This window comes from Poecilia reticulata, chromosome 10 (genome assembly GCF_904066995.2).
Source record: "Poecilia reticulata chromosome 10, P_reticulata-male-v2, whole genome shotgun sequence".
Classification (NCBI taxonomy): domain Eukaryota; kingdom Metazoa; phylum Chordata; class Actinopteri; order Cyprinodontiformes; family Poeciliidae; genus Poecilia; species Poecilia reticulata.
The window spans coordinates 26,940,051-27,181,977 of NC_088839.1; the positions used below are offsets into that span (position 1 = coordinate 26,940,051).

The 241,927-nt window shown below is 38.2% G+C and overlaps 15 protein-coding genes and 3 long non-coding RNA genes across 27 annotated transcripts; 9 read left to right on the forward strand and 9 right to left on the reverse strand.

Annotated features, from left to right (window-relative positions):
- The first annotated feature begins 1,538 nt into the window (after nt 1-1,538).
- LOC103471646 (uncharacterized) lies at nt 1,539-15,257 on the forward strand. Of its 2 annotated transcripts, none has more exons than XR_014089361.1 (5): nt 1,539-1,713; nt 3,858-3,961; nt 4,227-4,339; nt 13,376-13,708; nt 15,060-15,257. It is a non-coding gene; the product is annotated as an uncharacterized LOC103471646 (long non-coding RNA). The 2 variants fall into 2 exon arrangements; XR_014089362.1 differs by lacking the exon at nt 15,060-15,257 and having other exon boundaries at nt 13,376-13,459; nt 13,585-13,632.
- npas4a (neuronal PAS domain protein 4a) lies at nt 4,744-12,937 on the reverse strand. Its single transcript, XM_008420796.3, has 8 exons — nt 11,711-12,937; nt 11,225-11,388; nt 11,028-11,130; nt 9,700-10,000; nt 9,494-9,603; nt 9,234-9,369; nt 7,331-9,030; nt 4,744-7,230 (listed from the first exon to the last, which is right to left on the reverse strand). The coding sequence occupies exons 1-8, from the start codon at nt 11,883-11,885 to the stop codon at nt 7,202-7,204; spliced, it is 2,718 nt and encodes a 905-aa protein (XP_008419018.1). The 5' UTR covers nt 11,886-12,937; the 3' UTR covers nt 4,744-7,201.
- A 17,154-nt stretch (nt 15,258-32,411) lies between the features above and the next one.
- On the reverse strand, nt 32,412-53,916 carry efemp2a (EGF-like fibulin extracellular matrix protein 2a). Its single transcript, XM_008420808.3, has 11 exons — nt 53,667-53,916; nt 43,992-44,243; nt 40,225-40,273; nt 39,962-40,150; nt 38,172-38,294; nt 37,979-38,095; nt 37,080-37,199; nt 35,525-35,644; nt 35,313-35,439; nt 33,538-33,733; nt 32,412-32,983 (listed from the first exon to the last, which is right to left on the reverse strand). Exons 2-11 carry the CDS (start codon nt 44,091-44,093, stop codon nt 32,822-32,824), a joined length of 1,305 nt encoding a protein of 434 aa, XP_008419030.1. The 5' UTR covers nt 44,094-44,243; nt 53,667-53,916; the 3' UTR covers nt 32,412-32,821.
- ccdc85b (coiled-coil domain containing 85B) lies at nt 52,217-78,306 on the forward strand. 2 transcript variants are annotated; one of them, XM_008420802.3, is made up of 3 exons: nt 52,217-52,322; nt 72,009-72,113; nt 72,229-78,306. In XM_008420802.3, the coding sequence occupies exon 3, from the start codon at nt 72,690-72,692 to the stop codon at nt 73,290-73,292; it is 603 nt and encodes a 200-aa protein (XP_008419024.1). In that variant the 5' UTR covers nt 52,217-52,322; nt 72,009-72,113; nt 72,229-72,689; the 3' UTR covers nt 73,293-78,306. The 2 variants fall into 2 exon arrangements, with proteins under 2 accessions (XP_008419024.1, XP_008419025.1); XM_008420803.3 differs by lacking the exon at nt 52,217-52,322 and adding an exon at nt 68,963-69,058.
- yif1a (Yip1 interacting factor homolog A (S. cerevisiae)) lies at nt 52,231-101,805 on the forward strand. Of its 2 annotated transcripts, XM_008420799.3 has the most exons (10): nt 52,231-52,322; nt 90,714-90,829; nt 91,185-91,233; nt 93,183-93,427; nt 95,297-95,401; nt 96,291-96,369; nt 96,452-96,509; nt 96,592-96,747; nt 100,052-100,145; nt 101,233-101,805. In XM_008420799.3, exons 3-10 carry the CDS (start codon nt 91,203-91,205, stop codon nt 101,389-101,391), a joined length of 927 nt encoding a protein of 308 aa, XP_008419021.1. In that variant the 5' UTR covers nt 52,231-52,322; nt 90,714-90,829; nt 91,185-91,202; the 3' UTR covers nt 101,392-101,805. The 2 variants fall into 2 exon arrangements, with proteins under 2 accessions (XP_008419021.1, XP_008419019.1); XM_008420797.3 differs by lacking the exons at nt 52,231-52,322; nt 90,714-90,829 and adding an exon at nt 90,937-91,063.
- Nucleotides 62,928-91,018, reverse strand: fibpa (fibroblast growth factor (acidic) intracellular binding protein a). Of its 2 annotated transcripts, XM_008420804.3 has the most exons (13): nt 90,929-91,018; nt 87,651-87,728; nt 86,648-86,742; nt 68,183-68,267; nt 66,599-66,797; nt 66,377-66,503; nt 66,065-66,165; nt 65,502-65,635; nt 64,975-65,083; nt 64,793-64,856; nt 64,622-64,708; nt 64,461-64,558; nt 62,928-63,184 (listed from the first exon to the last, which is right to left on the reverse strand). In XM_008420804.3, exons 1-13 carry the CDS (start codon nt 90,996-90,998, stop codon nt 63,115-63,117), a joined length of 1,317 nt encoding a protein of 438 aa, XP_008419026.1. In that variant the 5' UTR covers nt 90,999-91,018; the 3' UTR covers nt 62,928-63,114. The 2 variants fall into 2 exon arrangements, with proteins under 2 accessions (XP_008419026.1, XP_008419027.1); XM_008420805.2 differs by lacking the exons at nt 86,648-86,742; nt 87,651-87,728; nt 90,929-91,018 and adding an exon at nt 68,365-68,724.
- Nucleotides 76,903-85,692, reverse strand: fosl1a (FOS like 1, AP-1 transcription factor subunit a). Its single transcript, XM_008420800.3, has 4 exons — nt 84,666-85,692; nt 83,767-84,024; nt 81,467-81,574; nt 76,903-81,365 (listed from the first exon to the last, which is right to left on the reverse strand). Exons 1-4 carry the CDS (start codon nt 84,780-84,782, stop codon nt 80,838-80,840), a joined length of 1,011 nt encoding a protein of 336 aa, XP_008419022.1. The 5' UTR covers nt 84,783-85,692; the 3' UTR covers nt 76,903-80,837.
- A 798-nt stretch (nt 101,806-102,603) lies between the features above and the next one.
- LOC103471654 (forkhead box protein N2-like) lies at nt 102,604-109,161 on the forward strand. Of its 2 annotated transcripts, none has more exons than XM_008420810.2 (5): nt 102,604-102,800; nt 104,442-105,056; nt 106,213-106,334; nt 107,355-107,410; nt 107,791-109,161. In XM_008420810.2, exons 2-5 carry the CDS (start codon nt 104,454-104,456, stop codon nt 108,129-108,131), a joined length of 1,122 nt encoding a protein of 373 aa, XP_008419032.1. In that variant the 5' UTR covers nt 102,604-102,800; nt 104,442-104,453; the 3' UTR covers nt 108,132-109,161. The 2 variants fall into 2 exon arrangements, with proteins under 2 accessions (XP_008419032.1, XP_008419031.1); XM_008420809.2 differs by having other exon boundaries at nt 102,605-102,842.
- A 750-nt stretch (nt 109,162-109,911) lies between these two features.
- atl3 (atlastin 3) lies at nt 109,912-123,122 on the forward strand. The gene is made up of 14 exons (XM_008420811.3): nt 109,912-110,280; nt 112,784-112,988; nt 114,331-114,465; nt 115,063-115,167; nt 115,243-115,293; nt 116,514-116,570; nt 116,664-116,756; nt 116,832-116,970; nt 117,966-118,093; nt 118,170-118,226; nt 119,409-119,480; nt 119,556-119,747; nt 120,390-120,629; nt 121,398-123,122. Exons 2-14 carry the CDS (start codon nt 112,785-112,787, stop codon nt 121,458-121,460), a joined length of 1,536 nt encoding a protein of 511 aa, XP_008419033.1. The 5' UTR covers nt 109,912-110,280; nt 112,784; the 3' UTR covers nt 121,461-123,122.
- A 2,710-nt stretch (nt 123,123-125,832) lies between these two features.
- cfl1 (cofilin 1) lies at nt 125,833-133,302 on the forward strand. Its single transcript, XM_008420812.2, has 4 exons — nt 125,833-125,981; nt 130,356-130,666; nt 130,741-130,817; nt 132,389-133,302. The coding sequence occupies exons 1-4, from the start codon at nt 125,979-125,981 to the stop codon at nt 132,499-132,501; spliced, it is 504 nt and encodes a 167-aa protein (XP_008419034.1). The 5' UTR covers nt 125,833-125,978; the 3' UTR covers nt 132,502-133,302.
- A 793-nt stretch (nt 133,303-134,095) lies between these two features.
- Nucleotides 134,096-140,345, reverse strand: prss23 (serine protease 23). Of its 3 annotated transcripts, none has more exons than XR_014089363.1 (3): nt 140,065-140,345; nt 135,906-137,144; nt 134,096-134,328 (listed from the first exon to the last, which is right to left on the reverse strand). XR_014089363.1 is itself a non-coding variant. In XM_008420814.3 (2 exons), the coding sequence occupies exon 2, from the start codon at nt 137,131-137,133 to the stop codon at nt 135,988-135,990; it is 1,146 nt and encodes a 381-aa protein (XP_008419036.1). In that variant the 5' UTR covers nt 137,134-137,144; nt 140,065-140,345; the 3' UTR covers nt 134,526-135,987. The 3 variants fall into 3 exon arrangements, 1 of the variants encoding a protein (XP_008419036.1); XR_534705.3 differs by having other exon boundaries at nt 134,097-134,328; nt 135,911-137,144; XM_008420814.3 differs by lacking the exon at nt 134,096-134,328 and having other exon boundaries at nt 134,526-137,144.
- A 36,006-nt stretch (nt 140,346-176,351) lies between these two features.
- On the reverse strand, nt 176,352-184,682 carry ubl3b (ubiquitin-like 3b). The gene is made up of 6 exons (XM_008420816.3): nt 184,522-184,682; nt 183,895-183,999; nt 180,590-180,698; nt 179,220-179,306; nt 177,809-177,886; nt 176,352-177,621 (listed from the first exon to the last, which is right to left on the reverse strand). Exons 2-6 carry the CDS (start codon nt 183,919-183,921, stop codon nt 177,569-177,571), a joined length of 354 nt encoding a protein of 117 aa, XP_008419038.1. The 5' UTR covers nt 183,922-183,999; nt 184,522-184,682; the 3' UTR covers nt 176,352-177,568.
- A 2,862-nt stretch (nt 184,683-187,544) lies between these two features.
- On the forward strand, nt 187,545-198,030 carry foxo4 (forkhead box O4). The gene is made up of 3 exons (XM_008420817.3): nt 187,545-189,389; nt 192,452-193,886; nt 194,659-198,030. The coding sequence occupies exons 1-2, from the start codon at nt 188,934-188,936 to the stop codon at nt 193,865-193,867; spliced, it is 1,872 nt and encodes a 623-aa protein (XP_008419039.1). The 5' UTR covers nt 187,545-188,933; the 3' UTR covers nt 193,868-193,886; nt 194,659-198,030.
- A 4,922-nt stretch (nt 198,031-202,952) lies between these two features.
- sesn4 (sestrin 4) lies at nt 202,953-217,127 on the reverse strand. 2 transcript variants are annotated; one of them, XM_008420818.3, is made up of 9 exons: nt 216,886-217,127; nt 207,369-207,566; nt 207,099-207,281; nt 206,030-206,275; nt 204,825-204,939; nt 204,579-204,703; nt 204,229-204,395; nt 203,995-204,139; nt 202,953-203,397 (listed from the first exon to the last, which is right to left on the reverse strand). In XM_008420818.3, the coding sequence occupies exons 1-9, from the start codon at nt 216,949-216,951 to the stop codon at nt 203,308-203,310; spliced, it is 1,335 nt and encodes a 444-aa protein (XP_008419040.1). In that variant the 5' UTR covers nt 216,952-217,127; the 3' UTR covers nt 202,953-203,307. The 2 variants fall into 2 exon arrangements, with proteins under 2 accessions (XP_008419040.1, XP_081467919.1); XM_081611793.1 differs by lacking the exon at nt 216,886-217,127 and adding an exon at nt 208,754-208,930.
- A 6,073-nt stretch (nt 217,128-223,200) lies between these two features.
- Nucleotides 223,201-224,976, forward strand: LOC145553133 (uncharacterized). 2 transcript variants are annotated; one of them, XR_014089365.1, is made up of 3 exons: nt 223,201-223,789; nt 224,283-224,397; nt 224,492-224,976. It is a non-coding gene; the product is annotated as an uncharacterized LOC145553133 (long non-coding RNA). The 2 variants fall into 2 exon arrangements; XR_014089366.1 differs by having other exon boundaries at nt 224,495-224,976.
- Nucleotides 224,977-228,091: 3,115 nt separating this feature from the next.
- Nucleotides 228,092-230,546, reverse strand: zgc:92907 (ALG13 UDP-N-acetylglucosaminyltransferase subunit). Its single transcript, XM_008420820.3, has 4 exons — nt 230,273-230,546; nt 230,019-230,181; nt 229,042-229,180; nt 228,092-228,963 (listed from the first exon to the last, which is right to left on the reverse strand). Exons 1-4 carry the CDS (start codon nt 230,351-230,353, stop codon nt 228,852-228,854), a joined length of 495 nt encoding a protein of 164 aa, XP_008419042.1. The 5' UTR covers nt 230,354-230,546; the 3' UTR covers nt 228,092-228,851.
- A 2,451-nt stretch (nt 230,547-232,997) lies between these two features.
- LOC145553134 (uncharacterized) lies at nt 232,998-233,874 on the forward strand. The gene is made up of 2 exons (XR_014089367.1): nt 232,998-233,220; nt 233,491-233,874. It is a non-coding gene; the product is annotated as an uncharacterized LOC145553134 (long non-coding RNA).
- Nucleotides 233,875-235,275: 1,401 nt separating this feature from the next.
- On the reverse strand, nt 235,276-240,175 carry rap2c (RAP2C, member of RAS oncogene family). The gene is made up of 3 exons (XM_008420821.3): nt 239,212-240,175; nt 237,189-237,474; nt 235,276-236,427 (listed from the first exon to the last, which is right to left on the reverse strand). The coding sequence occupies exons 1-2, from the start codon at nt 239,482-239,484 to the stop codon at nt 237,196-237,198; spliced, it is 552 nt and encodes a 183-aa protein (XP_008419043.1). The 5' UTR covers nt 239,485-240,175; the 3' UTR covers nt 235,276-236,427; nt 237,189-237,195.
- Nucleotides 240,176-241,927: the final 1,752 nt, after the last annotated feature.

The window sequence follows — 241,927 nt, forward strand, 5'->3', positions numbered from 1 at the left end:
AAAACATAAAGACTTTCTATTGAAAAACGTTTAAATTTTAAATATATTTAAGCTACATGGCTTACAATCCAAAGAAAGTAGATAAATCTTGGGCTCTGAAAGCAGTGTTGACGATGTTAATATTTAAAGACATATTTTGTTAACTCTTTATGAAGAAGGAAAAATCTAAAAAAGATTGCCCCAACAATCTTTGCTTCAAGCTTCCTATAATATTTTTAATTATTATCTTGTCTGTAAATTTGATTATAAAAGACAAAAAGATCATTTAAACAATGAGTTCTTCAATGTTTTATTTTGTGGGTCTTAAAGGTACTGCATGGGTGTTTTGGAGATTTTTGTTTTTATCTTTAAAAATACATTGACACATTAACCCAACATATAACAAATTAATAAAATTAGTCATAAAACAATTGTATTTCAGACAGAAATCTGTTAATTATTTTTAAAAGTTTAGCATTTTATTCCAAATAACAGTTTGTTCATTGCAATGGCATTTTTAGGCTGTCACTTTTGTACTGAAACTTATATCTTAGGATAAAAACCTGAAATAAAGTATTTAGATAAGTAGATAGAAATGGCATATTAACAACAACTTTAACTGAACAAAGCAAAGTTCTTCATAGATGGCATCACAGACAGAAACTGGTATGAAATAATATGAGAAATAAGGCAAGATTTGGAAATAAAATAACAAAAATAATACTAGAGTAACAAACCATGATTTACTCGATTCCAGTTTCATTGCAATTACGATTTCCCAATACTGAGGTCAATAAAGTACAACAACTTTGAGGGTTTTCGTTGAACCATCGGAGTGAATGGTTCAACCATATACATCATATACATCATATGTTCACGTCTATGGGTTCAACGGAGTGAAAACCGTCGTTTTGCCCTCCAGCGTTGTGCGCATGCGCGAAATATCCCGGATGTAAACAATAGCATGTACTCGGTGCTGTTGAAGGCTGCTGGTAGCACGAACGACCGTTAAAAAGTATGGACAAATATCACATTTAAAGCTGCAGCATGTAACTTTTCTAAAAAATATATATATATAGATAATTTTATATTTGTTGAAACTGTCACTATGATGTGACTGTATGAGATAGATAATATGTGAAAAAAATCGATCTTCTCTGGCCTCCTCCAGTGCGAACCACCAATTAGAGCCACACTGCAAAAAGTCCCCTTTCAAAATAAGAAAAAAAAGTACAAAAATAGGGTATAATTTTCTTAAAATAAGAAAAATTATCTGCCAACAGAACAAGAAAATTTATCTTGTCAAGATTTTCTATATCTTAAAATTAGTGTATTTTTACTTAAAACAAGCCAATTTTACTTATACAAGTAAGATATATTATCTTATTTTAAGAAAAATTATCTCAAGTAAAGAAAATGTTACTTGACACTGAATTTCTTGAAATAGCGTAAAATTTTCTTATTTTAAGAAAAATGTTTTATGTATTAAGAAAATAAATCTCATATATTCTATTTGTATTAGTAAAATTGGCTTGTTTTAAGTACTCCTCCTGCAGGAGGCGGGCCTTGTCGCTGTCAATCACAATCTCTTGTGGCGCTGCTCCTCCTCCCACCCAAACACCCGGTTCTCACCTCTTTGCTCTTGGCTACGCTGCAATTAACATAACCAGTTGTGAAAGCTAAAGCTAGTTAGCATAGCCACCGATGACGCGGATGAACGGTTTTCCTGTAACTGTAAGTTGTTTCTCTGCTATTAGCACATTTAAGTATTTTTAGTAATTTTAGACGATATTTTCAACATTGAGCAACTAAATCTGTGCATTTATTTTATCATATTCTAAAACATTTTAGTTTATAGCCAATATTTTAACTTGTAAACATAACGGTTGTAAGAGTGTGGTCTTTCAGCTTACACTATTTTCATATTTTTTGCATACTTCCCCAGCTTGTACGGTGAAACTACCTTATAGTATAGTGGGAGGAAAACATCCCCACTTTAAATGTTATTGTTTTGGAGTGATTGAATTAGTAGGTAAATAATTACATAGAATAGTGTCCTGTTATAACAAATTAGATACACAAAAACAAGTTCAGTCACTTGTTTATATTATTATTATTATTATTAGTAGTAGTAGTAGTAGTAGTAATTGTTGACATTAGACCCAGAGTAATCAACTTTTAAAATTGTTTTCTTTAGTCAGTCAGTCTGACTAAAGGGGGCTGGTGGGTTTCTTATCACCATCAGAAGAAGACAATATTCCTAACAAGAAAACCATAAACTGTATTATGTTTGACAATCATAAGTCAAATGAATCTTACACATTCATCAACATCAGTACTAATTTGATTACTAACCATGAGCCAAGTCTTGATAACTTTGTACTGATTTTGTAGCTGCAGTTCATCCCTGGTCAAATTTATATATTAAGACTAAAGGGTTGATCTATGTTTGCTTACTATGTTTGTTTTTAAAGTGTCAATTACACACACAAAAAAACACTTTAAAAAGATGAACTACTGTGCCTTACAAAAGTTTTTAATAGTAAATATTTCTCTCTGAATACTATAAATGCAGAGTGTTGCTGTTTTTGTCTAATATTATAATGTAGAAACTTTGTACAGTTATCAGAAGTAGAAACATTAAACTCAAGATGTGGAAATAGGAGCCATGATTCTGAAAGACGCAGAAGTTGGGCCAGTTTCTTTAAAGTAACTGGATTATTTGAATTAAACCAGATTTAAAGATGAATAATTATTATATAAATACATCTGGTTATTATCATTTAGTGATTTGGAGGTGACAGACGTCAAGATCTTCACCCTCGGAAATGTTGGAGTCGTCGTTGTTTCCTGAACAATGTGGCTCAATAAACATGGCTGCAGTCCTTCATCGGATTCATCTTCCTCTTCTTCATCACTCCATCTGGCTTCTTCCTCTAAAACTGCAGAGAAATTGCTCACAACTCCCTCCACTTCTGTGTACTCAGCTTTTGTCGTTTATAGTTTGATTTACCCTGATTACGTCACAAGATGGCGCTGGCGTTTCACCCAATTACTGAAACAGCCACAATCTGCATTTAAAGCAAGAGAAATATATATATCATTAAAAGCTTTTCTGTTCACAAAATGTAAGGAGAGCGGTTGGTCTTTTCAAATCATGTAAGTGTTTTTATTGCTTCAGTGACACTTTAAGTAATTCAGTTGCTTTATTCTTGTCTAAAAGCAGAGATGGATAGAGTACACAGAAACTGGGCACTACTTCAACATATTTATTATACTCAAGTAAAATGAAAAAGTAGTGATCCAAGAAATTACTCCAGATTAAAAAAGTATTTGGCAAAAAGTCTACCGATCAAATTATCAATCATTTAATATTTAAACACTGCACAATCAGATGGACCAAATTATAAAGTTAAGTGGAAATTTGGGTATTTTAAGGACAAAAATTACATGATTCACATAAGTAACAGAAAATAGAATCAGTTTCAATAAAAGAAACTTAATAAACTTTAACAAAAACTGCAGGTGTGTGGTGAATTATTGGTTAAAAAAATTATTGTTTTTCATTCAGTGGGTAGAGAATCCAGAAATTTTATTCAAATAAGAATAGAGATATATCATAATAAAATCGCTCATCTAAAAGTAAAAAGTACAGCTTAGTAAAAATACTTCTAAAAGTAAATGTTTTCAGTAAATGTAACTAATTACTTCCCAACTGGTTGAAACTGTAAACCTTCATGTCTGTTTTAATTATTTAACCTTCCTCGTTGCTTCCTAGTCGGGGTAGGTTTGTATTTGCTGAAGCTACAGTGAGGTTTGAACCCTTCCTGTCCCTTTGGCCTCCTCCTAACCCTTTTTTATATTCTTGTACAACACAGTGATTCAGTGGACTCCTTGAAGGTGCAGTGCTTGAGTTTTCCAGAAGATAGCAGCAGTCAGCTGTGTGCAGTGATCTCACCTCCATCAAGCGCCACTGCGGCAGGTAGCGCTGGAACAAAATGTTCACTTGCAGAAAAAAAATGCAACGCCTAAGGCTTTGCTTCATTAGATATCTTAAGTTTTGGGTTAATATTTGCCTCAAATTCAATTTGTGGAGCAAATCTTAGGAGGGGAAAAATGCATATTTGGTTTATTTTATGTTATGTCTCTTCATCTTTTGTGGCATTGGGGGATCAGGTTGTTCTGTTTCCATTTTTACTCCTTTTTTTTCCTACTGTACCTCTAATTTTAGCCTCTTTCTTTACCAGCCCTCCCCTCTCTGATGCTTCTGAATAGAGGCTGAGAATAGACGCAAGGCTGTTTCCAGTCAGAGCAGGAATGCCTATATATGGAGCTCCACGCCACGCTGAGCGAGCCGCAGGTACATCAGCAAATATGGGCGACTCTGATTTGTAAAGAGGGGTGTTGGTAGGAGGAAGGAGGGGGGAAATAGTCTTCCTACTATTACGTGTGTGTGTGTGTGTGTGTGTGTGTGTGTGTGTGTGTGTGTGTGTGTGTGTGTGTGTGTGTGTGTGTGTGTGTGTGTGTGTGTGTGTGTGGCCCCCCTGAAAAGAAGCCTCAATGCCAAGCGTGTGCGTCAGTCTGAGTCAGATAGTGTCTCATTCTGTCTCGTCATACGTGTGCGTCAGAGCTGTTGCTGAGCGAAACTCGCTCCGGGGGAAGAAACGCAGGAGAGTGAAGGGGAGGGAGGAAAAGATGATGGTGATGATGATGGTGATGATGGTGATGAGGGAGGAACAGAGAGCTCGACTCTGACGACACAAATGCATCAGCAGCATTAAGTGCACTTTAATATAAATGCATTTGTATGACAACCAAATACACTTATAAGCATCACAATAGAACACTGGTTCACAATGTCCATTCTGCAGTAAATAATAGGAATAATAATAATAAGATGTTCAGAATATATTCCATCTTATGCGATAAAAATCTCTCTCTTCTGTATGTACAGACCAGTAGCTGTTTCATACAAATGTACAAATGTGTACAACCTTTCAGAAAAGAACATATGCCTACATCCTGAGACGTAACACATATGAAATAGCTTTTTTTTCTTCAAATATCACACATACAGAAGTATAATTTTTACACATGTATATTAACTTAGCCTTGAATAGCTAGAACGTAGGAATCAATCCTTTACTTGACCGTAGACAACTCTACGTGAGCATGTCGACACCATGGGAATTGTACCATTCTCAACCCGTGTCGTTTGGTAACTGAATAGAAATAGCACCCGTCCCCCCCAGTTTTCATTTTTTTAAAACAAAACCTTTTTGTATTCTAAACCCCTCTCAAAAAAGAAGAATCGCTCGTTCAACTTAGTCAATTCGTATGGAGTGCCGTTTGTTAAGCCACACTGTGAAACATTAACAGCGACGATTTCGTTTATTTACCCGGCAACAAAGAAAAAAAATGAGAATGTTCAATTTTCAAAGTCATATTTTGAACATATTATTCCTAAATTTATAAATCTCAGAGTTCCAAACTAAATATTTAATTCACAAGTCTAAAAACTAAATATTTAGTTAGGAAGCTAAACATTTAGTTTCCAACTAAGTTCTTTAGTCTGAGCTAGATGTTTAGTTTTCAAAATGAAATATTTAGCTCCAAATTTAGCTATGAGGTAAATATTAAACTCACAACCTAAATATTTAGTTTAAAAAGCTAAATATTTTGTTCAAAAATAATATTTAATTTGGAGCTAAACACTTAGTTGGAAACTACATATTTAGCTTCCTAACTAAATATTTAGTTCTGTAAGCTAAATTAAACCTTTTAGTTTGGAACTCTGACATTTATGGAATAATATTGTGAAAAAATTACTTTGAAAAAGAACATCCACGTTTTTTTCTCTACGTCCGGCTAAACAAACCAAATGCTCGCTGTTAGTTTTTCACTGCGTAGTGTTACAGACGGTATCCCATAAATTTGTGCCTCGCTGCACCGCGCTCCAGTGGAGCCACGATGCCGACCGTCCACTCGTCCGGAGTGGACGAAGAGTTCAGAGTTCAGAGTTCAGGGGCCGTTTCAGGCACACAGGAGCCGCTATAAGCTGCCAGCATTGCAAATATTGATGCTGCAAGAATATCCAGCCGACTGCCCCACGGCCAAAAGCAGGGAAGAAGAAGAAGAGGAGGAGGAGGACCCGATGAGTCCACATTCAGAGTCTTAATGTACAGTACAGAGTAGCAGAGGGTTTGTGGCATGATCAGAGTCCAGTTCTTCATGTTTTCTTTTTGTTTGCAAATCACATAGATACACAAGATTTCAGATGGAGCGATAACCATGAGATAGATGTTAAAGGTTTAAAAGTCGCAAACTCAAAGCTCAAAGTATCTCAGTTTAAGTTCCATTTCTACGTTTTTGGAAGGCTTTTAAACCAGAACTCATCTGGTTCTGGGAACTAAATCAGAAGATTTAAGACAAGATATCTTCTTTTTTTTCCCTCTCTCTCTCCCTCTACTGATTGTTTTCGCACTTAGGTTGTAAACAATTGTAAACATTTGACTTTCTGTAACGTTTGAGGTTTGGGTTTGCGTTGCTGCATGTCAGGCAAAAAAGTGCTATGATTCATCCCACTACTGAAATAGCAAGAAATGCATCATTTGTTTTTGTTCACAACAGATATTTCACTACGAGTGAATACACATACGTATCTGGAGTTTGATCGTCTCTGAAGCTCTGGAGAGTAGAGGTGCACCGATAAATTGATCTGCCGATAAGTCCGACCCGCTTTTCTTAAATTTGGGATCTGATCAACTAAAAATCAGCCACTGTCCACCCAGCAGGACATGTCGACAGACTTCATGTAGCAACATTTCAGGCAGTAAAAATCGTTACCGGTCAAAATGGGGATCGGCAGGTCAGGCTTTTTTAAGGATCGGTAACCTGAAAACTGCAATCGGTGCACCTCTAACTGAGAGGTCACCAAATGGAGCCAGAACCCAGGCAGTTCTGGGTCCATCCGGTCGTCATGTGAATCTGGCACCAGTTTTTTTTTTTTTCTTTTTTTTTTTGCAATATTACACAGAAGAAATGACTGAACAAAAATATGTAGCCAATCTTTGTTCTTAGCAGACATGTAGGAGATGAAGTCCTTAAGTTGTATATACATTATGTATATTTATACACTTAATTGTTTTTTACTTTTCAGTAAAAGGGTCTCCACAAAATATGACAATATGCCATACTTAATGAAGTAAGTCACAGACTTATTTTAGAACGGAGGAACACTTCCACTCCCATCTGAAAGACAAAAACAGACAGTAGAACAAGAAAATTAGTGACTGGAGTTTTTCACATATAAAAAAAAAGAAAGGTGAAATAAACTGCAGAAAACGCTCACCTTTGTGGAAGCACTGTGGCGATGGATGACATTGGAGTTGATACAACTCAGGTTGTTGCCCTAAGCCAGGGGCGATCGAGGCACCTGCCCCAAACATGGGTTCCAGGACGGCCAGTTCCTCCAGGAGGGACTGAGTGCAAGACACGGTGGGCGTGGGCGAGGCGACGGGCATGGCGGCGGCGGGGCTCTGGGAGGCGGTGAGGATGAGGGGAGGGGAAGCCGGGATGGAGGAGCAAGACGACACGGGAGACGACGCCAAATCCACCTCCACCTCCATCTCCATCTCCATCGCTTCCTCCGCCAGCCCCTCCCCGCCCGTCATCGCCATGCTCGCCCCGCGTCCGGCCACGGAGTTACATTGCGCCGATTGGACGCTACAGATGTGGCCCGCTCCCTCAAACTGGGAGGGTTGGTGCCAACACACTGGTGTGTGCGGAGAGGTGGGGCTAGAGGGGGCAGAGAGGTTGGGAGCGAAGTCGTCTTGCAGGAGCGTCTCTAGGATGTTCTCTTCAAACAGAGAGTCATCGTCGTCGAGGAAGATGGGGATGTCCAGACCTCTCCACGTTTTTACGGGATAAAACTCCCTTAGCATGTGGACTGGATCCGCCGCTTCAATAGCTGGGGACAAGAAGGGCGACGGAGGCGAGGAGGAGGGGGACAGTTTGGACAAAAGAGGATCCAGGTAGAAACCCTCAGCCAGGGAACTGATGTGTTGAGCCAGGAGGGAAATCTCCGCCCGTTCCTTCTCCCGCTCCAAGGAGAAGAAGGTGAGGCAGGGCTGTTTGCCTGGCGACGCCTCAGGGGTCAGCAGGCCTTCAGGGGGGCACTGGAGAGGCCCGAGCGGCACGTCGACGTACAGCGGCCCGCGGACCTCCGGCAGAGTCATCACCGTGCAATCTCCATCTCCTGGACTGTCAGGCGTAGGGGGCAGCTTCTCGTACAGGGCGCCGCTGCACGTCTCAATGGGGAACAGCAGGTCGGTGGAGAGGGCGGGCAAAGACAGGGGCAGCTTGGTGGAGAGGGTGGTGGGTGGAGCGGGGCTGGGGGTCGTAGTGGGTGGGGCTGTGGAGGAGGCGGAGGGCGCCAGCGAGGTGGAGGAGGTGGCAGTCGTAGCAGAGGGAGGAGGAGTTGTGGTGCCAGTGGGGTCAAAGCTGAAGAGAGGCTCATTGAACTGGAAGCTGGTTCCTCCGACCTGCGGCGTGTACGGCGGGGTGCACACAAACTCTTTGGTCTGCTGCGCCTGAGAGGTGGGTAGCGGCAGCGGCAGCGGCGGATCGAGCTGGAAGGACGGAGGTAGGAGAATGTTCTGGGTTAAAAAGTCCAAATCTGCTACTGTCTCCACTGTGACGGGAGTCGGCGAAGACGCAGCGGAGATGGTTTCTGTCGGCGGCGGCTGGAAGAAGCTCTCCTCCTCCAGAGAGGAGATGCTGGAGCGAGGGTCTCCCTCCAGCTGCATGGGCTCGGCGATGGAGCTGCCCGGCTCGTCCGAGGAGCCGACGCTGCAGCCGGCTGTGCTGAAGTCGAAGGACTGGGCAGACAGGCCGCTGCTACCGGGCGTGAACACCTGGTCTGGGCTGGACAGGGTCTCTGGAGACTGCAGGCTCAGGCCCTCTGGCTGAGACGGGCCAGCGCTCAGAACCAGGGTCAGCTGGGTCTGCTCGGAGCTGAGCTGCTGGCGCACCGACCAGGCTTCAGACTCACTGAAAAGAGAGGAAACAGAAACCCAGAGTCAATTTCAGAGTTCATTCATGTTTCCTTTAGATTTACTGTGTTTTCCTTTTTTTAATTTTTTATTTTTTCCAACTGGATTCCCAAAAGAAATGGATTCAAATATAGGAATTTCTTATTATTTTGCTACATTGGGATAAAAAGAAATCAACATGAGTATTTAAAGTGTTCTCACCTGATGATGTAGTTGTTGCTGCTGATGGGAATGTCTCCGTGCTGCAGCTGAAGCACCATGTAGAGCCAAACCCAGGATAGATCGTGAGCCTGAACACGAACCACCATCTCAGATCTGCCCTCTCCACCTTCCCTCACTGTCAACAACAGTTGAGAACACGTTATGGTCGGTGTGTAATCACATTAATCATCGTTGTGTGAATGTGCCAGTGGGCACAGTGTGGGCATGGACGGCTTAATTTGAGCAAACGGAGCGCTTACACAGGCTGCGGTGCTGAGCAGAGGCGTGTGACAGATCCTGTGGGTGGAGGAGGCCGTACCAGGAGCGGGAGCGTAAAGCTGTCACATCGTAGCCCAGATACACAGTCATGCTGCAGGGCAGAGTGGGAGGAGATGGGATTTTTCACGTCTTTATCCAAAAAGCAGAATAAACTCATGATTTTTAGAGGTACGAAGGGCAAACTCACCTGTCCTGTGCCGCCTGGAGCCTCATGTCTCGGCCGTGCTGGGAGTGGAAACAGGCCAGAAACAGGTTGGTGTCGGCCAGCGGGGGGCCAGAGGTCACGTCCCTGTCTGGCCCCGACCCGGAGCGAGTGGGCTGGGGCTCCAGCGGGGTACAGAAACACACCCACACCGGGTTGGAGGTCCAGTAGGAGCTGGCGGCGGAGGGTGGAGCAAGGCAGCGAGCGCGGATCAGAACCAGCTTATTTCCAGCACTCTGCCTCCGCACCGACTTGGAGGTGTTGAAACGGCAGCGAAACAGGTGGTCTGCGGGGAGGAGAGGGTAGGAGAGTCATTAGAATAAGCATTTTAAATGTAGCAGTTAATTATGGAGGACCACAGGGGTGTGCGCTCGGGTCACTGCTTTTTATAAGATATACAGGAAGTAGCATCTTAATTTAACCACCTTTCTCAGCGACTAAGTGGGTGGAGACGTCAAATTGTAATCGGAAGGTTGTAAGTTCAATTCCAGCAATGACTTTTAGCCAAGTCGACTAACAACATGTTCACTGCTGTAGAAATGTTTGTGAGTGTGGCTCTAATGTAAAGTGCTTTAAGTGGTCAAAATGGCTGGAAAAGAACTTTGTAACTCCAGTCCATTTACCATTTCTTAAAATTAAAAAGTGATTTTGGAAAAAATTAAAATCATCTATGAAGAACCGATTATGTGGCTAAATGCATTTAAATGATTTTTTTATGCTTGCTTGCTAATTCAGCTGTAAAATTTGAAGTACCTTGTGCTTTTCTTTGAAATCTGGACTCTTACTTTGGTAGTCCTACCTTTAGAGGAAGTAAAAACGGTAAAATAGGGAAATGCCAAACATTAAATCTGCTGGTCTTGAATCTAATTTTAAGCTCCTGGCTGACATCAGCACAAAATAAGTTAGTTACGTTTAAAATGTTAGCGAATGTAAAGTAAAAGTAAAGTAAAAATTTACGATTGTTTTATTGTGAGGAGTGCACCTCTGGTTGCCATGCCAACAGCTAGTTGCCATATCTGTTGAGCTTTAAAATGAGAGACAGTTTTTACATAAAGAAGCTGGTTTTTAAATGTGATTGAATATGTTTAATATGATCTAACATGAACCTTTTGTATAAAACAATCACTGCCTCTTTGCTTCCGAAAGATGTTTGAGGCAAAAAAATAATAATAATAATAATAATAAATACTTTTAGGAAGGTGACAATGTCACTTTTTGGGTTTTTGCTAGAGTTTATTAGGTGATTTTCAGTTTTCATTGTGTAATAAATGAATAGTAGCTGTTAAATCTAGGGAAAGAACACGATGTCTTACCCATCTCAAGTGATGAAGAAGCAGACAGATTGGTCCTCATGATGAAGTGATCTGCAGTGTCGATTATATCATAAACGCTGTCACCTTGTGCCACAAGATCCACCTGAAACAACAACAAAAACAGACACCTGGTGTTAATAAACCCACCTGAAACAACCTCCCTGTGTTGGGGAATGCAGCAGAGGCGTGTGTCTCACCATGGAGTGTCCGAGGTGCTCGGAGACGCTGTCAGACAGGTAGAGCAGCTTCCCTTCTCCGGTAAGCAGCATCAGGAAGCCCGGCATCGCCTGCATCAGCTCCGAAAGCTCGTGAAAAGACAGAAACGCAGCGCTCTCCTCGTCACTGCCAGCAGATCCCGCTTCTGGGAAGAAAGGAACCAAACAGCTGTTAACGGAGGCTTGGACGTGTGCCGCAGTAGAAGCATGTAGTTCAGCACCGCGGACATCCTGCTGGAGCGTTTCAGCACCGCGGACATCCTGCTGGAGCGTTTCAGCACCGCGGACAGCGACAGCCTCAGTTTCACACTTTTATCAGCGACATAAACTGTCTCTAACAACATCTAGATGGGCTGTAGCTGCACATTTTACCCTAAAATAAGATTTTCATCTCACTTTCGCTCAAACACTTGTTGATCTCCGCACTCTGCGGGAGATTGATCAACAGGTTGCCGTCTCAGTTCCTACCTTGGGTGAAGAAGACGGACTTCCTGGTGTACATGCAGGCCAGGGACATGATGTGCAGATACGAGAGCCGCGCTTTATCTGCATCAGAGATGGGCAACAGGTCCTTCAGGTTTCGGATCTCCGCGTTGATCTGGTCCCGTCGCGCCTTGGACGCCCCTTTGGTTGAGCGGTACATCGTGGTCTGTGGCTGCTGCTGCGGCGAGCCGTCAGCGTCCCTCCGGGTGAAAAGTTGTAAAGCGGAGCGCTGTTAGAAGATCTGCTGAAGTTTCTCGTCGGAGACAGGTTTGTAGAAGTGAGGGGAAGAAAAAGAAGATGTGCTATTGGACTTTCATCTCAGCTGTTTCTTTTTCTCCAGAGCAAGGTTTTTGGGTAAAAACCTTCTCCCTTCGTCCCTCCTTTCGGAGTGCAGGTGAATCGGCGGCTGCAGGTCGCCGTCTCTTCTGGCTCAGATGTCCGGAACCCGTAAATCTGGTTGAGGGACTCTGCTCGCCGGTCTCTTATATAGCCTGGGACTCCACCGGAGCAGGGGGGCTCCCGACGCGCCAACACCGACGTAAAACGGAGGGAGGAGGAGGGAGAAAGGGGGGGATAGATATGCCTGATATGAATGCGAGCCGCGCTGAGAGTCTCCCCCTCCCTCCCTCCTGCCCTCTCCTCTCTGTGACTCTTCCTCGACGTCAGCTCTTCCCTTTACTCGGTAGTGACGTCGGCTTGAAATCGGGAGCTCCGGCGACGCAAAAAGCCCGATTTGGACAAAACCGAGTAGAGGGCGGAGCCATCGTAAAAACGTAACGGGAGTCACCGGGCTCCGGTGAATTGTGAAAGGAGGAGGAAGAAGAGGAGGAGAGGATCTGTGCTGAATACGAACGAGGTCTGTGTGTTTATATGTCTGGCACCTGCCTGTTTGCCCCGGACCCGCCAGTAAACACCGCAGGTTCTTGTTAGACCGCATTTACTGAGACTAAAGGAGATTATCTGCCACCAGAAGAAGCTTTATAAATATACATCACATCTGAAAATCTTCCTATATCTGATGATAATCCCTTTACCTTATGTGCAGATCAAGTTAAACCCCTTTTTAATACATTCTAAGCAACAAAACATCCATTATTACAGCTAAATGTTGATTTCAAAGCTATTCGTGATAAAAACACTGCATGTTAAAATAATACACAATTAAACGACCAGAGCAATTAAAGATCATATTTTTTTCAATGACGTTCATTTCTGACTCAGGATTCTCATTATTGTTATCTTTATTTTTTTCTGTTCAAAGTTACAGACAAGATTTAGAAAGTCTGAATGGAAAGTCTGCCCGTTTTTTAATGAATGGCGCTCATGAATTATTCCGCGTTTCTAAAAATAGATCTCACCAGTGACCGACATGAAGGAGCGCGCCGCGCGCCCCCGCGTCCCGTCCCGGCTCCCATCCCTCCGATTCATAAAGAGCTGCAGAGGAAACGAGCCGCAGGATTTTTACCGCTCTGCTTTGACGGATTGAAGGTTCAGCCTGGTTTAGTTCCACGATTCAAACGAAATTCAAAATCTGATCTGTTATATTTAGTCTAATTACTCAGATTTTCTGATAAATTAGGAATAATTGGGTGAATAGTGTTGATGAATTTGTTCTTTTGTTATCTGAGATGATGAATAATCCTGTTTCAGAACTGCTGTGTTGTTAATCCGATGACTCAGCCACCTCTGTTTCCTCTTCCGCCTTCACCGATCCAGACTGGTAATCACCCAAAGGTGCAAAAGCAAAATAATCAAACACGAGTTACAGATTTGCACCTTCAGGTTTAGTGTTAAAATCTTTTTTTTATATATCTCCGTCTAAAAATGGCACCTGTCTGTCGGTTTTCTCCGCTCTGCAGTGGTTAAAACAGAGATGAAGAAGAAGAAGAAAAAGGAGGATAAGAAGAAAAAGGAGGAGGAGAAGACAAAGAGTTTGTCTTGATGGATCAGGAAAACATTCAGTCCCATCTACTACTGAACCGAGTGAGTCAGAGAGGAATCAGTTCACTGACACAGTTTACAGAATCAGTTCATTGAGACAGTTCACTGAAACAGCTTAGGGGAGACAAAATTACCATCATTTGTCCATCCATCCATCCATCCATCCATCCATCCATCCATCCATCCATCCATCCATCCATCCATCCATCCATCCATCCATCCATCCATCCATCCATCATAAACCAGCCATCCATCCATTCATCCATCCATCCCAAAACATCCATCCATCCTAAACCAACCATCCATTCATCTGTCCGTCCGTCCATCCATCCATCCATCCATCCATCCATCCATCCATCCATCCATCCATCCATCCATCCATCCATCCATCCATCCATCCATCCATCCATCCATTATAAACCAACCAACCATCCATCTATCCATTTGTCTGTCCATCCGTCCATCCATCCATCCATCCATCCATCCATCCATCCATCCATCCATCCATCCATCCATCCATCCATCCATCCATCCATCATAAACCAACCATCCATCCATCCATTCATCTGTCCGTCCGTCCATCCATCCATCCATCCATCCATCCATCCATCCATCCACCCACCCACCCATCCATCCATCCATCCATCCACCCACCCATCCATCCATCCATCCATCCATCCATCCATCCATCCATCCATCCATCCTAAACCCTCCCTCCCTACCTCCATCCATCAGCCATCCTGTCATATATTTTAATATATATAATTTTATTGAATTATGTTGATATTTTCGTTTTAATTCGTCTTTATTAAATAAACCATTTTAGTTTTTGCGTTTCGTACAGGTGTTTAGTTTCTCTTTAGTTTCTCTGGCTGTAATTGAAACCGTCTCCCTGCTGGAATTTGTTAATTGTATTGAACTCAAACCACTTTTCACTTTCCTGACACTTTCTTCAATAAAAGCACTTCCTTCCCGTTTAATTACTCCCGTAAAGAAAAAACAACAATCAACCTCTCCTAAGTCCAGACTCTAAATCACTTCAGCTCAGTTTAATTGCTATTTGCTTACTTGTGCGGCGAAAACTAGAAAACCTCTTCAGTTTCTTATAATTTTTGAAGAAAATTTTAGCAGATTATGACATGATTTGCATAATGGTGACTTCTAAAATATAATTTATTTTATTGTCTTGTTACAGTTTAAAGTTCCTCCTTTCTAAGTAACTCAGAGGTTTGTTTCTGTTGTTTACTTTGATGCTGTTATTTGTGGTCTATGTGTTGAGCAGCCGGGTTGTGGAACATTTCTGTCAGGATTTATGTGGGCTGAAGAGGCTCGTGTTGTTATTATGCAGGAGCTCCCAGAACAGAAACACTCCAGGTTGTTTGTTTTTCTGCAGGCTCTTCAGATGTCCCTGTAGCGTCCCCGTTTTCTGCGTTTCCATTCTCACGGTTGTCATAAGAGCCCAGAAACATGAGAAAATGCTTGTGGTGGCAGAAGAAGAGCGACAGGTTGTAGGGACAAGTGTGCTGTCTCCCTGACAGCAAATGGACCCAAATGGATCCAATTAGACGGCAGTCTTTGTGCCAGAACGTCCTGTTTGTCTCCGTTTTCATTCAGAGGCTCATTTGGATTTATAATCCACTTTGGTATTAACTCAAGAACTCACTGCTTCACTTTCAGGCCTTCTGCTCCATTTTTTAACTTCAGTTTTTCATAAATTTACCGTATTTTCGGCACTATAAGGCGCACCGAAAAACCATAAATTTCCTCAAAAGCCAACAGTGCGCCTTATAATCCGGTGCACCTTATATATGGACCGATATTGAGCCACAACAGGTCTAGCAACTACGGTAAGCAGCCGCCGACTTCATTTTTGCCCGTAGAAGAAGAAGCGCGCGGTGCATGCTGGGATAGTTGTCAGAACGCTGGTTTGTTAATAAAGTTTGACTGACTGACCTATCTACCTACCGACCTGATTGGTCGTCTGCAGGTCATTTAGCACCACGTTCTCCACGAACATACTGTGCGCGAATGGAGAAGGGTGACCATCGTCCGGCCACGCCCCGGCCCAGTCGCGGAAGGCTCTCCTCGCCGACTGGAGTCGGACTGTTTTGTTGACATTCTTTATGTCAACAAAGTGGCTTTAGATATTCATCCGGGGTGCTTCGACTAGGATTAGCAAGGGACCAGCCTCTATACATTTAAAGCCGGGGGGGGGGGGGACAGAGACTGCAGCGGCAGCGTGTCGGTTGGTCGTTGGTCTGTGTTACCCAGAAAGCAGTTGGGCACAATATCACAACACCAACACCGTGAGTGAAACAATTACTGAGGCAGACTACTATATAAAGTACTTGGGACCTTATCTCTATTATTACACATCCACATTTGTAGAGTACGGAACAAATCGTACTCTACAAATGTGTAGACAGCTGTAGCGTCTATTCTATGCGCCTTATATATGAAAAAGTTTTAAAATAGGTCATTCATTGAAGGTGCGCCTTATAGTGCGGAAAATACAGTATTTCTTCTCTACGGGAGTAAATTTGTGACAAAGTTTTTGTTCTTGCATTGAAGAAAATGTTTTGTATTCATGACTTTATTCAGTGCAGTTTAACATCTGACTGGTCCTAATAAAAATAAATTGTCCTAGAAGTTATGGCAATACATGATAAGATTATCATTTTGAGACCATTTTCAAGTAATATAATAATATTGGAATAATAACACAAAAACACATTCTCAAAGAATAATACACTTTAAATTCTTGCAAACATTTGACACCAGAACTGTAAGACATTTTAACCAAAATAAATAAACAAAATAACAAATAAAATGAATTATAAACTCTCTGTAAACAAAATTATCTTTCAAAATAAGAGGCTAGTTGAGACCAAACTTCTGTCCTCCAGTTTTTGGTGGACAGAGAGAAAAACAATAAAATTATTGAGATCGTTTTAATTTATCATATGATTAATTGATTTAAACTTTTTGAGTTGTGCCACAATGTATTGATAAAACCCACTAAACTGTTAAAATATTAATAAATATCTCTTCATTCTTAAACATTAAATAGGAGTGGACATCTTTTCACTTCGATTTAATTTGGCTGTTTAGAGATAAAACTGTTTTTATTTGACTGATAAATAATATTTTATGTTTCCCTGTGTATCTAGTGGGCCACTTAAAAGCTTTGGCGGGCCTGATTTGGCCCTCAGACCTTTAGTTTGACACCTGCTTTAGATTTTTTTAAAAACAGTAGTGTGTACTTGTGAGGTGAAAGGAAACTTACTACCCCAAAAACGTTTAAAAGAAATAGAATAACTTAAGCAACACACAATGAATGGCTAATAAAATAAAACAAACAAATCCAGAATCATTTTTAAAGAATCCTACAGCAGACGCTTCCCAGACTTTATTTATAAATTATGCAATCTCTGAAAATATGCAGGTTCTCTGGGGCGACATGTGAAATATAAGAATGAACCCAGTGAGTCGCTGGTTGCCATGGCGACCCCCCTCTTTATTTATGGAGCAAACGTGAAGGGGAGCTCAGAGTACGACTCCGTAGCAGAAACTGAGCCGAACTCAATCAGCCACTGAGCAAAAACTACAGCAGCTTTCAGATCGATGTTAGAAATCTGGTTTTGAGGAAAATTGACCCAAATATCCAAAAATATGTTCTGATTAGCAGGTGCACACCAGAAAATACAAACAAGTGCTTTCTGTGGTCTCTTAGCTTCAACTGGGTTTAATTATTTAACTTTTATGACTAATATTGCTAGGAGAGTAACATTACTAAAAATGGAAAACCAACTTCCACTCTCGACCAGATTAACTGGTATTTTTATTTATTTATTGACTTATTTTTATTAATATTTACACTCACTTGTTTTATTTTAAGAAATGGTGGTTACCTTTATGTATAGTCTGGGGAGAAAAAGAAAAAAATCTGGTTTTTAATACAATAGAGCTAAATAATAAACTGTCATTACTTACAGTGTTTTTGTGAAATATAGACACTAAATAAGCTGCAAGTGGTGGGGAAATTACAAACATGTGAATTTGTAAATTAGTTTTTCCCCAGCCTATGCAAGGATATTTATATAAATTTCAATGCTGAAAGGGAAAAACACCTATGTATTTTTAATGTGTATTGATTTATAAATTGTCCATATTTTAATTTATAGTTTTTATTATGTGGGTTTACAAGCTTGTTTATTGTGATTTATAAGTTGGATGTACTTTAATGAACATAAATGCCCAATCAGGGAGTGGAATTGTGAGTTAGCTGTAGCTGCTGCATTAGTATCTGCGTTTACATTAAACATTCACAAAACTTTTTCTACATCTCACGAATGATAAAAAAACAAAATTTTGCAACTGTGTTGTTCCAGTAAGAAACAATTAAAATCACACATAAATAGTTTGTTCACAGAAACATGCTGTGCCGTCGTCCTCCTCCTGCCACTTCCTGTTTTCTTCTTCGTGGTTTCTGCCAGTGGCAGCATCCAGCTGATGTCACATTATGTGACTCCTGTGATGCGAAAAAAGTGTTGTTTATTGCAGTATTGCGCAACAGCTCATTTTCGATACAGCGGCAAAACTTTTTAGCAAAAAATGTGTGTTTTTATTTCAAATTTTAAATTTTCCCATTAAGTTAGTTTCAGTTTTATTGTTAGTAGAAATGCTACTTACAGACTTCTTCTATTTGTGCCAAATAAACTAATAAATTAAATTAACCTTTCACAATGTTTTGGCAGCAATATCAAAAATCAGGTTGAGATAATTGTCATTTTTTTCTTAAAGTTTTTGCTCCTTTGGAGACCATTGTGTCTTAGAACATGTGTTCCAACATTTAGGGTAAAAATAAATCAACCCAGTCACTCGCCCAGCAGAAGAAAGCCCACTCATTTGCTCAGATTTCTCACCCCTGACAGACCGCTTCTCCACACTCACACCGAGCAGATGCACAAAGGGCAGCAACTATTCCGGCTCTTTCTGTTCACACACTCCCTCTGAAGCCGTCCGCAACAACAAGTGCGACTTTCGCAGCTTCGGCCGCTGACAGCGAACTGCAGATGAGGGACGAGCGGCCTGTTCCTTCGCTAACTTAGTCATCTTATTGCAGGGAACAGAGCGCTCATCATCATCTGGTGTGAAAGTTGATAAGAAAAGAAATTGCACTGACAATGAGACATGAATTGTGTTTGTCTCACATGTGAATAAGCGGCTTATTTTTGGACCAATTCAGGGTTATTTGTTGAAAAGGAGGAGAAAGTGGTTAGTTTTATAGGAGAAATTTTCTCAAGGTAAGCATAACTGAATGATTTGGGTTTATTTTTACACTCGGAGTCAAGGTCTGCACTCAGCTTCTTGTGAGGAAGGAGCTAATCTGTCGCGTAGCAACACCTCCCACTCCTGCATTGAAGCAAGAGCAAGAGAGGATGTGAAATAACAGAGGAGAGTTTATGGGGGGAAATTGGGGAAATTTATCAGTGCAAAGCCCGGGGAGTGGACCAAGAGTCTTAAAACATTAAAATGCTTTATAAAAAACTACATGGAGGCTATTTATCACACTGTCAGCTCGGTTTTTACCCCAGTTTTTTTTAGGAATTTGCAAAGAAAGCTACATTTTAAAAATCTATCATGTTGAATAACTGCTTCTCCTTGAAGCAAAACCTATTAAATAAAGATATCCTATAGAAAATTGGGCTTTTGACCCAGGGCAACATCATTCTGGGGACACAAAAAAACTCATTAAGAACAAGTTCATTCATATTTTATCACTCTTGAACTCTTAATTTGTTTATTATTCAACAAATGGCTGTTTAAGGATCCAGTTCAAAATCCACATTTAAGTTGCACAGAGACTGAAAAGAGGCATGATTTATAAATTTTATAAAGGAGAAGCAGTTCTACACTGCAAAAGCACAAAATTTTACCAAGAATTTTTGGCTAGATTCTAGTGCAAATATAGTGCACATTAAATGAGATAGAACAAACTTACATTTATCTTTTTGGCAAAATATAAGAACTTGATTGGCAACAGTTGAGTTACCAATCAACTCAACTGCTTGTAAAAACAGGTTTAGCATATTAGCGTAAGGTATGAAAAAACTTTAAAGTAGTACTTTTAAAATTTTTATTTTAAAACTACTTTCACTGTCAGATTATTTCACTGGTAACAAGGGAACATTGTCTTGTTATAAGTGAATAAATCTGCCAATATTTCAAGTTTACTTAGGAATTTGCTCTCAAAACTAAACAAAAATTACTTGGTAAGGTTGTGTTTTTGCAGTGTAAACAGAGAAAATCTGACAGATAAAATTTTACACCTAAGATTTAGTTGTGGCAAAGAATAAAATGAAAAAGATCAAAGATAAAAGGTGCTTGTCAAATGAAAAATGATAAAAAGAGTATTTTAATTTTATAAATTTAAAGAGTCCGTATTATATGTTTTACAGGCACATAGAGCCATTTTATAGTACAATCAAGTATTAACAGTCAGTTGTTATAAAAAATATTGCACATATCACACAACTTCAGAAAGATTTGATGCCTTGAAATTGGGCCTCTGTCTCTTTAAGAAGCTGTCGCTCTTTCCGACACGTCATCACAGCAATTCTTTATAACTTTTCTGATACAAATAATGTTTTCATACTTCTCTGGACCTAGAAGGGTTTTTCTACACTGCTAAGAAACTCGACGCGGTGAGAGACTCCAGCAATGTTATTGTTATTATTTACTAATAAATCTGTCTTCTCCGTGTTTCAATGTCGCTGGAGTCTCACCAGATCTCTGCTCTTCTCTGTGATCACATTCAAGCTGATGAAGTTCTGCCAGAGAGATTTGGATCACAGCAGCTTAAACCAACAGTAATTAAAACAAGAAGCACCATTTTTTTGTTTTTCTGTTTTAGTAAAAGGAGATAAAAATAAGAATGTTGCTCCCTGTTGCTTAATGATAAAACAAGATCAAGAAATAAGAACCAATATGCACTTTGATGGTTTGGATCTCATTAAATTATTTGCACTTATATCAGCTGTGCTCTGTTAGTAAAACTGCACTCTAACATGTGCAACAAATTTAATTAGAAAAATGAGGTTTCACTAAACTCTTATCTAAAGAACAGGATGAAATGCCAAATTTTTAGTAAATATTTTCAAACTCAGGTCAAAAATACTTTATTAATCCTCAAATTCTGTTTTTAAAAATTTCCATAGTTTATTATTTAATGAATGGTGCCGTTTACAACGGGTCTTTTTTCTATCTGTTGATTTAGATTCAGATTTATTTTTCTTACATGAATTTATATTGTTTTCCATACTGAAAGCCACATTATCTGTAAATACGCTGCAAAAACACAAAATCTTACCAAATATTTTGGTCTGGTTTCTACTGCAAATATCTTAACTATAAACTTGAAATAAGATAAAATTAACTTACAAGTAACTTTTCAGCAAGAAATAGGATCTTATGTTAAGTAAATAATTCTTCAATATTGATCAAAAAGAACTAGTTCCACTGACGGACTGTGGAACTTTATATTTTCCCCTTGTTATGAGTGGAACAAGTACTTCTACATCAGTATTTACTTAAAGCAAGCTGCTATTTATTGATGAAAATTTGCTTGTAAGTTAGTTTTGTCTTATTTCAAGTTTACTAAAATATTCGCACTACAAAATAGATCCAAAATACTTGGTAAGATTTTGTGTTTTTGCAGTAATCTGTTTTATGTTGAAGGCGATAGCTTTGTGTTAACATACAAGGACTCTTTACACACACCCACACACACACGCACACACACACACACACACACACACACACACACACACACACACACACACACACACACACACACACACACACACACACACACACAAAACAAAACAAGAAATGTGCTTCATGACTCCTCCATCTCACTGCTCGGGGTGTTAGTTTTTAGTTTGGATCTAAAAATGATGCAGTCTTGGAAAAAAAATATAAAAAACAAACTGAAATGTGAACAAAACATTGAGATTAACAGTTTTCTCTCTGTGTGTTTTTTTTTTTATTCTTAGCGTTTTGTCTTGTTTTCAAAGTGTGAATCTGATGCATCACACCAAGTAAAATTAGTCATGGCTGCTGCGTGAATCATCAGCTCGTCCAGTTTCCGTATGGCTTTATTTTTCTTCTTTCATTTCATTTTCACTAGACTCATCCAAAAAGGGTTTTTGCTTAATAAGGAACGATTGTTAAATCAAGAAAGTTATGGATAACTCTGAACACGAGTGTCTTCTGTCGGGGACAGACCTCTACAAGAGATCCTCAAGCTTTTTAAGATCCTTGGATAAAGTGTTACAACAATATTACAAGTATTTTTGAATTTATTTGAATTAAATTTTTAGGTTTGAGGTGGAAATATATTCTATTTTAGATCTAGTAAAAATGTGTAATGGTTCCAAAGTGCCTTGCTAATGTTTCCTCCCAAAATTTAGTCATTTTACAACCATAAACTTTAAGGAATTTATTGACATTTAAAAACTTTATGAGGCTTGTAAAGGCAATAAGTTTCACTTTTTATTTCAGGGTATCAGAGTAGCTCCACCTGCAGATTATTTCAATATTTTATAGGTGAAATAATCTGCCAGGGGAACTAGTATTTTTTAATCTATCAATATTAAAGAATTATTGTTGAAAAGTTACTTGTAATTTAGTTTAGTCTAATTTCAAGAGTACAAAATATATGTACTTGAACCTAGACAAAATTTGTTGGTAATAAGGTAATAATTTGTTTCTGCTACGGATTTTTCTGCATGAAAAAATTATACAGTCATTGTGTTTGTGCAATGAAAGTAAAGAGAAAATAACAATGCTACATAACACAGTTGACTTTTCAGCTTTTTTTTAAACTGCAAAAATTATGCTTTTCTTTGTTTTCCATTAAACATAAAACAGCCAATTACAAAAAGAAAATGCCTCTTATGTCAGTTTTGGATTTATTTTTCCACAGTCACATTTTTGTCTGTATTAATGGGTGTGTACCAGCAGCAGACTTGCTAATGCTCACATTTTGGGGGTATTTTAGAAGCATATTTCACCTTCGCTGTTGAATTGGATGGATAAACAGACTGAGCCTCACAGACGCCCATCCTCACTGCTGCTCCTCGACTCCCGCCTTTTTATCCGTCCATCCGCCCTCCCCCTCCGTGAAGGCGAGCAGCCTTGTGCCTTTTCTCTTCTCGTTTCAATATTGGGTTTATTTTTAGCATTCGCTGAACAGAAGTTTTTCAACCTGCGCTCTTTGAGTTGTGTTGAAGTTCTCTGTCTCCCCAAGGTCCCTGGATTATACTTAGAGTCTCAGGAGAACATGGGGACAAAGGCTCGGTAAATAGCCTTGGTGGGTTTTATTAAGGCTGCTTTTGTGACAGGCTGAAAGAGCGTCCAAACTCAAACATAAGATGGAGATGTCTAAGATCTGCTGAAGTTTTCAAGGTAAAGCGCTCACGTTCACACAGCAGGTCTAAATGCTCGATTTTTAGCTGAAATCCGATTTATTTCTTTGTTTTGCTAGTCGTACTAAACGAAAGGAGACTTCGGTGTTAACGGTTAACGCCGAAGTTGAATCCACATGCGCAGTAAAAGAATGTTGACGTCACATGGCAACGAATTGTTTACGGAAGTAACAACGGATGCAGCCGTTCATACTTGTCAAGTCTCCCGTTTTGGCCGGGAAACTACCGTATTTACCCCTTTGTTCCGGCGTGCTCTCGTATTGGTTATTTCCCGTTTTACGGTAGTCATCAACGGCATGTCTACGACAGTCGTTATCCTTCTTCTTCCCCGCTCTTACCTCTGACGGTAGTTTTCTTCGCACCTCCAACTCCCCCCCCACTCCAACAGATAACGATTTTCCGTATTCTCAAGTCCCAAACTTGACAGGTATGACCGTTTATTTATAGATTTTAAAAAGTTTTTTTCAGTAACAAGGACGGTATTGTCACAATAGCATAGCAACGCTAACAAAGCTAATAAATAGAAAGTACAACTACTAGCAGTAGATTTTTGTGGAGCGTTGACCACAATTTCTGTTTGGAGTCGGAACCAGTAGAGGTCTTTCATGATTTCACAACCATAAATTTAAGTCATTATTTACATCCCGATTTAACGTACCTGGCTTTTTCTGACAATGTCTCACATCAGTGACGTAAAGTCGGATGAAATGCAACATGAACGTTCATTGCAGATGCTTTGAAAACAGTCAGATATGTTTCTGAATGAGTATGGAAGTGGCACAGATCGGGTTTATTTTTTTAAGATGGTGAAATAAATCGGAAATGTACTAAGGCGTATTACGACCATTGATAGAAAAAAAGTAGTAGTAAATTTTACAAACGTCTGCTATCCTACATCCAAAAGTAAAAAAACTAAAATAAAAGTCTTTCTAAACTCAGAAATTTTACCAAAGTCAAAAATGTTCGGCTTTGAGCTCAGATAATTTACAATTTTTTATAGAAAATTTCTGACTTAAGTCTCTAATGTTTATTTCTCACAAATTTTCAACTTCTTTTTTTTCTACAAAGACCCCAACACACCATCATACATAACTCAGCTTGGAAATTATCCATATAAACTTTTTAATTACCCAATAACTCCTGCATATGTTGAAACATTGATTGATTTCCATCCATCCATCCATTTTCTTGCACCCTTGTCCCTCAGTGGGGTCAGGAGGGTTGCTGGCGCCCCATTGATTGATTTATTTTATTTAAATGGGACGGTGCATATTAGTGAGCGCACAATGTTGTTGTAAATATACCATATTTAGCAAAAATGCAAATTTCCATCCAGAGTTGCATAAAATGATACAATATATAAACATCCATACAATTTCATACATAAAAAATAAAAACTTCTCCAACCCTATTTTAAGAGGCTTATATCAAAAATACACATTTTTCTTTAGATGTTTACAAAACTCACAAAAATAACAACTGAAACAGAAAAATCCTCAAACATGGTTAAATGATCATGACGGCTAACCAACCATTAATGTATATGCGTCTGGTAAACTATCTCGACATTTAAACTGGTTCTGAGCCTCGTACTGTAACATACCAGCACAGACAGTGGCTCTTTTCTCTATGACACTCGGTTGGTGCTGATGCGGGGTTGCCATGGTGACGTGATGTAGATGTGTTACATCATCAGAGACCTCCTAGCAGCAGATCTTTCGCTTCCTTTTTCTCCCCTCCATCGATAAGCTCTCAGCCTCCTTTTTCAGTCCAAAAGGTCAAGTGCAGATAAACTCAGGGGGGAAAGACAGAAAGACAGAGGGACACGTTCTTTCAAGTGTTCGTTTCTCTAATCTGAGTCGACACCTGCAGCAGATTGATTGATGCGTTTTGCATAAGCGAAGCGGTGAGTGGGCTGACGTGAGGAGTGGTTTTAAAAGCCTCGTCCAAACTTACACGTCTATTGACCCTGTAATTTTAAAACCAATCACATCACACAACTCCTTTAGTTCCCCTCTCATTTTCCCTGCTCTTCCTCTTCCACTCACATTTCAAGCTGATTCACGGCCGGATGGAGCTTGTTACTCATTATCAACTGGGGCTCATTCAATTCTTCCCAAAAAGACTCGTTTTCCGTCCATCCGTCTGTCTGCCGCATTGGAAAAGACGGAAAAACAGCATCAGGATGCAGATGAGCTCGACAAAGCAATCTTTTAAGGCAAAAAATTGTTTTTACTGTCATAATTAACCTTGTAAGTGTTATTAAAAAGCACATTTGGCTATAAATACCATAAACGGTGCAGTCCCCTTGCTGTCTGATTGTTGTGGAGGCTTGCTGAGCTTTCATTGGCAGGGCAGATTGTATCTATTTTTGGAGGTGTTTATGAGCAGATGTAAACATTCCTGTGGGCAATGGTGCAAAGTAACAGAATGCATTTGCTCAGTTTTAGTGCCAGACAGCAATAGATTAGTGGAAAGATGCGGAATGCCACTATTAGCCAAATAAAAGTGTTTCCTGTTCTAATTATATCTTAGTTTTAAGTGTTGCTTAAATTACTCCCTCACGGATTTGTTTTTTTTTTTTTTTGCCTCAACATAAGTTTCCAAAATTAGATTTAGCACAGGATGTCCTCTTATTGTAATGAGGATACTGTATTTGTTTTTATTTTATTGTTTTTATGTTTGTTTGTTTGTTTATTTTAGTCATGTTATATTTATATTTAACATGTGGTTTTGTCAAGATTCCTGTTCGGTAAGAAAGCTAACTCTCCTCACTATAACCAAATCTACCTAGAGGTATAAATAAAGTTGATTGATTGATTGATTAAATATTTCGTGTTATGTAATTATCCTTGGTGAATACAAAAAGCAGTTCTCTTAAATTTATTGATGAGGAAAGTGCAATCCTTTGTGCAAAAAGTAACTGCATTTGTTAAACAATAGCTGGTTAAACAGCCTATCCAAGATTTCCACCTGACATGTAGAATCAAACTTCAAGTATAAAATAATTGCTGACCAACAAAAATGAAAAATTTATCTCACATTTACCTAAAAATATAAATATTTAGGGGGGATTGTTGTGTGGAAAAGTGAGACAAGAGTTGATGATTTGGGAAGATTTGTTTCCTGCTACATCTGGTTTAGAATAACAACATTTCACATGAATTACATCATACCATCGTCACACCTGGTGGTTTTGCTGTTTCAGGAATTAGACGACTTGTTAGCGCTGGATCAATTAAATTTAATTAAACTTATTTTTATAGTGCCATTTCACAAAAAGTGTTGTCTCAATGTACTTTAAACACAGCAGATGCATTGAGTCATTAGCTGCATTTCGTAAACTGGAATTACGAAAAAATGTGGTTTCAATGGAAACACTCTTTTTTTTACCTCACAAAAGCCATGTGATCAACAATCGGATGTTACTACTGGCAGAAACGACTAAGAAGACGACAGGAAGTGATGTCGCGTCGTTCTTTTTAATGACTTATCTCGGGAAAAATCCATATCCACGTGTGATTTTAATTGTGTTATTTAATGGAAGCACTGAATTGTTTAATCGACATTAGCAGAATATTGACAAAGTTTTGTACACATTTGGAAACACAGCGTGTAACTTGCAGCAGCATTCACTCCTTCTGGACGAACATGTAGCAACAGTAAAAAAATCGGTTGCATTGAGTCACTGACTTTACAGCAATCCTTCATACTAACAAGCATGTAGCGACAGTGGAGAGGAAAAACTCCCCTTTAACAGGAAGAAACCTCGAACTGAACCAGTCAAAGTCTGGACTGAAATGTCGTAAAATTGTTTGGAGAAACCACAAACATGCTCAAAATCTGAAACTAAACCTTGCGTCTTTTCACACAGACACAATCTACTCCCTTTTCTTGAGCTAAAGCTAAAAAAAAAACACAATCAAAGAGACATAAAATAGTATCTGTGATTGGCTTAAAGACATAATCATAAAGCTGTAATCAATCATTTCTGTGCTGTATTTATTTCCTTATCTCATCTACTAAAATCATGACTTCTGCAAACACTTCTTTTGTCTTCTACTTACCCTCTTCTTATTTTTACTCAAAAACATTCAGAGCTTAAATAACTACTTTAATTTCTTTGTGTTAGAAACAACATATAAATTTAAAACTTCACCAACTAACTTTTTGATTAAAAAATCTGAGCAGTAAAGTATATAAGTCAAACTCCATTAATGTAGTTTTCTAAATGTTTTGGATCACCTTTAAATGCACTCTGTTCTTTCCTTGAGCCCATCTCTTAAAAACGCCTCAGTAGCCTTTCGAAAACATCTGTTGTACCATCACTTTGTGTTTTTCACATTCACAAATTCCTCTCTTCTCCAGCCTTCTGCTCCCTGCCATTCTCATACTTTTCACTTTTTTTTCTTTCTCTGTTATTTTTCTCAGGGCTGAATGTCTTTTCAGCATCAGCCTCTTTTGGCGCGCTACACCCACACACCCATAGCAACACGCCGTCGTCTCTTGGTAACAACATTTACGCAACGAGTGAAGAAACTGAAAATAAAATGGGCCTGGGTTTGGCTTAGACTCTTTTATGGAGCAATATAAATAACTCCCCGCTTAACATGACAGTTTATGTTTCATCTGAAAAATTATATATTTTTTCTCTTTCATTTGATTTTCACCCTTTAATCTTTCAAAGTTCTCAGAATCCTGTATATTGTTCATAATCATTTCACTGTTAATTGCTTAAAGGGGCCTCAGAATTCCCAGAACGTTCATGGCCAGTTCACATTAAAAAAGCACTGCTAAAACATAAAAGTATATTCTTATCAAGTATTTTTGGTCTAGTTTCTGGTGGAACATTTTAATTAAGACAAAACTAACTTACAGGTATATTGGGAGCTTGTTTTAAGTCAATAATTCCTCAATATTGATGAAAATGCGGTTGCTTATATTAGCAGATTATTTCGTTTATAACATGGGAAAATGTCTTGTAAGTGAAATAATCTGCCAGTCGATCTGGTATTTTTTCATCAATGTTAAGGAATTATTTACTTAAACCAATCTCCTGTTGCTGAAAACATACTGTAAGTCAGTTTTGATTTAAAGTATGCTAAGATATTTCCACTAGAAACCTTTTTCCTCTCCCCTTATTTGTATTGTTTTGCTGTTTTTTATGAATGATATCACCACATTTGTCACCCTCTTATATCTGTGTATGTAAATATCAAGAGGAGAGATTAATTTCCTGCTCCAGGTCCTGACTCATTCACTAATTCATCCCTCCTCATTTCATGTATCGCCGCTCTCAGGGCCGGCAGACACCGCTGACCTCTCTTTCCATCAGTGAACTAATCGAGGTACTGTGGGTTGTGGGTGGAGGTAAATGACACTCCACCCCACTCCTCCATTCAGAAATATAAAACCTGAAAGCCTTGGAAAGCTTTTTGCAGTGCAATCCTGACAAAATGCATTGAATAGTAACTAACAGAGCATGACTGTAAAACGTGGAAAACTGTTTTTTCCGCCTTCATTTTTTCTAGTTTCGCATCAGCGATTAGTTCTTACTCCAGACAAGGTGCCAAAACTCAGAGTCCCGGGGGTTTTACTCCCCGCTCTGCTGTCCCAAACTCTCCTCCCACTCGTCTGTGTGGGCGCTGCCACTCACAGCCTCTCTGTGCGAACGCCCACGCCCCGCTCTCAAATAAACATAAAAACAAGAATGCAGACAGGGGATGCGGGCGCAGACTGACTAATGCGTACATTTAAATGCTTTACTTGATTGCTGTTCTTGCACACACTCACACATACGCAAGTATGAGCTGAGACAAGCAGAGGCCTTTGACTACGCCATTCAGAAGAGATCACGGGTGTTTAATGTATTCTGTGGACAGTTTTCCCCTTTTTTGGTTGTTTGTTATTCAGCAGCAGCAAGTGACTTTGAGCCACATTGTTGGCTCAAAGTCAAACTTCAGAGCTGAAGTTTGACTTCATTTTCCTCTGGGATTAAAGCTGCAGGATGTAACTTTATAAAGAAAATGTTCTTTACATATTGGTTAAACTATCAACATATTGTGACAGTTTGAGGAAAAATTCAATCTCCTACACCTTGTCCCTGAGCTAATATTGCTGACTGAAGAAACGCAGCCAAAAAAAACAACCAATCAGAGCTAGGGGGCGGATCTTAACGCTGTCAGTCATCCTCCTGTATGCTCTGCTAAATGTGCTAATGATGGAGAAACAACTCACCGTTACAGGAACACCGCTTATCTGCTGTCATCGGTGGCTATGCTAACTAGCATTAGCATTCTGGAGATCTGCTGACAGGGAGAAGTTGTAGCAGTGAGAATAAGGGATGAGCAGTGACACAAGAGACTGTGATTGGCAGCGCAATAGACTCTCCTCATGGCTCCGATTGGTTGTTTCTTGGGAGAAGGCAGACAAACTTAATTTTTAAAGATTATCTGTGTCAGTGACAGATTTAACAAATATTTAAAAATATATATTTAGATGGTAAAGTACTTCTGAATTAAATTAAAATACATTGAAGTGTTGTCCTCAGGGTCACATGGTTTCTGTTGGGCTCCTCTGTATCTAAAGTGAGGATGATCAAAGTGAGGTCCGGGGGCCATTTATAGACCTTGGACTGATTTTTGTGAGTCCCCCTGCCAAACACAATTAAAAATTAAATGAAACAAGTTAGGAGAAAACTACAACATTGAAGCTGAAATCTAAGTGTTATCTTCCCAGTGTTCTGGTAAATCAAACCTCATCTCATACACCTTAGTGCAAACAAATCTGATTTAAATTTCTGTGCTACAGCCTGGCGAGATACAGTGTTTTCAAATAAATTCTGTTTTTATTGCTGAGAACAAATTGAGCTTCAAATTGAGAAAGAAATGATAATGCCTTTCATCTAACAGGGAAAACTTCCCAAACAAAAAAGTGATTATGTGTTTAATTAAAATAGTTCCTTCTTAGTTTATTGGTGAATAGGTAAAGAAAAATGAGTCTTTGTGAGTTGTGTGGGTTTAAATCTCAGATGCAATTGCTCAATATACGCTTTTAATCTGTATATTTCCACTTTATTTCTTTGTTTTGCCTTGTTATGGATTTTTCATTACATTTGAGTGTTTTTAACATCCTATTCTCTTTATGGCCTCTCTTTCTGTTGGATATTTTGTGTTTTCCATTTGATTTTTAATCTTTGACCTGTAATGAAGACCTCAGTTGTTAAACCTGGAAGCAGGCGATGACCGGACGGTGCTCCCCTCTCATCCGAACACAAACCTCCTCCTGCCCTACTGCACTCTGACTCCATCCTGCCTGTCGCCTCTGCTCTTCGTCACAGGAGAGAAAAATCCTCACAGCTTCTCCGTCTCTTTCTTAAGTCACCTCAGTGTTTCCTCCTACAGGTGTGTGTGTTTTCTGTGGGAAACGGAGGGGAAATGTGGGCTCAGTCGTCAACTGGGTTATGAAACCAGCACTGCTTCCCCGGGCTGCTGCTATTTCTGGATCCTGCAGAGGATATATGCGGGATCTGCTGCCCCCTGCTGGCTGAAATGACTCTGGTCCAATTACATAAAACAGAGGCTGTGTGAGTCATCATCCCCCCGCTGAGGACAGATGGAGGTGTGTGTGGTGTTTGTGTGGGGGACTGGGCGGAGGAAAACAGCGGTGGACTCTTAAATAAGGGCTTCCCCCTCTCTCTCTCTCTCTCTCTCTCTCTCTCTCTCTCTCTCTCTCTCTCTCTCTTTCTCTCTCTCTCTCTCTCTTTCTCGCTTTAACTTTCAGTTTTTTTCCATTTTTTCTGGGCCAGGAGCTTCAGTAGCTGCTGTGAAACAATGAGTGAGCAAAATGCAGCTATTTTTAGCTTTCAGTCTGCCTCATACAACCAAGAAGCACATTTTAGACCATTAATGACACAAATAGATGCGATTAGTGGCAAATATCAGGCTGCAGATGAAGAATATAAATCTGCACACATGAGGATGATGAGCCGTAACAATGAGGCGGCACTCTAGTTTTTACTCCACCTTAATATTATTTAAATAAGCAAAATAAACCAACCTAATTTAACATATATAACAATTAATGTCTGGTTGGACCATAAGCACGTTACCTGCAGTTGAAACCAGAAACACATTTTTTTCTCACTGTCTGAAGTTAAATTAGACTAAATTTATCTTGTTTTAGGTCAGTTAGAATTACCAAAATTATTTCTGTTTGCTAAATACCGCAATATTTATTAAAGCCTTCAAACGGAATGATTACTGTCTCTTTAACAACGAGGAAAATCCCAGATGATGTCATGGGTTTGGAAGCTTCTGATTGGCTGACTGACACAATTGAGTTAATTGCGCTGGTTTCTTGTTTGACACGATGAGAAAGTCAAACGAAATCAGCCAAAATATCACAAAGAAACAATTTACTGATGTTTGAGGTCTCTATGTTCATCAGATCAAACAATTTTGAATCGATGAACGCAGCGGTTCAAAATATGAATTATGATATGCTATCATATTTCTGATGTTTTTGGTCCGAAATCTGCAGACTGATCCCATGGTTTCAAAACTACAAAAAGAAAAAAAAACTCTGAAATTTTGAGATTAAACTCAGAAATGCTCTAGAAAAAATCTTGGAAAATGTTCTGCTTTTTTGAATATTTTTTCCTAGAAAATTTCTGAGATGAATCTCAAAATTTCAGAGTTTTTTTCTTAACAATTTTTGACTTTTAAAACTCGGAAATGTCCAAGTTTTTTCTAGAAGATTTTGAATGTTTTTGGTGAAATCTTTTAATCTTTTTTAAGAGCAACGCCCTTTTTTCCTGAGTTCTTTGGAGCAACTTTTATTTCTGAAATTTATATCCCAATTTCTGTGCTTTTGGTGGAAATTTACTCTTCTTTTTTATATATCTACAGGAGCCCTGATACAGTGTTGTAGACGTTGGACGGGATTCCAGTTGATTTTTTTTTTTAAGTCGGAATTTCCCAGCTTTGAGTACAACTTGAACTCAGCATCAGACATAAAGCTTTTTTCAATTAGCTGCGCTGGATCTGCTACAAACTAACACAGTTTTCCATTACTTTATGTTTGCCTGCTCAAGAAATCTCATAAAATACTAAAAATGGTTGTTGGCCATTTTTAGCCAATGTTTAGCGAGAGACTGCTATTGATTAAATGATCATATAACTGAACTATATTTAGTTCAACCAATAAATAACAAGAGTGTTTTTAATGAAAGCATTCTCATTATGACACACAGATATAAGGAGTATTGTTTTATTTGAGTTCAAATCTTTAAAAATATAAAGTACAACATGACAAACCCCGAAACAACAGAGAAGTAGCACAAACACAGATAATGAACAGTGGAGGAGGTGTGGTGCTGAGGTCTGGTGGGCAGTTACTGAAAACATTAACATGTTGATAAGCATGAAAACTGATAACTGATGAGAAATCCAGTCCTTTGGACCCGGTCAGATGGTTTACCGGACAGAATAGAAGGTAAAATCAGTAAAACGGTGTGTTTGCTGAATTCTGACAGGAAAGTGGCGTTTTTCTGTGGACCACTGAAGGCAGAAAAGGTGAACATCACAGTGACTGGCTGAACTGCATCGACCACTTCTGTTCTGCAGCTCCGTTTGGGTCTGCGTCCGTCCGCCCGGCTCCGGCTTCAGAAGGTGTACGGCCCAACAAAGATGGAAAGTCTGAGGACGGAGCTGCTGCGCTGGCCGACCAGAGGGTGACCCGACAGCATCTCCAGGTCCAACGTGTACTCTCTGGGGCCCGACACGGCCCGAGCCAGAACCAGCATGGCGCTGTAGTTATTGGTTTGCTGAGGCGACACAAAAACCAACCAAAAGAGTTTTACAGTCACTGGAGGCTTCTATAAAACGGCCTGCAAACATATTCAGCATAAAATCTGATTAATCTTTAAGAAAAACCTTTAATCTGTGGACATTTATTACACAGAGACAAAATGTTAAAAATAATTACATTTAAACTGACATTTAATAGCTCTTTAGTTTGTACTACACATTAAAATAACTAATTTATGATTACATTTATATAATTTATTTCTGCTACGTGTTGTTTTAGTTTTAAGTGTCTGAGCTCCAGATTACACAAACATGGCTTCGCTTTCTTTAGCGCAACAAGAAAAGTGAAACCACTTTTCTTTACACCACCAAATCTAATACCAAATATTCTAATATTTGGTGGTAAAATTGCACAACAGCATTTTAGGGTCATTGGAGGTAGTAAAAAGAGGAATTACTTTTGGAATCTGAAGCTCATTTTTAAGCAGTTTGGTGCAGATTTCACTCCGCGTTTACTGAGGTGTTTTGTTCTGCGGTCTAACAAAGCTGGTTCTTTTGACAGAGTCCTCACCCTGATGTAAAATTCCCTGTTGTCATCACCGGACCGGATGCGGAAGGTGTTGAAGGAGCCGGTCAGGAAGTTGGTGGTCTGGATCAGGAATATGTCTGAGGGGGCGGAGCGCTCCGAGGTGATGGTCATGTACCGGTGGACCACGCTGTAAGGCAAGTCTCTGCAGGCAGGCTTGCTGTGCGGGCACACGCAGAGGCTGGAGAAAAACACCTTTTATTATTGTTATTGCAGTTCATCCATCAGCCAGCAGAGGGAGTAAAGTTCTCCCAAAAGATGAGGAAACTATTTTAAAATGACCGGCGCCAACAACATTTTAAAAACTGCTATTATTGAGCAGTTTTTATTTTAACTGCTCAATAATAAACTAAAAAATTACAATTTTATTGAAATCAACAAAATAGTCAGATTTGTATAAAAATTAATCAGTAAATTGTTGTAGATGCAAAACATAAAAGTGCTGAAAGACTGCATTTGTATGATGGAATATTAGGTCGATACTAAGAAAATAAAAACAATAAAATTATGAGAATGAAATCACAATATTACAAGAATGAAGTCAAAATATGAATAAAGTCATAATATTTCAACTTTATTTTTGTATTATTTACTACTTTTTATTCTCATATTTATCCAACTTTTTATTCTCATACTATTTTGGCTTTATTCTAGAAATAAAACAAATCTCATAATACTATTACCTTATTCTCATAATATTATGACTTTATTCCCAGAATTTTATTTATGTTTTTTTTTTCCTGGCATGGCCATAATACTCTGTTGTACATTAGAATAAAACAAGGCCACAGTTTTTAATTTTTTAGGATTGATTGTTTTCTTATTTGGGCTGTCAGAAATTTGCTTTTGAGTAAAAGCAGGTCAATAATTAAATTAAGAATGCAAAAACTTTAATAATTGGGAACCTAATTCTATTCTTAGGGCCTTTATTGTCATGTTACTACTTTTATTATGATAATTACAATATTTTTATTGTCACATTATTCCGACTTTACTGTCATAATACTATGAATTTATTATCTTAATATTAAGACTTTTTATTCTTGCATTATTTAGACTTACTTCCAGTAATATTAAGACTTTAATCTTGTATTACAATATTCTTGTAATTTTATGTCTTTTTTCTTAATTTGTGCCAGTAGCATAAAGCAGGGCCACAGTTTCTAATTTAGTAAGGTTGATCTTATTGAGAATGAGTAAAAGCAGGTCAATAATTGTAGTTCTAGTTACTTGAAAATTAAGATGAATGCAAAAAGATATAAATAATAAAATTATGAGAATAAAGTCACAATATAGCGACTTTATTGTCATAATTTTACTTTACCTATTTTTTAAATATAGTTATCTGCTATATAAAAGTTGCACCTAAGATAAAAACATTTTTACATTTCCATCAACAAACTACGATTTGCTCAGGTGTAGAACTGAGATTGTTGGGGTCTGCCAGAAATCATGCAAAGTCCCACAAATGGCCCCCGAGCCACCCTTTGGACAGCCCTATTACACCCTCCTGTGTGGCATGTTGACAGGAGGTGATTTCCACCAGCTTGTTCTCAGCTGTAAAAGTCCTCTTATTGCTTTGGAGAATGTTCAAAAGAAAAGCTTGTAAAGCTGGACTCAAACGTGGAAAAAGTAATTGGTGCAATTTAGCAGTCTGCACCGCGCTCGGCACAGGCTCCTGATTATGTTCAGAGCCGATGGCCAGCACATACTTCTCTAATTAGGACAAGGTGTGTGAGTGTGTGTTTGCCGTCACTCACTTGTCCGAGTTGTGGGCGTATGGCTCTTGGCAGCGGTTGGCATCCACACACTGGTAGCGGCCGTGGATGTTGACGCAGGTCTGCGTGTCGCTGCACTGATGCTCGCCTGTTTCGCATTCGTTTATATCTGCAGCATAAAAAGCAGCTTGTGAGTTTTGACTGTGCAGAGAGGGGTGGTTTTTACATATTTTTTATTTATTTCAGAAACTCACCTTGGCACATCCTGGTGCCCACCAGCTGGTATCCCTCAGGGCACACACACGAGAACTTCCCGGGTTCGTTGACGCAGCGGAACTGGCAGTGGTAGCTGGAGGACCTGCACTCATCGACGTCTGACAAGGCGGGTCGGGGGATTAATGCCGCAGTACGCAACTTATAAAACATTATTTTACATATTTGTTGAAACTGTCACTACATATTCAGAGTAGAATACAACCAGAGGTGGGTAGAGCTCACTACAATAGTACTCAAGCAAGAGTAACACTACTTAAACATATTTTTACTGAAGTAAAACTTAAAAGTAGCCATCCAAGAAAATACTCAAGTAAGAGTAAAAAAGTATTTGGTAAAAAAGTGCTGAGTAACTGATCAAATTATCAATCATTTAATATATAAAAATTACATCATCAGACAGACCAAAATGTAAAGTTAAGAGGAAATTTTGGTATTTTATTTCTTCATAGTAGCTCATGAAGATTTCAGAGGAGCTTGAATTTTATGCACATATTATCCATTTCATAATCAGAGTTAGGTAGTAACTAGTTGTATTTACTTGAGTAACGTTTTGCAAAAAATTTACTTTTACGAGTATTTTTGCTTCGTTGTCCTTTTTACTTGTGTAATCTCATTAAATATTTGTACTCTTAACTTGAGTAAAATTTCTGGTTTCCCTACCTGACTTTGGCTGCTTTTGTTATTTGTTAATTATGTTATTTTCATTTTGGTCCATAAAATAGCCAAAAATTTCCACATAACTTTACATTTTGGTCCATCTTGGTAGGTCATTATTAAGTATTAAATGATTGATATTTTGATCAGTACTTTAGTAGACTTTTTACCACTTTTTTTTACTCGTACTTCAGTAATTTCCTCAAGGCTACTATTTACTTTTACTTGAGTAAAATGAAGTAATGTTACTCTTACTAGAGTGCAGTTTTTGGGTACTCTACACTCTTAAAACAAATGTGTTATTATTTAACACATTTTTCTTGTACCAATTCAACACATCTCGTGTCGTTTTCTACACTTCACGTGTTCTACAATTGGACACACAGAACACGTGTTAAACCATCGACCAATCACGTCGCTTCTTGGACTTCCAGAATTCTGGAACTTTCCACAAGAAAAAAAGTAAACTGAAGGAACCGCCATTAGAGGACGTCCGTGAAACGGGAAGTAAGAAGGTAAAAATAATGATTTATTCGATAAACTGTTAATAAAGTATAAGCATAACTTCTTAATGAGGATACTTATTTGTTCTTTTTAGCAACTAAGTCAGTCTGTCATGATTCGTACTGCTTTGACTTCGGTCAGTGACTGTTAGCTTAGCATACAACGGTAGTTTTTAGCTATACATGTATAAAAAGACTTGCTTGTCATGTGTAAACTCCTAGTTTAATCATGATTTCCGTACACTGCAGAGGGACCTAATACACCTGGCTGCTCTTTTAGACCCGCGATTGATAAAGAGGCTTTAGGCTGAGTTGCACCTTGCAGCTTTAATGCCTTTCCACAGATAAATCAGGGATAATGGAGGATAATTCTTACCGTTGCAGGTAAACCCGTCAGACCCGAGTTCGTAGCCCTGATCGCAGCGACACATAAAGGTGCCGTAGGTGTTGAAACACCGCTGAGAGCAGGGGGCGCCCATCTCACACTCATTTACATCTGAAAACACAAAACGAGCAGCACATTTTACTGCACCGAAGCGTCCAAAAACCAGGATTTCTAACTGAGCTGCTGCCTGGGAAAATGCACTTTGCTGCCAAAGAAGCAAAACTCAAGAGAGTAGGTTTTTAGAATAACACTGATTGTTGAAATAGAGAGGATTTGCAACAGGGGGAGACATATTTTATCAATTATTCTTCTTGAAAGCTAGTGATCTCAGTGGCTTTTAGTTATTCTTTAGACGTTTTTCATCTGTCATCAGTTACTGTGACAGTGGTAATACAGCTTTTATGTTTGTTTGTTTTTTGAAACATTTGACAAAAGAGATGTTTAATGTCGATTGTTGATTGAAGGAATACCAATGCGGTTCTGTTTGTTTCACAGTAAAAACAATTAACAGCAATAATTTGGATTATTTAGCCTGTTATTAGTGGAAAAAAGTCTAATTTTCACCTTGTTCATTCATTTATAAATGTCACCATTTAAAATCAACAAGATGAACACTGGGCTCTTGTTTTTTATGGCGATTGGCAAAACACTGACCATTCTCTATGTGTGTCGTTATTGCGCCCTCTACTGTGCATGTGGGACACTTTCAGGTCGTTTGGAGTTCACACTGGAGATCACATACAAGTTGCTGGAAGTGTGGACAACCACTTGATTTTTTTGCAAATCTGATTTGATTTTTTTTTTTTAAATCTGAATTAAGTCCCCTCAGGCTGCAGTGTGAAAGTGGCCTTAAATGTGATTGAGTAGGGATTAATAACATTAACTCTCACCAACGCAGGAACGGTTGTTCCCTCCCACCTGGAAGCCTGGCTCGCACTGACAGGAGAAGGATCCGGGGACGTTGACGCAGCGGTGCTGGCAGTACCTGAACCTGCACTCGTCTATGTCTGGAGGTGAGAAACACGGGTCAGAGGGTAACAGGTTTATTCAGCGCAGCAGGAAGTGATGTGGAGATGGACTCACCAATGCACTCCGTGCCGACCTTGCTGTAGCCGCGGGGGCACTGGCAATTGAAGGCGCCTAGCGTGTTGATGCACTGCTGACTGGGCTGGCAGTCGTGCTCGTCTCGCTCACACTCATCGATATCTGTGTGGGAGAAACAGAACGGAGATGGACCTTAAAGGCAGAGTTAGGCAGCAAATGGTTACATTTACCTATGGAACTTCATTGAAAAAAAATACTTTTAGGGGTATTTTTATTAAGCTGTATGTTTTACTTTTACTTTTGTAATTTTATTATGAAGTATCTGTACTCTTGAGTAATTTCTGGATTCTCTACCACTGAATGAAAAGCAAACACATTTTAACCAAAAATTCACCACACACACATGCACTTTCAGAAGTTTTACTTTGAAAGAAACTGACTTTATTTTTCTTTTGCCTTAAAATGCCTTAAAATTAAAAAAATTCCACTCAACTTTATATTTTGGTCCATCTGATTATGTAATTTTTAAATATTAAATGGCTCATGATTTCATTGCTTTCTCTACTTGAGCAGACATTTTACCAAATATTTTTTTACTCTTGTATAATTTCTTGGACAGATACTTTTACTTTAAGTTGAAGTACTCCTAAGTACAATCTTTGAATACCCCCCCCCCCACCTTTGTCAGCGTGTAATCCAAATGTTTTACCAGTTATGGCTAAAGTACCCAAAAATTGTACACAAGTAAAAATGGTACTACTTAAAGTAAAAGTAAAAAGTAGACACTAAAAAACATTAAAGGGGCAGTATTACATATTTTCCAGCCACACAGTACCATTTATAGCACAATCAAGTAACTATATTACCTTCAGGTGACTTAAAAGAAATTTGACTTTAATGCCTCAAAATTGGGCCTCTGTCTCTTTAAAAACTCCTGTTCTTTCTGAAATTTTGCCTTCAGGAAGTCATGACTTTGTAGCTCCTCTATTAACCCTTTAACAATGTTTTTACCAGAGAAGTAGCTCCTACAATGAGCTCGGTAAATGCTCAGTTTCTATAGGTTTTAGCTAATTGCTGCTGGCTAGTCTGAAGGAGCTGAGTGGGGGAGCCTTAAGAAGCTTAGAAGCTTGGAAACTCCATCTCTGAGGAGGAGCTTCGTTGTCGAAGGCGGGGTTAGGACGGCTCAGGTGTTTTTCACAGCCAATTTGTTGCCAGGTTAAAGGATTTCTCAAACATGCATGAAAGAATCAAAGCGGCACTTTAGGAAATGGCATCATAACATTATATGAAACCCAAAAAAGTCGACTTCACATACCGCCCCTTTAACTTAATGCCAAAAACGTCTGGATGGTATTTATTAAGTCCCTGAGCTTTTTAGAAGCAGATGAGACACAAATGGAGGCACAAAAATGTGCAAAATGTGCAATTTTTTTGCAGAATATTTTCCAATTTAAAACTCATTGTGAGCCTAATGCGGCAGCTACGCTCCCGCCAGCCGAAGCCGAGTCTGCAGCTTTTGGCCTTGCTTGCTCCCAACAGCTGAGAATACCACGTTGAGTCATGCTTGCTGTCTCATGCAAGTCATGTTAAACACCTCCGGCGCTAGCAGGTTTCTAGCTGCAAGTCAGTTTCTAAAAACGCAGCAGCTGTCCTCGTGTGAAATCTCCCAAATTCCTGTCCTGCGGGTTCCCACTCACTCACACCCACAGAGATCGCACCAGTTTGCTGCCTCCAGTCCTCACGCCTGCCGCTGCCACCTGTCCCTCAACAATCTGCGGCCACCAACACACACTCGCTTAGCGATCGCTCATCCTGCGGCCGCCACCCACCCACGCAGCTGTCTCCATGCGGCTCGTAGCCCAGAGGGCAAGGGTTAAAGGCCGGGGTGGGGGTGATGGCGGGCTCCGGAGCGGGGATGACCGACGCAGAGCGGGGGAGGCACAGGTAGCCGCCATAGTGGTTGAAGCACTTCATCTCTCCTTTGCAGGCATCTGGAATGGTCTCGCACTCATTTATGTCTGCCAGGAAGACACTCAGTCAGAAATCTGATTAAAAATGGATCCGGAGTGCTCTGAGAGGTGCAGAGTTTTACCTTTGCAGTGCTCAGTCAGGGGGTCCCAGTGATACCCATCTGTACATTCCTACAAAGAGCAGCAGAGAGAGAAGACTGTGAGAAAACAAAGTGGAAAAAATACGTGAGCAGACTCCCTGAGCCAAGGAGTTGCATAATATATTCATTATACACAATAAATCTCCAGTAGTGGAACAAGAGAAACGAAGCAGGGGGTATTCATGTTAAAGCTCTGAGCCGAGGAGACGTAAATCCATTTTAGCATTTTTAAAATCCTTCCCAAAGCCAAACTGTGCTTCAGAAACGAAGTGTTTAAAGGCTCAGTTTGGAAAAACGGTCATTATCACTGAGAGGGAAAAGCACACCACTGTGACCTGCAGTGGAAAGAAAAGCGGAGGAGTGAGGAGACGTGATATTAAATCCAAATTTATTCCCAGCAATGACCGCTTTAAAGTCCCGAGAAGCGACATGTCACTGGAACATTACACACAGAGCAGGAAAGGTGACTTAAGGCTAACATTTCCACCCAAAACCCAAGGGGATCACCTGACAGGTGCGCTGCTGCGGCATGCTGGGGTTTTTTTTTTAGGCCCTTCCGGGGAAAAACGTTCTGTCTCGACAAGCAGCTAAACGAGAAAAACGTCATAGATTTCCAGAAGGCATGAATGTAAAACTGAAACTGTTCCTACTTATTTTAGGCACGATGAAGTTGGAGAGAGAGTCGCACGTGAAAAACCAGAAATGTTAAAGCAACTTAACATTTATACCCATCATTTTGTCTTATTCAGATTTTTTGGTAGAGTTCAGTTGCAAATCAAAATTTGTATATTAAACCCCCTTAGTGAAATTCCCCCATATCCTTAAGAGGTGAAACTGTTTCAATCACAGTTTACATAAATCCCTTCTGTGAAGGTGGTGGCAGCATCATGTTGCGAGGCAAACCTGGATTGAAACTTGTTAGAGCGGGATGTCCAAACTATTTGTCACCTGGGTCAAAATTGTCAAGTTAAAAGGACTTTCAAAATAATAAAAAAATTAATTTATTTAGTTAATCAATGATAAAATCAGCTTCAATCCTTTAATTAAACAAAGTGGATGTAAATTATTGTAGATCCATTGACTAGTCAATAATAGAACATTGTTTTGTCAATTCTGAGCAATATAAACAAGAGTTAAGTCACTTTTATTGAAAGGTACATAATCAAGTTTAATTTATTTCCTAAATTTGCTAATAATTGAACTCAGTTCAGTCGTCTCTGTTTTAGTAGAGCTCACAGTTTGCCACATTACAGCCAAGCTTCAGGTTTCATAGTATGAAAGTGTTATATAAATTCAAAGAGGAAGTAAATAATTTCAAAATTTGACAATAAAATCTGAAAAGTGTGGCACATGTTTGTATATTATTCCTCCATTTACTCTGACACCTTTAAAGCTTTAATGGTTCCTTGAACATTTTAGGATAGTTATATGTGTGATACAAAACATGTTCATAACTTTTTTCTGCACAAAATCATTCTTGAATAATGCGATTTTTGTCTGGTCAGTTCAGCCTATTTTTATCTCCTTTCAAAACGAGCTGTTTTAGGCCTCTTGTCACTTTAAATCCAATTAAGCTGATGCTGGCCACGCCCCACAACTTATCGTTTACACTTGCACGTGAAAATAGCTGCCAACAGATGCGCAATTATACAACTGTTTTTCCAGCAGCCATTGTACAGCACATACAGCTGTAAAACCAGCTGACCAAACCTGCTGGAGCTCTGCTTGTGTTGCTAGGTGACGGGCGGAACGCCGCTAATATTGCAAGGTAACCATCTGGGCAGTTCCTACTGATTTGTGTTGTTTCATTCAGGAGGACTTTAAAACGAGTTATATTAAAGGCACCATAAAACATGAACTTATAGCCAAAAACTGTTTTTTTGAAGCAATTGAGACGCGAATGGAAGCACAAAAAATATGCAAAATGCGAGTTTTGCATGATTGATCCCTTTTAAGTAAAATCTAGAGCAACCAATTACACTGGCTGTGTGTGTTTTAATATCAGCTACACAGAGGTTTGTTTGAGAACAAACATCATCATGAAGACCAAGAAACACACCAAACAGGTTTGAGATAAACCTCTGGAGAAGTTTGGTGGTTCATAAAACTGACAAGACAGGAAAGGAGCGCATTAGTCATTAAGACAGCCAAGAGGCCCATGGTGACTCTAAACGAGCTGCAGAGATCCAAAGCTGAGGTCAAGTTGACAGGACAAATATTAGTCATCAAATTTGGCCGTTATGGAGGATTGGCAGGAAGAAAGTACAGTAAGGTTTTCCACAAGTCATGTAGAGGATGCAGAAAACATATGGCGCTCTGATCAAACAGTGAACAAAACGCCATGTGTGAAGCAAAACTAAGACTAAAGGTCATCCTGAATATACACTTCCTGCAGTGAAACATGGTAATGGTGGCAGTATTATTTATAGTCTTAAACCTGCGGCTCTTTGGACCTACCAAAGCTCTAATAACTGGATAAAAATGATAAAAGAACCACATTCTGATATGTTTTAAATATACATATAATAAAAAGGTTTTTCATGGAATATATTAGAGTTCCACAACAGAATGACGCTAAAAGCACCTGCAACTTTTTTAGAATAATTTTTTTTTAGTCATTAGAAACTATACATCTTTCCCCTTGATTTTCAACAACTATTAAAGTACCATAGAAGAAAATAAATCCATCTTCTTTTTGCAAAAGACTTTTATTATTATTTTAGGATAACAAACATGGAGTGTATCCAAAAATTGTTCTCAGAGGAGAGATGGTTCAACATATTTAAGTAAAAGTAAAAAGCAACCATCCAAGAAATTACTTGACTGAAGTGCTGAGTACTATTCAAAGCATCAATCATTTAATATTTTGAAACTATGCAATAAGATGGATTAAAACAGAAATTCATGTGGAAATTTTGATATAAATAACAAAATAACAGAATCAGGGAAAAATATTTTTCCAGATGAACTTCTTTCAATATAACACTTATGAAACTTTAACAAAAACTGCAGGTGTGTGTCTGGTGTCTTGGTTAAAACATGTTTTTCCGTTCTTCAAGTTACTCAGAATTGGTAGAGTACCCAAAAATTTTACTCAAGTACCAGTAGAGATACTTGATTATAAAGTTACTAAAGTAAAAGTACAAAATAGTAAAAATACTCAGAAGCGTAAATTTATTTTTTCCCTTTATTTTTTTACTCAAATAAATGTATCTAGTTACTACCCAGTTCCACTAACAATACAAAACAAAATGGCGGTTCTTTAGAAATAACAAATTTCCTGTTGCAGATTATAAATCGTGTTTTTTCAAATCATCATGTAACTTTTGCAGCTGTAATGAAACTTTTCTCAGCTTGAACGAGGTCAAAAATGGTTGTTTGGATTTTAACAATGGCAGACCTCTGGCCTAGCCAAAGTCCAGTCATTAACCTAACTGGGAATCAGTGGAAAGAATTCCAAAGAAACTGCTGGAGCCATTTTGCAATGAAGAAAATGTCAATTCACTGATACAACAATGCATGCCACTCTTCTCAGATTTTTTGCAAGGCACTAGAGAAACCGTTAAAACTAATTCTTCCTCTAATAGTGACTCAAAAAATATTTTACAATCTTATAAGAGCATTTTAATTCTCAATTCTGCCTCGAATATTTTTTAAATAGTTAAAAATGTAAACACAACATTTTATTTTCTTGATGCTATATAAACAAATAAAAAGAAAAGAGACGATAGAGATTCATCCATTCTTACCGTGTTGGTGTAAGTTTTTACATGCGACTGTGAAATCGCACTGCGGAGGAGCGCAGACACATATATGCACACACACAAGACTGACACACAAACACCCTGCATACTAATACACTAACTAATGGGCAAGCTAACAGAAAACATGCACACACACACATACACTCACACACACACGCACACACACACACATACACACACACGATGACGACTGCGAGGCAGTTGGACTCTGAAGTTCAGACTCAGAGTGGATGAGATCTGCAATGCAGAGAGACAGAGAAGACATAAAAGACATTTAAAACTTTGGACATCACAGAATCAGAGTTTATTCGCATCGCACATTTCAGCAGCAAGGCACTTCAAAATGCTTTACGTTAAAAGACACAAAATTAAAATATCTTACAGGAACAAACGTTACATTTTGTCAAGAGCCATCATCAAAATCATCAATAAACATCCAAAAGTTGGTAAATTTTTTATTTATTATGGTTCAAAATAAAATCTAAACAGGTGGATTTAGCCTAGATGTAAAAGAAGTCAGTGTTTCAGCAGTTTTACAGTTTTCAGGAAGTTTCTTATAGATTTGTGGTGCATAGAAGCTGAATGTTGCTTCTGCATGTTTGATTCTGGTTCTGGGGATGCAGACCAGAACCAGAAGACCTGAGAGGTTTGGAAGGTTGCTATGACAACAGCAGATCTTTAAGATATTTTGGTGCTAAGCCATTCGGTGACTTATAAACTAACAAAAGTATTTTGAAGTCTAACCTCTGATTTATTTTTTTAGGTAGACCTGTGAAGATAAAACCCTGGATGAGTCAGAAAATCAGAAAAAAGTCAACATTTTGTAAAAAGTGAGAGGAAAAAAACTAAATACTGACAAAAATGTCAGAATTTTGACTTTAGTTCCAGAAAAGGTCAGAATAAGTGAGAAAAACAAAAATTCTGAGGAAAAAGCCAAAGTTTGACAAAATCTAAATGACTTTATTATTAAGAAAATGTCTTAGTTCTGAGAAAAATGTGAAAATTTGGACTTAAATCATCATAAAGAATTCTGACTTTAATTTAACAAAAAGTCAAAATTCAGAGAAACAAATTTCACTTTAATCTCAGATTAATTCAAAGTCAAAATTCTGATTTGTTTTTTGTCCTGAATTTGAAATAAACAAATTTGGAAAAAGTCGCTGAGTAATTTATAAACGGAGTATTTTAAAGTCTTATCTCAGATCGATATTGTTAGACAGAACTGTGAAGATAAAAACATGGATGATTTTCTCTAGATCTGGCTGAGACATTAGTGCTTTAATCCTGGAAATGTTCTTCAGGTGATAAAAGACTGACTTTGTAACTGTCTTTATGTCGCTCTGAAGAGTCCATCACTACCCCCAGACCAGATTTTGGGCCTGTTTTGTTGTTTCAAGGAGTACTAAGTGAAGCTGTGTGCTGACTCTGGATTGTTCCAAAGATAATTACTTCAGAATGGTTCAGTTGAGTCTGTAAGAGCAAAACACGATGGAGCCGATTCATAATTAGCTTCTCAGAAGACAGTCAGTCAGTTCTCCCTTCATCGGTGCAAAAATAAATGGAAATACTCACACTGCCAGGTCAAAACATAAACACCGTGACGTACTCTGAAGCTTCGGCTAAAAATAACCAAGTCAATACTTTCGCTTACAGAAAGCTCTCTGTGTCTGCAAACTGGCAAAGACCGGACTGACTCTTAAAACCTGACCCCCCCCTCTCATGTTTCTGCAATAACGTTTTGTGTCCGCCTTCTGCTGAAACAGAAAATGAGCTGCTGCATAATAACTCTGAGACATTTATCAGACAACCTAACTTGCTGGCCCTGCATACCCCCACAAGTTTGCTAAGAGTTCAGAAATGTAGATGATTAGACTGGAAAAAACGATAAAACACACTTGAAGCAGATGTAACTTATTCGAAAACAAAGAACAACTGAGTCACTTTCAGTCTTTTTGAGGCTTTTAAAACTACATCAAGAAAAGTGCTTCAAAACCTTGGATTCTGTCACATTATCACCATAAATGTCAATATATTTCTCTGAGGAAACAAAAGTCATGCATTTGTATTTATACCTTGTGGGAAATGTTTAAAACCACAGGAAAACAAAACAAAAAAAAAAATCAGATCGTACATCTCTGATTTCCTATTCTTTGTTATTTCAGTTTCAAGACTGAAACTGAGATTAAACCGGTGTCAAAATTTTGACTTTTTTCTCAGAATTCTGTTTTCTCTCACCTTTTTCTTACTGATTTTTTTCCCCCTGAATTTTCATTTTTCCTTGACATTAAAATCACAATTCTCACTTTTTTCTGATTAGAGTCAACATTCTGACCTTTTTTTCTCAGAATTTTCAATTTTCCTTGAGATTAAAGTCAAAATTTTGACTTTTTTCTCAGAATTCAGAATTTTTCTTGAGGATAGTCAGAATTCAGATCCCTCCCACACCCACACACTTTTCCTCACTTATTATGATTTTTATTCTCAGAATTCAGATTTTTTTTTAATCTTTATAACAAAGTCATGATTTAGGCTTTTTTTCTAAATGTATATATATTTTATACAGATATGTTGAAAATCTGAAAAGTGTGTTGCATTTGTTTTCACGCCTCTTTATTCAGAAACCCTGAAATAAAATCCAGTCCAGCCGGTTGCTTTCAGTTTTAGTAAACTGAAATTTTACCTCCGTATAAAAACAGATGTTCTGTTAAGGTAGTGACAGAATCTTGCAAGTTATACTTGATGGGAAGATAGCTGAAGCTAAACATATAGAGGCAAAATGAAACTAAAACATAGAGCTGGAGCTACAAGGTAAAGTTTGAATCAAAGCATATTGAAATATTTACTCATAAAATGGCCTAGTCCAAACCCAGACCTAAATCCAATTGAGAAACCTCAATTACTGATGACTGGACACTTTCCATATAGTTTGAATAAATCTCAAGATTAAGTTAGAATTCTGAGACAAAGTCAAAATATGTTAGGAAAAGTAAAAATTCTGAGGAAAAAAAGTAAAATTTTGAACTTAATCTAAGCAAAGAAAAATCTAAATAATTTTATTATAAAGAAAATATCCGAATTCTGAGGAAAAAAAGTCCAAATAATGGAGAAAAAAGTGAGTAGAAGCCAGATTTCTCAGAAAAAAGTAAACACTTTTTCTTTAAACTCAGAAAAACTCAGAATTAAGAGAGTAAGAAAAATTTAAGAAAAGTGAAACATTCTGCGGAAAAAAGTCAAACTTTTGACTTTAATCAGAAAAAAGGAATTCTGATTCCAATCTCAAGAAAATTAAATTTTGTCAGTCCTGAATTTGAAATGAGAAAAATTGTAAATCTGATGTTAAACTCAGATTGCTTTGTTTTCCAGTCGTTCTAATCCTCTTCTATACATGATAAATGCAAATGCCCTCCATATTTTCCCTTCCACTCCACAGTAATGCATTAGTTTGTTTTGGTCTATTGCATATTGCACCATGTAGTTTGTGGTTGTAACTCAACAAAATGGAAGAACATCTGAGTGCTGTGAATACTTTTCTGAAAATAACGGTTCAGAGAACCACAAATGTAGCTTAAACTTAAATGTAAGACTCATCTGTAAAAGATTATTCTGTGTTTCTTCCATTACTACTCTGCTGGGTTCAGTGTCTTATAAATTGCAGGTGAGTTTGTATTGTATCATGTTAGTTTAATATCCTGATGGCCCGAGTTTCACAACCTTCCCTCAGTTAAATGTTCCTGAACAGAAGCTTTGAGTTTAAGCAGAATCTAAAAATAAACAAATCAACCCTTCCAACTGCTTGGCAGACGAAGGAGGTATATTAAAAAAAAAAAACCCTCTAGTGCTGTTTACAAAGAGAGTGAGCTCCAACTAAAGTGCATGACAGGAAAGTTATAATCACTGCCTTTCTCCGTGCGTGGAGTCACGCTCGGGATGTGGATTCCAGTGGCCACGTTAGCAAGAAGCAGCTTATTGTTGGATTGAAGGTTCAGACAAACAGAATGACGCCAACCGCCTCAAATACTCTCCCGATGACGGCAGAGGCCACTCCAAAGCAGAATCACGATAACACCATTAAAGAGCAGACGGTAAATCAGCGCACAAACCACACAATAAGACCTTTTTATTTTTAGTTTCTACGACGTAGAACCACCAAGAATGTAAAAGCCAAACCAGTTGAAAACAAACTGACCATCATGAGGTCCACTCACTCCGGGCACTGGTTCTGAGCTGGGATGCCCCACAGCCTCTGCTGCGGGTTCCCAGAGTATCAGGTTCCGGGAAACCCCCCATGGTCCAAAAACACAAAAGGACAGCTGGAGCCAAAACCTCCAGCCGCCGACCCGCTAACGCGTCACCTCCCGGCAGGATGTGGAGGAGGAGGAGGTTAGAGGATGTGGCTGTGACCCGGGAGTTCAACGTCTGGCGGTGAGAAACGGGGGTTTACGAGCTGAGACAATCACCCGATTATTGATTAGCTGCAGATCATTTAAAATACCGTACCAGAACACCGGCTCAGAGGCTACTTTCACTTTAGCCTGAAGTGACTCGTATCAGATTTTTTTCTTGACAGTCTGAACAACACAGATCAGATTTTTTTTTCAAATGCGACCCAGGCCACTTGGATATCCAACAGGTATCTGATCTTTTCAGGCCGCGTTCATCTGACCTGAACATCGTCGATACGCAACAAATGTCACTATTTTGGATTTTGCTATGCAACAAACGTCAATATTTTGCGTTCTGCTACACTCAAGCGGGGAGAAAAATGGCAACCATGGCGGACGATAATGAGGATTAAGTTGTTCAAGTGCTGGCCTTTAAAATCGTAAGATATGCTCCACCAGTAGCATCCACCTTTACTTCCGCAAACACTGGACTCTTCTTCTTTTTAATGGCGGTTGGCAAAAGCACTGAGCACGCTCTCTATGTGTGATGTTATCGCGCCCTCTGCTGCACATGTGGGACACTTTCAGGTCGTTTTCAGTTCATACTGGAGATCATATACAAGTCCATGTATTTGGAAGTATGAACGACCACGCCGAAACATTCAGATTTCACCAAAACAAATTGGAATTGAACATTTAGGCTGACAGTGTGAACATAGCCGAGAAAGTTAGGCGGCTGCTTAGGGACCCCACACCACCAGGGGGCCCCCAAGAGCACTAAGATAGCAAGATAATTTATGAATATTAGCAGTGAGAATATTTCAATGTCTAGTGATTCAATGTTGATTTTTAGGGCTATGATTCAATACAGAAACGAGTTTTAATTCATGGGCATTTTTCTTCTATTCATACGGTCTAGCATATTCCATTTAAATGATGTGACAACAGTTAAAAATTTGGTAACACTATTTGAAGGGGGATGAATAAGACTGACATGACACTGTCATAAACATGACATAACACCTGTCATGAACATGAATAAGCCTTCATGAATATTTATGACTGTCATAAAGTGTCATTTGGTAAATCATGACACTTTTAATACAAAGTTGACATTATTTAAAATGTCTTTGTTTTGACAACTTGACATTAACCAAGAAATCATTACTGATATAAATTTGTTATAAAAGTATTACTGATTGCACTTTAAAAATTGGATAACTTTATGTTATTAAAGGTAAAGTTTAATCAGTTTTGTTTTTTGGGAATTTGGAGGCTTTTTCTACCCATTTTTTGTAACTAAGCAATCAAATATATAGCAGAAATTCTCTATACGGAGGATAGAAGAAGAGTCAACCACGAAAAATTATCCAGAAGATAAATAGTATGTCTTTACAAAAAGGGGGGAAATGATCCACCAAAGGTCAAGTTTCAACTGATTGGTCTAATCTTATTTTTAATAAATTGAATTAATCCCTTCAGACATGATTTTTGTCTACAGAACATTTATTTTAATTTTACTCCACTTCAGCATTGAAATATAGGGGGGGGGTGTATTTAAAATAATTTCAAGAAAGTCTGAGAGTTAACACATAAAAAAACGGATAATTATGAAACCACAAAAAAAAAATCTATAAAATACTTCAATATACTATTTAATTTGCATGGTAACACTAGTTAATTAAGCATTAGCTAATATTTCCCAACTCAAGTCCATTGGGAAGGACATTCAACTTTGAAAAAATCCCACAATTTAATAATGAAAATATTTTTCAATGCAGCTTCAAAATATTAAGAATTATAAGAGTAATTTTACTGGTTACCATGAACTTAAATTACTCCTTGTTTCAGAGCAATGTTTGTCTTGTCTGATACCTGAAGCCCAGTCATATCTCAAGTCAAGATTTATAACTTCATTGTCATCATTGGTCAAAAAGAAACTATTCAGTAACAAGAATCATTGAAATGACAAAATCACTATTTTTTTCATGTTCATTCCAGTGGATGTGGGGTTTTGGAGATAACTGGTTCTTTGCTGTTTGCTATGTTTTTATTTTGAGTTTGGGAGATTATTACGTAAACAAAATAAATTATCTGTCACCTGCAGCTGTCAGACAAATATATTTTTTATATACGACTAAAACAACATTTTACCTGTGATAAAATGTCAGATTTTGGCAATGTAAAAAACTTCCCGCCTTCAATGTAACCTAAAATGTGCACAAAGTAAAAAAAAAAAAAAATCAATCTGAAATATTTTAAAATAGAAAAAGATCTAGATCTGAGGATGTTGCTCTGAATGAACCGCCACATTCAAACTTGTCTTAAATAGGAGATGGAAAACGCCCGCCATCATTTAAAGTCCCCAAAAATAACGCTCAGTGGGTCAAGTTACATTTCCTAGTAAAAGTTGAGATCTACTGAGAGCTTCCAAAGTAGTAGAGGGATCAGGCATTTCATAACTCATGAGACACAGTTCTGATGAAGAAAATATGGCGCAATTTCCAAGACCTGAACATGATTTCAAAAGGCCAAGGCCTAGATAGTTTCCCAAAAGACATCTGGAGATTCCTGAAAACATGTGGCAAATAAAACTGAAGTGCACCATACACACAATGAAGCATGGTGTTGGCAGCATCATGCGTGGGAGTTGTTTTTTCATCTGTAGCCGAGGCTTCAGATAAGCTAGAGGGAATAAATGTTGGAATTAAGATTTGCTATACTGAAAAAAGTTGTTAGAAAAATAAAAGATACTTCTGCAAACACCTAAAAGATTTCAATTCGACAAGATAAGTCACATTTAAGTTGAAAATATCAACCTCTGAATGAACACAAAATCTTACCAAGTATCTTTTAAATTATATTCAACTGGTACTGTGTTGTTGCCTAGCAACCCCAGCCAAGCCCAGGCCTGTTACCTAGCAACCCAAGCGGAACTCCTGCGCTTTGCTTAAGCAAAACAAAAGCACAAAATCTTAGTACTTTTGGTCCAGTTTTTAATGCAAGTATCTTGGCACACTTGAAGTAAGACAAAGCTAACTAATAAGTAATGTTTTAGCAAGACAACAGCTTCATGTTAGTCATTAATGTTGATATATTGACAAAAAAAAGCATTACTTTCACTGGCAGATTCATTCATTTACAAAACATTGTCCTATTAGTAAAATAATCTGCCAGTGAAAATAGTACTTTTAAATCAAATCTTAAAGAATTATTTACATAAAACAAGCTCCTATAGCTTGCTGAAAAGTTACTTGTCCTATTTCAAGTGCACTAAGATATATGCTCTAGAAACTAAGCAATAGATCCTTAGTAAGATCTTATATTTTTACAGTCCAAACATTTCTTTGAAAGTGGCTGGTCTCTCAACGTGTAAATAAGGATAAAAGCAGCCAAGGTCTGCAGAAAAACTTTCAGAAGTTTCAGAAGAGCTGCCTTGAAGGAAAACTGCAAACTTCGCTTTTAAATAACAGAGTACATAGAAGCAAAAATCCAATTCAATCCAATCCTCTGTGCTAACAAGATGACACAGTGACATGTGCTGATCACTGCTGATTTTTGATGTTTGCAGGAATAATCCGCCTCTATAATCCCACCTAATTCATAGAAACGTGCTTTGTCAGAGTTTAGAGCTGTGTTGGCACCTGTTTATCTCCCAGAAGTTAATTTTCTCCTCAAACATCTCCAGTGTTCATGATGCGATTATGGCAGACTTGGAGGATTTTGCAATAAACAGCAGTGTAAAACATGCCCCATGATGTGACTCACTGCCTGTCTAACCCACTTGCTAGGATCTGAGCCAAGAAGTAAACTACACAGCCACGTTATCTTGGCTCCAGTGAGCAGCCAAGTGCAGCAGGAGGAGCGGAGCAGACAGCAGGGCAGTCGGGCAGCTGTGACGTTTTATGGCCTGGACCAGACAGCTGGGATAGAGGTACATCTCACCTCTGTTGTTTCTTCCTGAAAAGCACTCAAACTTCATAAGTCCTGAAATATTTTCAATATACTTAGTAACAGCATAGTGACTTATACTTGAAGAAAAATCTAAGACTAAGTACATTAATACTAAGACTTCAACCTATTATACCTCATTGTTCCTTACATCTTTTTCACAAAATCATTCTAAGATGATGAGATTTTAGTCACCATTAACACCCTAACTCAACTCTAAAAATGGCTGCAAACAGATGCACGATTATACAACCGTACATCTTCGAAAAGCAGAAGTAGAGTCTCCAGGACAACCAACAAGATTGCAGCAATTGGTTTCTGGATAGTAAGTCAACAACAAAACACTTGTCTTTTTCAGCAGCCATTGTACAGCGAATTCAGAGGTAAAACCAGCTGACCAAATGTGCTGGAGCTCTGTTTGGGTTGATAAGCTTTTGAAATGTCTTATTTTTCAGACACCAGAAAACATTAACTAATTGCCAGGGTGGGGTTTTTAAGCATGTGCTGTTTTTAGGAGGAGTTGAGAGCCAAATGGAAGTATAAAAAATGGACAAAATGTGAATTTTCATATTGGGGCCCCTTTAATGCATATGCTTGTACTTTGGTGTAGGCTACTTATTGCTTATTTCTGCCACAAAGTACTTAAGGTACCCTTATATGAAAGTTCTCTGTACATTGATTTGTGAACTTAAACACAAAATGGTTTTAATGTACTTAAAGTACACTAAAATATGTATTATAAGTATACAGCTCTATATTACAATGGGCGTAAAGAGAAGAGTATACTTCATTAAACTGAAACAGAGGCCAGAGCTTTTAAATTTGGCCACATCAGTAACATGAAGAGCCAGTAGTGGCAAAATATACTCATATTAAACTGATAAAATATGAATAAATTGCTGTCTCTGCATTCAATTAGAACTTCTTAAAAGTTAAATAGCATTGAACTTTTTTCACATGAATGTAATTTGACAGAATACAGACAAAAAAGTTTTTTATTTGACTAATAAAATATTTAGGCACACAACTATTTTCTTACTGGCTCTATTTGCGTCTCTTTAGAGTGGAGGACCACATTAAACATTTTGGCGTGCCAAATTTGGCCCCCGGACCTTGAGTTTGATATGTTTACTAAAAATAGTTGAGTGTACTTCTTGTACACTTCAATGTATATTTTAGTAAAGTATACTTGAAGTATACCTGTAAACCAACACAAGTATGTTGGCTCAACTCGAAATGAACTTCAAGTGTGCTACGTCTTGCTAAAGGATGACGACCATCAACCTTTTCAGTGAGGAAGGAATCAGTGAAATGGAGGAAAACTCACGGGTGAATCTTCCCCAGTGGGTCTCGTTTCGCCTCCCGCTGACCGGTGTGTCCGTCCGCTGGCTGCGATCGTCCCGGATGAGCTGGCATTCACTGGTGATCCCTTCCACCGCTGCCTGTGTGACCCTGAGAGAGTGAGCGGGGAGCCCGACAGCTGGAGCAGATGAACACATGCCGAGGGAGGGAGAGGAGGAGGGAGAGACGGGGTAGGACGGCCCATTCTTACCCCCCCGCTGGCCCCCTGCGCTGCCACCCTCCACCCCTCCCTGACCCCCCAGGCGGGGTTGCCAGATCTGACTGACAGTTTCCAGCCCAAACACAACGTAAAACCCGCCCAACTCCCCCCAAAAAAGAAAGAAAAATCCCTCCCAAATCTCAACGTGAAGAGTTGGGGAGTTACTTTTACTTTAGTAACTTTTAGAAAAGAATATACTTTCAGGAGTATTTTTACTGCTCTGTACTTTTTACTTTGACTTGAGTAATTTCTGCTCTGACTCAGAGGTTAGCAGTGTACCCAAAAATATTTTGATAAAACAAAGAAATCTGATTTCCATAGAAAAGGCAGCTGTAAATTATTGTAGATCTGAAACATAAAATCCAGCATCATTACCATGTTTAAATAAAAAATACAAACAATGTATTAAATTGGGATGGCTTTTGTATTATCTTTGGATTTTGTGTTTTTATTTTCAGTAACAAGAGCAGTATGTGGGTCATTTATTCTTTAAAAACCTTTATTTTACTTAGTGGAGTTTAGTAAAACGGTCTGTCAAAGTCTGCTCTCGAGTAAATCACTGATTTACTGTGAAATTAATTAAATGCTTCGCGTTGTACTTTACATATTTTAGGAGGCTTTTTTTTCTTTTGAAAAGCAGTGAAAATTTCCCTGTAAGATTTGTTTAAATGCATCAACCTCCAACCTTGAGCTGGAATAAGTTTGTAACATTTTTATATTGTTGCCGAGGGCCATGCAAAATCACTTTGAGGGCCACAAATGGCTCCCGGGCCGCACTTTGGACATCCAAAACCTAATTAGGGTAAAAATTCACAGTGTTTTGGGTTTTGCAAACGACTCGACTTTTTGAACACGAGACTTGTGTTGTGCTTTTTTTGTCCTATTAATTTATGAAGTTGTTGCTCTTTATTAACCAATGGCTGTTAACCGTTGATGATGTCACATTCCACAGATTCTTGACATTTCAAAATAAATCAGTAAAATAAAACGCTGTTTTATTAAACGTTTTGTGATTTTCTATTTAGAAACAACTATTTTGAAAACATTTTCAGTAAAAATCAACTAAACGTAAATTGAATTGATTTATTTCAACGGGATGGCGCATATTAACATACAATATTGTGCATTATTAAAGATGTAAAGTTGGTGAAAATTGTTTTATATATTCTTCAAATTAATTTTATTTAGTCAAAAAGTTATTTCTCCTGACATTTATTGATGTACAAGTTTAAGCTGTGCTGCTCTTGACGGTTGGTGGTTACCATAGCAACCAGTATCTGACAGCTCGTCCATCTTTCTTTTCCTGTTGCCGTTAGGGCAGAAGCTGGACGCTGACCACCAGCTTTATTTTTTCTTGTTTGAATAAATACAGAGAAACTGAGTGTGTTGTGAAGTCAACCCACTGGAAAGAAGGGTTACAAGTAGCTAAGTGCTAATTTCCATCCGTAGTCCCATGAAATTTTAACAACAGCAAAGCTATTCTTATTTATTTTTTCCAGCTCAACGTGTTAAAAAGAAGCCCAATTGGGCGGAAACCTGCCCCAATCTGGCAACACTGCCCCCAGGGTGAAATTCCTGGTCTGCGGCCCAAATACCGAAATTCCAAATCTGTCCAAATCACACAGATTCACACACACACACGCGCCCCCTCCTCTCCGCTTTCCTAGTCCCACAACACACCTGGTTTCATTTAAACCAAACCCCCGCAAAAGCCCCAGGCTCCCCCACCCTTCTCCCACTTACCCCCCATCTATCTGTGCTCACCAGCTTTTCCTTTTTTCCAACTTTAAGCCCTCGCTGTCGTCCAATCTGACATGAGGGGATATTTATAGCAGTGGGAGAAAGAAGTTAATGGAATGTGGACCAGGAAAAAAATCAAGCCACTTTCCAAAGAACTACCGGGGAAAACTTGTTCGTTTCTTCCTGAAAGAAAATGCAGGAAACTATAATCACGCTCCTTTCTTGTTTGCACATGACTGAAGGATTTTTTTGCGTTGCAAAATGAGTTTTAATATATGATGCAAACTAATCGGGATGTTGCCTAACCAAAGGTAGTTCTTATGAGTCAACTTGGGGTCAAACAATGAAACAGCAGAAGGAAAAGAGCTTTTAAATGGAGAAATTAGTGGGTTATTTTAAAAAGTAATTGATTAAATTTAACTCCAGTTCCATATGAAACTAGTTGTATCCTTTAAACTTTCAAATATTTCCACGACAACCCATACAAATTAGTTTATTCAAGTAACAGAAGTCTACTTGAAAAACTTCTCAGATATAATTAGCTGTATGAGTGTTTGTGTGGTGTTATATTTTCTGTTTTATTTATATTTTATTGTATATTAATTTTTTTACTTGAATTACCTTATGCTATAATCTGGTACAATGCATCAGATGGTGACATTTATGTTTGAGCTGTACATTACATTCTTTTTTTAAACAAAGTTTTATTATTATTATTATTGTATGATGTCTGAAGTTGAATCGGACCAAATCTCTCCCGGTTTAGTTCAGAATTACCCAAATTATTTCTGTTTTCAAAATGATAAAGAATCTGCTTCCAATTAACTCAGATGTGCCTGTTAACCAATCAGAAGCTTCCACAGCCATGACATCATCATCTGGGCGTTCCCTCATTGCTTAAAGAGACCGTAATCATTCTGTGTGTAAACGTCTTGACTATGAAGGCATGAATAAACAAATACCTGACATATTCTGTCATTATTGTGGTGTCTAGCAAATAGAAATAATTTGGTAATTCTAACTGACTTAAAGCAAGAAGTTTGGTCTGATTTAACTTAAAACAGTGAGGAAAAAAAACATTTCTGTCTTTTTTTGGCATACTTAGATGTTGAGTTTCAACTGTATTCCTATTGCAGTTGAAAATCTGATGTTTTAATAAAATGAAAGTGGACAAATTTTAAATGTTGACATCTTTCCACCTAAATTAAACTAGAAAAATTGCTGTTCCTAGCGAAACAGCTGTGAGAATGCAAATGTGCAGAATGATTGCTGCAGAATATGCAAGAAAGAGCATAAGAAAGCTACAGTCATACATGGCAGAAATCTTATGCTAAATAGTAAAATTTAGCAATAGATATAGCATAGCTCAGAAGAAGAAGATGCGACACCAGGAGATTTTAATACAAACCCAGACAAAGAATCTGGTGTTTTTTCTGGTGTTTTCTTGTTTTATCTTTACTCATTAACGGATGTGATTTGTTGTTGGCACATTAGCTTCAATTTATACCAAATAAAATTTTAGCCACATAAGAGATGTTTTGTTCTCGAGTAACAGCTGAATATGTGATCACGTTTCTAAGTAGTAATCAAATTGCAGACTGTTAAATTAAACATTTGTAAATTTTAATGTGTATTTTCTGCCAATTTGGAAATATGGCAATGTTCACAGAGCAAGCTGTGTCTTGCAAAAACGTAAGAAAAAAAAAATTGTTCTCAAAAGTAAAGTTTTGAAATAGTTTTCGTCTCACTCTACTGAATGTGTGTGATTACATCGAATTTTGCTCTGTCTTCAACAAGTCATAAAACAAATTTGAACAGTCAAATATCTCCAGCAATGACTTTGGAAAGCAAAAATAACCTTACTGTACATTTAAAATAATTTTTTTGTTGTACTTGTACATTTTAGCCGCACAAATGCCTAAGCAGTCACCAGTCCCACCATTTTGGATGCCGACGTTACGACATGGGGCGTTCCGTCCCAATTCTCACATTTTTGAACACTTGTAACCTTCAACTGAGTCCACACTTCATAGGGCGTAGGGTTCAGCCTGAGTACTGGGGCCGGGTCATGAAAACATGCAGCATTTACAGCCAAAATATTTGCCGGAAATGGTGCATATTGTAGATTTATTTTCGGAGTAATGATATCAATAAATACCTGTCAAAATATCGCCACTGATGCATGACGTCCACTTAGTGGACAGGTGATCATTTGTAATTTCTCCTAATTCAAAGTCATAGGTCATGTTAGTCTTTCGGGGTTGCTTCATGTCACAATATTTTTTGTTTACCTGCAAGAGTTTTTACAGTAGAAGGAGGGACTGGAGATTCCTGAGCATTCTTTTTCATCTGTCTGCCATGTTGGATTTAACTATATTTTCTTGCACTTGCAGTGGATGGCCAGTAGTTAGCAGTGTATTGAATGATGCACCAGTGTTCACTTTAGTGGTCTGTGTGCATTTACAAAATGAAAACCCACATATATTCACACGAAAATGTCTTTTAGTTTGCTGTCTGCTCTCTGGTATGCATGAAATAGGTTATATATATATAAAATGTGTGGTCTGAGGCACCAGCAGGGAGGTGTTTCTCTGGAGTCTCAGATGTGCAGAAGTTTGTGAAGTCAAGATCCTGCCTGTGAGACAAAATGTGGAAGTTCAGGACATATCTGAAATATTTTTAAAACAAAATGTTTAAATGATTTCATTCATGTGGGACATTGTAATGAATCCTGCTGTAAGGCTGCAGACAGCAAAACAAGTAAAAGGCTTTGCATACATCCTATGTTTAAGTCGCATTCATGCAGTAGGCCAAGGACTAGCACAACATGGTCAAGATTATTTTAATATAAAATTCAATGCATAAAACTGTAACTATCTGATCCACTGAACTTACAGGACCCTAATAGCAACTGATTTAATGTCAGTAATATCAGCTCATGCAAAACTTTGACGAGGAAGGTCCTGTTTAAATGTAGACTTCTGGCCTGAATGAGAACTTCAGCTGACTGACCTGAAACAGTCATATAAAATAAGTCTGCTGTCTTACCACTACAGGCTGTAGCAGTCTGCCACTAGCTCATGGCTTTATCCAAGAACAAAGTCTACTGGAGTACTGGGATCTTACTGAGTTTTAGCAATGCATTCACCAAAAAGCTGTTCACTGGAAATCTGGCAGCAGGTGCTTCAGTGAAGGTGAATCAGTCTCAGGTTTTGTCAAGTTGAGCTTGTTAAATATTTTCATGATTCTTAAAGACAATAATTTTGAGATACTGGTAACTCTGCCATGTTTTATCCTTCTAATCGGTCAAATTTAAAGGAATCCTACAAATCCTCGGCTCACTTTGCTTTGTACTTTGTCATGAAAACGTTTGAACTGAAACTGACTGACTGAGCAGCCAGATATTAAACCAGTTTTTATATCTGGAGAACCGTGGATCAGATGTCAGGGGCGGCCCAGCCAACCTGGCAGAGTTCAGTGTCCGTCCTGTGATTGGACGGATCGGTGTCTGTCCTGTGATTGGTGGCTTCCTGTCCAGCAGGAAGTTGTGAACAGAGTTTAAAAGCTGCTGTAGGCCTGCAGACATTCACATGGAAGCTGGACCAGATATGGTTCTGCTGAAGGTTCAGCTGCTGCTGGGGCTGGGTGAGTCGGACACACTGGACACACTGAGACACTGACATGTCCACTGGCTCTGAATGCTATGAGTTATGTTGATCTGAGTTTTATTTACTGTATTTATTTAGTTCATTATAAAGCTGTCATTTTGGTCCCTCATTGTGGATTTATTCAGCTAAAAACAGAAACTTTCTTCTCCAGGTGTTGCAGTGAGCTCAGCATCTCTGCAGAAGAGGATCGTTGGAGGTCAGAACTGTAGACACGATGAGCGACTCTATCATGTGATGATCTTTAGATATACTCAAACGAGACAATTTCTGTGGAGGATCTCTGATCAGTGATCAGTGGGTTCTGACTGCAGCTCACTGCTGGGACTCAGATCAGGATGGTGAGTGAGAAAAAGTTTGACTGAAAACTCACCAATAACTGATTGTTTCTTTAATAATTGTCTTTTTTTTTTGCCTAGGATTAATGAGGAACTTGTAGGAGTTCATCCTGGAGGTGCTCCAAAGCGGATGTATGGAATCACTCAACGTGAAGTTTATATTGACAGTAACGGTCGTCAACATGGCATCATGCTCCTGAAGCTGCCAGTAAAGATCACAACTATTCAACCAATCAGACTACCCGACTGTCCAGATACTCTATTGTACGTTTTATCTTCTCAAATTTCAGAACTTGGTTCTTGATCTGTCAGATGAGGAAAATGTTTGAGCTCTGGTCTCCCAGAGTTGGTCGTTTCTCTTAATGTGACTCATTTTTAGTTTTTCTTGTGTTTCAGCGGCACCAAGGTTCAGTTTGCAGGTCACGGACCAACACAAGTTGGCTTTTTTAACAAAAGAAGTGAGATGAATGTTCACATTTCTCGTTGCTTTTGTTACCTCAAAATGATTCAGATGATTCGAATCAGTTTTTAGACTCTCTGCTGAAGCTTCACTTAGCAAGCCAGTTGGCGTTTCGATCCTCAAAAACTCTGAGATAAACTTCTTAAAGCTGAAATAGGAAGCTCTGAGAAAACTGTGAGCTTAGCCTAAAAATATGAACAAGCATGCAAAGTGAGCATGGTGTACATGAGCTTGATTGACAGCACTAAGACCCTCCTCTTGGCTCTGATTGGTTGTTTTTGACCTGGCGTGGCACATTTCTGCAGACAGCTAGAACAACAAGGAGGAAGTGGAAGAGATCAAGCTTATCATAGATAATCTGTCTCATATTAACCAGGAGGACATAGTGACAGTTTTGATACAAATGTGAAAAATACATTTTATACAATAACCACAGATAACAAGGTGATATCCTGAGCAAAATGTGTCAACACTTAAACAGACTTTGTGTTAATGCTGCTTTTCCTCTGCAGTCCCACAAAGTCCAGGTGATCTTCAGTGTGCAGAGTTAAAGATTGCTAAACATGAGAAGCTGGAAAAGGCACGGGTAAAAGTCGGGGACTTTATGTACAGTTACCAGAAGTGGTACAGTGTGGGAAGCTCTAAGAAGGACCCATCTCACGTACGTCAGTCTTTAAACAATTTTTTGCACAAAATTTAGACATTTTCTATTTTATCAGATAAATCACAGCAGCAAAACAACTAAAAGCTTTGTGTTTGTGACAGGGTGACTCTGGTGGAGGACTTGTGTTCAAGAACAGGCTGTATGGCATTGCTGTCTTTGTTGGAGATTCACTGTATGCACTCACAAAACCAACTGGTTTCCTGGATGTCTGTGCTTACAAGCAGTGGATAGATGACACAATTAATTAACCAAAATGCCTGGGTTGCTAAGTGTGTCTATTGTGGCTAAATGTTCCCAGCATCATAAAATGACTAAGTTCAAGTTTAATCTTTAAATTTAAATTTTCAGTTAATTAATTTTCTGATTTACAGCTGAATTATTTGGGGATTTAAATTAATCTGTGATAATATCTTATTTCTCAATAAGTAAAGCTTCTGTTTGTAATAATCAGCAATAATATCCAGTCACTAGGAAATAAATGGCTGTTCTCTAATCAGATTGTCTCTCTTGTGCTTATTTCTGGTTGTTAGTGAAGAAAATGGCAGATTTTAAAATATGTTGAACTTTAAAGGCTGTTAAACAAACTTAAAATCCAGAAAAACTACTTTTAAAAAAGTTGTAAAATAAATATAGCAAACTTTTTTGCAAAATATAGCAAAAATATTTGCTATATTTTACTTTCGCTAAATGTAGCAAAAGATATATAATTCGGCAGAAGCAGAAGTTTGTATAATACATGAATTTTTTTTAAAAGTACAATAGTAAAATTTAGCAAAAGATATAGCATAATTCAGAAGAAGAAGCAGAACATTTTGATTAAAGTTTGCAGGAGACCTTTGTAGACGGTAAAAGCAGGTCGACGGGCAGAATGCTGACGCAGATAGAAACAGAAACACATTGAAGAAATCGAAGGTGTGACATGTCTGTACTCCAGAAGAGTCTGACAGAAAACTTTCTGGAACTGTTGCAATGATTGTCATAATTTCTTAAAGTAGACATCCGTGGCTATGTTTTAATGCATAAATTATGTCTGTAGAGTTAAATATGTATGAACAAGCATGAGAAGTTAAAAAAACATCAGTTGGAGAATTCCTCCATAGGATTACATTATAAACCTGAAAACGATCAAAAATCTGCATAAAACTGAAACCGCAATCATGGAAAAACTGCAAGATAATCAAAAGCCGAAACATTTGAATATAGTTTACAGTCTTGACTTGTTTAAAAGTTGAATGGAGTTTTTATGTTGAAGGAGACAGAAGTGTGAAAAAGCAGAAGTTCTGTGGAATTTTGTAGAATTTCAATGTATTTCAATGGGGCTGAAATTTGCACAAAAGCGCAAATAATTCAAAAAGTACAATAGTAAAATTTAGAGAAAAATAGAAATCTCCAGAAGCGAAATGTTTTGATATATGAATTAGAAAAATCAGTTAAAAGTTTGCAGAAGTAGTTAAAGACCGAAAAACATAAACAGAATCTTAATCGGTGAGAATGCAACAATTTTACTGATTGCTGATTAAATGAAATGTAGCTGATAAAGATGCAAAGATCGATTCCTCCTAAAACAAATAACATTACTGACAACTGTGAGCGTCCTTCATGGGACTCTTAAGTAACAGTGTCTTCAGTCAGAGGCTTTTTCAGAACCACTGTGATACAGACTGCTACAGTAAATCCTGCCCACAGCCATAATCAACATTGAATTTCCTTTTGGGATTAATAATGCATTTTTGTAACTAGGTTTTCTCATTTATTCCACGTTTTTGATGTGAACCTCCAGTATTTCTGGGTTTTCAGAGCCTCAGCCCTTTTGTGTGCTTTGTTTATGTTTGGTGGCAGAAAAAGCAGCTGTCATTACGGCCACCCCCTCTCCAAACTGGACCTCCTGGTTGCTCCCCCATGGCCACACACAGACATCCCACACACATGATGTTCAGATCCTGTTTAAAAACACTCAAATAGTTCAAACTCAATGCAGCATTTAAAAAAAAATAAAGGACTTGATTCACTTTCCCCCTTCTGCTCTCTTATCTCCACCCAGCACCCAGCGGATAATAAATCCTGTGTCTGTGCTGGGTTAATGGGAACATCTCAGCCATTTAACGCCGCACATAAAACACAAACACGTGTTAAATGGGGAAAAATAAAACAGAACGACACTCCAGTGGTAAAACCTTTATTTTATTTATAAACCAAATTTACAGAAACACAAGAATGAATGCGGCAATAATGCAACACAGAACGTAAGAAATGGATCTCTGCCAAAACGAAGAGAGAGAGAGAATAACGGCTTCAGCGAGGGGGCCGATGAACCGGGAAACAAAAAGCAGAGAGGAGGGGAAACGCCTCAGTCGTGATACATTTTGAAGATGCAGCTTTTGATCACGCCCATGTATCTGTCCCACACAGCCTGGTGTCTGAGGGCAGAGAACAAGCAGTCAGTGGGTGAATGATGCAAGGCCAGAGCTGGCAAGCAGGAATTGTGAAATCTGTGCAAAGAGAGTAAATGAGGCAACCAGGGTCCCCTGAGTTTAACCAGGGGGTCTTTGCTGCTATTTATGAATATCTCTTTGTTAGGCCTGAAGCGGAGCGGGGCTGTGTAAACCTTTAATTACATTCCTGAGAGTTTACATGAGAAACAAGGCGACTACAGTTACAGAAACCACATGGAAGACATGCCAGAACAGAGATGACAGCTTCAATGATAATGACCTGAGCAGAGGATTCTGCTGACGAACGTCGCCTTTTCTGGGGGTTTTCGCCGTTTTTTTTGTTTTTTTTTAAGAGAAGTTGTACAAGGAGTTCACAGTAGCTGCGATTTCTTTACAAACGTGGCGTTTCCATTAGATAACTACTAATTGTCTATGTTATGGAGTCTTCTTATTACATTTTCTCCTAGTGAAATCTTATTGTGCTTTGTAATAAAAAGAAAAATAGTTTTAACCTCATAGTCTGGTAAATTTGGTAAATTGCAACATTTGTTGCATTTTCAGCTGGTGCAGTTCACTTTCACGCTGCACCATGAACCACAGGAGGAAACGACACAAAAACTTCAAAAGAAGACACGAGCGTCAGATTTTAGTGGTTGTAGGATTTCTTATTTGTCTTTGGTAAAAGACTACGAGCCATTTCTCACTGTAGCATTAAACTCAAGTTTGTTTTGGTTGTATTTACCCACAATGCCCTGCGCTGTTGTCCACTTCCTGCTTTTGGAGCAGTCTCTGGTCTGCTTGGTGTTCACATTCGAACTGCAGAAGAGTTCACTTTAACCGAACCGAGACAGAGGTTTTTAGACAGACCACAGAATTCACATCAGTTTCATTACACATTCACATTTACCCAAACAAACTGGACTTTCCAGACAAATGAATTAGTTTGATTAAAACAGGATGAGTCAAACTCTGGTCTCAGTTCGGTTAAAGTGAACCCTGGTGCATATGTGACCACCAAGCGGTGTTTTTTTGTCGTTTCCTTCAGTAGTTCTTGGTGCAGCACCCCCACAGACAAGCAGGGGAACAGGCTCTTCTAATCATTTGGATTGATTGACTCAATGCGAAAGTGAACCACAGCAGCTGAAAATTTAACAAACGTAATTTGGTTCCAGTCTCCTGGATTAACAGGTGTGAAAACACCCTTAGATTGTTCTTCGGTTTCCCGACTTCCACTCCGACGGATAAAGGCGCGTTAACTCACTTGAATGAGTCCAGAATGTGTGCCGAGTTGGTGTAGTGGGTGAGGTAGAGTTTTACGTCCGCAGATGTCCATCGGTCTGAGCGGCACGGCTCAATGAACTGGAAAAGACAAGCAGGAGCTCACAGCCTTGCAGACAGACAGATCTGAGATCAGATACTAACCTTCTCTACAAGATCAATGAAGAAATCTCTGACATCTTTGGTGTTTGTTAACTTTGTGGCAATGTTGACGAGGCCTCTGGAGAGATTCTGTGGCAAAAAGAGGAATAACGCTTTCACCGGGACAGTTAACAACAGATTACGTTTTGCATTAAACCAGGAAGTGTTTCTCACTTTAAAATTAGCTTCCATCTCTGCGAAAGCTTTCGTTTTTCCTCTGAGAGCCGTGCAGACCAAACTGAGAGCAGAGCAGAGAAAGAAACAGGAAATTAGATAAAAGTGAGCTGATGAAGCTTTGTGAGAAAGCCAGGCCGTTTCTCGGCCATCTGCACAAAATTGGAGCGTGTTTTCGTTACCTTTTGTGTTGATCCAGCAGATCTTTGTCGGTGATTAAAACCTTTAGCTCTTTCAGCTCCTGTAAAAACTCCTTGTCCAGGTCGACGTCCATGTCTTCCACCATGTTGTCTACAAAGAGCATTCGAGTTGAGACTTCCACGAATCATTTTAGAACAAATTAATTTCTCAGAATTGTCTCTGTGTCAAACACACTCATTATCAAACTGTTTTGTTCGTAATTGAAACCATTCAGACTCAGAATTAACTCAGACTGGGATGAGTGAAACTTGAAGGACCTCTGGTGGTCACTGAAAGAGCCACAGTGAACCACTTCTTTTCTTAAGTACAGCTTAAAACTTTGCTTTAAAGTGTTTTTATCACCTTGGATAAGAAAGTTTATTATTTCAGAGCTGTATAAACATTAACTCTCGAATAATTATGATGTGGCATTTGATTAATGAGCTATGCAGCAGCTAAACGTGATGCAAGTGGTGTTTATGTTTTATGTCGGTAAAAAGCGCCAAAGCCAACGAGTAAAATCCCTCACCGACAGCCCCAACCGTCCAGTTGTTGATAAGCTGCCCGGCGCAGAAAGCAAAGTCCTGGAAGGTGAGAAACTGCAGCTTTTTCTTCCCCGTCTCAAAACGGTTGTTGGCAAAGAAAACAATGGCAGCGTAATCCCTGCAAAAAAAAAAGACAGAAAAAGCAGCAGGTTTGATGTGTTAGAATATTAATGCTGAGAACATTTTTATAAATTTCATTACAAGACTAAAGTCTTAATACAAGAATAAAAAGTTGTAATAAAATGAGAATAAAGTGATGATAATATGAGAATAAAGTGATAATATTGTGAGAAAAAAGTCAGAATAATATGAGAATAGTTATATTATGAAAATTAATCAAGTTCATTTGTATGGCACATTTCAGCAACAAGACATAAAACACAAAAATAAAAAGTCTTAATATTACCACTTTGTTCTAGAAATATTATGACCTCGTTCTCATGCAATTTTACACTCGTAACAATTTTATTCCAAAATATTATGACGTTATGATAAATATATAAAATGCATCCAAAGCATTTTAAACCCAGCTGTGTTCACTCAATACCTTGCGAGTTTGTCAGAGAGAAGGAAATGCTGACGTATGTTCTCCACCAGGGGGCCCTTCAGCTCTTCCACCACTTTGAAAACACGCTTGAAGTTGTCAAACTGAAATACAGCAGATGACGCAGGAGGCTCGCTAAATTACAACATCGTGACTCGAACAACAAGCCAATCCCAACCAATAAATTCTGCTCTGTCGAAAATGTTGAAATGACTTCACACAAAAGCAAAAAAGAAGAGCTCGGAGGGATTTCTTTTTCCCATTTAAAGAGCTTTACAGCCTGAGAGTAAATGAATCAACATCGTCTTCTTTTACCTGACGTCTGCAGCTTTTCAGAGTCACACCTGTCTTGGCGCCGATGTCGTCCAAGTCTTTCTTTGTTCCTTTGGAGAGTTTCTTTCCTAAGACCTCACGCACAAACGCATCATCAAAGGCGTAATACCTAAACAAGAACACACAAATACTTTAGATGCATTTTCATCTAAAAAATTTACATGACAAAAAAAAGAACTAAAAGTGTTGAGATGGCAGCGTCACCTCTCTATGAGCATGGTTTGCCGGTGAGGGGGGATCTGGAAGAGCAGCTGGTTTGCGAGTTTAGCTGGACTCTGCAGCAGACGCTCACACATCTGGAAGGTCCTGTACTGGTCCATGGTGTCGCTCAGGAGAACATCCTGGTTTGCTTCACACTCGTCCAGCACGCCTCCCGCCATGCGCACCTTCACAGCATCATTCACTGGCGGATAAAATCCAAGCCCCATTAACATGCATATCTTATTCCTGTTTACATGTTGTGGGATCGGTTGAGGAATTAATTGTCTCCAGACTGACTACCTGAGGAACAAACAGTACTTTTTTACGACACAAACTGGTCAAAGATGCTGTAAAATCATATTAAAAAATGTTAAAAAGCTTTTTTTTTCAGCTGCTTATGCAATAATCCACTCTAGGCTTAGTTAGATAATTTATCATGAAATCACAAAGTTGTGTAGATAATCAGCAGCTACTGCAACTTTACAGTGGATCCATGTTGCTCCTAATACTTACGGTGTGGAGGAAAACAACATTCCTTGCATGTTTTTCCCACGTGTGTCACGTACTTTAACTTTTAGATCTCTAGTTCCTGGGAATTGCTAAAGCTACTGAAGCACTTTCAGTAGTTTACTTCTGCCCAAATGTTGCACTGAAATAATTTCATGGCCACTTTTCTGTAATCTTGATGACACAGGAAACAAAATATCATTAGATGGATTGTAACATTATTTTTAAGGATGCTTTGCTTTGCAGTGAAGCTGTGAGTGAAGAAGCAACAATACATCTGTTTCATTCTCTATATTTTTTTGCTCTGTCATCCCAACTTTAATAGCTTACTTTAATACTTTAATTTAGAAAGAATAACTTCCCTTACAGATAAATCAAGTATTTTAAATTGAACTAAAATTCTAGTTCAGGGGTTTTTCGTGCAACATTTACAATCCAAAGAGACGTTTTTGCTGTCAGTCCAGTTGAATAAAACATGTTTAGAGTCACAAATATTATCTGACCATTTGAAAAATCACATCTAATAACGTTTCATAAATATCTACAACAGGAAATCTGCTGTGACTTTTAAAATTCAACCAATTTATTCCTATTTTTAAGCACATCTCTGTTTCTGCTGGAGGTTTCATCCAGCTGAACGAAGGCGGTTCCTCTCCACTGTCCCATCATGCTTGCTCAAGATGTGCAACTGCAGCAAAGTCAACACCTTCATACAATGGGGAGTTTCTTAAATGTATAACTTGTAATCAATTGGCATTGTATGACCAAATGAAGCTACCTGTACTGTAATATAATCTGGATTGAATTGGACCGTACACCACTGAACCTAAAGGAGCCTGAATCTGAACTAATTTGGTTGTACATTTCTACACAGCTGGATACAAACTAGATTTCTTTACATTGAGTTGACATTAATTAACCTAATTAAATAAATTCCTTTGTAATCTTTCCTCGTTGGGATGAAAATAAATTCTGCTCCTCTGATATTATTCACTCACTTATTCAAACATGTACTTTTGTACTGCTCCATTTACCAGCCTATTAAAGTCAACACATCCGGTCAAGGATTCATGATCATACCTGTGTATCCATCCAGCCAGAGCTGGTAAACCTCCTCATCCATGATGGTGGTGTTACCGACGAACACATCGAGCTCTACGGCCATCTGCGAGGAGTAAAAAGAAAAGCTATTCAACATCAACACGTAGCGATCTGCACTTAGCTGCTTCAAAAGACCTAATGTCGTATTATTTTTTTTATACCTTGATTTTAGGGGTATGAAAAAACCTGATTTAACAGTCTGTCTTTAATAAAAGCGGATCTTCAAGGTGAAACGTTCATCCTGTCAGATGGATTTAAGCAGTTTTACTCATTAGCTAAATTAGTTCACGGTTAGCTTCTCTGTTAGCAGCCCCGTAAAACGAGCAGCAGTTAGCCACATCAAACTGATCAGAAGGCAAAACTGTAAATTATTACTGAATAAAACTTGTAATATGGCTACAGATGCAGCTCAAACTTTTGCAACTAAACTAGGAATAACGATCAAACGGCTTCATCCTTATAGGTACGCAGTGTCAACAACAGCAGACATACAGCAGCACACGCTTCCGGATTGGTGACGTCACGCCGTACATAAATCGTTAGGATTTTAAAATATTAAATAAAAGCAATACAAGATGTATATACATGATCTTATCATGTATATGCTCTTTAGAAACATTTTTATTTATTTTTATTTTACATTAATCGTATTATGGTTGGTAAAACAGCTACTGTGTGATTCAAACGGTAGCTGTGGTTGCCATGGTGAAGGTCGCGCTGATCTAACTATGATGCGGCGCTGACTGTAATGGAGAGTTTTTTTTTCCACTTAAACAGACATTAGAGCAAACTAAAGTCAGAAACACTGTGCTATTTCTGTCGTGGGAAGTTTTCCAGGGACCTTAATACAGTCAGGTAGAAAAAAATTAGAACTCTGTTAAATATAAATTCTTTATTACAAGAAATGTTCACCAGTGTATAATTTCTATCTAATTTACATCAAAACAACAAATGTTTTTACATTAACCTCTATTAATAAAATTATATTTTCTATCTTAGGAAAAGATTAGGATTTATTTAAAGCTGGTGTATAATCCCCATTAACTGGAATACATTTATCTCCATTTGTATCTAAAATTGCGCTGAGGAAAGTTTATCCCACTCTTCACTTTCAACTTTGAGATATTTGAGGCAAGACTTACATCCCACAAATCCTCAAAGCATCTCAACATTCTGAGTTTTGACTTGGAGTTTCCATTTCTTAATGGGTACTCCATTAAGAAATGGACCTCAAATCAGCATGATTTGAAGACCAATCATGCTGAATGGTCCTCAAATTTTAAGATTTTCCTCAATTTGCTTAATTTGCCTTTGGGATTAACAAAGATCCATTTGCATGTTTTTCAGGTATGAAATGACCAAAATCACTAAATTACAAAGGAGTAAGATGACAGACATCACAACAAAATAAAAGTAAACAAAAAACAGTCAAGTATTGGAATGAAAATTAGCTTAAAAGCAGCCAAAGTCCAAAGAAGAACAATAAAAGATCTTCAGAAAGTCTGAAGAATACTTAAGACCATTTTAAAATAACACTGGCTTTCAAACAATTTTTTAAATGAAGTGCCAAAAGCAAAACAGGAAAGTCAGTCAGCCATGTCTCTCTTTATAGCATGTCCAACTATTCCAAAAGTTTAACTCCCCAAACTGGATTAAATAATACAAGTGGACCTTTTATTTTATCTATTTTCATAGATTTCATGAATAGCACAAACAATGTTCTTTTTAATTAATTTCTATTGTGAATAGAAGTGAATGTTTAATGCGTTTGACAATGAAATGGCAAGGATAATTAGTGTTGGAGCTGCTGAAATTCGAAGGCAGTAAAAATATGCTAGAAAACATTGAGATTGAAAGCTTATTGTTCTCTCAAAAGACAGGCTGCTCTAATTTAAATGAGTTCACCAAAACCTGTTTATTCGTCACTCTCCAAAAAGAAGGAAAAACTGAGCTGGAGAGAAAGCTGCAAGAGTTCATTAATAGGAAACATGAGTCTTGGAAATTTCCTGCACAGTGTGAAATTTCTTGACTCAGCATAAACTGTTCATTTTGCTGAGAAAGTCTTCAGTGGTCAGACTGAAACTTACAATTAAAAAGTGACGACTGAAACTACATGAAACATCTTGCAGCGAGACATAGCCTTTTGTTGACTTTTGTCCTGTAATTTGCACTTTCTGTTACTGGGGAAAGTGTCAGATCCAGAATGGACCCCCTTCAACAGGATCCACTTCGCTTGCACACAATCTGCTCTCTTTCCCTGCTCAGATTAATCCATATAAATCCCTGTAAATCCTTCTCCTCACCCTCCCGTTTCTGTGTTTCTGCATGTGTCCTTCAGAATGACAACATGTGGGAGAAAATAAAATAAAAACCAACACCTTCTTCCACCCACGCCCCCCGGTCAGCTCGATTTTTTTGTCAGATCTCTCAACACTCTCATTTCTAAACTCCCATGACACCCTGATTCCATCCCCAGATTCCTCTCAGCGCGGTTAACACCCTACATTGTTATGGCCTCCGTGAAACAATGGAGGTGGGACAGAGGGCGGAAGGATGTGGCCGAATACCTCAGCATAAACCGATGGGAAAAACACACACACAAACGCCTGCAGTCAAACTTTCCAACTGTGTTCTTTGAAAAGAAACAAATCGTGTCTCCTGATACAGACAGAATGTGCTGTGCTTTTGTGAACTCCAAAAGCCTTTAGGACACAATAGAGATGGCTTGAGTATAGAGGATGAGATCACGCTTGTAAACGGATAAATCCAGAGGAAGTACGGTCACATACAGAACTTTTCCTATTTGTTTCCATTGTAAACTGAACTTTTCCATGTCTGTGTGGTCTAACATAGTAAAAGGGTTATAAAAAAACGCTTTAAATTTAAAAGTCCAAATGTTTCTGAAATTGTAAAATAAATCTGTTTACAATGTTGCTTAAAGAGACTCAAACTATTTAAATCTGATAAATAAGGTGTTCAAAAATGTCAGATTGATGCATATCTATGATGTGTCAAGCAACCACTAGAAAGATTAACACTTCAGATAACTGGAGTCTGTCAAGTTAACAACTATCAACATTAATCTTCCTGTAAAGAAAGATAATTCAAAATAAAACCAAACCAAGTCACTTGAATCAGAAATATTTTTAAATATTTTACTTAATAAAAAAAATCAGGCTTTCATCTTAGAATTTAGATTTTTTTTCAACAGTCTAAATTCTTAGGGAAAAGTCAGAGTTGTGAGATTAAAGTCAAAATTACATTTGACTCTCAGAATCTCTGATTTTTATTGTCCAAAAACGTCAGTTTTCATAGATTAAAGTTAGAATTCTGAATTTTTAATCTCAGAATTCAGTTTTTTTTAATTGGATTTTAAAAACAAATTATTTAAAAAAATCTAAATTCAAAGGAAAGAGCCAGACTTATGATATTCAAAAATCTGACATTTTAAATATTCTGAATTATATCAGATCACAATTCTTTTTTTTTTCAAACATGTAAACATTTTGAGAGAAAATGTCAGTTTTGTGAAATTAAAGCTAAGATTAAGTCTCACTTTTGTGTAGAACTCTGAGCTTCTTAAAAGTAAAATTTACAAGAATAAAGTAATTTTATATGACCTTAAACCTCTTAAACAAAGCTTTAAAAACGAATAGGTCTAAATGCAGGTGGAGCTCCGCAACATTTACCATATTTACATCTTTTAAGTTGTTAATTTGCATAATCTTCAGATAGTCCAGTTGTTCTATCTGAATCATTCGATAGCGCTTTTACTTTGAAGGTCTCCTATGTGTATTTCCGGTAGCGCTGCAGCTTCACGCGCAGCTCAGCAGGCTCGTTAAACTGGTGGAGGCAGACATTGTTGTGATAGCAGGTCAGCTCCGGAGGATGAAGCGCCTGTAATGAACAGGTAACGGGTCGAGTCAGACCGTTTTATCTCATTTGCTTTTTCTCTGTTTTACCTTTTTTTTTGTTTGCTTGTTGTTGTTTTTTTATATATGTATATAATGTGCCGCCCCCGGTAGAAGACACCGCCGCTCCGTCCACGGAAATCTGCCTCCATTCAACCGAAGCATAGCAGAGCCTGACGACGCGATGCCGCCGACCTGAAAACCCACAACATCTGCGAGGTTTTGCATCCGTGGGTAGCGGGGTATAATCTCGGCGGACCCAATCGGAGATAAGCACCTCCACAGGGCGGATGTTTTCTCGAGAAAACGGGCTGTTGAGCTCCGAGAGGCCTTTGGAAAACACAGCCTGCTGCTGAGATGATGATGATGATGATGATGGACTGACATTAATCGGAGCTTGAGGTGCATCCTCACACCCGACCTCATTAAGGCCTTGAAGAAAGCAGTCTAAATAAAGAAATCACATGACACAAGAAGCGGATGATGTGAAAACTCTCAGCTGAGCATCAAATACAGCAACATTTGTGGGGGGGTTGAATAATTTCTCAGGGACTCCATAGGTTTTCTCGCTCACAATGGGCAGTGAAGGTGAGATCATAACCAGAGAGCTGTCAAAGGTCTCTGATGAGGATTTGCTGGCCTGCTCCAAAGAGGAGCTGGTGAGCCGGTTGCGTAAGGAGGAGTCGGAAAAGATCTCCGCTCTGATCCAGCGCGGCAGGCTCATCAAGGAGGTCAACAAGCAGCTGCAGGGCCACCTCCTGGAAATCAGGGAACTAAAAGTCATCAACCAGCGCCTGCAGGAGGAGAACACCGAGCTGCGGGACCTCTGCTGCTTCCTGGACGACGACAGGCTCAAGGTGAAGAAGCTGGCAAGGGAGTGGCAGCTGTTTGGCCACCACGCCGCCAAGGTGATGCGGGAGGACCTGGGCGGCTACCTGAAGAAGCTCGCCGACCTGGAGCGCATGCAGGACGGACTGGTGAAGGAGAACCTGGACCTGAAGGAGCTGTGCCTGGTGCTGGAGGAGGAGTGTGTGAGCAGGAGCGACTCCAGCCCCGGCGGCTCCACGGAGCTCAACCTACCCTGCATGGTGGCCCGGGACTTGGGAGACGGAAGCTCCAGCACGGGCAGCGTGGGAAGTCCAGACCAGCTCCACCTGGTGTGCTCACCTGACGACTGACGGCCGCCGGAGGGGCTTTGGACTCCACGGACTAAATTGGAGGCATTAAAGGATAGATACTCCAGGATCAAAAAAAGAAAAATGTTAAAAGGTTATTAGATGCTAATATCTTTGCATATTAAATATTTAATATGCAAATGTGCGCAAAACTTTCCGAAAAAAAACCACACAATTTCTGCGGTGTTTCAGTTTAATATAAACGCAATTAAAATTAGTTGCTTTCATCTTCTTGGTTTCCGCCAGTAGTAACATCCGGTTGTAAATCATGTGAGAAGTGTGATGCTAAAAAAAAACCAAATAATTCTAGCCAAAACATTTTTATAAAAAGAAAAAAAAAGCGTTTTTTCAAAATTGTGTGTTTCCATTAAGGGAATTTATGTCAAATTACTAAATTGTATGGACAATGGAAAGGAAGCTACTTGCTTAATTTTGAAAAACTGCAATGGAAACACTTTTTTCACATCACTTCCCCTTATCGGCAAGCCAATTTGCATATTAGCTAGATATTTGATTTGGACCTAAATATTTAACTTGTAGCAATATAAATAGTTGTCGTACTTTCTAGGTATTTAGATCTGAGCTAAATATTTAGTTTATAAAATAAATATTTAGTCTGAAAATAAAAAAAAGAGTCACATGATCAACAACTGGATGTTCCCACTGGAACCACAAAGAAGACAACAGGAAGTAGCTGGAAGTTGGTGGCATGTTTTTTAATTACTTATCTGGTGATGAAACCTATTCATGTGATTTAAATTTCCTTTTATATGGAAACACCGCAGTTGCAAAATTTAAATTTTTTTTTTACATTAGCAGAATATTGACAGTTTTGCTCACATTTGAGATGAAAACTCAGCTACTCATTCTAAAGTCTATATTTCCAACCTTCAAATCTCTAAATATTTTCTGCATTTCTCTAACATTTTGCACATTTTAGTCCAACACATTTTAACGATTTTTAGAAATTGTTAAAATACTGAAGTTGACTTCTCATTCACACTGTGGTAAAGGGCTATTTCAAAGCTTTTATTGGCAACTTAGATCAGCCATTTTTTAACACCTCTCAGACTTGTGAAATCCTACATTATCCTATGTTAAACACAGATCCTTTAATTTACAGTTTATTCATTTATTTTATTTGTAAAACAGAATAGGACAGTTTTAAAATTTGTATCTGTCAAATCACTAACGACAAACTAACCAAATCAGACTTCCTCAACTAAAATTTCAAAAAAGATCATATTTGTTTATGTAAACTCTACATACAAGCTTTTAAAACATTTTTTTAATTTGCGTTGGTTGTTATTACAAAGAAGACAATGGTTATTTCCTTAAGAACCACTGGTTCTTAAGGAGGTGGTGCAACAGCAATGATCTTCTTGTATGAAACGTTTATTGAGAATGGAACATGTAAATGTAGAATAAAAAAATAAATAATTATGCTAAGATCATGAATTGAGGTTAAACTATAGAGATATAAAATATTTTAGTCTTCAACATAAAATTCTACTGTACACAAAGAAGTAAAAGAATATGATCAAAACAGAAAATAGCATAAGTTTTTCACATGTACATGAAAGGAATCACTTAATAGAGAGGTGCCGATTAGGTTTTTGTCCTGCCGATTTCGATCACCCGTGAGGGCCGATCACCGATACCGATCACATAATTATTATTTTTTTATCATAAACACTACTGGTTACATTATGTGGAAAAAGGAACCATAAATTCACCTTAATTTAGACAAAAACTTGTTTTTAATAACTTTTTCCAAGAAAAAAAACAAAACAGGCATTCTGCATATTGTACTGCTATCGGTAATACTATCTTTAACAGACTGAAAACATATGAAGGCTCTGAAGAGGCTAAATAATGCAAAGAGCCAAAATAAAACCTCTCAACATTGCCAAAAAAATTCAAGTATAAAACTTAACATTCAAAGGCAAATACAGGTTCCATTACAATAAACAATCCTGAGTTACTGAATGAAAACTTCCTGTTAGCATGGCGGCTAGCTGATTACTGCTAGTTATGAGTGGCTGTTTCTGACTGAGCGGAGTAATTATGCAGAGCAGGGAGGAGATCGATTATTTTTTAGAGATTATCTGTCTCATGTTAGGACAGCAAAAGTTTAATACGTATGTAAAATGTATTTTTTTAGGTTAGATGCTGCAGCTTTAAGCAGAGGTTCGGTGTGAGAGTCACTACCAGGTGGAGCAGAAGCGGCGCTACGTCTGTGAAATATTACTACCTGTAACGCGTATCAGCGGTTCAACAGCGAGAGCAGAACCAGCGTCTTACATCGCATCTCGAAGACTTAAATAATTTTGCGGGTTATTTGTTTAGCTTTCTGACTGTCATGCTAATCCGGGTGAGTGTTTGTAGCTGTGCGCTGCTTTACCTGCTATCTGATCCTCTATATGTCTTTTTACTGCAGTGAGCCTCGATGTAGCCAAACTCCGTCAAGTATGGCATTGTTTTAATGTCGTATTAGCTTCGTTATGTTGATGCATTTTGACGTGCTTCAATTTTCCGCCGCAACATGCAAACGTCCCCATTCACTCAGTGCGTTATAGTTCAACATCGCTTAGGATGTGTTGCTGCGCGTTTGCGCAGTGTGAAGGAAAGAGGAGACCAGCTGCACAGGCAGGCTGCGAAATGAGATGCAGGTGATCGGTATCGGCAACAAGAGACCGTGATCGTTCTTTTTCCAGACAGAAAATCTAATTATTATTTTATTTCTTATCCTATCAGTGTCAAATATGTAAAAAAAAAATGTACAGACCTATTCAATAAATTTGAATATTATTGAAAAGCCCATTGATTTTTAGGAACTTTATCGCTAAACATATAGACTAATTACACACATATGGGTGTTTGAAAGCCTTTATTTCTGTTAATTATTATAATTTTCAGCTTACTGTTAATGAAAACATAACATTTAAGATTATAATATAACAACAAACCAATTAATGTTTTTTAAATAATGGAAATGTGGTTTTTATGAAATGCTTGAACGATATTTTCAAAAGGTGCTTTTGATCTGAAAACGAGACTCATATATTCAAATGTATTTAATATGACTCTAATATTTCGATTCAAATTCAAAAACACTTTATTGATCCCAAAGGGAAATTAAATGTAACTCATATTAATTACATTTCTAGTACTTTCACTTTTAGTCAGGGCTAGAAAAGCATTTTATTTTAGTTGTTAAAGTACATAAAAGTACATTAACATACTATTAGATTGCTTAAAGAAAGTTTTTATCTTGAGATGGAAAAAACAAGGTTAGAACCTGTTGCTAACAGGAAGTACAAAATACACATTAAAAGGGGAATAATTTAATCATAGCATCTAGATTTCTTATTGGGAGGCTCAATGATGATAACATAGTTAACGTAAAATATTTCAAATCAGAGTAACGATCTGATTTAAAAAAAAGGCAAAAGTATATAACCAATTAAGTGAGAACTTTTTTCTTGTTTTTCACTCTTAGTTTGTCTAATTGAGAATATTTTGTTATTTTCTTAGTACAAGAAAGTCTGTCATGATAACAAATTTAGCTGAACGATCAATTTTCCCAGTAATTATTGCAATAAACAATAAAATTGTTGTTTTGAGACCATTTTCAATTAATAAATTGAGTATAAAATGCATGTAAATTGTATTTTGTAAAGAGCACTTAACACTGGAATTGGAAGAGATTTTAAATATTCAACAACCAATACAACAATAAATAAAACAAAAATTAAAACCCACACAAAACCATAAATAAAATAGACTATGATGTCTCTGCAAACCAAACTGCCTTTCAAAAAATATTAATCATCAGAATTACTCATTTTATCACGTGATTAATTGGTTGTTGCATCAGGTGTAGAGACAGGAAGATAATTGCTGACGCACCGCCTCCAGCCTTCGTCTGGTTGGTAAATAATAATTCGATTCTATATAAAAATGTCAGATGCAAATGAAATGATGTTATAAAGGTTTGTAAAGTAGCGTTTCCATCAACTACTGTGACATTTTAGAGATACTGGTGTTGTGGGTAAAAGTCCAGTTTGGTTTATTTTTTACAGACAAGATATTAAATGTTTATAACCTTTTAACTGAACTTTAAAAATCCTGAGGTTTCCCTTTAAGGCACTCTGAATGCTGCAACGTTTCTGTGCCACAATAGGATTTGAGAAACTTTATCACCTGACCAATTTCAGGACCTGATGACAAAGTATCTAAGTTTTACAGTGTTTTTTCTATTGAATCTTCTGAGATTTCTCCTTTTTCAGTAATCTGTTGAAAAAAAAAATGGGACCAATAACTGGGTCACGAATATAAATTTATCTCATGCACTGGACTAGCCTACACTGGTAGAAGCCTTCTTTTCTAATGCACTGGAGAGCCTCGTCTTAGATCATTAAATCACAGATCTAATGATGAATTTTAATCCAGTTTTGAGCCATATTTAGTCCACTGGTGATTTGATATCGGCCTTTGCTACATAGATGCCCAGATGTGTAATATTTTATGCACTCTCTCTTCCTCAGGGCAGGATTGGAGTGCCATATGTGCATGATGGTTGTTACTGTTTTTACTCCAGGTTGTAGTGCAGTTGGGAAAATTCGCCAATTTCTGGCATAGTTTAAGTTTTGGTTCATGGTAGAGGTTAAGGTAAAGTTCTCTCAGTGCAGAACTAATAGTTACTTTATCCTGTTTTAAAAACCCAGCTGGAATCTCTTTGTATGAAACTGGAAGGTCTACAAACTTTAATGATTTTTATTCCAATTCTTCTTTTCTTTCTTTGCATTTAACCTGCACCCTTCGGGTGACTATCTTTGACTCTTCTTTATCTCGGTTTATCTATGTTAATTATAGAATTACTAACTGTTTTTGGGTTTAAACCGTAGATAGATGCACATGGATTAGAGAAGATTTATTTTGTCGTCAGTTGTTTATTGGTGGGCTATGCTCGTAGTGCACTGAAGAGCTTTAAATACAGTCGATATTGACTCCCTCTGCTGTTCTGACCTTTTCTTCTGAGTTTGAACTCATGTTTACATGTTCACGACACAGAATAGGTGATTGATTTCTGCTCCTCACTTGATTGATGCGCCCTGTTTGTCACGCAGGAACAGTTCATGAATGTTCATCGGTTTTATTTTTGGATCTCGGTTTGGCTCAAGAGGGCTGTTGATGCTTGTGCCCTCTTAGTGATCCACACACGTCATTCTACAGCGGCACAAACACTGATTTTTATATTTATTTTCTCCTTCCACTCTGGAGCTTTCGGTCTGACTCTGCCTCCCTAATCTCATTTTGCAGCTCCGATCAAAGATGTTGATGAATAAGCAAGACTCTGGCTTCAGTTTTTGAGAAATGAGAGTTCGGGGTCAGGAAACGGCCATCAGCAAAAGTCTAAATGCATTTACCTAATCAATGCCAGAATTGATCGTTCTCATTAGCTAAATTGTCTGCCACTATTCTGGAAAGTATTTCCACAATCAGTGCATTTTGACTTATTAAGACCCGAACTATGTGAAGTTAAAATACAGCAAAAAAAGCAAATGTAATTAAAAAAAAATCAGCTGCCAGACTGATAAATACTGTTTAAATTCTATGCAAGTAGTTGCAGTTGACTTGCATCGAATGATCATACTTGATTTTTAGAACTAAACTGACACATTGCTGCTCATTTTACTAAATTTTAATTTTTTTATACACACTGGAGCTGGAAAGTATCACAAAGTAACTCTTGTGCTAAAACTAGCTGCATAATTCCACATTTTGAAAATAAATTCACTTAAAATTTCATCAAAACTCATTTTGTGATCAAAAGATTTGGCTCTAGAATGATGTTTTTGTAGCTGTATAGAAATCGTTTTATTTCGCAAAACTGCAACGGAAACACTTTTTTCTCATCATCCCAAGTGGAAGTTAAATGTCGTAACTCATCATATCTTTAAAGAGTCGTCTGCAGATGGTGATGCTTTGGATAGGAAGGATCTCCGATAGCAGTCAGTGCTGCAACTAATCTGATGACAGAAGACTTTAGCTGCGTTGAATTTTGTGTAGTAATAAAAAAAAAAATCACAGTAAATACCACAAACTATTTTGATGAAACTTTGCATCCATATCACTCTGTCATTAATATCTGCATTATAATCAAACTAAACAAAATCACACAATTTTTCATGCAGACTTTTCTTCTTTATTCTCTGTGACTTCGTACAAGTCTGAATATAAAAATAACAATAAGGCACTGCCCACCAAAACAGGAAAATCTAAACATTACCAAAAATATATTACACTCTAAAAACTCTAATAAATAGATGATTATATAATCTATTCTATATCAACTCCTACGGTCCAGCCTTAGTTGTCAATAAACTGTATAAATATCTGTAGTCTAAAAGGATCCACACGCACAGTAAGGCTGGTAGTTATGAGCACACCATTGGTCATTAACAACTTCCACAAAGTAAAAAAAAGATAAAAATATAGTTATTATTCTTGCATTAACTCAGTTCTCATGTTATTCTTTTAGAGAGCCTGAGTTTTTTCTGTTAGAGTATATTTTCTTTTATACATAGTGCATGCAGTTTTTCCCCAATAAAAAAAAACATTCATTTCATCTTATAGCTTAAAAAAGTAGAGAATATATCAACTTTATGTAAAAAAAAACTAAGAGTGTAACATTCAAATTCTGATAATGCCACAGATTTTCATGCCATCCAAGGTCCAGTTCACATGTAGCCGGATATCTGGGAAAACCAAAACATTTTTAGACATTTTGGCCTTTCAGCCAACCAGAGTGGAGATTTGAGGAAATAATGCAGCAATATATCCACAAACCTGGTTTGACATGATTCCCAATCAACATTGGCCTGTATTTTATCATGTATATTTATATAAAATAAATATACACTGTTTCAAAGTAGTTAAAATTATATCCACACAAATGAACCTCTTGGCGCTATGTTTAAATCCTAACAGGAAGTCGTGGTTGTTTTGAAGCAACCTGATTAGCTGACATGGACTTTAGCTTTGAGCTACACTGCACCCTATGGGTTTGGCATGTTTAAAACAAGCTTAAGAGTGTATTTGTACGACGAATGTTAGAGCCAGGATAAGAAAAAAAAAGTTTAAATTACGAGAATAAAGTCATAAAATTAAAAGGATAAAATCTTATTATAGAGAGTAAAGTTGTAGTAACAGACTTAGTCTTGGTGTGGCCCTGATACTCCTTCGTACTGTTGTATATTTGTTTGGGTTCATGTGATTGAAATTTTTCTGGAACTGATCGAGAGATCCAGTTCCGTGTGCGATATTTGTGTTTTACAATCGGTGTAGGGGAGATATTCGTTTTTATAAAAACCCGGCTACGTGTGCCCGAGGCCTTATCAGCTGAGATCAGAGATTAAATAACGAAGCAGCTGATAGTCTTGAAATGCCTAAAACAGTCATCGTCCTTGTTTCCATCAGCGTTTCTCAGAGATCCCGCGTTTGGGCTGGAACCGGAACCAGCTGTAGTGTTTCGCCGGGTGATCACAGGGTGAGAATGGTCGGCGAGTGCAGGGAGTGATCCGACTGGTCGCCGCTGCTGCTGCGCCGATGGGCGACTCCGCAGGGCTGCTGGGCCGGAGGGTGCAAGGCCTGGTGGGACGCGCCGGGCGCTGCTGCTTCTGACATGGAAGATGGATATGTGAAAACCATGCCGGCGGAGAAAGACAGGAGGGACGGCGTCGATATGAGGACCGGTGTGTGGAGCGACTCGGACTCAGAGGCGACGACCGATGCGGTGGACACCACTGGTTTGGCCGGGATTATTATCTTCGGTTTGGGCTTCTCTGGCTTTTTCGTGGAGGGTCCTGGAATGATGGATTCCTCTGGTTCCAGTTTGATGGCTCCCAAAGAGGAAAGCGAAGGCGTGGAATCAGAATCGGAATCAGAGTCGTCTATCTTGCAGATGGGACGGTGGGCTTCCAGGACCAACTCGAGCTTCTCCTTCTCCTTCTGCAGTTCAGCTATTTCTTTCTGCAGACGTGACTTCTCGTCTTCCAGCTGATCGGTTTCCTGCTCCGGAAGGGAGGACAATCAAGTTCAATCATGCCTGACTCGGGTATTTGCACTTTTTAGGAATTAAGTGTTATGACACTTGAAAAATCTTTACTCACATTTTGCAATGAGTCAGTCAGCTCACGGCGGCGATTGCGACATTTTGCTGCTGCCATTTTATTCCTTTCCCTTCTCACCCTGCGTCTTTCCATTTCTTCAAGTGACAACTGTGATTAAAAAGAGAAATGCAAACTATTACATATCAGAAAATAGGTTGCAGAGCTGTTGAAAAGTATTTATGCCCTTACAAGTTTCTTCTGTGTTTGCTTTTTGTGTCACATGTTTCAGATCTAAACCTGGTTAAAATCATTTAAACTTTTAAAAGATGCCAACCTGGTTTTATGGGTTACCCTCCAAGTGTTTTTTTTAACAATAACTGAACAATCATAGGACAATATGGCTGAATAATATAAGTTTCATATAAGTTGATATCAATTATTATTGATTAGTTTTTTGTTTGAAATATCTGAAATACTGCCATTTCTTGTTTTATCCATAAATTACTCTAAAGTTGTACTTATTTTCTATTTTCACTCCTCTCCGTTCTTTATATTTTAAGCAGTTTTGAGGGACAGTTACAAAACCTTCAACTGCTGCAAGTTACTCAGCAGGTTGTTGCTAGGCAACCAAAGAGTGAGTGAGTTGCTAGGTAACCAAAGAGTGAGAGAGCTGTTGATTCCACCAACCTTCCTTGGCCATTCAGAAGCAGATTTGTTACATTTAAAGTCACAAAGTGATTCTGGACAGAATTTTTCCTAAAACTCAAGATGAGATGAGCTTTGTCTTTTTATGCTGTGGAACTTTACTAAAATGCCCTTTTTGACTTTCTTTTTTTCATCTAGTTATGATTTTTGTGTTTTTTTTTCCCTAGATATTTTATCCTACCATCTGTTTTCTCTTATAGGTTCCATTTAGGTGACGATATTTACTCAACAATAAAGTAGTCAGATTTGTTTGTAATTATTCTAGATCCAAAATTTAAAAAGGGCAGGTTTGCCTTATTAAAATAAATTTAGCAAATTTTCTATGCATCAATTAAAACAAAAATGAGCTCAATCTAGTCAACTTTAATCAATAAAATCAGGATTTTTTTTCAAGCAGCAAGCACTTCTGTGAGAAATGCTTGCTGTATTTAGCCAAATTTTTCAAATTAATCAAAATCAGATTTTGGTGCATTAAAGTTGCTGGATATATGTGGAGAAGGCAAAAAGCCTACTTATTTAAAGACAAATAATTAGTGTTGTTTCCAACATTTTCTATAGTAAGAAGATTTTAATCTTTAAAATGTGACAAAGAGCAAAGACAGAAGAGCTGAATGATGAGTTGCATTTTCTTGCTTCTGGATCATATAAGTGGAGAATTACCACCACCATGTGTGGACTCTGAGTCATAACAATCATGGCGGCTGAATAACTCAGTATCATCTTCTTGTTTTGTGCTTGTAACATGACAAGTCTGGCTTTATCCGACACCCTACTGAATAATTACAGTTGCGCCCTATATTTCCTGCCCTTTTGGGTCCATGACTCATGCTCAGACCCCTGGGGTGAGTCAAGGGTGAGTCACAGAAAATGACTTGCCCCTGTGAGTCACATGACTGTGTACTTCCTGTACCATAAAATCGCAGCTTTGTGACGTGGATGTGTGCCAATCAGCAAGTGCCCGCTGAAAATGAGAAATTGCTAAATGAATGAAGCTACAAGGGTTAAAGTTGCAACAAGAGGGATCCACGTTTTAGATTCCCTCGGACATCTGGAAGCTTTTTGTTTCACGTGTAAACAATAACCATAAAGTAAACAGAGGATGTTTACATTAGGGAATAAAAACTATTCAAGGACTTAGAGATGTTCTCAACAGTTTCTCAGAAAAATCTATTTCTAAATAACTGAAATTCAGAAAACAGTGACTCTGTGTGACACAATGCTACAGGATGTTACATGAAGGTTACACAGAAATGACTGAGTCACTGGTCACACCTCTGACCTCCTTAACTCCCAGATATCTTATTTTTACTTCTAATTCAATATATAGCTGCTTTTTCCATTACAAATATGAACAAAACTTTGACTAAAAACACAATTTTGCAATTGCAGTGTTTCCATTAACTAAGAAACGTTATTAGAAATCAGACATGAATAAGTGAAGTCATTAAAGACATTACGAGCTACAATCCTCCTACCACTTCCTGTTTTCTTCCTCTTCTTCGTGGTTTGTGCCAGTAGCATCAGCTAGTTTCCATTGCAGTTTTGTGTAATAAATAAGTTTCGACATCGTCAAAAAACAAAAGTTTTTTTTTAAATTGGCGTGTTAAAAGCCAATTTATTGTCTAAATGTCAGTTTCTGACCGTCTCAAACCTACCTGCTCATCATTCCTGCGCCTTGTGGACGGTGGGGTATTAGCAGCTGCCCTTATGACCCCGGGTCTGATGAGATGGGACTGGGAAGGCGGCGGACCCATCGGCCCGGCCCCCACAATGGATGGGTAAGGTGGTACCGGTGAGCGCGAAGGTCCTGGAGGATGCATGAGTGAGGGCTGGACCAGCCACTGGAGGTCCTGGTTTGTCGTGATGGCATTCAGGCTTGGGACAAAGTGGCTGCTGCCTGCCATTGTAAATTTCTGGAATAATGATAATGAATAAACATTGTGATGTAGCAGAAAACTAAAACCAAAGTTTGTCACTTTGTCGTTATACATAAAAATTTATATAGTCATTAGAGGTGGGAAGTATAACTACTTCAGCATATTTTTACGTAAGTAAAAGTTAAAAGGAGCCGTCCAAGAAAGCCGCTCAAGTAAGAGTAAAAAAGTATTTGGTAAAAAGTTTACTTTAGTATTAATTAACCATTTAATATTTAAAAATGACAATCATACAGACAAAAATAAAAAGCTAAGGGGACATTTTGGTATTTTAAAGATGAAAATGTCAATAATTTATAGAAGTAACAAAAATAAAATCAGGTGAAAGAATTTTTTTTTCAAATCAGTTTCTTTCAATAAAAAACTTATGAAACTTTAACATAAAATGCAGGTGTGTCAGAGTCTAGAAATTTTACTCAAGTAAATGTAATTGAGTAGTTACTACTCAAATCTGACAGTCACACACTAAAATTACAAAATATCTCGCTGTTATATATTGTTTTTTATGTAACACATTAAAGAAATTTTACATTAAAAGTACTTAAACCACTAATTCCCCCTGTGTGTGAAAACCTGTTCAACCTCTGACCTGTAGCCCAGTTTGGTGAGCGCACACCTACCTGCTCCTGCTGCGTGGTGGACGTGCTGGTGCTTCCCAGTGATGCGGAGTTTGACCCGGACAAGTTGCCTCCGTACGCCGGGTTGCCTCTCCCTTGACTCCCAAAGTTTCGATACATCCTCTCCGGTTTTCTGTGAAACGGCAACCGAACCTAACCTCGGTTGTGTGTGTATATATAACCTTTAGATCGTAGCTTTCGGGATGAGTCTTGTGGGTTAATTCAAACACTGGGGGCAAGCCCACTGTATTGCCGTAAGTCGGTAGAGTCCAAACGAGTTCAATCCGAAGGGGAGCAAGGAAAAGAAAAAGTGTTTGACTTTTGATTAAATCGAGTTAAAACGTCCGAAAGTTGTCCAAGCCGCACCTCCCGCTTCCTAGTCATCCATGTAGAATCGGAAGTCTGGGAGTAATTGTCAGGTTGTAAACCCTTAAAGCCGGAGAATTGGTTTGCCACGCCCCTCCGCACTTTACGGGAAATAGTGTTGTCTGGAATCTCTCACGAACTCAAGGCACGTGGGGCTGACGTCACTGCCCATATATGGTGAGTTTCCTCCCCGCAACTACAAACAGGGATTCCTCAGGCGGTGTCGCCTCATGGCCAAAACTAGTTGTTTTGTTTCTCATGTTATCAAACGTACAAGTGGAAATGTTATTATATTTTCCAGCTTCAGATAAGAGGCCGCCTCCTGCTGTAACCGGCTCACACAGGAAACAGCCAGTTTCCAAAGGCGAAACCAACTGTTAGTGAGTGAAAGTGAGACTATATGTTTATTTTACAACTTTATATGTAGCCAGAATGTTGTAATTTAAAATACATATGTATATAAAATGATCGTTTTGAGTATTTCTTGAGACGTTTACATTCTTACACAACATGAGTAATTTCTAATTTCCTCCTAAAACCTTAGACGTGAGCTCCTATATTTTAACAACCTTAGGGCACATTTTCACCATTTTCTTTCTCTTCAGAAATCCACTCCATCTTATTAGCTTATGTGTACATAAAACTGAAAAATATATATTTTAAAAAATACATATATATTTATGTTATTATGCTGAAAACTATAGAACATTATTAAGGTATTGATCATGTTTAGACACAAGTATAAACATGTAACTATAATGTATTAGTATAAATATATCCTATAAATACATATAAACAAAAAATAAACAGTTAAGCTCATAAATTATTCTTATTTGTTAGTTTTGTGTGGGAGATTACACAAGAATGATCTGTTTTTTTTATTTTTTATAATTTTTATTAAATTTGTTTATTTTACTATTTTTATTGGAAGTGCATATTTCATTTAATTTAAATGGCTATCTTGCTTTTCTTGGTTATTTGTAATATATATTGTTTTATTTTAATATAATTTTTTAATATTTATTTATTCTATTTATTTAAATAAATATTAAGTTTCTTAATCTTTGTCTTTAACAAAGACAAATATTCTTGGTCCACAGTAGAGGTAGAAAATTAGGAATAAAAGGTTAAATTGATTGTTATCATTATTAAATATTAACTTGTAAATTATTATAAAGCATTTAAAGTTAGTATGAATTTATGTGGATTCATGTAAGGCGCAGTGCAATTTAAAACATGTAAATACTCATCATATGAACAACTTCCACTTTTATAAACATATATGTGATAAAAGGTTCCCATAACGCCATAAATAAACCCATTTTTACTGAATTTACGTTGATCTGTGACAGACTGAACAGTCAGGCAGAGAGCTGAGCACGTGCCTGTAAAACTTGAGTGTTTTTGGCAGCCACTTTCACTATAAACCACATCAATAAGCACACATTCTTGTGGAAATGAGTCACCCAAATGGCGCAAACCAGCTCAGTTACTTCACCACTGGTTTTACCACATTTCCCTTTTTTTAATGCATGCAAGCATGTTATAGCAGCTAGTAAAGATTAAAATTTTGCAAACGGCAGATTTGGTAAGCTTAGTCTGTCACAACAGCTGCTGACCTTGCAGTCCCTCTGGGACAGAGTTCCCGGCATCGGCTGATCTGTCCTGCGGCTGACTGCTGCACTCGTGTCTCGTGTTACTATTAGCTCCGGTCCTGCGAAGTTCGAACACCGGTTGTTAATATTTTATGCTGGAGTCACATTTTTTTTATACTTTACATTGGAAACAACAAGTGAGACCTGTAGCTTTTTGTCTCTGGGTTAAAAGTTTCAGGTTTAAACATTGTTAAATCAGAACATGCATGATGATTTGTTTGTAATATGCGGAAAAGTGTCATAAAAAATAAAATAGGGTAAAGGTGAGCGTGAGGTGAGTCAGCTGTGAGGAATTCACTGATGAGACATGTGAAGTGGTGACATGCCACAACATGTCTTCTCCCTATTACACCTTCAGTTTCCCTCTGGTTTTATCCTCTACTCTTACTGTTACACCCAGCTCTGACTTCCTTAAATAAATTTTTAGGTTTTTTAGGGGGTGAAACTCTGACTAACTGCCTTATTCTTTGTTTCTGTTTTGAGTTTCCTCCAAAAATTTAACATGATCCGAGGTGGAGAATGAAGGAAGCTTGGATTCCTTTGCAGTTTACTCATCTAGAAATCTCTGCATGTTGTCACATAATTCGTCCCACACCCACCCACGCCTTCATCCCACTCACACAAAGACGCTGCCATGCCACAGATTAATTTATTAAGCAGGATAGGTGTCTAAAGTCACGCCATGCCACCTTTATGCTTACACATTACAAAGAAAAAAAGATTATCTGTAATCATAAGGTGAAGTCCGAACATGAATACTGACTGTGCCTTAAATCTACATTATTCACAATGTCATATTACACTATCTAAAATATGACACACTTTTAGTTTATGGAAATATTCATACCAATGACGAGAATAAATTGAATATAATTTACAATAAACTGCCCCAAGTAGCAAATTAAGACTTCAGAGAAGCCGTAAGTTGAAACCTAAACCTAACGTAACAAAAATGAAACTATCTTACTCTTAAGAAAAAACCTCCACATCTTTCCAGAATTAGCCGCTGCGCCAAAGTTGAAGCTTGACAAAAATGTCCAGCTGCCTGGATGGACAAGAGGAAAAACATCTGGATAAGATATTTATTTGAGATTATATAAAGATTGAGCAATTTGACCACAATTATGAGACGTCCTGCATATTTTCAGGAATTTAAAGTTGAAGCAAAGTGATGGCAGTGTCATGCTGTGGTGGTGTGCTAAACATAGCTGCTGGTGCAAAGAAGAAAGTGACTGAATTAAAAAACCGATTAATTTTAACTTTTTCAACTTCTACTCAAGTATTCACTGCAAAAACACAAAATGTTACCAAATATCTTAGTACAGTTTAAGCAATAATAATAACTTATTTAAACTTAGTTTACAAGCAACATTTCTGTAAGAAAGAGGAGCTTGTATTAAGTCAATAACTCCTTAATTTTGGTGAAAAAGTTTTTGTTTCACTGGCAGATTTTTTCACTTTTAACTGGGAAAATGTTTGATTAAGTGACCTAATCTGCAATTTGAACTTAGTTTTTTTAAATTCTTTTATTGTCTTAAAACAAGCTGCTGTATCTTGCTGAAAAGTTACTTGAGTTAATTTTGCCATATTTCATCTGTGCTAAGATATTTGCAATAGAAAATAGACCAGAAATACTTGGTAAAATTTGATCTCTTTTGCTGTGTAGCTGAAATTTGGGGAGTAAAACTGGTTTTAAAATGGAGAAAAAAGTAGAACTTTGAAATTTTTGAATGGCCGTGTAAAAACTCCCATTTGTCTTTAAAAATTTTGTACTGGATGCCAAAAAAATTCCCTAAAATAATTAAATTTTGCCAAGGCTAAACATCCAGTGAATTAATCCAGAACTTTGTTGATGAAAATAAAAAGTGTGATGTCAAAGTGCAACGTGCTAAAACACGTTTTGTAAAATATTTATGAGTATAAACACTACCCTTCAAAAGTAATAGAATATTTTACATTTTTGCATTTTATGATATTACAACCACAAACTTTAATGAATTTAACTTTAGCTTCACATAATAGCTCAGTAAAAAGAACTGTGTAATAATATTTAAATGTTTTAATGAAGTTCCAGTTTGATTCTAGTTAACAAATAATGCAACACTTAATTTTATTATCCAAACTGACTAAAAGGTTTTCTATCAAATGAAACCCAGACGATTGCAGCGAGTCTGAGGTATCAAAAAATTTAGTAAATTACAATTTGAGGCTGGATTTTTAGAATAATAAAAATATGGGAAAATAACTTGTTCAAATAAATCACTTAAGCTGTTTTTAATTTGTCTTTCTATCAATTAGTTTGATGGAAAAGTCCTGTCCTATGTACGGGAAATGTTCTAATTACATGCAAATGAAAAGTGGGTGATCCATTCTCAATTTCCCTATTTCATCTTTACTCCTCTCACTTTGAAGCTCCTCTCTTTACCTTTTATTGCATTGCTTCTAGTGAAATAGTCTGATTCTTTCTCCCATTAGTTGTTTTCCCTCAGGCTTTAAAAGCTGCAGTTCTCAAACCGTTGCTGGAAGAGAACAGTCTGGACAAATCGCTGTTGGAAAATTACAGGCCAATCTCCAACAAACTGATTGGAAAAACTTTGTTTAAACGTTTGACTGGTGTCAATTGGTACATTAAATAGAAGGGGTCCCAGGATTAAACCTTGGGGTACTCCTGCCTGTTCTGATGAGTAGTTATCTGTTCACACAAAGGGAATAGGCAGAAGTCACATATGGAGTACCCCAAGGTTCAAACCTGGGACCCCTTCTATTTAATATCTACATGCTCCCGCTAGTTCAGGTTATAACAAATAATACGATTAGTTGATATAACTATGAAGATGACACACAGTTCCACATTACAATGTCACCAGGAGACTATGAACCCATTTAAGCGTTGTGATACGTAGAACAAATCGATATATGGACGTGCCACAACTTGTTCCAGCTGAACAGAAACAAAACTGAAGTTATTATTTTTGGACCTAAAGAGGAACAACCAAACCAAGAGTCAGCACAGAGCTTCAATTATTACAGTCAGAAACTACAAAACAGGAATGACATCTGGGTGTAGTGATGGACTCAGACCTGAACTTTCAGCATCACATAAAGACGGTTACAAAATCGGCCCTCTATCACTTGAAGAACATTTCTAAACTTTCATAAACTCATTTGTGTTTATCTATAGTCACATTGATTACTTCAACAGTGTAATGGAGAAGCAACATTCAGTTTTTATGCTTTTTTTATCTGGAACAAACTTCCAGAAAACAACAAAATAGCTGAAACACAAAGCTAAAAATCTCTTTTTTAAGAGTTGCCTTTGTTTAGTAATAAGGTTAACACTGATTATATATTTGAGGTACACTGCTCAAAAAAATAAAGGGAAGCCTTAAACAACACAATATAACTCCAAGTAAATCAAACTTCTGTGAAATCAAACTGTCCACTTAGGAAGCAACACTGATTGATAACGGGACCGTCGTCGGGTCAATCAGTGTTGCTTCCTAAGTGGACAGTTTGATTTCACAGAAGTTTGATTTACTTGGAGTTATATTGTGTTGTTTAAGTGTTCCTTTTATTTTTTTTGAGCAGTATATATTCCCTTGATTATTTTTAATGATGGCATTTGACAAAATGTAATATTTATTGCTTGTTTTATAATCGGTGACTATTATGTTTTTATGAATTATTATGTTTTATGCTGAACTACAAATAAATTTGACTTCTATAAAACTGTAAAACTGCTGGATTACTGCGTCCCTTTAAATCAAGACTGAAATCCTTTTTGAAAATAACAACTGGAATATTGAATAATTTTAGTCTGAACTAGAACATTTAATTATTTATCTTTATTTTGACCCTGTAATGTCATGAAAGCGGCATGTCTTGTTCTTTAAATGTGCCAGATACAAATAAACTTGACTCTCCAAATCTTGTATTACAAAATGTGCGAAAGGTCCTCAGGATGCTACTTTATGTCCATTAACACTGAACACAGAGTTACATTAGTCTGTGTACTGTTTGTATTTTTCAGTGAGGAGTAGGATAGTTTCTGCCACGCAGGCAGACAGATGTCGACCAATCGCAGTGAATGGGAGGGATTAGCTCCGTTAGCCACGTAGCTTGTAGCCTCTACCGTTAGCTTTGCAGGTAAGTGCTCCTCCCTGCCGTGCTGTGTTTTTTAATACTAAACAATTCATTTAAACATAATCTACGTTTTTATAAACGCTGCCGAGGAGGCTTACTCACCCGTCTTCTCGGACGCGAAATAAAAAAAAGCGAATGAATGTGACGTTAATATTAGCTTGTCTGTTAGCATCAACTTTCAGCAAGAACAAGTTCGGAGCAACACAGAAAATTAACAATATATGCATAAAAAATAAGGTTGTATCTATTTAAAAGTTGGAATAAAACTCTTAACAGTTAGATAATCTAAAATTCACATGGAGTTAGTGAGAAAGGTAGCCTAGCTACTAGCTAACGTGTTACTGTTTTTAATTTGAAGCTAACGTCTCCTGGAGTCATGGATCTGCCTCATCAAGGCTACAGAGCAAGTAAGTGGAAATCTGAATCACCGACTGCTGTTTTACTTCTTTGCAAGGTTTTACAGAAAAATCCAGTCATAGTATCTGCTTCCTTTTTTAATGTGTGTTCATTTGAATAATGACGTATGGCTGAAGGTCAGTTTTACGTCATTTTTACCGCAAGTGATGCTGTAAAGGTAAATGTATAGATATACGTTTGCAGTTTGCACGTCATTAGGGTGAAGTTTCCTTCACTCATGGAAATGGTATGAGACAGATCCTATGTGAAAATCTAAGCAAGTGATTTTAACATCTGTTGATTTAAACAGATTGATTGGATTTCTGTTAAAAACCACACAGAAATGAATAAATAACCAATATAGTTGGATATATGACTGAAATAGAGCTATTTGAAAACTTCCACAACTTCCTTCTATTAAAATTAAACTACTATAGCCAGTATTTGATAACCAATCTAAACAGATTTTGTTTCTTTTTATAAATTTAGCAAAATTTCACATCTTAAAGTGTCTTGCAAGACTTCTTCTTGCCATTATGAATCATCTTCTACCCTCACGCCAGCTAACTTCATCCCTTCTTTCACCACATCCATAAATCTCTGAGTTAGTCACATAAAGATCCATTTCCTATCAATGAGATGCAACACAGTCAGATCATAAATCACTAACAAAAATGATACTGTTATTTTACTATATTTTTTGTAATTTTATAATTATGGGTTACAGATAATGTCGGACAATACAGACTTAAAGTTTTATCTTTTGCTATGGGATGATGATAAAAGTGACAATAAAAAGTATTTATTTCTTCTTTTTCATGACTGTGACTTTGGGTCACAGCAATTATAGTGCCACAAACACAATTACTGCTCTTGTAAAACATTCCCTTTTATTGGTAATGTGCTTCTTTAAGACACCAGTCACATTAAAAAAAAGTGTGATTTGTATCACACTTTTTTGTAAAGACAAATTTATTGGTCTTTATTGATGTTTTGGGAGGTTATAATTAATTATGAGTTATTCTAACAGTGATAAATTAAAATTAAGTAATTTATTTGAACGGGTGTGCAAAAGGCTGACATAACACCTATTATGAACATGAAGGAGTCTTCATCAATGTTTACGACTGTCGTCATGAAGTGTTATTTAGTAAATAAAGACACTTTTAATGCAAAGTTGACACTTGTAATGGACTTTTAATGCAAGTTTTAATGGAATGGAAATTTGCATTAAAAGTGTCATTATTTACTGAATAATGCAAAGTTGACATTTAATGGACGTTTAATGCAACTTTTGGTGCAACTTTGCATTAAAAGTGTCATTATTTACCAAATGACACTTCATAGCAACAGTCTTATGCACATCCCTTCAAATAAATTGTTACCAAAAATTTCTATCATGACAACAAATTTATCACGATAACTGATACACTTCAAAAACTCGGTCTTAAGTATTTTTTTTCCCCTAGCTTCTAGTACAAATATATTAGTACACTTGAAGTAAACAAAACTAACTTTCAAGTAACTTTTCATCAAGAAATATGAGCTTATTTTTGGTCAATTATTCCTTAGTATTGATGAAAAAGTACCAGTTCTATTGGCAGATTATTTCACTTAACAAGACATTTTCCCATATTATAAGTGAAATAATCTGCTAATGAAACAAGTATTTTTTTTGTTAGTATTAGGAAATTATGTACTCAAAACAAGCTCCTTTATCTTGCTGAAAAGTTACTTACAAGTTAGTTTTGTCTTATTTCAAGTGTAATAAGATATTTTCACTAAAAGCTACACCAAAAAATACATTTTTGCAGTGTACAGATAATAAAAACAATAAATTCTGTAAAATAAATAAGCATATGCTGGAGAAGTTATTCCAAAGCTTCTATTGGACCTCGGCAGTGCCGTGGGCTGATCGATTGAAGGGAAACTGAACAGCGTCGTGTCCGTTTGTCCACAGCGAAACCGAGAGCGCGTGCAGCGCCCTCTGCAGGAGACTCGGTGTTGTTTGACGACACCAGCTCAGCGGCGCCTGGAATGAACAGCCAGGGCTTCTACACTCCCGCCTACAACATGGCGGGACCCTCGAACGACATGCAGGGAGGACCGGGGGTCAACAACCTGTTCGCCGACCCGATGGCCAGCGCCGCCATGATGTACGGCTCGTCTTTAGCCAATCAGGGGAAAGACATGGTGAACAAGGAGGTGAGGGATGTCAGCACGACTGATTGAGCCGTTTATAGCTTCAGAGATTTTACTGTTTTTTAAAACTTCTAAATGCTTCATTAATCTGTTTATTGTTTACATTGGCAATATGGGGCAATTAACGTTTTAGTTTCTACTAAAAGCATGTTTCCCTATTTTTCTTTACAAAATATATAATGAATCCACATCATTTTTGAGAAATTAGACGACTTTCATAAATTAGGAAGACGATACTTTTCTGCAAAAACTGTCAGAATAATGTATCCATTAAACTACAGATTATATCCATTTCTTTAGAGGTGACTGAATTATTAGTTTTTAAATTAAGTGTCTTGGAGATTATGAAGTGTCTCTAAATTTACAGGTAATAAGTTTTTTCATGCTCAGTTTCCATTGGGACTGAAACAGTTAATCAGATTGTGAAATAAAGTCAGCTAATTTAGTAATAGATTACTTGTTAACCGGAGTCAAAGAAAGGTAATTTCCTGAACGAACAGAATATTCAGAGCAGCTGTTTGCCAAAAATTGCACAAAAATATATACATCTTTTAAGATAAAAGAAAAATAGTCTAATTATTTTCTGCCTAAGCTCTTCAAGTGGCTTAGACTTAACTTCACCTGGTTCTTATTCAGTAAAAATATCTACTATTAATAGAGAGGTGCCGATCAGGTTTTTTCCTGCCGATTCCGATCACCCACGAGGGCCGATCACCGATACCGATCACATAATTATTATTTTTTTAAATCATAAACATTACCGGTTACATTATGAGGAAAAAGGAACCATGAATTCACTTTAATTTAGACAAAAACCAGTTTTTAATAACTTTTTCCAAGAAGAAAACTAAACAAAACAGGCATTCTGCAAATTGTACTGCTATCAGTAATGCTATCTTTAACAGACTGAAAACATATGGAGGCTCTGAAGAGGCTAAATAATGCAAAGAGCCAAAATAAAACCTCTCAACATTGCCAAAAAAATTCAGGTATAAAACTTAACATTCAAAGGCAAATACAGGTTCCATTACAATAAACAATCCAGAGTTACTGAATGAAAACTTCCTGTTAGCATGGCGGCTAGCTGATTACTGCTAGTTCTGATTGGCTGTTTCTGACTGAGCGGAGTAATTATGCAGAGCAGGGAGGAGATCAATTATTTTTTCAGAGATTATCTGTCTCATGTTAGGACGGCGAAAGTTTTAATACGTGTGTAAAATGTATTTTTTTAGGTTAGATGCTGCAGCTTTAAGCAGAGGTTCGGTGTGAGAGTCACTACCAGGTGGAGCAGAAGCGGCGCTCCGTCTGTGAAATATTACTACCTGTAGCGCGTAGCAGCGGTTCAACAGCGAGAGCAGAACCAGCAGAACTAGCTAAAGATTCTTCCTTTGCTACAAATCATAAAGCTATTTTATTGTATTTTGGGCAATGAAATGTTTATTTTTCTATTTAAAAAATGAACCATTTTGTTATCTGATTAATTGATGGATAAATCAATAACTAAAGTATTGGTTAGAGTATTGTTTCTCTAATCTCCATAGAGCTGTGAATCATCATAATTACGTTCCTGAAATAAATTTACTCTTCAGTAATATTGTAATATTTATTGGACGTATATCATATATTTCAGTACAACCAAAAGTAGTTTTATTTCTGTTTCTCGGTTATTCAAAGGAAAGCTGATTTTTTAAAAATGTTTGTTAATATTTACCTAGACAACGGTTGAATCGTCTGATGACTTTAAACCTGCGCCGTTCCGCTTGGTTAGAAGTTTAAAAGCAAAGGAGTTTACTTCCTGTTTCATAAATAAATGGCTCATTTCTGTCCATTCATCCGGTTTGTGTTTGTTAATGTTTACGTTCTGCATTTCAGATTAACAGGTTCATGTCTGTGAACAAGCTGAAGTATTTCTTCGCAGTGGACACCAGATACGTCCTGAAGAAACTCATGATCCTCATGTTCCCCTACACACATCAGGTAACCTGACCGCCCGCCACGTCACGCCCTGCGATGAAACAAAACGCTCAGTACGTCGTTATCCAGGGTTGTTTTATTTTTCAGTGTTTATTGCACTGAAACTGGACGAGAATCTGCCTGCTTATCAGTCACTCACTGCTGGTTTATGAACGTTTATGGGATGCGATTATCTGAGTGTTTAGAAGCACTCAGAGTTCATTTACCCTTATTATGAGACGTAACAGTTTATGAAGTACAAATGATGCAAACTCTTCTGAAAAAGACAAAGATAAAAGGTTTACTGCGTCTTTCAAAACGTTACAACAGAAGTTCAATCAAATCTGTATTAAAAACTTCATGGACTTCTGCTGATATTTCTCATCTTTCTAACTGCATTTATCTTATAAAAAGTACATTTTTACTTCTGTAGCAACTTTTACAGTTGAAACCAGATATTTATGACTCTTTATTTCTCACCGTCTGAAGTTAAATCAGAACAAAATTTTCTTGTTTTCACTTAGTTAGGCCCAAATAAACGAATAACGGGGTTAGATTGTACATTGGGCTAAAACTAAATGAGTCTGTTTATTATTCATAAATTGTAGAAATTCTGGTTTTGTATTTAGTTTATGGAGAACGCTTAAGAACACAGTGATGTATCAAACAGCAGAAATTAGTCCTCACAAATAAGCCACTACGGTTTGGTTAATGTTTAAATTAATAAATAAAATGTTACAGAGAAACAAATAATTACAAAAATAACCTGCTTCTAAACGCTTTCCTTTTTTAATTCAGAAGAAATCTTCAAATGGCTTTCAAATTTGTCTTCTTCTGAAGTGAAATCATCTGTTGTTCTTTATATCGTCTCGTTAGATTAAGTTTTCTTCTTCTGTGGTGGTTTTTTCTGCAGGACTGGGAGGTCCGGTACCATCGCGACACTCCGCTCACGCCAAGGCAAGACGTAAATGCGCCTGATCTTTACATACCCAGTAAGTTGTCTGTAAACACGCAATCAGAACCAGGAAATTCTGTGATGTTTGTTTATTTAACATTTGTTCCTCTTTCTCACAGCTATGGCTTTCATTACTTACATCTTACTGGCTGGAATGGCTCTTGGTATTCAAAAACGGTGAACATTTCTCTCTCTATTCACTGTTTTTATGCTGGTTTTGTGTCAGATGAGCTTAATCTTGTCTGTGGACGGTGTGCAGGTTCAGTCCGGAGGTTCTGGGACTCTGTGCCAGCACCGCCCTGGTTTGGATCATCATCGAGGTTCTGGTCATGTTGCTGAGTTTGTATCTGCTGACCGTACACAGCGACCTTTCAACCTTTGACCTCATCGCCTACAGTGGATACAAATATGTTGGGTAAATATATATTTTAATGCTCATATTTTAAATGTATTAAATGAGGTATCCATCAAAACACTTTTATAACTTCTTTTACAGTCACATGTGAAACGATTAATCACAATCGATTATTGAAATAATTGTCAACTAATTCAGTAATTGATTAATCAATGGTTAACTATGATTTGATGAAAGAACAATCCACTCAGAGCCAAAACTGTACAAGAAAACATATATTTTGGATTTAAGATGAAAAAAAAACAAAAACATTTTGTAAATATTTTTCTTTAGTCAGCCACCAATTGTGCAAGTTCTCCCACTTAAAAAGGTGAGAGAGGCCTGTAATTTTCATCATATTTGTACCTCAACTATGAGAGACAAAAGGAGAAAAAAAAATCCAGAAAATCACATTTTCTGATTTTTAAAGAATTTATTTGCAAAATATGGTGGAAAATAAGTATTTGGTCAATAACAAAAGTTCATCTCAATACTTTGTTATATACCCTTTGTTGGCAATGACAGAGATCAAACGTTTTCTGTAAGTCTTCACAAGGTTCTCACACACTGTTGGTGGTATTTTGGCCCATTCCTCCATGCAGATCTTCTCTAGAGCTGTGATGTTCTGGGGCTGTTGCTGGACAACACAGACTTTCAACTCCCTCCACAGATTTTCTATGGGGTTGACATCTGGAGACTGGCTAGGCCACTCCAGGACCTTGAAATGCTTCTTACGAAGCCACTCCTTCGTTACCCGGGTGGTGTGTTTGGGATCATCGTCCTGCTGAAAGACCCAGCCACGTTTCACCTTCAATGCCCTTGTTGATGGAAGGAGGTTTTCACTCAAAATGTGACGATACATGGCCCCATTCATTCTTTCCTTTACACGGATCAGTCGTCCTGGTCCCTTGGCAGAAAAACAGCCCTAAAGCATGATGTTTCCACCCCCATGCTTCACAGTAGGCATGGTGTTCTTTGGATGCAACTCAGCATTCATTCTCCTCCAAACACGACGAGTAGAGTTTTGACCAAAAAGTTCTACTTTGGTTTCAACTGACCATATGGTATTCTCCCAGTCATCTTCTGGATCATCCAAATGCTCTCTAGAAAACTTGAGACGGGCCTTGACATGTACTGGCTTAAGCAGGGGGACACGTCTGGCACTGCAGGTTTGAGTCCCTGGCGGCGTAGTGTGTTACTGATGGTAGCCTTTGTTACTTTGGTCCCAGCTCTCTGCAGGTCATTCACTAGGTTCCCCCATGTGGTTCTGGATTTTTGCTCACCGTTCTTGTGATCATTTTGACCCCATGGGGTGTGATCTTGAATGGAGCCCCAGATCGAGGGAGATTATCAGTGGTCTTGTAAGTGTTCCATTTTCTAATAATTGATCCCACAGTTGATTTCTTTACACCAAGCTGTTTACCTATTGCAGATTCAGTATTCCCAGCCTGGTGCAGGTCTATAATTTTGTTTCGGGTGTCCTTTGACAGCTCTCTAGTTTTGGCCATGGTGGAGTTTAGAGTGTGACTGTTTGAGGTTGTGGGCAGGTGTGTTTTATACTGATAACGAGTTCAAATAGGTGCCATTAATACAGGTAACAAGTGGAGGACAGAGGAGCCTCTTACAGAAGAAGTTACACGGCTGTGAGAGCCTGAAATCTTGCTTGTTTGTAGCTGACCAAATACTTATTTTCCACCATATATTGCCAATAAATTCTTTAAAAATCAGAAAATGTGATTTTCTGGGGTTTTTTTGGGTTTTTTTTCTCCTTTTGTCTCTCATAGTTGAGGTACATCTATGATGAAAATTACAGGCCTCTCTCATCTTTTTAAGTGGGAGAACTTGCACAATTGGTGGCTGACTAAATACTTTTTTGCCCCACTGTAGCTTCACTCAGTTTGAATTCTGTAAATAAAAAAACAGCAAAAACCTTTTGCTATCCAATATCAGTTAACTAAAAAAGGTGTGAAGTCAAATATAAAGGCCTGAGCTAAAGGATACACTACTGAATAAAATATTTATTTTCTTATTTTAAAAAGAAGTTGAATTCTTTGTTCATTTGCGTTTTAATTTGTTTCTAATATTGTATAAAAAAGACTTAATGATAAATGAAAAATTTGCAAAACATACAATTTTAAAAAATTGGATTAATTGATTAATCATCAGAAAAATTGATAACTAAAATAATTGTTAGTGAGACTTGGACTCCGCCAAGGCTGCCCTTTGACACCGATTCTGTTCATTACCTTCATGGACAGAATTTCAAGGCGCAGCCGAGGTGTTGAGGGGATCCGTTTTGGTGGCCTTAGGATCTCATCTCTGCTTTTTGCGGATGATGTGGTCCTGTTGGCTTCATCGGAACGTGATCTGCAGCTCTCACTGGAGCGGTTCGCAGCCGAGTGTGAAGCGGCCGGGATGAGGCTCAGTGCCTCCAAATCCGAGGCCATGGTCTTGAACCAGAAAAGGGTAGAGTGCCTTCTCCGGGTCAGGGGGGTCGTCCTGCCTCAAGTGGAGGAGTTTAAGTATCTGGGGATCTTGTTCACGAATGAGGGAAGAAGGGAACGGGAGATCGACAGGCGGATTGGGGCAGCATCTGCCGTGAAGCGGGCGTTGTACCGGTCCGTCGTGGTGAAGAGAGAGCTGAGCCAAAAAGCGAAGCTCTCGATTTACCGGTCGATCTACGTTCCCACCCTCATCTATAGCCATGAGCTTTGGGTCATGACCGAAAGAACGAGATCACGGATACAAGCGGCCGAAATGGGTTTCCTCGGCAGGGTGGCTGGGCTCTCCCTTAGAGATGGGGTGAGAAGCTCGGTCATCCGGGAGGGACTCAAGAGAAGAGCTGCTGCTCCTCCACGTCGAGAGGAGCCACTTGAATTGGCTTGGGCATCTGGTCAGGATGCCTCCTGGACGCCTCCCTGGTGAGGTGTTCCGGGCACGTCCCACCGGGAGGAGGCCTCGGGGAAGACCCAGGACACGCTGGAGGGACCATGTCTCTCGGCTGGCCTGGGAACGCCTTGGGGTTCCTCCAGAGGAGCTGGAAGAAGTGGCTGGGGAGAGGGAAGTCTGGGCCTCCCTTCTGAAGCTGCTGCCCCCGCGACCCGACCCCGGATAAGCGGAAGAAAATGGATGGATGAATAATTGTTCGTTTCAGCCCTGGTTCTATTATTATTTCTATTGAAATGAAATGTGTTGATTACTGTGTGTGTGTGTGTGTGTGTGTGTGTGTGTGTGTGTGTGTGTGTGTGTGTGTGTGTGTGTGTGTGTGTGTGTGTGTGTGTGTGTGTGTGTGTGTGTGTGTGTGTGTGTGTGTGTTTCCACCCAGAATGATCTTCACGGTGCTGTGCGGCTTAATGTTCGGCAGCGACGGTTATTATGTTGCCCTCGCCTGGTCCTCTTGTGCCCTGATGTTCTTCATTGTAAGTACTAATATTTTCACCTACCACACTAAATATGGACTTAAACACTAAATACAAACTTTATTCTATTATTTAAAGTGTTTAGAAAATTAAATAAGTGTTCTTGGGACACTTTAATTCTTCATGATTTGAATCTAAAATGGTGTGAACAAATACAGTCACTGTTCCTTTAAGAAGATGCTTTCAACCCCAGTCCTGCTCTGTCATTTTCAACTGATTGCATAATTTTAAAGGCATCTGCACTGTGGATGTTTTGAAGAAATACAAGAATATACAGACTTTTGTAACAGAACGACCACATGAAGAGCAAAGCTCTGGAGTTTGTCCTTTAAGGTAAATAATTTGCTTTAGGTTCAAGTTTTTTTTAGTTTACAAAAACACACACATGGCATTTTAATGTGCTTAATGGAGAAATCCACTGACCTCTGGACAAATTCGGTGCATCTCTTCCCTAAAAGTTGTCAGCACCCAGCAGTGTTTTATGTTTTCTATTTCACACGAATAGGAAATCTGTGTCCTCTTCTGGCAGCTTCAGGTACTGCATTTGTATATTGATTAAACCTGCTTTGAAGGGATATTGTGAAAACCGAACACCTGTTGAGATCAAGCCAAGCTGTTTAATGTAAAATATCAAAGAGCTTAAGTTTCTGGTGTTTCTTTGAGAATCTAATCTATGCTTTGTGTGAAATAAATTCCTTAATTTGTAAGAATCTGGGCAAAAGTCTTAAGGAATTTTATGTCCAAATACAACTCTGGGTTATTACTTGGTAATTTTACTCAAGTAAGAGCAGCAATACTTCATAATAAAACTACTGAAGTGAAATTAAAAAGTACATTGTAGTAAAAATACTCCTAAATATAATTTTCCCCCCCCAAGAAAGTTCTTCAGGTAAATCTACTGAACTCTGGGTATGAAAGAACTTTGCACCAATCTGATGGTTAAATAGCAGATCAAATACAATAAATGTATTTGTTGTTTAGCTTATATGTCTATTTATTCAACAATGAAGCAGCAAAAAGTGTTTTTGAATTGAAAGTGCTAAAGGTTTTTGATTAAAATGTGATTAATTAACTACAAACCCCGCAGGTTCGATCTCTGAAAATGAAGATCCTGCCCTCCATCTCCTCGGATTCGATGGGAATGGGATCGAACTCCAAGCCTCAGCTCCGCCTCTACATCACTGTGGCAACCGCCGTCTTCCAGCCAATCATTATCTACTGGTTAACGTCTCACTTAGTCAGGTGACCGTGAGGTTAGAAGGTTAAGACTGTTTGTGCTCTCGCCCTTTTACTGTTTTTGTTGACAAACGGAGAACATTTGTTTGGTGTTGAGCTGCAGCGTATTTACGAAGCTTTTCCGCTTCATCGAAACGAGCAGAATGTGTGAAACGAAGCACCTCTCTGTCTGCTGCGTGGTTGTAAAGTAACGCTGGTAAATTATTGTTTTTTTAAACACCTAACTAAAAGGGCTTCAAGGTTTTAACATCAGATCTGATTCTGTGCAGATTAGTGTTCATGTCATGTCTCTGGACATGTTTCTCAGTGTTTAAACCAAATGGTACGCCCAGCTCCTATTTTCTTTTTATTTATCTACATTTGACAAAGCATGATAAAGTTTGGATTTTGTGTGATGGAAAAAATAAACAAATGTATAGCTTTGTGTATCTAGTTTTTTTTTTCTTTGTGTTAATATTTCTCCTGTGAAGATGTAATAAAATCAAATTTGATTTTATAGTGCTTACAGGAAGTGACGATCCAAATTAAGGGAAAGTCAATGGACATCCTGGTATCTGTTCTCCACTCATCTGAAAACAAAAAACACCCAAACTAAAGGGAAATTAATACATTGTTTCAGATTGGCATCAAAACACCTTCGGAAATGAGACCGAGTCCAGTTTTTAAGTTCAGATTGCAGTAAATATTTGTTTTAAAACTTACATGTTTTATCAACTTTATTAATTTCGAAATAAAGGAAAAAATAATTTTGTCTTTATTTTTTTCTCACAAACTCAAACATTTTTAGCTGGACGATTGTACTTCATTCAGCCTCTGTATTGGATTTGCTGCAGGAACAGCATGTTTGATTCTCTCCTATATTTTTTCTGTTGTATCAAGATATGGGAATAAGGATCCAATTTGGTACCATATATGAAAATGTAGAAAAGATCTGAATTAAGTCACATTCGTCCTCTGAGGATTTGTCACTGTCACTGTAACATTGACTGCTACAGGAGATTCTTTCTGGGCACAGCTTCCTGCATCTACAACACCTTCTTTTTTTCTTCTTTTCTCAAATGTAACAATGTAGGTTACAACATTTAATTTCTCTCCGGGATTAAAGTATTTTTTGAAACAAATCCCTTCCATTCAAATCCGGCATTTTACAGAAAAGAAAAGAAAATGTTTCTTGTCTTGTTGGGGATGTATTATGACTCTTCCTACGGTTTGTAGCCATATTTAAAGTTTTTGCGGCAGCGTGATTATTCTCGGGGTTGCGCACGGGAGCGCGCAGCACGCAGAGCGTTCTCTGCGGTTTCCATGGTTACGGCAGATATCAACAGGGCACGGAGGAAGAGGTGTCCGGCTGCGACTCTTCACGTTTTGACCCGTCCGGGTTTCGCCTTAAATATTACCCCCAAACCTGCTGGACTTCGGGTGAGAGTCGAGCTCCGGTTGACTGATCTTTGTTGGTCTCTGGTGGGTACAAAAATTATTTTCTTTGCTTTTTAAAGAGCGAACAGCGCCGACATGGGGGTTACCTGTGAGGAGAAAGGCGGTTTTCTTGTATAGCTAAATGAAACTTTATATTGTTCCGCCATTTGCCTCCTGCCCCACAACAGAGCCATGTGGCTTCATACAAAGTTTTAGAGCGTCATAAATGCAGCTTATGATAGTCCTGGTTAGGCGGAAGCATATAAGTTTATTTTCGCAGCATCTTTAAAGTACAAGGTTTAAGTTGATGGGAACGTGAGTCTGGACTTTGGACAAAGAAATGATGCTCATCAGAGGGTAACGGCGAGCCATCATGTTACTGATCTAACCTGGGATGTCGGAGAAGATTCTTAAAGTGGTACTTTAATGTAAACAACAGAGGATTTTAGGTGCTAGATTAACACAAAGTACTGCATAAATATATATTTAATACATTTTACAAATAGAAATCTAAAGAAAAATACTGCTTTGCACACCTAGATAATAGAAAACGACCTGACCAGCCTACCTGTGTCTTCAGAACAAATTCATTCTCAAAGCATGATGCTGCCACTACCATGTTTCACAGTGAGAATGGTGAAACATGCTCTGGTCACATATTAAAATTCTCCTGGAATTTGCAAGATTTCCACTAAGTCATCATTTAGAGATGTCAGAGAGGGAGCTAAAAACAAATGCACTCACCACACTTTTCAACTGTTTTTTGTAAAATTAAATTAATCTCACAGTTATGCTTTGTGTTCATCTATCATATAAAATTCTAATAAAATACACAGAGGTTTTTTATTATTTGGTATTGTTTTTTTTTATTGTTTCAGGCCAGTTAAAAAAGGAGGGACACAACTAAATATATATATATATATATATTTCTATGACATGAAGATGATTCTCAGCATTTTTAAGAGGGTACCATGGCACCCCATTGCCCCTCCTTGGGGTCACCACTGCACTATTTATAGATGTAATACAATTTAATAAAAATATAGACGTTGCCACTTAAATCTAACTTCTTTTGTACATAAGACTTATTACATTTGGGATTTTAAAATAAATCACTTGTGCTGTTTACTGCAGGTGAGCTTTATAAAACAACATATTCTGTATTTAAAAATCTCCCAGATTTTCAGGTTTCTATTTAATTTTAATTTTATTTTATCTGTTGTTATTTTAGTAGTACACAGTTGTTTATATTGTTTTTATATATTTTAATGGGGTATATTTTGTTACTGTGCTGCTGTAACAAGTGAATTTCTGCACAGTGGGATTAATAAATGACTTTCTTTTCTTTCCTCTTCTCTTCTTTTCTTTTCACTTCTATTCCATTGGCTCAATACCTGTTAGTTGATTTTGTTTTACCATATTTGCTTAAGCCATCACTGAGTAATTTTATGAGATTGTTTTAGAAAAACAGTATCTTTAGTCAGTGGCTTCTTCAAATTTGCTGCAATACAGACTGCTGCAGGAGATCTTTCCTGCTCACTAGCACCACCATCTACAACATTTATTTTTAATAATTTTGAACTAAAACTAGCTACAGCAGCATGTGGGATCAGTAAAGTATTTCTGAATTTCTGTCTTTTGCAGCCAAGCAGCTGAATGAGTCTGGATCTGACAGAAATGAAGAACAGCTCTCACACGCTGCCACCTTTCTCCTCGTCTCCCACTGCTCTCGGAGGCTCTCTGACCTTGACCTCCTCACCCCCGTCTCTCCCTCTGTCACCCGTCTCATTCCCTCCGTCCCCCACCTCTCTGTCTCCGGCTGCAGCGGAGTCCGCTCGTTCGTCATCTCCTGTTTCACACCTCGCCGCCTCTCAGTGCCTCGAAGGACGCGGCCTGGGACATTGGGACACGTCCAACCAGGATGATCTGACCTGTCTAAGCTGGCTGCACCAGAGGGGCGACCTGCTGCTCCTGCAGCCTATGACCAAAGTGACCCCGTTACCCCGGCGACAGCCCGGGCAGCTTCCTCCTTCTCCTGCGGCGGCGGCCTCCTCCAAGCCGCCGTACTCCTTCAGCAGTCTCATCTTCATGGCGATAGAAGATTCTCCTCAGAAGAGGCTCCCGGTGAAGGACATCTACGGTTGGATCGTGAGCAACTTTCCGTACTACAGGACGGCCACCGGCGGCTGGAGGAACTCGGTGAGACACAACCTGTCACTGAGCAAGAGCTTCCGTCGCATTCAGAGGGACAAGAGCCAGGTGCGTGCACAAAAGTCAGCTGAAATTATACGACTGCGTCCAAATGTTAATATTATATGAAAGTAAGCCTGTCGCAAAAAGCTGTAAATCAATGAAGTGCATTGAAATTATTTTAATTTGCCACGTCTTTCTCTCTTTCTACCAAAACTGGATTACAACAGCCTTCAGTCTGATGGATTTGTCTCAACCAGACCATTTTTATGAAGGGAAATATTGTTTACAGAGACTTCATAATTCATTTTATTTGTTTTGTTTGCTTATTTTGAATATTTAAAATGTCTTCCAGTTCCAATGTTAAAAGTTCCACTGAAATGAAAGTTTATTGATCTTTAAGAGGTTGAACTTGAATTATTATGTAATTATCATTTTGTTACGTTAAAATGGTCTCAAGACAACAATATTATCTGACATCATTGGACAATTTATCATCCAGCAAAATGTATTATCGTGACTTGCCTACGGGCAATTTAGTTTACAGAGACATCACAATAATTTTATTTATAGTTTCAGTTTTGTGGGGGTTTTTTTCATTTCTGTTTTATTTACTGTTTTTTGTTGTCATATTTTATTTTGGTGATTTTAAATATCCTCCAGTTCCAGTGTTTAGTTTTCAATGCATTCAATACATTCACTGAACCACACAGCATTCTGGGGGATGTAAACAGAGGAAAGGCTTTAGCTGCTAAACCTCCAACAGCTAACTAACTAAGTAAGTAAGTAAGGTTGGCAGAATCAACTAAATCACTTGCAGGAAAGGGACCTAGCAACTCACTCGCTCTTTGGTCACCTAGCAACAACCAGCTGAGTAACTTGGCAGCAGCAGTTCCAGGTTCTGCCATTTTGCCTCATAACTGCTTAAAAATAAAAAACAATGGCGTGAAGTGAAAACTGTGGGTAAAACAGGAAAGGTCATATGTATTTCAGATATTTAAAATAAAAAACTAATCAATAACTAACATTTAACAATTATCAATACCGACGGATATGACAAGCTTATATCATGTATTTTTCTGCCATGTTGTCCAGCTGTATTACTTGAAAATAGAGTATTTTCAATAAAATTATATCAATATTATTGTTTATCACAATAATTACTGGAAAAATGTATCATCCAGCTAAATGTGTTATGAAAGTGTATGTGTGTGTTTTGCTGCAGACGGTGGGGAAGGGGTCGCTGTGGTGTGTGTGTCCAGAGTATCGGCTGGCGCTGCTGGAGGGTCTGAGGAAGACCCACAGCTATCATGGCTCCAACAGCTGTCTGATCAACAAGCCTGTACTGTGAGTTCAATCAAAACATGAGTAATTTAGGGCTGAAACAATTAATCTTATTAGGAGAATTTATTTAGCTGCAAATGTATCCAAACAATAAACTACAAATGATCAACAGTAATGCTGTCATTACATTTTAGACAGTAACGTTTTAGGAATTATTTGTGTAGTTGCTTCTATTAATGTACGTCGAACATTGTATAAAAATGTTTTAGTGGTTAAATGAAAAATCTGCAAACTGTGCCAAAGTTTTTATCTGATTAGTCGTCAGAATAATCGATAGAATAATTGATTACTAAAATAATCAAGTTACAACCCTACTGTAAATGTCAAATTATTATTTATTAACTATATTACTACATCATATTATTCTTCAAATTTGGTTTGCCTCAGAAAGGGACTCTCAGCCCAACTTCAGTCAGACGTTTCTTCAAATTCAGTGTGATACAGACTGCTACAGGAGGTAATTCCTGCCAACAGTCATCACTGTTTGTCTACAATAATTCTTTGAAGAGTCTGAATTAATATGGAGTTACAACATTTTAATTTCCTTTGGGATCATTTAATTATTTTTGAGATTTAATAAAGATAAATTCATGGATGAGTTACTCTTGATCTTGTTTAGTCAGTAGTCCTTTAACCCTGGAAATGTTCTTCAGGTGATAGAAGACCGATTTTGTAACTTTATGTGTCTCTGAAGGTTCATTGTCTGAGTCCACCAGATTTCAGGTGGTAAGAACAGTAACAAAAAAGAAAACCACAAGAGGGCAGTTTGTTGCTCTATTTATTTTGTGGTTTTAGAGTAAAGTGGTGAACTTGTCAGATTTTTATCAGTGGAAAACATTTAAAGTTATAGTTATTGAACTACTTTTCAAAAGTATTTCAAAAGTATTTTTTAAAACATATGCTGTTTTGTTCCCTATCACTCACTCACTCCAGGTACAATCTGAGGACTTTCTAAGTAATTTTACACTTTTACAAGTGTTTTTATTTTTATTTATTTTTTTTGTCTTGCGGTTTCGTTTGCAGGTTAGATGGAACCAGCTACGAAGTGCCTGCAGTGTGCGACACGGTGGAGATCTCAGGTCGGTACCGACACCAGCGTCACGTTTCCAAAAAAGAAAAAAAAAGACACGGACCGTGTCGTTTGTGTGCCTCTCCTAAAGCCCGGAGATCTCCGCCAGGGAAGAAGCAGCTTTCTGTGGCATTTTTATCACGGCTTTTTTTCAGCGCGCTCCATTGTTCCCGTGTTTGTTTTCTGTTGCCGTGGCAACCTCCTTTCTACGTCTTAGCAACGGGCTTCGTCATTAGTCCGCTGTGTTTTACACATAAATCTCTTTACACAATAATTTGCTTCGTGAAGAGTTTAATTACTGCTTTGTTAATCATCCTGACTCTTGAATAGATTATTGATGTTACGGTTTTAGTGATTAATCTCAATTATTTTCTTCTTTACCTCCCGCAGACTCTTTTTCTCACGCCCTGTTCCTTTCTAGTTCCTCTCCCCAAATGCACACGCCTTTCTCCGAAGACCTGCCGTGCCCTTTGACCCCGGATCACGAGGAGCTGGTCACCATGGAGCCGCACGAATACCAGGCGCACGAAGTCAGCGAAGACACCGAAAAGGATCCGCTGTCCGACAGTGGCTACATCGAGCTGCACTACTACGAGTCTGACCAGTGCCAGTACCTGGTGCTGCCCAGCGAGTCTGAACTGGACCTGGAGACTGTGGAGATCCTGCAGCTGGATGTGGAGGCCCAGGAAGCTGCCGGGTCCCTGTTGGACCTGGCAGGTGGTGTATATTAGCTCAATTAACCCAGATGTTTCAGTCATTAACTCGTGTTTCCCCTTTAGACTTTACTGTATTATGAGATATTAGAATTCAAAGGAATTAAGTAAAAATCCTCCTGTATTCAGGCACTTTGAACGCCCAACCTGAACTCTTAGATCATACAGAAACAGATCAGAACAAATGTTTTTAAAACTAGAAGTATTAAAAGTTCAGTTTTACAGTGTTTGCTGTAATGTTTCTAACAGTTCGAGCTACGGGTGCACCGATTGCATTTTCCTTGCCGATCATGATGTTTAAAAAGGCTGACCTGCTAATACCGATTTTTTTTTTTTTTTTTTGTCTGAAAAATATTGTTGGAAGCAAGTTTCGGCCGAAATTAAAGAAATCTGGAACGATTTGTCGGTGCACCCCTATTTCGAGCTCATCAACCTCAGGGGTGGAAAGAGCGCTTCCAAGCTGAGACGACGTACTGTTACTATTACATCTTGGTTAAAGTTTCTTACAGTCAACCATGAAGTTTAAAAAATAAATACTACATCAAGACACGAACACTTAGTTGCAAAATTGCATTTTGTAGTTCTAATAAATGTATGTTTTTTGCTTCCTTTTCTGAAAATGGTTTCTAAAAGTATTTTTGGCAATAAAGTATATTTAATTTATTATGTACTTATTAATCATAAATGTACCGAGGAAGTATGGAGAAGCACTAGAACAATAACAGTAAAGTATTGGTAGTAATATTGGTATAATATTTATATAAATAATCTCTTTTCTGTTATCTGATCCTGTTTGTTAGAGATAGTTTAATGTTTTTGATGTCATGTATGTTTTTAAATCTCGGACTTCCTTTGTTCTTTATAATTTTAACACTTTTAAGCTAAACTGTCATTAAACAGCATTAGTTTCTTTGTAAGTGTAACACTACCACTGCCATTTAGTTAAAAACAATAAGTTGGGCTAAAACCGATTTTTTTGTTTGTAAATTCAGTGTTTCTCATTTTCTGTTCTGTGAAATAAAATCTTTATTTTGTTTGGTCAAGATAATATTTTTGTCTTCTCTTTTTTCATAATTTCAACATTTTCTTAGAAATTAATTACAGATAGCTCATACAAAACCACCAAATAAACAAAATAAAGACTTGAATTCATGTGTGATTTCACCTTCTACAACTCTCCTTTTAAAAGTACTGTACCTTTTTCTAAAACACTATTTCTAAAAGTATTTTAGTAATAAAAATATCTATTGTTACTTATTAATTTATCCTGGTAACATTTTTAGTTGTATTCCATTTCAAATGTTCTCTTTATTTTCTATATAATTTGACATCTATTCAAAATTTATTTAATTCACTTAAGTATTAATTTTCTATTTCTATTTTTAGCTATGTGTTCTTTAATGTGTATATTCCTTTAAAATGTACGTTTTTAGTTTTCTGCTTGTCAGATATTTTTAAGTTACTCTAAATATAAATGCATTTATGCGATAGGAATTGGGGTTTTTTGCGTTTTTTAAAACAATGAGCAAAGAGACTTTATTCATAGTCTAATGTTAACAATGCAGTTTAAAAATATATTTATGAAAAAATATTGTTTTGGATTAAAACAAGCAAGGGGAAAAAAATCTGAAGATTTACGATGTGTCATAATGAATGACGTCACTCTTTTGTTGGTTAATTTACCAACAGCAGAGGGCGCTAGAGCTTCGTCACAACTGTGCATGACTGTTTTCTCTTCAAACGAATCCCGGTTGCTAGGATACCGTATCTGTCACCGTTGTGGAAACATTTCGGATGTGATTTGGATAAACGCAAAGTGTCCGCACCTACTTTACATTACCTGCTCGGTCGTTGCGTAAACATCGCCCTCACTGAATTAAAACTACATTTCCCATTTCCTGCCGGTGAATTTCACTCGAAGGGGCTTGTAGTTTTCACCGGAGCTCGACCGGGGGAAGGAGGTCACACAAAAAACTACATTCCCCGTGTGACGTTTCGCGGACTGAAGCCGGAAGTGGGCAGTCTAGTCGTGGAAAAAAGTTCTCATGACTGTTTTCGTGTCAGTGTGAAAAGTTGTTCGTTTCTCGGCTCTCCTGAGTGTCTGGAGACGCTTCTGGAAGACTCCGCAGACAACACGGCACCTTGAAACTTCAGCTAAAACGAACACGTATGTTACTTTTTCACTTATGTTCCTTTGAACGCAATATTGTTCGTGGATTTCTTTTCTAACTCTGCGCTCATTTAACAGCTAGTTCTTTGTTTTTGTCCGAACTCACCCTGTTTTAACCGCTATGTTAGCTCAGTTATGCAGACTCGAAGATGTTCGCGTTAAAAGTGGATTTCAGCTCAACTTTCCTGCGCCAAACTCACTCTGCTAGCTGTCGATGTTGCGTAAAAGCGGCGATAAATTCTGATTGTGCTAATTTCTTGCATCCAGTCTGCTCTGGACATTCATTGCAAGGAAATGGCTGGCATGCTGCTAATCAACGCCACACCTTCAAGGTGCCTGAAAGTAGGGAGTGACCGCTTTAGTTTGATGACACATCGTCTCACCTTCTTGTCTTAATGGACGCCATGGAGAGGACGGCTTTCCGATGAAGTCTCGTAACAATGCGCTCTTTTGATCGGAAAGAAACATGACCAGATTATTGGAGGGCATGCTAAATCCATAAGCTGCAGGCAGAGCAGCATGACACCAATATGAACAGCCTGCAAGCACATCCACACAGAGCTAAACTTTGTATTGGTTGACTTGCTGCAATAGTATTTTAATGCCCGCAGGGTGATTGACGGAGAGCTATTAGCAGAAAATATTGAAACATGTTTCGATCTGGACAGAAAAAAGCACTTTGTTGGGTTTTATTGAAGATAAATGATCTCATCTGCCAGATGTGCTGATTGGAAAAGATTCAGTTTGATTCAAAATTGCTCATCATTCAACTATCATCGAAGTTAATTTCTGAAATAAATGCTTAAAATTAAAAATGAAATGCTTGATTGCCGATTATTTGTCCAGACATCAAATTCAGGCAAATTTTTCATTGATTCATCAAATTTTGATTCTATTTTAATGAAATATATGATTTGATGCACTGTAGAGGATAATGCTGTAACCATGTTAAAAGCATTACAATTACATTCATACTGTACATTTTCTCACAATGAGATCTAATAAAAACTTAAAGTTTGTGGAGCTTAAAAAAAACTACAAAAGCCAAGTAAATGGGACAGATATAAATTATTAAAAAATTTTGTACAGTATTGTGGTGCACTTATAGGCCACTTTTACATACATACACTTTTATTTTGTTAAATTATAATCGATTGTTTTCTTGATTTATTTTCTGAAAAAAAGAAATTACAAATGACAGAACATATGTGGCTTTTGTCAAATCTTATGAGTTGTATGATGGTGTATTAAAGCCTGGCTGCAAAGTTTTTTGTAATTATTCAGTTATGAGAGTATAGTTGAGTTTTAGCAGAATACAGTTGATTAAAATTACAAGAAAAAAATAGTTTTAATGATATAAAAAACTTGTATAGAGTTATCAGGATCTGATGTGGCCACTTCAGTTTGTGTAGGTTTTTCTTTAAAATAGACTCAGTCATTTCAAATTCCTGCTACTGATAATTTTTTAAAAACTTTTGTACAGGAGTTACCATAAAATTACTACTTCATTCTCCTAATATTGCAACTTTTTTATGTTAATATTAAACTGTATGCTTGTATTATTTAGACTTTTATTGTACAACGGTATTCTTGAAATATTATGACTTTATTTTCATAATTTAAAAAAGTAAAAAATATTAGCCTGACCTTAAAATTGGTTAATAGTGTTGACCAGCATTCAAAATAAATATTTATTTTAAATACACTTGTCAAGCAAGATGGTGGCTCTGAGTGTGCTCACATCACTCCAAATTAGGGCTGAAATGATTAATCGGATTAATCATGATTAATCACGATGAATTGATTATCGAAATAACCATTGATTAAATTATTAAACCGTTAATTGTTAACTGAAGTCTACAGATCCAAAAAAGGCAATTTGGTGAAACAAACACATCACATTAAGAACAGTAATCACATCGAAACTGTACAAAAATATATAATTTTCCATTTAAGATAAAAACACTTTTGTCTGTAAATATGTTTTTACCCAGAACTCAACAAGTCGCATAATTTTTGCTTCACCTGGCTCAGATTTACTAGAGGAAGGCTGTGGTGTTGCATTTTAGGCTGTAAAATGCATCTTTTATTGTATTTCTAAAATTGTATAAAAAAGCTTTCAGTGGTTAAATGAAAAGTCTGTAGAATTTGCCCATTTTCTAACAGGTTGTCAAATAATCAATAGACTAATCAATAACTAAAATAATTGTTAGCTGCAGCCCCAATCTGAACTATGAAAACCCAAGGAGTGCATTGGTAAAGAAAAATCCAGATTTTCCAAAAATTGCATCTTCAAAAACTTTATTAATCAACAAGTGACCCAGCCCCTAATGTTTATTAGCAACAATTTTATTAAATTAAACCATAAAATATTTTAAACATTTAAAGAAAGTCGATACCAAATGTTAGTGAAGTTTTCTTTAAAGTTTCCATGTAAAGCGTCGTAAAGCTTTAATTTGACGGTAAATAATGTTTTTATTTTTTGCGTGTTTGTTTGCAGAATGGGGAGTGATGCGCACCCGGTTCAGATTGTGGACGTGAATAAGGACGATCACTCCTTCACGCTGAACACCGAGGCTTTAGCTCAGATTCTGCTGGACCCGGCGGTCCGAGACAAACACGTGGTGGTTCTGTCGGTGGCCGGCGCCTTCAGGAAGGGGAAAAGCTTCTTACTGGACTTCATGCTCCGCTACATGCACAGAAAGGTGAGCCTGAGGTGTTGCCATGGCGACGCCTGTCGCAGTAAATCAATTAATCTCATGATAAATTAAAACAAGCTCGATAATGTCAATTTTTTTTATGATTAGTTTTTTTTCTTTTCTCTCTTTCTACTAACAACTGGATGGCAAAAGTCTTGAATCTGGTGCTTCGGTCTCAACTTGCCTGTTTCTTTTGAAGGACAATTTAGTTTACAGAGACATTTAATGTAGCGTTTTTTAATTAAATTATCAGAGGAATTATAACTTACTGTTGTCATGATAAATTTTAATTAACGTTTTAAAAACACTGTCAGTTTTACTGTTTTCTCCACTGTTTGTTCAATGAGTGTTTCAGTAAACATAATTAAATCTCAAAATATAATTAAACACTCCTTTATTTGACTGTCCTGAAGAAGTAAGTGGGAATGTTTTTCAAGAGCAGCATTTGTTTTTGTTTTTGTGGTGAAGTAATTGTTGTGACACAGTTACCTAAAAGAGTAATAAATAATTCTTATATTATGATAAATATTGTGATAAAACTTGACGTCCACATCACTGACCTCGCTTCATTTTATTTGTTGTTTTGGTTGTTTTTGATATTTAAAATGTCTTCCACTTCCAGAATTAAATGTTTGTCAGAAATTAAAGTTTGACTTCCATTATTACTCCGTCACCATTACATTACTTGAAAATTGGCCTATAACGATGATTTTGTTGTTTGTCATGATGATTTTGGGACAGGTTGCTGGCAGTTCACGTCATGAATGACTTCTCAGTTTCAGTTTTATCTCCATCTGGTTTCTCCAGAATCTGGGAGGCATTGATGCGTTGGCACATCATGAAAACATGCATGTGACGTGAAACGCCCAGTTTGTGACCAAACCCGTTTGCTTATGAATAATAATTTAGATTTTTGTTGCCAGGTTTTATAGGAAGTGTAATCAGCATGTATTAGTTCCCTGTTTGTTCGGATGCGTCCAGCAAGCATCGCTCTTTGAGACTGCGATTGATAAGTGCTATTGATTTTCTTACATTTTTTCTCCCTCTTTCATTAAAATGTTTCCTGTTGCACCATTTTAAATTTTAAACTAGCTTCCAGTGGACAGTAAAACAAGCTGCTAAGTGCGGAGCTAATCAGAACCTGAGAGCTCTGCTCTCCACTTTGTTTGTTATAAAACACTGGAGATGTCTATTTATAGCACAGGCTGTAATGATAGTTGGAGCTGCTGGCAAAACGGTGGAAAAAAACCCAAAACACAAACCCTGAGGGAAGCTGTTTCTGCTCTACAGTTTTATCTGAATGTCTGTTGTACGTTTGGTATTTACGGTTTAACTTGTGTGTCTGCAGAGCGACAATAACTGGCTGGGTCGGGATGAAGAGGAGCTGACTGGGTTTTCTTGGAGAGGCGGGTCGGAACCGGAGACGACGGGCATCCAGCTGTGGAGCAAAGTTTTTACAGTTCAGAAGAGCGACGGGACGGAGGTACTGACGTCATCTAGAGATATTAATTCACTTCTTATATCTGTAACAAACAGCAGGTGTCACTTAAAGTTAGATTTTTAGATTACAGCACATACTAGAATGAGCAAATAGGGAGAAAAATTGAAAACAAAGATTTATTACACTTCTTTGTTACTAGTTCTTCAAACTAAAGACCTAGCAATTTATTATTTTACTTCAAAGTCAGCTTTTTATATCTTTGAGTTCATTTTTTGCAGTAATGAAACATTTTTTATTAATCTAAATTGACATTAAATTCAAATTCAATTCAAAAATACTTTCCAAAGAGAAACTAAATGTTGCTGTGACTCGTATTAATTCAAGATTCTTCAAATGGGGACAGTTTTGTCCACGCAGACGTTTTTATAGTCGGTCACACACTCAGTCATTCTCCATGCGGCTGGCAAAGAGCAATCCAATCAGCTGCCTCAAAACAACCCCACATGGCTTCTTGTCACCACTTTCTCACAGTAAATAAATACAGTTTATTTCTTTACTCTAAAAGTAAAAAAAAAAAAGAAGAAAAGTCGGCTATTACAGGAAGTAAATGTCTGCTGCTGTTCCGTCTCTCTCCTGTAGGTGGCCGTGGTGTTGATGGACACTCAGGGAGCGTTTGATGATCAGTCCACAGTGAAGGACTGTGCCACCATCTTTGCCCTCAGCACCATGACCAGCTCAGTCCAGGTAAACATCTCACTCTGATCATCACTGATTAGTTTGTCATTGTTGAGTTTTCTGACATGACTTCTGGTTTGGTAGATCTACAATATCTCACAGAACATCCAGGAGGACGACCTGCAGCAGCTACAGGTCAGTCTGGGTTTGTGTTGTTGTTGATTTTTTTCAACTTAAGAGATGAGTGAGTTTCATAGAATACTTTCAGAAAGATCAGTTTGTCTTATAGTTACAACCTAATTTTACTATTTTTATTCCCACCTGGACCTAATTGTTGTAGGACTGCTGTAATGAAATACAGCTGTGTTGTGATTTTAAAGACATCGGTGTATATTTTTGTTACAGAAAGTAGGAAGCTAACCACATTTAATGAATAAGATGCCAACCGTAGAGTCTAGCCTGCCCTCCCTAAAACATAAGGGAAAGTGGAGGTTGGCCTTCGCAGTTTAAATTTATCTGGACGCCTTTGTAACTTTGTAATGAAAGGAGAACTATCACACAAAATTCACATTTTGCACATTTTTGTGCTTCCATTTGGCTCTAAACTGGATCTACAAACAGCCTAAGCACTTAAAAAACAAACCCATTTAGTTTTTGGCGATAAGTTGACGTGTTTTTTGATGTCATTTCAAAATCCTCCCAATTAAGTCACATCCATGGGGACTGCACCGTCACCTAGCAACTCCAGCCAAGCTCCGCCTGTTACCTAGCAACCCAAGCAGTGTTTCAGCATATTTTATCTGCTGGTTTTACCTCTGTATGCTTTGTACAATGGCTGCTGGAAAAGACAGGTGCTTTGTTGTTGACTTTCCATTCATAAACCACTTGATGCATTTTTGTTGCGCATGAGGCACCACTTCTGCTTTTCAAAAATGTACAGTTGTATAATTGCGCAACTGTCTGCAGCCGTTTCCACGTGTGAGTTTAAGCGTTGAGGTGGGGGGCGTGGCCAGCTGCAGCTTATTTGGATTTAAAGTGACAGAGGCTCCAAAAACCAGAGTTCAGTTTGGTTTCAGCTGCTGGAACCGAAGTTCAGTCGGCTTTTCTCACAAGTAATTTAGAATATCATCAATAAAGTTAATTTATTTCAATGATTTAATTAAAAACATGAAGCCCGTTTACACCCAGTTGACTCAGTAAACATTGATCCATGTCAGTGTTTATGAAGATTGTGGCTTTTAGCTAAAGGAGACCCAGAATTTTCTCAGAGAATTAGAACACCACATAATACCGTTTTTGTTTTTTTTATATTAAAAACAGATTTTTATATTGAAGTGCTGTTTGTTGGCCGTATCGGAGCATATTACTGAAGTTAATTGTGACATTTTGCATCATTTGGTGTTTTCTCCTCTCAGCTGTTCACAGAGTATGGCCGCCTGGCCATGGATGAGATCTTTCAGAAGCCGTTTCAGGTACCATGAATCACAGTATCCAACACAGTAACTCATGCTGGTGTGGTTATTGTTGCTAAATATACATATATCACTGTTCTTTTCACCCCGCAGTCGTTGATGTTTCTGGTCAGAGACTGGAGTTTCCCCTATGAATACAACTACGGCTTCAAAGGTGGCAGCCAGTTTCTGGAAAAACGGCTACAGGTACCAGTTTAAATGTTTCTGAAATGATTTTAAAAGCGCTGCAACATTTCTGTAATGCTGTGTGTGTATGTTCAGGTTAAGGAGGCTCAACATGAGGAGCTGCAGAATGTGAGGGAACACATTCATTCATGTTTCACCAAGATCTCCTGCTTCTTGTTGCCCCATCCTGGCCTCAAAGTTGCCACCCACCCCGCTTTCCGGGGGCAGCTGAAGGGTGAGACTGGTTTGGTTTTAATAGAGAAAATCCAAACGTTGCTGGTTCTGCTGCTGAGTTTTGATGAAAGCTGGAAGAAAAGTCTCTAAAAATGTTGCCTTATTAAACAAAGACGAGTCGGCTCTAAATCTAAAGTGTTTTATATGCATTTATAAGCCTTTATAATTATTATATTAGAAGAGAATAGTCTCTAAATAAATTATTGTTTATCACAATACACTATCATCCAGCAAAGTTTATTACTTTGACAGCCTAATAAGAATAATCCATAAAGTATGATTTTTAGAAAACACTGTTTATCGGGAACAAATTTATTGATATAGTGAAACTACAGACAACTCTTAATTATTTAGAAAGCTAAAAAGAATTGTGTTTGAAAAACATTCAAAAATTGTTTAAGATTAAGGAGCAAAATGTATCATTTAAGGGAGAAATCACAGTTTAAAATATGCAAATTCAGAGCAAGTAGAAAAAAACGTTTGCGTGTCAGAAATTGGAGCCAAACTGGAATAATTTAAATATTGAACAATGTCCAAAATGATGAAAGCAATGATAATTATTCAAACTCTTTTAACAAAACCACTTCAGTTCCAGATAAAAAATCTAAATAATCTACATGTATATTTATATATATATATTCAGAAAATAAAAGTGTTTCCCAGATGGCTTTAAAAAATGGAAATATAAACATTACAATAGAAAATTTACAACTCAGTAGAAACATTTTATCTCAATCAGACATTGTCAACTAAAAGACACAAAACTGTTCAAATTATCAAATAAACATATTATGTATTTTGGTGAAATTTAAAGAAATAATTAATCCACTACAATAAAAACTAAACAGATACTATATTGATTAGTTGATATAAGCATTATACATGTAATGAATGTAAGATTACTTGGGTAAATGATGAGTTTTTACATTGTCTTTCATGCTGTAAGTATTTTTTTGCACACATTAATCGCATAATAAACGTTTAACTTGTTTCCAGATGTTGCTGTTGAATTCAAAACAGAGCTGCAGGCTCTGATCCCCAGACTGCTGCATCCAGACAACCTGGCTGAGAAGGAAATAAACGGGAACAAAGTGACCTGCAGAGGCCTGCTGGAGTTCTTCAAGGTGAAATCCCCCGGTTCTCTGCAGCTCTGCTGAGGCCCGCTCCGTTTTTCTGACTCCGTCCTGCTTTGGTTTCCAGGCTTACATTAAAATCTACCAAGGAGAAGATTTGCCTCAACCAAAGACGATGCTCATGGTACGTCGGCATGTTGGCAGGGTTTGTTTTCTGCTGGAGATCCTTGAAAATGCCTGAATTTCAATTACCAAACTGCACAGTTTGGTAATAAATCTAATGTTTGATTAAAAACCTAAATTTGGAAAATATTATTTCTCAAACCAGTCAGAAGTTTAGGATGTGTGTAAGAGAGACATTTCAACACATAAAATTTTATTATTGTCTTATTTTTCCATATCCCTGAATGTAGAATACTATCATGAGACTATTAATAATGGTGATAAATTATAGGGCTGTTGTAAACGATTATTTTAGTAATCGAGTAATCTATAGATTTTTCTTACGATTAATCGAGTAATCGGATAAAAACAATTATGAAATAAAATATTGGTAAATCTTCCATAACACCAGTGTTACTATCGGATATCAACATCAGTCTATTTTTTCCACATTTGAGCTTCCCTACCAGTTACTTTTTTGTAGACCGGGGGAGCAATACGGGATATTTACGGCTCCTCCGTTCAGAAACTCATCTACCAGCCATGTTCCGCCTCCCGTTTGTTCAGACCGGGATGATATAAGTTTATTGTGCGGTTCGTCCGTAAAGCTGCTCTTACCCTGTAAGCATCAACCCTCAGCCGCCCGCCGTGTTCAGTCTCTCCGCTCACCTGTATAAATCCTCCTCAGCTTCTTCCCGCCGTTCAACCAGCAGCTCTGGAGCAGAAAGGCTGCCGAACTCCCGGCATCGCGCCGGTCATTTTAAGGATGTTTATTGGTCCCACGAAAACGATGAAAACCCGGAATTATCACCAATCAGTAAAATCCCCGCAGGCCGAACATGAAGATTGGACGTTATGCCGCTAACACGTAGCTTCCGTCAACAACTCAGAGGCGGAAGTCAGAGCTCCGATAAATTAACGAACCTTCTAGGCAGGTCAATTTTCCTCGAGGAATTTTAATAATCGAGGTACTCGAATCACTCGAGGAATCGTTTCAGCCCTAATAAATTATATTAAATAGTATTTTTTCTTATCTTCAAAGTCTGGTGCTGAAGAAGTTTGAATTCTTACCTCAAAATGCTTGAATTTTGCTGTAAGAAAAGTGTACAAACTATGTGTTACGGAGCTGAACAGGCCTCTCAGTTTGAATTATTTTGTTTTTGTTCTTCACCATGAGCAACACATCTGTTTATGATTTTACTAGGCCACAGCAGAAGCCAACAACCTGGCAGCTGTAGCAGCAGCTAAAGATCAGTACCAGAAGTGCATGGAGAGGGTGAGTTTTCTGCCATGCATGAGCCACAGTAAGTATCTCTACAGTTCTGGTTCTTCAGTGTGTTTGTGTTTTTAGATCTGTGGAGGAGATCTGCCGTATGTGGCTCCAGAGGCGCTGGAGGAGAAGCATAACTTCTTCCACAGAGAAGCCATTCACATGTTTGCAAACACAAAGAAGATGGGAGGACAGGAGTTTTGCGATCGCTACCAGGCTCAGCTGCAGAAGGAGCTGGACGAGATGTGGCAGTCGCTCAGCAAGCAGAACGAGGTGAGACTCGTTTTTTATTCTGCATGAATCTGAAACCGCTAAATGGAAAGTCTTATATTTTGTTTCCAAAGGAACCTGCCTTTGAAGTGACTTTTAATGGTTTTTCTTTGGACTTTCCCTACTTTTCAACCTGAACACTTTTTTAAAATATTAGTTTACCTAAGGGTGTTTTCACACCGGATTTAGTTTGATTTGGGACCAAAATTGCTACATTTGTTGCATTTTCAGCTGCTGCTGTTCGCTTTCACACTGCACTTTGTCAAACTATCCCAACAAATTGAACAGCCTGTTCCCCTCCTCGCCTGTTGGGGCGCTGCACCAAGAACCACGGAAGGAAACAACATAAAAACCTCAGAAGAAACTGAGCGCAGCTTTCTTCTTTACTAAACGTAAACAAAGTGGAGTAGCGTCAGATTTTAGCGTCTGTTGGATTTCTCTTTAGTTTCTGTTAAAAAACCACAAGGCATTTCTCCTGCCAGCGCTAAACGTGCGTTTGTTTTGTTGTTTTTACCCAGAATGCCCTGCGCTACAGTCTACTTTCTGCTTTTGAAAGTCAAAATATTTCCAGAAGCCAGGAAGAGCTTTGATTTTTGTTTGGTTTTGTTTCATAATGTGATGATTAAATGTTTCCTCGTTATAAAGGCTAAGAACCTGTTCAGCGCCTTCCGGACTCCGGCGGTTCTCTTCGTGCTGATGTGCCTCCTCTACATCATGTCGGGCGTGTTGCTCTTCGTCGGCCTGACGACCTTTGCCCTGGTGTGCGACTGCGGCCTGGGGCTGCTGATGGTCGCCATGTTGGTTTGGGCCTTCATCCGCTACTCCGGCCAGTACCGGCCTGTGGGCGGAGCCATCGACCAGGCTGCCGGCGTCGTCCTAGAACAGGTTTTTGTTTTGTTATTATTGATTGATTGATTTGTATTGGTATTTGTTTACAAATAAAAAAACTAAAGGGACAGGATGTGAAATGTGCGAGTCGGGCGGGTTGGTAAATAAAAAGCAAAAAGTTAATATTACAGACATGACAAATTTATTATTTTATTTATTAATGAGGACTTGGAAAAATGCTCAACTTTAAACCAATTCAAAATAGAAAAATTATTAAGTTTTATACACTTTGAGTTAATAATGAGGAGATGACTTAATGTATGCGGCCTTGACGGATTTATTTAGTGTTTGTTGAGAAAGAGGCAGATTTCTACATGATTGTTCTTCTTTTCCTGTTCTGTTTACTCTCAGGTAGAGTCGGTGTTATAAGAGAACGTTTCTATATTAATGATGAAATTTGTTAAATCGAGTGAATAAACTGATTATTGATTAAGTCAAGTTGATGTTGGAAATATTTTTAGCTGCAAATGCATCCTTTGATCAAGCATATGCACTAAAATAATGGTGTGTGACTTTTAGGCAATGTGATTTTCTTATCTGTTTATTTGTAGTTTTTCATGTATTTCTATTGTGCAAAATAAGTTTAAGTAGTTAAATGAAAAATCTGCAGAATGTGCCAATTTTTCATCAGAATAATTGATAAGATTAGTTGGAGCCATAATCTCCATCTTTGTTTCACTGTCTCTTTATCTTTATAGATAATTAGATAGAAGTTAACATTTCATCAAATCTAATAAATAATCTTCTTTGTGTAATTTTTTTAAGGCTACGGAGATGTTGAACAAATCGAGAGGAGCACCAGTGAGCGTCAAGAAGAAATCCAGCTAGAGGCCTGAACATCCAGCGGTCTCTAGTCCAGACAGACGAACCCAAGCACACTTCTAGCACTAAAGCCTTATCATCATCATCATCCTCATCATCATCATCATCATCATCATCCTCACTGGCCCCGGATGACGACTGCCCCATCCTGACTCACCAGCATCAGACACAGCCTGTTACAGTCCAGGAACATCCCAAAACAAAACCCTCTCTACAAGTTTACAGTTTGTCTTAACAGAAAAGTCGATGTTTACCTTCACACCTCATGGTTCAGTTTTTTAAGCCTTACCGGGCTGAGACGTGGGTCCACTTTGTAGTCCGTCTTAAAGATACTTCAAAATGCAGCTTTAAAGCTTTTACATTTACGCCTGCTTCTGCAGCTTCTTTTTATATTTTCATCCATTCCTCAGAGCCTCAGAAATATCCAGTTCTCCTTGTAGATTCGCTTTACAGATGTTACAATCTAGCATTCCTTGGAAATATAAATGAACAGAAAAAGAAACACACGTTCTTGAAAGCTTTGTGTCATTGACACTAACTTTTATTTTTATTTATTTTGTCTGTTACTCCCTTGATGGAAACGTGCAGGGCGCTACAGAATAAACCAGACGCAGGTTTTTCAGTTTTAGCTGAAAAAGACGGTTCTGGAATAATGAGGTCAAATCACCAGCATACGAAAGCAAGCGATCAGTCAGCCAAAGAGTTAGCTTTAAACGTCCTAATATAATTGAACTATACTGTTATCTCTTCTACATGATGGTATAAGTAATTACCTGAACACAAAGCAACCACTGTCTTTAAATACAAAAACACAAAATAAAAATTCTGATCGTTGCAAATCGTATCATCTTTGCATCAAACGTCGTCAGTAATATTTATATTCACACGTTATAATCTGAGCTTTCAAGGAATACTGAGGAACCGCACTAGCATGTCTCTGTTGGTATTTAAGCTTTTTCCTGAAGGTTTCTTCCTCATAAAAACAGATTTAATTACAGCTTGAACTGTCTGTGTGAAATGTCCTACATGTGGAGCAGAGGCTTCTTTGTTCTGCATCTGCTGCTTGACTGATCAGTGTTGACTTTCAGTTCTCAAACTGGATTTACTTGGTTGTTTTTTGCAGCAAATCAGAAGGAATTTGGTGGTGGATTAAAGGGCTGATATTATTTGCAACAATGTCCTCCATTCCTGGATAGATTAAATCTTTTTTTTTTTAAGTATATGTTTAGAGAAGTGAAACAGCATTAGGTATTTTAAAAATATCCAGTGTCGTGTGTAATGGCAGCCATAATGTGCACTTTAACACCTGATCATAATGTGTGCACACAAAGATTAAAACTAGGGCTTTATTCTTAGTGAATGCATGAAATTATATATGCAAGTCTGAAGTGTTCAGGGCCAAAAGTGACTGAGATGATTTTTCACCATTGTGTGGTTCTTTGTGTTTCTCTTTTTGTCCACTAGAGGGAGCTTGTGGACGTCTTACAAGCAGTTATTTTTGCACTTTGCCTCTTCAGTGCTTGTTGCACACAGCTCATTCCAAATGTGGGAAACAAATGCATGCAATATTGTAGTAACAGCAAATGTAACAATCTCCTGCATTGATCTGATGACCATGACTTTGACATAATGCTGTTTTATAAAGAATAAACAAAGGTTCACACGGTTCCTGCTGTTAGCTCATATCTGACCTTATTTACGCTTCGTTTGGACAGAAGTCAAATACAAAAGTGTGATTTGTATAGGTAAACTGCGCAAAGTAACAGCATTTAATCATATTTTGAGATTTATTTACATGTACTGATACACTCATTGAACAAACAGTGGAGAAAATAGTAAAATTAACATCTTTGGGGGGTTTTAAACATAATTAATTAGAATTTATTGTGACAACAAGTCAAAGGTCTTCTAATAAACCTGTAGAGCAAATTAAAACTTGTATAACTGAAACCAAATTATATATTTTTTCTCTTTTTGACTACATGCTTTCTGTTTAAAGTTGGAATTACAAAATGTATTTGTTTGCTAAATTCAAAGATGATGAGTGAGAGAATTTCACTATTCCCTTCAATTTCAGGAGTTAACTTACAATAACTTTAAAAATAAAAAGCTAAGATGATAGGCTAGGTCTAATAAACATTTTATCATATGGACCAAAATCAAGAAGTCAAAATCATTCACATCAATAAAGGACAAACAAATGAAAATAAAAAAACTATTTTTTTTACCTACTCGACAATAAATAAGTTGCAGTACTTTATTTAAATGAGAAAAGCAGTCAACTTTTTGTTATGTGTAAAATGGAGGTGTTATTTATTGTATATCCAAAACGTAAAAGTACTTATACGCCATAAAAAGATGTTTCAAGACTAAAATCACAAAAAATTAAAATTACCTTTTAGTGCCTGTTTAACAATAAACTAAGCAAGCAGTGTTTAATTTGACAAACTTTGAGGGAAAGAGATGTGTGAGACTTAAACATTGTTTTGTTTGCCTAAGACAAAGTCATTCAGTGGGTAATTTATTCAGGAAAAAATAGTCTATTCTCAATAAAAACAGGCTTTAGGCAACTCTTTCTCCTGAAACACCTGCTACTCTTTGCCAAGTGTAATAAATTCCTTAAAAGCAAGTTTTAATTCGCCAAAATTTGCTTTTGAGAAAGTCATTTGATAGATGCTATTTAAATTAAATAAAAAAGCAAACACATTATTAATGGACAAATACTTTTGTGTTGTCCCTGACATGTTCTATTGTAAGATTTGAATTTGCTGGCATAAATAAAACGCCTCCGTCTACGACGGTAACCAACTGTCTGTTAGGAGCCGCAGAAAATCAGTTCACGAACCGCAAATGGCCCCCGGGCCGTCCTTTGAACACCCCTGGTTCATACGGCTCAACCTTGTGTTGGCTTCAGTTGGCCATTTTGTTATCTGATGTTAACAGTGTACTCTTGGCCCACCGATTTCACTATATTCAAGCTTCGTTACCTAAAGGGGTTTAATCGTATTTTTTATATGTTTCCACGCAGATAGCCTCCCAAAAATTTATTCTGCCCAGGTCCCCAGGATGTTCAAGTGTTTGTATCCGCTCTACAAATATCTGAATTTCGTGAGTCATCCATGTTCCTCATCATCCGGCTTCCTCCTCCTCCTCCTGCTGCTGCTGCTGCTAGGTATCCACCTCTCTCATCCTAGCGCTGACTCTCACTCTCTCTCCCCCTCCCTCGATGCTCCACAAAAATCTCGTGCAGCAAATTTCGTGTCCCTTGTTTCCTTATATGGTGTTCGGCGCCGTTGCCCCGCCCCCCTCCTCTGCGCCGTGAGCGAGGCGCGTGCACCCGACCGCCGCTCATCGTTCGATTTCCATATTTGGAAGTGAGTTCAACGAAAACCGCGCAAAGGGGAGGAGGAAGGAGGGGGGAGGGGGGGCGGCTAGCATGCTAACTGCTTTCTAGCTCCGACTGGCTAGAGACAACAGAGAGGTCCATTTAACTATCAGTCAAGCCTCTCGCCATTAATGAGATAATTAATTGCACGTATTCACTTACAAGAACAGTGAATATAATGCTGATTAAACCAACAGTTACACACATAATGCTTAGTAAGATTTTGTAGCGAGTAAAACGTAAAGAAAAAGCAAATAAGTAAAAAAAAAAAAAGATTACTACTACTACTACTACTACTACTACTACTACTAATAATAATAATAATAATAATAATAATAATAATAATAATAATAGTTGTTTAATACATAAATTGACATTTTTACATTTACTAAAATAATTTACTTCTTACTTGTTTAAGCAGTATGGGTTATATTTTCTTTGTTATCATTTTAGCCCGGGGAAATTATCAATCGATCAATCAATTAAGTTTATTTGTATAGCGCATTTTAGCAACAAGACAGCTCAAAGTGCTTACGTCATAAAAACACACACACACAAAAAAATAAATAAAATAAAAACAACATAGTTACCGATTGAGAAACCAGAACAAACATTACATTTTGTCGAGTGTTATTACTGGAATGTTGAATTTAATTCATTTAAATTCAGTTTATTTATATAGCGCCAATTCACAACAATTGTAATTTCAAGGCACTTTATAAAAATATAAGTATCTCAAATAAAATCGTACCATGCATACAATTTGATTGACATTTAAACAGGACAGTAAGCTAAATTAACTATTCAAAGTAGTTTAATTTTAGTAGGAAGTAATTTATTGGGAATGCAGATGCAAAATAAAAACGCACGTTCAAAAACAAATAAAGATATTGCAGGAAAATACCAAAAAAATCAGCGGTACTAAGTGTGTCATTATAATAAGCATCAAAGCTCAAACTCCAGACAAAGCAGTCGGATTATACTATACCCGTTAGCTCTTAGCTCACATGCGCTCACGCTTCGTGCACGCCGCTGCAGCCGGGAACGCGCTTTTATGCGCGCTCCCGCAGTGTATATAGTCATTTCGTCATCGGTCCATTCAATTTCTCTCAGACGTTGAACTGTTCACTGCTCGGACAATGGTAGGTGTTTTTTTTTTTGTTTTTTTTTACTGCGGTTTTCTTCACGTTTTAGATAACGTCGCGGCTCCCGTTCCCCATTATAGATATGTTTTGAAAGTACACGGTGTTTTCTTATTTTAACAGGTCAAATTTGTGTTTACTTTACTGGTGTTTTTGTTGGTTTAGCATCTTACTCTCCTGACCGGTTGGCTGCCGCAGCAGACACAGTTAACAGCCCAGAGGCTAAGCTAATGCTGCCCTGCTGGTTGAGCAGGTTATGCTTTCTCTTAACGGTCACATGCGTAGTGAAATTTTTTTCCGCCTCATCGAATAATCCCATTAGGATACTTTCTTTCTGCCGTAATGGGGGAGATAAAGTACCAAGCGCCCTGAAACAACGAAACAACTGGCGCCATTTCGGCAGTGTGTCTTGCAGGGATAACGTTCTGAGATAACGTTCGCGGCGTTGCCATGACACTGCGCCGATGTTTTCACTGCATCGTGTTTCTGTTATTTCACCCCCAGACTCGCCTCGCTGGCAGGTGCAGCGGCGCCTCATCTAGATATAACCGTGGCGTTAGCATTCCTAGCCACTGGTGTGACTGGCGCTAGCTGAGATTTCTCCTTCTTTGTCTCTACTCCGCCTCTTCACGCTCAGTTTCGGTCACCCCAGCGCTGCAGATGAGGCCGATTTGAGCTGATTTTGTTTCTAAATAAAACGTACGGCGTGTTCCGTACCAATGCTGAATAAATAAGTGATATTTGACAGTGTGTCAGGGTAGTTTTGCCTTATATAGCAAGCTAGCGCTCACATGTGCTGCGTTCATGGCCCCACCCTGAATTTGGTGCAAAGACCATTTTGTCTCCCACTACTTTATAACGCCACTCTCATCTTTTCCATGCTCTTTTGCTCGCTGTGAGCATTTTTTTAATTTTTAATTTTTTGCTATTTTCTTCTGAAATGACGTCCAAGATAATCTAGGTTATGTAACATTAGTGTTAGCAGAGGCTAAAGCAGACTGCCGCATCTTGTTTTGTAGCTGCGCATCCTGCCAGTAACATGAAGGCCCATCGCATCATTTCACCAAAATAGAGATGTAGATTTATGATGCATGCTGCATTAAAGGGATCGAAAGTATGGAGTTGAGATTTTACCTTACAGAGCTGGAAAGAGTATTCAGAAATTGTACTCAAGTCAGGATAGAAATATTATTTAAAAATACTCCTAAACCTACTTTTTTTTTTTTCTCCAAAAAAAATCACTCAAGTAAATGTAACTAGTTACTGCCAAACTCAAAAGTATTAAAAAAAACCTGAATTATTTTTATTTTCTAAAAGATTTCGATCTGATCTTCTAATGATCAACAACTCGCAGCTCTAAATGTAAACAAAAGATTGACTCATTTCTGTCACCCGCTGGTTAATTTACCACATCAGGCTTTGTGTGTAAATGTTTCATCATCTTTGGTTTCCAGTTACCATCTGAGAACCCACAGCATTACACAAGTCTATATATTACAGGGCCAATTATCGAATCTATGCAGAACTTGTTTTCTTGTGAAATAAAAGCGAGTTAGACAGGTTGGTTTGGTCGTAGTTGCAACAAGGCTGAGTTTAACGACTATTATGTCCTGCCAATTGGCCTGTAAATTCCTCGACGACGCCCAATCCTCTATTTTTGTGTCCTTGTCCTTAGAAAAGCAAATTGGAGTCAATTAAATATTAAATTGGCAAGTCAGGCCTCAAAGCAAACTCAAATTCTAGCAAATTATCCTATTTGATCATTTCTCAGATTTAAAGGTTTTGTTTTTATTATATGAAGGGAAAATGTTCTAAATGTCAAAATTGTCACAATGTCTTTTGGCAGATCAGATGCCAGTTTGTTCTCTGATTGTAATAACATTGCGATTAAGTTTCAAAATATAAACTACAACACATTTCTTCTTTTCAGTCAAACTGGGAATTGGCAGGTCAATCCTAAAAAAATGAAATAAAAAACCAGTAAATCTATCCGTCTGGAAAAGCTTCATCAGCTAATCTAAGCAATGTGTGTTATTTAGTTTCAGTTTTAGTGCTTAAAAATCATTTTATACTTTTCAGTTTTTGCTGCAGACGCTTCTAAACGCTGACTCAGTCTAACTTGTTTCTCTTCTGAGTCCGACATGAGCAGAAATGATGAAAATGCTTGGTGTTAAAGGCCTGAAGGCCTAATTTTAACTCCAGCAGGTAATGAAGGCTTTGCAACCTGCCACTGTGGATTTTGAACTTTGAATTGTGTAATAAATGGTTAAGATTAGATAAGCTGAGAGCAGAGTGAAGCTCTTTGGGACAGAGAAAAACTTGATGTTCACTTTTAAAAAAGGGCATTTTCTTAAATCTAACAAAGCAGATGAGTAATAAAAAGAAAATGCGTGGAAAAAGTCAGTTTTATATTTAAGCTGCCTGGTGGGATTATTATGCTGGATTCTTAACCCTTTAGTGAAAAGTTCAGGAAATGGGGGGAATATCTGCACCGGGATGATATAAATATTCAGGAAGTGTTCACTTATTAATGAGTCTGCTGGTTAATGATTCCCACTTCGAGCTTTTAACACCCTGAGCAAACGGAGGCCTGCTGCTCCGCTCCCGTCTTTCCTGGCCTACTTCCTCCTCTCTGCGTTTTTTCCACTGATATGTTTGCCTCCTCGGCCTGAGACGGCGGTTTCTCCACATGAAGTGGCTAAACGGAGTCAGGAGACTTGACTGAGTGCCTTTGTGGGCCGTTTGGGACTGATTTGGATTCGGGTTTTTTAAACAGAGGCTTTATTGTTGGTTTTTTTTGGAGTGTTTAATTCCCGACCGCAGCCTCTCACACATGGCCATCTTTACTGCAGGAATGCATGACACAAAGGATGTAATGTTTTATACCTACACAAACTTACTCAGAATTAAATATTTTTATTTATTTATTATTATTTCTGTTAAGTTTTTTGTTTGTGTTTGGTTGCTTTTACCACACTACGTCAACTCTGTCAGAGTTTGGTAGTAACTAGTTACATTTACTCTATTACATTTATTAGAGTAACTCTTTAAAAAAAAATACTTTTATGAGTAATTTTATCTTGAAGTATTTCTCCTCTTGAGTAAAATGTCTGGATTTTCTACCCACTGAATGAAAAACATGTTTTAACCAAAAATTCATCAGACACACCTGCAGTTTTTGTTAAACTTTTATTTATTGAAAGATTTGGGAAAATTTATTTTGCATGATTTTCTTTGTTACATATATGAATTATTGTCATTTCCATCCTTAAAATACCAACATTTCCACTTAACTCTACATTTTGCTTCTTCCGATGAAGTAACTTTTAAATATTAAATGATTGATAATCTGATCAGTTACTTGAGTGGAGGCATGCTGAGTGTCTCTCCTCTTTCCTTTTGGGTTTCGGGTCCATCTTGGCCCCAGCTCTGCTAATGGCTAACGGCTGGTCGTGGCCACACCTTTCGCTGCTGCAGTCTCTTATCAGTCGCCGCCGTTTGGGAGGATTCGTGCCGCGCGTGACGGTCACATGTCGTCCTCTCGGGTTCCTCGGCTCGGGCGTCTCTCTGTTCGGTCACAGCTGGCGAACGTAAACCTGCGGCGAACGCTTTGCTCAGCACAACTTCAGAGTTTCTGTTTTTAAAATGTTATAAGAAGGATCTGAAGGATCAAGGGAAGCATGTCTGTGTTTAAATTAAGAGGATGTTTCTTTAAACTCACCAGGTTTCAGGTTTTCTTTAACAAAAATATAAAATTTAGCATTTTTAATGGGTTAAACACAACATTTCCTGTTTAAAACAAATAAAATAAATGCTTCAGGTTCTTTGATTGCAACAGTTTCATCTCCAACAGTAACGGCATTTAATCATATTTTAGAATTTATTGATATTGATGCTTTTGTGAGAGTGTTATTGGGAATGTTTTACCATTCTCTCTATTTTTTTTATCTTATATTTTAAATTTATTGAGACAATAATAAATCAAAATTCTTGACGTTCTTCACTATAAATAATAATAGAGTAAATGGGTGATTAAAAAAGCATTTTCCATATTTTATAATCAGACAACAATAACAAATTTACTGGACAACAAATTGTCCCTGAAGTTATTACAATAAGTGATAATCTTGTTTTTTCCAAGTATTCATGTAACTACAGTAATAATAATGCAAGAACACATTCTCAAATTAAAATGAATATTTAACCCTGGAACTGGAAAAGAAATGACAAATAAAAGGAATTATCTGTAAACACAATTATCCTTCAAAAAGCCCCAGACTGAAGACGTTTTGGTAGAAAGAGAGGAATCCTTCTGATCCATCAGGCGATCAGCTGATTGATCGGCTCCAGTTAAGGTGTCTTCTGTTGACGCAGGCCTCCGGTGTGAAAGTCACGGACGAAGTGATCAGCGTCTTCAACGACATGAAGGTCCGTAAGGCTCAGGCAAACGAGGACGAGAAGAGGAAGAGGAAGAAGGCCATCCTCTTCTGCCTCAGCAAGGACCTGAAGAACATCGTTCTGGACGAGGGCAAAGAAATCCTGCTGGGCGACATCGGCAACACCGTCACGGACCCGTACCAGGACTTTGTGAAGATGCTGCCGCCCAACGACTGCCGCTACGCCCTGTACGACGCCACCTACGAGACCAAAGAGACGAAGAAGGAGGACTTGGTCTTCATCTTCTGGTGAGGCTCGTTGTTGCTGTAATGTTTTCAGAGAATCGTGGCGGTGGATTTAAACCTTTCCTCCTCTTCCTCAGGGCACCAGAAAGCGCTCCGCTGAAGAGCAAGATGATCTACGCCAGCTCCAAAGACGCCATCAAGAGGAAATTTGAAGGTGAGCAGCCGCGGTTTTACTTCTGCCGGACGGTTACCAGGGTTTTCTGGATTTTTCTTTTTTGATTTTGTTGATGTACTTACTGTTACTTGATTACTATAAAGTGTTTAGAGAAGCGCCATGAAAATGTATTTATTACTGCGTAATACTAAAGTATCAAGTATACGTAATACTTTGTCACTATTTTGAATGATTCTTTAATATTTAAGAAAAAGCCAGGCGGCTAAGCTAACCTAAAACAGGAACTTTATGCACAAACTTATTTTTGTTTAAATATAAATTGATGGAATTTGACAAACTATGAAACCTTTTAGAAACGTTTTAAGTGTTTTGCTTAAATACTCTTTAACATCCTCGTGTTAGTTACATAATTTAAACAGAATCTCTTGAATGACTGAATAAAAAAATTGGATTGTGAATTAAAAATTGCTTCTGAAGTGACTGGGAAGCCACCACTAAGCGCTGGTTTTGACTCATTTTTCTCTAGAACATTTCAGAAATTAATCTTTTTGGTGAAAATTTACTCCATTTTAGTGGGGAAAACAGTCTGAAAAGTCCAAGATTCACCAGGAAAAAAAAAACTCTGGAATTTTGAGATTAATCTCAGAAATTTCTTGAAAAAACATGTAAATTTTCTCAGTTTCAAAAGTAAAAAAAAATATTAAACTTTGAATTTCTGGAAAATTTCTGTAATGTGAATTTTTTTTTTAAAGGTTTTAGTGGAAATTTATTCCTGTTTTTTTTTTTTTTTTTTTTTTTTTTTTAACCTTTTTTCTGTGTAAATGATACGCCGTTGAAAACCCAGTTTAGCTTTTGGGATTCACACACTTGTAGGAAAAACATTTGAGTTTAAAAAGTTTAAAATTTGTTAGAAAATGTTCACCTTTGTTCTGGAAATTTCTCAATTTTTTTTCTGAGTTTCAAAACTCAGAAATGTTCAGCTTTTAAAACTCAGTTTTTTGGTGGACGTTTGCTCCTTTTACTCATTTAAAATGGCTGAAATATGTCCTGTAGGATTGACTGGTGCATTTTGTTTTTAATTATCTTGGGATAAGCGGCTGAAATTTAGTTTCCTCCGCAGGGTGGCTGGGCTCTCCCTTAGAGAGAGGGTGAGAAGCTCGGTCATCCGGGAGGGACTCAGAGTAGAGCCGCTGCTCCTCCACGTCGAGAGGAGCCAGTTGAGGTGGCTCGGGCATCTGGTAAGGATGCCTCCTGGACGCCTCCCTGGTGAGGTGTTCCGGGCACGTCCCACCGGGAGGAGGCCTCGGGGAAGACCCAGGACATGCTGGAGGGATTACGTCTCTCGGCTGGCCTGGGAACGCCTTGGGATTCCTCCGGAGGAGCTGGAAGAAGTGGCTGGGGAGAGGGAAGTCTGGGCCTCCCTTCTGAAGCTGCTGCCCCCGCGACCCGACCCCGGATAAGCGGAAGAAAATGGATGGATGGATATCTTGGGAATAAATAAATGTATTTTTTGATCACAGAGATGTTGGAATAATCAGGTGAAAACCTCGGCTCTTGTCAAATATTCCCAGTTTTTGAGGGGTCAGTGTGTTTTTTTTATTTTTCTCCAGGCATCAAGCACGAGTGGCAGGTGAACGGTTTGGAGGACCTGAAGGAGCGACGCACGCTGGCGGAGAAGCTGGGCGGCTCGTCGATAGTCACCCTGGAAGGAGCTCCTTTATAAACACGCCTCTCCTCTTCCTCCCCCGCGGCTTCGCTCGAAGCCTCTCAGACACATCTGTTGGGTTTAGTTGTTCATTCCAGTCGGGTTGGAGAAAACGGGGCAAAAGCAGAACCAGCGTCATTTGTGGGACTCCTGGGGTGGGTGACAAAGACAAACACACAAAAAAAAACACACAAACAGGCAGACTGTTCATGCAACATAAGGATTATGAACAAAACACACCTAAAGATACTAACGATGAAGGATGGTGATGAAGACGATGACATTTAAATGCACTTATTCACGTTTCAGGACGGGGTTTTGTTCTTTCCACTTGAAATATTTCAGAGAAAGGGACAGATCTTAAAATCATGAAAGCTATTCCAACTACATTTTATTTTATTTTTTTTGCCAAACTTCTAGCTAAGTTTAGCGTAGTTGACACTAGACGTAGTATGAACTAATTCACTCGTTTGCACAAGACGGATGAAAACCTCTGGGGGAACACGGTTAAATATTTTTTTGTTTTTGTCATTCCATTTGGTTTTTGGGTTTTGTTTTTTTTTTTGGTTTTGTTTTCATGCAATCCCGAAAACTTGAGTGATTTCGTTTAATTTCCTGTTGTGTCAGAAAACTCTGCATTCGATGTAGTGATCATAACATTCCTCGTACTTGTTGAAAAAGGTTTCCTCGTTTGAAACAGCTTTGTGGTGTTGATGGTCTGACGCGGAGCGACGTGTAAATGAAGGACAAGCAGACTGAAGCGAAGGGTGGATGTTTTGTATCGTCTCCTTATCTCTAATAAAAGCACTAAACTACTGACTTCTTCTGCTTTCTGGTTCTTTTAAACTGGATATCAGCCACTCAGTTTTTTAAAGTACATTTTCTATTTGTGCTGCACAATGAAACTGGGACAAAAGGTATTTAGGTGTTTTGGGAAAATCCACCCATCTATTTATTAATCTAGCAATCAGTTTGGTTATCAATCAGTCGTTTTATCATTTGTTTTCAGTCCCATCCGTCTTTTGTTTCTTTGTTTCTCCGTCTGTCCATCCAGTTCATACATTTGTTTGTCCTCCCATTCATCCATCGTCTTAAACTTCACACGCTCATTTTTACCATAGAAGAAAAAACGACATTTTTCAGTTTGAAAAATCAAGTTTCCTAAAAGAAAAATCATAAATTTTGAAATTAATCTCAGAAATTTATAGTAAGGCAAGGAAAGAGTTTCAAAAGTATTTTTCTAACTGAGGTATCCTTACTTGTTCTAGAAAGTTAATCTTTTAAAAAATGATCTTTTTCTATGTTTGTACATCTGTAGAGCTACAACAAATTATTTTAGTAATTGAATTATTGATTTATTCTCATTAGTTGGATTGAATTCTCTAGATTTTTTTTACTGAACTAGAACAAATATAATAGAAAAACATTTCAAAAATAAAAATTATTTTTTTAAATAAAATAGAATACATTAACAGAGGCAAATAAACTAATTTTATTAAACGTGTTATGTATTTTTGGACTAATCAATGAAATTATAGAAAAGGGCAATTTTTAAATTTTATTGCATAATTTCAGTTTTGTTTACAAAGGTTCTTTTTTGAATCTATGCAAATTTCTTTGGGGAGTTTTGTACAGTTTTGCCTTAATTACTGTTCTGAACATATTCTTGGACTTTAATTCTTTTTTGTACTCCAGATAACAATTAATTACAAAAATTAGTTTAATTATTTCAATATTCAATTAATCACGATTAATCGTTTCAGTCCTACTTATACGCTTTACCTTCTGTCTCAGTCCATGAATCTTCTGTTACAGTCATCCTTCCATCTCTTGGTATTCATAATTCTGTTTGTATATCCATACAAGAAAAGCATCGGTGGTTAATTATGTTTTTAAAAGGTGTTAATTCTTTAGAGGGCAGCATTTTTAATCGATTAATCTGCAACATCAACGAGGCGCATTCACAGTTGAGAGCTGCAGTATTTATCATGGCCACACGGGGGCAGTCGAACTCCACTTTACACCAAAAAGGACTTCACACAAATAATTAAAACTCTGTTTATTAAAATATCTCAAGCATTCCTCAAAAAATAAAATTAACATTCTGTCCTCAGTCAACTATGAGAAGTCTAAAGTGTCCGCCGAAATGATAGTAAGCAGTTTTATTGTTTATTTACTTTTCAAATGCGTGCAGGAGGGCGGAGAAGGGTCTGTGTTATAAATGGAGAATTGCCAAAATCACCAAAGCGGGATGCAGATGAAAGAGGAAGGGGGATTATAATTTATCCTCGGTAGATTACAGCAATCGACAGCGGGACGGCTGCTGCACCAGGAGAAAGTGTTTTTTTTTTTCAGTTATTATTGTGGAAACATTGACATAAATCTGACCGCGGGCAAAAATCAGAGCTGTGATCTCACTGGCAGATTTATTTAACGGGCGCAGAGGTTACCAATTAAACACAGGCGAGGGAACATGGAGCCAAATGTAGATTTTTCCCTGATGTGGAAATATTTCTGTTTCACTCAGATGTTTATAAGGTGCGTTTGTAAAGTTACACTGTCAAAAATTAACAGCAATAATCTGTAAATGTGTTTAAGAGAAAAAAATGAGTTCATGTTTTCAACGTAACTTCATTTATAAACGTCAGTTTCAAACTAAATATTAGCACACTGAATTACTAGCTAACTACTTACTAGCTACTTAGTTTGAAGCTAAATACTTAGTTCAATACTAAGTAGTCAGCAAGCTAATTTACAAACTAAATTGCCAATTTCCCTCTGAGATTAGTAAAGTATCTTTATTCATTCAAGTACTTGGTTTGAAACTAAATATTTAGTTAGCGCACAAAATATTTTACATCAAATTAAGCATTTAGTTAGCAAGCTATTTAGTTTGAAGTCAAAACTTTAGTTGGCAAGCTAAATATTTAGTTAGCTAACTATATACTTAGCTTGAAGCTGAGTGTTTAGCTTAACTAAATATTAGTTAGCAAGCCAAATATTTAGTATTAAGCCAATTATTGAGTTGGCAATCTAAATATTTTTAGCTAGCAAGCTAAATATTTAGTTAGAAGGCTAAATGTTTAGCTTCAAAGTATTTAGCTAACAAGATAAATATTTAATTTGAAGTCTTATATGAGAAAACTAAATGTTTTAAATAAAATATTTAGCTCACAAGTTAAATATTCAGTTTGAAGCTAAATATGTAGCTTATTGGCTACACGTTTAGCTATCAAGCTAAATGTGTAGCTTGCTAGCTACATAGTTAGCATGCTACCTAAATATTTAGTTTGAAGCTAAATATTTAGCTTCAATAATTTAATTATAAATGATTTAATGACATGATGAACAGATCATTTTCTTTCTTTTATAACATGCTAAATAAAACATTGCTGTTAAATTTTCACTGTAACTTTGCTAACCTCACCCCATGGATGTTTTCTGCAGTAGCTAAAAGGAAAGGTCCCCCTGTATTATGTCTAATTCGCTTCGACCTCGGTTGTCTCAGTCCTGCCTGCAGTCCAGTCGGTTCCCGTGGACCCAGTAGCAGATCTGGGCGAACTTCAGCGGCGTGATGCGGACAGCCACGTTGTAATCCCGGTTCTCTCCGTCGATCTCCAGCCACTGGTGTCCAGAGAAAATCCCGATCACCTTCCTCTCCCAGCGCTCCAAGCCGTCGTCCCACACCCGGCCGTACACCCCGGAGCCGCTGGCCCCGGGCCGCGCGTCGCAGTGCTGATAGATCAGGTCGCTCGACTCCTCCTCCACCGGACAGAACCGGTACACCAGCTCCCCCGGACGGTCGCTGTCGAACCCGGAGAAATGGATGCGGTTCCCTGCCAGGTCGTCCGAAGAGGGCGCTACAGAGAGCCGCATGAAGGGGCGCCGGTGAGGCCACCGCAGTTCCAAAAGGGCGTAGTCAAAGTCCATGCTGACCTCCTGCGGGCCCTGGATCCAGCCCTTCGGCACCCGGGTGCGCTTCACCCGAACCCAGCGGACCAGCGGCTTCTTGTTGGGAATCAACCCGGCTTTGGTGCCATTAACGGACGGAGGAATCAGGAAGCCCACCCTCAACTTCCGGGCTCCATGAACGTAATCCTTCCCGTCGTGCACGCAGTGGGCCGCGGTGAGGACGTGCTGCTGGGACACCAGGACGCCCGTGCATCCGGTGGAGATGCGCACCGCCGTGGAGAAGGGATAATCCATCAGGAAATCGTCACCCTGGATGTTAAAACGCCCGTCCGCTCCGTAGATCTGCCGCTTCCTCCTGCGCTTCAATCGTCTCCTCCGCCTCCATGCGGGCGCGTGAGTCGGGTGAAGAGCATCATCATCACCATCATCATCATCCTCCTCCACCTCCACCGTGGTGAGGGTGCGGAAGCCGTCCGCGTACAGCGTCTCGAAGGCCAGTTTGTCCGTCATTTGCTCCTCCAGCTCGGCTCGGTGGAAGCAGCTGGAGTTGCAGCGGGTGGTGAAGTCCAGCTGGGCCTCGGCGCTGAAGCGCGAGCGGGTCAGAGGTGTCGGTGCGTGCGGGACCAGGGTGGGCACGTGCACGGGTTGGTGGTGGGGAGGTTGGAGGAGAGAGAGGGTGAAGGGGAGGAGGTGATGGAGGAGCAGGTGAGTTGAGATGGTGATCTCACGTGGCGTCATGGTGGAAAACACTGAAAAGATTCACAAAATGATCATTTAAAGTTGGATTTTCCAGACATATAATTACATTTTATAACATAATCAAGTTAATGTTCACTTCATTACATATATATATATATATACCAAACATGACTGAAAAGAAATTTGACGTCATAATTTAACACCTTATTGGACCGCTGTCTCTTTAAGAAGCTCCTTCCACCTTCAGTACATGTCATCACAACGTTTCTCCATTAACCCTTTAAGAACAAGTCAGGGTTTCCCCAGTAAACATGCTAAGGCCGGAGCTTAGGGCAGCCACTTATCCAGCTCCTGCTGAGTTTTTGAGTTAAAAAATGTTACACAAAGTTTTAAGATATCACTTGATAATTATGCTATTGGAAGATTAATATTTGAATACTCATTATAAAGTCTTAAAAATGCAAACATTTAAAAAAAAAGAGAAGTTAAATAACAATGTAATGCTATGCCTGGTGGGGGCCCAAGTAAAGCCTGGTGGCCCGCCAGGCTTATAATACACTGGGGGAAACCCTGCAAGCAACTTTTATGATGAGCTCAGCAGATGCACAGTTCCACCAGGTGTTTGCTAATTGCTGCTGTCGCTAGTCTGAAGGAGCTTAGTCATGCAACTTGGGGGAGGGGAGCTCTGTGAGACCCATAGTTGGTGAGCAAGCGGTTGATCACTCCCGAATGGTTGCCATGGGAGATTAAAATATTTCTCAAACATGTACAAAAGAATCAAAGCAACAATCCAGGTATGTTTTTGAGGAGGGAATAGCAGTGTGACATGATATAAACCTCAACAAAGTTTATTTGACATAATAGTGCTCCTTTTAGTCATATTAACAGAAAGTTGAGTGGAAGGAAAAAATATGAAAACAAAACCCATTTAGGAGTTTGAGGGAAATTTACAAGGTGTGCATATGGCCTTGCAAAAGTGATTGCAAGCCTATACCTTTTCCATGTTTTATGAGCTAAAACCACAAATTTGTAAATAATTTAATGTGATTGTGATGCTTTTGTTTTCTGACCACTTTACTTTGGTGATAATTAAAATAGTACTGTAATTATGAAAGAATTGCACAATCAGGCTCTGATGCATTGTAATGTTAGAAATTGATGTTTTTTATTGTAACATGACAAAATCTGAATAATTTAAACTAATTTTTGTCCTGTATGTTCAATTTGGGGCTGGATAATAAATCAATAACAAGTCTGAACAAGAAGTTATCTGCAGCACTGAACCGCCATCTTGATAGGCAAGTGCAGCTTCAAGACCAGCAAAAAGAAAGAACATTTAAAAGAAAGTTTAAGACTTAATAGTTGTAATGTACTCTTATTGTTTAGAAGTTAGATACGAATGAGGCAAGAGCTGGTTCTGTGCTTGTGGCTTGTTTGTTGTTGTCATAGCAACTCCTTACAGATCCCTATCAAGATGGCTGTCAGCTACAAAGTTACCGGAAGTGTGACGTCACATGAGAACTGTGTATATTCATAACGAACATAGTTCTCATGTGACGAACCAGGAACTTTGTAGCTGACAAGCTGCCATATTGGTAGATATACATAACTACCTGTCATGACAGTTGCTATGAAGTAGCTATGACAACAATAAGCAAGCCACATTCTCTGCATCATACGGGTCGGTCCCAACAGCAGCAAAAATATATTTCTGTCACACATTGGTTAAGAGTGTCAATAAACTTTCTTTTTGTTGATCTCGAAGCCATGGTTCATCTATGCTTTGTGCTGCATTTGCCTACCAAGATGGCGGTTAAGACTTTTGAGATATATATTCACTGAACTTCAACCCAGAACTGCACAGCATCCTGGGAGATATCGTCAGAGAAAAGACTTCAGCCAGCTAAGCAAAGTTGGTAGCGTCAACTCACTCATTCACTCTTTGGTTACCTAGCAACTCACTCACTCTTTGGTTACCTAGCAACGACCTCCTGAGAAACTGGCTCATCAGCAGTTTCAGGTTTCCCCACTGTGCCTCATAACTGCTTAAAAATAAAAAAACAACATCATATTTGGCAATATTTCAGATATTTGAAACAAAAAAACTAATCAATAATTATTGATTTCGACTCAGCCATATTGTCCAGCCTTTATAGCTAAACTTCTGCAAGTAGGTGCAGCTCACACATTTCAGTGTTGCAATCTGGGCCTGAAGTTGGAGCGGCGAGACAACAATGACCCTTTTGTTCCCCGCAATATAGATTACCAGGATAATAGGATTTCACCCGATGGAAGCAAACAAGCGTTTTAATGTCTGTTTGGCTCAACAAGCAATGAACAAATTCCAGAGAAAGGCCTGTAATAAAGAGCCGACCAGGTAAAAAGGGTGGCATTCATTAACAGCGAGGCTTTCAGAGCAGATGAACAGAGAAAGGAGACACTCGATCCCCGCTGTGGATCCCTGGGCTCGCATGGCATGACCATAGCAGGTGTGCAGAAAAGTAAAAAGCAGCAAGTCGAGGCAGGGCGGCAACACAGATCATTACTCCAGAAACAAGACAGGGTGGGGCACGTCCACACACCTATGAGCTGCCACACACAAGCAGAAAAATGCAGACTTTCTTTTTTTTTTCAGGTATAAAGCTGATTTCTTTCGCTTTTGAACTGACAGAAAAGCTGTCTTTCTTAGAGTTTTACATTCACATGCTGATACTACTAAAATATTTGGATAAAACATGCAAAAACAACAACATGAAATTGGTTTGGGCTTAAATTTGTGACATAAATATGAAAATGTAAAAGCAATATGAAGCTCAGTTTGACTATGAATGCAAAATAAGCAACAGCAATTTGTTGTATTTTTCATGTATGATCTTTTTTAATCTTTAAAGAAGCAGCCAAGCACTGATTTGGAGCAGAAAACTAAAAGCGGATTCTGTTTTTAAGTAAATCGTTTGTTTTGATGCCTACCTGCTGATTAGACTGATGTCTGCGGATCGGTTCACATCCCCGTCAGGTTTTCCTCTCCATCAGGGTCATTTCTCCAGGGTTCCTCCATTATATCCGCAGGCAAGTTTCTCCTCTTCCTCCTTTATCTTCCTACTCTCTCTCTTTCTCTTTCTTCTTCTATTCTGTGCGCAAATGAAGCGCCAGGTGCGCAGTGAATGTGCGCAGCTCCTCTGCAGCCTGTGCGGTTCAGTCGCTGATGCGCGTCTGCATGATCCGCTCTGAACACAGGCGGGTTTACCCTGACCCAGACCCTCCCCATGGTCCTAGCGCCCCTCTGCTACATTTGACCCGTCAGTGTCCACCTGGAAAAGAAAAGACTATTCAAATATTTAATCCAAGCTTATATTTATGGTGATAACTCGAAATATTAAATAAGTGAGACCCCAGGATTTGACCTTGCGGTACTCCAAATGTGACTTTGGTCTTTTCTATTGTTGACAGAAATGTCTTGTCATACATTTGCTTCTGATATTTAAGTATTTTGGTTGTGACACAATCAAATTAAGGGGATTTTATTGGGATTTATGGCGTAAAACAAAAGTGATTAATCACACTGTTTTTTTAACAAATATTTTCACATAAGTTCAGTTTAGTCTGGATAATTTATTTTCCTTAATAAATAATTTAAAAACTACATTTACTCATTTAATATAAAAAAAATTTAAGGGGGCAAATATCTTTAATTTGACATTTATGTCAAATTAAAGTTTTGACATTAACTTACTTTTAAATGGGTGAATAGTTGTAATCATGAGCTTCACAACACATTTTTTTGCCCTATTAGATTTCAGACTCATTCTTTTCATTACGTCAAAGACTTTTAACCTCAATGTTTATAAAAAATCCCCAAAATATTCCAGGCAAATTAAGACATAATTTTTATTCAACCAAGAAACTCACAAAAGACTACTTCTACTCACTTTTAAAAGGAGTAAAAGTGCTATATATATATATATATATATATATATATATATATAAAAATAAAATTGTTACTTTTTAAGAGAAAAACTTTATGTGAAGACCAGTTTACTTTTGTCAATAATCATTGGCTACATATTTATTGCCATCACACCAATCAAACCAGCTTTTTGCAAGTTTCTTCTTGTGTTTTAATGGTTTAACTTTCTTCCTTCACCATAATCTTTTTCTTCTCCCACAGAATCATTGCCTGGACTCTGACTCCTTCCAGGCAGATTAAACTTGTTGTAAAACAAAAATATTCCTTAAAATCTAAATAGAGAACTTAATTACTCACAGTTTTTTTAAAATCGCTACATTTGTGTTCCCTCTGTAAAGCTTCAAAGCGCTGATTTGACATTTTTACTTGTGGAAATGTACCTTTACTTGTACATGGGAGGCATTGAAACAGAGACAGCTTCACGTTCACATGCCTCAGTAACAGATTATATGTATTTGTGATAACAGGCCTGTGGCATTTGCTTTGGTAGCCAACAGCTACACCCAAGCAAGAAAAATCTTGTTTCTGGCACGACTGCGCTCCAATTATGGCTCCTGCAAGGAGCTTTGATAGATTCACGTTAAAGACCGACTGTAGCAGCTCAGAGATCATCGCAGCCTGCAGGCAGAGGAGTGCTGCGGCACGTCTGCTGCAGCACTCACCCCATCCTTTGACCTTTAGTCACCTGAGGTCTGATTGGTCCGTTCCTCTGCAGAGTAAAAGGACTCTGGGTAAAACCTGTGCTCAAGTAAGAGGAGAATCACTTTAATGTATTTTTACTCAAGTAGGAGTGAACGATAGTCATTCAAGAAATTAAAAAAGTGGGAAGATCCAACTAAAATATTGACATTGTCAATATCGGTAGCGGTATTGGATTAATACTTTACAGATTCCATCTTGCATTCCATAGATTCTCATCTCTATCGCAAAAAAGATTCAGCTTTGATTTGGTTTTCTATTGTTTTATGTGTTGTTAAAGTGTTTCGTAAACATATCAATTCAGCCCTAATTCAAAGGAAAAACCACAGACACATGTAAAGATCAGCAGTTTGATTAAATGATAAAAAGCTTTTCATCAGTCGCAGCAACACCAGCCCTGAACTTGGTATAGCATCAAAAGGACAATATAGAATATTGAACATCTCTAAAGTAGGAGAATTAAAAGAAAAAAAAGTATTTCTACTCAAGTAGTAAATGCATAATTAGAATATTTGATTAAATTTGTGAAAATGGTGTAATCAGACTCACAGAAATATAAATATACGGCCCATTCTGGTATTTTTTACAAATAAAAGAAACATTTTTACAAAAAAAAAAAAAAATTAAATTAAGGCAGAGGAAGCAAAAAAAAAAAATCCAAATATATTTTTTTATTATAAAAAAAGTTAAAAAGTTGAACTTTTTTTCCAAATAAAATTTTTTCACTGCACAAAGCTACAAAAAATTACACAAAGAAATTTAGAGTAAACGTACTTCAAGGGAAAAGATGGATGGATAGTTGAACCAAAGGATGGATGGAAAGACTGACTAGATGTGAGTATATACGTATATATATATATATATATATATATATATATATATATATATATATATATATATATATATATATATATATATATATATGACACATGACATAGCCTTTGCAGTCCGTCTCCCTCAGTTCATCATCCTGTAGAAAGCGCATACATCCCACCTGTGTCCTGTCTGCAGGTCGATTAGCAGCTCTTAGTTGTTCCTTGTCAAACTCATGTTTCAAGGTTCATTCTTGGTTCACTTTTCATAAGAGCCACCTGTGGAACGTAAAAAAAAAGGGTCTTAAACCTGTTAAATAAACATCTGTTGGTAATATTTCTTTCATTTCCGAAGCGATTTGTTCTGCTTGTCAGTCTTAATTCAAATGTTCAGGCTTTACCTGCTCAGTCTTGTCAGGGGTCACTGGCTGAAGAGCAGAAGCGAGCTCCCAGTATGCTTTGGTGGTGTGGAAGTGTAAACAAAAGGTTTGAGAGGAAGCAGATCTCGAATCACATGGTGGTGGAATGTGATACAGTGTAATTATAACACCATTAAGGCAATGAATAGAGAAGAAAACAAGCTTGTCTTACCAGTTCAGCTCTTAAAAGTCTGAAATCTCTCAAGATCAGTCTGATGAAGTATGTTTCTTTAATATACTTATTCTCAAAATTACAATATTGAAATCTCTGGAGTGAGATATCATTTGAGTTCACGGTCAGGATGAAGGCAAGGATGTTATGCATCCAAAGCTAACAGTTAAGCTAATGTTTAGCTGTTAGCCTAACCGTTAGCTTACATTATTTTCAGAGCAGGTTTGATTCAAGAGTAAATTTTCACCATTTAAAACGGTTCAGAAATAAAAATTTACCCACCTTCACTTTGCTTTGTTTAAACTGTTCATTCTAACCAGTGTCCATTATGCTAACTGTTAGCTTAAATAGTAGCTATGAATTCAACATTTAGATTGAATTCATAGCCAATACTAAATGTACAGTTAGATACTAAATTTAGAGAAAACAAGTTCACAAGTTTGAAATCTTCTATTTCCCCCAACAATTATTTTTCTCATGCTGGCCTGATGCTCTTGGGGGCCCCCTGGTGATGCAGAGGCTCTAAGCAGAGCCACTTGACTTGCACATGTCTTGGCCAGGCTCAGCTTACCGGGTTTTGATAAGCTGAGCATGAAAGCATGGAGTCCATGCTTTCAAGTCAAAATTATATTGCATTTTCTTTTATATTATATTGCATTATATTGCATTTTCTTTTCTTCACAATTGTAGATATAAGCAAAATGAGTGTTCTTTTGGTGCAAAGAATTACTAATTGACTGTCAAGCAAAATTAATGAGGTGTTAAAAATAAATAAGAAAACACCTGCTGTATCCTTTATTTAAACTGCTAGAAACTGAGTTTGACTTATTTTGTGAAGAAGGAAACTATTTTGAGTAGAAATTACCTTGATTCACGTGAGAGTCAAGACTTTTTGAAAAACGTCACAATAATATTGTTGAAATAAAACCAATTTGTATAAAACAGCTCTTTATTTTAACAATGGGAAGTCTGTCAAAATGGTTTCTATTTAATCTTTAAATGAATTTTCTTTAGTCAGAAAGTTATTTTCTCCTTTTATTGCTTCGTAAGTTTTGCTTTGTGGCACTTGACGGTTGGTGGTTGCCGTGGCAACCGGTAACGGTCAGTTCTTTCCCTGTATGCTGTTGCCGTCCGTGTTTTCTTTACGAATATACACATTTTAACATATATTATTTGATAGATTTGATTATATACAGGGTTTCAAGTTTAAGTTTGCCGTGCTTTGTATATATTTTTAACTGTTATGACAATGATTATTGTGCGTTTTAGCCGTGTTTAATTTTACAACTGTCAATTGTGTCAACTTTTCATTGGGAGCGATTGCTCTGTAGTCTGTTTAGGGTTATTTATTGTGTTTTATTTTACGTTATTATGACTGATGTTAACTTACAACTTGAGTTTTTTCTTTTTATTTCTCTGGATCTTAGATGAACAATGAAGGGTTACACTTAGCTACCACGAAAATGAAGAACATTGAGTCATTTGTCAGAGCAGATTCTCACTTGATACCAAAATGTACTTATTTTGCACATCTGAGGCTGTAAATCTGCCTCGCTGTCGTGCCTCTGGTACCAAAAATGATAGAAAATCAACCCAACTGAGAACATGTTGGCTCCAGATGAAAGGAAATTCCTGGACCAAGAGATGATCTTATGACACAGATACACTTCTGCTCCGGTTTGATGGCATATTTTCCCCCCAGTGCTCTGCAGATCTGAAAGGCTACATTGTTTGATGTGACTCCAGGTAGAACCGGGGTTCTGATCGCCATCTTTCACTCCATCAGGTTGACACACTGTTAGAAAGTTTATGACAGGACCACACGTTGGAGAACCAAAACACATTAAAAAATAACCGAGGACAGACTGAACTTCCACAGGAATGCGAGCAAAGGTGTTTTATTTGATGAATTCTCTGTCTGATTGTTCGAGACATGTGGAAAATAATTTGCCAAGAGAGGAAAATGTTAGCGCTACCACGACTCCTGTGTCTTTCCCACAGCAATGCATCCTGATGCAGTCCATGTGTCGGGTTTGCTGCTCATCCAGGGGAATGAGAGCACTGCCATTAATAAAGAGAGGGATCAAAACGCCATTCAAGAGCAGATCGATCCAGCAGTTCAGTCACAGTTTGGTCACAATCGCTTATTTTCCACCATAATGGAGCCTTATATCATAAAATGGCTGAAAGATCAACCATATTTTAACCTGCAGTTAGTTTTCAAAAGAGGTCACCAATTTGACATATTGGTGGATAAAAAAAAAGTTTTTGTGGTTCTATATTTTGATTTATATTAACATTAGCAATAGCACAAAAAAAGTATGAGAACACTAAGAAACTAAAAAGAAACAATAATATGATCAGTCTGGGCCGGCATCCATATGACACTTGGAGCGTAGAATACAAGAGTTATGAATTCAAAGGCTTTTACAGAATGGAGACAAACCATTCACTTAAAAAAAACGACAATAATAATAATGTTGAAAGACAGTAGTAATAAACTTAACACTATTTACAGCAACACTATTTGAAAGATTTACATTTAGAAATGATCATCTTAGTCAAGAGCTCAGCATAAACCCTGAACTGTTCATGCCTTTTTCCAGAAGTTAAATATAAAAGAATACTGGTTCTATGATTAAACCAAGACACAGCAATTTTATTCTATGTTTAGATGTGAGAAGAAAGAGAATTTGCTTGAAAGAAAATATGAAAAACATAATTAAAAAAACTACTATTCAGAAATTTCCCCCAAACACAGAAAAACTGCAAAAACAAGTCATTTTCAAGTCAAGTTTATTTGTATGACACATTTCCGCATCAAGGTACCGTATTTTCCGCACTATAAAGCGCGCTTAAAAACTTTCAACTTCCTCTAAAGCCGACAGTGCACCTTATAATCCGGTGCACCTTATATATGGACCAATATTGAGCCACAACAGGTCTAGCAACTACGGTAAGCAACCGCCAACTTCATTTTCGCCGTAGAAGAAGCGCGCGGTGCATGCTGGGATAGTTGTCAGAACACTGGTTTGTAAATAAAGTTTGACTGACATATCTACTTACCAACCGTCTAACACATGTGTCAAACTCATTGGTGTTGCCAGTTGCGCAACTACACATTATTCAGGTGGATGCGAAAACATAGATCGGCGCCCCCCCTCCCCCCGACCGAGGGAAGGAACGTCAGGGTCAAGGAGCGACGATCACTCAACCCAGAAGAAACCAGTTCTTTGAAACACAGATCTAAAATGCATCTGTTTTGTTTTCTTCAAGCTAACTTCATCCTGTTAGTGGAGAAGTGGCCCAGGGGAGACGATGGGCTACAGTTTGAGACAAATCATCATCAAAATTAATTTTGTCTTTTAACGAGAGATCTAAATGGTGAAGCATTTTTCTCCTCCTATCAAGATTTATAGCTTAAAACCCAACCGAGCTGCCTCTGGGTAGTGTTTGCCTATTTGAGCCTGGTTGAGTTTTCGGCTATAAATCTTAATTTGAGGCAGAAAATGCAGACGACTTTGCCTCTGTTTTATCCCCCAGGAGTAGACCACACTTTGTTTTAGCAATTAGAAGCCAAAAGGTTAGCAGACCGGCATATTTCTTTCCTGGGAGACACTTCAATAATTCCCATTCGTCTTCTGTTTGCAGCTATCTCACTGATCATAAATGATTTCGTGGTGCCAGTTTGTGGATGGCATTCCTTTTAAATGAGACACAGTGGCTTTCCACCAAAAGCAGATGAAAAAATACCAAATTAAGCTTGTGGTGAACAGCCAGCCACAGCAGAGAATAGTGATTCAATGATGGTTACATTGTACCGCATCTTCTGCACGTTTAAAGGCCTCCTGCTCAAACCCTCCTCAATGTCACCACTTTCACTGTCCCATATTCTTTAATTTTCCAAGATTATTCCTTTAATAAAGCCCTCTGAAGAAACAGCTGCCATGTTCATTAACATCTGACCACTTCTCAGAGAGCTGTCTAATTAGTCTGTCAGTGGTTTATGAAGGAGGAATGGAGGAAAACAAATTATGGAAACTGGAAGTGTTTGACTTTCCTCATACGGGTAGCTGGATTCCAGATGAACAAGTTCAAACTGGGCACAAGTGAACATACATACTATAAAACTTACAGAAGGTGGGTTCAGTGGCTATATATATGTATATTATATTGCCAAAAGTATTTGCTTACCCATCCAAATGATCAGAATCAGGTATTCCAATCACTTCCATGGCTACAGGTGTATAAAATGAAGCACAGAGGCATGCAGCTCTCAGGAGCTCAGTGAATTCCAGCGTGGTACTGTGATGGGATGCCACCTGTGCAACAAATCCAGTCATTAAAATTTTCTTGCTCCTAAATATTCCACAGTCAACTGTCAGATGTATTATAAGAAAATGGAAGTGTTTGGGAACGACAGCGGAGCGGGGCTAGCGGATGCTGAAACGCATAGTGCGAATAGGTTGCCAGCTTTCTGCAGAGTCAGTCGCTGCAGACCTTCAAACTTCATGTGGCTGTCAGATTAGCTCAAGAACAAAGAGCTTCATGGAATGGGTTTCCATGGTGGAGCAGCTGCATCCAAGCCAAACATCACCAAGTGCAATGCAAAGCGCTGGATGCAGTGGTGTAAAGCATGCCGCCACTGGACTCCAGAGCAGTGGAGTGATGAACTTCTTCCATCTGGCAATCTGATGGACGAGTCTGGGTTTGGTGGTTGTCTGACCGCATTGTGCCAAGTGTAAAGTTTGGTGGAGGGGCCATTATGGTGTGGGGTTGTTTTTCTGGACTTGGGCTTGGCCCCTTAGAGTGAAAGGAACCATGAATGCTTCAGCATACCAAGACATTTTGGACAATTCCATTCTCCAAACTTTGTGGGAACAGTTTGTAGCTGGACCCTCTCTTCCAACATGACTGTGCACCAGAGCAGAAAGCAAGGCCCATAAAGACATGGAGGGCAGAGTCTGGTGTGGATGAACTTGACTGGCCTGCATAGAGTCCTGACCTCAACCCAATAAAACACCTTTGGGACGAATTAGAGCGAAGACTGAGAGCCAGGCCTTCTCGTCCAACATCAGTATGTGACCTCACAAACGTGCTTCTGGTAGAATATTCAAAAATCCCCATAAACACTCCTAAACCTCATGGACAGCCTTCCTAGAAGAGGTGAAGCTGTTCAAGCTGCAAAGGGTAAAACAACGTCATATTGATTAAAAATGGGATGCAACTCAAGCTCGTACGTGAGTCAAGGCAGAAGAGCAAATACTGATATATATATATATATATATATATATATATATATATATATATATATATATATATATATATATATATATATATGGTGGTGTGGGAGTCCTAAGCAGCTGCTTAAGTCTCATATACCTTGGGCTGTTTATTCAGCAGGACAATGATCAGAGGCACAACTGAATAGCTTAGAAAGGAGCAGCCTAGTCAAAGTCTGGACTCAAAGCTGATTGAGACGCTGTGGCTGAGCAGGTTGTCTGAAAATAATCCAAAGTGGCTAAATGAAAACAACTGGGCTAAAATGTGGCTCACCATTAGACATAAAAAAAGGTTTTACGGCTGGTTTTAGAAGCTTTTTTCCGTTCGTAACTTACATCTTTGTGTATTTACTCGGGATATCTGGTTTTGAGTAAAACTTTGTTTGATGTGAAGCTTTTTCACGGAACATTAGAGCTCAATTGGTGTCGTTTTCATGCCAGCGTGTTGGACCAGTGATGAAGGCCTTTTACACCTGCTGTGAGGGCCCCGCGACCGTTTCTCAAAGCAATTTAGCGATTTATTAACAGGATCACAACGTTTTTCTCTGCTCTCTTTAATCGGATAATTGACTTGAGATTCAAACGAGCCGTTTTGAGTTTTGAAGAGGTGGAACGAATCTCTCAGAACAACCCGGTGGGTCTTGACCTGCTCTTGGCTGGAGCCTTTCTGTCACTTCAGGCTGGACTTTTCACAGAGCAGCTCAAAGAATGTCCCCTTTCTGCTCTCCAGCTTCAGCTGCAGGGTTTTATGTCCCCCTTTTTTCCATCCAGATATATTTATTGCTTCTTTCCTTTTATTTTTTTCCATCCAAGACATCTGATCCCATCTGTCTGTCCTCAGTTTTTCCTCATCCTTGGGTCAAAACAGCATTTATTTTTTCAGTTTTTGCTTGACAAAGTGCTTCACATGTGTCAGGAATTATCTGTGATGAATACTTCCTCCTTCTGGTGGGTAGATCCCCCTTTCCGCCGTTGCTCCCCGGTCCTCCTGCAGGTCCTCCTGGGTATGTTTTCAGCATAACTTCCCTTCAGCATGATGTCATATTAGCTTGGCTTCATGAGCTGTGAGAGGACAAGGGGAAAAAAAGGAGGGAAAGCACGGTTTGCAAAAACATGAACTCAGGAATGCAAACTGACTACGATGAAGTCCATCAGGAAAGAGGAGGGGAGTCTTTCCGTATCTTTAACCAGTCAGGGCAGGAAATCAGAGGGAGTCTTCTGCTGAAGTTGGGTGGCATCCCAAACGGTTTGCTGTTCTTGGAGCTTCTTCCACAACGCTGAAATGATGTGAGCTTCTTTAATAGAAAATTATTCCACTTCTCTTCAAATGAAATCACTCTTAAAACTGTCAGTTTGCACCGGCCAGATGTTGACCACACATCTACGTTTGCAATTTCTCAGCTCAGCTTTGCTGACGAAAACAGGGTGTATTCTAGTATTAATTTCATCATATTACTGCATCTTTTACCCAAACTCGGCAGATTTTGATTATGATGTCAGACCTTGACTCTTTAAACACTTTGGTCCAAAAGAGAAATTACAGCAAAAGCAGTTAAACCCGATCGAAGTTTCTCACAACTGATCAAGTTACAGCCATACATTTAAATGTTCTCCACTGGGACTTTATGTGAAAGGTGCAAATAACTTCAAAGTGAAAGAAAATGTGCAAGGCCCCTAAATAAAATTCAGTGTGAGCAATTACGTTTAGAAGTTAACAGAGTAAACCGTGAAATTCAGAGTGAACTCCAAAGCAGGAAACGAACAACAGCACAAAGCATTCTGGGTAAATGTAGCCAAAACAAATGCGCAAGTCTAGCGCTAGCAGGAGAAATGGGTCGTGGTCTTTTACCAAAGACAGAAAAGAAATCCTGCAACTGCTGAAATCTGAAGCCACTCCATTTTTGTTTACATTTTGTGAAGAAGGAAGTTGCACTCATGTCTTCTTCAGAAGTTTTCCTGTTGTTTCATTCAGTGGTTCATGGGGCAGCGCCCCCGCAGGCAAGGAGGAAAACAGGTTTTTCAGAAGGTTTGGTTCTTTTGACACAGTGCAGTGAGAAAGAGAAAATATAACAAATGATGCAATTTTGGTTGCCAATCGAACAAAGTTTACCGGACTATCGGGTTTAAAAACCACAACAGCCTATAAGGGCAATTGTAGAAAGAAAAAAGGAGTAAATTTCTGCCAGAAAAATAAAATTTTTTCATATAAATCTTAGAAATTTCCTAAGTTTTTTCTATTTTTCTTTAGATGCATCCCATCACCAAAAAACCTGGAACAAACTTTCACCAAAAACCTCAGAGATTTTTGAGGGTACTCTCAACATTTCTGAGTTTCTTCTTGTACAATTTTTACTTTTGGACCACAGCAATTTCCTTGTTTTTGCCAGATAATTTCTGAACAAGTTTGTGTTTGCAATATGACAAAATATGGGGAAGTCCAACAGGTGTCAATATTTAAAGCAAATCTGTCCTGTTTCTTTGTGATCTATTTACCATTCAACCTCCCTGCTAGATGAAAACATCAGAGCTTAAATATTTGTTAAAAACTCTTGAATGACAAGCAGCAGAGTCTGGGTTGAATATTTGGGATACTTTAAATGAAAACCAGGAGGGAAACATTCCTCTGGGAATGCGGGGAATCTTATGAGACATCTGAGATGGTTCAGAAATGTCCCACTGGTTCTGGACTGGAGATGGAAAAGGATTCAGATCTGTGCAACAGAGGGACAAATCTGCTGAAAGGACTCGGTAAACAGCTTAAATATTTACAGACTGGGAGCGAACATTCCTGCTGACACTCCTCTGTGTCAATGTCTACTGCTGGGAATGAGGCAGAAAAGCTTCAAGGATGACTTCAGTGTCCTCGTTTCGGTGGCTCAGCTTGCACATTACCTCCTCTGATTGGGAAAAATCCACATTTTATCTCCAGTTTATAGAAATATAATCGTGTAAAAGTTTAAAAAATAGTCAGAGGAACCTGCTGTGTCATTGTCAAGAGGTCCAACAGTCCACTGGATCCCAGCTGAGCAGTACCTTGGACCTCTGGAAGGTCCTGTTCAGGAACAAAGTGGTTGCTAGGCAACAAAGACACCATGACTGTGGAGAGGAATGTTTGTGTCCACATTCATCCAGCGGCCTTCGAAGACGCAACGAGAAACACTTTTTACAGTTACGTCCAAAAGCATGTTAATAGTCCAGTTATATGTATATATATATATATATATATATATATATATATATATATATATATATATATATATATATATATATATATATATATATAAGGCGTTGGGTTTTGATCGGAAGCGTAATTATTTCATTTTTCTCGTTATTTTTATTGATAGCGCTTTACTTCAGACACGTTGGAAGCCATTACGTTGCTCTCTAATTGACATTTATTGCTGAAACCTGATCTGCAGACAGAGCTGACATTACTGTTACTGTTTCGTTGAGCAGCCAGCTATCTGCTGATAGCTCTCTTGTTCTGGAGGCCAAGAGCTGAATGTTCCTCTCGTCTCTTTAGCCTGGAAAAAAGAAATCCTGTTTCTGCAGATTTATGTTTGAGTCACAAACTCACGCCAGGAGAAACTGCAGCTGTCAGCCAACGTTGAGCTGTGGCTCTTTTTTGATGAATGACTCATAAGATTGTTTGTATATGAGTCTCAGCAGCAGGCTCCATGAAGTGTGGCAAAGATCTCAGCACACATTTTTGCTTTTATTCATCCTCCATAATGGACAGTTTCAGAGATTACTGGGATGATTTTATTAATAAAAAGGTCAAGTGATTCAACGGGAGAGGTATTTTCTTTAGATATCTGTGAAAATAGATAATTTGTCTTCTTTTTTAAAGGGGACCTATTTTTGCACATTTTTGTACTTCCATTTTGATTTCTACTGCCCAAATGCTTCATAAACCACCCAGTTGTCCCCCCTCCACCGACCCCCGTTGAGTTCGACACGTTCCGTCACCTTGCAACACCTAGCCAAGCCCAATCTGTTACCTAGCAACCCCAGCTGAGTTCCAGTGTGTTTGGTCAGCTAGTTTTACCGCTGTATGCTCTGTACAATGGCTGCTGGAAAAAACGGCCATCCAGTGGTTTCTGACTTACCATCCAGAAACCACTTGCTGCATTCCTGCTGGCTGTGCAGGAGGCTCCACTTCTGCTTTTCAAAGACGCATGGTCGTTTAATTGCACGTCTGTTTGCAGCCATTTTCATATGTGAGGGTAAACGTTGAGCTGGGGGTGTCGCCAGCAGCAGCTTATTTGGATTTATTTCTGAGATTGCCTCTTATTACGGCCAGGCTAAGAAAAAAAAATTTAATAAAAGAAAAAAAATCACAATATTACAAGAATAAAGTAATATTGTTACAAGAATAACACTAATATTTCAACAGCAAGTTGAAATAATACGTGAATAAATATTCTACATAGTATTAGTAGAATGAAGGTTACTTAAAGATGAATACATCATATTCTACCTAATGTTTTCCATTAGTGCTGCACCGAGTGAAGCTTATAGCATTTTTTTTTAAAGTTGCTAAATATAGTGACAAAGTTGCTATGTTGGCTAAGTGGATAAAATTGGTTTCTTGTGTAAGAATTGGTTGATCGCCAATCTCCCAAAACTAAGTTGGTGAAACCCTATTTTTTAAGATTTTAATTTGTCTGAGATGATTTTAGTCTTAGTGAAAAGTTTTCATCTCCATCAACCATAATTGCTGCCAAATTTCTTGAATTGCAGCCGTGGACGGCACAAAACCAATCCAGGTGCCACAAATGGCCCTTGGACCTCATTTTGACACCACTGATTTAGTTAATAAGGCAGAATTTGTTGGTCTGTCCCATGAGACCCATCATAGTTTGTGGCTGTAATAGGACAAATTGTGACAAAAATCAATGGATGTGGATAGTTTTGTAAGGTCTTGGGTGCATCTGTTTTGATTTCTGGATTTAATCTCTTGAATCAAGCCGATCAGTGTTGCTGTTGTTCTCAGCTGACTGCCGCTCACACAATCCAGATGCGGCTGTAACAAACTGATTTGCTGCCAGATGGGGACACTTTGTTCTTATCAGTTAACATGCAGCATTAATTTGCTGACAATGCTCTCCTACAAAACGAAACAGCAGCTAAACATGATCACAGAGGGGATCAGAAAGCTGACATTTCAGAGGCGATTTCTCCAAACAGCCTCAACATGAATGTAAAGAATCAGCATTTTTCCTTCATAACATCTTTAAAGCTGGATTCTTCTGCAGAAACACAAAATCTTACTAAGTTTTTTTGGCCTAATTTCTAATATAAATATCTTGAAATGCGACAAGATAATCCTTGGGCTGCCACCTTATCGTGGTGGAGGGGTTTGAGTGTCCCAATGATCCTAGGAGCTATGCTGTCTGGGGCTTTATGCCCCTGGTAGGGTCACCCAAGGCAGACAGGTCCTAGGTGAGGAACCAGACAAAGTGCAGCCCGAAGACCCCTTATGATGAGTAATAACTTTGGACTGCGTTTTCCCTCGCCCGGACGCGGGTCACCGGGGCCCCACTCTGGAGCCAGGCCTGGAGGTGGGGCACGATGGCGAGCGCCTGGTGGCCGGGCTTTTACCCATGGAGCCCGGCCGGGCTCAGCCCGAAGAGGAGACGTGGGTCCCCCTTCCGATGGGCTCACCACCTGTCCGAGGGGCCAAAGGGGTCGGGTGCATTGTGCTATGGGCGGCAGCCAAGGGAGGGGACCCTGGCGGTCTGATCCTCGGCTGCAGAAGCTGGCTCTTGGGACGTGGAACGTCACCTCTCTGGTGGGGAAGGAGCCGGAGCTAGTGTGCGAGGCTGAGAGGTTCCGGCTAGAAATAGTCGGCCTCACCTCGACGCATGGTTCTGGTTCTGGAACCAGTCTCCTTGAGAGGGGCTGGACGTACTTCCACTCTGGAGTTGCCCACGGTGAGAGGCGCCGGGCTGGAGTGGGCATACTTGTTGCCCCCCATTTGGGCGCCTGTACGTTGGGGTTCACCCCGTTGAACGAGAGGGTAGCCTCCCTCCGCCTACGGGTGGGGGGACGGGTTCTGACTGTTGTTTGTGCTTACGGGCCGAACGGCAGTTCAGATTACCCACCCTTCTTGGAGTCCTTAGAGGGGGTACTGGAGAGTGCCCTTTCCTGGGGTCTCCCTTGTTCTGCTGGGAGACTTCAACGCTCACGTGGGCAATGACAGTGAGACCTGGAGAGGCGTGGTTGGGAGGAACGGCCCCCCCGATCTGAACCCAAGCGGTGTTCTGTTGTTGGACTTCTGTGCTCGTCACGGATTGTCCATCACGAACACCATGTTCAGGCATAAGGGCGTCCATATGTGCACTTGGCACCAGGACGCCCTAGGCCGCAGTTCGATGATTGACTTTGTCATCGTCTCATCGGATTTGCGGCCGTATGTCTTGGACACTCGGGTGAAGAGAGGTGCGGAGCTGTCCACTGACCACTACCTGGTGACGAGTTGGCTCCGGTGGTGGGGGAGGAAGCCGGTCAGACCTGGCAGGCCCAAACGTATAGTGAGGGTCTGCTGGGAACGTCTGGCGGAGTCCCCTGTGAGACGGAGCTTCAACTCTCATCTCCGGCAGAACTTCGAACACGTTCCGGGGGAGGTGGGGGACATTGAGTCTGAGTGGACCATGTTCCGTACCTCCATTGAGGAGGCGGCCTATCGGAGCTGCGGCCGCAAGGTTGTTGATGCCTGTCGCGGCGGCAACCCTCGAACCCGTTGGTGGACACCTTCGGTGAGGGATGCTGTCAAGCTGAAGAAGGAGTCCTACCGGGCCTTTTTGGCCTGTGGGACTCCAGAAGCAGCTGATGGGTACCGGCGGGCGAAACGGCATGCGGCTCGGGTTGTCGCTGAGGCAAAAACTCGGGCGTGGGAGGAGTTTGGAGAGGCCATGGAGACAGACTTCCGTACGGCTTCGAGGCGATTCTGGTCCACCATCCGGCGTCTCAGGAGGGGGAAGCAGTGCAGCACCAACACTGTTTATAGTGGGGATGGTGCGCTGCTGACCTCAACTCGGGACGTTGTGGGCCGGTGGGCGGAATACTTCGAAGACCTCCTCAATCCCACCAACATGCCTTCTGTTGAGGAAGCTGAGCATGGGGACTCTGGGCTGGGCTCTCCAATCTCTGGGGACGAGGTCGCCGAGGTGGTCAAAAAGCTCCTCGGTGGCAGGGCCCCGGGGTGGATGAGATCCGCCCGGAGTTCCTTAAGGCTCTGGATGTTGCGGGGTTGTGTTGGCTAACGCGACTCTGCAATATCGCATGGACATCGGGGGCAGTTCCCCTGGACTGGCAGACTGGGGTGGTGGTCCCCCTGTTTAAAAAGGGGGACCGGAGGGTGTGCTCCAATTACAGGGGGATCACACTCTTAAGCCTCCCTGGTAAGGTCTATTCAGGGGTCCTGGAGAGGAGGGTCCGTCGGATAGTCGAACCTCGGATTCAGGAAGAGCAGTGTGGTTTTCGTCCTGGTCGTGGAACACTGGACCAGCTCTACACCCTCAGCGGGGTCCTGGAGGGTGCATGGGAGTTCGCCCAACCAGTCTACATGTGTTTTGTGGACTTGGAGAAGGCGTTCGACCGTGTCCCTCGGGGGGCCCTGTGGGGGGTACTCCGGGAGTATGGGGTACCGGGCCCTTTGATACGGGCTGTCAGGTCCCTGTATGACCGGTGTCAGAGTCTGGTCCGCATTGCCGGCAGTAAGTCGGGCTCGTTTCCGGTGAGAGTTGGACTCCGCCAAGGCTGCCCTTTGTCACCGATTCTGTTCATTACTTTTATGGACAGAATTTCTAGGCGCAGCCGAGGTGTTGAGGGGATCCGTTTTGGTGGCCTTAGGATCGCATCTCTGCTTTTTGCGGATGATGTGGTCCTGTTGGCTTCATCGGAACGTGATCTGCAGCTCTCACTGGAGCGGTTCGCAGCCGAGTGTGAAGCGGCCGGGATGAGGCTCAGTGCCTCCAAATCCGAGGCCATGGTCTTGAGCCGGAAAAGGGTAGAGTGCCTTCTCCGGGTCAGGGGGGTCGTCCTGCCTCAAGTGGAGGAGTTTAAGTATCTGGGGATCTTGTTCACGAATGAGGGAAGAAGGGAGCGGGAGATCGACAGGCGGATTGGGGCAGCGTCTACTGTGAAGCGGGCGCTGTACCGGTCCGTCGTGGTGAAGAGAGAGCTGAGCCAAAAAGCGAAGCTCTCGATTTACCGGTCGATCTACGTTCCCACCCTCATCTATGGTCATGAGCTTTGGGTCATGACCGAAAGAACGAGATCACGGGTACAAGCGGCCGAAATGGGTTTCCTCCGCAGGGTGGCTGGGCTCTCCCTTAGAGATAGGGTGAGAAGCTCGGTCATCCGGGAGGGACTCAGAGTAGAGCCGCTGCTCCTCCACGTCGAGAGGAGCCAGTTGAGGTGGCTCGGGCATCTGGTTAGGATGCCTCCTGGACGCCTCCCTAGTGAGGTGTTCCGGGCACGTCCCACCGGGAGGAGGCCTCGGGGAAGACCCAGGACACGCTGGAGGGATTACGTCTCTCGGCTGGCCTGGGAACGCCTTGGGATTCCCCCGGAGGAGCTGGAAGAAGTGGCTGGGGAGAGGGAAGTCTGGGCCTCCCTTCTGAAGCTGCTGCCCCCGCGACCCGACCCCGGATAAGCGGAAGAAAATGGATGGATGGATGGATGGCGACAAAAATAACTTAGAAGTAACTTGTCTACAAAATATGGTCTCCATGCATGTTATTGTTTATAGCCGGAGATTTTGCGCATGCGCACAAAGCTAGAGGGCAAAAAGACTGTTTTACCTGCCATCCATGTCCCGCGGTTGAACGATTCCGTTAACTAAATGAAACTTGGAAATGTTGGTATTATTAATTTAGTACAGTGCGCCACAACAAAGGGAAAATTAGCCGCTAAAGAATTACTCTAAACCGCTCTCTGTGTCTGCTATCCAACACGCAGGCTCGTTGCCATAGCAACTGACAACACCACCATTTTATGTTTAAGGATTCAACACTCAAACATTTCCACTAATGATTTTGTGTGTTATATTGAGAATGTAACAGGTAAAACCAATACTTCATTGTCCCTGCTAGCAACTTTTTGCTAGCTGCTAGCAGGGACAAGGAGGCGAGATCTTACGCACGACGTCACTCTTCAAGAGGAGCTTGTTTACTCCAATAATGTATTAATATTGATCAAAATGTATCAGTTCTATTGACATATTATTTCACTTACAACAAGAGAAAAATGTCTTGTTATAAGCTAAATAATCTTCCAACAAAACTAATAACATTTTCATCAATATTAATGAATTATTAGATTATTTAGCTTATAAAAAGACATTTTTCTCTTGTTGTAAGTGAAATAATCTGCCAGTGGAACTAGTACATTTTACTTAAAACAAGCTCCTATATCTTGCAGAAAAGTTATTGTAAATTAGTTTTGTCTTATTTGTACTAGAAACTGGAGAAAAATACTTTGTAAGATTTAGTGTTTTTGCAGTGTGCTCACCTTTTGCTCTATATTTGTTTTTCTGCAGGTCTTTATGTTTCAGAAAGCCAATGATTTTTTTTTCTTTCTGGATTGGACGTGGCTTCTTTCTCTGCATTCTTTCCCTCATCAGGAATTCACTGAGGTTTGGCCATTTTTTTCTCTTTTTTACTGGAGCCGTTCCCGGTTCTTCTGTGAATAGGAGGCCACGCGATTCTTGTCCCTGCGGGTTCTGAACTCGGAGTAGCCACAGACTTGGCTGTCCCAGTGCTCAGGGCTACTCAACAATCACTGTTTAATCCTTTAAACTCTGCATTTCACTCATACAAACAAAGCGCTGGATTCCAACGGAGCTCTGAATGCGACTCAGAATAACAATCTGAATGCAGATCAGACGCTAGCTTCGCTTCATGCTCCTCCATTCAGCTGCAGACAGATTGATGAAGCTCCTAATTGGATTCCAGCGTGGCACATTTCTACTCGTAGCTCAGATGGAGCTTATTGTTTCTGCCCAACGCTTAATCTGCGCCTGATTGTGGTCTATAAATTCAACAGACAGGACATGCAATGGAGATTTATAACTCCTAAAGAGGCATCAGAGGACTGACAAAGCATTCCTGGGACAAGAGCTTCATTGTAAAGTAATCCGAAGGTTACCCACAGCCACACAAACAAAAGGTTCAGACGACCTGGGAATTTTCTGTTGATCACAAAATGATCGTCTGTTTGTAATAACAAAGGCAAAGAAAAGAATAAAATAAAATAAAAGACGGTGCCAAGAAAAAGTTGGAGCACGGGTCAGAAACAGACCAGAAAACTTTGATATCAAATGATTGTAAGAGTTGTATTTGTATCAAAATTGACATCTAAAAGGAAAATAGAGTGAAACTATTCAGTCATACATTTATTTTTTTTCTTAAACTATGCTCTATAATAACTAGTACAATTCTTAAATGTGACCCATTATACTTCCTTGAACAGGTTACTACAAAACATGTTCATTGGACTTTTTGATCAAAATAATTAATAATGAGAATTTAGTCTGGTCAGTTATTTTAGGGCCACTTGTCACTTTAAATTCAAATAAACTCAACCGTTACACTCACACATGAAAATGGCTACAAACAAATGCGCAATTATACAACCACACATCTTTGAAAAGCAGAAGTGGAGCCTCCTGTGCAACCAACAAGAACACAGCAAGTGGTTTCTGGATGGAAAGTCAGCAACAAAAAGGCATTGCACTGTGCATACAGTAGCAAAACCAGCTGACCAAACATCCTGGAACTCCGCTTAGGTTGCTAGGTGACCAGCTGGGGTTGCTAGGTAACAGTGCAGTGTGACTCAACAAGATTTTGGAAACTGCTCATTTTCCAGATACCAAAAAAATCATTATCTTTGTTGTCAAAAACCGACTGGAGGTGGTCTGTTTTTGGAAGCAGTAGAAATCCAAATGGAAGTAAGAAAAACTAAATGTGAATTTAGCATAATAAATCACATTTAAGCTGATTCAGTCCCATCAGCTCTACTACAATATAGTCTCCCTGAGTTCTGATCAAAAATCCTCTTTTGTTTCCCTTGTACAGATCCATCTTGATTAATAAGATCATCATTATTCACTCAGTGAAACACATTATATAGCTTAATTTCACAGACGTTTTCAAGCTCAAATGTTTCAGATTATATCAGGCAAAACTAAAAATAAACTCCTGAAGCCTGAATAAAAATAAAAATAAACTTCTAGGAAGAAATGATGCTAACCTCATATTTTCTGTCTTTGATCTAAAGTCTGGGAATGATTATTTTCATTTGAACAAGCAAATAAATTCTGCTTATTTTTCATTTGAGGATCTTAGCGAAAGGTTTTGAGTGAGTTAATATACTGAATTAAATGATTTATTTTTAGATTTAGACCAGTTGTCTGTGATTTTAACTCTGATTCTTATTTTTTAGGCATTTATATTCACTTTTTTAGATGTATTTCCTTTGTGTTCTGCTATCTTAAAATTTATTGTTTCTTTTCACTGCATGCACAGCACTTTTACTTTAACCTTCAAATTGCTTTTTGGTGATATTTTCAGGCTTTCTGGAGGTCTTTCAGAGGTTTTCATTGAAATAAACGTGTTTTCACTCATTTTTAGTGCAGCACCTACAGAGGAATGCTGTTTTGTTTGCCACTCTGAATTAAAGCTTTATGTCAGAGCTATTTATTAATTTTCTGCCATTTTCAACAATGTTCATTTGTGGTAATCAGAAAATTGTCGGAAAAGTTATAACTCTGAAATCCTTTAGAAACATGAAACTACTCTTTAGTAAATCACCTACAGCCAGAGACTGCTTAAAGCAAAGCATGAAGAAATTATTGTAGTTTTAAAACTCAGTTTGGGTCTGAATCTGTTCGACAGCGGTTGTTATGGATGACCTCTGACTTATGCGAGACGAAAAGCAGACCTGATAGTTTAGAGCGGCCTGCAGAGCGGCTGACGACGGTCCGAGATCAAGCTGAGCAGAGGAGAAAGAAGCACAGAAGGTGGCCAAAAAGACGAAGCTGGGCTGCAGCTGTGTGTCCTGACGTTCAACTCCTGCTTAGATCCAGATTCATTACGCAACTCAGAATAAAAACGCTCTCTGACGCACTGCGCTCATGTCGTCTTTATCACATATGAACATATTAACATGTAGCTGCAGAGTTTTAACATCATGTTTGATGGGAAAAAAAAAACATAATTTTGCTGTTTTATCTGTGAATTTGTAAAGAGTGCATGGAAAGTCCAATTCAAAGCAACTAATATTGAAACTGATTTGCATGGAATGTAATTGGAGAGGAAATAGTTTTGAACTTTTAGTATTTAAAATATCCGTCCTTCATTTTGGATATTCACTGAGAGAATAAAAAGTCACACAATCATTTATTTTTACAGTCTAATGTTAATTTAGAATAAATGATTTGCTAAATGTCAGAATAACAAGAATTAAAAATAACTTAGACATAAATTTTTGGATTTCTTCAAATTTAGTTTGTCACATTCACCAAGATTATCATTCGGCTGGTGTCAAGATTGTGACATTAAAGTTAAACAATCATTAATTGGATGAAATATTGGCACATTATGCAGATATTTTGTTTAATATTAGAAATAAGAAAATAAACATTTCATTGTCCAAAATGTGAATGCTTGATCATTTGTAGCAAAGGATGCATCTGCAGTTAAAAATATTCTTATAACATCAACATGTGAAAAGTTTAAAAGCTTGACATAACATCTGTACCAGGGATGTCCAAAGTGTGGTTCGGGGGCCATTTGCAGGCAACGGGATTATTTTGTTTGGCCAAATTGTTTGCAATTCAAGAATGGAGCGAATTTGGATTGATTCGAGATTTTTAAAGACAATTAAAAATCTCCTTAAATATTTATTTATTTATGTAGATACAAAGTATTTTTATTCACTTTGTTTCCGTTTTCATTGATTACACTTCAAAAAATGTTTACCTGTTATACAGCAAACTCTTGTTTATATTCTGGATCAGCAATAAATTACAGATTCCTTTTGTACAAAAATTTAACTACTTTGCTTCATTAGCAACAAGGAAATAAATCATTTCAGTTAAAAAATAAAATAAAATTGGCCCTAATGTGCTCTTGACAATTTTGGCACTTATGCCAAAATGTTTGGACATGACTGATCCATACAGTGGAGTGCTGATCTACTGATCGTTACATAATACCAATTGATCATTGGAAAATTGCTGTCCATTTTTGTTTCTTTTTTACAAAATTTGAATGGTCAAGCTGCCACTTTGGGAGATTTGGGAAGAAATTTTTAGTTTTGTTTTTTTATCTTAAATGCAAAGTGTATGTATGTTTTATGGTTTTGTCTTATTTACTGTTCTGGCAATGCTATTCTTTCATCAAAAGGTCTCTTTTTTTAGTTTGTATACTCTAGTCAATGATTAATCAATCACTAAATTAGTTGATAACATTTCACCCTGATCTTTACGTTCTGCTGAGTAAATTTACTCGTCTTTGTTCTGTGAATACAACGTGGTTCTCTGCGGTAACCAAGGAGCAGGCTGTGTTTTTGTGTTGCCGTCACTCTCCTCCTCTGAAGCCTGAGGGTGTTCTTGAACTCTGAGCTCCTGACTTGACAGAGTGTTGAATAAATGTCAACTTTAAGAGCCTCAAGACCAAAGCAGCTCCACTCACTGCCAAGTTGCTCCCAGTAAACAAACTCAGCAGCAGCAGCGCTGAAACCAGCTCAGGCTGCTCTGTCAGCCGTCATTAGACTCAACGGTTTACACTTTAAAGTAATTATCTCTCTAAATGACAAAAGTTTAATTGAGTTTTCAGGAAGTAAAAAGCATTGTGGCGCTTTCATGAAGGCAAATTTAGATGCAGAAGTGTGTAAAGTATACTTAAAACTGTATTCAAGTAAATGTAGCGCAACTTCAACATATTTTTACTTAAGTAAAGGTAAAAAGTATTTAGTAAAAATCTACTCAAGTGCTGAGTAACTGATCAAATTCAGACAAAATCAGATGGACCAAAAATGTAAAATTAAGTGGAATTTTTGGCATTTTAAAGACAGAAAATGGCAATATTTCATACAAGAATCAAAACATTTCGGTTTCTTTCAATAATAAAAACTTATGAAACTTTAATAAAAAAAGAAGGTGTGTGTCTGTTTATAGTGATTTTTTTTATTAAATCATGTTTGTTTTTCATTTAGTGGGTAGAAAATCCAGAAGTTTCACTCAAGTAAAGTAAAAAGTACAGCGTAGTAACAATTCTGCTACAACTGAGTAACTAACTAGTTACAAGTAGTCATCAACAAACCGTCAAAGGCAAGAGGTCGGACATAAAAATCAAATTAAACTCAAAAGACATGACATCAGAAAAAAAACCAGATAAATGGGAAAGGGAACATGGGAAGCTGATCAATGTTTGATGTGCGAATCTGAGACATAAAGTGAAATCCAAAACAAAATGAATGAGGCAGAACAGAGAGTACAACAACCATCAAGCTAAAAGCAACCGTCAATGATTAAAGCCTTCGTAAAAAAGCGGTCGACAAAGTACCGTTTCATCACAAAACTATTTTGTTTTCTACAGAGAAAACCACCAGTTGATCTGATGTTGTAAAGGAACAACGTGGCACTTTTTACTTTGATAGCATGACTTTTCCTACACAAGGAAGAGGAAGGCAGAGCAGCAATACTTAAACATATTTAACTTAAGTAAAGGTAGCTGTACATAAATTACTCAAGAAAGAGTAAGAAAGTATCTGGTGAAAAGGCCACTGATAAAATAATCTGATTTAATATTTAAAAAATAAAATAAAGTTATGTCCAAATTCTGGTATTTTAAAGATTGAATTAAAAATAAATAACCTTATTCAAATTTTCAGAATGATCAATTTAATCAATATCAAATATTTAGAAACACGGAGTGAGTAGCAAAAGAAACAGAAACAGTGGTAAAAGTGTAGAACAACATATTGAATCCCCATGTTTAATAAGAATAAGTAATCCATAATTTATAAACTAGCAGGTGATTCTCCTGTAAACCAAGAGATGTGATAGAAAAACCACAGAGTACCCAGAAATTATATTCAAGTAACAGCAGCAATACTTTCACATATTTTTACTCAAGTAAAAGTAAAACATATTTGGTAAAAAGTCTACTCCAGTACCGAGTCACTGATCAAATTATCAGTCATTTAATATTTAAAAATTACAAAATCAAATGAACCAAAATATAAAGTTAAGAGGAAATTTTAGTCTTTTAAGGACCAAAATGAAAGTAATTCATATAAGTAACAAAGAAATAACAAAATTAGGCAAAAGAAAATTTTTCAAATCAGTTTCTTTCAATGAAAAAACTTCAGAAACTTTAACAAAAACTGCAGTTGTGTGTCTGCTGAATTTTTCATCCAGTAGAAAATCCAAAAAATGTACTCAAGTAAGAGCAGAAATACTTCATAATAAAGTTACTCAAGTAAATGTAACAGAGTAAATGTAACTAGCGGACTCTGCCTGTCAGTCACAGCGTGCTAATGCTAATATGCCTCCAGCCAGATTTTTGTCTTTCCTCCAGACACATGAAGACTCCTCCAGCAGATTCGCTGCGGCTCACATGGACAGGAGCGAGGCCAGGTATCCTAATCCCGCCGACCCCGGGGATTCCCCCTCACAGACCCCATTAGTGGGGATAAAGTCCGGAGGGGCTCGGTGGGCTCGTGGTGCGCAGCAGTGACCTCCATCTGATCCCTGACTAACTGGAATTACAGCCCCCCGGCTCCAGCTGAGCAGTGAACTGTAAAGCATTGTGATGTCTTAATTAACAACATACACACAGCAACAAGTCTGGGAAGAGGCGCCTGTAAATCTGAAGTGAGCAGCAGTGTTTACAGATATTACGTTTCCTGAAGTGTCTTGAAGCTCTGGGGGTTTGACAAGAGACGTGGCAGCCAAAGTTACGCTCAAGAATATTTTAAGCATGTTCAGTAACGGAGCTGGACGAAATGGCTTAGCAATAAAAGCTCATTTTTTCATTCCATATCCGATCTTAATCGATTTTATTTTGATACAGAGATACAAACAGATGTGGGCAGTGTCCTACATAACGATACTGAAGTAAGAGTAGCACTACTTCAACATAGTTTTACCCAAGTAAAAGTAAAAAGTAGCCAAGACATTACTCAAGTGAGAGTTAAAAAGTATTTGGTGAAAAGTCAACTCAGGAACTGATCAAATTATTTAAGAATTAGATCATCAGATGAACCAGAATATAAAGTTAAGTGGAATTTTTGGTATTTTAAGGACAGAAATGACAATAATACACAAATAAAATCAGGCAAAAAAATGTTTTACAAATTTGTTTTTTCAATGATAAAAGCTTCTGAAACTTTAACAAAAACTGCAGGTGTGTGTCTGTGTGTGAATTTTTGGTTAAAATATATTTGTTTTTCATTCAGTGGGTAAAAAATCCAGAAAGAGTAGAAATACTTCATAATAAAATTACTCAAGAAAAGGTAAAAAGTACAATGTAGTAAAAATACTCCTAAAAATATTTTTAAAAATAAATAAAAAAACGTTAGTCAAGTAAATGTAGATAGTTACCACCCAACTTTGGATACAAATGATAGAAAATATTTTTCAAAAAGTGTTTTTTATTTTCAACATCATTACGACAGACGGCTTAGCAATAAAATCTTTTGAGAGAAGTTTTACTCCAGTAATAGATACTAGAAGTTTTAATTGCGAGAATATTAACATTAGCAGAAAAAAGATGCAATTTTACCAGAAAAAATGTCTTAGAAATGCAAGAAGAAAAGTTGTTTTAATTAGAAAAAAGCTTATTTATCAGGATCTGATGCAAAATAAATAGTTTTTGCACAATCGTTTCAAAATCCCCCTACTGATAATAATTTGATGCTGATTTTTTTAAAAGTCTGAGTATTTCTATTTAGCATTATCTGTGAAATTGAGGCTTCACACGGTGCTCAATATTCCTTATTTTATTTTTTGTGTTAGCATTCTCTTAAAATTGCTCCTTTATTCTCCAAATATTGTGGCAATTTTTCTGGTAATTTGATAAAACACACTTGTCAAAGAAAATAATAAGCCTTAGGTATGCTGATATCATTTTCCAAAAACCAAAAAAAATCGATTTATTGCCCTAGTTTTGCTTTTATGACGTCTGGAAAAAGATCAGAGCAGGTGGAGCCTCAAAGTAAAAAACCTGACTCACTTGAACATAAACTGCAACAGGACTGGGAATAAAAAAATGAAAAACACACAAGCTTGGCTCATGATTAATGAAATACTGAATAAAACACAAATTACACTAAACAAGCTTTTAGTGTCAAATTCAAAGTGCAGGTACACAAACAATACCTAGCAGGAGCGTAATGAGTGAGACTCCACAACACCTTGGCTTTGGTTCTTGGTGTAATCACTTTAGCATGTTTCCATTCACAGTTTGGGCTTTTCATTTTGAAACAAACAAAAGGAGAAAGTTTGGTGAGAAGCCAGTACCCTCAAGTGACCGGATGCCCTGGCCAAACAGTGAGGACAGCACTGCAGGAGCCAAGAAGGAACTGAAAAACCTTCACAAAATGTGAGCATGATCTGGGAGTCGTGCTCTGAATCAGAGGTTTCCACAGGCGTTTTCATTGTTCTGTCTAATGCTGATGCTTAACCTTGTTAAGACTTGGAACAGTCAGTGGATGTATAGACTCAGGTTCCAGCAACTTGGTGCCAAATCATAAAACATTGTAAAAAAAAGAGAAACGTTTTCTTGCAGCAAGGAGGTTCTGGGTTTGAATCCCAGGTTGACATCTTCCTGCATGATTTTGGACAAAAATAGATTTAGGTTTGTATGTTATTATCGCAACTTCTTTCCAAAATTATCAGAGTTTACCAACAAAATAAATCAACCTTACTTTAATAAAGAAAAAAACCTCACTAAACTAGCAACACTCAACTACTAAGTAAAATACAAAGGAATAATGAAACTAATAAGTAAAACTGCAAAAATATAAAAGAATGGAACCAATAAAATGATGAAATTATGTCACGGTATGAACTGTTGAGTCAGGAAGAGGAATTTGGATATGAGGCCAAATTAGCTTTCAACAAATTTAGATTATGTTGGATCAAAATGTAATGTGGATTACTCACAGCAACATGAAACATGAAATGATTCATAGAAAGACGTATAGTAAAATAACTGTCAAGAATGTGAAAGCTTGAAGACAAAAGTTTGTACTGAAGAATATGGAAATGAAGCCAAATGAATTCTAAGTTAGTTAGACTAAAGAATATTGTAAAAAAAGAGAAACGTTTTCTTGCAGCAAGAAGGTTCTGGGTTTGAATCCCAGCCCGACGTCTTCCTGCATGATTTTGGACAAAAATAGATTTAGGTTTGTACGTTATTATCACAACTTCTTTCCAAAATTATAGGAGTTTACCAACAATAACAAAAAACCTTACTTTAATTTAAAAAAAAACTCACTAAACTAGTAACACTCAACTTAACTACTAAGTAAAATACAAAGGAATAATGAAACTAATAAGTAAAACTGCAAAAATATAAAAGAATGGAACCTATAAAATGATAAAATTATGTCACAGTATGAACTGTCGATGTTGAGTCAGGAAGAGGAATTTGGATATGAGGCCAAATTAGCTTTCAACAAATTTAGATTATGTTGGAGCAAAATGTAATGTGGATTACTCACAGCAACATGAAATGATTCATAGAAAGACGTATAGTAAAATAACTGTCAAGTATGTGAAAGCTTGAAGACAAAAGTTTGTACTGAAGAATATGGAAATGAAGCCAAATGAATTCTAAGTTAGACTAAAGAAAGAACATTTGGTATGTAGTCAAACAACTGGTTTGAATGAATTAATAAAAAATTAATAATTCCTTAATATTTCCAATTAAAGCCATATTTCATTATTTCACTAAAAGTCGCAGCAGTTGTGGATCTAATTTAGTATTTTGTAATATGAAGATGGCGGATTTACGGTGTTGCCTCACAAGATGGCAGTTTAAACGGACGTACGAAGATGGTGTTTTGCTGTTTCAATCGATCTCTTTTAAGTTTTATCTGTACTTTAAGCACCGTAAAGATAAATAAATAATTGTTTGTGAGTGCCAGGGGTCTGCGACAGCTGACCGAGCAGACGGACGCTACTTTTGAACTGCCGGAGAACTAGCTACCTTTAGCATCAACTGTTGGGGTGTAGCTTTTGAGAAAATTAGAATTTCGCAGGTTTAACGGACCTTTTTATGTAGTTTAGTGAGACGGAAAACTCCGATAAAATAGACAATCTCATGTTTCATTATGAAATTGATTGTTAGTAATTATATAAAATTAATCTGCGACTACCACGGAAACGGGCTAGCAGTAAGCCAGCAGTTCGTTTTTGTTAGCCTCGTCACGTGATCACGCGGAGACACTTTTCTTTCTCCTGGAAAGGGATGATGCGTTCTAGTTGTACTCAGAACTCGGAAATTCCCACTTACCAATCGGAAAAGTCAACTGGAACGCTCTCCGAAGTCGGATTTCTCACTGGGAAACTGGGAGCAACTCCGACCTCGCGTTTCAACATGGCCGCTCCTCACATCAACAGTGGTAAAATGAGCGGAAACATGTTTATTTATGAAGACACGCATGTAGACGTGCGTCTAACATCAGAGTTACATGTTGCAAATATAAACCAAAGAAACGAAAAGTGGTGTTTACTTATGGAAAGTAAAGCTTAACATTATGTTTGTAAGAGCTATTGCCAAAACAATGTTTATGGGCGTCGCCATGTTGAAATCAGGGCTTGTTAGCTAGAAGGCTGAAGTCTGACAAGTCCAAATTTCCATTTCCCAGGTAACTGGAATGCAGCGTGAAAGTGGGTCAATGCAGTGCATTCTGGGATTAACAGTTTTATACCAGTCTCTTTGCTCTATGTAATTCCATCCTTTATGGCTGGAGGCCCAACAATGGAGTTTGCATGTTCTCTCCTTGAACATGTGGGTTCTCCCCGATTATTCAAAGTTCCTCTCACTCACCATTTCATTATTAAAAATAAAACTGAACTCTTTTGAGATCAGAACAACCTTAGATAATCAGACCAACATGTTATAGCATTGTTCATATTGAAAGAAGTGGTGAATGAAAGGCTAATTAAACCCTTTGACTCAATAGCTTAATGACTTAATGTTTTTATCATTACTTTTTATACGTTTTAATGATGTAAAGCCACCCGAAAAATGTCCCAGTTAAATGACGTTTAACTAAAGTCTTACGGGGTTCAGAGTCCGAGCTGACAGCGTTTCAACTAAAAACCTAGAGGTTGGAGTCCTTGTCAAACAGTGTTTTTGATTAAAGTCCCAGAGGGTCAGAGCCCCAGTTAAACGACGTTTAACTGAAGTCCTAAAAGGGGTGCGGGTTTTAATGTTTTTATATTTTTTAAATCTTTTTCAAAATCTTTTTCTCTTTCTCACTGTTTATTCAATGTCACATGCTGCTTTTATTTTAATTCTGTAAAGCACTTGGAAATGCCTTTCTGCTAAAATGTGCTATACAAATAAAATTTGATTGATTGATTGAATAGCTCAAGAGAGCATCATAAGCAACACTCTTCAACAATAACTCTTTCTTGTGTCCATCTTTTACATACAGGAGGAGTTCTTTGGTCAGCTCGATAGGTCCCACCAAAGCAGCATGATCCAGTTTGGACTAAGTTTCAGATTACCTCACATTTTGACTCTTACTTTGGCAAACTTTGGGGTTCGGGTCGTTTCAGTGACTACAGAATCCTCATGTTCTGTGCTTGCAAAACCAGCACAAATTATGGCAATAGTGTGTTTTCAAATACCCTAAGGAAGATACGCAATGCTTGACAATTGCTGTGAACCTTGTTTAAAAAAAACCTCAATTTTGTCTCAGCAATGAAAATGGATGAATGAAGCTGTTCTGACTGATAAAGCTTTCTCCTAGCAAAATGTCAAAACATAGGCAGTCTAGTTTACCATTTTCTTCTTCTAAAGCTGCAAACTGTATCAAATCTGAGTGATTTTATTCATTGGATGGTGCAGGAACATCTGATTGTGAGAAAACACGCAGCTGTCTTAAATCTTCCATGAATGTCTTCCAATTTTACCCCTATTCTTAAGTCTGAGCCCAGCTGCCTATAAAGGAAGCTAGCGCCAGCTAATTTGATCCAGGGTATCTTCTTTTTGATCATGATTTATGTCTCTATAGAACAGACTGAAGTATTCAATTCTTAATTTGGACCTGAGGAAAATTTTCACAGACTTTCTGCACATTGTTTATAGATTTTCTTTGGATTTTGACGGTTTTTGTACTTGAAATATTTTGTCAAAGACCCTCAGAAACCCACGCATCTAAAAATATTCTTTGAAGAGATCTGTTGATTTTGCGTGAGTTTTGAAATTGTGAAAAACTTGCAGGACTCATTATAGGTATACAGATAATCAGTCAAACAATCAAGTTTATTTGCAAACCACATTTCAGCTACCAGGCAGTGCAAGTAAAAATATAAAGTCATAGAAAACACCATAAACTTAATTGGGAAAACCAGCAACAGAAAGTACATTTTGATAGGTGGCATAATTATATCATCAATACTTATCAAATATGTTGGTCAATGTTTCATTTATTATGATTCAAAAGCAACTCTGAACAGGTGGGTTTATAGTCTAGATTTAAAGGAACTCAGTGTTTCCACTGTTTTGCAGTTTTCTGGAAGTTTGTTCCAGATTTGTGGTGCATAGATTTATTTAATTCAAACAGGTTTTTAAAAACAAAAACATGTAATCGGTCTTGTTGCTGAACATGCAGGTTGTAGCGGGTCAGATTTGGGCTCTGGGCCTTGAGTTTGACACATAGAGATGTTTACATCTTCATTCTGAGCAGAGATCTGATCCTGTTCTCAGAACTGAGCCTCTATTACAGTCATGCTGCATTTAGGGCCATCTGGAGAAACGAACGGCCCAGTAAATGGAGGCCTCCCTCCGTCGTGAAGCTCAGTTATGGAAACAGTGATGCCGCATGGCTTCCCCAGCCGTCTGACCTCGCCGGTCATGATCCCTGCGTTTGGGAGAAGACGGACTGCAGCAGCTTCTGGAGTCAGCGTGAAAGCTGCTCATTTGCGAACCTCCTACTGGGTTAAATCAACCCCTGCATGAGTGTGTATGTTTTCACGCTGGCCCACTGAACTCTTTCATTTCATGCCATCACAGAACCTCTTCTGTGGACCAGTGAACCCCTCACAGCTGTTGAACAAGAACTGGTATTTCCGTGGAAAATATGCAAAGAAATATTTCATATTTTGCTGCTAAAAATGTGTGACTTTTTGGGAATTGTTAACTGAATTTACACCCAAGTTTGAGCCGGAAAGTGAACATTTTCAGTGTGATGTGTCCTTTGAATTGTTTTCACAGCTGGTTTTGATCAAACTGGACCTGAAGGATCAGAAAACGGAGGGGAAGCTGGGATTTACAGCGCTAAGCACCATGACAGAAAATAAGGCATATATCACAGCCCCCGTTGGTTCAGGCATGCAGGTATTTTCTCTCCATCTTGTGTGGCATCAGCTTGTAAAGGGAACAGAAGCAGCTCAGACTCCTACTAATGAGGAAAGTAGCAAACTAAATGCATGTTACCATCTTTTTAATGCATATCAAGCTTTTGGGTGGTTTATTTTATAGGTTTTAAACAAGTTTTCTTGTTGACTTTTATGGGATTTTTGTTAAATCGGGTTTTATAACATAGCTTTTCATTTTGTGGGTTTTAGTGTTGAATTTTATTCCCTCACTCTCAAGTTTCTTTACTTTTGACTCACCCGGCATGTGCCATGCTACAAACTGTAATCTACTGAGATTTTCTTAGAGGAATACCTTAAGCTAAATAATGTAATCATTACTTAAGTAATTATTGATTTAAAACTGTATATTGCTGTAGTTACTTGTTAGCTTTTTATATAGCAGTCTGTATTACAACGGTTCTGAGGAGGCCTCTGACTGAAGACGCTGTAGTTTGTGAAAAGGATGATCAGAGTTGTCTGTGAAGTTATTTTATTAAAATCCCTTCTCTGAAAAATAATTTCTAGAGGTTCTAGACCAGAACAAGACGGGCCTCGTCTGCTCTGTCTCTTCTTCTAGACGGCAGATCAGGTGAGCTTCCATCTCTGATCCACCCGACAACTGCAGAGTCATCCGAGTATTTCTGCAGATGACAGGAGTTTGTTTAGCACTCTGAAGTGAAAAGAAGTGGTGTGAGCACAGTTCCCTGTGGTGCTCCTGAGCTGCTAACCACCTGGTTGGACACACAGTCCTTCAGTTTCACAAACTGGTCTGTTTGTCAGGTAGATATTGATCAAGGTGATTATTTAGGCCTCTACCTGTGTCTTCTGAGGTTTTTGACAAAAGATCCTGTTGAATTTTATAAAATTTACTGGAGAAATAAAATCTCCACTTAATTCTTATCCTTTTTTTTTGTTTTAAAACCAAGACTGCATGCTAACTAACTGACTCATTCAAGGTTTTAAACTCTTCAATTGTATGGACATCGATGCTGCATTGGAAACAAATATTTAGCATTAACCATTAGATTAAATAAATATGATAAATAATATCTGGACTTAATAAAGTGATGCTAATGCTGCTCCCCATCATAACCATATCAGCGGTTATTCTGTAGTTTTTGCCGTCATCTAAGACTGTTGAGAATTTATCAGTCATATCAACTTCAAAACTCTCAGGCTGTGGGTTTACTGGTTGTACTGGTGTAGACTGGGAACCAGTACTATGGTTTTCATACTCTTCCCTCCAGGAACAAACTCCCAGTTTCTATTAAGAGGCTTCTGGCTTTTTAGTAAAAGACTTAAAACTTTCTGTTTTTCATAAGGCTAACATTTGCAAACTTTTCCTCATTATGTCTATTAGGATTACTAATATTATTTGCTGCTGGTAGCTGTCATGATAATGAAGAAATGTTTTGTTGAAACTGAGACATTTGAACACTCTAATGTTGCTACACCTTGAGACACTTTTGGAAAGCCCAGATGATGATGATGATGTCATGACTTTAATGTCAAACACACCAACTACTCCCTTGTGACATCAGTTGAAATAAAAAAAGAAGAGCAGTGAGAGTTTCCAGAAGTCTGTTTCATCTTTACGCACAGTTTCCAGATGCCTGAAGGGGCAAATGTTGATCTGTTCAAACAATTACTGTGAGTCAAAACATAAACAAAATCTTACTAAGGATTTTTCAAATACTTTGTAGAGGAAATATCTTCCTTCCTGCCCACAGCATCATCATCTGAAACAACTATTTGATGAAACGTAATATGAATTGAACATTTAATTTAGGGATTAATCGATAGTTGACAGAATTTTCATAGAATTTAGTTATTGATTAATCATTAAGTGGAGTATACAGATGTTAAAAAATCGATATGATGAAAGAACAACACAGCCAGAGCTGCAATAAAACCAGAACTGTAAAAAAAATATACATTTTGCATTGAAGATGAAAAACATTTCAAATATATTTTACTCAAAACTCCTTAAGTTACATTTTTAGCTTCGCCCTGTTCAAATTCTGTAAAGAAAATCTAGTAAGCACATTTTCTGTCATATTATTAATAAAAGCAACTAAGGATCATTTCATATGTTGATATTAAAAGTATTTTCTTCAAGATGTAGATGCATTCTTTGCTAGAAATGATTTAAATTCTAACGGAATGCTGCCATATTGTATTTTAGGCAATAAACACTATTTCCTTATTTAAAAAAGAGAATTTAAAGTGGTTATATAAAAGACATCTGCAGAATGTGGCAATGGGTTTATCTGATTAATCAATTGATTGTCCAAATAATCGTTAGTTGCAGCTCTAAGTGAATTAACTTTCTGATTAATAGCATTCTTCTGAAGTGAAATCAGTTGATTTGTTTTTCTGTCAGGTCCTTTTCAGCTCTGTTAAACATGGGGCGACTGTTGCTGTGTGGGTAGAGTCGTTGTCTTGCGACTGGAAGGTTGTAGGTTCAATTCCAGCTTCCTCCTGCCACATGCCAATGTTCCCTTGGGCAAGGCACCCAACCCCAAATTGCCTACTGAGCTGTGTATCAGTGTATAAATGTGTGAGCATTAGTGAGTGCAAATGGGTGAATGTGACTCTAGTGTAAAGTGCCTTGAGTGGTCAGAAATGATTGGATAAAGCACTATATGAGTTCAGTCCATTTACCATGAAAAGTATGTTTTGAATAATATTTGTAGTCCTATTGGCCAAGTTGAGAATCTATTTCTGCAGATTTTCAGAGTCCAAACTTTTTGGACCGATGGCCAAAATCCCCAAGTTGAAAGTATTCAGGGGCCAAATTCCATCCATCCATCTGGAGGGAACCCATCCATCTGGAGCGAGACATTTAGAAAACCCAGAAATATCAGTGCTAATCATTTCTCTTTTACCTGGACAACAATGAATAAAATGTAATATTTTATGTTTGCCTTTTCATGTACAGTCACTTAACTTTTTGGGCTTATTTTAAATCTAAGCCTATGGACTGGTTTTAGTTTATTCCAAGCAACAAAAGTGAAAATTCAAATTTACTTTATTAAAGGGAAATTAAATGTTGTAACTCATTAATTTAGATTTTTCAAAGAGTTATTGAAGATAAGTTTCTTCCACAAACTTTGCTTTATTTAGCCAAATAAAATGGATGGACATAGCAACGTTGGTAAAAACTGGTCAGACTTATTATGAGATAGAAATAAAACAATAAAAGAAAATGTATGTGTTGTACTTCATATTTTATGCTTAAGAAGATATGAACTCTTGATTGAAATTACAAAAAGTGTAGCAGGGTCAAACTTCAACCATTCAGTCAAGGGCCACACAAAATCAATCCAAAGGCCACAAATGGCCCCTGGCCCATATTTTAGTCACCCCTGGTCTTTAAATAAAAATAAATAATAATAAATAAAAATCAGGAAATCTCTTCATTTCGTCCAGACTCTGGCTGCGTACGCGCTTAGAATCATGTCTGCCACTGAAAGTAATTCATCCTGCAGAGGTAGCAGGAACTGTGGGGGATTTCGGTAGCCGACAGCTCAACAAATCGCCTCCCTGGACTCTCGTTAGGACACAGCTGATCTCTGTGGTCAACTCCTGCTCGGACTCCGTCACTCTCTGCAGAAACACCCAGAAAAACAGCTCCAGATAAGTGGAAACTGTGGTAAACGTCTCCTCGCTACATTGTGAAAGAGCCGTTTGTTGAGAGATTTGAGGATTGTTGAGAATCTCTGCCAGAGTTAAGTAGCAGCAGACCAGAAAACAGCTGCTGAAGTTCAGCTCGGTGGAAACTTTAACTCCTCAGCATGCAGTGATGACAGCTTTCCATGCGACACTCAAATTCTTAAATGAATGTTTTTATGCCTCTAAACGTTAAAACACCAAATACCACGCTTTAATAAACATGCTATTATTTCCAGTTCCGAACTACTTAAAAGATTTTTTAAACACCTTATTTAGGATCCTGCATTAGGCTAATAGAGGGACACTGCCACCTACAGGCCAAACAGGTCAATACGCCACCTATCTGAGGAGGATATTCACTGAATAAAATCAGTTTAAACAGAAACTGATGAAGAGTTTTGGATTAAGTTTGCAGCATTAGTTTTTGTATTCATGGACAAAGAGGAGTGATAGTTTCTTTGCTACAGTTCAAATTTTATCCCTCCTGATAAAAACAAACAATAAAACACATTTAAATAAAAATTCATGAATGCTTAAATTTGTTTTGTTTTTAAAATGTTCTCGTCTTCCCTACAACTTTCTGTAAAGTCACTAGACTTTACAGCAGATTTGTTAAACCACATTGTGTTGGTTTAACATGTAAAATCCCAATAAAATGAGCTGAAGTTTGGAGTTGTAATCATGGCTTTAACTATTATTGTAGTAATCAATCGATTTATCATTCTGATAATTGATTAATCAGATAAAAAAGTGCCACATACAAGTTTTTCATTCAACCATTTAAGTCTTTTTTATGCAAGAAATACATAAAAAATAATTCCATTCCTTTTTTAAATAAGGAAACATTTTATGGTCTAAAATTTAATGTAATAACATTCATTTAGTAAATCTGAAACAAGTGAAGCTAAAACTCTGTAACTTCAGTTTTGGCTGAAACTTGTGTGTTTATATATTACATGCAAAATGCAAATATGTTTTGTAGTTTTGAATCAATTGTTGCTGTGAATGTTTTTTTTCAGCAAATTACTTTTTGTTGAGTCAGTTCACAATTAATCGATTACTAAATTGGAAGATAATTTCAATAATTCATCACAATCAAATTTATCATTTCATCCATAGATTTAATGTAACAAAATGTAAAAAAAAAAAAAACATTTTTTAGAAGGAACAAGTCAGAAAATGGGTGATACAATTTTGAATAGAAGAATTTTATAAATTGTTGAACCAATTTAATATCTTTAGAAATGATCTAAGATCCCAACCAGAGTCTTTTTGCAGCATGATTTTCTGCTGGGTTTCCTTTGGTGTATTATAAGCCTGGTGGGCCACCAGACTGAGCATTGTTAATTATCTTAGTTGTTTAAATTATTGTCTTTTTTAAGACTCAATAGTTGGTGTGTTAATATTCCAGTCTTCCAAAAATGCATAACTATCAAGTAATATTTTCAAATTTCCTGTCAACTTTAAACATTTTTTTTACTCAAAAACATGAATATACAAAGGCTGGATGAATGACTACCAAGCGCCCTCAGCTTGGCAAGTTTTCTGGTATAAAACTGTTTCTGTGTTGAAAATTAAAAACCCAAAAACTGGAAAAAAATGAATCTGAACCCAAAGAATCTGCCTTATGTAAAGATTTATTAATTTATAATACAAGCTTTTATGTTGACCACATTGCATTTTAGTTTTTTTTTTACATTTATTCATACTGAGCTAAAACTTCATAGCAGTGACACTGATCGACAAAAACACAAACCAAAGGACACTCAATGGAAGGAATCGAAAGGTTTCCGCAGCCTGTCACAGTGCACCACTTCAAAATAAAAATCTCACTAGTCCTCACACAGTATGCAACGTGCATCACACACCCTCAGACAGACTCGCACACAAACTCAACAAATACCTATACACAAGATAAAAATTGATATATTTAAATTTCCTTATTAATGATATTAATGAATTCCACAATAAAAGGCAAACATGAAATATAGACGGCATCCAAAATGAAAGGGAGATGAAAACCCGCCCTGCTTTCCTGTTCTTCCCAACACCCGTCACAGGGGGGAAAACGAAATATTCCGCCTCGTTGTGAGCCTACATTGGTTGGAAGGAGGATTAAACTAACACCATCTCTCCCTCCCGTCTTGTTTTTCTACTCGCCTGCCGTTATTACAACAAAATACCAAACGAATCTGTGGATCCAAAACAGTTTTTCTTCGCCGAAGCTTCTCCGTCAGAAACGAACAAACGCAGGCGGTTCAGTTAGTTCTGCAGAAAATGTCTGGCAAATTTTCTACTACGCGAGAGAAAAAAAAAAACTATGTTGAAGGAGGAGATTAACCAATAAACACTTCATAATTAGACAGGTTAAGTGCAGCAGGACCCGGGGAATTGTCCGTGTAAATAGTAGAGGCGGGTTAGAGCCCACAAAATCCTTTATAAGTCCGTTAAAAAGCTGTGAGCTTCCGGGTCTTCAACACTAAAAATGCCAGCTTTTTAAAAACACCTCATGTGTGGCAGAGGGCGTGTATCGGTGAAATCTTAAAATTAAAAGGAAATGGCTACAGGAAGTAATGCAGACAGTAAAAAAATTGTGTTGGAGGGGTATATTGGCACGAAAAAAAACAACAACAGGGAAAAAAAATGCCTCAGATCGGACAAGAGTTCAACCAAAGCGTCCACGAAACGGGACTTCCTGCGATTTCTTCCAGATCTGCAGGCGAAGAGGCGAGCAGCAGGAGAAAAAAGTGAGGGAGTTTGTGCATGTTTAGGTGCGCGCTATGTTTAGTTTGCTCGATGTTGGGGTAGAGGAGGAGGGAAGGGGGTTTCTGATGCTTTACAAGAGGAGGCAGCAGTTGCTTTCTGTGGTTTTTTCTCTGTTCCTCTGACCTACAAAGACAAGACAGAAGAGACGTGCAGATTTAAAACCTCGAGTCGATGAGAAACTCCAGCCGTAAACAGGATGAGCAATGAATCTGTGCCTTGGTTTGTTCCAAACATGCAAATATTTACTAAATATTCCAGTCAACAAATTAAAACTGGGAAGGAAAACTCTTGGTTTTATGACAACACTAACCATGAGAGTTGGGCTCGGGAAGAGTCTCCCTGGCAACCAAGTGCATGACGGTCGTTCGTCCCGGTGGCAGTTTCAGAGCTTCAAACAGGAAACAAACATCAGTAAACTGTTTTATTAATTATGCTTCTCTATGCAAAACATGTCCATTACATTTTTTGCACAAAAATTATTCTTAGATAATGAGATTTTAGCCTAATCTTTGAAAAGCAGAAGTAGAGCCTCCTGCACAACCAACAACAATGTAGCAAGTGGTTTCTGGATGGTAAGTGAACAACAAAACATTTGTCGTTTCTAGCAGCCATTGTTCAGAGCATACAGTGGAAAAACCAGCTGACCAAATGTGCTGGAGCTCGGCTTGGGTTGCTAGGTAGCAGGGCTGGGCATGGCAGGGGTTGCCATAGGGATAATTTTGAGGTGGAAAGAAAGGGATTCATAAGTAGGCCTGTCGTGATTACAAATTTTGCTGAATGATAAATTGTCCGAAGTTTGTTCTGTCAAAGATCAGTAAACTTTAATTTTGTAAAGAACCCTTAACACTAGAGATGGAAGATGTTTTAAATATCCAAAAACAATAAATCAGAAATAAAATCCACTTAAAACAGAAACCATAAATAAAATGAAATGCAAGGTTTCTGTAAACAAAATTGTCTTCCAGAAAATATTAACCATCTGAATCAAAGGTTTTTAATCCGATTCTAATATAAATAAACTTATCACTTTTTCATTTTCTAATTGTTGAAAATAGAAATAACAAATGATAGCCTTATTGTCTAAACTTCTCCCAACCATGTTTTAAATGTAGTTTTATCATCAGTAAAACTCATTTCTGGGCCAATAATCTGCGCAGTGATGCAGTTTATATTTACATTCAGTATTGGAAACATTTCTGTTTCATTTCATCACGTTATGTTACAGATTGGTAAATCATACGAGTGTTTAGTCCACTGAAGCCAACAATCAACCCGTTCATTTGACTTCTAGCCAGAGAGCGCAGGTGGAGATCAGGCGGAGAGTAGCAGGGTCGAAAGGTCAACTGCTTAATGAGTTTAAAGAAAACAGATGATCACATTCATTCGCTCCTTAGACCGCTTTGGCGAGGCTTAGCCGTCCGTTAATGTCTTAAACCACAACCTGCTTAGATAAAGGAAGACCACTAGTGCAGCTGCAGGTCTCTTCATTTAACTCAAATTTAAAGTAAAATCCGCTGCCAAAAATGTTCCTAAAATTTTGGTGCAAACCATTTTTATTTTCTCCATTAGATAAACATAATTTGTTTGCTTAGTTTGATAATTTTCGATCATATTTCCTTCTGTTCTGTACCTCTTAAGCACTTTGGCTGTATGAAAACTGCTCTACTGATACAGTTTTATTGATTGCCGGTGTGAGTGGGTTGCATCACAGAAGGTCTCACCTCCCAGCGTTACGTTGCCATGAAGGAAGCGCCCCTGGAAAATGAGGCGCAGTATACTGGGACTGCTCACCTGCTCTTCCTCCCATCCTGTCATAGAAAAAGGAAAAAAGTTTATTGTAAAATGTTTTTCTTCTACACCGTGCGCATAATTATTAGAGTAATTATTTTGACCAAGAAATTGAATGTAGGGTTGTGCGAATATGGAATGAAAAATAAAATCTCCAACTTTTTGGGACCATATCTAATTTTAATCTATTTTTTTCTGGTAACAAGCTGCTGCTTTACAACTATACATTTTTGAAAAGCAGAAAGTGAGCCTCGTGCACAACCAACACAAATGCAGTAAGTGATTTCTGGATGGTAAATCAGCAACAAAACACTTGTCTTTCCCAGCTGCTATTGTACAGTGCATAGATCCATAAAACAAGCTGACCAAATGCTCCTTGAGTTTTGTTTGGGTTGCTAGGTAACAACCTGGGCTTGGCTGGGGTTGCTAGGTAACGACGCAGTGTCCATGGAATGTGACTTACGATTCCAGATTTTTAAAAATTGTTTTTAGAAGCAGTTTAGACCCAAATGTAAGAACAAAATGTTCAAATAGAGAATTTTGTGTAACAGATTGCCTTGTAAACATTAATGTTTAACAATGTTTCACAATGTTTGTTGACATTTAGGATTAACTGGAAAATTTAAAAAAAAACTTTTTTCCCTTGGGGCCAAAACTGGGAAATTTAAACAACTCAATATTTCTTGAATTAAAAATGCAAATGTGATTTTTCTTTGATTTTAGTTTAATTTGCTCAATAATAAGCTACATTTTATTACATGTACATCTTTAAAGAGTGGAAACATAAAAAAGGCTTTAGACTGTTTCCCTATTAAAAGATAGACAATTAAAAATATTTGGGGTTATCTGTAGATTTTTATTTTGTTGGCCAAATTTTTATTCCTCTTGACTTGTGAACAATCAAAATTTCAAGGGCCAAAAATGGCCCCTGGGTCACACTTTGGCCACACGTGGTGGAAATGTAAAAGAGTACTAGATAGAAATGTTTTAGATAAATATATTAGATTTATTATTTGGTGAAGTGCAACATAATTTACAATATCCCACACTTTAGATTAAACGTACTTCAAGACACAGTCGCTGACCACCTGCATCTTATTGGATAAAATTGATCTACTTCTAACAGTTGATGTAGACTATTTTTACTTTGTTTCAAGAATATGTACGCATTTTATCTTATTCTTCAACAATATAAAAACATATACAGGGTTCAGTAAACTGACATTTTGTAAGGCAATGTTAGGACGATAACCGAGGGTTTACATAAAAGAAATGTTCAAATTATAGAATCCATACAACGTACCTGCAGGCCAGTGGTCAAACACATGCTTGGCGATGTCTGTGGCCGAGTCGTTTGGAGAGAAAGTGAAGTCTTGTGTTTTGCCGCTGACCAGGATAAGGCGGAGATGCACCTAAGAAAACAAATGAAAACATCTCAATGCGTCCAAAACCAGAATTCGTACCATCCGAGTCAAACGGCGTTCACACAGATACAATCTTCCCAATTATCAGCGTTGAAACTCCTGCACTTCCTCTAACCTCTTCTGGCATGAGGTGACCTTCCGAAGGCTTGGAGGAGACGGGCATTCCAGGCTAATTAGATTTATCCGCAGCAGATCTCCTCTCTTTGACTGGCTGACTTTGTTTGGAGGGGGCTTACGGTGAAGTGAGCCCTTAGTGCCAGAGACAACAACAGATGAGGGTGGGGTTAGGAGGGAGAACACGGCCCCTTTGGTGTCAGGGTGCTGCCGCTCCGCTCCGGACCGTCAGGCTAATGCGATAACCCCAGGTGTCCCAGACAGCGCCGGGTTATTAATTTAACATGGAGTCAAAGGTTGATAGTGGGTTTGGTTGAGAAGGGTTTGTAACAGTGAGGCTGAATCGATTCATCAAATTTTTGGCATTTGAAGATTTAATTTTTGGGTTTCCATAGTTCAGAGTAATATCAGCATGCCAGTGTCAGTGGCCATCTTGTTTAACAAGCGAGTTTTACAGTTTGTATTTAAAATGGACTTTGAATTATGGTCAACTCTATGACAGAATATAGGGGTTAGATAGGGCTGGACAATAAATCAATAATATATATCGGGAAAGGCATGTGATCAATATCAATAGATAATACCTTTGATAGAATATTCAATGTTCTATATAGAGAATTTTCACTGAAATTCAACCCAGAACTCACTCACTCTTTGGTTACCTAGCAACTCACTCACTCTTTGGTTACCTAGCAACAACTTGTAGAGTAACTGCCACAGTAGCAGTTTCAGGCTTCGCCACTGTGCGAAACCAGAAATGCTTATATCGTGATACGTTTTTCAGCCATACCATCCAGCTACAATTATTTCTTTTATCGTGAGAATAAAGTCATAATATTACAATAAAATTTTACAGTAAAGTCGAAATAATACTAGAATAATGTCATAATGAGAATAAAGTAGCAATTTTATGAGACCTCCATCACAAAAAATATCAAAATGAGGAATGTTGAGCATGTTGTGAAGTTATAATTTGGTATCTGTTTTACAGATAAGGAAATACTTAATCTTTTAACACATCAGCAACAAATTATTGTCAGTATAGCAAAACTCTGAAACAACTGAGGTAAGTAATGAGAGTATTTCGAAGAATGAACCACATGATTTGGATAACTAAGCTTTTCCCCCCTCATTAAATTTTTTTTTCTTTTGATTTAAATTTTTTTTTTTCTGGTAAAGTTGCATCTTTATGAGTCCGCATTATAATGGATTGATAGAGGAATCTATTATAAAGCGCTTCTTATTGAGAGCGACCCAGCTGAAAGCCTTTCCTGACATTTGCCACCGATTACCAGACGGTCCATGAACTTTCTTCTTTTGATAAATCACAGCAAGCAGAACAAAGCGACTTAGCTGAATGAGTGTGACGTCAGGGGGAGGAAGGGGTCGACCCCCGCTTCCTGATCTGTGTACAAACACAACCCACCGCCCCAACACCGTCTCCCCCTGCCCCGCTTCTGAGGGTCCCTGTGAACCGGATAACCTCGCCGTTTGGTTGCACGTGTGTGTCATCATCATCATCATCATCATCATCATCATCATCATCAACAGGCTTTGTTCACTTTTATCCCCAGCAAAATAAAAACAAAGTCGAACCTGCCTGGTTGCCCATGGCAACAGCATACATCACAAATTCCTGAAATGTTTTTCTAATCCGAATAAATGTTTTACAACCGAAACAAGCTTCTAATTGACTGTTCCATGGATTTGAGAGTGCTTAAGGAGACAAAGGTTTGTGTTTGGTTGTTTTTGTGAAAATATGATCAGTTATAACTTCCTAATGGACAGCAATAGAATATGTTAGTTTTTCAGACGAAACATGAGAACATAATATAATCAAGATCTTTGATAAACTGTAAAAAAATTAATTGATGCATTGATGAAAAAGAGATTTATATCTTTTTTCATTAAATAAATCAAAATTAAGAACTGCCAGCATTATTAAACAATAAAAACATTTGTCCCTATATGTTAATGCACTTTTTGAGTAGGCCTGCTGCAATAAACAATAAATTAATTAATTGCATAATAAATTAAAATGACCTCAATAATTTTCATTTGCATGGTTTATTATTTTTCTCTTTTCTGTTTTTGGTCATCTCCTTCTTTTAAAGGAGAATTTTGTTAATTTATTTTATTTGTTGTTTTATTTATTTTATATATTTAAATGTCTTCAAATTCCAGTGTTAAATGTTCATTAAAACTGGAGGTTTATTGATATTTGAGAATGTGTGCTTGTATTATTATTATTCCATCACATTATAATACATGGAAATGGTCTCAAAACAACAATATTATCGTTTATCAAAATTAATTCTGGGACAAGTTATCATCCAGTAAAATGTATTATTACGAGGCCAGTTTTTGAGTAAAAATCAAATGGGACATATATATTTACAATATATTTTGTAAATATCATCATATATGATATTATTGTAAATATCACCGGTGATATTGTAAATATCACCGGCAATATATTGTATTGGTCTTTTGTAGAAATGGTTTTGTAAAACCATTTCTACAAAAAAACCTGCAGAATGTTCAAATTTATGTGTTAGCCTTTGAAAAAACAAAAACAATACATCAGATTTAGCCAAAGTCAAATCAGCAGGTAGGAATTAAAATAAAAACCGGAAATCTTCTGGTTTAGTCATTTGAAAAGATACAATATAAATACATTTCTATTCCAAATTCCAGTGTTTCTTGGCTAAATAACATGACTTAACTTTGGTTTCCCAAATACATGTGACAAATATTTTGGTTGAAATTGGGGGCAGCACACAAAGAGGATACAATCAATTGGTATCTAAACCTTGAAAGGAAAGTAGGCCAGCGTTTAACCGAGATTAGACAGATGGTGTTCACGGGAACAGCCGTCACGATCCCAGATAAGTGTTTGTGGAAGTTGGCTAATCCACAACCCCCTTTCCACGTCCCACCGAAACCCCCAAACACTTAAATTATCCCAACTTCTGCTTGAAGCGACATGGCAATCACACACAATCATGGCTGCTTAAAGCATCATTTTGCTCACTGTTGTTATTGTTCAGTTGGCAAGAGCTTCACTCACCAAATCATTATCCATCTGGGTGGTCATGGCTCAGACAGGAGGAAGGCCGTGGAGCAGAGAGGACAGGACGGGTGCGCTTCAGCTGCTGGAGACGGGGCCAGAGCCCTGGCACAAACAACACCGACACTGTGAGGCTGGATCCCACAGCCTGGCACCAAAACTGCACCGCACTCACACTGCGACCCGCTGAGCTGGCATGCTGCTAACACTACAGACAACTTCACTGCACTGTCAGTCAAATGTAATCTATTAATCAAACAGCTGATGCAGCAAAGCGAAATAAAGTTATAAAGAAACACATTCGCGCAGCTAAGCTGCTTCTGACAGATTCCAGCAGTTAACATGCAATAAAACTAGCTCGTAAGCTAAAATTTCGTTTTTAGCAACAGTAAACCACCATAGCTACTTAATTACTTAAACGGAATTAATATTTATAGATTTCTAGGTGCAAGAAAGAGAATTTTGTCAGAGCATACCAATAAGCATTGTGTCCTGTCCTGACAAATCTCGACTTCAGGTCTATGCTAACGGTAGCTTTAGCTTCTCTGTTAGCTTAGCTGTTACTGATGCTATCGCTGGCTAACCAAAACCTGAGAAATGACGATGTTTCTGGGCCTTTGGCCTCACCTGCATCTGACGAATCGGATAAAATCTTTCATTCAGTTAAAATGAAGGATCGACATGAAGTAGTTTTACGACGTATGTTTTCGAAGGACTGCAGATGGATATCGTTAGGTTGGTTCGGGTTTCTTGGATGCTAATGGACGGGAAGACACCGGATGTTAGCTAAGGCTTCTGGGGATTGAAGTCTACAATAACAAAGCTTCTTTCTGACCCTTAAACTGCATTTTACGGGAAGAGGATTAAGCACACTGTTAAAAAAAATAATTCTGACTTTAATCTCAGAAATTAGACATTCAGATATTTGATGTCAGTGGATCTCTAAGATTCTGATTAAAGTTAGCATTACTTTTTGAAAAAAGTCATATTTCTGAGAAAAAGTTTTAATTCTGAGATTAAAATCAGAATTCTGATCTTTTCGTCTATTCAAAATTTAGACAACCAATGTTTGACCAAAGGTGAGCAGAGTACCCAGAAATTGTACTCACGTAAGAGTAGCACTACTTCAACATATTTTTACTCAAGTAAATCTAAAATATAACTATCCTAGAAATTACTCAAGTAAGAGACAAGTAAGCATTTGGAAAAAGGTGATTCAAATATTGAACTGATCAAACATCAATGATTTAATATTTAAAAATTACATAATCAGACATACCAGAATATAAAGTTATGTGAAAAGTTTGGTATTTTAAATTCAAATTTAAAAACACTTTATTAATCCAAAAAGGAAATTAAATGTTGTTGTAACTCATTAATTTAGATTCTTCAAAGAGTTATTGAAGATCAAGATGCCTGTTGGCAGGAAAGATCTTCTGCAGCAGTCTGTACTGCACTGAATCTAGAGACCAAAATAAAAATAATTATTATAAATATCAAAATCAGGCAAAAGAAAAGTTTCCGAATCAGTTTCTTTCAACATAAAACTTATGAAACTTTAACAAAAAATGCAGGTGTGTGTCTGGTGAATTTTTGGGTAAACAAGCTTGATAGTTGGGTAGAATATCCAGAAATTTTATTCAAGTCAGACCACAATATACACCTAAAAGTACATATTTTACAAAAAGTTATGCAATGTAAAGTAGAATAAATATAACTAGTTACCAACCAACATCTTCGAGTAAAGATTTCTGGATTGGGATCCCAGATATCTGGATCCCAAAATCCTAATTTACAGAATCTTTAATCCATAATGATACTGGATCCAATAGAGAAATCTCACTGACAATAAAATTAAAACTCAAACTGATGGTTGGTTTCCTTTACATCACCACAAGTGCTTTCAGGTTAGTGTGCCAGGAACAGGCAGAGTGGGTCTGCACCTGGCAGTCAGACACCTGGAGCCGCTGGACCGTCCCAAACAGGAAACCTCTCAGCAGCTCTGTCTCAAGCATGACTCAGCTAACGAGGAGCGGCGCAGTTTTAAAAACAAACATTAAAGACGGAGATTAAGTGCAGTTTCGGTGGGGCGTGTTACTATTCATCTCACTGGACGGAAAGAGTCACTGGTATGCAAGATGGTTCAGGATTACAACACAAAAAACTACTCAGAGGTTAAACCACAAACATGTACTGTTAGATTAACATGCAGATAAACTACAGTTGTCACTTCCTAGTATACAATAGTGGAATATTTTTCAGTCTTATAAAGGCTCAGATAACAAAATACTAAAGATAGATGATAATTGAACTATGAACTATGACAACTTACTTATCTTTTCATGGATTTATCCATTAATCAGAAGTGGCTCAGAGATTAAAGGAAGTGCAGTTAAAGGTTTAGCTGGTGCTTAATATCAAGAGTGGATGTGCCATTCTGCTGGGGTGTGTGCTGGATTAAAATTAATAAGCCATTATCCCTTTTTCAAATACAGCATGTGGATTTTATTGATTTGCTGCATAAAGAAAAGCATTAAGAAGCAATGTGCAGCATAGCATTTAGAGTACAATCTAATTTGCAAAACCTATGGCATTTCAGTTACATAACAGGCAATTTAAAACAGCAATAAATTACAAAATAAAGGCATTAAACAAATAAAGCCAAACAATTCATGGAAAAATAATGTTATACCGTCACCAATCTGTTATTCCAGCTTCATTTTTTTATTTAAAAAGTGGCATATTGGAGAATATTTCCAGCAGTGACTTTTTGAGAACAGACATGTGCATGCGTTACTGTTAAAAGTACCCACATTACCTGGAGAATACTAACATGCATAGATAAATAGACCATGCACATCTACACAGGAAGTCCCCTGCATAATACTGCCACACTTTGCAGACCTATAGCATAATTTTAATAAATGTAATGGCAGTCCATAGGCAGTTTATGGGAAATGTTATTTAACAAGAATCATAATAAAGTCTATAAATGTATGCCCTAATGATGATTATTGTATTCTGTATTTAGACCCCAAGCAACAACAACAAATATTGGCTTGATATTTCCTGAAAACATTTTACTATCTATCTATCTATCTATCTATCTATCTATCTATCTATCTATCTATCTATCTATCTATCTATCTATCTATCTATCTATCTATCTATCTATCTATCTATCTATCTATCTATCTATTATTTACGAATTATTGTGATTTATGTCATATGACTACATATAGACTATTAAGACTGCCATAAAATAGGACAAATAAAATTACACATATACATTATACATTTTTATACAATATACATTTTTAACATATACATTTTTCATTTATGACTATTTTTTGTAGTTAATAGTTGTTTCTGTTCACTCTTTATTCCCCTATTTTATATGTGTAATTTTATTTGTCCTATTTTATGGCAGTCTTAATAGTCTATATGTAGTCATATGACATAAATCACAATAATTCGTAAATAAAAACCGGTACTGTCTAGAGCTCTCTGAGCAATTACCGCTCTGAACTGTTTAATTGCCAGTAATCATCTTAAACGGACAAAGTGTACTCAGCAGTCTTTCATAAACAGTTACATAATACAGGTACATGTCGCCTCTTGGAGCTGCTGTTTATGCCAGCGATGTCTGACACATGGGGGGACTCCGTTTCCCAGAGTTCCGTAGGGCGCAGGCGCAGATCGCGTTGCCTAACAGTGGTAAACAGACGTCAGAAAGGGAGTCTTCGTCTCGAGTCAAAACAAAACAAAGCAAAATAAGTCAAAAAGAGAGCGAAGAAGCGGATATTTGGATCGCTACGACGACAGAAAGTTTCTCAAAACTCGTCTCGGATCTGAAACGGCTGCTCGGTGGAGCCTATCTGAGGTTTTTCGCGGACTTTTTCACGGATTGTAAACTCTGGAGTAGCAGGAGCTTAAGCAGCTAGCGTTACGGTGGCTATATCGTGCTGTTTGGAAAGTGCGGCGGCGACTTGGAGCCGACAGACCCGCTGAGTTCCCTGGAACAAACTGTGGGATTCCTTCACCGAGTCCACGAAGGCGACCATCAGACTGGAGTTTAGTTTGGAGCGGGGCGGTGTGTGAAGTGTTTGAACGCCGTGTGAGGCGGCAAGACTGTGGGAGAAACATGGCAGTTGGTGACATGCGCCTGGCCGCAATGTGGCGTATGGAACGGACCTAAGGCACGGACTTCAGGACTACTTTTTTCTTTTTTTTAAAAACAGTTTTCTTATTATTATTTTTTACTACAATAAACTTTATTAAGGTTAGACTAAAGCACACTCCCCTCCCCTTTAGTCTCTTTTAGACCTAAGTTTGGATGTTTAAATCCCAGATGGGACACAGAGACAGTGGACAAAGTCTCAGGATTGTTTGCACTAAGTCGCTCCTTGGACATTTTTACTATTAACTCTAATTCAACCGCGCTGATTAGTGACTGCTGAATTTTATATTCTTGCTCTTTTTTGTTTATGTTTTTATTTGCAAACGTGCTTTTCAAACATAAAAAATATTTTTGACGGAAAAGTAAGAAAAAAAAATCTGCAAATTTGGTACAGAAAAATATTTTCACTCATTTCTAAAATATTACTTTGGTGATTTTTAAAAACTTTTTATACTTAACGAACTTATTTTTTTAATATGAGCCGAAACCTCTGTAGATCCAGATGTTTTGGTGCTCATTGACACTCCTTCGCTGTTGTTTGTGTTTCATTGAAACAAAGAGACTTCTCTATATATAAATCGGAAGGTTTATGATAGTTACTATTAAGGAGATTATTTGGGTTCCCTAATCTCCAATCTGAGGATTAACAGAGGCCATTGGTGTGTCCAGATTATTGCGTCTCCTTTCTAGGCCCCTTAGTTGAAGCCCCCCTGTTGTGACTGAGGTATATATAATTATATATATATATATATTTTTTTTTTTTTTTTTTGTCAGAAACTTTTTAATTTACATTTAAAGATAAAAAAGGTAAATGTTTTAGGAGAACAGAACTTTGTCAGAGGAAGTTTAGAGAACCAGCATGGAGGAGTCTTCAATGCCTCCCATCGATCCCGATTTTGAGCCGCAGAGCAGACCCCGCTCCTGCACATGGCCGCTCCCGAGGCCCGACATCTCGGCTGTCAAAGTAGAAGGGGCGGATGGCGCCGAGTCCGCCGCCGGGACCCCGCCCGCAGCTGACGAGGACAAGCCCGAACCGCAGCAAATCATCTCCGAGCCCGAGAAAGCTGCTGCCGCCGCCGCGGCGGCGGAGGAGGGCGGGGTTGTGGCCGGCGTGGGCGGAGCCGGAGCGACGCCCCGCAAAGGATCCTCCCGCCGCAACGCGTGGGGAAACCAGAGCTACGCGGATCTGATTAGCCAGGCCATCGAGAACTCGCCAGAAAAGAGGCTGACCCTGGCTCAGATCTACGACTGGATGGTGAAAACTGTGCCTTACTTCAGAGATAAAGGAGACAGCAACAGCTCTGCCGGCTGGAAGGTGAGCCCGAGCAAAAGCAAACAACCTGTTGCGCATAATGATTTATTTTTTGCACAACAAATCAAAACAAAGTCAAAACTACATGATAAGATTAGGAAAGATCTATGGTTGCATTTTATGAGATTATTATTGTTTTAGATGTTTCCCACCCTGAACAACTGATCCAAATTATTGCATTCCGTCCTTAGCATGCATTCAGCTGCAGCAGGAGCCTGTTAATCATCCACTCATTTAATCATCCATTCATTTAAGCCATCTGTGCAGCAGCAGGGAAACACCTCAGACATGAAGGGCACCATGATTAAGTACAGGGTCCCTATGCAGTCTGGAAAGTATTGACTTTAATTATTTTGTATGTACCTAGAAAAAGAGCATACGGGAAAACATTTAAAGTAGAAATATAAAACTATATTCTCTACACAACTGTATAGAAACAGTGGTGTTCAAAATATTTTGTCACGCAGGCCAAAATTGTCAAGTCAAAATTACTTGTTTGCCAAAAGAATTTCTAAAACTACAAAAAAGTAGTCATTGTATTTCTCTTTTCACTACTCAACAATAAAATAAACATACAATTTTTCTAATCAAATGAGTAGAGAAGGTAATTTTTTTATATATGAAAGGGAAGATAAAATCATTGTATATCTAAAAATGGACAACAATAAAGTAAACATTAGGAATCTATAAATAGGAAAGAATTTGACAAAGTGAAGTAGCTGTTACGACATTAACAATTAAAAAAATTAATATAGTACAGATTTAAGATTTAAAACATAGACACTGTAAGAGAGAGTGAAAATCTTTCAGTGAAATAAGCTGGGAAATGTGGATTTTTTTCTTACCTCAACAAAATGAACTGTGCTACAGACTTATGAGCCATTAGCCATAAAACATCACTATGTTTTAGCACTAATGTGCTAATTAAAGATCAAGATAATAATAATAAAAAAGTCCTTAAGTTCAAGTTAATTGAAGCTGAATTTAAACTTCGAAAGCCACATCAGTTGCCCTGTAACATAGAAACAGGATTTATTTCTTTGATTAAATCTAATATTATTAAACTCTTTCCTATACTGGGGGAGGTGAGAAACTGCATCCAGGTGAAAAAATAAAAATATTTTTTAAGCTTAAGAAGTTGCATGTTGTATGCTTTTCCAAGCAAAGCCCATCTAGCATTTTTTAAAATTTAAGAGCAATACATGCAGAAGAACATGTAAAGGTTGGTCTTTGCACAGCTGATTGTTTTGTTCCACCTTTAATTTGTTGCCACTCTGTATGGCAAGCCATGCAGGCCAAAACAGTCGCAGGAATTAGGAAAAAATGACTCCTTAATTTTGGGATACCTGTGATTGGCTAGAAAATTGCAACCTATATTGGAAAAAAAATAAAACAAAAATATTGAACATCATCTAATTAGTTTATTTGTTCTCAAACTTAGACTTATGTCTCCAGACACACCACTCAGAGCCCTCTGGTTTTAAAAAAGAGTAATGACTTCCTGTTGCTAAGCGACAGACTTTGTGTTTCTTGAATGCTGTGGAAAAGCGTAGTAAACATCTTTCAGCCAGCTGGCAGGCAGTTTCTCTGGCATCTGGATAACAATCAGGGCCATGAAGCAGGTTTTAAAACCTTGGCCCGTTCTCCAGCAGAACAATATTTAATTCTGTATCTTTGCAGCCATAACAGGAAACCTCCATGACCTTCAGGCTGTTACGTCTGATAGGGAGGCCGCTGTGTTCCTAAAACGCTTCCAAAGATTTCACAGCGACCATCTGTGTTCTTTAGTTTCATTTTTATGCATTGTGAACTTAAATTTAAGAAAACAAATTAGAATTAGCTGGATTTCTGGTCCAGATCTGGTTTTTCCCACATAATGTTCCAGATTCAGAGCACAGCTGCAGCTAAGTTACTTCAGTTAACAATTATTATGATAATTACTGAGCTAAAAATATTTTTACTGAAGCCTTTTTGCACAATATTTTTTAAAAAATTAAGTCAAATAATTCATTTCATTTTTTAAATAATAAACATTTATTGCCTAACATACAGCGACATAGCATTCCTTTAGTTAACGCTTTATCATTTGAAGCAAATGATGCCTCTGCAGATAAAAAATACTCCTAATATACATCTACAGTAAGCCTTTCTACTTGACTTAACATTGTAGGTTGAATATTTTTTGCATTGATTAATAAGTAGGATATTTTAATTAGTTTTTTTTATTTTTTTATTTATTTTTTTACATAATTTGAACCAAGTGCAACTTGAGAAGTTTTGGGTAGAACATATATACAGTTTTTTTAAATTATTATTATTTTAAATGCAAAGTATTTTTATTATTATTTTAAATGCAAAGTATTTTTATTTTTTTGTACAAATCTGTCTTAATTACTGCTTAATTACTTAATTACTGAATATGTTTTTGTTTTTGTTTTTTTTTAGAAAATGTTCTTTCTTGACTCTGTATACTCCAGTTAACGATAAATTGATGGATAATAAATCAATAACGATATCCGTCGCGATAGTCACGTGATCGATATCAATAGATAATCTGATAGAATATTCAATACATGGAATATTCTCTGAACTTTTCACAGTGGAATTAACTGGGCTGCTTATTCTTTGGTTGCCTAGCAACAACCTTCTGAGTAACTGGTGGTTACCTAGCAACAACTCATTGAGTAACATGCCCAAACTGTATCTTGTGTGCAGCTCCACAGCTAAATAGATTTATCACATTTTTGGCTTTTGAAAATAACATTTTTTGAAAAATCTGGATTCCTTTTTTCACCAATGAACTTCTTGGGTTCCCAGGGTGTTTTTATAGCTTGTGATTTTTTGGACTTTGATCGAATATTCTTATTAATATATAGAATAGTTTGGCAGTATTTCATACATTTAAAACAAAAAACTGATCAATAATTATTGATATTGACTGATATGAAATGCTAGTATCGTGATACGTTTTCAGCCATGTGGTCCAGCCCTTTTTTCAGACGTAACTGAGAGTTTTTTGTTTTTGTAAAGTAAAAGTTTTCTGATTTTGCTCTTATTCTTCTCAGAATTCAATCCGCCACAACTTATCACTCCACAACAAGTTCTTGAGGGTTCACAATGAGTCCACTGGGAAGAGCTCCTGGTGGATGCTCAACCCGGAGGGCGGGAAGACGGGGAAAGCCCCCCGCCGCCGAGCCGTCTCCATGGACAACAGCAGCAAGCTGCTGAAGAGCCGCATGCGAGCCAAGCAGACCAAGAAGCAGGCCGGAGCTGCCGGTGGCGGCGGCGTGCTGCAGGGAGATGGCGGCGGCGGTTCTGCTGGCGCTGACAGCCCCAACTCGTCGCAGCAGTTCCCCAAGTGGGGCGTGAACAGCAGCAGCCCGTCATCGCGTGGCAGCCTGGACGATTCTGACATGTGGACCACCTTCCGCCCGCGCACCAGCTCCAACGCCAGCACCCTGAGCGGCCGCCTGTCGCCCATCGCCCCAGGCCAGGAGGACGATGACAGCCTGCCTGACGACGGCCTGCTGGGCCGTTACGCCTCCAGCAGCCTGACCCCGACGCTCACCGAGACTGTCATGGAGGAGCTGGACCTGATCGACAACCTCACCCTGATGACAGCGCAGCAGGGCGCGGCTAGTCCCAGCACGGCGCCTCCGGCTCCGCCCACGCCGCTGCCCTCCGCTTCCACCTTGCTGCCGCGTGGCTCCGGCTTCACCTCTTTCCACTCTGCCGCCCAGCCCGCCGTCTCCCTCAAAGAGCCGCCGGCGTCCTTCAGCAACTCCCTTTTCAACCCGATGAGCAGCTCCAGCGCTCACGGCGGCGGCCACTACGGCGGCCATGTTCCCTCCAGCCTGGAAGTGCTGCTGACCTCTGACTCCCCTCCGCCCAGTGACGTGCTGATGGCCCAGGTCGGCACGCTCATGGCAAACTCTGGAGGTCTGGGTCAGATGGGTTTGGGTGTGCGAGCCAAACCCGCTCAGCTGCAGCTGAACAAGGCGATGGAGGCGAACGCCGTGTCGCCGATGGCGATGCAGACCCAGATGCAGCCGCCACCACCACAGCAGCATTTCCGCCACAACCACCAGCAGCATCAAATCGGACTGGGGATGATCCTGTCCGGACTCTCCCAGGACCCGACTCCCCTCTCTGCTCTCAAAACTCACCACGCGCAAACCATCAGCGCTCATCACACCGGCCCCGCTCCAGCCCCAGCAGCCAATCAGAGCCTGAGCCTGCCGCCGGTAGGTCCGTTTGGCGCTCCGACAGGGTTCCAGCCCGGTCAGGAGCGACTGCCCACAGACCTGGACATAGACATGTTCACCGAGAACCTGGACTGCGACGTGGATTACATCATCAACAGCGACCTCATGGACGGAGACGGCATGGATTTCAACTTTGACCCCATCCTGCCCGGAGGCCAAGGCTACACGGGGCCGACCACCACGCAGGGCTCGGCCCACAGCTGGGTGCCCAGCTAATCCAGCAGAACCTCATCAGGTACGCCAACTCCTCTGCTTTACCTTACAGACGATTCTTATTTAAACCGCTTAAAGACTAAAATGCTGCAAAATCACCACAAACTGGAAAAAAGCAGCTAAACTTTGAGTTAAAACCAGATTTTTTACTACCCATCCGCATTTATACCAGCTGACATCACTCGTAATGTAATGCCTTACAAAAATGTTCAAACGCCTCGAATCTTTTAATATTTTGCCCTGATTTCACAACCGAAGGCAGGACAATAAATCAATAACATCTATCACGATAGAGAAGTGATCAATATCAATAGATTCAATAACTTTACTGAACTCTGAACAAGAACAGCACAGCATTCTGGGGGATGTAGGCAGAGGAAGGACTTTAGCTGTTCAGCTTCCTCTAGGCTGGTGGAATCAACTAACTCACTCATTATTTTTTTACCTAGCAACTCATTATTTGGTTACCTAGCAACTCACTCATTCTTTGGTTACTTAGCAACAACAAATTGAGTAACTTGCGCAGCATCAGTTTAGGGTTTTGCCACTGTGCCTCATAACTGCATAAAAAAAAAAACGACGACGTGGAAACTGGCGCAGTTCCTCCATGTTGTTCAAAGTAGCAGCTTGTCCACATCGTCTGACATATTTTCCTTCTACGTCTCATGCGGGTCGGTCCCGACAGCAGCCATTTTGTTCATGTAAATTTCTCTCGCACATTGGTCAAGAGCGTCCACATATTTATGATCCAGTGAGCGGTTGTGACTCACTCTTGTTTCGATTATGTCTTGCAGAATCTCGCCTCCAGTCAACGTAACCTCACTAAACAGCAGAACAACTGGTGCACTGCCCCCTGCTGGATGAAAACAGCAAATCCAACGTCTGACCTCACGTCACGTGCCAAGACGTGCGGTTACAGGGAGGCAACTATGCACTGCTTTTTTTTTATTTTTCTCTAAATGATTTTTCTTAATAACTCTTGGCAACAATTTGGCTGCTTTCTTAAGAACCGGAACTGATGACTTTATTATTATTATTATTATTATTATTATTTGTGTAAAAAAAAGAAAAAAAAAGAAAAGAAAAAAAAGATATTTTTTGGAGTGTAAAGACAAATCATCAGAGGTTGCTTTTCATGTCATGTTACGCCGCAGCAGCTGTAGAGATGGTACGTCCAGATCAAGCTGGCGCTGGTTCTGAACACTTTATTCTTGTTGTTTTTTGGCCAGTTTTGCACCAGCGCTCGCTCGACGAGTTGCTGTGCGATCGACTGAAAGACGTGCGGGTGATCAAGCTGCATAGACCCGAGAGAGACGGAGAGAGACAGAGAGTTGAGATCAGGAAGACTAACGGACTGGACGACCTTTTGGTGGCTTTACATCAATTTAACTCAATTGGAGTTGTTTTCCTTCTGTTTGGCATTTTTTGACAAGTGTGCTATGATAGAAACCAGCTAGAGGGTGTTTTTGTTTTCTCCTAAATCCCTGAGGTGCGTTTGAACTAACAAAATGAAGAAATCGAACGTGTGTGGGCATTTCAAAGTATTACACGCCACCAGAATGCCTCCGCTCTCTTATCGTTGTTGTTTTTGGGTTTTCCTCCTTGAGTCTGTGCATTTTCAAAGCACTTAGGTTTCCTGCCACACAGGGACCCCAAACTGTAAAAATTAGTTTATATCGTTTCAACAAATAATAATTAAAAAAAGAGTATATAATCCTTTAAAAGAGACAATGAAATGAACACGTTGCACCTGTACTTGACGGCACGCTATGCAGATTCATCAGGAGACGGAAACAAAACCTTGAAGGATTCAAAGGTTTTGTTGTTGAGCGTTCTCCTGGTATGGTTCCTTGGAAAAGTATTCATCCTCACTAAACGTCTCGCGTTTTGTTACAAAAACAAACTGCAGCATGTTCTATTGGGATTTTATGTGAAAGAAGTGAAAGGTGGAACATTTTTCTTTGCAAATATCTGAAAAGTGTGGCATTGAATTAACTTTTGCTATAGTTCTGGTTTTGTGTCTACCAAGTTCTTGCATCTGGAGACGGAGACATTTAGCATATTAAAAATCCAGAAATTATCTTTTTTTTTTTTGGATAAATTTGAAAACTCTGGTTTTCCCGTTTTAGTGTGTGTGTCCCAAAAATATGCAAAAAAACAAACTTTTTCTGTTTCATTTACAAATGAATTCACTTTTGAGGAAAATCTAACAGGATTTTAAGGTGTAAATTATTAAACATGGCCAAAAATAGATGCATGCCACACGTTTCAGATTTATTTTCTTTACCTGATCACATTTTCACATCCATCCATCCATTTTCTGTACTCCCTAGTCCCTAGTGGGGTCGGCGGTGCTGGTGCCTCTCCAGCTAACGTTTCGGGCGAGAGGCGGGGTCACCCTGGACAGGTCTCCAGTCTTTCGCAGGGCACCACTTTATTCTATTTTTCCACATAAAATCCTAATAAAACATTTAAGTTTGTGGTTTTAGCGTCTCAAAACGTGGAAAAGTTTCCAGAAGGATGCCTATTTTCGACGAGGTGCTGCAAAACTGCTTTCTTTTATTGTTTGTACGGAGCGGGAGCTTGTAAGAGTCTCCTCTCACACTTTAATTTTTAAATACTAACATGAAAGCAATTAAATCATGGTGTGAGAGGTACCAGAAAAGAATATATTTGATTATAGTTTTAATATACAATTTAGATTGAGATGATAAATCAGATATTAATACTTATATTACTAATGACAAGTGATGTTTTTTTTTACATTGGAAGAAGCATTCTCAGATTTTTAACGGTGATTTTTCTATACTTTCATTTTTGTAAAGGACAAGATGCATGTGGATTTTTTTTTTTTTTTTACATAACCAAAGGAACACTAATATTTGCATGGCATTTAAAAAGCGCTTGGGCCTGACACAGCATCTTCTGTGTACATAAGCTTCGCAAAGCAGACCTGTAATGTGATTTTTATTTTATTTTTTTATTGGGAAGATAAAGGAGGCGAATACTTGATCATGTCAGCTACGATTCCCAGCCACCTGCCTCAATGCGCTTTTTATTTGTTTTACTCTGAAAATCTGCGTCGGTTCTCATCTCAAAACGAGTTGCCTCTCAGAAGCAGGAAAACGGCTGCGTGCAGATGTAATCGGATATTTATTTTGCACAAGACTGGAAACCCAACATGCCATGTCGAGAAAAAAGAGTTGATCTAAAATTAAACTTCCTGTTTTGTTTTTCTTTAAAGAGTATTCATGTTTAGTTGTTCAGCCATGCGTATCAGTGCTAGTTGTACTTCTTTTTTTTATCTGCCAATATCCAAAACACTAGAGCACGATGTTGCTTTGTAGCAAAACTTAAACCTATCATCTCCTGTCTTTTAACATTTTGTTCTTGTTGATTCTGTGCTCAGAAATAACACCCACCCTGCATCTTGAACTCATTTTTTCACGGTAGCATTGTTAAAAAAACAAAAAACAACAACAAAAAACGTTAAAGCACTCTCCTTCTTTCCCTCTCCACAAATGTTTTACATCTTGTTTTTGTTTTTGCAAATAATGGTGCTAGATGATATCAGTGCAGTCGGTGCATATCAGGGCCTTTGTATTTTGGATTATTATAGTTAGGATGCAACCAGAACTTTTTGTTTTTTGTTTTGTTCTTACATGTACAATTTAACCCAGAAGCAAAAGTTCAACTTCTTTAATTATGCATGATTTGTATTAAGTAATATCAGTAATTATTTTAGTCATATATGCAACCAGGCTTGTTTTTGTTTAATATCTGATAATTCCCAGCTGAGAGGCTGCAGAAGCTTCTTTTTCTCCAGTTTACGATCGCTGCCTTTGTGGTGTTTATTACCTGGCTTGTATCTCCTCTAACCCTGACACAACTTTCTGCTTGTTCTTATTCTTCTGTTATTGTTGGTAGCAGTTAGTTCCTGTATGTTTTTAACTTTCCCCCCATTTGTTACAGCATTAAAAGTTGGCGTAGGGGGACGATGGGTTGTGCAGAAGCCAATTAATGTTTAAGGTTTTTAATCATGTGAATATTTTCTTTTTCTTCTTTTCCCTCCTTTGTTTTTTTTCTTCTTTTCTTTACACTTTGTAAAGTCAGCCAGAGATAAAAGTAGAGACGCAGAAATCAATTCAATAAAAATGTTTAACCCACTTGGTTTCACTCATTTGTGAAGCTGCAAACTTCAAGATCTGCCACCAGAGGGCGCTGTTGCTTCAGCTACTTCCGTTACTTTCTGAGATAAACATTAGTACGTTTAGATTTATATACATTTGTTTTTTGGACAGAGCTACTTCAATATGATCCATAATTGTTTATATCAACGTAATATAAATGTACATTTTAAATCAAACATCTAAATAGAGTCATGGTTTCTGAAATGTCGCAGCTTTTATAGTTTACTGCAGTTTTATAATACAAATTTCAAGATTTTATCTTGGATCAAGTCAAGTTTATACCGACTCTCAGCGATTTACTGGATTTCTGGATCAGATCCTGACTGACCCGTTTGGTTAAAAACCTAGTGATGGCAGGTTTTTATTTTTGTTTTGACGACAGACCTCAGGCTCCCCAACGGATTAAGATCTCGAGTTTCTTAACCGTGTTTATAAAATTCACTCTTTGATTTACAAGAATATTTATAGCCCTTGACATTTTTCTAATTTTTTCCGCATTACAGCTACAAGCGTCTAGGTCAGTGTTTCTCAGCCTCTTTCGGGCCAGCGCCCCCCCAGCCCTTATCCAGGTCCCTCACCGCCTCCCACCAAAGAATTTGTAGGCTACTTTGCACTGACTATTATTTTATCATTAATATAACTATCACTATTGTAGATGTTTTGATTTTTATGCTTGTTTCTGTATTATCAAAAATAATTTCCCAGAGAACAAAAAAGTAATGGGAATAGAAATTATTTTCACAGGTGTCTATGAAAAATGCAATGAACATTCAAGTTAAAATTGGTAGGCCTGACAGCAGCCAGTCAGAGTGGAAAAAATATTATTTTGTGCCATTTTCTAGTTGTTAAATATTCCACAAAATGACCAGATAGAAGATGTTCAACATGCCAGTTTAAACTTTGAACTATTTGCAAAATGACTGAGCTCTGCAACATTAAAACATGAATAGAACTGTAACTATCCATGTTCTTCTTCTCTTCAGTGTTTCTGTCAGTTTCTGGTGGTGCAGCTCTGTGCTGCCTTCAGGAGAATGGGACATCAGAGTATCATCCATAAAATTTCACCCACATGGCATTTATTGTGCAAACCAGAGCTTTCAGTGGAAAAACAAAAGTTCCAGGTCCTTATAATGCCATACAGATATGAGACAGAAACATGGATTGTATCTTTATATAGACCTGTCTATTGATTATAGATTAATAGTTTTACTGGACAGAAATTACAAAGAACAAATCTGGTTCTTAATCAAATCCTAATGAGTCAAACTGAAAGTGTCATGGAGTCATCAGCCTCATGACATTAACACTGACATAAAAAATAATATTGAAGAAATAAATATATCAAATCTAATTAAAACATAAATAAGTGATCAGTTCTTTACTGTTATGGTCTAAGATATATTTATTCTCAGTATTAAATGTGGTCTCAACAAACCCATGGCACTTCAACAATATTATTTTATCTTTTATGTGGAAATAGTGTCTGTTTATTATTGCCATACAGTCCTCTGTATTAATTATTGCTCGAAAGGTCTTGCCATACCAATTTATTTCTCTGCATTTACTTTAGTTTCTTAGTTTATTCTTGCATTTTGTTCTTCATTCATTTCCATTTAGTTTCATTTGATTAGTATTATCCTCTCCTGGTTTATTGCTATGTCCACGTTAGTTTCTTTCCTGTTGCTAGATTTATTTGATCGGTTATTGACCATCAGTGATCTTCACTCATCACCTGCTGCGCCGCCTAATCGTCATGTGTTTCACATCATGTGTTGATTTTTTCACTGTTCAGCGTAGGATTCTCTGTTTTTATGCCATAATTCACATCTAGTTCTTCGCTCCGTTTTATGTCCCGCTTCTCCTGTTTCAGAGTTTTGCGCAATGTGTCATTTAAAAAAAAATTTTTTTTTACCCCCTAAGGTGCAGGGCGGTCGGGAAGCGTATCGATGGGGAAAATGCAGACTGACAAACCTTTTAAAACAACGGAAACAATTTCTGCATTCTGATTATTGAAATTTAAAAGTGGTGTGTTGTTCTATCACCCCGTTTTATACCGGACCACTTACAGCACCGTGTTAACGCTATACAATGAACGCTCTCTATCGTGGTATCACTCATGGAGGGATTTCTTTATTTATTTAAATGGGTTCATTTTTCAGAGGGATACTCAGTGAGGATATCATGATTTTAGCTACCAGTAGCAGGAGAACAGAGCTGCGCCAAGAAGCTAACAGAAGCTAACAAACACTGAATAGAAGAAGAGCTGCCATCGATACAGTTGGAGCCAAGCATGATTTAATGTTACACAAGACAGTTTTACCAAGTTGCTCAAAGTCTAAACTGGCATCGTTGTGCATTTAAGGTGTAAAGTTTACCTTAGACCAAATGCCCCCCCAAAGGCATCCCAGCGCCCCCTTTTGTAAAAATGTCCGCCAGCGCCCCCTGCTGTCCTCCGAACGCCCCCTGGGGGGCGGTACAGCCCACGTTGAGAACCGCTAGTCTAGCGTTAGCATTAGCATTGAATTGGACTCTGGTCCCGCACTGGACTGGTTTGAGTTTTACCTAAAGAACTGGGATTTCTTTGTGTCAGTGGGCAACTTTTCATCTGAGCAGACATTATAATAACATGTGGGGTACCCCAGGGTTCAGTCCTGGGCCCCCTCTTGTTTAATATCTACATGTTTCCGTTTGTTCAGATAAAACATTAGCTTTCATAACTATGCAGATGATTCATAACTTTATATTATGTCACCAGGTGACTCTGAAAACAAATAAGCTCGGAACAAATCAGAAACCGTAACTTTTTTCCAGCTGAACAGAAACAAAACAGTCCAAACCAAAAGAGGAATGATGTGGAATCAACACACAGCTTAAGTTATTACAGCTAGAAATGAGCAATCAAGCCTGAAATCTGAATGTAGTGATGAACTCTGTCTTGAACCTTCAGAGACGCAGTTACAAAGTCGGCCTTTTATCACCTGAGATTAAAGGATGAATGTCCCCAACAAGATTTTCAGAAACTCATCCACATTGATTTTTTTTCAAATGTATGGACTGTAACATGTCGCATCAACCTTGCAGACCGCTCGGGTCTCTTGGTTCTGGTCTGCTCTACATCCCCCGAACCAGAACCAAACATGGAGAAGCAGCATTCAGCGTCTATTCTGGAACATTAATCTGTAACAAACTTCCAGGAAACCTCAAAACCGCAGAAACACTGACTTCCTTTAAATCAAAGCTAAAAACACATTAGAGTTGGGATTGATTAATAATAAATGGATTATCAATTTGACAATGTGCTTGTTTGTTGCATGTTTCTTTAAATTGCCCAGGTGCTAAAACGGATCTGAAAAGCAAAGCTTTATTCCAGGATTGACGCTTCTCTCTCAATCTGTCCTCTTTTTTTTATGTTTTTGGAGACAAGTGGCCTCTTAGCCGCCCTTCTTGACTCACACCTGCCAGCTTGTTATCCTTGAGCAAGAACTCTCCGGACTTTCTTGGGAACTCTGAAACTCCAGTCCTTGATGATTTGATAAGTGGCTAATCTGGTTACAGCAATAGCTCTGATAAATTTGCATGTTTGCTTGGAGATAAACATGGTGGAACTTGGACTCTGTGCAAACTTGCAACATAAAAACTGAAGCTGCAAACATTTTTTCAGCTCGATGTGTGAAAAGTGGAAGTATGCAGATGGGAGTTGGTTTCTAAAGAAAGACAACAGACGGTTTATTTTGATACCTTTTTTTTTTTTATAGAAAACATGTTTACATTTTCAAAAAAATTTTTTGTCTTTGCACTTATTCTCTTTTTTGTACTTTTTGCTTTAAATATAGTTGTCCGTTTTTTTAACATCCATCTGTGTCAAAGGCTCTTGCTGAGATGCTGGGACTTAGCAGAAGGTGAAAAAAAAACGGGCGTAATATTCATCGGAAATGACGCCGGTCGTCTTGCGGGGGAAAAAGAAAACATCCGTTTCCACTCGGAGAAGCCGTCGCCGATCGATGCCCGGGTCCAGACTCCAGCAGTAACAACCCTCCACTTGAGCAGCGCTCCAGTTTTTTCCCGCCTAAAGGCACCTGTGTTATACCAGCGCTTTTGCTTTGTTTTAAGTCAATATGCACTTGTTTCTTCTGCACGTCGCTAAATCTAACTACAGTCTGTGAAACGTCTACGTCTACTCAGGTTGCAGCGCAACGAGCAGGTCCTACAGTCACACCCAGAACAACACGAAGGGAGTAACGCCAAAAATGTACAGAAAAATGTAAAAATAAGAAAATAAAGACTGAAAAAGGATACAGTTTGCTTATTTTCTGCTTTTCAAATTTAGATGAGTTTTAACCTAATTAGACTTGGAAAAAGTACAAATGCAAAAGCCCAAACATGCAACTCAAACACAAGTTTTCATTCACCAAACTCTTCTGTAACGTGTCGCCAATAACATTCGATATTAGGCGTGATCCGAGTGGCTCAGCTTGTCAGAGGAGTTTGTTTGCAAACGTCCACCATCTTTAAATTCCTTCTGTCTCCATGTAACGCAAGTAGGAAGAAAGAAAAACATCTCAAATCGAGTACCTTCTCAGAAACCTGGGTCGGAAACACAAAAACAGGAGGAGAGGAAAGGTGTCGGACCCACACACTTTGTCTTAATGTCTATTGATGAGCTACATTGCATTATAAATATATAAAGTTTAAAAAAGTGCTTATTAAAAGAAACTATAGTGATGTGATAACTTCCAGCAGTCACGGCTGTTTGTTCTCGACCAGCATCAATACGAAATGTCAGGGAGCGTCACAGTCCAAGAAACATCCTTCAAAATTGACAAAGATTGTCAAAAAAAATAAACAAACAAAAAGCCCCTAATCTCCCATTAACATTCATTCACCTTGTACGACAAAAATCTTTTTTTTTTTCTTTTTTCTATTATGGGAAAGCATAGTTAATACAAAAGGAGACTTGTCTAAAGAAAAAATAGGAGTGTTGGCAACTGATAACACAACGCTGCAAACAAGCAGCTTCTCACAGACTCAACTGGAACACAAGACAACAGGGAAATTTTAAAATAACTACTAATAATTGCACGTAACCTTTAGAGAGGCAGGATGTTTTCTGAGAAAGGTGAAAGATGTGGGGGCAGGGGCATAATAAACACGTTAAATCTGCCGCTTCTCGCCCCGCGTCACCGCTGCCTGCAGTTCAACGTTCCTCGTCCTCTCGGGGTCTCTCTGTACCGGCGGGCCGTCTGAACCAGCGCTTCAGGCGATCATATACCGAGTGATAGCTCTCAGCGCGTAGAGCAGCTCCGCCTGCAGCCGGGCCTCCATGATCAGCAAGTTGACGTGTATCTGAGGACAGAAGAAGAAGAGTCAGAGACAAAGCTTCTCCTCAACTACGCCTGTAAGAGTATCAAATTCAGCTGGACATAAAATGTCCTGATAATCGATAATATTGTCGTTTTGAGACCATTTTCAGGTGATAATGCAAAAACACACCTGCAGTTTTTGTTCAAGTTTAGTTTTATATTAAAAGAAAATTATTTTGAAAAAAATATTTTGCTGCATTTGAAATTATGTTATTTTCTTTCCACATAATTTTATATTTTGGTTCATATTTCGTCTTATTATGTAATTTTAAAATATTTAATAATTGATGTTTGCTCTGTTCAGTACTTGAGTTGAATTTTTACCCAAACATTTTTTAATCTCACCTGAGTAATTTCTTGAACGGCTACTTTTTACTTTTACTTGAGTACAATTTTGGGTTGCAACTAAAGGGAAACTTTCATCAGAAATTAATTTCTGAAATAATTCAAAAGAAACAAAACCTGTTGGTCGACTTTGAAAAGCTGCTTCTAAAGTTTAATCTTTGTACAAATGAATATTGTTTTTTCAGGAAGATCCTGTAAATGCAGCTGGTTTCTGTAAAGTGAAATCCTGTCTTACCCGTTCTGAGGCTTTCAGCAGAGTCCAGCTCAGCGGACACACCGGGGTTTTAGTGACGTCTGGAAAACAAGCCACAGCCTTGATGTACAGCTTCAGGTCTCGCTCCAGCAGCTGGTTCACCTCCACGTAGTCATAATCGTCATAACTGAGAACAAAAGTCGGCAGATGTTTATCTAGTAGATGAGCAGGAGCAGCTCATGTTTTAGTTTCAATTCGGCGTGCTGGTGGTCTTACCGTATTCCTAACACATAATGGATGTAATTCCAGATGGCTCTCTTCAGGTCGGAGCTGTGCAGCGACGGGAGCGACGTGACGCTCCTGAACCTGTCGTCCAGCAGGTGACCGATGTCTGAGTACAATCTGTTGATCAGGGAGAAGCCGTGGACTTCCCAGGAGTAATCCTAAAAATAACGAGACAAAATCCATCAAACGTATCTGTAGTGGATTAGTTTTTCATTTACAGAAGACTGAATGATTAAAACCATCCAAAATATTTAATAAGATATATAAAGACATACATTTACGTGATGATTTTTTAAAAACAGTATTGTGACCCGCTTTCGTTTACCGACGCCCGGCCTCACCTGAACTCTGAGCACCTGGAGGTGATCCTCGTCCCGCCGGGCGAACTCCTGGTAGCAGAAGTCGGGGTCTGTGATGAAACGCGACGGATCGGCGAAGCACAGCATCTCCTCCTCGTCTTCCACATCTAAAAAAAGGGAGGCGGTGACAGGAGCGGAGGGGAGAGCGTGGCGTTCGCTCAGATTTCACACCCTGGAGCGCCGTCAGAGCGTAAACAGCCGCTCTGACTGGTTGTTTATTTCTGCTACCTGTTTGCTGGAGAGTCTGCGCCTGCAGGAGACGCTCCTCTCTCTTCTCTTGCTCCTCCTGGGACTTCTGGATCCTCTCCTTCAGGCAAACCATGTCGCAGCTCGAGTCCAATGACTGTTGGCACGAAAACGAGCCCAGGCTGAAAATACTTATTCCATATTTAAAAGACACAACAAGGCTTCTCTGTTCATAAGAAATGATCTAATTTTGTGTGTAATGTCACAAATGAGACCGTATGTAAAAAAAAACAAAAAAACATTTGTTAGCTAAGGAACAAAAAGTCTTTGGCCAGGATTATTAAATAGATAAAGGCTAGTAATGAATCAGTTACGCTGGCTTTCATGTCTCATGTTTTCATTTATAAGCAGCTTAATCCAGTTAGAAAACAATAAAAGTTCAGATTCGTCTTTCCTTTGTTACGATTACAGCTGAGCCTGATGCTCTCGGGTTTAAATGAGCTGCTTCATGTTTATTTGCAACAGTTTGGACCTAAATGCTATAAATGGCTTTACAAATTTAAAGTTCATTATTAAAGATGAAAACATAAACTAAAAACTGGAGTAAACAATTTTTATTTAAACAGTGTCAGACTGCTGCTTTATTATTTCTTCTTATGAAATTGAACATCATTTCAGATTTTTGTGTAACTTTTGTCAAAGTTGATGTAAAAAATTAGCCGTTATTGTTACTAGGCGATAAATTACCCCAGAAGTTATTGCAATAAACGATAATATTGTTGTTTTGACACAATTTTCAAATAATATAACAATAACAGCATAATAACTCAGGAACACATTCTCAAAGGTTAATAAACTTAAACTTCTAATGAACATTTAACACCGGAACTGGAAGATATTTTAAATATCCAAAATAAATAAACCAAAGTTTTTGGTAGAAAAAGAGAGAAAACTATAAATCATGGAAATGGAAATAATTGAGCTTGTTTTAATTTATTAAGTGATTAATTGTTACAGGTTCATTTTCTAAGCTACAGAAAGTTAATTGTTAGGAATGAACAGATATAAAAATTTGGGCCGATATTGAAGCTGCTGTTGTGGCATTATTTACCAATATTTTATTTGATCAGATTTCTTATTCAATTACTCAACTAATCATCAGAATAACTAACAGATTACTCAATTACTAAAATAACTGTTTATTAATTAACATTTTGTGTCTCCAGGCTGAAGTCTGGTTGGCTTACCCGTCGCCGTGTGATATGTTCGGAGGGTTGCCTGAGCGACTGAGGCACGTTGGCGTTGCCGTTGGCAGCATCAAAGGGGCAGAAGGTCGGCGGGGTGCCGTTGGGAGATTTGGCGAGGTGGGCGAGGTCCGAGTCCGTGTCGCATCCGAAGATGAAGCTGCAGAGCGAGTGGCAGTGGGCCAGGATGACCACGGCCTGCACCAGCTCGGCCAGCGACCAGCACTGCTCACCGGCCTTCAGCAGCGACTGGAGACAACACCGAGGAAAAACAAGACGCTTAGAGCACCGCTCTGATTAATCTGACTGGCTGGAAGGAAAAAAACATGTTTAAGACATTATTAGAGATTAAAAGATACCATGTGAAAGTAACAACCTTTAAAGGGCTACTAAACATATTTTCTATTAAGCAAACATGATCTGATAAAATATTCTGATTTTAAATGTTGTGTTTTTATTATTTGTTAGCAGATAATTATGTGATGAACTTTCAATAGTATTTGAGTTTATTGAATGGGTCTGTATCATGCATTGTGCATTATTGTAGTGAAAACTAATGAATTAGTTATTGAAATAATTAAGGATAGTTAGCATGTCTACTGATAACGGCGGATTAACGGTTTTCCTGGAACGGTAAGATGTTTTTTCACCATTGACACATCCAGCAGCGCATACACAAACATGACTGACAGCACTAACATCCTCCTCCTCCTGGCTCGGCTGTTTTTGACCGGGAGCGAGTCGTAGCTCAGAGACGAGGTGGAGGAGTTTGATCTCTTCAGATTGTCTGTCTCATGTTAAACTGCCACAACATGTTAAAAGGTTTTAACAAACATGTAAAAACTATATTGTTGTAAAAGTTACACACTGCAGCATTAAAATGGACTTTTATTCAACAGTTTATTTCTTCCTCTTGGAGAAAAAAAGTTATTTATCTCCATGGTAGCTCCTCCAGAGCTACCATGAGCCTCTTGTGTCTCAGTGTTTCCGTTCCAGACGATGGATTTAAGTTTAACTTAACTTAGCTTAGCGTAGCTATCAGACCAAAGGGCGCTGAATAAACTCTGCGTACCTGGATGTGGGAGCAGGTGGCGAGCCAGGGCTGGTGGGCCAGCACCTTGTTGATGTGGTCAAGCAGGCGAAGACGAGGTGGAGCCGCTTCCAGACCCTGCAGCCACAGCGGGTCCCCGCCGGCCCTCAGGAACTGGGCCGAGTGCAGGCACACCAAGTAGCTGCAGTGATAACGGGCCGCCGCCTGCAGAGGAACGGTCAGAGGGGAAGTTTTAAAAGAACGGAGCAGCTGAAGCCGAGCACTTCAAGCGTCAGCAGCCAGGTCACCCACCATGATGGCGATGTAATGGCGGTACGGCAGCGGCAGGGGGCCGTCCATGTGCAGGATGTAGTGCTGTGTGCGCAGGAAGCTCTCCAGATACTGGGGGTGGGACGCCATCTGCTGCGACACGGCGTCCACGCTCCCCCTGCTGACCAGCGCCTTCATAAACAGCAAGGACACGCGCTCCTTCTCGCCGTTCACCATCACCTGCAGAAACCAGAACAAACAGACGACAGGTTGGTTTGTGGCGGGGAAACGGTGGAACAAACGACGTTCCACCCATTGTTACAGAAAAACGAGGCTGAGGAAGTAACTATGAAACAAAATCCAATCAGGAGGATCTGACTTTCTCACTGTGAAGTCAAAATAATTCAGAGAAACGCAGTTAGGAGACAGGGTGGGCGATATGGACTGACATTATTTTAATAACAATATAGATTATGAGAAATAAAACCATTTATTATTACTTCTTTAGGTAACTGTATGGCTGTGAATGCATGGCACAGCCTTCATCACGCTACAAACACAACATTTCCAGCTTCTTTAGGATAATATGTACTTATTAAAAGGTAGTGTGTGTTTTCCAGGCACATAGTAACTATGTTACTATGTGCCTGGAAAACTATGTCAACTATGTCAAGTAACTATGTTAAATTCAGTTATTATAAAAATACTGTATATATATATATATATATATATATATATATATATATATATATATATGTATATATATATATATATCAGATATTACTTAAAAGAAATTTTTGTTCCTGATTTAACGCCTTGAAATTGGGCCTCTGTCTCTTTAAAAACTCCTGCTCTTTCTGAAACTCCACCTTCAGGAAGTCATCACAACATGGCTCCTCTATTAACCCTTTAACGGCGTTTTTACCAGCGTCCCAGTGAGAAGTAGCTCAGCTGATGTGCAGCTCCACCAGGTGTTTGCTAATTGCTGCTGGCTAGTCTGAAGGAGCTCAGGGGGGGAAGCTTGGAAGCTCAGAGGAGGAGCTGCGTCTCGAAGGCGGAGCTAAGGCCATCCAGGTGTTTTGCACAGCTGAATGGTTGCCATGGAGATTAAAGGATTTCTCAAACACGCATGGAAGAATCAAAGCAACACTCCAGGAAAAAACATCGCAACATAATGTAAAAACTCTAAAAAGTTGATTTTACATGATACTGGCCCTTTAAAAATTGTGATTTATATCACTAAACTGCACATAGTGACTGTACTTAATATTTTCAAATTTGCTGACATTTATTGATGAACAAACAGTGGAGAAAACAGCAAAAATAAGATTTCTCCTTGGATAAATTTACATCAATATCCAAAATGCATCATGGCAATGATAAGAAAGTTTTAATGATAAATGCTGAAAGATGCGATAAATGCCCACCTCTACTATGAGAGTCAAAAGGCATCCATAAACTCTAAATCCAATGAAACAGACGTAAACATGAGCAGCACAGCGCCGTCCTCCCTTCACAGCCATTACGGCCCTTAGATTTATAGCCAGGAACGTCTTGGCCCGAGATGAAGTTGGAGCTTCCAGCGTCATGTGACGGCGGGCTCAGGCTGCGCTTTGGACCGGAGTCATGTTCCACACCTTAAATCAGAGGAAGAGGGGCCGTTTTGGAAGAAGAGCGGCGGCGCCAGGAGAGAGTTAACGCATTCCTGACTTTCTTTTTCCTAGAAATTCAACAAGCACCCAAACAACATCTCAACAGAAGCAAAGTCGGATTGTGTTCACGAGTGAGAGAGGCTTCTTTAGTTTGTTTGATGTTTATCTAATGTAGTCGAGACGCTGGATTAACTTGTTTATTTGAAAGCTGAAAGTAAGAGTAAAAAAAAGAAAAAGCACAAAAAATGCCGTTTGAAAAGGGGCTTTACACCGAGGAAGCGAAGATGAAGAAACTAATATGAAAACTGAGCGGAGGAGGCCTGAAAGAGGGAAGCTCGGCGAGGATCGAAGACGTGGAGGAGGCCAAAGACTCAAACATGGGAGCGACTGCACTGAGGGGCCCGGGGCCAATAGAAACAGACCAATGTAGAGCGGGAGGCTGGCCGGCCCGCACCAGTAGCTTGTTTTCCTTCTCTCTACATAATATAATGGCTTCTAGGAAAAGGTGTTCAGGAGCCACAGATCCAGTTCCTCTGAGCGGATCAAACGGTTTCACTTCAACTTCAAATGTAGAAACTGTAAACCTTATCTGGATCTGACAGTCTGTTCTGCCTCTGATCGTCACGCTTAAATCAGAGAAACACTACCTGAGAAAAGAAAAAGCATTTTGGGTCTCCTTAAATGTCATTTCTGTGTGGGTGGAGGGGAAAACAGTTAAAAACTTTCCTGTTTTATGAAAAAACATTTCTGTGTTGACGGTTAGAGGCTACATAGTTCTCATTTAACGTCACACTTCCAAGAACTTTATAGCTGGCAGTCATCTTGGTAGGTATCCATAACCAACTCTCATGACAGTTGCTATGACAACAATAAACAAGCCACAAGCTTAGAACTAGCTCTGACCTCATTCCTATCTAACTTATAAACAATACAAGTACATTACATCCATTACTTGATTACAATTTTTGAGTAGTCTTGTTGTTGGTCTCTGAGCCATGGTGCATCTACGCTTTCCGCTTGCCTACCAAGATGGCGGTTCAGTGGCACAGATCACTTCTGGTTCAGACGTATGGGGTGATTACTTTTTCATCCACGGTTTCCGATGGCTACATCTCTTAATAAATGAAGCAAATTGAAAACTGTACTTTATTTTCTCATGTTATCTTTGCCTGATATGAAAATACTTTGATACGATACCAAGTGTGGAGAAATGGGGCAAACACTTTTTCACAGCTCTCCTTGTAGGACGACCGGCGCAAACAGAGAGTAGCAGAGCTTGTTTTTGCACCGACGCCTCGTATGGCTCTTTAGTATTCAGCAGCATGTTTATCTGGCTCAAAGCTCCATGTGGTATTTCACTTCTCCTTGCAGGGGATGATGGTTCCTGCCTGATCCTGCAGTAAGCTCCACCTCATGACCCAAATAGTCCTAAAGGACGCGCTAAACAGCTCGATCCTTATGAACGACACCTTAATCTTATAGTTTCATACAAAGCAAAGTAACCAAGGTGGGTTTGGAGTTAAATGAAACATGCCGAGGCACAGACCCTGACCTTCTCCAGGCTGTCGGCGCCCACAAGAAATAGTGGAGGAGGAGAATGTGGAGAGCACAGGTGGCTGCCAATCAAAGGCCTACAAGAGCGCATTCACATGGGTGTTACTCCTCGAACACAAGCGCTACTGATTAGCATGCCTAGCTGCTGAATCTAGGTTACTGCTCCATGGAGCGCTAGCTGGCCGGATCGCTGAAAGGAGCAGTGTTGCACCAAGCAGCATTTCAGAGGCCTGCGCTGCAGAAAACACGCCTCATTTCTCAAGGACCTAACATGTCGGGAGGCACGGGCCTATTTTTATTCCTCCTCATGGTAGAATGGGCTCAGATTGCGATGTTGAGTGATCACACTTCCATTTTTAGGGTAAATGACACATGAAGCGGCTGATTGAGAAATTTTCTGGCAGAATTCACAGCGGCTTGCGAAACACCTACTCCTGAGATCTTTCCATGTTTTGTCACATCAGTGTCTTTTTGGGATTTTAAGTGATAGATTTACACAAAATGGTGCATAATTCTTCAGTGAAAGGAAAATAATCCATGGCTTTCACATTTCAACTCAACAGCTGTGTTTCCATTAACTATGAAATTGTGCAAATTTGAGTAACAAATTAAATTCAGTTAAAGGAAACACAAATTTAAAAAAGAGAAGTTTTTTTCTCCAGGATGAGGTGTTTTTGAACAGTGTCAAAATTAGTGTATTTTGCAAACCTGCAATGGAAACACTTTTTTCACATCACACAAGTCAAGTCATCAACGACCGGATGCCACCACTGTTACACTAACTCTGGTGTAAAGCACCTCTTGCTTTTGTATAGACCAATGCGTTTAGACACCATCTCTGTGAAATAAATAATAAAATGAAATGGGAAGTTGGAAAACCCAGTGGGTAGCCACCAGCATCAACATGCTAGTTGTTAGCCTCTCCAATGCTACACAAATGAGTATTCTCTTTCTCATTTGCCAGTGGCAGCCAAACATGAATCTGATCACTATTTGGCTTCAGAATAACTAAGGAAGTAGCCTCTGTTGGCAATAATCTCATAAATTTATGTACAATAGCTTTCAACTAAAAGCAGCAGTTTCAGAAAAGAGATCACACTCAAAAATGTGTTAGTGTAGTTGTTGAAAGAAAAAACAAAACAGTTTAAGCAACAAATCCTCTAAATACCACAGTCCATGGATCTGATTTTGAAATCTGATTTAACAAGTGTCAAAAGTTGGTCTTGCACCGGGTGAGGAGATTGTCTTTGTCATCACTGGCATCCCACGTAATTGATTAGGAAATTGGAGGGTTTTTTGTAATTTCTAACATGTCTGGACAAAGACTGACAGAGAAGTCAGACAGAAACAGGAACTACAGTAAAGTTGAGCATTCACAAAGCAGGAAATGACACATCCTACCTCTTAAACAACATCTGTCTGCTGACAGCAGCAAAATGAAAGATGCAGTCATACATTTGGGAAAAGCTTTCATGAAAGTCATCATTGCTGTGTTTAAAAGGAGTTTTAAAAAGACAATTTTGATCTTTATTGGATGAAAACAGGCTAGACTTTTTGATAAAGAATTTCTTACTGCCTGCCTACCTAAATGAAAAAAAATATATCAAACCCACATAAGAAGAAAAAAAAGTGAGAACCATGTGTGGGAGGATGCATAAAACAACAAGGAGAAATCATCTAGACAGCTGTGTGTGCACTACAAAACGCACTCTGGTTACCAAACCTAAATATCTGCTGTGATTTAGTCAGAATAATAAAGTGTTTAAATACTCAGATCACAACAGACTTAAAAAGTTTCCAAACTCTGAAGAGGTCATCAGTGCAGAGCTGAGAAAAAAGTAGGTCACCTTCTAGATTCTAGGTTTTGATATCAGACAAAGATAACCTGAGTCAATATGTACAATTTAAATCAAATTAAATGTTTATTTGATTCATTTGGTAAATAAACCAAATAACCGTCTGTGTGACCATTGGAAGCAATAACATCACTAACGAGGAATTTTGTCCCGCTCTTCTCTGCTTTATTTTAGTCACTTTGAAGGATTTTGTGAGTAGAACAACCTGTTTAAACATCAGCATCTCCATTTGAGTCAAGTCTGTGCTTTAACTAGGACATCTTTTAAACCGTCTTTTGTTTTGTCGAGTTGTTCAGAGGTGGAATTGTTGTTTTGGATCATTTTCCTGCTGATTAACCCAGGTGTGATTGAGCAGATCTTAAGATCATGGACGGACGGCTTTTCTAGAAGAGAGCATAAATCCTACTCCCATTACTCACACAATCCCCTACAGAGCAAGTGAGCAAGTCAAATTTTAGACGTTTTAAGATATTTTTTAATGCCACCTTGAATTAAATTTAGGACCTTTTGAAAAACATGTTACTATAAGAGTTGGTTGGGGGACCTGAGCAAAGCAAAAATGATTAAATGTACGGGATCTGCTGGTGGTCCAGTTTTTGGTACAAAGAAAAAAACAAGTCATGCAAATTATTGAACTTTTTTTTTTTATTTATCGTGTGATTAATTCATTGATTTACTGCTTACCGTGACAGGCCTAGCCAAAACAAAATTTAAGACTTGTGGTTAACATATTTAAGGTGCGGCATCCCTGCCCTAAAGCAGCAAAGCAACCCCAGATCATCAACACTGCCACCACCATGTTTCACTGCTAGGATCAGAGGTAAGTAAAGTCTGCACTGATAAGGATTTTGTTATGCATTCTTTTGTGAATTCATGGATTTGCACGTTCTCTTCATTTGTGTATAATCACTTTATAACATTAGACATGTTTCATAGAATAATCAGGCCAAAAATGTGGATAATCACAACTAATTATTGGTTTAACAAAGTGGACAACTTGCAGACTAGTATTTGAATACATGTTGGTTATATTTGGTGAACTTAGACATTTAGAAATGGCAAATAAACTTAAACTGTGAGGGGGCTGATACTTTCCTTTTTAATGACACTGTGTGTTGATTGGAGAGGTTGCATGAGGCAGCAGAGAAATGAAAAACATGGGTGACGTCACTGAGGGGAGGATAGGTAAATGCAGACAAAGACAGGCTTTGATGGCTGGCAGAAAAACAGCAGCACTGTGCAAGCTGCAATAAGAAGTGGAGCAAGGGTTCAAGATGACACACAAAGAAGTGGAGGAATGATGCAAGCTTTCTTTCTAAGAGTGAACGGTGCAGATACAAGAGAGGAATATTCAATCTGCATTCTGACTGATCCTGGAGAGAATGTCCATCGTTATCAGAAAACATTAACACCCCCTTTCCTCCTTGCCGGAAACAAGCACTCGGGACCGATTTTGGCTCTGCAACCTGAACTCAAGGAGTAATGCAAAACAACCCAGCTGCAGCCCAGAGCAGTTTGCACAGAGCAAGAGGAGGAGGGGGGTTTGGAGCAGCACTGCCAGGAGAAACAAAGAACTAAATAAGCCCACATTCATCAGTGAGTGATCAGATCTGACTGTAAACAAAGCAGACAGGTAGAGCAAGGGAGATTTCACTGATAAGAGGCCATATTTATTGTTGTTTATTCCCCAACAAGAAGCTCTTTAAAAATGAAATGTGAAATTATGTGTCATCAGCTTTGAGGAACTGTGAAGACAAAGGAAAGTGGAGGAAAAAGTGGCACATGCTTGAACTGAAACCAGAACTGCAGCTCACATTGCTGTCTGTTTTATTCCATTTCTGTACTCCACAATCTGCAGCAAAACATGTCTTTGTTGGACTGCGTTCGGCACAGCGCCCCCTTTCTGTTGCAAAGCGGAAAACAACACCAAGAGGAGAAAAACAACTTTGATTGGCAGTCCAGTTCAGGCGAAAAAACAGCACAATAAGGACGCTCACAAGGGCTGCCGTAAAGCTGACAAATCTCTCTGTTAACGCGGTTTAACACAATTATCACATTATTTTGTTCACGCATTAAAAAACAGCAGTAATTAAATGGCACTGCATTACTTCACAGCACACTGAAACACCTTTTTCCTCATCAAACCCTCAGATGATGTCACCTTCACCTGCAGCTTCATCCACATAAACGTCCCCAGCCGTTACTCGTTTATCTCCACTGAGATAAAATTCAAAATATATTCGGCCTCATATTTTAAAATGACACCGAGGAAAAAAAAAAAAAGAAAAAAAAAAAAGAAAAGAGAAAACTGTACAGTAGAGCAGACGTTTCTGTCTTTGTCCGGCCACATCGAAACTAACCTCTCAACATTTTATACTTGTTTTCTCTTCTATAAAAACAGCCGTTTTTAGCTCAACTCTCCGAGTTAACGTTTCAACGCAGATGGCTCGAGCTTTACGTGACATTTTAACGGCTGGTGATGAAAAACCACTTGAATGGTGAGTAAGCCAGAAATAAACCAAATAAACATCATCCGGTCACTTGAAGTGTTTAATCTGAGTTTCTGACCCATTTCCCGAGCGATAGATGTTAACGTTACAAGTTCGGTTCGCCTATTTTCGTTTGCTAGCGCTAGCAAACTACAGTTAACGTTACTGCGCTGAAGTTGGGTTCCGATTCGGAATGACAGTAAAAGGCCATTTCGCAGCTTTCTCAGAGTACTTTAAAAAATGAGTTATAATTTAATTTTGAGGTATTTAGAGTGATCAAACCTGAACTGAATTATTAAACATCGCATAAAGACTCTTTAAAATAACCGTCTGTGATATGATAAACTTACATTTTGTTTGTAAGAACACAAAAAATGAAAATTTGAAGTCGTTTTTGGTATGTACATCAACTTAAATAGCCACAGACTGCATCGTAAGGAATCTAAATTTAATACAGAATAACATTTTCAATCTGAACCTCATAACCCCTCAAAAAAGACGTTTTGTAAATCACAAAGAATCATTGTGTTCAGGTTTGACTAGTCTAGATACAGCAGTTTACGCACATAAAACCTCATCAAAGTGGCCCTCGTGTATGTTAAGAAATATAATGAAGATTTCACACGTCAACTGAGATTTGAAGGTAGTTGAACATTGAAGAAAAATTCATCCTTTCTCTGATTTGCCTATTTATTGTGAACGTAATGCTATGAAAGCTTTGACTTTTTAAAGTTACTAAACAATAATTTCTCATATTACATTTGGTGTTTTTTAAGCTCTGTTCAGTTTAGAATACTTTAACTCAAGATTGAGCTTCCAAATTGTTGACGTTTTCACAAATAATCCAATATTGGGTGGTGCTAATACTAAAAAAGATGCAAGTAAAACACATCATAAACAGTTTCTTTACTTATTTGATTACTGTAGACCATCATAGGCTTGGCTATGATATTAGAAATTTCATGCTTGTCCTAATTTTACAATACAGAATAAAGTTTTCTACATTAAAAAATATACAACTGGTGTTAATTAATCCAGTAAAGGTTTGACTGTCTAACTACTTTGGTTTTAATGGTTGACCGAATCTTACTTGGCCCTAATGCTGCAATTTGGAGAGAAAAAAAAAAAAGCTTTCAAATTGCCCTTTTTGTTGTTTCACTTGTAGAATAAAGGTTTCATGATTATTAAAAAGTGTCCTAAATAGTATCTGATCAGTGTTTTGTCTGTTTATTGTGGTTTTTATAATCCATTAAATCATAATTTCTTATGGTCTCACATTCATAACACGTATTTCGCAACATCACAACTGTGTTTTTAAAACGGGTTCGTCCTTGTAGCATAATCCTTTCTAAGTTTGACTCGTCATAACCATTGTGGTTTCTGACTTGACTATGGGCAAAATGCTTATAAATAGCTTTAAATGGCCTTGTTTGTGTTTTGAGCGATAGAATAAGGGATTCAGAAATTAAAACTGTATGAAACCCTGAGTAACTTGTAGTCAGAGTGACAAATGTCAGTCCTGGTTTAACCTTCATGAAAGTTGAGGCTTTCACAACTTAATGAGGTGCTAAAACAAACAAACAAAAAAAAACATGAAGTAGCCCTTTTTGGGTTTTGAAAAGACTAATAACAGCGCCATGAATTATAAACTGTTTTTGAAGGCTATAATTAACGTACAGTGATAGTTATGTTAGATTTTTATCTGGAGATAATTAAAGATCAGATTCTCCTTAAAGATACGGAATAGCCCTTTACTCAAGTTCCAAATCGAAGGCCAACTTCAACGTCTAGTCTTACACTTTTGTTTCAAAGTTTCCTATCTGAAAACAAATAAACCAAACTAACTTCCAGTTCAACTGACAGCAACGACAATATGTAAGCACCGATTAAAAGAAAAGGGAGGCTTTGTTTTAAGCGCCTGTAAAGAGTGGAGCCGTTTTCCTGACAGAGAGACAAATGAATGAACGGTTTTGACTTCCCAGGCTTACCCGTATAATCCCAGCCTTACCTGCTTCTGGACCCGCTTGCACTGCGATATTAGGGGGTACTCCATTTTACTCGTACAGATGATCATTTTCCAAAAACTGTGTCGTCCTGCATGGATCCGGTTGGAGCTGCTAACAAAAGGGAGCGCTTCTGCCGCTGGCCCCCGGTCAGCCTGTCTGAAGCTGCAGCCTGGACTGAGGAGAGCAAAGCTTCCCGGAGCAGAGCTGACAGCTCCAGTAACAGCCCGGCCAATCACCGCGCAGGAGGCGGAGCTGCTAGCCGGAGGGGGTTAGCTACATGCTAATGAACATCTGCAAAACAACAGCGGAGAGGCAGGGACACGGCCAGACTATCAACTTTTTACCAGCTCTGTGTGGGATGAGCTTCTGTCTCTGCATCTCTGACCCAGTTCGTTGTCTTGGAAAAAAATATTGCAACTATTTTTTTTTGTAACTTTTCCACGATTTGTGACAAACTTTCCAACATTTTTACGGAGAGTTTAAAGCTGAAATATGTAACTTTTACAATAAATGTGTTTGTTTTTGTTAAAATTATCATTATGTCGCGATATAATGATAAAAAACACGAGCTCCTCTGCCTTCTCCCAGTGCTCCCAGTACTAATTGCTAATATGGGTGAGCTAAAGGGGGCAAAGGGTGGGACCAGATCATTCCTGTACACTGGTTGGAATCATTGCAATCTACCCAAATAGGAGAAAAAAGGATAAATGTTTGTGGTGTAGAGAAAAGAAAGTGTATAAAAGTAGCCTTGGCTTCTCTTTGGCTTTGCCACTGACTGCTAGAGGTGTAGGAAAAGAAAAACAACTCCATAAAGATTCACAATTCCTAGTTCTATTTCATATTGATTCAAAATGCTCAAAAACTGTTTTTAAATTGTGTTTAAGTTGTACGTCTATTTGCGAATATATTGCTTCTCATATTACACATCCACTTGGCCACCGAGTGTATTTTGAATAATTATTTGATACTCTTATTTATGGAAAAAAGTAACGTTTTTTAAACCCAGGAGTTGGGTTTTAGCACTGTTGATCACTCTCACCCTCTCTGCTAGCTCTTTGTTACAGCTGGCTCACCCCAACATAGCCTGCCAGGAATGCTAAGGCTAATTAGCTTAGCCACTGATGACGGCGGATAAACGGTTTTCCTGTTGATTGTCTAATATGCTGTCACAACATGGTGACAGTTTAAATAAATATAGTAAAATATTATTGCTAAAGTTACATAAATATACAGCTGAAGGCAGAAGTTTACATACATTGAATAAAAAGAGACATTCATCTTATTTCTGGCTTGTGAAGCTAATCTAAACAAGAAGCAAAACGATTCCAAATGTATAGAAAACTTTTTTTAAACTAAACACAAAAGTGGAACTTAAGATCACAAAACCTATAAACCCAAACAGATACCAGGTTCAGTTTTTATATGGATTCCCGGAAGTCGGTTCTTTTAGGAAAGTGGTGTTCAAAGTTCAGTCAGTTTTTATGCAGGGAACAGTTAATGTCTTAAACTGCAGTATTATAACTCAGAGCAGTGCATGAGGACTGACCGTTCAGTCACTTACCTTTATATTAGAAAAACTTGAACACACCTAAATGAAAATATTTATTTCTCTTTAGGCCCCTAATCAAATATCTGCTCCAAGAAAAGGACTATTTTTAGGTTTTCCTAATTAGATTAAAGCAGCTGCACTACTCTGACTCAGACACCAACACGTGTTGGTTTTTGCTGGAGAGTTACTTTTAGGCATAAGAAATATGGCCACAGAATTAATAAAAGAACTGAAAGCCACAGAAAAAACGCTTACTCACTGAAGGCAGAGTTTGTAAAAACAAAAGAACTAGAAATTTATGTTGCCATTTGTCATATCTTTATGGATGAATATAATATTGTAGAGCCCGAGAACCTCAAAATCCCCAAATTACAAAATGCATATGCATTTTTAGTGCCCACCAAAGCAATACGAGGTTTTTGAGGCACAGCAATTAAAACAGAATGACTCTACCTTAAATGGATTGTGACATAACAGCACTCTACAACAGTCTCTGGCTAAATAGACTGTTTTCTGTTGTTTTCACTACAAAATGTATGTTTTGGGTTGGATGGATCGTTCAAGGAAGGAGTAAAAAGCATAACATGGAGGCAAATGCAGCTTATATATTTATCAAGTGATAAAGATCTTTATTTCACTAAAAATCATCGCCAGCATGATCAGCATTGTTTATTTCATCTGTGTCTGAGCCTAAGAAGCCTAAAGAAGGGGAAATTTAGCTTATAGAGTTTGACTGGTGTGAAAGAATAATGTTTTGATAGCTACTTTGCAATAGTGCATTTAAACCCTCAGGTGAATTAAAGGAGAAATGTGAGAGTTGCACAAACATCGCACAGCTCCCAGACATAAAGCATTACAGTGAGAGATGCTTGGGGCATCAGAAAAATGCTGGTCAGAATTGGAGCAGAAATTACATCTGAAACAAAACACGTTTGTTAATGTTTTGAATTATTTTTCATCATTTTTCATCTCTCATTATGTCCACACTTTTAAATTTCTGGGTAGGATGTCTTAGATTTCTAAGTTACTGCTTAGATTTGCCTTGATCTCTTTCTCCAGACTGGACAAATCATATAAATCTTACTTTTCTAAACTCATATTCGAGCTGAAGACTTTGCTAACACTAGATTTGTCTTTAGTGAGAAAGAAAAGTTGTAAAGCGATCATATGTGGCATTTAAACGCTCTTGTGTTGCAAACTTTTAAATTTTTCCTTCTCAGCTTTCACCAATGTGTATTTATGTGTTTGTGTATTTAAAATCTTAAACCGTTTGCTCCTTCTTCAGACAAATGTAGGAAAACATTGTACAGTTGGGTGTGACCGGTGATCAGTGCACTGACCAAAACATGTAGGAGGAGCTTTCACCTGCAACATATAATTATATTTAGACAGTAGCATGCTTTAAACTTTACCCCGTCTTGTAGGTGGGGAAGAATTTAAACCAGAGCCAACACCTTAAACCTCTACATCCAAAACAAACATTGGGCAAAACCTCCCCACAATGGTGACGGCATGTACTAAATCTAACTATAGAGAGTATTTTACAGTAAAAAACAGGCTGAGAATCATGTAATGTTTTGAAGAAAAAACCTAAATAAACAAGGTTCCTTTGGCGCTCTTCTTTTCCTGTGATATCCACTGTTGACCTGCCAGTCGGGATTTTCTCTGCCCGGTTGAATCGTGTCCACTTGGGTCAGTCCTGACTTGTTTTGATGAAAGAAACATTTGTATGGTTTCCAGAAAGCCAACAGCTCAACCGGCTCAAATTACATTGTTTTCAGAGAACACAAGTCACAACCTTTAGATCAATTAGATGCACTGATGGTCATTTCTGATGGTAATCGGATTCAAGCAGCTGCAACAAAGAAATGGTTGTTTAAGAATCAAATTGGACTTTCATTTCCTTTTGATAATTCAGATTTTTCTTTTTTTTACTCAAGGCTTACAGAAAACAGAAAAAAGGTTAAACAAATTGTTTAGTGACTATTTTTAATACATTTCCTTCCCAAACTCATTCCTTGTCTGAAAAATTGCTAAAATTTTTCATTTTTTACTAATATTTCAGTCGAAAAATAAATGAAAATTTGGCCATGAAATGCTGAAGGACTTGTTATCTTCCTCTTTCCGTAACTGATCTATAAATGTGCTAATCTGGACCTTCTGGAACCAGGCCTTGCTCTCTCCTCTGTATCTCAAGCAAGGCAAAGTTCATGACTGTTATTAGGATTATTTCAACAAGTCTGAACACAATACCTGTTTTTATAATGACACAAGGTTGTGTACAAATGAAAGCATCTTATTATAACGGATTCACATTTAAAGGTTCTGAGGAAGAGTACGTTGTGTGCTCCCACTGGGAGCAGACCAGTAAGGACATATCAGGACAGCGTCTGTCGAGAGGAGACTGGGACGAAACCACTGGGAAAACAACAGCTGCTTTACTTGCTTCTACTTACTCACTGGGAAGAACTGGGGCAGAAAACGGGTTGCACCCTCTTGCTTTGCAGGGCTTTGCCCCACTGACTTGTCGCTAACAGGCCCTAAAGGAAGAGAAATGTAGCCACAAAGGTGGCCATTTCTTTTATTTGTAGAATGCAATTTTCACTTTTGTAGTTTCGTCTGAAAGTTTTAAATGTAGAGCAAAACATAAAGTATTTGCCTTTTAATTGTAAAAAGCACCACCACTATTCAGGGATTTTAACAAAAAGCAAACCTAGTTGCACTCTCTCATTAAACACAGCAAGAGAACAGACAGAAATATAATAAAGAAAAATGCAATAAATTTAGGAAGTTTGATGCATCTTTTATAATATGGCAAATGTACAATACCATTTATTGCACAAAATAAGACTTTATTTTATTAAAACATTGTACCGTTTACCGTTGAGTAGGTAAAACATAAATACTTTTAAAGCTTTTAATTAAAAAAATCAAGTGTTTGTGGTGTGCATGATCTAACTGTAGTGGAGATTTTTCATTTTGTTTCTTCATTTAGTGGAAATCCAGAATGCTTGGTTCCAGAGGCTGAAGCAGACGTCTGGCGCTTTAAAACAACAAGAACATAAAAACAGCTTAATTACACCCATTAATTACACTAAGTGGAGGTTGGAGGTGGAGCAGCACCAAAAATCTTCCTGAGTGAAACAAGTACTCCAAATGGAATAAGTTAAGAATGCATTTCTTTACGTTTGCATCAGTTAGTCTGACCAGAAACAATTTACGTTTCATTTTCAGTATGCGTTTCTCGCAGGAAGATAATTAATGGCACACAGCCTCCAATCTCCATTTCCCACATATGCAAATGTGACGAAAGTTTAAAGGTTTTAAAAAGCAATCAGATAAACCAGCCATCATGTTTTTGAGATTATAAACCCCCTTCACACCCAGCAACTCTTGGAACAAATAATCTGGATTTACACCAAAAGAAAAGAATTATCTACTGCACTTAAGATATTATATACTTATATCTTTTTCACAGGACCTCACTTCACAAATTCTCAAAATCAGCTGGTAAATATTTATTTTAAATGTGTTAAGGTTACAAAGTTTTTCTCCAGAGATACAGCGTCAAATAATGCACTGCACGCGCATTCGAATCGCTCGAACACGGCCTCATTAGAGAGAGAGAGACACTTGTCTGTGTCCTTACACTGCAAAAACTGAAATCTTAGTAAGATTAAATATCTTAAATTAAGGAGATTTTTCTTGTTTTCTTTCTGTCAAGATAATTTTTCTCACCAAGAGGGATTTATGTAAGAATATTTTTCTTATTTTAAGTGTTTTTGTACTTAATTATCTCAGTAAGATATAAAAGCTTAATGTTAAGAAAATATTACTTATTATGAGTAAATATGTGCTAGAATCTAGAATATCAATATTTACCAATCAAACTTCAAGTCTAGAACTTATTTTATATAAGTAAAAATTTCTTATTTCAAGCACAGAAAGCGAAATCACATACTTAATTAAATGTATTCAGATAATTAAAACAGACTATGTCCAAATGGAATCCTTTGTGTTATTGTCAATGAAAAATAAAAAAAAACCCATGAACTTATATTCTTGTATAAATTGGCAGAGTGTACAGGAAATTATAATTTAATATTTAAACGATTGACATTTAACACAACAATTTCAGAAACAATATCAGTTTATATATCAAGATAATTCTTGGCATGTTTCCATCTGCTAAGGACCTTCTTAATTTGATCTTCTTGATGCAACCTCTTACTGACATGTCATGAAATTTCTATTGATGTGTGATTTGAAATGGCTGGTATTCCACACAATGAGATTAGAATCAACAATATTGATTAGCTCAATGTCATGATAAATATTTTAACTTTTGGTTTATATTTCAAATTCTTACTTTATAAGTTACTAATATTAGTTTGAACAATATTTTATTCATCATGTTTGTAACCCCTTTTATGACATCATACAATCCACATGGGAAAGCGCCCAAAATGTCAGTGAGATAGTATTAATGTTCGATACAACAGATTTTCTTTCTGATCCAATCGAGTAAAATTTAAGGTGGTATTGGCAATACAGATCCCATACTTTGTGCAAAAGACAATTAATTTGTTTCTTAATTAAATAAAAATAAATGTAATCCATATCTTGGCTTCATAAAAAGAACACAATGTACTTTGATGCACTCATTTTAAACTCAGAAGTACATTGAGACAACAATCTCGTTCACTATAAACTTGTAATTCAGCAGAAATATACAAAATATGTGAAAATGGAGTTGCAAAATAAAAAAAGAAAATTAGTAAAGTAATAACCCTACTAAACACATCCTTGTTTAATTATTAAAACTACTATAAAATGACAGCTGAAATGGCTCCATGTCACTTTTTTAATAATCTGTCAACATGTCCATTTCTGAGTGAGTGAGCGTCAGCAGCACGCTGCGCTTGGGCATTACGTCCTTACACATTACATACTCACCAGGCGGAAGAAAAAGTAGTTCCCATTAACAACGTTTCATTTCGGCAAGATCTCAATAATTTAGTTACTTTCTAACTTGCTCTTGTTAATCTACATTATCTCAAATTACTAAAGTGTTGAAAGTATTGATCCTTGGATCTGACAATAGATTTTAAAGAATTAAGTTCTGGTATCGGAAGAATCGATATTTCAGTATCAATCCGCACATCACTAACGGCAACGCCAGAGATCATTTAACTGCCCTGATTAACCGTTAATTCAGTTGTAACAGCCTAACTAAGCTTTTATCTACTGTACTTTTATAAGATTTTCTTTTGGCAAATTCTCTAATCTCGGTTGGACATGAATGAAGATGGAGGACTTTTTTACGTGTATAGACCCTACAGCTGCTGTACTGAGAGGTAAGTTTAAAGTTGTCTGTCTTTCTAAGATAAGCTAACTGAAGCTAGTTAGCATGTCGTGATATGCCAATTTTCATCCGTGGTTAAAGAGCCGCTCTTGTGAATATGAGCTTTGAACAGTTATTAACCACAATAGCTGTGGCTTAAAAATATCGACACGAGTTCTTGGTAGCTTCCGTTTTTTAACATAGCTAAGGTGGCTTCTCATTCGTAGCTTATGATTCGGGAAATGGTTAAAGAGCAATTCCGCCTAGTATTTCACTAACTTTGAGGGTGTTTTATGTGCTGTAATTTAAAAACTTAAATGCAATGAGACTAAAGCCTAGGTTAGATATTCCACACTGTTACCAGGATATTTTAAACACTATTTTTGATTTGTGAATTTAAGTAGTCCTAGTTTGATTTAATTAAAATAACTTTCTTGCCATCTTGAATTCATGTAATATTGTAATTGAGCACATGAACTAAAATAAGACTTGTTTTATTTTTCAAGTAAACCAAACTGTTGCCATGGTGAAGCCTATGCCAGACACATCGTCAATCACGTATTGCACCATCTACAAGAAACTTTGGGAATTGCAAGTGACGGCATCCTTCACATTCTTGAGGTAAGAAATTTATGATACTGATTCATCATTACACTGATTAGACCCTAAAACGTGGTTTGTTTTGTGATTGTTTTTCTGTCTGTGCTCCAATTAGCAGATGACCCAACAACTTCAAACAAGACCACTTTTCAGCTCTGTGGTGATCGTGAAACTAACTTTCTACTGGCCATTGGAACCATGCTGCCTGCCCTGATCTTCTGAAAGGAGGACATCATAGCTACTACACCTTTCAGCATCCGTGTGTCTGGGGCCACTCCTCTCTGTGCTGCTGACAGACGTCTTGAGAACACCGTCCGTAACTGAGGCAAGACTTCCGCATATAAAAGGCTATGGCTTATTGGAAGAAGTTCATTGCGGGGAAGCTCCTATTGTTGACATCTAATCCCAAGATTTTTTTTTGCTTTGGACAATTTGGTTTGCTTGACTCTTAGTGCAGCAGATGTGTCAGATCGTCATTGTTCTGTCATTTTACAGGATTGTTTCAGAATCAGATGCCCATCCAGACTTTAAATTCTGACCAGTAGTCATGTTTTATTGTGTTTATGTGAAACTTAAACGTAATAAAGATGTTAAAAGTAATTGAACTTATGTCTTCATTTCAGCAAGCCAATAACATATCTTGTTCCAGTATTCACAGGATCAATTTTTGGATTTTTGTCTTAGCATAAGAACCTTGAGTAAGGCTATGATAAAATATATATTTTAATCCTATGCAACAATAAAAATAAACTAGATTTAGGTATATCACTGCAAAAAGTCCCCTTTCAAAAACAAGAAAAAAAAGTACAAAAATAGGGTATAATTTTCTTAAAATAAGAAAAATTATCTGCCAACAGAACAAGAAAATTTATCTTGTCAAGATTTTCCAAAACAAGAAAAAATATCTAACCAAGATAAACCTACAAATATCTTAAAATTAGTGTATTTGTACTTAAAACAAGCCAATTTTACTAATACAAATAGAATATATGAGATTTATTTTCTTAATACATAGAACATTTTTCTTAAAATAAGAAAATTTTACGCTATTTTAAGAAATTCAGTGTCAAGTAACATTTTCTTTACTTGAGATAATTTTTCTTAAAATAAGATAATATATCTTACTCGTATAAGTAAAATTGGCTTGTTTTAAGTAAAAATACACTAATTTTAAGATATTGTAGGTTTATCTTGGTAAGATATTTTTTCTTGTTTTAGAAAATCTTGACAAGATAAATTTTCTTGTTCTGTTGGCAGATAATTTTTCTTATTTTAAGAAAATTATACCCTATTTTTGTACTTTTTTTTCTTGTTTTTGAAAGGGGACTTTTTGCAGTGTACAATTTGATTAACAAACATCATGTGAATCACATTGTGTCAGACAGGACCAGTCTGCGCCAGACTGACTAAATCAAGAAAAAACAAGACTGCTGTGAGACCCAACCTGTTTATGGTGAGGGTTTTAAGTAAGTGGCATGTACTGCTGACTATCTAAATGAGATTTGATGGACATAATGAAAAGCAGAGAGTTAAACGAGTAAAACTAGTTTTGCTATTTGTTGGAAAAGGAAGCACTATGTCCTCTACGAACTGTCTGCATCCTGTGTTTGTCCCTGACTTGAAGCTGTGAGAGTGAACACATTTAGTTTGACTTTTCTGAACTGCTCTTTTCAAAGCCTGCTGGATGATTTCTGTGAGCTGTGACTCGTTTGAAGAAAGGAACTGCAGAAAGCCGCACGTTCCAGAATTACAGCAAGTCCTGTTCCTCTGAAATTCAGCTGCCAACAAAACAAGAAGGGACTTTCCTGTGAGGGAAACCTGTCAGTCTTTCTGATTTATTCCTCTTGTACAACATTCTTGACAGTTTAGTCATTGGAAATAACTAAATACAAGCTGAAGGAGGTTTTAGACTTGTTCTGTCAGAAAGACTTTACTTTCACATAAAGTCACTGGTTGAAAGGACGAGATTCTCAGTCGAGTGTTAGTGCATCTGACGTCTGCGTAGCAAGAGCAGATGAAAATGTTTCCTGTTGTGGTTGTCACTGTTTATAGGTCGAAGGGGCAAACTACAGTACGTGCAGCTTTTCAGTCAGCTGTGTTTCAACATCCAACCCGTCAGAAGTTAACTCATCAAGTGCTTCTTATCTGGGTTTGGGAACCATTGTGAAATGCATCTTCTAATTGGGAATAAAAACATTAAAGTTGTTGTATATAATTCTGGATCAAAGCCGTTGAACATTGATATCTGTTCTTGACTGGAGGAAGATTAAGTTGTTCTGAAAGGACGGGAGATAATCAGACCACAAGGTTTTGCTTTTAACACCCACTCACCTCTTCCGGCATGTCAACAGTGCCCTTTAAAAGAATTTATCCTTTTCACTTTTTCTCACAAACTTTATGTATTTGTCTTTATATTTAGGACAAACATCTGAGCTAGAGCTGCGTGTCTTTTAAAGCATTTCTCTATCAGTTTTCTTGGGAAATATTTTTTCCAATCTTCTACAGCTCAGTTTGGCTGGATGGAGAGCATCTAAAATCCGTCAAACTCATTTTCATTTTGGGCCATATAGAAATCAAGAACCTCTTCATCTTGTCTCTGCATTTGATGAAAACCTCTTGAAATCAAATAACATTAGACATATTTTCACAGTAATGTAATTTGGCACAAAGATAAAAATGCAGATTTGATCAGTAAAATATTTAAGCTCACTTATCTCACAGGTTCTATTTTTGGAGTCCACAGGGCCACATAGAAACATCTGGCGCGCCGTATTTGTCCCACAGGCCTCAGGTTTGACAACTGTGCAATAGATGAATGTCTCTGACCCAATTAAATTAAAAAATATTTATATATATCCCAAAGGAAAATTGGATGTTGGGGAGTCAGGATGTGATCTTTGCCCATTATGATGGGCAAATTCCTGCTCTCCGTTGCTGTGATTCCAGTGAAGTCTCCTTTTCAACTTCTTAAGTTAAGTCTAAACCTTTTTACCCGTATTATCAAAACTAGCAAATTTAAACAACTCAAAATTAATTAAAAAATGCAGAAATTAGTTTGTCATTCTGTTTTTATTTTCACCTGCTCAATAATTAACATTTTTATAAAATCTTATAGATTCAAAACATAAAAAGGCTTCGGACCATTGCCTTATTAAAGGAAAAACAGACAATTTCCAAATTTTGGAGGTCATCAGTTGTTTTCTATTTTGTTGGCCACATTTTTCTCATTCTTCACTTTTGGTCAATGGCCAATCAAAGTCATTTCAAGGGTCATGAATGGACCCTGGGCCACACTTTGGACATCACTCTCTCTGAATGTGACACGTAGGCCAGAAGTTTAAATGTTTTGGGCTGATCAGAGCTCTTCTTTCATGTTTGCTGTGTCAACCACAGAGGTCACAGAGGACTTCATAAAGTTTCCTTCCTGCAGTTTTTCCATAAATGCCAGATTCGTGTACTGCAGAATCATGAAGACTTTAAATTTCTTCCTGTCTGCTGGTTCATCTGTCTTCATGATGCTTTTTGTTCTCTGTTTTCTAAAAACCCCACCTGTGGCCTTCACAGAACAGCTGCATTTATGCAGAGATTAAGTTACAAACACTCAGGTTTTATTTACTGATTATGTGACTTTGGAAGGTTGCTGGTTGCTCCAGATTTTATTTAGGGGTATCAGAGGTAAGATAACCGCTGTGTGAGGCTTTATTAGTACCAAACATACTTTTTGTCAAGACAACTTTTTTAATTCACTTATATTCATAAAGAGGTACACTGTGTAGTTTAGGTTACCCAAATAGCAGCTTATATTATATTAGACTTGTTCACTGTGATCAACCTTTATTACAAAGTTTCAGATGCAACAAACAAATTAGAATAATGCAAAAGAGCTGACCTTCAAGCAAAGATAATTTCTATCTAGTGGAAAAAAATAATAATGAAAATATTTTCTGAAGTCTTCAAACTAAAATATTTGTGAAGATAAACTCTCCCAGAGCAAGTAAAATGCTCGTCAGTAAAATGCTTGCTACCATCAAGCAATGTAATTTGAACATTTAACAAAAAGGATGTAAGAGGTTATTTAGTCTAAAACTGAGCGTTATCATTAGTTCTGACCTTCTTTGTTTATGAACTCGGCTGCAGCGGTCAACCTCAATGACAAAATGCATGAACTGCATAAAGATTTAGAAGTTCAGTCATCTTACTGATGGCGATTTTACATTCGATTTAATGCTTTACGTAACAGTTTCTGCAAAGCTTTGTCATAAAGTCCTCAGGCTGAGGAAGTATTTAACTGTAAAGTCATTTTAAAATGGAAATATAAAAAAAACGAGACAATCATAGGATCTCATGACTGATTACATACATACATACATAAAATAAAAAAACACACCTGTAACATTATAAAATTATGATCTTTCACAATGTAGAGTCAGCACTTTCATGTGTAACATAATCCGCTGCGTTGTGGAGTTAAGACGTCATTTCACTCCGAGCGCTTTGTCTAAAAAGTTTGCAAAGTTCTTTGGCTGTCCAGGAGGGAACGGCTGCAGAACAGAGAGGTCCATGTTCTTCAGCGTTTCTATCAGAGTGCTGGACATAAAAGCACACCATTAATGCTGGTTGGCTTCACATCGTTACGCTGCGGACAGGCGTGTGAGACGGACGTACCTGCATGTGCAGTACAGCAGGTGGTGGTCCATGTGCAGCTGCCGGGCCAGCTCCAGCTGGTGGTTGTCCATCAGTTTGTCATTGACCACAACTAGCAGAGGTTTGCCCGCGCCGAGAGCCTCCAGACAACTTCCTGCTCCTGAAAGGAGGTTTTAAAAAGTAAAAGAGAATTAAAGTTGACCTTTAAGTTCGCTTATTTGTTTGACTTCTCTTTAATTCCTAGAGTAAATATTAGAACCCATAAGTCTGGATTTCATGTTAAAGAAAGTTCATATTTTTGCAAATTTTTATACTTACATTTGGGTCTCAACTACATCTAAAAATAGCCTGAGTGGTTAAAAAAATGAGTCATTTAAAGATCTTCCCGATTGTTAAGTAATGGGCACTGCTTTGTTACCTAGCAACCCAAGTGGAGCTCCAGCATGTTTCGTCAGCTGATTTAACCACTGTATGTACTGTACAAAGACCCAAAAACAGCTAATTCTGGAAGAAGCTCAAATTAGGACAGACAGACCGACCAGACTAAAATATCTAAAAAGGATGATTCTGTGCAGCAAAATGTAGTGAACATGTTTTGTACAGTCTATAAACTGTACAAAACCTATCCTAACTTGTTTAAGGAGCATTATAGGTCACAGTTAAGTTCCTATTGTGGAGTATAAACTTTATGGGTCTTGTTGCTGACATCGTTTAAGTACCTTGTCTTTGTTGTTTCAGTTTTTCATAATGAGACATAATCAGTCTCATTGAAGGCTTGTTTAATATTAAGCCCCTTAAAGCACCGGGTGATAACAAAAAAAGATTCTGCTAATCTGAGTAGACTAAATCAAAGAACAAAGTCGCTATATTTTAATAATCGATTATTTGTGTAGAATAACCAAAGTGCCACGTAAAGAGAGACGTAAAATATGCAACTGGTGACTGTTTTGTTGTTCTTTGTTTGTTTCGTTTTTAAGAGGTCTTTGCCCCTGAATTACCTGCATGACTGATGACAAGATCAGCTTGCTTCATGTCTTCTGTTATTGAGTCTTTGAAGCGAAAAGCCTGCACGCTGAGGTGAGCACAGCTGTCAGCATCTGGAAGCAAAGATCCCTTTCCGACCTGAAGAACCAGACGCTCATATCCCCGAAACTTCAGCACCTGAGAGAGGGAGCGAGAGAAAAAACATCATCTTAGTTTTAAAATATGAAATTCAGCTCCGTACCAGACTTATAAGAAGACGCCTGCTCACCTGTGTGGCCTCAGAGGAAGTGACGCTTTCGATCAACTCATCAAAGCGCGTGGTTCCGACGGTAACGAACACCGTCTTCATGTCTACTCCGGTTTTAAACCCTCACTTTTTACTTTAAGTTAAGATTTTAGCTTGTTTATCTTCATCTTACAGAGCACAGATCTGACAGCTGCTTCCGCTTCAAACGTCATGACGTTACCAGCGTCCATGAGAGACGCACAATGTCGCCATCTGGAGGCCGGAGGTCTTAGTTGCAGCCATTTGAAGTTAGGAAAAGGAACAAAAAACAAAAAAAACCCTGAAATAAAGGTAAGCCTTGCTAAATTAGGAAGAAAATAAATTTAAACGATACATTTTCTTTTATGGGAAACTGGGCAACAAAGACAAGAACAACTAGACTAAAAAACTGTTTCTACCCAAGAACTGTTACCCTGAACACCACCACAAATTCATTCAAACCCTGATCATGTTAAGCTTTCTCGCACAATGAGAGTAAAGGAATTATTATTCTATTTTGCACATAAATACACTAAATAAATAAATCTTCAAACTGTAAGACCTCTTTGCAGTTAAAAATCTAACTGCAAAGTCTTAACTAAAACTGAAGCCGTAGAGTCTGCAAAACTCAACTGTGGATTTCCGTCAGCAGGTGCACCTGCATTCAGCAGGTATAAGTACTCTATACATCACAGCCGCTCCTCTGAGCTGTCAGACTGGTGAAGTTGTAGTCCACTGAAGACTTTGAGTAGAAAACAGCTCACAACATTTGCATGGCTTCCAGCACTGATACTCAACTGCCTATGAATAGTCAAGGCTAGGGTGCAACTTTAGATTTTTATTTGTTTTAACATATGGAACAGAGGGCTGCCTACCCTTATTTTGAATCCAGCTCCTACATGTATATGTGACATTGCATGAGTGCCTTGTCATTCTGAAGGCGTCCTCTGTCCTCTTTAGTTAGTGCCAAGCTGTCACTCCAGACTGACAGCTCAGAGGAGCGGCTGTGATGTATACACCTGCTGAATGCAGGTGCACCTGCTGACGGAAATCCAAACAATCAGGGCACAGGTTTGTACTCGACACTGACAGTAGGACTGTGTGTGGGTAGATTGTCACGGCTGAAGATTTTTCAGTAAAATACAGAAGAGCCAGTAGCTTATACAAACACATCAGAGGGTTATATAGATGTTTCTGCTGCATGTGGCCATCAACCACAAATTTCTATTTATATCACTGGAGTTTATGCAATAGACAAGCAGAAAGTATGGCTTAATTATAAAGTACAAGTAATGTTATCTGTATATGTTTTTTTTTCACAAAAATGGCAAGCATTTCTGTTCACCTTCTACTCAATTGATCAATCAACCAATTTTACTTGTATAGCGCATTTCAGCAAGTCCTAAAACAACATAAATGAGAAACCAGTGACAAACATTACATTTTGATGGGTGCCATCATTAAAATAGTCAATACATGAATATATTGGTCAATGTTTCATATATTATGGTTCAAATGCAACTCTAAACGGGCGGGTTTTTAGTCTTGATTTAAAGGAACTCAGTGTTTCAGCTGTTTTGGAGATTTCTGGAAGTTTGTTCCAGATTTGTGGTGCATAGAAGCTGAATGCTGCTTCTCCATGTTTGGCTCTGGAGATAAAGAGCAGACCAGAACCAGAAGACCTGAGAGGTCTGGAAGGTTGATACAACAACAGCAGGTATTTCATGTATTTTGGTGCTAAGCTTTTCTGTGATTTATAAACTAACAATATTTTAAAGTCTGTTCGTTGAGCTACAGGGAGCCATTATAACAATTATTACACCATTTTGTGCTGGTCTATGAGAAATGTAAATATGGTGCTTTACAGCTTTTGCTAGGTGTTTTAAAATAGACTTAGACTTATTTTAGTGCACTGAGGTTAGAATTTTTAGCATACATGCATCAATTATCAGTGTTTAGTCTCACCTTATTTTAGTTTCGAGGTGATGACCTGCTGCTGTCGCCCCCTTGTGGTCGAGTAAAAATCTGAACTGTTTTTTGTTAAGACGACACAGTCGTAAGAAGTTTGTTTATTTTTTACTTTTTATTCTGAAAGCTTCATCCAAGCTACACCTTCATAAAACCTATCATTTTGACCTGCATATGACCAAAAGCTAAGAGATTTATATTCATTTGGCCTTGGTGCACAAACATATATGATCTAACTTTCCTCATTCCTGCTGCCAAAAAAGTTGTATTTTCTCCAATGTTTGTATAGTGCAAATTAATTGGTATCGAGTTTAGTAATAAGAAGTTACATTTGCTCAGTTAGTTTTTATACTTTTACTTGAGTAATTCTTTTTATGAAGTTCTCGAGTAAAATTTCTGGATTTGACCCACTGCGAGTAACTTCACAGAAGGAAGAACAAGTTGGTTTTAACCAAAAATTCACCAGCCAAGTTTCATAACTTTTAAATGGAAAGAAATTGATTTGAAAATATATGTATCTTTTTACAGAAGAGGATTAGGGCCACTGGGAAAAAATAAAATTAAATTCTGACTGTAATCTCAGAATTCTGAGATAAAAGTCAGAATTCTGAGATTACAGTCAGAACTGTTTTTTTCCAGTGGCCCCCCCTTCCGTATCTTTTGCTCGATTTTGTTATGCAGATTATTTTCTTATAGGTCTATAAAATACCAGAACAAAGCAAAAATAAGTACATGGAGTGACATACACGTAGGCTACATGTCCGTATTAGCTTGCAGATAAAAGCTACATTTGCTAATTTAGCTTTTTCGGCAGTACAGACTACTCAAAAACTGTAATCGAGTAATCGTTGTAATGTGCTCATATTGTTTATAAGTTAGATATGAGGCGAGAGCTAGTTTTAAGCTTGTGGTATGTTGAGTTGTCATAGCAACTGCATAGCAACTGCCTGCCAAAATGGCTGTCAATATAAAACAAACTACAGGTGAGCACCAGTTATACCTCGAGTTATTTCTTGGATGGCTACTTTTCTTACTCGAGTAAAAATATGTTGAAGTAGTGCTAATCTTATTTGTTTAAAGTTTTTGGGTACTTTGGTCTCATTATCCAACTTCTTACATAGTTGGCTTACGGTCAGGGATGAATAAACTGCACATTTCTGCTTTTGGAAAAACCCTGGATAACATCCATAAATCTGGATAAACGTTACATTTGTTTTTTTTTTTTTTTAAATCTCTGTGTTGTTTCATTGCAGCTCACCGACCTCAGCTCGACACCGCGGGCGGATGCCAGTCCGGAGAGTCGGCGGTGATTCTCGCTGTGCGGACCCAGATTAACGCAGCAGGACTCGGAACAAAAGGGAAACTTGTTTCCGTCGTGGAGTTTGGAGATCAATGTTTAAAATCACTGTAAAACTATTCACATTTCACCCATAGCTGAACGAGCTCATGTCGATAGAAGAAAGAGCAGCCTTGGTGTTCCTCCCACTATTTGATGGGAATGCTGCAAGTTCTGATCTGAACAGGCTTCCGTTGTCTTGAACAGACCGAATCTGCATGTTTTTCAATCCGCATCTCCATCGCTGCATAAAGAGGTCTTGTAGAAAGAAACAAAGAACCCGTTAAAGCTAAAAAATGCGGCAGTTTCATAAATTCATGCTGAATATTTTGGTGCACATAATTGTAAAAGTAAAAAAATAGCCATCCAAGAAATTATGTAATAGCAAAAAAAGTATCTAGTTAAACGTCTACTGAAGTACTGAGTAACGGATCATAATATTTATAAGAATGATATCAGACAGACAAAAATGTAAAGTTAAGTCCAAATTCTGGTATTTTAAAAACTAAAGTAGAAAAAAAAAACTAATTACAGGACTACAAAATAAGAGATTCAGGTGTTGCTTTTCCAAATCCTAAAAAACCAACAATGAAACTAAAACAGTTGGTAATGCAAATATACTGTATCTTAGAATAGGGTGAAATATTTCCAGAGCCAAATGGCACAGCAGATAGAAAATAACAAATAAAAACAGATTGTGCAGAAAAAGTCTGAGCTTAAACTGTAGGTGTTTGTGGCTCATGCATCTTTTGTCTTCATTCAGTGAATTTACTCACAGTGGGTAGAGTATCAAGAAATGTTACTCAACAGAGTAGCAATACTTTATAATAAAATAAACACCTAAACATTAATTTTTTTTCCCTAAAAGTTTACTGAAGTAAATAGTTACAGTTTACAGATATGGTGTAAATTAATTCAAATATTTTCATTTTATAAGCCAGAACAACGAATTAAAGAACCTCTTTTTCTTTCTTAATATTTGGCAGAACTTGCATTTTTCAAGCTGCATTACTTTCAAACATTTTGAGTATCTTTACAAAAGATTTTACAATATATTGCTGGAAGTTTGGCTCATTTTTCCTGGCAGAACTGGTGCAACTGGGTCCAGTTTGCCCAAACAGCTTTTCAGCTCTGGCCACAGATTTTTCTAAAGTAAAAATTATGAGAAAAAAAAAAGTCAGAATTCTTAAAAAAATTAAATAAATAAATAATCTGGTTTAAAACTCAGAAGTCTGTGAATTTTGACTTTAATCCCAGAATTCTGCAAAAAAAAAAAAAAAAAGTCTGGGATTAAAATCAAAATTCTAAGAATAAAGTCAGAATTGTTACAAAAAAATAAAATTCTCATATTAAAGCTGGAATTCAGATAATTTTTACTTTAATCCCACAATTCTGAGAAAAAAAGATCTTCATATTAAATTCTAAATTCTGAGAAAAAAAGTCTCAATCCTGGGTCTAAAATTCTGACAAAATCTTTGCTCATCTCATGACGTTTTCTAGCCAAAATTAAACTTTTAACTGTGACACTGTAAGTAAATTGAACAAAACACATATTTATTTTCTTTTACTTACAAAAACTAATTCACTTTTTAGTAATATTCTAATATATTGAGTCAACTGTAGACAGTGGAAAGGCTCATCTTTGACTTAAAATCAACTTACTCCACTCTGACATCCAAAATAATCAGCCGGTGCTCGTGACTCATTTAAAGATAATACTTTATCTGTGTGTCATCACAAAAAACAGAAGTTCCAGCATGTTTATTTTCAAATAATTACAGTTGTTTATCTTAGAGAAAATAAAAAGACAAATGACAAAAGGGTGCAGGGGGGATGAGGAGAAATTTAAGGCTCTGTTAAATTCTCTGCTTAGAAACAACAACAAAAAAAGATCCCGATAACGCAGAAAAAAACTGAAGCTAGTATAAAATTAGGCTTAAAACTGGCTACCCACGTCATGTTTTAATAAATATGTTACTGTAATAAAAAGAAAAATACAAAAAGCTAGAATCGGATGAACTGCACCAGAACTTTCACCGGACGACTTTGTAGCAGGAGTTATTTGTAACGAGAAATGAGTGCGTCCCGAACGTGAAGCAACGAGTGTTTCTCGTCTCGGAGTGTTGGACGACTTTGGTCGTTCCAAAAACCTAAATGAAGAAAAAGTGGAAGTGGAAGACAGGCGTCCGGGCTAGCCTTGAGTTCAGGCCAGAAGCAGAAAAATAATGGCTCATTTAGACATTTTCACTTTGGAGCAGACGATACTCAACTGTCCGTAACGTAAATATTACCAGTTTCTCCGTTTTCACGAGGGTCTAAAACACCAAAGAGAAAAACATAGCTGAGGTTTTGTGAAAAAGAACAAAAAACAACCTCTGAGATAAGATGATCAGCACACCTGAGCAGCACACCGGTTTAAGTATGCATGCTTAAAAATCTAAATGTTCCATTATAATGAAATACTTTATCAAATTCCAAATTTCAGACATGACACAAGTAATATTAAAGAATATAATAGTGATTAAAGCAGCTTTAAAAAGATGCTGCAACCTCACAAAACACTTCTGCTTAGTATGTCAGGAAAACCTCCATCTATAAAGGACAAAAGAAAATATTAAAAATAATAAGACAGAAATTCACAGAGGGCTGCTCCACGGAGTCAGTCCGTATGACTGCGTTCAGGCTCGTCACGAAGGCCGTTGAGGTTGCAGCAGAAGCATCTTCCAACACTTATCAAAAATAGGTCTCTTCTGTCTCTGCGACAGAGCGTTTTACCTGAAGCGGTAAGTTTTAGTCAACGTCAGGTTATCCTCAGGCGCTCCGAAATGCCTGCAGGGGTCCAAAGTAACGGGCTCTAATTAGAAAAAAGAACAAAAAAAGCAGAGGAGGAGAGTAAAATAAATTAGGAAATGCAACAAGTTTGCAGCTGGAAATAGACGCCACAATGAACTTCCTGTTTTGGACCATCAGGATGTGACGCCTTCCTCTTGCTGCCGTCTCCTTTCATTGCTCTCGGCTCTTTTCCTCTCTGATCTGAGCTGCTCAAATAGCCGTGTCCTCATTTCAACATACTTTCAGCGATCTTATCAAAACAAGCTCAGCCAACGGACTGTAGCACCACCCACTCCCCTGTCTCTCTCTCACACTCGTTCGTTCGCGTGTTACTTTTTCCTCTAGTTTTTCTGCACAAGCGCTGCGGGAACATTTCATCACATTTTTGTAAAAATATAAATAAATCAGTGACAATCCGACAAGGAAAAGTTAGAGTATTTTATTTACACTTTGTTGCTGATTTATTGTCCAAAATTAGCTTGGATTTATATTTATTTATTGTTATTTCCTTTGATGCATTAAACGTATTGAAATGTCTGATTTTGTATATACTTACATATGAATATATTATTTATTCTGACAACTGTTTATGAAGGAAAGTTAGTCAAATCCAATAACAAAAAAAGCAGAAAATGTGGAATATCGTCTTCATTATCGTTAGGTATTGCAAAAAATATATTGTGATGTGATTTTTGGAAATATCTAAAGCCACGGCAAAATGTAAGAGCTATGATTAATGTATTTAAAGCCAATTAAATACTTTTTTATGGACGCCCTGCCTACCTCTTCCTCACTGCACCACGCAGGCCGTGCAGCACTGCTCCTGCTTCTCCGGCAGCGTGGAGTAGTTCATCTGTCGGACGATCTCGGCGAACAGCTCGTCCACCATCGTCTTGCTCTTGGCGGACGTCTCGATGAAAGGGCAGCCCCACTCCTGAGCCAGGGCCCGGCCGTCCGAGCCGGCGACCTCGCGCTCCGACTCCAGGTCCACTTTGTTGCCGACCAGGATCAGCGGCACTTTCTCGAAGCGCTTGACTCGCACTATTTGGTCTCGCATCGGCCTGATGTCCTGGAAAACACATGAAGGAGAAGTTTAAAGGTTTGAAAGGGGTCTGATTTCCATCAGGTTATGTTTTAATGCAATATCCTCATCAGCTCCACTCTTTTATTGTTAAATGTTGGATTAATATGTTTTCATGTTAAATATTTTCATCTCACTAATTATTATATTTAAAAAACATTTAATAAAGGCTGCATCTAACAATTATTTAATTGATCAATTAATCAATTGATTATTCTGATAATTAATCAGATAAAAATGTGGCACATTCTGCTGATTTTTCACTTAAGCTTTTTTTATGCAATATTAGAAATACATTAAAATGTGCAAATAAATGAATAGATAATGTAATGCTGTTTTCAAATGAGAAAAATAAATATATTCTTGGATAAAATGCAACATAGCATTCCTGTAGTGAATGCTTGATCATTTTTAGCAAAGGATGCATCTGCAGCTAAGACAATACTAACATGTGAAAAGCTCAGCCCTTTCTGCTCGACTTAACATCAATCCTTTTGCATGTTCATGTTGGAAATATATTTTATAGCAGTAGATTAATTTTTTGCTACAAATAATCAAGTGTTCAATAAAGGAATGATGTGTTATTGCATTTTCAGACACAAAATATTTATTTTCTTCTTCAACAAAAGACCTGAATTATTTATTTGCATTTTTTAATGTATTTTAGAACTGTAAGCTTCAGTGGTTTAATGAAAAATCTGCAGAATGTGTCAATTTCAAAAATTTGATTACTCAATCATCGGAATAATCAATAGAAGTCTTGATAACTTAAATAATCACTAGCTACAGCTGGAAAATAGAGACGAAGGCGAGATAAAGACATAGACTGGATAAGAAATGAGAGGGAAATGATTATTAAACATTATTATGTTCCGTCATTAAACTGCAATTTTATTCTGTTGAATTTATACAACATTTACCATCTTTAATGTGGTAGGTTGTGAATGGTTTATAGAATAATGAATATAAAATTGGTTTGATAAAGAAGTTAAAATGTTAAATGAACAGCAAGAGAGCACTACTGCTGAGTAAAAACAGGCAAGAGCACAAAACGTATCAGCACAGTTAGCAATATTAATTATTTCATTTATCTACCAAATTTTCCACATATCCCACTTCTTTTGCAAGCTAATACTGAAGTAAACCCATTCATTTTAAGCTCCAAAACACTTTGACTATTTAAATAAAGTTGTTATGAAAGAAATGTACAAAATTTGTGACTATGCATTTTAATTTTTCAGGAGTTGATCCAAATTATGTTTCATCTCCTTGCTGCAACTTAAAAACTGACCATATTTGATAATAAGTACAGAGTGGATAGAATTAGTGTTTCTGTTTAAGCTGTCTTTTAGAGATGATTTAATCGCTAACAGAGAGAGGAAATCTCTCAAAGAGAATCGCTGTGATACAGACTGCTACAGGAGATCCTTCCTGCCCACAGCTCTCAGCGTCCTCAACTTGTTACATCGTTTAATTTCCCTCTGGGATTAAAACTGTATTTTTAAATAATAATGAGAATATCCTGAAAAATCGGTATTGGCCAGAAAAAGGCTGATCGTTGCATCCTTAACTGCAATGATAGGATGTTGTTTTGTTAGTAGATGTTGGGAATTATCCCACGTTTTTCTGTAGATGTGGTCAATTTTAACATGTATATATTCAAATAATTCACAGTTCCTGAGTCTGTATGGACTAATTATCAGCACACATGACTGTCCTGTTTACCTGGAAGGACTGCTGGTTGACCAGGCTGTAGACCAGGATGAAACCTTGGCCGTTTTTTATGTACAGGTCTCTCATGGAGGCGAACTGCTCCGTCCCCGCCGTGTCCAGGATCTCCAGCACGGAGGGCGACGAGTCCACCTCGATCTCCTTCCGGTAGAAGTCCTCGATGGTCGGGTCGTACTTCTCGATGAAGGTGCCGGTGACAAACTGCACGGTGAGCGCGGACTTACCGACGCCGCCGCTGCCCAGCACGACAACTTTGTATTCTTTCATTGGGGCGGTGGAGGCTGGCTAACGACGCAGCTATACTCCCTCCATAAACGCTGCTCAGGCCCGAGGAAACTGCTAACAAATAAAAGCGAAATAAAACCAGCCCTGCTCACTCACATAAGCCCCGCTCCGACACTCATATTTGTTTTCCCGTCTTTCTTTCTGTCTGGCCTGTTAGCGACTGAAAGTTGATGTCGGTTAACTCCGATGTTAGCTCACGGTGAAGCTAGCTCCTGTCTGGCTGACTTCCAGCTGAGCCATCCCGGAGCTTCGAGCCTTCACAGCCGATCGGATGCAACACACAAGTCGGCCTGGACTCGCTGGAGAACTCGCCGCCTATATACAGACAGCAAGTCACGGTGATCCGCGTTTAGCCTCCCCTAACCACAGCATGCCACTTCCCTCACCCACACATCGACCCTCCGGTGTCGCAGCGCTGCTTACGTCCGGGGTCCAGTCTGGGGCCTGGTTCTGGTTCCGGACCCGGCCCGACAATTTGGCAGCTTCGCGTCCTATCGACTAAGGATTTGTGCAGTTTTCCAGCGGTCCATTAGCTACGGGATTTTAGCTCCTTCGGCCTTTGTTGGGCTCAGTGTGGAGGAGTTTTTTCCTGGAGAAGGAAAATCTTTTTCCTCCAACTGGTTTCCTGAAGCTAACAGTCTGCTTCCGCATAGAGGCAGATTTCACAATAAAAGCCTCTGCAGACTTTGTACTGAGTTGCCCGTTACACCGGAAGTTGGAACGCTGATTTGAGAATTACGTCACCCCCAACATAACATGGGATTTGCTATTTATGCGAACTTTAATTAGAAATTCAAGCCAATAACTAACAATTTATCTACATTTTATGTATTTAAACACATTTAAGGCACTTTTCTGTGAATCAAATGTAGTACTGAGACTTTTTTCTGACTATGAAAGTAAAGAAACTACAACTTCTGAGTATAAGTGAAACAGTACATCAAAAAGTCACACAGAGTATTACATTGGATCCAAATTAACCGTGTTGTAGTTGCCAGTCTTAAACATGGTACCAATAATTTTAAGTCAGATCAGACTGACTGAGCCAATCAATCTCACTTATTTATGATTTATGATTGAGGGTTAGTGAAAAACCTCCAACTTTCCCTCTTTGATTTCTGGGGATATTCCAGTTGATTTGAATGACCCAGAACTAAAATATCCCAACTTCTAAGCAAAAACAGATTCCAGTACCGCAGGAGAAATCTAAGATCACATCTGGGTTTGACACCAGTAAAAAGTCAGAAAAGTAGAGCTTCTAGCCATTACTGCCAGGTGACCAGGCTAACGTCAATTGAAAATACAATGAAACATTTTATGCCCTTAACACTGTAGTTGAATTTTTATATCCGATTGATGGAAATGATTGATGGAAATTTTTTGACTTTTCCATCTTTCGGTGCAGTTCCAGTTGATTTTGCTAATCGAGAACCAAAGCATTCCAAAATATAAGTACACATATTTTGCACTTGTAATTTGAGTTGCTAATTGTTATGCTGTGTTCAATTTTAATCAAAACTTGAATGAAGGAATTGCACCACACTCAAATTAAACATCTTCTGGTTGCTTGTAGAAAACAAAACTAAACAGTGGAACTGGGCTGAACACTCATCCCTGAGGTACTTCTCAGGGATGAGCTAAGTTTGAGGATGAAGCTTGACATTATGTGCAAATGACATTGTTGATTTTTTTAAATGTTTCATTTTGAAGTGTAACATTCACCCATACATATTGTATACATAGTACACTCTTTTTTTATTATATCTGAAGTGGTGTGGATCAAGGCCTACTACTATCAATGACTAGTCAGACTAGTGTCAGACTCCTTGGATGCTAAACCCCCCTCCAAACATTATTGATGATTTAAATTTCTGGGCAGTGCTGTGAATATCAAATCATCTGCCTGTAAAGCAACCAGATGAACAGTGAAAATCACAAGACTGCAAGGGGATTACCATGATGTGTTTTATTTAAGGTCAAACAGAAACAGCAGAACTGATTATAGGCACATTAACTTTCAATACCTATACAGTGCAAAGTAAATTTGCGTGGAGCACAGCAGCACATACAAGCACCACAAGCAGAAAGCGAATGAAACAATAGATGAGTTAGAAACAGCAGTCAGTCTGTCCTAAAGCGTCCGGGAAAGATTTTCTTATGGCTTAGTCCTCAACAGCTTTAGGCCTTCTTCACCTCCAACAGGCCGACATTCAGTCTGTGATTTTTGTATTCAACTTATACCAAAACGCAATGAAGCACAGACAAAAGACTTGGAAAAAAAACCCCATACACACATTCAGTTCACCGTTGTTTGTGAATTCAACAAAAAAATTACACTTTGTACTATGAAGGCACAATAACAGCAAACAGACAATACATAAACTTGAGAAATTATTCACCTGTAAGTGGTAAAAATAACAAAAAA

Coding starts and splice junctions, on each gene's coding strand:
- fibpa (XM_008420804.3), bottom strand. CDS start 90,998: ATGCTAACAGACAAGCTAATATTAACGTCACATTCATTCGCTTTTTTT. Junction 66,166..66,376: donor TGAAAAGCTGCAGACGTCAG/GTAAAAGAAGAC, acceptor GCTGTATTTCAG/TTTGACAACTTCAAGCGTGT. Junction 64,857..64,974: donor CTGCTGGATCAACACAAAAG/GTAACGAAAACA, acceptor CTCTGCTCTCAG/TTTGGTCTGCACGGCTCTCA.
- sesn4 (XM_081611793.1), bottom strand. CDS start 208,915: ATGACGCTGGAAGCTCCAACTTCATCTCGGGCCAAGACGTTCCTGGCT. Junction 206,276..207,098: donor CCACCTGCTCCCACATCCAG/GTACGCAGAGTT, acceptor TGTTGTCTCCAG/TCGCTGCTGAAGGCCGGTGA. Junction 203,398..203,994: donor TGCTGAAAGCCTCAGAACGG/GTAAGACAGGAT, acceptor TTCTGTCCTCAG/ATACACGTCAACTTGCTGAT.
- prss23 (XM_008420814.3), bottom strand. CDS start 137,133: ATGACGCCACGTGAGATCACCATCTCAACTCACCTGCTCCTCCATCAC.
- efemp2a (XM_008420808.3), bottom strand. CDS start 44,093: ATGCAGGGTGTTTGTGTGTCAGTCTTGTGTGTGTGCATATATGTGTCT. Junction 40,274..43,991: donor TAAAAACTTACACCAACACG/GTAAGAATGGAT, acceptor TGCTCTTTGTAG/GAATGTACAGATGGGTATCA. Junction 38,096..38,171: donor GGTCGGCACGGAGTGCATTG/GTGAGTCCATCT, acceptor TCTCACCTCCAG/ACATAGACGAGTGCAGGTTC.
- cfl1 (XM_008420812.2), top strand. Junction 130,667..130,740: donor GACTTGGTCTTCATCTTCTG/GTGAGGCTCGTT, acceptor CCTCTTCCTCAG/GGCACCAGAAAGCGCTCCGC. Junction 130,818..132,388: donor CATCAAGAGGAAATTTGAAG/GTGAGCAGCCGC, acceptor ATTTTTCTCCAG/GCATCAAGCACGAGTGGCAG.
- ubl3b (XM_008420816.3), bottom strand. CDS start 183,921: ATGACCACCCAGATGGATAATGATTTG. Junction 179,307..180,589: donor GTTTGACCACTGGCCTGCAG/GTACGTTGTATG, acceptor TTTCTATGACAG/GATGGGAGGAAGAGCAGGTG. Junction 177,622..177,808: donor TCCCGAGCCCAACTCTCATG/GTTAGTGTTGTC, acceptor TTGTCTTTGTAG/GTCAGAGGAACAGAGAAAAA.
- atl3 (XM_008420811.3), top strand. CDS start 112,785: ATGGGGAGTGATGCGCACCCGGTTCAGATTGTGGACGTGAATAAGGAC. Junction 116,757..116,831: donor TTCTGGAAAAACGGCTACAG/GTACCAGTTTAA, acceptor GTGTATGTTCAG/GTTAAGGAGGCTCAACATGA. Junction 119,748..120,389: donor CGCTCAGCAAGCAGAACGAG/GTGAGACTCGTT, acceptor CTCGTTATAAAG/GCTAAGAACCTGTTCAGCGC.
- ccdc85b (XM_008420802.3), top strand. CDS start 72,690: ATGGGCAGTGAAGGTGAGATCATAACCAGAGAGCTGTCAAAGGTCTCT.
- foxo4 (XM_008420817.3), top strand. CDS start 188,934: ATGGAGGAGTCTTCAATGCCTCCCATCGATCCCGATTTTGAGCCGCAG. Junction 189,390..192,451: donor ACAGCTCTGCCGGCTGGAAG/GTGAGCCCGAGC, acceptor TATTCTTCTCAG/AATTCAATCCGCCACAACTT.
- fosl1a (XM_008420800.3), bottom strand. CDS start 84,782: ATGTATCGAAACTTTGGGAGTCAAGGGAGAGGCAACCCGGCGTACGGA. Junction 84,025..84,665: donor CCACCACGCAGCAGGAGCAG/GTAGGTGTGCGC, acceptor TCATTATTCCAG/AAATTTACAATGGCAGGCAG. Junction 81,366..81,466: donor TGACTGACTCATTGCAAAAT/GTGAGTAAAGAT, acceptor CTTCCGGAGCAG/GAAACCGATCAGCTGGAAGA.
- zgc:92907 (XM_008420820.3), bottom strand. CDS start 230,353: ATGAAGACGGTGTTCGTTACCGTCGGAACCACGCGCTTTGATGAGTTG. Junction 229,181..230,018: donor TCTTGTCATCAGTCATGCAG/GTAATTCAGGGG, acceptor ACCTCCTTTCAG/GAGCAGGAAGTTGTCTGGAG. Junction 228,964..229,041: donor CTGCTGTACTGCACATGCAG/GTACGTCCGTCT, acceptor TTTTATGTCCAG/CACTCTGATAGAAACGCTGA.
- rap2c (XM_008420821.3), bottom strand. CDS start 239,484: ATGAAAGAATACAAAGTTGTCGTGCTGGGCAGCGGCGGCGTCGGTAAG. Junction 237,475..239,211: donor TCAACCAGCAGTCCTTCCAG/GTAAACAGGACA, acceptor TGTGTTTTCCAG/GACATCAGGCCGATGCGAGA.
- LOC103471654 (XM_008420810.2), top strand. CDS start 104,454: ATGAGTCTGGATCTGACAGAAATGAAGAACAGCTCTCACACGCTGCCA. Junction 106,335..107,354: donor CTGATCAACAAGCCTGTACT/GTGAGTTCAATC, acceptor TTTCGTTTGCAG/GTTAGATGGAACCAGCTACG. Junction 107,411..107,790: donor CGACACGGTGGAGATCTCAG/GTCGGTACCGAC, acceptor TACCTCCCGCAG/ACTCTTTTTCTCACGCCCTG.
- yif1a (XM_008420797.3), top strand. CDS start 90,962: ATGAATGTGACGTTAATATTAGCTTGTCTGTTAGCATCAACTTTCAGC. Junction 95,402..96,290: donor TGTTCCCCTACACACATCAG/GTAACCTGACCG, acceptor TTTTTTCTGCAG/GACTGGGAGGTCCGGTACCA. Junction 96,510..96,591: donor GCTCTTGGTATTCAAAAACG/GTGAACATTTCT, acceptor GACGGTGTGCAG/GTTCAGTCCGGAGGTTCTGG.
- npas4a (XM_008420796.3), bottom strand. CDS start 11,885: ATGTACCGCTCAACCAAAGGGGCGTCCAAGGCGCGACGGGACCAGATC. Junction 9,604..9,699: donor CTCCAGGCGGCACAGGACAG/GTGAGTTTGCCC, acceptor TCTGCCCTGCAG/CATGACTGTGTATCTGGGCT. Junction 7,231..7,330: donor GCCACAGTGCTTCCACAAAG/GTGAGCGTTTTC, acceptor TTTGTCTTTCAG/ATGGGAGTGGAAGTGTTCCT.